The sequence below is a fragment of the Globicephala melas genome, chromosome 14, assembly GCF_963455315.2.
Source record: "Globicephala melas chromosome 14, mGloMel1.2, whole genome shotgun sequence".
NCBI classification, from domain to species: Eukaryota; Metazoa; Chordata; class Mammalia; order Artiodactyla; family Delphinidae; genus Globicephala; species Globicephala melas.
In genome coordinates this window covers 47,629,712-47,918,069 of record NC_083327.1, presented here as the reverse complement: position 1 = coordinate 47,918,069, position 288,358 = coordinate 47,629,712, and the positions used below count along the sequence as shown (strand labels likewise).

At 38.8% G+C, this 288,358-nt stretch overlaps 1 protein-coding gene across 2 annotated transcripts; it reads left to right on the top strand.

The window, feature by feature from the left end:
• The first annotated feature begins 55,544 nt into the window (after window positions 1-55,544).
• On the top strand, window positions 55,545-228,781 carry MAN1A1 (mannosidase alpha class 1A member 1). Of its 2 annotated transcripts, XM_030853578.3 has the most exons (13): window positions 55,545-55,823; window positions 56,026-56,874; window positions 103,173-103,269; window positions 105,813-105,928; window positions 116,835-116,915; window positions 149,814-149,908; window positions 191,249-191,372; window positions 193,571-193,664; window positions 202,267-202,382; window positions 212,227-212,446; window positions 213,210-213,382; window positions 225,625-225,740; window positions 226,142-228,352. In XM_030853578.3, exons 2-13 carry the CDS (start codon window positions 56,266-56,268, stop codon window positions 226,266-226,268), a joined length of 1,968 nt encoding a protein of 655 aa, XP_030709438.1. In that variant the 5' UTR covers window positions 55,545-55,823; window positions 56,026-56,265; the 3' UTR covers window positions 226,269-228,352. The 2 variants fall into 2 exon arrangements, with proteins under 2 accessions (XP_030709438.1, XP_069899582.1); XM_070043481.1 differs by having other exon boundaries at window positions 55,545-56,874; window positions 228,210-228,781.
• The last annotated feature ends 59,577 nt before the right edge of the window (window positions 228,782-288,358 follow it).

Genomic DNA, 288,358 nt, shown 5'->3' with positions numbered 1-288,358 from the left:
AGCTGCCTGATTTCTGGAAGCACAAAGAAGCTCAAATGAGCCCATCACCTGCCCCCACCATCAGAAACAAACAAACAAACAAAAGCCTGCCTTTTTCTATCCCTATTAAATGGAATCATAGCAGACAGTGTCCACCCACGTGGCTCAAGCCCTTTGATCCTATACACCAAACCATTTGCATCCTCTTCATACCATGAGTGCACCCACCAGCACAAACACACACAGACGCACATGCGTGTGCACAAACATGCAGTGACATCAGGGGTGGCCACCCTTCCCTCTGCGTGTCCACATACCATATGACAGAGACCGCAACGGGGAAAAAAACATTACTTCACCTCCCCAAACCAATTCCAAAGCCCTCTGTTCAATGGAAATGGCACAGATTTCTGTATGGGGGCTTCCATGTAGGAGCCAGAAACCCTGTTCTTCTGCAGATATATGCTCATCTAGAAATAATGTACAACTATACAGTGCAGAATACAGATAAACAATCACAGTACAGTTGAAAACTGCTTTGTACAGGCTGATTATCCACAAAGTACCATACTCTACCAGGGTCAGCATGGCAGAGGGGGGCTTTCTCCCCCATGCCATTCTTTTAGGGTCAGCTGTGTCAACTCATGTATAAAACTTCTCATTAAAAATAGTCAAAACCAAAAACTGATATCGCACATGAGAGAAAACAGAGGAAATGTTTGTTCATGTTCCCATCCTTGGTGGTCTACAGCACCGTCTGCCAATACCTGCTTACCATACTCCGTAGGATGCATTTTGAAACACGGTCAAAGGGTTTTGACCATTTCCTCTCATTTTAACTCTTCAAAATAAACAAATAAAAATCTTTCTGAATACTTCTCCGATATTTTTATAGGCATATATATGTGTTTTTTAAAATTAAGATTATAGGGGCTTCCCTGGTGGCTCAGTGGTTGAGAGTCCACCTGCTGATGCAGGGGACACGGGTTCGGGCCTGGTCCGGGAAGATCCCACATGCCGCGGAGTGGCTGGGCCCGTGAGCCATGGCCGCTGAGCCTGCACGTCCGGAGCCTGTGCTCCACAATGGGAGAGGCCACAACAGTGAGAGGCCCGTGTACTGCAAAAAAAAAAAAAATTAAGATTATACTACCTATGCTGCTCTTACATTTTTTCACTTAAATATTTTGTTGTGCCATTAAATATTCTTTGATAAGAGTTTTTGTAATTAAATATTCTTGACACAACTTTTTTTGACATTTATTAATTTAACTAAACATTAAACATTTAGGTGTAACTGGGGACTAATTCATCTTTGGTGTGGATCTGATAAAGCCTGCAGAAGTCCAGATCCCACCTAGCACCTGGAGACTTATTTTTTTCTGTTTTATAATCCATATTTAAGAAATGGATTAGTTTGTTCTCACTGATGGTTTCTAATTCTTGACAACATATGTATTTGTCTTTATTAAGTCTAGGCAAGATACTAGCTGGTTGGGTGTGAAATATTATTTACCTCATTTGTAAAAAATAAACAATGTTTTACAACACAGTCACATTTGTTGTCAGACACTCCATATAACCCTTATGACTATTTAATTCTAATTTTAGTCCAAAAGAACATGAGTAGAGCTGATGATCTTTAGCATCCCCTCTCTCACTGTAGAGCCTGTTAAACTCTAATCATCTTCTGAAGACATTTGTCAAGGCAAAAGTATAACATGGCATTGGTCGCACAAGCAGTCTTTTTGGTATGAATAAAATATTGTTGACCGTCCTGGGCCTTTAACTCTTAGACCAGGAACAATTATAGTTTAAGCTGTATGTTCCCAAGCTGATAATTCTTACACAAAACCTCCTCTTTAGCACCACCATGAGACTTGGGATCTGTAGAAAGCTTCCTAAAAGATCATATTATAATTTAAACTCCTCTTAAATTTATACTTTAATGAAATAAAATCTCTTTAGGATGATTTGGAAGCACATTCTCCAGGCAGAGAGAAAGAAAGAAAAAATCCCTCCCATAAACTATTGACACAATTTTATTGTCATGAACTAATAGCAGCGATAGACAGTTGATTCAGCTGTCTAATGATTATTAGAAAGAATAAGTTAAGACCAATCATTGTGAAGGTAAAAATCATTATTTTTGGCAGGTATTCTCTGGTTCAATTAGTTTATATTCAGTAATTCCATCTAATAAGTCATTCATGTGGTTACTTAGGACCTTGGCAGTTTCACTGGGAAGCTCTGTGGCTCAGTTTTGCCAAACCAGATGTTTCTTGAGCAAACTACTAGGAACCCTCTATGATTGTGACAGGCAATTGGCAAGTCCTCCTCTGAAAATATTCCAGGATATAATATACCCACTGTGTTTTATAGTATAGAGCTTTGGGACATGATAATTCATTTGTTTTTGTTAATGGTGCGATGTAGAGGGGCTTTCTACGGATAATTTTACTCTTCACCCAAAGATCTTCTTTTGAGTCATCTCAGTGGAGAATTGAAATGACTGTCCATTTAGGCATGAGTTTTTGTTAGATTCCAACAACAGCATCACATATGAGACTGGCTGATAATGGAAGAAGATGGGCTCAGGAGAGACCTCTAGAGAGTGTAACCCCTGATATGATCATGAGGGCATGTGGGCTGGAGTTTGGTAGGGCAAAGGGAGGAATGGTATTCCAGGTAGAAGGAGCAGTGTGTGGAAACAGCACTGCAGCGTAGAGCAGCACAATGTAGTGAGGAACTTGCATGTTGTTAAGCATGGTAGGAATGAGGATGCCAGAGGTCGGGAGGGTGGCGGGAAATGAGGCTAAAGCATGGTCAGGAGACAAGCCGTGAAGGGCAGTCTGTGTTAACCCCAAATGTCTGATCTTTATTCTGAAGCATACGAGAGCTCATTCAAGGATTTTAAAAGGGATGTGACGCGGTCTGATTTGTCTTTTAGAAATGTTACTCTGGCGACTGTGTGGAGAGTAGGAATGGGTAGGACTGGATGCGGAGAGGACAGCATTGAAGCAACACCAACAAGAAAGGGCAGTAAGGCAGTGACAATGCGACCCAAGAGCAAGAGAGGGATGTAAAAGATATTTACGAAGTAGGATTAACAGAACAAATTGGTGGCAGAGAAAGAAAAAGAGAATAGAATTAAGAATAGTACTCAGGTTTCTGGCTTGGGAAATTAAGTGGATAGCAGTGCCAGTCTCTAAAATAGTGCCTGCTGGAGTAAAATTAGCCTCTTACACCAAAATAATGAATTTGATTTGGGGTATGTTGAATTTGCAGGTAGGATATTCAGGTAGAGCCATCTTACAGGCAACTGGGTTACATGAGTATGGAGGTTGGGAGAGAGATCTGGGCTGTGGGTATAGATTTGAGAATCATCAATGCATAAGTGGTAGATAAGGGCCATTGGTTTGAAGGAGATTACCCAGTATAAGTGAATGGTGATAAAGCAGGGGGCCAGGGATGAAGATCATTGCCCAGTAGAAAATCATCAGTAACCTTAATGGCAGCGGTTACACCAGAGCACTGGGGGACAGGAGGCTTACAGCAGTGAGTTAAATGAATGGCAGGTACAGAGGTGGCCAAACCTTTGGACTTTGGTAGAAACAACCAGCACAGAAGCGTGGGGAGAAATGTGTTCTTTATCAGGGATTTTAGTCATCATTAAGAAAACTAGGAACCTAGAGTGAAGACAGTAAAATAACTGAGGTGATCATATACTGGATTAAAGAAGTGCTGAATCTGGAACAAAAATAAAAGTCATCACACATGAAGCATTGCACTCATTTGGGGCACTATACCTTAAATTCCAGCTTAATGTGCTTTCAGTTCAAAGAGTCACAACTTTCCATCACTATTGCAAAGGATAAAGAAAAGATCTGAAGTATTAAGTCAAAAGAGAGACCAAAGAATTACACTTATTAATTGTTAGGACAAGTGTTGGATTCCCTAGAAAAACGGGAGGAAGTGGTGGGTCCTCCTCCCTCTCACCCTCTCTAAATGACCTGACCTACTCACCCAGGAAGCAGAGAAATTGGAAATTAAAGCAAAATCATGGAACTTTCTGGCTGCCTCTAGAGGACAGGCTCCATCTTGCTGCCAGCGTGCTCACTGCCTAGAAGCAGGAAGGAGGAAGGAGTCAAGTGAAGTCTGTTGTGTGATCCCTGGGGCTGAGGCTGGCAGTGAAAGAGACAGGATAGAGCCTGTTCATCACCTTTTTTTTTCAGGCTAACTTTTTATTGCTCTTGATCACATTCTTTCTTGTCTATGCATAGTTATACGTAAATCTTAAAAATATTTCAAGCAAAATTGGAATTATACAGGTAATGCATAGTTTTGTATTCTGCATTTTTATTGGAGTATAGTTGATTTACAATGCTGTTAGCTTCAATTGCACAGCAGAGTGATTCAGTTATACATATACACTTATTCACTCTTTTTCAGATTCTTTACCCATATAGGTCATTACAGAACATTGAGTAGATTTCCCTGTGCTATACAATAGGTCCTTGTTGATTATCTGTTTTATATATAGTAGTGTGTGTATGTTATTCCCAAACTCCTAATTTATCCCTCCCCACCACATTTCCCTTTTGGTAACCATAAGTTTGTTTACGAAATCTGTGAGTCTGTTTCTGTTTTGTAAATAAGTTCATTTGTATCATTTTTTAAAATTAGATTTCACATATGAGTGATGTATGATATTTGTCTTTCAAAGTCTGATTTACTTCACTTAATGATAATCTCTAGGTCCATCCATGTTGCTGCAAATAGCATTATTTCATTCTTTTTTATGGCTGAGATTCCACTGTATATATGTACCACATCTTCTTTATCCATTCCTCTATCAATGGACCTTTAGGTTGCTTCCATGTCTTGCTTAGCTCAAGACATGTAAATAGTACTGCAGTGAACACTGGGGTGCGTGTATCTTTTCGAATTATGGTTTTCTCCAGACATATGCCCGGGAGTGGGATTGCTGGATCATATGGTAGTTCTATTTTTAGTTTTTTAAGGAACTTCCATACTGTTCTCCATAGTGGCTGTACCAATTTACGTTCCCACCAACAGTGTAGGAGGGTTCCCTTTTCTCCACACCCTCTCCAGCATTTACTGTTTGTAGACTTTTTGATGATGGCCATTCTGACCAGTGTGAGGTGATACTTCACTGTAGTTTTGATTTGCATTTCTCTGATAATTAGTGATGTTGAGCAACTGTTTTTACCTTTGAGCTAAAGTAATCCTGGCCATTGTGAGAACCTTGGCCCAAAGGATGTGTTTTCAGCAATAAGATTAGCTGCAGCTCTTCCTCTCAGTGGGATAAGAAAAAAAAGTGGGTAGTGTAAAGCGAAAGTGTCCACACCCACCCTCTCCCCAAAGAAGAGGGAAGTAAAATTCCCCTCCTCTGTGGAAACATGTGGAAAGGAAAGGAAAGCTTCTCCACCAACAAAGGACAGCACATTCCGAGCAGAGCAGATTGAGTGTGAAATAAAGAATCTAAAGCTATGTCAGCTGAGAATGTTTGGAACAAGAGAAATGTGCCTTAAATGTGTCAAAATGGATTTATTTAGAAGAAATAATAGCACTTCTTTGCATAGCCCAAGATGGACAATAGGGCCAACAGATGAGCATTAAAGACAGAGTGACCATCTATCCTTTTGTGCCCAGGACAGAGGGGTACCCCAGGATGCAGAACTTGCAGTTAAAACCAGAGCACTGCTAGGCAAACAAGAACGTTGCTCATCTGGGGTGACAGATTTCCGTTCAATTAAAGAAGGCACCTTTCAGCAGTCAGAACCTTCCAGTGGGAGGTAACAAGTTTGCTGTCTCTGGAGACACTCAGACTCAGCTCAGCGTGAAGTGGCCAATAAAGAGGGGGTAGGAGTCAAGGACTTTCAAAGGTGAGCCCACCTGTGGAATCAAAGACTTCATGCACATACAAGGTGGATGTGAAATGAGGAGGAACATTCCTTGAGCCACCAAGGAAAAGAGTTTCTTTACTTCCAGACATGCCTCATATTCTCAGTATTCATCGCTTTTTTTCTCACAGTTGACTGCTCACAGCTTAAAGTGAGTACAGAGAACAGTGCTGGTGGCCTCCCCCAGGGCCAGCCTTAGGGCCTCAATTAAAGGAGAATAACCAGTATCAGCTCACAGAAGCCACGCTGAAGGAGGAAGACCATTTTGGTGTCCTGGCATTTTAAAAATTTTACTGGAATATAAGCATTATCAAATTATGGGCTTGCTTTTGGCATGTGTAATAATAACCTTTCTCTAAGAAACTTTTTTGTTCATGTGCTTCACACACACATATACACACACACACATTCAGGGGAGAAAAGGCAAATTTAGCTCTAACAAACCTCAGTTCTTTTCCATTCTGTTTTGCCACCCACCCCACTATCCCTAACACACACACACACACACACACACACACACACATTTTTCTTCTGCTAGAAATGGCAGGTGCATTGCAAGTCAGATGCTCTCTAAAAATGATTTGATTTTACTTGCCATTGGAGACTCATGTCGAATTAAACGGTGGTTGGGCTGGGGGAAGGGAAGTTAGTTCACATAAGCCTCTCTCTCAAAGAGAGAAAAATTCTCTTTCTCTCTGCTTTTTCTCTCAAAGAGAGAAATTTCCTTCTTTCTCAAAGACATTTATTTTAAGACCTGCTTTATGTTGTGAGAGGTGGGCTGGAAAACACCAAAAAGGATGTGGTCTGTTATCACAAACTTGTGAGAATACAAAAACGCACTTGTAAACAATAAGTCCCTAGTTCACGATTAACAGTGGCTTCTGTACATCTTTAAGCCTGTGGACCAAGGGCAGCAATGCGTCACAGCTGCAGGGGCCAGAGCCTCTGTTCCACTTGCAGGAGATTGGACTGGTTCGTGTCATCATAGGAACTTATGGTTGGAATGACTATATGTTTCCATTTTCTTAAGACAGCCCTTGTATAATCATGTTTTTCCAGCCTAATTTTTAATAGTATCCCAGTTTAGATGGTAAATTAAACAATCCCCTGGTTATGGCACGTGTACTGGGTGTGGTCAGAATAGGAGCTGAAATTGAATAACCAGCGGCACTTGATTGTAAAGTGTTAGGTTTCTAGCATACACGCATGCTGAGTCCAGGTCTCAAGGAGATGTTTATGTCTATGTGTATATGACAATATTTTCATTATCAATAAATCATGAATTAAAGAGATTGAAGACCACTCAAAACGTAATAAACTAGAATCCAAAATATTTCTCAATACTAATGCCCTTGTGGGCTTTGTTTTGTTTTCATGTTTGTTTAACAACAGGAGAATGGAGAATAACATTGTCTGGCTAGCAGTTGATTTTTTTTTTTTAATTGAATATTCTTTTTGGCACTGTTGCTGCTTTGCCCTGTCGACTAGAAAAAGATGTAGATTGGACTCCTCATAGGGACACTCCTAGTTTTCACTATCAGGATGCTTCATTGGGTGACCACAATCTTTTAATGGCTAGCTGGCAAAAGTCAAGCCTGCAAATAACTTTGACCCAGGTAGTTAAGATTGCAGAACACCAGAGACAGGATCTAGAACGTAGCCAGCTGGCCCCAAACAGGGACGTTTTACAGATTTAAAGAGCAAGTGTAGGACTGTGACATTCGCAAACTGTCCCAGAGATGCCCACCAATCACCACCAACGCAGCAACCTGTAATTTAGGAAGAAGGAGGTTTTAAAACAAGGATCATATTGAAAAAAAGGAAAGACTAGAAATGTGTCTCCAGAATGGTATGGAGGGGTGGGGAGAAAAAGAGGAGGAGGGAGACGGGAAGCACAGCACTAAAATGAAGCCGGTCCTTTAGGGGACTCAGACCTGCACAAATGAGGGCGGCCCACCAGTAAGTCTCAGTGATAGAGGCGCTAGAAAGCTCTACTGATATTAGAGAGTCAGGCAGACAGACCTCATTGGGTTAACAAAAGCTTACTTATCGCAGGGGAGAGAAGATTCTAAACAAAGCATTGTGCTGTCACTCAACAAATCCTTATTGAGCATCTGTGATGTGCCAGGCACTGTTCTAGGCGGGGGCATGAGACACCCAGCCAGCAAATGAACAAATAAATTATCAAGATAAATTCAGATAATAAGTACCATGAAGAAAATAAAGCAGAGTGATGTAATGGTACCATTGTGGGGGAAGGGAGGCACTATTTCAGCTTGAGTTGTCAGAGAAAGTCTCACTAAGGAGATGTGACCTGAATGAAAAAAGGGAGCCATCCTGTGAGTGAAACAACTAAAGACAGGAGAGCAGCCATTGGGTTTGCCAGCGTGGAACTCATTGGTGACCTTGGAAAAAGCAGGTTCAGGGGAGAGGCGGCATCTGCCAAATGGGAGTGGGCTGATGAGGTGGGGGCACAATGAATGTGGATGAGGAAGCAGAGACAGAGGTCCAAGAAAGCGGCCCCCTTCAAATCTAAGCCTCCTAAACATTCAAAGGGTGTGTGCACCTGCAGGAGGATTTTTAGGACAAACCAACGTGGAACATCGCTGAGAGGGAGAGTTGGACATGCAGAAAAGAGAAGGAGGAAATCCTTGCAAAAACAGGAGAGAATCAGATCCAGAACAAATGCAGAGGCTGGTCTTTGACAAAAGAGAGTACTTCCTCTGTATTAAGAAAAAGAGAAGAAAAGAAGAGACTCATGCAGGAGCGGTTTTAAATGGGCCTGCAAATGGGAAGTTGAAGACGTTTCCATCTCATTACTTCTATTTTCTTAATGAAGTAAGAAATGAAATCATCAGTGAGAATGGGTGTAAAGAGAAGATGTGAGACGTGAAGTGAGAGGAGAAAATATAATTATCTTGAAAGTGGTTGAGTTTACTAGGGAAACACTATAATGTCACGCAGTGCCAAGTGCCTCTTTAAGGGACTTAAATAAAATGATGGATTTGTTTAATGTAAAACGCAGTCAGCCTGGTTACTGACTTTTTTCTCCAGCCATACACAATTGTTCAGATGTAGGTGCGAAGAAAGTAGATAGTTGGGCTCAACCACTGCTAAAGTCAGGTGAGTGTGAGAGGCAGAGGGATAGATAAGGGAGTTGAGAGTCTCTACAAGGACATGATTATGATTTGAACCATAAAAATCTAAGCTGGGCAAAAAGAAGTGAAGAATAGCTGATAATGAAATTGTGATGGAGCGGGCGTGTCAGTGAGGATGTACTAAAAGGCACGAGGTTGTGATGAGATAGTGAAATACGTGAGGTAGAGATTTCAGAGGTAGCGAAGGATGCAGGGTATGTTGTGGCAGTGAGGTGATGTGAAAAAGGTAGAAGGAGTTGCAGCAGAGGAGACAAAGGAAAAAGAGCAAGGGTTGGGAATGAACCACATCATGCACTATGAAAAAGCCTCGGAGAACTGAAGCAGAACTGGCTTCAAAGGCTGTGAGCCAAGGATCTCGTTACTGAATGAGGCGAGGTCAGTGGCATGTCACCTGGCCGCGCATAATGATTAAGGACACGTGTTCTAGAGTCAGACTGCCAGGGTTTGAATGCCAGCTCCCCCACTTTCTCAGCGTCTCCTTCAGCAACAAAATAGCAGCAAACACTTACATGGTATTTACTGAGCTCTTTACATACGTTATACCTCACAGTAAACCCAATGCATTAGGCACCCTTTATCCTTGGTATTCAGATGAGAACAAGTTTCTTGGCCTCTATAAACCTCACGATGATATGATAATGATAGTTTCTACCTTACGGAGTTATTGTGAGTTTTCAATGAAATACTGTCTGCAAAGTGATTAGCACACTGCCTGGCTCAATAGAAGTGTTCAATAAGTGTTAATGAATATCGTTAGATGAGAGGAAAAGGGTTAGCCTCAAAGAGCAGAGTTTAAATGAGAAAGAATAATGGTCTGGAAGCAACACTTGGAAGCAAGGAGGACAGTGACCCCACTTCTGGCCTTGAAGAAGATGGAGCATGAAGCAAACAAATAAAACACTACATCAAAATTTTTTTTAAAATCCTGGTTAAGAGTGTCCAACTGGGGACTTTCCTGGTGGCGCAGTGGTTAAGAATCCGCCTGCCAATGCAGGGGACACGAGTCAGAGCCCTGGTCCAGGAAAATCCCACATGCCGCAGAGCAGCTAAGCCCGTGCATCACAACTACTGAGCCTGCGCTCTAGAGCCCACGAGCCACAACTACTGAGCCCACTTGCCTAGAGCCCGTGCTCTGCAGCAAGAGAAGCCGCCACAATGAGAAGCCTGCACACCGCAACAAAGAGTAGCCCCCGCTCACCGCAACTAGAGAAAGCCCACGCGCAGCAACAAAGACCCAACACAGCCAAAAAAAAAAAGAGTGTCCAACTAGGTCTCAGGCAAGGAAAGGAACTGAAGAAAAGAAAGAAAAGCCTACAAATAATTGAAGAGTTTGTTACTCAAGAAAGGATTTTTAGAGCATGGAGAAAGTGAGGATAATGGAGAATGTTGAGTTGGAAAAGAATTGTACAGAGGAGTGTGGGTGAGGCTGTATGTCCAGTGGGGACGCATCAGACACACAGGCTGACATAGATCTTAACCCTTGATAAAGCTCTGACTCCACTTAGAGGTCATGAGACCAATGCCCATGAAATGACAGCTGTCCAGAAAGGAAAAGCAACTTGGAAAAACAGGAAACAGGTGGCTCATTTTCAAAGAACAGTGTATATGTTGATCTGACCAGGCAAGATTTATCCTCAAACCCAGCAAACAATTTTTTTTCTTTTTTTTGAGCATTAACTACATGCCAAAGCCTGAGCTAGGTACATTCACATATCTCATTTAATTCTCACCCAGTATGAATGCATACAACTGCAGCACCAAATAGTGTGTTTTTAGCCCCTAATAACTGCAAGATACCAAAATTACTGGCTGATTTATTCATGATTCCAGGTAATAGAGGAAAGCCAAACCCATTGTCTTAGGTTAAGTAAACAAAACATTTGGGTGACTAAATTGGTTTACTTTTCGACCATTACATTTGACAGGGTAGAGCCAACATTAAAATGGTAATGGAGGGCTTCCCTGGTGGCGCAGTGGTTGAGAGTCCACCTGCCGATGCAGGGGACACGGGTTCGTGCCCCGGTCCGGGAAGATCCCACATGCCGTGGAGCGGCTGGGCCCGTGAGCCACAGCCACTGAGCCTGCATGTCCGGAGCCTGTGCTCCATGGCGGGAGAGGCCACAACAGTGAGAGGCCCGCGTACCGCAAAAAAAAAAAAAAAAATGGTAATGGAAACTTGTTGTTTGTGGTTGATAAGCTTAGTAAAGTATTTCAGAAAACAGAAAATAAAATGAGAGTACTTTCTTCCATCAGATGTTGAAAATATATAGTTGCAAATATTTTTACTTTGCTCTTCGTTAATTGAGAATGTATGCAATAATAATATTTGAAAGACATTAAAGGTTACAGTTAAGCCAGGGAAATGCTAATTTCTCTAGAAGAATATCTTAGGAAGGGGTGCATTACAACGGATCAACTTTTATATACATTACACCACTGAAAATACTTTAATAAGCAAGACTGTTTTGAGTAGTTACCAGAGAATCTTACATCTTGTCTTTTAATAATATTTATATATTTACTTGACATTATAATATATAGAATATATTATGACTGTGTCTATGTGGCTAATAGACACAGCTTTAATTTCTGAAGTATATTCTAGTCCTAAAATTCTATACTTAGGAAATTCTACTGTCAAAAGCTTTCAGAAGAAAAACTAGAAATCATCATCACAATTGATTCTATCTTCTAGATAATGAAATTGAGTTGCTCTCTCAAATCTCAGTGTAACTAGAACAGGATCTCAGAGTTCTTTATTTGGCTCTAACAAAACACCTAATTTTCTTTCTACCTTCATTCATTCTTTTTCAATTTATTGAACACCAACTCTATCAGTTACTGTGTTTTCAGCCACGGAGAAATCAGAGATAAAGGTCCCTGACCAACAGGAGTTTGAAGAGGAAAATAATTTCAATATAAATGAAAAAGTGCTATGATGTAAGCACAGGATTAAAATGAGCTCACAAGACAGACAACGAAACCAGTGGGAAGTTTCTCAGAGGAGCTGATGTCCACCCTAAGTTTTGAAGGATACATGGTATGAAAAGGGACAGGAAAAATGTGCCGAACAACAATAATAGGATTTGCAAAGACACAGAGGCAGAACATTTGGCCTTTTTCACAATGTGAGAGAGGTTTAATATGATTTGAGTGAAGGCTACAAGAAAGAAATAGAAGTTGTGTTAGGAGATGAGTTTGGAGAGTCAGAGAGGGGCCAAATAAAGGATCTTCTTCTCTATGCTAATGAGTGGGATTTTTTTTCTAAAGGCATTAAAGAGCTATTAAAGATGTTAAATAGGACTATAACATAATATGATTTGAATGTTAGAAAATTTTCTGTTTTTTAAGATGAAGAATGGACTTTATGAGATTGGGCTGAATGTGGAAAGAGTAGTAAGGTGATTGTTTCTATCAGTAAATGATAATGCTCAAAATTCAGTGAGTGACATGAGAAGGAGATGAATTTGGAAGATATTACAGAGGTAAAATTGACAAGACTCTGACGCTAATTAGATATGGTGTGAAGGGAGAAGTTGAAAAATAGACTGTGTCCCAGTTTATCTTGGATGACTGGATATCTGTTGGTCCATTGAACAGGACACCACAGAGAAGAGAACCAGATTCAGTAGAGACTCCAATTTTCTGACCAAATTAGGTTTGAGGTGCTTGTGGCACAGTCAAGGGCAAAAGTCCAGGAGAGAAATCTGGGATTTAATATGGATCTGAGATTCACCATCATGCAGGTCATAGTTGAAGCCAGCAAAATAGAGAGGGTCTTTCATAGAAAGTGTGTAGATTAAGAAGAAAAGAGGTCTGAGCATGTAGGCTGCTAGTGAGTGCCAGTGTTTAAAGGAAATGTAAAGGAAGAAGGATGCCAAAAAGATATCCTGAAAACCATGAAAGATTAGTGTAAAGTGAAAACAAGATGAAAAGTTTTCATAGAATGAACAAGAATGCTGAACTTTGAGGGGAGAGATGTAGTAAGCAAAAGACTGAAAAGTGTCACATTTAGCAATGAGAACCCTGATGATTTGGACAGAGAAATTTTAGTTAATTGTTGGGTGTAGACTGCAGTGAAGTCAAGTGTAAAAAAAAAGAGATGAGAGATAAAGATACTGTTGGCTTCTTGGGAGAATTTCAGCTATAAATGAATTAGAAAAATAAGCTAGTAGGTAGAGGGTGCTGTAGGGTTGGTGGGGGTGTGGACTTGTGAATGCGTTTGTTTCCTTTGTTTGATATGGAGACTTCAGTGTGTTTGTATCCTAAGGAGGAGGAAATCCTAACAGGACAAAAATACAAGAAAGACCCTTGGTACAAGGAAGAATGCAAAAACTAGTGGAGTCACTGGAACAATGGAGATATAATTTCTGACAGTAGGAAAAATAATTCCTCTAAAATGGAGGGAGTAAGTTATGTCCTGGTTTAGACAGAGCTATCTTAGTAGTAGGGGGTGGAGAAAGAAATACGAAAATGAGGAGGCTGTCTCCTGATAGACTCTCTGTAATTAAGGAGATAAGAAAATCATCTGCTAAGAGAGATGGGAAAGTCAGGCCTAGGGAAGAATATTTAAGATCTGAAATAGCTTAATAAATTATGGATGTGCTTGTCTGCTTACTGGTAAATAGCTTATTGAGATAAGAATAATAATTTCACAAATAAAAGCATTTGTCAAAAGGAAAGAGTTAAAAACTATATTTGTGAATATTTTTACTCCCTGACTTTTGTTTCTTAATTTCATTTGTGTCCTTGTACCCTGCCAATAAGTGGCACCAGTTCTAGAAGGATATTCTACATGATCAGCAATATGCTTTCTATTAGGCGAATTGCAACACTACTGTAATAAACATAAAATATTATTTTCCCAGCATATTTACTTCATGGTTACATTTATCATAAATTCCATTATTTTCCAAGATGGTGGAATTCGTTTCTAATACTAGTGGTGGGAGATAGGCCTAAGACTATTTTAATAGGAAAACTGTATACATTTACTTTTACGTGAAGGGAATACAGTGTAACCACAGTGTATAAATCTTTAACAAAGAGCTATATTATAATATATTTTCACTTGTAATTTTTTTCTCTTATCCTGGCATTTTATTTTAATTCTACTTTAGTTGCACTTTGATTTTCTGAAAGGGAAGAGTAAAATTAAATAAATGATACAATGATTTAGACACAGCAGCAGTTTAGCTCAGATTACAGATTGATGATATATAACTACGTTAAATGAAATATGCTACATGAGTGAGATTTTAAGGAAAAAAATCCGTATTTCATATGTGGTTAATAGTTGAATTCCTATGGAGTCGCATTCCTAAGCCAAAAGTAATGAGCTAAATTCTTCCAGCAAAAACTTTCGGTGGAAGTCTCCCAATAATTCATTGAGAATGTAAATGCAGTGAACTGTAAATTAATATCTCCTACAAAGACTGAGCTGGATATTTCTCAAAGTAATAAATTTGCTCAATACATTTTTAAAAATTTGTTTCATTCCTAAAAAGGACACAGGGCTACTGAGAATCACAAAAGATCAGTCAATTATAGTAATACTGGTACAAAATAATACAAAGTTTGCCGTTAGATATATTATCTTGAATTTGGTACTATTCCTCCATAGGAGGAACGGTACTATGTCAAACTTGAGTTCAAACCACTTTCATTTACAAAGTCAACCATTAGTCATTGGCAAAAATTGTTAAACATTTAACCCAGTGTTTCCTTCTAGTGTTTACAAGAATTGTACTAGACTGGTGAACAGAAAGACTACACATATAATCTCTTTACTTATAGTGCAGTGCCTGATAATAGAAAATGAATTTGTAATTGTAAATTGGGCAGCCTGTTGATGAACTTTACCTATTAAATTTGAATGCACAGTCTAAGCAAAATTGTTAATTTCAACTAAAATTCCCTTTTAATTCCCCAGCTTTTAGTATCTATAAATGGAAGATTCTTTTTTAAATTTCAAAAAAGTAATTTTAAAAATTTAAAAGCACAGGGCTTCCCTGGCGGTGCAGTGGCTGAGAGCCCACTTGCCAATGCAGGGGACACGGGTTCGTGCCCCGGTCCGGGAAGATCCCACATGCCGCGGAGCGGCTGGACCCATGAGCCATGGCCGCTGAGGCCACAACAGTGAGAGGCCCGCATACCGCAAAAAAAAAAAAAATTTTAAAGCACAAATGAAAAGGGAGTGGGAATTTGTGTGTTTTCTGTTCTCCACCTTTAAACTTAGGAAGATTAAATAGCGTGCTTTTGGAAGGTTATATAACACTGATTGTGAGGTACTTAGCAAATGTGCTATCCTGTTTGTTTATAAAGCTGTCCTAAAGGCCTGCCATTTAAACTTGTAGTCCAGTAGCAATGCCATGAAACACTGGGCAAACATTCAGAAAATAGATGGCCAAAATAACTGATGTAGTATCAAAACATACAAAAGAGGGAAAGCTAACTGGCTCAGAAAGACAATTACTGTTAAATTTTGGATTAAAATTAATTTTAAGGTTAGGGTTAAAATTTATTGCCTGCTCTAACTAACTGAGCTCACTTGTCGTCATATAGTGTTTACCTTTCTTTTTAATTTTCATGTCTAATTGTAGTAAGAAAAAAATTTACCATTTTAACGAGTTTTAAGCATACAGTTCAGTAATGTTAAGTGTATTCACATTGCTGTGCAACAGATCTCTAGAACTTTTTCATCTTTCAAAACACAAACTGTACCCATTTAACAACAAGTCCCTATTCCCCCTAGCCCCCCCAACTCCTGGCAACCACCATTCTACTCTCTGTTTCTATGAATTTGACTAGATACCTCGTATAAGTGGAATCATACAGTATTTGTCTTTTTGTGACTGGTTTATTTCACTTAGCAAAATGTCCTTAAGTTTCATCCATGATGCAACATGTGACACAACTTGCTTCTTTTTAAGACTGAATAATATTCGATTGTGTGCATATACCATATTTTCTTTATCCATTTATCCCTTGATGAACATTTGGGTTGCATTCACCTCTTGGCTTATAAATAATACAGCAGTGAACCTGAGTATGCGAATCTTTATTTGAGATCCTTCTAGTGTTTATCTTTTTTTAACCAAATAATTATAAACCACATAAAACCTGTTTACACAGAACATTGTATTAATTCTTTAATAACCAGATCTTTTATAGAGAAAGAGCCCAATCAAAATTATGAATAACTGCACACACAAACCATTTTCACTATTTAATTGGGCGATAGCATCAAAAACAATAAATACATCTCAGTTATTTGTGAGGTTTTGTTTGTTTATACCTGTTAAGGCCCTTGCCCAGTTGTTTGACTGACTTTAGCAGTCAAGGCAATTAGTCCAGTTACTTTGTTTCTCTGGCCTTACATCCTGGCAGAGCAGATGGCTGAATGCCATTCTGGGAGAGGTTCAGATAAGGCTTGCATTAAGGACTGATTAGGAGCAGCAGGACTGACAGGCTCCCTGCCACCCCAAGCCTGGGGGCAGAGGAATCCGCAGGGAAACACAGAAAGATGAGAAGAGGCTCGCAGGAAATCATTTACACTGTTTGTCTTTGGGGTCTGACTTGGGGGATATGACTTATGTTCTCATTCCTCTCTAAAGAATTTCCTTATCAAAAGACAGTGGATTGGGATTGACATATATACACTAATATGTATAAAATGGATAACTAATAAGAACCTGCTGTATAAAAAAATAAATAAAATAAAATTTAAAAATTAAAAAAAAAAATACAGATAGCTAGTGGGAAGCAGTTGCATAGCACAGGGAGATCAGCTCGGTGCTTTGTGACCACCTAGAGGGGTGGGATAGGGAAGGTGGGAGGGAGATGCAAGAGGGAGGGGATATGGGGATATATGTATATATATGTATAGCTGATTCACTTTGTTATACAGCAGAAACTAACACACCATTGTAAAGCAATTATACTCCAATAAAGATGTTAAAAAAAAAAAAAGACAGTGGAAAGTCCAGGTTAAAAGAGTTTATTTAAAGAAAGAATGAACACCACTCCAAAAGATTTTAATTTTAAAACATACGAGATAAAATCAATAATGGTAAAAGTTCTAAATTAATAGTATTGCTAATTAACTTCCAAAAATTCTTATTCATATGTTTGAATCAAAAGATGACAACGATATATTATAAATAGATCTAACTATTAAGTAAAATGGATTCAGTAAAATGAAATATCAAAAGGCGTCAAAATATTTGTCCAACAATGTATAGATTTTCCCCCAAAATTTTCTGCTAAGAAATTCTCTCATTTTCATAAGGAAAAAACATAATAAACTATTATTTTTAAAATGCACAGAAAATCTGTCAAAACAGTGTATTGACCTAGCTTTTAAGAATATGGATTAGAAAAATACTTCATGTGTACAGACTGAGCTTGATGTGGTTAGAAACAATGAAATTTCAAGCCTAGACATCACACAGCACTGCAGTCAGATGAGTCAGGAGCTTTCTGGTGTCAGGTGGACCTTCCTATCACAGGCAGGTTGGTTAAAACTGTGTTCTGTACACTGTAATGAAAAGCTGTTTCCTTCTAATGACTCTATGGTGGTTTAGCCTAGATTAAATATTTAATGTTACAATCTTAGCACAGCTAATACTGATTAATTTCACGTTAACAGTCCCAAAAAAGATCCACAAAAAGACAGCCGTCCCCAGTCGTCCTATGTCCAGGGCCTTGCCCTTCCACAGCCAGGAAGTGAAGTCCTCTAGGAAGCTGATCTTGTTTCCTGTCTTGAAATTAGTTTGGAATGAAACTTAAATATATATGCCTGCAGGACTGTCAACTAGTCCTACTCAAAAACCTACAAGTCATGTATGAGGACTCCTTCTTTTCTGATTTGTGAGTTGTTTAGGGGATTGGGGGAGATTTTTTGAGACTGTTTTCAGGGCAATATTATTCCCTTTTAGCAGATCTAATTAGTTAACAAATGGGGGATTGCATTGTCCTGACTTAATGGGAAAGGGATAGAAATAAACATAAATAAATAAATAATGCTGCAATGAACAGAGAATGTGAGAATTTAGGCATATTTCCAAATATTTATCTTGACGGTAAGACAAAACCACCTAATATAATTTACATAAAACGTTTTTAATTATGGATGTGTCTTTCCCCCACGCCCACCTGAAATAAAAGCCAAGAATTCTGTTTTCATCTTTCAACAAGCAAAGCTGCCTGAGAATCTGATAGCTTGACTCTCTATCCCAGTCATTCTCTGGCTTAGCAAACTTTGTGAAAGAATTAATTGGATGTTTATTAAAATGCTGATTCAGGGGTTTTAGCCCTAGAGAGTCTGATACAATAGGAATCTGATTTATCTACATACACCAGGTGATTCTGAGGTGAACGGTCTGAGAAGCAGGACAAGCTACATAATTTGTGGAGCTCATTGAAAAATGAAAAAGTGGGCCCCTTGTGCAAAAACAATCAGGAATTTCAAGATGGCAACAGCAGAGTGTTACACCAAAAGTGAGGCCCTTCTAAGTGTGGGCCCCTGTGTGACTACGTAGGTCACATGCCCATAAAGCCGGCCCTGCTGGGGAGTTTAGAAATGCTGCTCCAGGTGGAGTTGAAGCCAGACAGCCCTACATGTCTCCAGAGACCATAGAGACGGAAATAGAACCAACCCCACTGCACCAAAAACCAGGCATTAGCCCAGAACGGACAGCCAAAAATGACTTCTCGTTCCCAGAAATTCTTGAGGAATGATGAGTTAGGACCTTCTTCTAGAATAGAATGATACCTTTTTAAATCCATTTTTTGGAAAATTCAAGAAAGAGCCAAATGTCAGTAGCCCAGTTGGGGGCCAAACCTGTTTATTTTCATTTTTCTCTCTGATAACTCTTCTATAGTTCTGTCTCATTGATGAGACCACTATGAAGTATAAAGAGAGGCAGAGAAGTTAAAGAACAGTATGGTAGGAGGTTTTTCTCCAGCTGTACACAGGCCTGGCCGTGAGCCCCAGCATGGTTGTAAACCCTCTCAGCCAGAAAATGACTGTGGACCAGGATGTCTATTGTCTTCAAGGACTGTCTGTCCAAGGGCTTTCTGCCTGGGGGCATTTCCTCCCCACCCAAAACCCAGGCACAGGATAATGGCTTCTCCCTTCATGGTAAGAGGAAAGTCTAGTGAATCACAGGACACAAAGGTCACAGTAGGGCTTCCCTGGTGGCGCAGTGGTTGAGAGTCCGCCTGCCAATGCAGGGGACGCGGGTTCGTGCCCCGGTCCGGGAAGATCCCACATGCTGCGGAGCGGCTGGGCCCGTGAGCCATGGCCGCTGAGGCCACAACAGTGAGAGGCCCGCGTACCGCAAAAAAAAAAAAAAAAAAAAAAGGTCACAGTAGAACATTCAGAAAACTCTGAGCAAAAATGGTAGTGCCACCTGGCAACTGAACCAAGGAAGCCTCAGATTTGCTTACAGAAGTCAGGAACCCACAGAGAGTGTGTGTACTTAGGTTACATAGCTCAGCAAAAACCAGCATGAGAGAAACCAAGCCCAGCACAGGGACTGCAGCACAGAGTCCAAGAGCTCTGAACGGAAAGTAGCAGCACTGGCAGCAGAGAATTTATTGAGGCAAGGTGGCAAGTCATCATACGAAACCAATCATGAAGAATAAACCCTTAAAAAAAATGAAATTCTATGTCAATGGTGAAGAGCAGATGAGGATCAGAGGAAAGGGCCCTGGCCAGGACTCAGAATTGTTCATCAGTCCTAGGTTGAGGAAGATAGATAAATATATAGACAGATAAAAATCTGCCTTATCTTGAGGAGGAAGCAGTAATTAAATAAGACCTTTTTAGTTATACATATTTCAATGAATTCTCAAATAATTTCTTTTATTTTCTAATACCCTGAGTTTAAAAGAAAGAAAACTTCAAGAATTATAAATAAACATATTAAACCAAAATGGACCCCACAGGCTATATATAACATGCATGCTCTTAGTTCCTCATTAGGGAATTATGTTTTCCAGGTCACAAACTACATATAATCCCTGCCACACTGTTAGTTAAATCAGGTTGGTCTCGATTGAGCATTTCCAGTTTATTTCATTTTATGAATTGTGTCAAAATAAAACATCCCAACTTGGGTTTATCAAGACAAGTCTTCAAAATACGGGTATCAAATAGTACATGGTTGAACTAGCCTGTATGTGATGCCAGTTAATGAGACAAAAAGAGAGGAAGTGGCAAATGGAAGGAAGTAGGGAATAAAGCATTAGAGTTACATTGGAATGTGAACAGAAAAGCGAATTACAATAGAAAAAAAGTCTCATGTTCTTCTACTTGAATATAGGCTTCAAAAACTCTACCTTACTACCATTCATTAGAAGAAAGTATTCCATTAGAAGCAAGTATCGGGGGTTTTCACAAAACCATGGTCAAGTCAAGTAATTTTTCTGAATATCTATCTCATCAATAAAATAGGAATCACCTTTTGGAATTGTTAACATTAAATTAAATAATATATGCATTCGATTCTTTCAGTTTGTAAGGGGAAATAATGCATATTCTGGTTGCTTCAGTCTCAACAACTATAGCTCCAGGCCTCCTGGATAGAGAAGCAGCCAACCCCCTCAAAAGTGAGCACCCCTGCTTCCTTTGCTTGCAATTGTAGTTACTCTTCCAGCTTCTCTCTGTTTCTGCCTCTATAGCTTTTTTTCTCTCTGATCTGCAACTTTGTCTCTTTTCCTATTAGCCTCCAGTGCCTCATGGCTTCTGCTTCCTCTTTTTTGGTGCACATGTGTTCCGAACACTTCTACCTACCCTGGCATCCTACATTCAAATTAGAGAGAGAGAGAGTGAGAAAGACTGAATGGATTAGCAGACACAATCCAGAAAGTGCATTCCTGCTGGACAGAGTTCTCTCACCAGGCCCACTCAAGGTCACTGACTTGCCCATGGATGGTGTCTTCAGATCAATCCTTTGTCCAACCAAGTGTTGGACCAGTCATGAGGAATCACCTGCAATAATGATCCTCAGAAGGAACAATAGCTGGACAGGCACTTGTCCAGCCCTGTCCCTTAGAACGGGTAAGCTCTTAGCTTAGTGAGAACGAGTGTGGGTCCTTAGCTGGGACTGCGGAGTGCTTGCTCTAATGTTGGTCTCTGACCCAGGCATGCTCTGGTTCAGCTCTGCCTGCTATGCTATGGGATTTGAAGGACGGTGTTGCTGTCATGCTTGTAACAAGAGAGAGTAATCTTTTTTGGCTTGTAATAATGTATCAGGACATCCTGAAAGCCTCTTCAATAGCTTGTTTCACCTTTGAAAAAGGAAAGGAAAATTATAGTTTATTTTTAAAGTTTATTTTATCATTATAAATATAACATGCCTCTGTTTTTTAAAAAGTTAGAATATACCCCCAAAAAAGTCAGAAAAAAAATTGTCTATATTGTTTACAAAAAATTGTAAAGCATTAGGAAATGTTTGTGATGAAATTTTGTTTAATTGACTAAAACAAAACATAAAGTGGCTGATTCTGTTCTTGTTTCCTTTACTTCACATTCAAATCATCAGGAAGGAAACCGAACTGAAAGCCACCCTCCAAATACAGCTGCTACGATTTTGGTGTAACTATTTCTAGTCTCCTCTGCATGTGTTTTTAAAATCAAAGTTGCAATACACCATGCTAGCCATCTTGTACTCTTATAATTTTTTAGAAGTCCCTAGATGACCCTCTCTAATAATCACACCCCCAATTTTGTGTTCATCATTCCTTGTTAGTCTTTATAATTTGTCCCTATGGTAATGTATCAATAAATAAAACACTTGTAAGCTACATATAATTGGGTCTTGCTTTTTTATCTGACCATCTGCCTTTAATTGGATATTTAGACCATTTACATTTAATGATTATTGATGTGGTTGGGTTTAAATCTACCATATTGCTATTTGTTTTCTATTTTTCACATCTGTTGTTTGTTCCTTTTTTTCTGTCATCTTTTGAATTAAGTATGTTTATAATTCCATTTTATCTCCTTTGTTGGCTTATTACCTATAATTTTTTGTTGTTATTTTAGTGGTTGTTTATGGTTTATACTGTACATCTTTAATTATCAATTTACCTTCAACTAATATTTTAGCACTTCACATGTAGTATAATAATTTTGTAACAGTATACTTTTATTTTTCCTCTCCCTATCTTTGTGCCATTGTTGACATACATTTTGCCTCTATATATGTTTAAAACTCCACAACATATTATTGTTGTTTTTTGTTTAAACAATTATCTTTTCAAGATATTTAAATATAAGGAAAATAAAATATTTTGTATGTAGCCACATAGTTACCATTTCCAGCGCTCTTCGTTTTTCTGTATAGATTCAAATTTCCATCTGCTGTAATTTTTCTTTTGCCAGAAGGTCTTCTTTTATAAATGTAAATCTGATAGTGTCACTCCTCCACAAAAACTCTCCAGTGGATTCCAATCACACTTAATATAAAATCCAAAATCCTAATCCATGATCTCTTACATTCTATATGATCTGGTCCTAGGCTACCTTTCTGATTTAATGTCTCCTCCCACTCATACTTTAATTCTTCCCCATCCACACTAGCCTCCTGCCAAGGACATGCTTCCCTCTAAGCTTTTGTACTTGCTCTACCTTTTACCTAGAGAGCTCTTAGCCCAACTTATCACTTGCCCTGCCCTCTCATTTTATGGAAATCTTTCTTCCAATATCACCTCATCGGAAAGGGGACACACACACACACACACACACACACACACACACTTCATTTCTTACGCTTTATCTTACTTTCTTTTCAGAGCTCTTAATGCTACTTGAAATCATATTACGTTTTTGTCGATTATCACTTGTCTCCATCATTAGAAGACAAGAACTTTGCTTTGTTCACCAGTATAACTCCAGTGCCTAGAACAGTGGCACCTGGCACATAGAACTGGCTTAGAAAGAAAATTGCTTTTCAATAACTACCTGAGTTAATTCTGATAACCATTATTATTCTGTATCAAACAAATTCTGAAAAACAGAAAGGCTGGACTCTGGAAAGAATTCAAAAATAATACACAAGTTTGGCAATCTTGAATTGGGAGTTTCTTTTCTATTAATCTAAATAAACTAGCTTTTAATTTCAAAACTGTAATTAGGATTCTGCCTCAGGGCAATAGAGAGTAAATAAAAGGACAAGAGAGGCTTTTTTCTTCTTAATTATCCTTCATCCTCCCCAAACCCCCACATTTACTGAGTACACAAAGGCACTAGGAAGGAGGGAAGGGAGAAGAGGATGAAGCGCTAAACTTCTTTGGGAGATGCAAGGAGCTGCCTCCACACCCTTCCTCCCACCATCATAACCCAACAGGTTCAAACAGATTTTAGAGTCCAAGACTTTGGAAGTGGCTAAAGTCCGTGAAACTGTTCCAGGGACCCAGCACCAAGGTCCTCTGTCTATGGCCTCTCCACTCATCTTTTCTGTATCCTGCTAGGACAAAAGGATATTCCTTGGAATTATATTATTAGTCCTTAATTTACACTTATTATTTTTGGCTTACACCATACTTAGTCATCATTTCCTGTGACTTACAGAGGTGAATTTATGCTATATAAATTTGGTCTAATGCAAATAACTGCATATTTTATGCTTTTTCCCCCACAAAAATATCCATACTTATAATCAGAGGAGAAACCATTATAAACTGTTATGGTAGTAAATTTGGGGTGGGTCTCCATAAGTAAGAATTATCTTCCAAATTCCTTTTTTTTTTTTTTTTTTTTTGCCGTACGCGGGCCTCTCACTGTTGTGGCCTCTCCCGTTGCGGAGCACAGGCTCCGGACGCGCAGGCTCATCGGCCATGGCTCATGGGCCCAGCCGCTCCGCGGCATGTGGGATCTTCCCGGACCGGGTCACGAACCCATGTCCCATGCATCGGCAGGCGGACTCTCAACCACTGCACCACCAGGGAAGCCCTCTCCCAAATTCCTTTTACCACACTTTGTTTTCATAATGTATATATTTTAGAGTTATTATGCAAAATAACTGCAGGAAATAAACATACCGCTTCACCTTGGATCCATTCTTTTCTATGCTCCAGGAATCCATGATTACAGTAAGAGTTAGATATTTTGACTATCCTGGTCTTTATTTACATATAAATTGTCTAAAACCATTTCTATATATATTCCACAGTTTGCTCATAAGATTATTTCAAAAAATTTTAAAAATTTATGTAAAGCATTTGACATATAATAAGCATTAATAAATATTAGTATTGATTAATAAGTGATGGTATTAAATTTACATAGACTTATCCAAAATATTGTAAAATGATTCTCAATACAGTCCTTCCAGTTTTCACAAACCTGAATTACAAGGAATCGCTAGTCAAAACTACATACACTGGAGAGCATAGGGTGAAGTAACTTTTTTAGAAACAACAATAATTTTATCATTTCCTCAGTCTATTCTACAGTGAGAGAATGATAGAAATAGCTTTTATTCATCCAACAAATATGATTTGAGCATCTATTATGGGCCAGATGCTGGAAGACAGCAGCAAACGACACAGGTAGGCTCCCTGCTCCCATTGAGCTTGCAAACTATCATGAAAGAGAGGTATTAAGTGCATGACTTACAAATGTGAAGAGTATTAAGAATGCAATCAGGTAACAGACCCCTAAACTAAAGTTGGTCTGGGTCAAGAAAGGCTTTTTGGAGGAAATGAAATGACTTTGCATTTTATCTAGATATATAGGATTTCATTCTTTAGAGATTCTGAAATACTGGGAACTGAAATTTCAAACTTACATATGTGGTTATAATAATTGTAGTAAAGTCGGGCTTCCCTGGTGGCACAGTGGTTAAGAATCCACCTGCCAATGCAGGGGACACAGGTTCGAGCCCTGGTCCGGGAAGATCCCACATGCCACAGAGCAACTAAGCCTGTGTGCCACAACTACTGAGCCTGCAGTCTAAAACCCACAAGCCACAACTACTGAGCCCACATGCCACAACTACTGAAGCCCGTGTGCCTAGAGCCCCTGGTCTGCAAAAAGAGAAGCCACCACAATGAGAAGCCTGCGCACCGCAACAAAGAGTAGCCCCCGCTCGCTGCAACTATAGAAAGCCCGCGCACAGCAACGAAGACCCAACACAGCCAAAAATAAATAAATTAATTAATTAATTAAAAAAAATAGTAATTGTAGTAAAGTCATCTTAAGCAGGTGTTAGATTCTGCAGTTGCCAGCTGATTATTGTGTATAGTTAAAATTACCTTTGGAAGTTCCTTAAATTAACCCCAAAATTCAGTATATGTAGTAATATTTATATACTATTGACAGTGTTGAATTTTAACTGCACCCTGTGCTCTTGGAAAATAGCGAAGGTTAAGAAATACCCCCCAACCACCACCTTTTTCTGTTCCAGGAAATGAATCATTGTAAAAAAATGACCCTTAGATAAGAATTATAGGTACCCCCTGTCAACCTAAATAAAGAAGTAATATGAGACAAGCTCAAATTACCAGAAATTGAGTTTATTCAGGAATAGCAGAGGAATTGCAATTCGGGAAACACATGCTGTAGCAAGTTATAGGCAAGTCTGTTGAAGGTTTGGGGTGTATTCATGAGCAAGGAGTACAAAGAGGGGGAAGTCCAGCTAGAGTCCAAGCAGTAAGTTCATTGGTTTGAGGATGGGGAGAGATTCCATGAGAACAGTCATTGGTCAGGAGATAAGTCTCCATCTTCTGTAAATCAGGCATTTAGGGAAAATCAGTCTCTCAGTTCTTAAGTTCCATTCTTCTGAGGACACATCCATGAGATTCTGTATTTCATATTCTCCAGCTCCATTTTATATTTATTTGTTTGTTTGTTTGTTCATTTATTTTTGGCCATGCTGTGCTGCTTGCAGGATCTTAGTTCCCCAACCAGGGGTTGAACCCGGGCCACAGCAGTGAAAGCACCAAGTCCTAACCACTGGACTGCCGTGGAATTCCCTCTCCAGTTCCTTTTCAGATTGAAATCCTTTCACACCCCCTAGTTACCTATGATGAGACCAAACACAGACCCTCCAAGTTCCCATTCTTTGCTTCATAAATGATTAGTTGAACTGCTCATCCCTACTTATCAATGTGAACAAAATGCTTCTTAACCAAACTTTGGTAACTTCTCTTCTTCCCCTCCTGAACTTTGGCTCACCCTCAGCCTGAATCAGCACAAAACCCACCTAAACAGGCTGGTCTCAGAGTAAACATCCTCTGAACTACTATCAGATCATGCTGCTGTCTCGTTTCACTTCTCCCCACCTGGTTCCTTCTAGTCTTGTTTACTCCTCTCCATAAAATAAAATCTACTTTTTTTCCCCTCACTCTTGAGATGCTTGCCCTTCCCCCATCTTGCAATAATCCTTTCAAATAAAGTCTCTCCTTACTAAGTCCGGATTTGTTTTTTATTTGACACTGAACGCTGGATACCAACTCAATATCCTCTCAATAAGTACGATACAATCTGGTTTTACTAGCATTTGAAGAGCTTAATATTTTCTCAGTTCAACAGATAAAACATTTATTTGATGATAGAGCACAAAAACTGTGTGCCTTCAAACACTACAATCACAGGATGCAGGCATCGTGAGAGCCCTAAGAGCAACCGAGATTGAAGTAACAGCAAAGACCTGTGTTCCACCCCAAGCTCAGGCCAAAATATATGCTCACTGATGGAATGGCTGGTGAAAACCCCACCATGATTTTTTCTTCCTTTTCTTTCCTGTTTTCCTTTTTTTGTTCTGGATATATACATCAGGTGTGAAATGCAAGTGTGATATGTCTTCTCCATACTATAAAGCACTACAAAGGAAATACAATATAATCTCATCCTTCAGAAATCCTTAGAGGATGTGTCACTCTGAAATGTTAGAGATTTGCTCACTTAAATCTCTTTATAGAAAGCTTTCTGAATTGCACTGCATATTTTACTGCTTTCTTCAAAAGGTACTCTAAATATAACTTAACCTTTTCTTGGATGATGTACAATCATTGTTATTTTAAAATAAAATTCCACTCTAGTGTAATGCAGTGATGACTGCATGACCTACTGTGGTGCATAAGACTGTGTATTGCTGAGCTTTCTGAGTTCTTTCCCTTCCTCTTCCTCATCTTCCTCCCCCTTCTCCTCCCCTCCTCCTCCTTCTTTTTCTCCTTCTCTTTCTCCTTCATTTTTCATGGTTACTGTCTCCTTTCTACCATAAAAGATCCAATATTTTTTCCCCTCTGTTATTGTATCTGCCTGTGTCAGGAACTCTTCTCCTTCCAAATGCTTCTTATTATATGCTTTAGCTTTGGGTGGGGGCGAGGAAGAAGAACGACAGAAATTTCCATACTTCTAGGACCTGTTCCAGAGTATTCCAACTCTGGGGGAGTGCTCCAGGGGCTTTTCTACATAAGAGACCACTCTTATGAGCAAATTGCATAAGCTTTAGCATTTTGATCTTCTTATTCCCACGTTGGCTGTTCAGAGCTCTCTTTATTTCCTGACTTCCAGCCATGTTCCACATGTTGTAAAAGTAAAATATACAGAAAAGAACATCTTAGAAGAGCATGATGATGATAGTTACGATAAAGTCTATTTTCTGGAGAATTTGAAGGGGCACACTGATAAATCATGGGAAATGATTTGATTGGAAAAACCAGTTCCGTCAAGTAATACAACTTCCAAATCAGTTTTTTAATAGATAGAAGGATCTGGAAGTGTGATTTAGCGAAAAAGAACACTAGACTTGGGGCAGAGTTCTTTGTTCAAACTAAAGACCTGCCATGCATTACTTGTGTGCCCTTAAATAAGTGATTTATCTACACTAATTTTTAGTTTCTCAAGTATAAATGGAAATAGAAATACTTGCTCTACCCATACAACAATATTGCTGTCAAGATAAAAAAAAAGTAATATATTTTCGAAGTGGCTTATAAACTGTAAAAGTATTAAAAGTGAGTGGACAGGGAATAAGGGAGAGGGAGCCTCAGGCTGCTACAGGAGGAAAGCTGAACAAGAACATGTGACATTTTCTCAATCAGCAGTTCCAGAAAGGGTCACCTGATCATGAGCTCCAGCAGACCATAAGGCATAACTTTTACCGCCATGCTGTGCCTTCTGTGTGGCTGACAGGGTCTTGGTGCTCGGCTGGGTGTCAGACCTGAGCCTCTTAGTTGGGAGAGCTGAGTTCAGGACATTGAACCACCAGAGACCTCCCGGCCCCTCATAATATCAATGGGCAAGGCATGTCCCAGAGATCTCCATCTCAACACTAAGACCCACCTCCACTCAACAACCAGCAAGCTACAGTGCTGGACACCCTAAGCCAACCAAGTAGCAAGACAGGAACACAGCCTCCCCACCCATTAGCAGAGAGGCAACCTAAAATCATAATAAGGTCACAGACACCCCAAAACACACCACTGGACACAGACTTACCCACCAGAAAGACAAGATCCAGCCTCATCCATCAGAACACAGGCAGCAGTCCCCTCCACTAGGAAGCCTACACAACCCACTGAACCAACCTTAGCCACTGGGGGCAGACATCAAAAACAACAGGAACTGTGAACCTGCAGCCTGCAAAAAGGAGACCCCAAATGCAGTAAGTTAAACTAAATGAGAAGACAGAGAAATACACAACAGATGAAGGAGAAAGGTAAAAACCTACCAGACCAAACAAATGAAGAGGAAATAGGCAGTAGACCTGAAAAAGAATTCAGACTAATGGTAGTAAAGATGATCCAAAATCTTGGAAATAGAATGTAAAAATACAAGAAATGTTTAACAAGGACCTAGAAGAACTAAAGAGCAAACAAACAATGATGAACAACACAATAAATGAAATTAAAAATTCTCTAGAAGGAATCAATAGCAGAATAACTGAGACAGAAGAACGGATAAGTGACCTAGAGATAAAATAGTGGAAATAACACAGAGCAGAATAAAGAAAAAAGAAGGAAAAGAATTGAGGACAGCCTAAGAGACATCTGGGACAACATTAAGTGCACCAACATTCGAATTATAGGGATCCCAAAGAAGAAGAGAAAAAGAAAGGGACGAAGAAAATATTTGAAGAGATTATAGTTGAAAACTTCCCTAATATAGGAAAGGAAATAGTCAAGTCCAGGAAGCACAGAGAGTCCCATAGAGGAAAAATCCAAGGAGAAACATGCCAAGACACATATTAATCAAACTATCAAAAATTAAATACAAAGAAAAAATATGAAAAGCAGCAAGAGAAAAGGAACAAAGAACATGCATACATAAGGGAATAACAAGGGAATCCCCATAAGGTTAACAGCTGATTTCTCAGCAGAAATTCTGCAAGCCAGAAGGAAGTGGCAGGACATATTTAAAGTGATGAAAGGGAAAAACCTATGACCAAGATTACCCAGCAAGAATCTCATTCAGATTTGACAGAGAAATTAAAATCTTTACTGATAAGGAAAAGCTAACAGAATTCAGCAACACCAAACCAGCATTACAACAAATGCTAAAGGAACTTCTCTAGGCAGGAAACACAAGAGAAGGAAAGGACCTACAATAACAAACCCGAAACAATTACAAAAATGGTAATAGGAACATACATATAGATTATTACCTTAAATGTAAATGGATTAAATGCTCCAACCACAAGACATAGACTGGCTGAATGGATACAAAAACAAGACCCATATATATGCTGTCTACAGGAGACCCACTTCAGACCTAGGGACACATACGGACTGAAAGGGAGGGGACGGAAAAAGATATTCCATGCAAATGGAAATCAAAAGAAAGCTGGAGTAGCAATTCTCATATCAGACAAAATAGACTTTAAAATAAAGACTATTAGAAGAGACAAAGAAGGACACTACATAATGATCAAGGTATCAATCCAAGAAGAAGATATTACAATTGTAAATGTTTATGAACCCAACATAGGAGCACCTCAATACATAAGGCAAATACTAACAGCCATAAAAGGGGAAATCAACAGTAACACAATCAGGTAGGGGACTTTAACACCCCACTTTCACCAATGGACAGATCATCCAAAATGAAAATAAATAAGGAAACACAAGCATTAAATGACACATTAAACAAGATGGACTTAATTGATATTTATAGGACATTCCATCCAAAAACAACAGAATACACATTTTTCTCAAGTGCTCATGGAACATTCTCCAGGATAGATCATATACTGGGTCACAAATCAAGCTTGGCAAATTTAAGAAAATTGAAATAGTATCAAGTACCTTTTCTGACCACAACGCTGTGAACTAGATATCAATTACAGGAAAAAATCTGTAAAAAATACAAACACATGGAGGCTAAACAATACACTACTTAGTAACCAAGAGATCACTGAAGAAATCAAAGAGGTAATCAAAAATACCTAGAAACAAATGACAATGAAAACATGATGACCCCAAACCTATGGAATGCAGCAAAAGCAGTTCTAATAGGGAAGTTTATGGCAATACAATCCTAGCTCAAGAAAGAAGAAACATCTCAAATAAACAATCTAACCTTACACCTAAAGCAATTAGAGAAAGAAGAACAAAAAAACCCCAAAGTTAGCAGAAGGAAAGAAATCATAAAGATCAGAGAAGAAATAAATGAAAAAGAAATGAAGGAAACGATAGCAAAGATCAATAAAACTAAAAGCTGGTTCTTTGAAAAGATAAACCACATTGATAAACCGTTAGCCAGATTCATCAAGAAAAAAAAGAGAGAAGACTCAAATCAATAGAATTAGAAATGAAAAAGGAGAAGTAACAACTGATACTGCAGAAATACAACAGATCATGAGAGATTACTAAAAGCAACTCTATGCCAATAAAATGGACAACCTGGAAGAAATGGACAAATTCTTAGAAAAGCACAACCTTCCAAGACTGAACCATGAAGAAATAGAAAATATGAACAGACCAATCACAAGCATTGAAATTGAGACTGTGATTAAAAAATCTTCCAACAGGGCTTCCCTGGTGGCGCAGTGGTTGGGAGTCCGCCTGCCGGTGCAGGGGACGCGGGTTCGTGCCCCAATCCGGGAAGATCCCATGTGCTGCGGAGCGGCTGGGCCCGTGAGCCATGGCCGCTGAGCCTGTGCGTCGTGAGCCTGTGCTCCACAACGGGAGAGGCCGCAGCAGTGAGAGGCCCGCATACCGCAAAAAACAAAAAAACAAAAAACAAAAACAACAACAACAACAAAAATCTTCCAACAGACAAAAGCCCAATACGAGATGGCTTCACAGGCGAATTCTATCAAACATTTAAAGAAGAGCTAACACCTATTCTTCTCAAACTCTTCCAAAGTATAGCAGAGGGAGGAACACTCCCAAACTCATTCTACGAGGCCACCATCACCCTGATACCAAAACCAGACAAATATGTCACAAAGAAAGAAAACTATAGGCCAATATTACCGATGACCATAGATACAAAAATCCTCAACAAAATACTAGCAGACAGAATCCAACTGCACATTAAAAGGATCATACACCACGATTCAGTGGTGTTTATCCCAGGAATGCAAGGATTCTTCAATATATGCAAATCAATCAATGTGATACACCATATTAACAAATTGAAGGAGAAAAACCATACAATCATCTCAATAGATGCAGAAAAAGCTTCGACAAAATTCAACACCCATTTATCATAAAAACCCTCCAGAAAGTATGCATAGAGGGAACTTACCTCAACATAATAAAGGGCATATTTGACAAACCCACAGCCAACATCGTTCTCAATGGTCAAAAACTGAAACCATTTCCTCTAAGATCAGGAACAAGAAAAGGTTGCCCACTCTCACCAGTATCATTCACCATAGGTTTTGAAGTTTTAGCCACGACAATCAGAGAAGAAAAAGAAATAAAAGGAATACAAATTGGAAAAGAAGAAATAAAACTGTCACTGTTAGCAGATGACATGATACTATACATAGAGAATCCTAAAGATGCCACCAGAAAAATACTAGAGCTAATCAATGAATTTGGTAAAGTAGCAGGATACAAAATTAATGCACAGAAATCTCTTGTCTTTCTGTGCACTAATGATGAAAAATCTGAAAGAGAAATTAAGGAAACACTCCCATTTACCATTGCGACAAAAAGAATAAAATACCTAGGAGTAAACCTACCTAAGGAGACAAAAGACCTCTATGCCGAAAACTATAAGACACTGATGAAAGAAATTAAAGATGATACACATAGATGGAGAGATATATCACATTCTTGGATTGGAAGAATCAACATTGTGAAAATGACTATTCTACCCAAAACAATCTACAGGTTCAATGCAATCCCTATCAAACTACCAATGGCATTTTTTATAGAACTAGAACAGAAAGTTTCACAATTTGTATGGAAACACAGAAGACCCCAAATTGCCAAAGCAATGTTGAGAAAGAAAAATGGAGCTGGAGGAATCAGGCTCCTTGACTTCAGACTATACCATAAAGCTACAGTAATCAAGACAGTATGGTACTGGCACAAAAACAGAAATATAGATCAATGGAACAGGCCAGAAAGCCCAGAGATAAATCCACGCACATATGGTCACCTTATCTTTGATAAAGGAGGCAAGAATATACAATGGAGAAAAGACAGCCTCTGCAATAAGTGGTGCTTGGAAAACTAGACAGCTACATTAAAAGAATGAAATTAGAACACTCCCTAACACCATACACAAAAATGAACTCAAAATGGATTAAAGACCTAAATGTAAGGCCAGACACTCTAAAGCTCTCAGAGGAAAACATAGGCAGAACAGTCTATGACATAAATCACAGCAAGATCCTTTTGGACCCACGTCCTAGGGAAATGGAAATAAAAACAAAAATAAACAAATGGGACCTAATGAAATTTAAAAGCTTTTGCACAGCTAGGGAAACCATAAATAATATGAAAAGCCAACCCTCAGAATGGGAGAAAATATTTGCAAAAGAAGTAACCAACAAAGGATTAATCTCCAAAATATACAAGCAGCTCGTGCAGCTCAATATCAAAAAACAAACAACCCAATTAAAAAATGGGTAGAAGACCTAAATAGACATTTCTCCAAAGAAGACATACAGATCGCCAATAAACACATGAAAGGATGCTCAACATCACTAATCATTAGAGAAATGCAAATCAAAACTACAACGAGGTATCACCTCACACTGGTCAGAATGACCATCATCAAAAAATCTACAAACAGTAAATGCTGGAGAGGGCGTGGAGAAAAGGGAATGTAAATTGATACATACAGCCACAGTGGAGAACAGTATGGAGGTTCCTTAAAAACTAAAAATATAACTACCATATAACCCAGCAATCCCACTACAGGGCATATACCCTGAGAAAACCATAATTCAAAAAGAGTCATGTACCACAATGTTCGTTACAGCTCTATTTACAATAGCCAGGACATGGAAGCAACCTAAGTGTTCATCGACAGATGAATGGATAAAGAAGGTGTGGCACATATATACAATGGAATATTACTCTGCCATAAAAAGAAACAAAATTGAGTTGTTTGTAGTGAGGTGGTTGGACCTAGAGACTCTCATACAGAGTAAAGTAAGTCAGAAAGAGAAAAACAAATACAATATGCTAACACATATATATGGAATCTAAAAAAAATGGTTCTGAAGAACCCAGGGGCAGGATAGGAATAAAGACGCAGACGTAGAGAATGGACTTGAGGACACGGGGAGGGGGAAGGGTAAGCTGGGACGAAGTGAGACAGTGGCACTGACATATATACATGACCAAATATACAATAGATAGCTAGTGGGAAGCAGCCGCATTGCACAGGGAGATCAGCCCAGTGCTTTTTGACCACCTAGAGGGATGGGCTAGGGAGGTTGGGAGGGAGAAGCTAGAGGGAGGGGATATGGGGATATATGTATACATACAGCTGGTTCACTTTATTATACAGCAGAAACTAACACACCATTGTAAAGCATTATACTCCAATAAAGATGTGAAAAAAATTAAAATATTAAATTTTTTTAAAAAGTGAGTGGACTGTCTAGCTAAACACCATCTGTCATGAACAAAGCATCTGTCCACAAGTTTTTTGTGACTCAAGCCTATCATAGCCTGCATGGCAGTTTCCCTAAATTTCCTGATGATACACAGCACCTAGAACAGTGCTTTTCAATTATTGATTGACATGAATCATGTTAAGATGCATTGTTAAATGCACAGTCAGATTCGGAAGGCTTTGGTTCAGATGGAGATTTTGCAGTTCTAACAAGCTTTCAGATGATGCAACTGACCTGGGGGCAGTTTGCTAATCTCCTATTTGTATGAACTGCAACATCCCCAGGTTCCCCAGACCCACAGAATCAGAACCCACATTTAACAAAATGACCAGAAATTAGAATGCATTTTAAAGTCAGAGGCACTTTTATAGCTTATAATGATCCTCAAAGTTAGAAATGCAAATTCTCAAACACTACTCCACCCAGACTGCTGAGGTCTCAGACAAAACTGAGGAAGAGGTTTTTGGAAAATGAAAGAAAGGTGGTCCTTTTTCTAAAGTGGCAGAGAACTTGGCTGAATTATGTTTTAGTGTTTTGTAGAAAGTTAGAGCTTTTGAGCGATGAATTTAAATATTAGCAGAGGAGATTTCGAAGCAAAGTATTAAAAAGGTGCAGCTTGGGTCCTCCTTACTGCTTAAGTAAAATGTGAGAGAAAGATGAATCAAATAAATAATTGGTAAGCATAAAGGAACCAGAACTTGAAGATTAGGAACATGCTAAGCCTATCCATATTGCTAAAAATTAAGGGGGAGGGGGGAGGCTTGTTCGAAAGACAGCATAGAGGTATGGCTGAACAACTTTTGGTAAAGAGACCATGGGTGTGACTCATGGATTATAATCAACCATCTCAGCAGAAGCTTGGAATAGAGATGCAATTATATCAGCAGTGATACTGCCAGTTTGGGCCAAAGGAGAAGGTGGAACAGAATGAAGGAAGGCTGTCAGACTTCTTGGATTCTACAGGATGGAACCATAGAGTTATTTAGCTGTGAACATGTTTACCCTTTAAAAAAAAGGGAAGAACGACCCCAAAGGTGATTCAGAGATCATAAGGGCCACCAACTCAGTTTTAACAGGCAGGATAGCCTCTGCCTGACATGAGGTTGTGACCCTTGCCTAGGGTCCACCTAGGCAGGGCCACCACCACAGTGGCTCCAGAAGGCAGGACATCAAACCAAAGAAGATTATTCTCAAGATTTAAGATCTAATGGAATTTGCCTTGTTAGGTTTTGGACTTGCTTGGGATCCATCATCCCTTCTTTCTTTCCTATTTCTCTCTTTTGGATGAAGAATGTCTATCTTATGCCTGTCCCATCATTGTATTTTGGAAACACATAACTTGTCTGGTTTCTTAGGTTCACAGCTGGAGAGGAAGTTTGCCTTAGGATGAATCATACCTCTAGTCTCACTCATATCTGATTTAAATGCTATTTCGATGACACTTCAGACTTTACAGTTGATGCTGGAATGAGTTAAGACTTTGGCGGCTGTTGGGATGGAATAAATGTGTGCTGCATGCAATAAGGATGTTAATTTGGGGATGCCAGGGGCAGGATGCCGTGGACTGAATTGTGTCGCCCCAAATTCGTCTGTGATGTCAGTGTGACTGTGTTTGAAGATAAGGTAAAGAGGTAATTAAGATTAAATGAGGTTGTAAGAGTGGAGCCCTAATCTGATAGGATTGATGGTTTTATAAGATAAGGAAGATATGCCCACACCTCGAGGCCTATGCACTCAGGAAAGGCCATGTAAGAACACAATGAAAAGTCAGCTGTCTAAAAGCCGGGAAGCAGGCCCTCACCAGAAATAGCGTGTAATATGACCACATTTTACATTTAGAAAATAATGGATTAGAGGAGGAAAAAAACATTCAAGTAGACCAAAGAGGTTGTTATAGCCTGGGTGAGATATGATGGTGGCTTAGACTAGGGTGTTGATATTGATGGTGGTAAAGCTGTAGAGAAGTGGATAGACTCAAGGGATATTTAGGAGGAAAAATCGATAAAATTTAGTGATGGATTAAATGTGGAGTTGGGAGACAGGGATTGCCAAGGATGTACCCCTGGCTATTGGCTTGTTCAACTGGATAAATGATGGTGCCACTCACTGAGATAAGGAAATATTAGAAGAGGACCAGGATTATGGAGGAAAGAAATTCCCATTTAAATTCTGTGCCTATTAGGATACATATAACATATGCAAGTAATACAAATGAACTCTGACTATTTAAGCGCAAGAAAATGGAGAAGAAATGTTATCAAGAGCTCACTAAACCAAAAAATGCTGGACCACAAGCCCTGGAAACCAGGCAGGAATCAAAGCAGTCCAGAAGTCCAAGAATCAGGGGCCATAACAAGTATCTTTTGACAAGAATCATCCGACCAGAACACCCTGACACTGCAAGAATTATGCCATTATACTACCAAAGATGAATCCTCATCCTATCTTTATTTATGTCCTCCATATTCAAGCTTACAATCCAAGGTATCAGTGTCTAATTGGCTAGGTCATATGCCCAAGCCTGTCTTCCAAGGGCAGACAAAGACAGGAGCTAGGATCTTCAGTATCAGTAGTGGGAGGTAAAGCACTTATCCTTTCCAAGACTATATTCACTGGGGAATGCCCCAAATAGAAATATGGTTAAATATGAGACAGAAATAAAATGAAAAATGTATGGTCCACACCTTTGGCAGACAAACATTTATTAATATCCTTCTTCCCAAAATTACACTTCCCCCACAATTGTTCTTCCTAATATAATGCATTACTTGTACCACAAAAACACACTCCTTTTCCAAATGAAGACAGTCCCAAATCTCATGAGTTACTCTATCCAGCCACAAGTCTACAAACTCTGGGTAATGTCCCTTCCTCCTCTAGTTTCATTGTGATATGTATTCTGTAGCCTAAAAGATAAATTTTAGAGTTAACCACCACTAATAAGCCATATGTATTATACCCTAGTGTAGAGTGTAGAGAAAATAACTCCACCAGACCTGCAGTTTGGGGCTAGAGAAATAAAAAGTGACCTTAACTGGTTATTCTTCTGTTTCAACCCCGAGGATTCCATGACCAATTAGTCACTGGCAAAGATCCCTACAGTCAGCCCATTTCATTCCCTGCTGCCATTACAGAAACCAGACCCACCATTCCTCCAGTGGTGACTACCTATCTGTTTTCTGCCACCTTAGGGACTCAATGTTCCTACTGAAATCAGGAAACCCATTTCTATTTCAGCTTCTGCCACAGCCTCCAGAGAACAACCACTATACCACTTTTGTAATATACCAGAGCTTCAATCACAATGGATGTCTCAAAATCCTAGTGAGTAGAATGTCTTCAGGGCCTGCTGAAGGAACATAGTTATTGGATGAGTGGACAAGACACCTATAATAAATCAAATCCAGTATTCCAAACTCCCAATTCTTTGTATTATTTTCTTTATATTATTCTAAGACATTTCTGACATCTCAGGTTCATTTGTAAGTCTAGGATAGTGTTAACCAGCCCAGCTTTTTACCCTCACATGCCATCAGGAATCTCTGGCAAGTGAACTCATATCAATAAATTCTGTTTAATCTAAAATGTATTTCTCCATCTTTGGTTATACACCTTAAATTTCTATCCTTATATATGTTTTCCAAATTACTGCTAATATAAATTGGTGAAGTCCCACAATCTTGTGTGTGGTGCTTCATACTGTTTGTTTGTTTGTTTGTTTTAAATTAATTTTTATTGGAGTATAGTTGATTTACAATGTTGTGTTAGTTTCTGCTGTACAGCAAAGTGAATCAGTTATACATATACATATATCCACTCTTTTTTAGGTTCTTTCCCCATAGAGGTCATTACAGAGTATTGAATAGAGTTCCCTGTGCTATACAGTAGGTCCTTATTAGTTATCTATTTTATATATAGTAGTGTGTATATGTCAGTACCAATCTCCCAATTTATCCCTCCCCCTACCTTCCCACTTGGTAACCGTAAGTTTGTGTTCTACAACTGTGACTCTATTTCTGTTTTGTAAATAAGCTCATTTGTACCATTTTTTTAGATTCCACATATAAACGATATCATATGACCCACAATCTTTTGATGTCTAAGCCTTCTCCTCCCAGATTTCACTTTTATAACTGGTTCCCTGGGGCTTTCTGGGTTTTAACTCTGGATGCAAGTCTGCAAATAATTCTAGTTCCCACTAGCAGTATAACCGCCTCATTCAAGGGACTAGTAGTCACACATTGATTCCATGAATCCTCTGTATCCTTCTAATAAGCCCCTCCACTCTCCTTTATTGTTGGCTGAAGGAAACCAGTATTGCTTTCTGTTATTTGCAATCAAAAGCATCTTAACTAATAAAAGAATTTTGAACCAGGAAGTAGGGCGTTACAGAAAACGATGAAAGCCTTTTTAATATTATAGGAAGATAATCCAGAAGTTCGTGGTATACAATGACCAAAAAGTAATAAATTATCATCTTTGGTCACCTGCAGGAAGTACCCAATAGGGGTAAAGATCTGGGGGACAATGTTGCCACCACCAGTGAAGGATTCAACAAATTCAGTGACCATGGGTGGAAGTTAGTGCTTTTGACAGCATTAGAAGTCTTGAAGAAAGAGATGACTAAATTCAAATACTTAAAGTTTTGGCTCACAGTATGAATTAAAACCTAGGAAATTCCAGTGACTATTCTGGAAGTGACTATTCTAGTTCTGACTAACAAAACCTCTCATCTCTGGCAAAACCTAAGCCAAAGTGAGACTTTCACCACTTCCAGCATGAATTCTTTTGGGGTTTGCTATATTTCAATGTCAATCTATCCCACTCCAGTGTCAATCTATCTAGGTTTCATATGAAAATAAGAGTTGATTGTTCACAAGTGGTACCAAAAGAATTTGGATTACAACATAGAAAAGAACCTCCCCCAAATGCACCTTTGTCCTCAGAAGCAATCCCCACTTTTCTGACTGATCAGGCTTAGAAAATAGATAAGAACTGAGGTCACTTCAGAGGTCCTAGAACCACAAAGGACTGTGAACAGGAGGAACTATCTGGCCAGAACATCAAAACCACTGCAGCAGAATACCATTATTGCCATCTAAGCTAGGGTCTAGAAGCCTATTGTTTGAGCAGGGCTCACAGATTTGTGAGTTCATGGTTCTCACCAAACTAGTGTTTGTTTATGTATTTATTTATTATTATTGTTATTATTATATATATATTTGCCATACCACACGGCATGCAGGATCCTAGTTCCCAGACCAGGGATCAAACCCGTGCCCCCTGCAGTGGAAGCACAGAGTCTTAACCACTGGACCTCCAGGGAAGTCCCCAAACCAGTGTCTATTTAGACAAATTTTGCTGTGGGTCCCCTATATAAAAACCAGACGAGGTTTTCCTTTCATCTTGTTCTAAGTGCTGAGAGTGTGGCTCTGTGACCAGTGAGAATATTCTCTCTGGGCTCCACCATTCGGAATGTCGTGTACCAGTGTGCATCTGGTGGCCGGTTGAATAGACTGGGATTCTGAGACACAAGGTCACAAGCAGCCTTCTCTTTGTCTGGTTATGCTGGCTCTCAGGGGAGTTTGTCATAAGGGGTCCCAGTCCATAGGGGCGTTTGCCATCTCAACGTTTGTTGCTTTGTTAGTACTGGAAAAGTCTCATCCCACTAGGACCTGCCTGGTATCAAAGATTAGCCGATGTGTAACTGGAGGTGTTTCCCATTCCCATGAGAGACTGGAGTCACCATTTTCACTACACAGTTCCTACTGCTCCTGACAACAAAGGTCTTTGCTTTCTTAGGCTAACTCTGAGAGTAAACTTTCTGGATGTTGTAAGGGCTGCATTTTTTGCACCCTCTTTGGGGGTACCTGGTACCTCTTGCATCCTTGGTTAAACTATAAAGAGGCTTATTAGTTTGAGTTGCTATTGAGATTAACATAAGATCCTATTGTCAACGGCTAAATGATGGATCCTTTGATTATATTTGAAAGAGAGAACAAATTTTTTTAGGGAGCTCTCATCCTAAACAATTGTCTTGATGATATCTGAAGAAAGACCAAGTTGAAAAATGAATACAAAGGAATATAACACTAGCCTGAGAGACTCCCTTAACAAGATGAAATAATAGAAATTAAAATTAAAACAAAAATTAGGGCTTCCCTGGTGGCGCAGTGGTTGAGAGTCCGCCTGCTGATGCAGGGGACACGGGTTCGTGCCCCGGTTTGGGAAGATCCCACATGCCGCGGAGAGGCTGGGCCTGTGAGCCATGGCCGCTGAGCCTGCATCTACGGAGCCTGTGCTCCGCAACGGGAGAGGCCACAGCAGTGAGAGGCCCGCGTACGACATACACACAAAAAAATTAAAACAAAAATTAAAGTCCACATCCAATGTAAATCCCCCATTTCCTCTACTAGTTCCCTTAACTCCCCAAATCCTCCACCTTCCTCAGAAAATTGCTTAAGCATCCAACTACTTATTTTAACTTTCCTTCTCCTACAAGATTTACAGAGAGCATTCTAGTCTCAAGGCCCAGTGTATATAAGTTACTCAGGTAAATGCTGGAAGCCAGTAGGTGAATTTAGCAGAAGCACCCAAGACAGACAATAAAACTTGCTTTGCTGTCTCTTAAAAACTCCTCCTACTTTCCAGGGCTCTATAATCAGGCTCTGCCAGCTTCAGGCCTTCCCAAGCAATGTCCTTCACAGATATGACTTAGGTGCCCCCCCCAACCCGCCCTCCGCAAAGAGTTCATGTTGCCTAGACAACAACAAGTCTTTTGAATTATAAAGCCCTTTTACCTCCACTTTCAGAAGATCCTACCAAATTTAAAGAGTAATTAAAAAGATTAATAGCCATTTACAACCCCACGCACAGGGACCTTGTTTGGCTACTAAGGGGTATTCTTCCCACCCATGATTATACTGTAGTTATCAGACAAGCCAGATGGCCCCCTGGAAAACACTCTCCTCACAGAGGAAACAGATGGCCCAAAATTCTCCCAGGCCCTCCTGCAAATGATCAGGAAATGGCTTAACTGAAAGCTGATATTCAAGGACAAATAGAAACATTGGCAGAGGTTTTCTGCTCTAAGGTGAATTAGTTTAAGGTTAAACTGTGCACTCAAAAAGAAGAGCGTCCAAACACCTTTGCTGAATGCTCTGTACAAACTTTTCAAAGGCATACTGCACTAAACCCTAAAGTTCCAGAACCTAGAAATCCTCTAATTTCCACCTTGGTAGGAAATTTTCTCCCTGATATAAGATGACAAATTCAAAATAGTGTGGCTAGGTGGGCTAATCAACCTCTAAGTATTATAATAAAAGCAGCTACCCAATTCTTTGAAGGTAGATTGCAAGAGTACAACAGAAAAAAAGGGAGTTAAAGTCAATAATTCTTGATTTGCCACTGGAATCTTTTGAGAAACAAAAGCATAACTCTGAGAGCAACTCCAACTCCACTCATACCTCTTCCTACTTGCCTTCAGACATTTGCAGATGTAAAAATTGGGACATTGAAAGTACAATTGTCCCGCACAGAAGAAAAAAAAAGAAAAAATGTAAATAGTAATTGCCCTAGACTTCTGATATAAACAGACTCCAAAACTCCTAGGAAAACACTTACATTCTTTCCCTATCCCATGAAGTTATAAATCTTACCAAGTCTTTGAAATAGTAACACCTCAGGAAATAAGTAAAACACAGGCCTCAGTCGCCAGAGAGGCCTTTGAAAATACAGACTGCTATAGAAGCTCCCTTGCCCAAAATTGAGTCCACAGCCTCCATAACATTACTTGTCAAGGGCAAATATAAATCTTAAAAGCCTTCTTCCATAAATGTTAATAAAAAGCTTTAGCCATAGCTGATTCACTTCATTGTACAGCAGAAACTAACACAAAATTGTAAAGCAATTTTACTCCAATAAAAAACAAAGAGGTATAATTTGAATTCAATGATTATTTATAAACTAGCGAGTTTTATATTGTTATACTTGATTCATACCTAAAATTTTAGAATAAAATTTTTAGATCTCTGTGTCTGTATGTTTATGCAGGTCTGTGTATGTACATTATAGGTATGGTGTTTTTCTACCTCCAGATGATATTGCCAATTAATTTGTAAAACAGCTGTATTTAACTGGCTTAAAATTAAGTGTTTATGAACAAAGTATTTCTAAAACTCAGAAATATAGAAACTAACGCAAATGTGTGTGTGTGTGCATGTTTTAAGTTTCTGTGATCTGGGACAACCTTTAGTAAATAGAAGCTAATTTAAGTTTGTTGGTTTAATTAAAATAGACATGTCTTCAGAGTTATCAACATTAAATACAATGCAGACATACAATTTTTATTCTACCCGAGTTTACTAGTCAAATAAGTTCATGTTATTTTTTACAAAATTTATCAGGAAGGAAAATAGCTTAGGGTGATGTCTGACTTTGTCCAATATCTCAAGAAGTTTTTAAATATAGTCTAAACATCATTGCTGGGAACAAATGATTTAGATAGATATAAGTGAGATAAAAGTTTATAGGTGAACTTTTCAGCAATAATTATGTTTCCTAAAATTTTTTGGTAACTTGAAGCTTTACTAAGTTAAATGATGGGTATTTATTAAATATCTAGATCATTTCCAGATAAAATAAAATACTGAAACATTCATTACTGAATGTTTAACCACTTTTGGCTTCTTATTAAAGAGAAACTAAGATATTTGGATTTGTCAGTAATCGTGTTTTGTGCCACATTTTAAAAATATGTACGTGAGAAAGTATATGCTTCTAGGAATTATGAAATGTATTCATAAATTTGCCAGTTTTAAGAATGCTGATATAACAGTTCGCAATTTCTTACTTCTTAATTTTCACTAGATATTAAGGGTTTTAAGGGTTAAGAATTCTAATGTAATTAAAGCTATTAAAAAATATTAAGAGAGGACTTCCCTGGTGGCGCAGTGGTTGAGAGTCCGCCTGCCGATGCAGGGGACACGGGTTCGTGCCCCGGTCCGGGAAGATCCCACATGCCACGGAGTGGCTGGGCCCGTGAGCCATGGCCGCTGAACCTGTGCGTCCGGAGCCTGTGGTCCGCAATGGGAGAGGCCACAACAGTGAGAGGCCCGCGTACCGCAAAAAAAAAAAAAAAATTAAGAGAAACAACTCTGTATGCAAAGCAAGTTAGTTGTGTGTTTTTGGTTAAGAACAGGTATGAGGTATGGAGATGCTTTTTTTTTTAATTTTTGCCTGCACCTGACGGCATGTGGGATCTTAGTTCCCTGACCAGAGATGGAACCCATGCCCCCTGCACTGGAAGGCACAGTCTTAACCACTGGACTGCCAGGGAGGTCCCTGGAGATGCATTTTTTTGTTAAGGGAAAAATAATTTTGTCCTAAAGTAAAGCTGGTTATTTCAGAATGGGAGAGAGGAGAATAAAGGACAAACTATGGACATAGAAAGTTAGGAAGAGAGAGAAAAAAAGAGACGGAAAAGAATCTTCTGTGGTCAAGTTGGCTAAAAATTAAATTGTTATTACAAGAGTTTTTAAAATAAGCTTTAATACCAGTAATGTACTTACGTAAAACTACAAGTTAATTTTTTATATGCTAAAAGGATGTAGTTTTATTGAACTATTGGCTTACTCTTGAAAAGATATTGGGAAAGGTTTTTTTAAACCTTTTTAAGTAGTCTTTCTAGAAAGCAAAGATTTCGCGTTTTATCAAAGTAATTCACTGTGCATCGTTATCTTTTATATCAAGTCTTTGATTACTTAGGTAAACCAAGTTTTCTTGATATTAAAAGACCTAAGTTTGCTCAGGACTATGTAACCTTCTGTATTTGACTTTGAAATCTTCTATTTTCATTTGGTTAAATGGATAATTATGTATAGTTTCATAGTGATTTGTCATCCTTTTTAGTCAAATGTCCAAAACTTTTGATATATTTTTTTAACATCTTTATTGGAGTATAATTGCTTTACAATGGGGTGTTAGTTTCTGTTTTATAACAAAGTGCATCAGCTATACATATACATATATCCCTATATCACCTCTCTTTTGGGTCTCCCTCTCACCCTCCCTATCCCACCCCTCTAGGTGGTCACAAAGCACTGAGCTGATCTCCCTGTGCAATGCGGCTGCTTCCCACTAGCTATCTATTTTACATTTGGTAGTATGTATAAGTCCATGTCACTCTCTCACTTCGTCCCAGCTTACCCTTCCCCCTCCCCGTGTCCTCAAGTCCATTCTCTACATCTGTGTCTTTATTCCTGTCCTGCCCCTAGGTTCTTCAGAACCATTTTTTTTTATATATATATTCCATATATATGTGTTAGCATATGGTATTTGTTTTTCTCTTTCTGACTTACTTCACTCCGTTTGACAGACTCTAGGTCCAACCACCTCACTACAAATAACTCAATTTTGTTTCTTTTTATGGCAGAGTAATATTCCATTGTATATATGGGCCACATCTTCTTTATCCATTCATCTGTCGATGGACACTTAGGTTGCTTCCATGTCCTGGCTATTGTAAATAGAGCTGCAATGAACATTGTGGTACATGACTCTTTTCGAATTATGGTTTTCTTAGGGTATATGCCCTGTAGTGGGATTGCTGGGTCATATGGTACAAAACTTTTGATATTTCTGACAAACTTTCCAAAATCAAATTCTAAGTGAAGTTTTGTGGGATTTTTGGTTTGTTTTTTTTTTAACCTGGAAGTACCTTGGGATTTTCCAGAGGGATACTGGAACATCTCAAAAGATTTGTTCTCTCTCCTTATGAAAGAGAAATTTAATTTGATTAGTCTTATTTGATATGTTAAATTACATGGGAAACATTGTCAAATAAGAAGATAATGCTAAGCCTTCTTTATGTTTTATTTGTATAGGTATGTCATAAGTGCTCCAGAAATTATACAAAATACTTCAAAATCCAATATGTCCCAGCATGATGTTATCACTTATAACTCTAATTACTATCTTAAAATATATGTCACAGAAATAACTAAAATTTCCTTGTCAAGAACCTTGTGATGAGCTCTCATCAGATCTTTAATCATGGGCATTTTAAAGTCTTCTGCATTTATTATTTTACTCTGATGCTTTTGCAAAAGTGTTTCATCTTCAGAGATATTCATGGAAAGGACTCTGACAAGTACTGATAACTTTCAGATCATACCACTGAATTGGGTAAGAATTTACAAAACTCTAATGGAGAAACTAACAGCTTCATAAAGCTGCTAACAAAAGATCAAGATCAACAAGAAATAATTACATGGGACTGAATGAACTGCTAAGGATGATAATAATTTTCATGACTTTTTTTTTTTTTTTTTTTGCGGTACACGGGCCTCTCACTGTTGTGGCCTCTCCCGTTGCGGAGCACAGGCTTCGGACGCGCAGGCTCAGCGGCCATGGCTCACGGGCCCAGCCGCTCCACGGCGTGTGGGTTCTTCCCGGACCGGGGCACAAACCCGTGTCCCCGGCATTGGCAGGCGGACTCTCAACCACTGCGCCACCAGGGAAGCCCCTTCATGATTTTTTTGTTTGAAAAGTTGTTGGTTCTTTTATGTTTTATTTTCTCAGATTTAAGAAAATATATATATATTTTTTCTCTCAAGCTACCCCTAACTTAAAGCAGTTTGGTAAAGTATACCCTGTGAACAAAGATAAAGCAATTACTTTTTCTCCCTATGTGATCCCTCTAGAATTTGAAAACTCTCAGTGAGCATTCTTATTTTCATGGCAATACAGTTATTTCCATAACTTCAATAAGAATCTGTTCTCCTTGTAACAGGACACAATTGAAAACATTAGTTATATTGCCGAGGCTTTGACCGGAATGTCATACTTAAGAGAGATGTGCATAGACTCGAATTTGACCAGACAGCTTTAAGAAACTAAGATTGAGTTTATGGAGTCAATAAACCCACTTGGGAAAACAACCTGGTATCTTGCCTACAGGGTTCCTAGCAGCCTTACCAGGTGGAGTAAGGAAGGTCACTTCCCAGCAATTGCAGGAACCTCAGGATTTGGGGTGACTCAAGAAGAGAGGAATGTACCCAAATCTATAGGTATTGCAGGCAAAGTCTAATGGCAAGTTCTTACCTTGCTTTCCTAACCTCAAGAGGTTTTTTAGAGTTCTGTCTGAGTACTTTTATGAAAAGTTTCAGCAAAGCAGATTTGAAAGAGCCTATATGATCATTCACCATTCTTGCTGCACGTATGTAAGCAAGCAGGTCAAGTTTATTAAACTAGACTTAATTTGCAAACAAATTAGTCTTATTGTGGTTATCTTTGATAGAAATGGGGGTGATTATAGGGAGAAAATATGTTTCAGTAATATATCTTTGTGGATATCAAATTTCAGTGCTATTAATTGTCATTGCGGTTTTGTTTCCTACTTGCAAACGGGACTGAATCCTGAATTCCAGTTTTCTCCAATATCTGGCTACAACTCTCCAAACTAATATTTCCAATTTTTCTCCCACCCTTCTGACTTGAAATCATTGAGAACTAAAACTGCATTTTTTTCCTGATGTCATGCAAGCTAAAATAGGACCACTTGATATAAACTTCAGAAACATCACCATAACAGCTCATATATGGACAATCTTTGCATCTGCTATTGTGTGGACCACTCAGATCATTAAATATATTCAATCCACAAACCAGGAAAATTTATCAAATTACCACTGCTTGCCCTCATCTATCTGAAGATGCTTCGAGCTTGATATCTAGAAATTCTTCCTTATTGGCTGTCTGCAGAACTTAGAAACTAGATGTATGGTCTACTCCAATCATTAATTATTGTTTTTCTTTTGTTTCCATAGAAATGTCTCTTATCAAATACCTGAGAGCTAGCATAATATAGGCCTAATTTTGGGATCCCATTTGCATCACCAGTTCCTGAAATGAGTTTATCTGAACCAACCTATTGTTAGGAATAGGAGACTGGTTCAATGAGATGGAACAATCTACCAACTCAACTTCTGGAGAGTGAAACTTCTCAGGAAAGTTTCAAAGGCAGGACTGAGGGTGAGCAAAATAGGCTACCTCAGAATATGCCACTTTGGCGTGTTGATTAGTTTTAAAGTTACTTAAGAAACAGCCAGTGCAAGAATAATACTGACCCTCTTTGTCCCCCTGAATGCAGAAAATAAGTCTCCCATATGAAGGTATCCTCCCTATACCAGCATGTAAAGGCATTCTTACCACCAGAGATAGGAAATTCAAGGCCGAGAAGGCTGTATAAACAAACTTTATTACTTCTTTATTAATTTGCAAACCCAAGCCCAAACCCCTTTGTTTTGTCAAATCTTCACAAATAATAGTTTCTTTATCTAGAAGGTATAAAAGCTGCCTGAATTGGTTACTTCTTTGAGTCTCATATTTTATGAACTCCCATAAATATGAAATTAAATTTGTTTTTCTCCTGTTAATCTTTCTCATGTCAATTTAGCTATTCAACCAGCCAAAGAACCTAGAAGGGAATAGTTTTCCTCTTCTACATAAGATATGTACAAAGGCATTATTGTGGTAAAAATTTTAAGTTTTTTTTCTTTTTGTTGCCCATACCTTCTAAATTTTCTATAATATATACGTATTATGTTTGTGATAAGCTTATAAAACTATAAAAATGCAAAAGGTAAAAAACAAGAGGAGAAAACATAAGGTTAATGGGTATATATGAATACTATATGAAAGCAGAAAAATATAAAATTTCTCAGGATGTCTGGTTTTTATTGTTTATTGAAGGCATGCAAAATATTATTTTCTATTTTGGTAGAATTAACTGAACATAGAAGAGTCAGATGTAGATTCTACTATAAATTTTATAATATAGTCTATTAAATACTTCTGATTTATTTAAAAAATAGAATAGTAGTCAATTGTTCAAAATATTTCAACTTTTTGAAATATTAAGTTAAATATCTTGGAGATAGAAGATAGAAAAAAGAAAGAAAAGATGAAAGAAAGAAAGAAATGATATAATAGATATAAAATATTATCCCTTTAGTCTTATCAAAGATCATTGTGTTGGAATTCTGATGCTAGATTCTCCAAGTGCTTAATAATTATTATTATTAATTAATATTAATATATAATGTTATTGTGTTAATAATTAATATTATTAATAGTTGTTATAATACCTTATAGTTGTAGAGCATCCTCTGATATATATATACGGTATCTAATTTGATCATCACAACAACCCTTTCAATTAGGAGTCCCCATTATTTTACAGGAAAAAAATGGAAGCTGAGTGTTTGAAAATCCACAGAAATCAGAGCTAGTTTTAAAAACAGGTCTTCTGATTCCTAATCCAACTCTCTTGCCCCTGCATCATTTTGCTTAGTATAAGGTGCTTACTCTAAGCAGTTAACTTCTCCTGGAAACATTTTGGTCACTACAGTTCTGTGAGGTACAGTTAATTTAATAGTAATTTTCCACACACACAAAAGTTATGAATGATATTACTTGTCCATGTTTTATTTAATAGGAAAGAGTGTAGAAGTGATACATAATTTTAAAACATTCCTTTGGTTTGACTACTCAATAAAAATATATATTTCTCAAGCTGAGAATTTGTAGCATTTTCCTCTGTGTTCTTAAAAATCTTTTTTGACTTTATACTCTCTACTTACTACTTTTCAGACTTAAATATTTAATAATACCATTTTGTATGATGTCAACTTCATCTTGTTATTTTTACCGTTTTTTGCTTAAGGTATTCCATTGTTCTTAAGAAAGATTCTTATAAATGAGTTCTGAAAGGAAAACATTCTTTTAGTAATAGCTTTACTCAAATATAGTTCACATACCATAAAAACCACCCATTTAGTGTGTACAGTTGTAGTATATTCACAGAGTCATGCAACTATCATCACAATCAATATCATCACATTTTTATTACACCCCCAAAAGAAACCTTGTACCCTTCAGCAGTGACCCTTCTTTCCCCTAGGACCCCAGACCAAGGCAATCACTAATATACTTTCTGTCCCTGTGTATTTACCCATTCTAGACATTTCTATATGTAGTCTTTTGTGACTGGCATCTTTAACTTAGCATAAAGTTTTTAAGGTTTATCCATGTCATAATACGTGTCAGCACTTCATTCCTTTTTATTGCTGAATCATATTCCATTGTATGGATATTCCACATTTTATCAGTTGATGGACATTTATGTTGTTTCCTCCTTTGGCTACTGTGAATAATGCTGCTATGTATTATGAATATTGCTATTATGAAAAGTCATATACAGATTTTTATGTACACAGATATTTTCATTTCTCTTGCGTATATACCTAGTACTGGAATTGCTGGGTTATATGGTAACTCTATATTTACCCTTTTAAAAAACTGCTGAAATGTATTCCAAAGCAGCTGCACTATTTTACATTCCCACCAGCAGTGTATGTGATTTAAAACTTTTTTTTTAAGGAGAGGGAAATAATGAAACTATACACACAATAAAATGTACTTAATGGCACAGTATGTATAGCTTATTAATTAATTGAAAAGTATCACAAATTTACATTTCCTAGCTTTCTTCTTATAGTAATTTATTCTATCCTATAAACAGCTGTGGAATAAAAGAAAATAGCTCTACAGTTACTTAAGTAAACTAAATTCTTACTTTTAGAAACACTGAAATTAATTTCTTGATAGAGATATATACGGACTTTAAGAATTTTTTTAATGAATGGCACTTTTAGGCACTTGATATTTTCATTTCTTGCTGGGTACTGTTCAAGATATGATATATCATAATAGTCAAATGCATTATACCCATTTAATATTTGGGAGAAACTGGAGAACCTAATGATCTCAGCAGATGCTCAAAAGCTGTTTATAATCTAAGAGCCAGAGTAAGTATCTCAAACTCAACACATTTTAAGCCTAGTAGTTTGGAGAAACCCTATATGAGACCCAGCTAGTTCCAGACCATTAAGTCTAACAGATATATGGGTCACTGGTTTGGAATTCTTCCCTTCTCTTTTCCTATGTTAATTTCAGTATGTCCCTCCCATTCCCACAGTCCAGACCGGTATTAATTATACCAAACAATTAGACTACCAAACATTCAGTAGATATAATTTGTTCAGGTACTATCTGCAACACAGATCTGCTTTTACCTTAGCCCCTAAATGAAACTGTATATTGCAGGGGAATGCTTCAAGTGAACTTGAAAATACGTTCTGTGGACGAAGAACCACAAGTGAATTCCTATTCATTTACAGAGACCCAGGGCTGAGAAAAAGTTGTGCCCTGGAGGACAGCATGAAGGACCAAACATGTAGTGCAAACAGCACATTTATTCTGCAATAAAATTGGGAAGCCAAGTGCTATCTTGTCATAGTTGTAGAGAGTTTCTCCAAAATAGGAACAAGCACATGTGCTTTCATTTCACTTTATTTCGTGAAAAAATTTTCAATTGGGCAGAATAATGTATCATAATTTTTCTCTTTTTCTGAATTCATTTGGTTTTTCTGGAAAAGCATGTGATCTTTATGGGACAGAGAATGGAGAGAAAAAATACTTTTTTTTTTAAAGAAAAGGCTATTTTTAAAAAATGAATCTAATGAATTTAAAATTAAGAAAAATTTTGTCTCTTTCTCTGGTCATAGGGAAAAAACTTTTTCCTTTAGTTTCACTCAGTTGAGATAGTATACTCTCTTCAAGTCATAAAATTCAAACATTTTATATACAAGGGCTCCGAAAGGTCATTGTTGGCATTCTCTGCCCAGCCTTTCTGCCCTGAATTCTTCTTTTCCTGATTCTTCAAGCACTGAGCAGTAGTATCATTCTCACATGGAGACTTTGCCATCACTCACATTTTCTCAAGGCTTTAGGAAATATAAAGTTGATTGTTTGGTAAACTTTTTGGTCCTATTTATATAAAGAGTGGGGAAACATTGTAGCACATTCTCCCTACCAAACCTGGGGCTCTTTCCCCCACTTTTTCTCTAGTGGATATTATTTAAATAGAAAGCAGAAGTTTAAAAGTGACAACCATGTGAGGAACCACATAATCCAAAATTTCTTTCCTGCCACCCTTTTCTGGTTCTTGCTTATAAGAATCCTATAGACTGTTCTTTCACCACTAGTGAAACTAGTGACATTAGTTCCCTTTTTAGGGGAGGAGAGAAATTGAATTTCTTGAATGCTGTTGTGCCAGACACATTAGTTATATCATTTAATCTAAGAGCTGCAGCAATGTTATAGATGAAGAATGAGAGATACAGAAGATGGGTGACATCACCCATGGTCACACAGCCAAGGACATGCATGTCCTCTATAATAAATTACTCTCTCATTCAAACCCTTGCCCAATTACCTCAGGAAAACCTCTCCAGGAACTTATTTACCTCTTTCAGTTCCTTTGTTAATCAAATCAAAACAAAACAGAAACAAAACACCCTAAGGGTAGCACTAGTGATAGACTTGAAACCAAAAGAAATGTATACAGGGTGAAGGAAAACTATACCTAAGAACTTCCATAAACCTTACTGACCTTGCAAGTTTGTTTAGAATCTTGCTGAAACAATCATTATATCTCTTCTTCTTCCAAATAAATCTGTTTGTCCTCAGGCTCCATCAGTCATGATAAATAAAACACCTACTAATTTAATGCTACTTTGATTACTAGCATTACAACACTATTTTTTCCAACGTTTTATTCTTCCCTAGGGTCTTATGTATCTTTGCAGAGCAGGCTAGCAACCAAAGCACCGTTTACAACTTTGTTTCTATGGAGAGAAATGCTCTAAAATTTCTAAAGAGCTAATGCACGAATACTTTGTGGATCACAATGATTTGGAGACTGCTAATATTTACGAAGTGAACGTTCAGAACAAAAACAGATCTTTCAACAGGCGCATGCAGGTACAGAGAGGGCTCCTTGATTCAGCCTCTTACTCCCTGCCCACTGCCCCCAAGCACACACAAAGGTGATTGGAATTCTATAAAAATTATCTGCTACTCAAGCTGTTCCAAAGTAAATTGAGGAGGGGAAAAGAAAGAAGCAGAGATATATAATTGTAACCCCTCAAATGACAAAGAATATTATTGATAGCTTATTTTACAACTTTGGTTAATTCTCATCTTAATACATTTCATGTAAAATTCAGCATTGCCCATTGAAGTATTGAAATTTCAAGATTAATGTTCACAATGAACAATTGTTTGCATATTATATTTTGGTTTTTTAAAAATAAAAGCAGAAACCTACTCTGATCTGGAATTTAAAGACAATTAGAAAATCAGCTATAGGAAGATTTTTATCAGAAATTTAACTTGTGGGAGCATTTCAGTATTAATTTTACATATATATGTTAATTCTTTCATTAGATTACTTTTTATTTTTAAAGAACAAAGATTATCAAAAGGATTCTTCCATAAACCTAGTACTTTCTAGAAACTTCCTACTAAGAAATGTTTTTGGCAATTTAATTTTTGAGAACTTATAACTTTATAAAAACATTTATTCACCAGTTTTCATAAAAATATTGTCACTTTTCCTTCTGTAATCCTGTTTATAATTATCATTATATTTAATTTTAGGCACATCTATGTAAAAGTTAAATCTACCGTTTGTTAAATGTTATTTTAAAAACAGAAATTCAAGCAGTCAAATAAATTGGGGACTTCCTTGTACTTTGGTGGAGGGTGGGGAGATATCTCCAACCAAAACCAGGTTTTAAAAAAATTACTTGATTCTAAAGATTGTATCTTGAAACAAAAAATTTACAAATTGTCAAAGAAAGATACAGAGATATAAGCTTTGAAAAAGGAAAAGGTAAGAATTAAGTTTGCAAGCAAACTTGCATGAAGTACAAGGGAGTCGCTTCAGGACTGGCTGGCCACAGAAGAAAACACAGCAAGTATTTAAACAGAAAAGCTGCACAGAATTACTAAGGTTGCTAAGTTTACATTAGACTGTTCATAATGAGAAAACAGCAACTTTATCACAATCACGGTAATCCCAAAGATCATGCTATGTCTTCAGGTAGGCAAGGTAGAGTCTAGATTTACAGGACATATTCAAGGTTTTATTATTTGGAGACCAGAACCAGTCCCCTTTATTTTTGCTTTATATGAGGATACAAAGCGTTGTGTTTCCAACTGTAGAATATGTGCTTATGGAAAGGAAATCAGGGCAAAGTCTCAGATTTTGCTTCTACAAAATGCACGTTTTTACTTATTGAACATTCTGTACTCCTTCCTTACCATGAATACACATGGTTAGTTTTAACGGTTTTACGTGGTTAAAACCGTTAGTTGGTTTAATTTAGTTGGTATGTCTCTTCAAATACCTTCTCTGTGAATTTTTTTTACTTGTTTTAGCCCAAATATGAGCATTCCCGCATGTTTTTCATCCTACCTAACACAGGCTGGCACCCTTTAATATGTATCGCATAATCAACCACCCATGCTAGCTTCTTGTTTAACAAGTCATTAAAGGCAGGCTTCACTCATAATAAATCTGTTTTATAAGAAAAATAGATAATAAGAAAGCAATCTTAAAATAAGCTACATAAAGGTAAACAAATAAACAGAACAGTCCCTTTAAAAGATTTAAACACAATATAGATGAGTCAAATTTGAAGGCTTTAGAAAAAAAATCATTTTTAAGTCCATATGCTAAATTTTGAATGTTTCCACTACAGGATATAGGTTAAATGCTCAAACTGGTTTGATATCAAAATTAAAGAGTGCCAGAATAGCATTAGGTTTATAACCTCCTTTCATCACCACTCTAACATGCATTTAGAAGCAGATTTTATTGCTTTTCTAGAATACTTTGTAATATTAATTTCAACATTTCTAAATATTTTGTGGTTACAAGAAATAATTCCATTCATAAAACACAGTAGTTGAAATAGTCATTCCAAAAGAGATGATCATAAAGCGACTGACCTTAATTCCCAGGGATTCAAACTCTTCAGCCTATCTACAAGTTGCAGTTTGAAACAAAAATTACCCTTCCATTATTAAAAACAAAAATCATTGTTTTCTTTTTCAGTCCTTCTAAACTTTGTTACCCTGCTTGCATATGATGCACTCTTCTGGGCGTAGAATTTCATAGCAGTTATTAAAAAAAAAAACAAGCCATACAGTTGGCTTTATCAAACAATAATTTCCCATTAACAGAAACTTTGGGTGTATGACTCATTTTACACAAAACAAATAATGATCGTTAAAATGAATACTTAAATGAAAACTGTAATAAGGATTTTTAATTTTATTTTTTATTTTCTCACACAGTCTAACACCTGAAAACAACTACATTATGGGCACCTTCCTGAAAGGTGTCAGCTGTTTCCTTTTTTTTAAAGACAACAAGCAGAAACAGAGCTCAAATCACGTTTCCAGAGAAAGGTGAGGGATATAGGATAAGGCTGCTACAAACTAGCTTTCACAAGTGGGAAATGGGAAGTCAGTCAACTCTTTCCTCTCTGATAACCCTTTATTTGAAGAGCGACAGGGGAATTACGAACACATTTTGTAAAATAATGCTGTCTTGAAGACAATCTCTGGTGGACCAAGTCCTTACTTCCCTCGAAGTGGTCAAATCCAAGACTTAATTTCAACAGTGTTGAAACTTATTACTTGAAGCTATGGCAGCACAAAACTGTCTTCTTTAAATGGAAAATATGACCAACTTGCATGAGATAAATTAATTTTGAAAGTGGGAGTGGGTGGGGGAGCTACACAACTTTTTTTTTTTTTTTTAAAGGGGGCTGAGGATGAACACGAAGACTCCCTAAGCAACCACAAAACCATTATAAAGTCTCCGGATGTAAAGGGATGTTCGACCGGACAGCCCAAAAGCTGAGCTCAAAAGCTCTCCAAATCACAGCTCCTCACCGAGGGACTTTTGGGTTAACGGCTACCGAGCACTGGGGGAATCCCTGCCTTGGGTTAAAGGAGGATAACTGGAGAAAAGACGCACGTCATAACAATCTGGCAATTCTCTGCAAGACCCTGTCCTTCTTGGCCCTCCTCCGGGCGGGCCCCGCACGGCCAGGCGCAGGTCCGAGGGGACGGCGGGGAGGTCCCGCATCAGCCCAGGCGCCTCCCCCAGCAATTCGAGACCAACCGCCCCTGGGACCCGGGCCCGAGGCCGGAGCGGGATAAGCTCCCCAACCCCGTGCCCCGCCCGCCGCCTCCCGCCCTTGGCCTCCGCAGCGGGTCTGGCCACCCTCCCCGCCGCCACCCACACCCGCCTCGCGCCTCCGGGCCCCGCTACCTCCCAGCCCCCGGCCGGGCCCCTGCGAGGCTGCGCTTCCCGTAAACTCCCCTCCCGGCGCTGCCCCCGCCCCGCCTCGGCCCCGCCCCCGCGGGACCCTGAGCCGCTCGTGATTGGCCCGGCCGCGCCATCACTCTCGGGCCGCGTCACCGCCCTCGTTTCCGACCGCCTCGAGACCGGCAGTGGTGTTAGTGCTTGAGGAGCCGCGGTGGAGGGCGTCTTGCTCCCCCGCTCGCTCCTGCTCGCCCGCAGGTCGGCGCGCTAGCCCAGCTGAGCGGCTACCAGCGCTGCGGGGCGGCCGGGCTGCACGCGCACCCGCCAACTGGGAAGCGGAGACACAGCTAGTTCGAGCTTCGGGATGAGGAGCGGGCGAAGTTGACTAGCCCCCCTCCACCCACGCTGCGCCTCTGCGGCGCAGAGGTGCGCTGCCCTCTCCAGGAGGTGCCCGCGCACGGCTCTGCTCCAGGTGTGCACGGGACAGCCCGCCCCCGAGACCTGCAAACTTCACCCGAAGTCCAAAGTGTGAGCTCCGAGGGCGGTGCCGGGAGCCGGACTCCGTGTAGGGAGAGCTGTCCTGGCGGCTCTCGCGGCCGTCGGAGGGCGGAGACCGGTGGAAACTTTATCACCATCATCGTAGTTACTACGGTTTACTGTTGTTCTCCCCGCAGGGGCTGCAGCGAGAGCTCTGTCGCGCCTGTTTATTTGCCAGAGGAGCCGCCCCGGGGAGAAGACTCGGAGGGGAGTTGTCTCCCCAAGGGATACCTGCAACTCAGGCGGGGGGTTTGGGCGGCCTGGATGCGCAGAACCCAGCCCCGCAGCCGCTGACGCCGGGCGGCGGCGAAGTTTGGCTGCTGAGCGGCGCGGCGCAAGGCCACTGGACAGCGGGCAGCCAGGCGGCAGCGGGAGCGATGCCGGTTGGGGGCCTGTTGCCGCTCTTCAGTAGTCCCGCGGGCAGCGGCCTGGGCGGCGGCCTGGGTGGGGGGCTCGGCGGTGGCAGGAAGGGGTCCGGCCCCGCCGCCTTCCGCCTGACGGAGAAGTTCGTGCTGCTGTTGGTGTTCAGCGCCTTCATCACGCTCTGCTTCGGGGCGATCTTCTTCCTGCCGGACTCTTCCAAGCTGCTCAGCGGGGTCCTGTTCCACTCCAGCCCCGCCCTGCAGCCGCCCGCCGACCGCAAGCCCGGGCCCGGGGCGCGCGCCGAGGACGCGGCAGATGGGCGAGCCCGGCGCGGCGAGGAGGGCGCGCCCGGGGACCCCGCGGCCGCCCTGGAGGACAACTTGGCCAGGATCCGTGAAAACCACGAGCGGGCTCTGAGGGAAGCCAAGGAGACCCTGCAGAAGCTGCCCGAGGAGATCCAAAGAGACATCCTGATGGAGAAGGAGAAGGTGGCCCAGGACCAGCTGAGTAACAGGGTGGGGTTCAAGATGCTGCCTCCAGTGGACTTAGCACCACTCGTTGGGGCGATTGACGGGGAGCCTGCCGACGCCGCCATCCGCGAGAAAAGGGAGAAGATCAAAGAGGTGAGTGCACCCGGCTAGAAATCCCTGCGGACTCGCAGTGTTTTTCTGGGAGAAACGACAAACCTTTGAAACTCTTTAAGACTGTAACATTACAGTGTGGGGAGACATGGTTTTCCACTTACACCAGGTGCAGTATCAAAGGCTCTTTCGTTTCCATTTCAGTGTCAGAGTAGATGGGGCCAATTATTATCTGAGGTTGAATCCCGTTGTTCTTAACTTGCATGCTCCGGTGAGCATAAGCCACACAAGGTAGGTATTAAATACATGGGCAGGTGCTGTGCAAACCTCCTCTTTCACTGCCTGATCCATGGTTAATCGTCCCTGAGAGCAGTGACAGTGAAGGTTCCAAACAGCCCTCTAATGAGGCTTGGACGTGGCTTTGAAATGAAGCTTGCATGTAAACGCAAAGTATCAATCACGCATGATAGAAATGTTCTAACAGCAAGCCAGCACACCCCGCGTTGGGTCAGGTGGCCCCATTCTGCCAGGTGGCATCCTGTGTGTACTTACAGCCTATAAAGGTGAAACTCGAGAACTTCCTATCATAGGGAGCACACTGTTGTTTACTTTTCAAAAAATGGAAAATGTAAAAGGCCAGCCTACCGCCTCTTGCATTTCGGGTGTAGTCAGAAAAACAGTACTCCATGTGATGCAACAGGTTTTCCTCCACAGCAGCACAATGATGACAAACTTAATCTAGGACAAACATGGACTTTGATAAGTCTTTCATAATTTCTTTCCTGTGTTTTTCAGTTAGAACTTGTAACATGTGGTTAGTTCATGCCTAGCTTAAAGCTGAAGAGGACCTTCCAAATCCTTTCGGACTGTCATTTTAAAGATGAAAGTTGAAGGGTCCAGAGCCCGAGAACCAGTTAGTGATTGAGTCAGGACTTGAAGCCCGGACTTCCTCTTGTCACCAGGCTCTCTGTGGACATGCCTCCTTTTACAGCTACTCTCCCCTGTGAAACTATGCCAGCCTGTTTTTTTTTACACAATCCAAGAGCTGCAGGAACCATTATTAAAAGCATTTCATCTCAAATCTTGATTCCAATTTCTAAAATACATTATGAATGGAAGTAATATATTTGTCATTTTTTAAGGTTCACAGAGTCTCTGTGAAAATAAATTTTGTGTTTTGACATTGGGCAGGTAATCAGGAAAGGAAGCTTCCTGATTCCCCCCCCAATTTTCAGAGACAATTTTGAGGTTGTGAAGAGGTACCTAGCTTAAGTGGCTCCAGAATGGAGGCAGCTTGATTGTTGTAGGATTTCTGATTTTAGTATAAAGACCAGATGAATTTGGTTAAGCTGTAATTGAGCAAGTTTAAGTGGCTTTGGGTGCCTTTCAGTTTACCCTAGGCAGAATGCCTTGATTCATCCCTCCTGTGCAAGTAGCTTCCTTCCACAGCCCATCAGCCTTTCTGCTTTGAGACCCTTCCTCAGGCATAGAACCCTCCTAGACTTGAGCGGGGGCGGGGGGGGGTTGGATTTTACTCCCTGTGACAACTTCTGTCTAGCAGTTTCCGTTCTCCAAGAAATCCTGTCAGTGCTGCAAAACCAGGAAGGTGGAAAAAAGTCTCTGCTTTCACCAACCATCTCCCTCTCCTCTTCATCTCTCAGCCTCCTTGAAAATAGCCAACCAAAACCCATAGATAATTTAGCCCCAAATTTGTATCTGCTTATGTTTCTCTTAAGTTTGAAGCAGTGTAATTCACACGTTTCATTCCTCTAAATTCCTATGCGCTGCCAGTTAGTGCAGATCACAGGAAATTGTCCCAGGAAATTATTTTAAATACTAAAGATGCATGGATGTGAAAAAGCTATCAGTGCTGACCAGTAGTGATTAAAAGTGCATCTAGAGCAGAAGCACTAAGACAGTAGCAGTCAATTCAGGACAGCATATTAACAGTTAGTGATTAGAAGCACTAAGACAGTAGCAGTCAATTCAGGACAGCATATTAACAGTTAGTGATGCATATCTGTCCTTATTAGATCCATGTTATCTATGTCTCTAGATCAGAAGGTCTTAATGAACCACATAAAGGAAATTTATGTAGTTTCCTATGTCCATGTGGTGCTAACATCTTCGCACCTAGATGTTTTGAAACTGCCCAGTCTTGGCATAAAGTGGTTGAACTAAATGGGTTCTTTAAAATTTCTTGTTGCGGTGAGAACCCAGGGGGCAGGGAAGCCAGCATGATTAGCTTCAGTATTTAGTCAAAAGCTAACGGGAAGGAATGGATTATGGATTTTCATCAGATTAGTTCAGGCAGATGTGTTCCTTTGTAAACCAAAAAAAAAAAAAAAAAGTTACTCATGTTATTCTAAAAGTACACTGTAAATGTTCAGTTTTAGAGAGGAAAGAGTGGTTGCCCGCTGTGAATAAGGCTCTGGACTTTACACATCTAGATTCAGTTCAGGTACCACCATGTATGCCCTGTCATGGACCAACGGATCTTTGCCTTGATCTTGATTTTTATCGTTCCTGTATTTTCTAGTTCTCTTCATATACTTGGGTTCTCTGTCACACCTGAAAGTACTAACAGTTTTATGGGTAGAATTTAGAAGGTATAAGCAAGTCTCACATGTTGGGAGCTTGGACTGTAATATCTGAGCCAAACTTTCACTTTGTAAATTTGGTTTAAAGACAGCCAGTGCTATTTTTATATTGCCAACACAGCTGTGTTACTGGTACCCTGGTAAATTTTTAACAAATTTGTGCTAAGGGGAAACACTTTCTCATTTCAAATAGGATATTTATTGCCTAGCACCCTTCACATAAAGGTGCTACGTGCTTCCCAGTTCTGATCGCTGATGGGTGGTAAACATTTGATGTAAAACTTAAAGCCGAAATGAAGACAGCCCCCCACCCCATGAAAACTTTGTAGATAAATTAACTCTGGGATTTCCCTGAAATTTACAGCACACACATAGTGCATATTCTCATGAGATTGATCTTTTAAAAATTGTGCTCAAGTGGTCCTTAACTTTAAAAAGCACTGGTAGACAAACGAAGTACAGAAGTTAAAGACCACCATGGAATTTTTAGAAAAGTAGTCCATTTTTCCTTCCACCCCAACTCTTTTTTAAAATCAGGAAGCTTTTGCGGGGAGTCACTACAAAGAGCCTGCACTGTCCTTTAGGATTAGAGCCCTAATTATCAAATTATCAGTGGGATTCCTCCCTTCTCAGACTGGAACTCCTACCAGTCTAAGTGGGGTGGGGGTGGGGAGGCTGACAGCCAGCTTTGGGCCTATCAGGTAAGGTTTTCGGACCAGTTAGCTGTAGGGTCACAGTTGTCTTCTCTAGGTTTCTCCAAACAGGCTTTAGTTTTTAATTCCAGAACTATTTATAATAAAAAGTTGAAAGAAAATTTTCATATTGATGGCTAATGGTGAATATATATTTTTATGCCTTACACTAGCCTTAGGTTGTTCTAGAGTCTATAATTTATGTTAACTATTGACAATTAACCCTTTTATTAAAGGTCAGACATAGGAATAATCTACCTTGACCTATTAAAACAAGACATTTTTTATTTGAAACTTAACTTATTTGTGTGGGTAGTAGTGTGGAAAATAATATTTGCAAAATAAGACCACAGTTTGAAGACCTGAGTCTGAAGGAGCTTAGATGTCCTTGGGTTACCTTGCCTGTTCTGCTCACCCTGTTCTGAAACACACTGGACATTGAACATGGGCAAATGCAAGATTTCCCCACTCTTTGGACCTTTCCCAGAGCAGGTAGGTCATGGAGTGTTTGTAAGAGGCTTCTCTCTTTAACAAGTAAATAAATAAATTAAGGTGTCAACAGTGTATGTATTAGAGTAGATGTTGACTGTTGAACATTAATATACAAAAGCAGGAGAAGATTGTTAATGGATAATCAGTTATGCTCAACTTAATTTTCTGTAAGCTATTGATAATTTGTCTGGGAGGAGTATTCTGTCTTCCTCATATTGGGTAACTTAACATTCTTAACATTCATATAAAGGAACTCTATATAGGACCTAAAACCTAGTTTAGGCTGTGGAAAAGAGGTTAAAAAAAATGCATTTTTGAGTAAATGCATCTGCATCTCTTAGGTGAGCTAATAATTAAACCACTTTGAGAAATTTTTGCTAATGTTTCACATGTGTGAAAAGTGTCTCTGGATGAGATCTGAATTTGTTGGGCTTCAGCAGCTTAGTTAACATATTTGTATTAAATTATTTAATAAGCTATGGTAATACAAATTCTTTATTAGAGAGCGTTTAAAGCATGTGTCTCAAGGTCAGAGGGGAGGAAACCCAACAGATCAGTGTGAGGGCTAAATATACATGGGTAGATCAGCACTGCACTGGACCCTGCTTATACCTCATAACCCAGTAGAGAACCTGTGGCCTTTTAAGTTCTTTATGACCTGCAAAACCACAAAAATGTATGTGTTTGTCAAAGGTAAGTTTTGGTTGGTCAAAATAGGAGCAGCCCCCCTGTGGGCTCCAGGGATACTGTGACATGCCTTTTCCCTAAGTAGGCAAAAATGATACAGGAGAAGCCAATGTTTGGTAGTTCAAGGAAGAGATTCTTTCTTTGGGGAAACTAAGTCTTGACTTTTCCCTCAGTGTTCTTTGTCTAGCACCTTGTTTAGTGTTAAATAATTGAACAACCTGTAGTCCCCCACCCTTTACTACTAAATATGTTTAAAGGTTCTTTACACAAAGTCTGCAAAATTTTTTTTCTGTTACCAAAAATATGCCTTAAAAATTATAACTCTCTGATTTTTAAAAGTAAACATATGCTCTAAGCCATAAAATATTGTATCTGAATGAGACTTTAGAGATAGCTACAATAGAGGCAACTGAGATGCAAAGATTGTTCTGGAAATCACTTTGCTAGTTAGTGGTAGAGTTGAGAATAGAAGCCCAATCCTGGATGGAATGTTGCTCATTATCCTGACATGGCTTGTCTCCTAAGTAAAATGCCAGAGAGGTGTATAAATTGACTGCCTATATTCATTATTTGCAGACACTAATGTCAAGTGAGTACAAAACATGTACAGTCCTGCAGTATTATAACTTTGACCTCGTATTAGTTAAGTTACATTAACTATAGTAATTAAAAAAAACAAAACTTACTAGGGGCATAATTCAGAAGGCCTCTTTTTAAAACCACCCAGGGAAAATTTGATGACATCTTTTTCTCCTTATGAAGATATCTGCAGGAAACAGAGGCATTAGTAATCGTTCAATTGGTCATTCTTTACAAAGAGAGATGGGGGAGAAATAGGGAGAAAAAAAGAGAAAAGGTGTGGGCCAACGTCGAGGAGCTCTTTTAAACTATAAATGTACATGCTCTTTGGACATTGTGCAATGCATAACAGAAGAATGGAAAGCTAATCTGAAGGAGTATGTGTTTTTAAAAGTAGACATACATTTAATGATATCACTTATCTGTGGAATCCATGATATATGACAAACTAACGAATATAACAAAAATGAAGCAGACTCACAGATATAGAGAGCAAACTGGTGGTTACCAGTGGGGAGAGGGAAAGCGGAGGGGGGCAATATAGGGATAGGGGAATAAGAGGTACAAACTATTAGGTGTAAAATAAGCTGCAAGGGGATGTTGTATAACATGGGAATATAGCCAGTATTTTATAATAACAATAAATGGAGTATAACCTTTAATCACTGTACTATACATCTATAACATATAATATTGTACAGCAACTACACTTACATTTAAAAAAAAAAGCAGACATACATTTAAAAATCACACCAATCTGTGGTCTCTTCATTATAGGAGCACATAGTTCTCTTCACCCAAGTAGGTCCTGGAGATTCTCTGGATGATTTTTACCTGCCCCTGCTCCATTCATTTGCAACAACATGGTGTTGTGAGAAGGGCTAGTTTTGGGAGTCAGTTGATTTGGGTCTGAATCTGGCCTCTTCCATTTACTAGCTTTGTGACCTTAAGCAAATTGCTTAATCTGTCAGAGCTTCAGTTTTGTCATTTGTAAAATGGAGGTAGTAAACGTACCCACTTTGTTGGATTGGAAAGTTTAAATGTGATCATCCGCACAGAGCACTTAGAATGGTATCAGGTATGCAGGGAGTGTATAATAAATGTTGCTTGCTGTTCTTACTGTTCTTAATCACTACCTAAAGCCATTAAGCGGAGACGACATTGTTTCAGCTACTGTTTAATACATGAGGGAAGTGAGTAAGCATGTTTCAAAAAGTTATCAAAAACAGTTTAAATTAGGTTTGCTTAAAGGGATACATTTCCAGTTCAGGATGATCATTCCAGACAGCTATGATTTTACTGTGCTACTGTCAACTCTGATTTTCTCACATTCCTGCCAAATTCCAAAAAACTTTTGCTATCCTTAAAATTACATACTTTTCCAGCTTCTGTAGTTCAAAATATGTGTTAAAGAACTAGTCTCTTTCTCACAGTCAGATGTGCTTGTTCCTGAAGTACCATCTTCTCAGAATGATCACAGTTCTTGAGTTACTTCCTTAAGTATTGAAATTGTTCCCCGAAATAGAGAAAAAGAGGGATTAAGTAAAATGCATTTTAACCTGTTTTGTCTTTGGAGGAATGTTTTTAAGAAGTGAGAAGAAAATTATTTTAGATTTGGCAAAAATTTATGTAATTGTGGTCAATTCTATAATCAGAGCTCAGTCTGTCACCTGGTAGTCAAAATTCACATAAATCAGCTGTACTTCGTAACTCACAGATTTTGGCCTTTTTTGAGAGCTTTGAAATTAGATTTACTAAGGTATCAGGCCCAGAAGGACCTCAGAGATGCTTAACCCCGGTACTCATTTTACATATGCCTGTGAGCTGTGACTTCCTGAGATTCCCCCAGTGCACTAACTACAGAGCTGGAAACTGCCTCTTAGCTCTCAGGCCCCTGTGAGATGCCTGTGACATCTTGTCTCTAATGAGAACATACGCTTTGGAGGCTGGCTGGCCTGGCCCTCCCTCCTTCTCAGCCCTGTAGCAGGCCAGCAGCAAGAAGCCCACTGAGACCGTCCTAGAAGGAAAGCAACCCTGGTTAGTTCCTTTGCTCTGCAGAATGCAGCAGCACTGCACCCCCCCCCCCCCCACACACACACTGAGTCCTGATAAAGACTTCTGTGATCATTAGGTGCTTGAAAGAAAACCAAATGAGATTAAGGCTTAAGAGCATTGCAGCCCTCATTCCTGTCATGAATACTCTGGCAGTTGCTTTAGGTACATTAGAGCCCAGCAGAGCTGCAGATAATCCAGAACAGAGATAATGAAATTAAAAAGCCCATGTAGCCTTTGTTACTTAGTTGACTTTCGTAACTAAAACGCTGCCTCACTTCCTTTTTACTGCCAGTCCATTTGTCTCCCTCGCTCTTAAGCTTATCAAAGGCCCAGTCCCTCATTTGCTCCTGTACTTTCTGGTCACTGTTGTTCTACATCCTTTCATACAGTGACACGCAGGTCATATTATATTAACTTTGATTTGTTAATATTATTAACATTTATATTAACTTTTTATTTTTATATTAAGTATTATATAAATACTTTTTTATGTATTTATATATGTGGGTCTCCCATTAGATTGTCCTGTCTCCAGTGCCTAGTGTGAAGGTGCTTAGTATGAGAGAAGGACTGGAAGTGAGGGGATAAAAACCTGGTGAAGGGTGCCGAGCTCTGCAGGGGTGGCTTAATAATACAGCGCACTATGCACTAAGACAATCTTTGTTGCAACACTTGCCTAGGCCAGGAGTTTATGAGAAAAGGTGCAGTAATAATGATGTACATGGGCCTGTGAATGATTGTGGTTGAGACATGAACTTGGGCCATCCAAAGACCATGAGCTATTGCTGGAATCTTCATATCTGCCAATGGAAAGATCTTTTTTGGGGGCCCAGCTGTGTGGCTTGAGGGATCTTAGTTCCCCGACCAGGGATCGAACCCGCCCCCCCCCTGCAGTGGAAGCTTGGAGTCCTAACCACCGGACCGCCAGGGAGGTCCTGGAAAGGTCTTTTCAAAGTCCCATGAAGAGCACTTGATTCTCCTAAGGGACAAGAGGGTCCAGAGATAGGAGTCCAGGGCTCATGGTCTACACTGGGGGTGGCCACGTCCAGCTTCCCTGAGCTGATGTTTGAGCCATGATTGACTCTAGTTCCTCTTTCACAAGAATACGTGCTGCAACTACTAATAGTGTTTAGTAGTTGTGTTTCCTCACTGTATGTCTGTCTGTTTGGGCGCAAAGCAAAAGGACAGACCTGTGGAATGATGAAGGTAGCACGGGGTGTATACCTAGTCTCAAAGTCTCATTCCCAGCTGCCTGAAATTTCACCATCAGTGCCTCCCTTTTGTTGATGTATTGCTTCTTAAAGGCTGCTATTAAAACAATATCACTAAACTTGCCCAGCAGGAATTATTATACTTTGAGATTTATCTTAACGAGGGTGAGAATGGGTTTGTAAAAGAAGCAAGTATCTTTCACTGTGTTATTTCATTATAAAGTAACACTTGCTTAGGAAAGAACATTTTGAAAGTACACAAGAGTAGAAAAAAGAAAAAAAAAATCCTTCACAGTTCAATCACTGTCACAAGCAGTGTCAACACTTCCTGCCCCAACATATAGGTTATTTTTCCCCCAGTTATAACCACACTATGTATACATGTTTTTTTTTCATTTTCTTTTAGTATAATTTTATAATGGCATAGTATATGAAATAGAAGCATCATAGTTTATTTAACCATGCCCTTGGACCTGAACATTTAGATTTTTTCCAGTTTTTTTATTTTAAAATGCTGAAATAAACACCTTTGTCCATTAAGATTCCAGCTCATTTTTCATTGCTGCCCCCAACCCCATGAGTAGGATTTCCCCTTAAATTCCTAGTAGAGGAAATGAATAAGTCAAAGGATCGTAGTACATTTTGAGGGATGACTTTCCAAAAACAATGTATACTTCCACCTGTAATGTAGTGAACCTAGTCTTGACTCTATATATTTCATGGGTGATGAAACAGTATCTTATATATTTAATTTTCCTTTCTTTAAGCAGCATTTCCTCCTGGGTTGGGTGACTAGTTGGATTTCCTCACTGTGAGTTGTATAGGACAAGGAGGCTTTTAAAGAAGCAGGATTGGGACGAAGGCAGAGCTTGGAGACTAAGAAGTGGGTGTCAGAGAAGATGGATCTGTCAGGCACATGGCTCCTGAAGGGGGCAAAGTCCTGAAAGGCAGTGGACAGCGTTGTCTACTAAACACAGCAGCAAAATTTGCCTCTTCCCTGGGCTGGACCCCTAGGATTATAAGTGCCCTTTATTGATAGGAGTACCTACCAAGCATGTTGGAACAGCCTGCCTTCCCTCAGCCAAGATGCAGCCCACCAGCTTCCAGCAGCTCATCTTCATTGTTATCGTTGGGTTTTTGCATCACATATTTGAGGAAGATGTTGGCCTCTCTGAAGATCTGGGAAAGGAGGGATGGAATCTTCTTTTTTAGAATTCATCAGGATGGCTTCCTAATATTTTAAGATCATAGTTGAAGCTCAGAAATGGTCCAAATAGAATTTCAGAAGTGGTTTGTTGTTTTTTTTTTTTCCGTGGTGCCAGAAAATGGCAAGTCTGACAAAGCTGAATTCTTAAAGAAGAAAAATTAACCAAAAGGAAATTGTCAATAAGATTTCAAAGCAATATACATGTTGACGTTTGAAGGGGCAGGCTGGTCTTATATATTAGAGGCCTTTGGTGTCTTAAATAGGATAAATGTGCATTTTGTCTAAGGTATTTTATTTTAGAATAAAAGAAAAGCATGCTTTATTTATGAAGTTTAGGCTTTTTTTTTTTTTGGCTAACTCCAAATAAACGTGTTTTTAGTCATGCTTTTTTGAGGTAGTGAGGAGCTGCACATTTCAAAATGTATTTATATTCTGACCTTGGTTAGTTCATAAAAGTCTGCCAAATGCCAGAACTGTTTAAATTTGGCTTTGAGACTGTGTTAACATGGTGAATAATGGTTGACATAAATGTACTATATTATTTTTATAAATTGTGGTTTAAGATGATAGTCATTTTAGAATATTTAGGATGCTGTTCTCTGAGACATGTTATTTTTGTAGTCAACTAGCAGTGTTGATTGTCAAAATGTATCTAGTCAACTACAAGTTTTCATCTCATGATTAGAAATGCGTCAACGAGGTCCATGTTGTGATTTCAGGAGTTAGCCTGAGTCAGGTTTATAAGGCATTCTTGGTAAGTGTAAAAGGAAGTTTATGTAGTAAAAAACGTGTTTTATGATTGGCATGTGTTTAATACATTGTATACGTTCACTCATATTAAGCATTTTGGTTAGTCTTCATTATTTAATCCTCCTAGGGCTTGCTTAACTTAGAATGTGTGATGAAGAGCTTAGCTTAAAAAAGAAAAAAAAGCAGGTGGGGTGAGCAGCTAATTGGAGGAGCATAAAAATGAAGATGATTTATTAACTACTGTTGAAAGCAGCTTTAGCAGTTACGGTGAATAAAAATTATGATTTATTAAGTGTTCTATCAGTAATAAGATAAAGCCACAGCAGAGGTTAGAAGTACTTCTGTTTTCACTTACTCTGAGAGTACAGAATCTCTGTGATGTTGGTTCTTCACAGTCATGAATCTGTTACAGGACTGTCATGTTAAGAGCAGGAGAAAGAGCTTCCCCTGTATTCGTCCACTGGAGCCGTAGCCCTGGGCCTCACCCATAACAGCACCTAGTAAATATTAGTTGAATAAATACACCTTTTTAATACCAGGAGGAATTACTTAGGTTAAGTGTGACACCCTCCCCCCTTTAAATAATCACATATTCCCAAAGTGGTGTCCACTCATCTTTGGAACCCCTGCTACCTGTCCTCATGGGCTACAGGCCATTGTCTTGGAGGGGAGACCTGATTTTTTTTTATAACAGTCAAAAGTCATTCAGAACCAGATCTAGTGAATAAAGAGATTCATCAATGTAGGAATCATCTTTTCTAGTTTTAAAGTTGTTTTTAGAATGATTTATAAAGTGAAAAGCTGTATTCATTTTCTTACATGACTTGTAAACTGGCTGTGAAGGTGGTTCATAAAAAAAAGTCTTTTGAGCAGATGTAACATCACTGAAATAAATGTGGGTACTTGTGAGATTCTTTTGAAGGTCGACACTTACTTGAATATAAAAAGTCCTGTTTTGCTTAAAAGTTAGTCTGCTTTATATTTACACTCAGCATTTTTTCATTTTTAAATTAGGTAGAGTCCTCATTCATTTCTGTTCATTATTATCTAGAGCTGTGGACTACATTTAATAAGAGTTGTCATTTTTCTTACATTTCAGTTTTGTACATGGTACACTGTAATTAAAGTTAGTGTGGGTTTTTTTTTTTTTCCCCCTATCCCAGCAAACATTTTTGGGAGACCATGGTGTTTTTATAAACAGTGCCTACAATACCACATTGAAATGAAAAGTCATAGGTTAGGTGTTATTTCCACGAAATTAGAATTTAATAAAAATTTTCTCTGTAAGAAGGTGTAATATTTTGAGAAAGAACCTTAGTCTTCTGTTTCCCAGTTTAATATTATCTCTCCTGAAAAGTGTTGTCTCATAGAAATAATTGCATGGTAGAGGCTCTGTAAATTTCATGAATTTGCACATGGTCCCTTTTCCAGTTCATTCTGCAGATCACTATTAGATTAATCTTCCCAAAATATCACTTCTCTCATGTTGCCCAGCTCAGGTTTTAGTGGGCCTCGTTTCCTATGGAGCACTGATTCAAACTTTAGCCAGCTTGAGAGTCACCTGGAGAGCACGTTAGCACTCAGATTGCAAGTTGCTGCTTCCAGAGTTTCTAATTCAGTAGGTCTGGGTGGGCCCCAGAATTTGCATTTTTAACATATTCCTGTAGGTGATGCTGATACCACTGGTCCAGTGACTGAAGTTTAAGAAACATTGTTCTATAATGAAGTCCCAACTCCTTAGGCTGGCATTCATTGTCTTCTACAAATCTGCCTCAGTTTGCTGGAGTCACATCCCTTAAATTAGGAAGGACTCTGTGCTTCAGCTAAACTTGCATAGGTACTGTCTCCAAAACACACCTTGTTTTATTCTTCACAAATGGAGTGTCTTCTCATTTGCGCAAAAATCTGTGCCTCCTTGAAGCCCTCTCTCACATTCCCAACCTTTACTGATCTCTCCCTTCTCCGAAGTCATGTGGTATTGATTGTTTCTGTCTTTGGCCTGTTTGTTGCTAAGTTCATGGGCATGGTTATCTTCCATCTGGAGTTTAGACCTCCTCAGTGTGGAGACGCCTTTTTCTACTCCATAGATTCATGGTCCAGAAATTAACAGTGGAGGGCAGTTTGTCTTAAATACAACCAAAATGAGAAACAATTTAAGTATGTCACCAAAATTCTTTACAACCTACTCAGACGGTGAGACAAGATGGCAGAGTAGAAACCCTTCTGAGCCTCCCCTTCCATCTGTGAAATGGGGCTAATAATTCCCTTTTGCAGAGTTCTTCTAAGAATTACAGTAGAAAATGTATGTGAATCTCTCTGCACGATTCCTGGTACATAGCATTATTCAATAAATAGTATTTATTAGCAACTAGGGATTGATTGGAGTAATAGGTTAAGAAAAGGGATTGTTGGTAAGAACTGGTTTTGAGAAGTCACTTCCAGGAAAGAAAAGGAAGTTTGGGCTGCAGTATTGCTGTGTTAACCAATAGTTTTATTTTCTGCTGTTACCTCCCTGCTTAGTTGTTGTTGCCAAAATTACTGCTTCCCGTGGCAGGAAAGAAAACATTCTTTTGCCTCTTCAGTTGTCATCTCACAGAAGTGATGGTCGTCCTTAGAAAAACGAGGGAGAGGGTGTCCATTCATCAGTGGCCAGTTACCTCTGGCTTCCCAGCCTGGTGTCACACAAACACTTAGATATGGGAAGAGGAAAAAAGTCAAAGGAGAAGAATGAAATCTAAAATACCTTAAGGGCATGGAAAGAAATGTTTTGTGAGCTGAAAAAGCTGAATATGTTTCATTCAGAGATAGCTACAGGTATAAATTTAGCTCAATAATTAGGCATATGGTGCTTTCATTTAGGAAGTATCTATACCCTTTGTGATAAGATCCGTTGATTATTAGAGCTGCTGCAGCTTTAACTACATTGGCAGCAGAGATTCCTAGTGCATTTAAAACAAGAATTGAAGAGTGAAATGGAAAACGGAATGAATAATTTGTTCTTGGTTGGTTTTAATCTGTTCTTTATTAACTTTGTAGTTTATGCCTGGAGGATTAGATTTGGAAACAGAACACCAACTAATGTTCTTAAAGTTTACTTTCTTTTATTGGAACATTATATTAAAAACTTTCTGAAGACTATTTTGGCTGAATTTAGTCTTAACATAAGAGGTGATATGTAAGTTCTTATGATTCAACCTAAAACAATAGAAAACTTGAGCTATGATATTTTTAAGTTTTTTCATCTTAGGTTTCAAAGTAGAATTTGTTTAATAAAAACCAATTAAGAAGTAAAGGTATTCTTGTTGGCCATGAGTATGTTTCATTTAGTCTCCTTTTTTTCTAGCTTTTTTTTTTTCAATGCCACAGCCCCCCAGCCCCATCTACTTTTTCCAATCTTAGAATTTAAATCTGTTTGCCATTGGTGGAAAGGAAAATAGGAAAAGTTAAAATCAAAGGGTATTTGTATTGCCATGCCTTGCCAAATGCTTCTAAAATTGAAAACAGACAGACAGTTGTAATTATATAAATAGGAAAGAGTCCTATTCCAAGATGCAGCATGATGTGACAAGCTGAAATACAGAGGTTAAAAAACAGTTGCCCTTAGTGGAGTGGGGAAGAGAGACTCTGTTCATCTATTTCTTTCTTAATGCTTCGTTAATATAGTTTCATTAGAATATGCCTGTAAATCTGGGTTTCAGTGTATGTGTTCCTGTGCTTGCAGTCCTCCATCCACCTGTGATCTGGAGAATTACACTCTAGGTTTTCGTAAGGTAGAGGCACTAGAATTTGGTCATTTAGAAGGGACTTCTTTGGGGACTAGGAAAAAGTTTGATAGACTGTAATACCAGGACTGAGTTAACCAGCTGCAGATACCTCATCAGGAAAACTACTCTCTGCATGTATGTGTTCTTGATAAGTGAAAGTTTTGACCTAAATACTCTACTTTGACTTTGATGTGGTAATAGAGGTTTAGGATTCTATGGCCAAATACACCACATGTAATCAGGTATTAGTTTTAGCTGTCTTAATTTAGCTTAATGTAGCTGTATTTTTCTGTCATGCTTTTTACCCATGCTGTTAATCATCTTCCATCCTTTTCTGTTTTCTCTCAGAGAGAGGTGGTGCTGATGACACAAAAGTAGATAGCAGAGGGTAGCACAAGTGGAATTACGTATATTACATGTCAGATTACTAGTCTCCTTAATAATCCAGAAGTGACTATGCTTATCAGCAGGGACTGAGCAGCACTCTGGCTTCCTGCAACCTTAAGAGGTGGAGTCCAGACATTAGCACTGGCACACAGACAGACCACCTTTTCCCTGACTTGCAGGCACTCACTGCTAGGGTTTAGAATTCCTGAGGGAGAAAGCTGTCCAGTTACATGATTGGTTAGCATATTTGTGGGCCTTTGGCTCTCAATGGAATTGCTTGAAAGCTATCAGGAAGGAATGCCTTTGATTGATTTGAAGTCTCAGGCATCACCATAGTGTTGCTAGGATTTTCCAAAACAGTGGAGGATTTTTGAAGACAGCACTTTCAAGAGCTGATCTGAAGGTGTTAAACTAACCTGGCAGGGAGGGAAGCTTCTTTGTCTACTTCTAGGTGAGATTACTGCACCTGTACTTCACTCTGGAGTATCCTGTCTTCACAAACCCCAGGGGTACAGAACACATTAGTGATCATATAAGTGAGTGTCTGTATATAATGCACCCTAGTTTTCTGTCCTTATATAACAAGACCCCAAGTTAGCTATTTCTTTTATGAAACTGAATTTTGCCTTAATATTTAAAATAAGATTTTTAGGGCTTCCCTGGTGGCGCAGTGGTTGGGGGTCCGCCTGCCAATGCAGAGGACACATGTTCGAGCCCTGGTCTGGGAGGATCCCGCGTGCCGTGGGGCAACTGAGCCCGTGAACCACAACTACTGAGCCTGTGCTCTAACAAAAAATAAATAAATAAATAAGATTTTTATTCCTTAATTGACACAAACCTTGGCTATTAGTTTCCAGGTATGTTTCATTTATGAATAACAACAACAATAATAATGCCTGATAATTTCCACTTTTTCTCTAGATTTAAAATTGCGGTACCAGTCAAGACTAAATATTTAATTAAAAATACCCCTTCTCGGTTATAGTCTAAAATATGCTCCCTTCTTTCTCCCAATAGAATGCATGTGTTATTTTTCTTTTTCTGAGAATAGTCTCCTTAAGTGATTTTCTGTGTAGCTTGATCTATATATAATTAAAACAAACAATAACTAGATTTTTACAATCTCATCTTTGTATAGATTGTGTCCCCTTTATCTGCAGTTTTAATTCTAGAGTGGTGAAAAGTATGAAAGTAATTACACCATACCATTTGTGGAGTATTTACTTCTAGTTAGGCACCATGCTTACCACTCTTCATACTTAAACTCATTTAATTCTCAGAACAACCCTGTGATTTGTATTATTTTCCCAGTTTTACACACAGGAAATTGAGGCCGACAGGGTTCAAGCAAGTTGCCCAAGGTTACAGAGCTCCTGGGTCCTCACCTGGGATTTGACATGGGGTCATCTGGCCCTGGCACACATCCTACTCTCACTACGCTCACACAGGTGAATGCCCCTCAGCCTCCCCACCGCACCCACCATGCCTTGGGACCCTTGAGGATCTTACCCACCTTGACTAAAGCACTGGGACACCTGTCACAGAGTCACTCCTTTGCCTGAGAAGTATAGGGGGGAAGCAGGAACACAAAGCTTGACACTACTTTCATCTCAGCTTGTGGCAAACAACATGCTGAGGGTTTCTTTTTTTTTTTTTGGTTCTGTTTTTTTACACTTAATTCTGAAAGTAAAACCCATGATCACTTTGTTTGGAAAAGCTGCTCTTAAGAGTAATATTGAGAGAAGCAAGAAGAACTACAATCCTGCAGCCTGTGGAACAAAAACCACATTCATAGAAAGACAGACAACATGAAAGGCAGAGGGCTATGTACCAGATGAAGGAACAAGATAAAACCCCAGAAAAACAATTAAATGAAGTGGAGATAGGCAACCTTCCAGAAAAAGAATTCAGAATAATGATAGTGAAGATGATCCAGAACCTCGGAAAAAGAATGGAGGCAAAGATCAAGAAGATGCAAGAAATGTTTAACAAAGACCTAGAAGAATTAAAGAACAAACAAACAGAGATGAACAATACAATAACTGAAATGAAAACTACACTAGAAGGAATCAATAGAATAACTGAGGCAGAAGAACGGATAAGTGACCTGGAAGACAGAATGGTGGAATTCACTGCTGGGGAACAGAATAAAGAAAAAAAGGATGAAAAGAAATGAAGACAGCCTAAGAGACCTCTGGGACAACATTAAACACAGCAACATTTGCATTATAGGGGTCCCAGAAGGAGAAGAGAGAGAGAAAGCACCCGAGAAAATATTTGAAGAGATTATAGTTGAAAGCTTCCCTAACAAGGGAAAGGAAATAGCCATCCAAGTCCAGGAAGCGCAGCGAGTCCCATACAGGATAAACCCAAGGAGAAACATGCGAGACACATAGTAATCAAATTGGCAAAAATTAAAGACACAGAAAAATTATTGAAAGCAGCAAGGGAAAAACGACAAATAACATACAAGGGAACTCCCATAAGGTTAACAGCTGATTTCTCAGCAGAAACTCTACAAGCCAGAAGGGAGTGGCATGATATACTTAAAGTGATGAAAGGGAAAAACCTACAGCCAAGATTACTCTCCCTGGCAAGGATCTCATTCAGATTCGATGGAGAAATCAAAAGCTTTACAGACACGCAAAAGCTAAGAAAATTCAGCACCACCAAACCAGCTCTACAACAAATGCTAAAGGAACTTTTCTCTAAGTGGGAAACAAAAGAGAAGAAAAGGACCTACAAAAACAAACCCGAAACAATTAAGAAAATGGTTATAGGAACATACATATCAATAATTACCTTAAATGTGAATGGATTAAATGCTCCAACCAAAAGACACAGGCTTGATGAATGGATACAAAAACAAGACCCATCTATATGCTGTCTACAAGAGACCCACTTCAGATCTAGGGACACATACAGACTGAAAATGAGGGGATGGAAAAAGATATTCCATGCAGATGGAAATCAAAAGAAAGCTGGAGTAGCAATAATATTCATATCAGTTAAAATAGACTTTAAAATAAAGAATGTTACAAGAGACAAGGAAGAACAGTACATAATGATGAAGGGATCAATCCAAGAACATATAACAATTATAAATACATATGCACCTAGCATAGGAGCACCTCAATACATAAGGCAACTGCTAACAGCTATAAAACAGGAAATCGACAGTAACACAATAAAGTGGGGGACTTTAACACCTCACTTAGACCAATGGACAGATCATCCAAATTGAAAATAAATAAGGAAAGAGAAGCTTTAAATGACACAATAGACCAGATAGATTTAATTGATATTTATATGACATTCCATCCCCAAACAGCAGATTACACTTTCTTCTCAAGTGTGCACAGAACATTCTCCAGGATAGATCACATCTTGGGTCACAAATCAAGCCTCAGTAAATTTAAGAAAATTGAAATCATATCAAGCATCTTTTCTGACCACAACGCTCTGAGATTAGGAATGAATTACAGGGGAAAAAAAAAAAGGAAAAAACACAAACACATGGAGGCTAAACAATATGTTACTAAATAACCAAGAGATCACTGAAGAAATCAAAGAAGAAATCAAAAAATACCTACAGACAAATGACAATGAAAACACAACAATCCAAAACCTATGGGATGCAGCAAAAGCAGTTCTAAGAGGGAAGTTTATAGCTATACAAGCCTACCTCGAGAAACAAGAAAAATCTCTAACAATCTAACCTTACACCTAAAGGAACTAGAGAAAGAAGAACAAACAAAACCCAAAGTTAGCAGAAGGAAAGAAATCATAAAGATCAGAGCAGAAATAAATGAAATAGAAACAAAGAAAACAATAGCAAAGATCAATAAAACTAAAACCTGATTCTTTGAGAAGATAAACAAAATTGATAAACCATTAGCCAGACTCATCAAGAAAAAGAGGGAGAGAGGACTCAAATCAATAAAATTAGAAATGAAACAGGAGAAGTTACAACAGACACTGCAGAAATACAAAGCATCCTAAGAGACTACTGCAAGCAATTCTATGCCAATAAAATGGACAACCTGGAAGAAATGGACAAATTCTTAGAAAGATATAACCTTCCAAGACTGAACCAGGAAGAAATAGAAAATATGAACAGACCAATCAAGTAATGAAATTGAAACAGTGATTAAAAATCTTCCAACAAACAAAAGGTCAGGACCAGATGGCTTCACAGGTGAATTATATCAAACATTTAGAGAAGAGCTAACACCCATCCTTCTCAAACTCTTCCAAAAAACTGCAGAGGAAGGAACACTCCCAAACTCATTCTATGAGGCCACCATCACCCTGATACCAAAACCAGGCAAAGATACTACAAAAAAAGAAAATTACAGACCAGTATCACTGATGAATATAGATGCAAAAATCCTCAACAAAATACTAGCAAACAGAATCCAACAACACATTAAAAGGATCATACATCATGATCAAGTGGAATTTATCCCAGGAATGGAAGGATTCTTCAATATACGCAAATCAATCAATTTGATACACCATGTTAACAAGTTGAATAATTAAAAGCCATATGATCATCTCAATCAATGCAGAAAAAGCTTTTGACAAAATTCTACACCCATTTATGATAAAAAATCTCCGAAGGTGGGCATAGAGGGAAGAATAATGGAAAAATATCTATTTTTTTCTGTGCAGTAAGTCTCTGATCCCATTAAGTTCCTAAATAATATCTTCCTGACATCATGACTATTGAAATAACATGTTACTTTCATATTTATGACATTAAGAGATTATATTACTAGTTTATGAAAAATGTTTAATTTGCCATTTTTAAATGACACTGATATAGATTAGTATATATTATAGAATTTTTTATAGAATTAGATACATATGCTATACCAGTTAGTTAGATACATATGCTATACCAGATACATAGAATTAGATACATACGCTATATCAGTTAGTTAGATACATATGCTATACCAGATACATATGCTATACCAGTTAGTTTTATATTTTATTATAAACATCCCCAACAGGTGCAAAAACATGCCCAACAGGTGCAAAAAACCATGTAAAATAAAACATAATGAAGGCCATATACGACAAACCCACAGGAAACATCATTCTCAGTGGTGAAAACGTGAAAGCATTTCCTTTAAGATCAGGAACAAGACAAGGATGTCCACTCTCGCCACTATTATTCAACATAGTTTTGGAAGTCCTAGCCACAGCAATCAGAGAAGAAAAAGAAATAAAAGGATTACAAATTGGAAAAGAAGTAAAACTGTCACTGTTTGCAGATGACATGATACTATACATAGAGAATCCTAAAGATGCCACCAGAAAAGTATGAGAGCTAATCAATGAATTTGGTAAAGTTGCAGGATACAAAATTAATGCACAGAAATCTCTTGCATTCCTATACACTAATGATGAAAAATCTGAAAGAGAAATTAAGGAAACACTCCCATTTACCATTGCGACAAAAAGAATAAAAAACCTAGGAATAAACCTACCTAGGGAGACAAAAGACCTGTATGCAGAAAACTATAAGACACTGATGAAAGCAATTAAAGATGATACCAACAGATGGAGAGATATGCCACATTCTTGGATTGAAAGAATCAATATTGTGAAAATGACTCTACTACCCAAAGCAATCTACAGATTCAATGCAATCCCTATCAAATTACCAATGGCATTTTTTATGGAACTAGAACAAAAAATCTTATTTGTATGGAGACACAAAAGACCCCGAATACCCAAAGCTGTCTTCAGGGGAAGAAAACGGAGCTGGAGGAATCAGACTCCCTGACTTCAGCCTATACTACAAAGCTACAGTCATCAAGACAATATGGTACTGGCACAAAAACAGAAACATAGATCAATGGAACAAGATAGAAAGCCCAGAGATAAACCCACGCACCTATGGTCAACTAATCTGTGACAAAGGAGGCAAGGATATACAATGCAGAAAAGACAGTCTCTTCACTAAGTGGTGCTGGGAAAACTGGACAGCTACATGGAAAAGAATGAAATTAGAACACTCCCAAACACTATACACAAAAATAAACTCAAAATGGATTAGAGACCTAAATGTAAGACAAGACAGTATAAAATTCTTAGAGGAAAACATAGGCAGAACACTGTTGGACATAAATCACAGCAAGATCTTTTTTGACCCACCTCCTAGAGTAATGGAAATAAAAATAAACAAATGGGACCTAATGAAACTTCACAGCTTTTGCACAGCAAAAGAAACCATAAACAAGACGAAAAGACAACCCTCATAATGGGGGAAAATATTTGCAAACGAATCAATGGACAAAGGATTATTCTCCAAAATATATAAACAGTTCATGCAGCTCAATATTAAAAAAACAAACAACCCAATCCAAAAATGGGCAGAAGACCTAAATAGACATTTCTCCAAAGAAGACATACAGATGGCCAAGAGGCACATGCAAAGCTGCTCAACATCACTAATTATTAGAGAAATGCAAATCAAAACTACAATGAGTTATCCCCTCACTCTAGTTAGAATGGGCATCATCAGAAAATCTACAAACAACAAATGCTGGAGAGGGTGTGGAGAAAAGGGACCCCTCTTGCACTGTTGGTGGGAATGTAAATTGATACAGCCACTCTTGAGAACAGTATGGAGGTTCTTTAAAAAACTAAAAATAGAATTACCATATGACCCAGCAGTCCCACTTCTGGATTTATACCCAGAGCAAACCATAATTCAAAAAGGCGCATGTACCCCAATGTTCTTTGCAGAAGTATTTACAATAGCCAGGTCATGGAAGCAACCTAAATGCCCATCGACAGATGAATGGATAAAGAAGATGTGGTACATATATACAATGGAATATTACTCAGCCATAAAAAGGAACAAAATTGGGTCATTTGTAGAGACATGGATGGTCCTAGAGACTGTCATACAGAGTGAAGTAAATCAGAAAGAGAAAAACAAATATCGTGTATTAAGGCATCTATGTGGCATCTAGAAAAATGGTGGTACAGATCAAGTGGTTTGCAAGGCAGAAGTAGAGACACAGACGTAGAGAACAAATGTATGGACACCAAGGAGGGAAAGTAGAGTGGGGGGGTGGATGGGATGAATTGGGAGATTGGGATTGACATATATACACTAATATGTATAAAATAGATAACTAATAAGAACCTGCTGTATAAAAACAAAATTAAAAAACAAAAAGATGTACAAAGAACTAGAGTGTGCTAGAGTGTGGCACCCTGGAGCATTTTTGGATATTTTCTGGTGAGTCTCAGCACTGTCAAATGTCGCTGACAGGCAAGAGAAGGACTAAGAATTGGCCTTTGGGTTTGGTAGTAAGCAGGTAGAAGGCGACCCCTACTGGAGCATCTTCAGTGGCGTATTTGCAGTGAGCTCCATGTTATAGTGGAGGTAAGGAAGAACTGAGAGAAGTCTTTCAAGAAGGCTGCCGTGAATGGGACTAGAGAGATGGGGTAGTAGCTGCAAGATGACAAGGGACAATGGGAAGATTGAACAGAGAAATAAGTAGCCTGCTGGGCCCTCCTGAGCACACATTTGGGGCTGGCGGCCATGGATTTGTGATGGTCCCATCTGCTCACTTGTTTGATTTTTCTCTGTAGCAGCATTCAGCAACTCTGCCATATTTGGAGAATGCAAAGACTCAACTCCAAATTCCCAGAACAGGGAATCTGACCCAGCAGTAGTTAGGCATCTAATCAGCTCTGGCCAAGGGGTGGAGAATTGGTTGTTAGCACTGGTGCAGCCATGGCACAGAGCCTCCTGACTATCAGGGAGGAGAGGGTTTCCTGGCTACACAGAGGTCTCCCACCATCTCTGCTGCACCCAGCTGCATTTTGCTTATTGGAAGTTTCTCTGTTGTAGGACTACTTGTTAGAGGCAGATTTTTTGTGGTTCTGCTATATGTTAAGTAGAGAAAGTTCTCCTGTCATGAAATTGCAGTTCACCAGCATCAGCATTTTCATATTGTTCCAGTAACTATGATGCAGGTTTGCCTGAAAAATACCAGTTCATGAACCAAACCTGCCCTGAGATGTTCACTCTTTAATACCTATCATATTGCTGCTTTGATTCCAAGTTTACGATAACAGCAGAAAGTCCCAGCAATCATCATCTTTTGAAATCCTACCTGTACATCAAAATACAACTTAAATGTTACCAGTTCCACAAATTCTTACCTCTTCCTATCCTCCTTCAGCAGAAAATCATTTGTCTTTCTGTGCTCTTATGGCTTGCTTTGTTTAATCCTCTATAATATATTTATTACAGTTTTACTGTTAAAGGCAGCACATGCAAAGGCAGTGAGATGAAAGAACTCATGGCTTTGTCACTTATGAACAGCCTTACCCTGTGTAAGTACACAATTCTTTGAACCTTTCTCTTTTGTAAAAAGGACGATAATGCCTACCTTTCACGGATGTTGTTAGGAGCCAGTGAATGAGTGGACGCAAAACTATTTGCTTCCGCTATGATGTAGATATCGATTATTTAAGGAAATAGTTTGGAGGTTGAAAGTCCAGGTTTCTAAACCCCTGTCTACCACTTGGTAATTTATGCCGTGGCAGTGGGTGAATTACTGTTCTTTCTTGTCTCAGGCTGTTAGTTTTTATAGCTGCTGCAACAAATTATCACAAACATAGCAGCTTAAAACAATACAAATTAATGTCTCACAGTTCTGTAGGTCAGAGTCTGAGTGGGCTTGTTTTTTGGTTTCTCTGCACTGGGTCTCATAAGGCCAAAATCAAGGTGCCAGGCTCTTACCTTCAGGCTCTGGAGGAGGATCCACTTAGAGTTTCTTTCAAATTGTTGCAAAATTCAGTTCCTTGTAACTGTAGGGCTGACATCCCCACCTCCTTGCTGGCTGTCAGCCAGGGGGCCTCTCACCTCCTAGAGGCTTCTGCATTCGCGTTAACATAGCCCCTCCATCTTCAAATTGGCAACATAACCTTGAGTGTGATGAATCTCTGACTTTCCCCACTGCTGTATCCCTTCTGCCTCCAACTAAAGAGTGTTCTCTGCTTCTAAGGGCTCAGCTGAGTGACTAGATTAGGTGTGCCTGAATAATATGGGCTTATCTCTGTATTTTAAGGTTGTCTTAATTATCCTCAAGTAACTTTCATTACATCTGCAAACTTTCTTTTTGCCATGTAAAATAACATATTCACAAGTCCAGGGAGTGGGCCTCTTTGGGGGGATTTCTCCTTACCACTTGTGGGTACTTTGTGTGATCCAGAATGTGGCACTAAGTGCAGTACAGTCCCTTACATACAAGAGTTACTCAACAGCTATTGGTGAATTGTGTGGCCTGTTGCTGTGGTTTGTCATCAATCAAGCTGTTACCCAGGAGATATTTTGTGCTTCAGATTACAAGTAGGGGAAACCACACCAAAAGAAGCCAGGTTTTATAGTAGTTCCTTAGTGTATAACTGACTCTAGTTGCTGTATGCAGGTAAACAGGAAAAGGAAACCAGAGATATATCCAGATGTAAAGAGTATTGCTAAATAAGAAAAATATTCTACTCTTTATTCTTAGAGATTTTCTTGAGGCCTTTGATAAAGTATCTAATTTCATTATCATTTTAATTTTACAAATGAGTATCCCGAACTCAGGGGTATGTAAGGCCCCCGATGTTATAGACTATTAAAAACCTTGAATGAAAAATAATTCGATTTGTGTCTTTTCTCCATATATCATAGCAAGTGTAGTATAGAAGTTAGGAGCACAAACTCTGGAACCAGACTCCTTGGGTTTGACTTCCCTGTTTGCCACTTATGTGTCCAGTGACCTTGGGCAACTAACTTAACCTCTCTGTACCTCAGTTTCCTCATCTGTAAAATGGAGGTTAAAATAAGCCCTACTTCATAAAGTTGTCATTGAGCATCAAATTGAATCGTGCCTAGTACATGTGCTGTATAAGTATTAGGATTATTATTCTAATCAAACAGTTTGTTTTAACCATGGCTTCTCAACCAGGGCTATTTTGCACCACCCCCCCCCCCAAGGACATTGGGAAATGTCTGGAGACATTGGCTGTCACATCTGGGGTTATATGCTATAAGCATCTAGTGTATAGAAGCCAGGGATCCTGTTAAACATGCTGCAATGCAGAGAAAATCCCCCTACAGCAAAGAATTATCCACCCAAAATGTCAGTAGTACAGAGGTTGAGAAACCCTGTTTTAAACCAGTGGTTTATGGTTTTAGTAACAACTTCATTTGCAAATAAGATATTCATGTTTCATTAATGACTTTTAAACACTGAGGATGTTCATGCTTGACAGCCATGGGGCTCTGAGTTCTACAGTAAAATAATAATAATAATAGTAATAATAATAATTGTTTTCCAGTGTTTAAAAAAAATCCTTGTCTATCTACTTATCTATTTTTATATGTAACACAGATTTCACAAGAATGTGCTTAACCTCTAGAATACGCAATTAGGTGTTAGAAATACTCTGTTCTTGTGAAGAAATGAGCAGAATTTCTAATTTTCCTAAAAAATTTTCCAGTGAGCTTTCTTCGGGAGATCATAGGAAAGAAATTACTTGAATTTGGGAATTTGGTGTTACTATGTATGTTGAAACAGAGTAACAGTCAAGATAACTACCCACTCTAGTTACCAATTTAGAATTTACCTACATTGTAGTATATGGTCTAGAAAGGCCTGAAACATTTGTGCCAGTGTCATTTTTATTTCTGAATATTATGTAAGGCTTGTGTGTTTACTGTCTTCACTCCCTCCCCTCTCTCTTACATGTATCAAATGATTTAGAATATTCTTCAACCAGTCCTTCCTCTCCATTACCCCTCACCCCTGTTACCTCCACCTCAAGTTTAGCTACTTAAGTTGTCTTTCTCACTATCCAGGACTATATTTATCCCTTCTCCCTTTTCACAGAATTTGTCCTTTTGATGATTGGGTCAGTTAGTCATCAATACCTGCACTACCACTAGGGTGCAGAGAACTGGTTAGACTGTCATCCAGGAGGGAAAGCAAAGAATCTGGGTGCATTCCCTTACCTTCCTCTCTGTCATCTCCCTGAAGGAACTGAGAACCACAAGACACAAACACAACAACCTGTAGCTGTAAATTATTATGGATTAAGCAGAACCCGGATATGCTGGGCACCAGGTAGGTGCTGAGAAATACTTGATAATTGATTACATGATTACATTGTACAGTTACTAAGTATTGGTAAAATATGTGATTGTATAAAATAGAAATAGATTTTTCTTATTGTATTTAACAAATTCTTGGCTCATACAAATATCAGCAAAAGGAGAGTGTTCATTGCACTGAGGATGACATCCACTCTGTCCTTTTCAGGTCGTTATGTACCTAAAGAGGTTCAAAGAGAACCCCCCAGGCACTTCATTTAAAAGGAACAAGCAAAATGTTTTTGATAACGCACCATATCTGCCTTACTTTGTCTTCAGGGCCAGAAACTGGGAAAAGCAGTTTACAGCAGAATTACATTTTTTAGTGTGGTCTTTTGTTGAGCTTCAAAACTGTTTTTGTGACACTCTTTAGAAGTGGTAGAACAGTGATAACTACTTCTTCACAGACTTCGTGATTAAGAGGGATTAGTTTTAAGAGTAATTGGCTAGAAATGCACAACCTGCCAAGACTGAATCAGGAAGAAATAGAAAATATGAACAGACCAATCACAAGCACTGAAATTGAAACTGTGATTAAAAGTCTTCCAACAAACAAAAGCCCAGGACCAGATGGCTTCACAGGCGAATTCTATCAAACATTTAGAGAAGAGCTAACACCTATCCTTCTCAAACTCTTCCAAAATATAGCAGAGGGAGGAACACTCCCAAATTCATTCTACGAGGCCACCATCACCTTGATACCAAAACCAGACAAGGATGTCACAAAGAAAGAAAACTATAGGCCAATATCACTGATGAACATAAATGCAAAAATCCTCAACAAAGTACTAGCAAACAGAATCCAACAGCACATTAAAAAGATCATACACCATGATCAAGTGGGGTTTATTCCAGGAATGCAAGGGTTCTTCAATATACGCAAATCAATCAAGGTGATACACCATATTAACAAATTGAAGGAGAAAAATCATATGATCATCTCAATAGATGCAGAGAAAGCTTTTGACAAAATTCAACACCCATTTATGATAAAAACCCTGCAGAAAGTAGGCATAGAGGGAACTTTCCTCAACATAATAAAGGCCATATATGACAAACCCACAGCCAGCATCATCCTCAATGGTAAAAAACTGAAAGCATTTCCACTAAGATCAGGAACAAGACAAGGTTGCCCGCTCTCACCACTGTTATTCAACATAGTTTTGGAAGTTTTAGCCACAGCAATCGGAGAAGAAAAGGAATCCAAATTGGAAAAGAAGAAGTAAAGCTGTCACTGTTTGCATATTACATGATACTATACATAGAGAATCCTAAAGATGCTACCAGAAAACTACTAGAGCTAATCAATGAATTTGGTAAAGTTGCAGGATACAAAATTAATGCACAGAAATCTCTGGCATTCCTATACACTAATGATGAAAAATCTGAAAGTGAAATCAAGAAAACACTCTCATTTACCATTGCAACAAAAATATCTAGGAATAAACCTACCTAAGGAGACAAAAGACCTGTATGCAGAAAATTATAAGACACTGATGAAAGAAACTAAAGATGATACAAATAGATGGAGAGATATACCATGTTCTTGGATTGGAAGAATCAACATTGTGAAAATGACTCTACTACCCAAAGCAATCTACAGATTCAATGCAATCCCTATCAAATTACCAATGGCATTTTTCACAGAACTAGAACAAAAACTTTCACAATTTGTATGGAAACACAAAAGACCCCGAATAGCCAAAGCAATCTTGAGAACGAAAAACGGAGCTGGAGGAATCAGGCTCCCTGACTTCAGACTATACTACAGAGCTACAGTAATCAAGACAGTATGGTACTGGCATAAAAACAGAAAGATAGATCAATGGAACAGGACAGAAAGCCCAGAGATAAACCCACGCACATATGGTCACCTTATCTTTGATAAAGGAGGCAGGAATGTACAGTGGAGAAAGGTCAGCCTCTTCAATAAATGGTGCTGGGAAAACTGGACAGGTACATGTAAAAGTATGAGATTAGATCACTCCCTAACAGCATACACAAAAATAAGCTCAAAATGGATTAAAAACCTGAATGTAAGGCCAGAAACTATAAAACTCTTAGAGGAAAACATAGGCAGAACACTCTATGACATAAATCACAGCAAGATCCTTTTTGACCCACCTCCTAGAGAAATGGAAATAAAAACAAAAATAAACAAATGGGACCTAATGAAACTTCAAAGCTTTTGCACAGCAAAGGAAACCATAAACAAGACCAAAAGACAACTCTCAGAATGGGAGAAAATATTTGCAAATGAAGCAACTGACAAAGGATTAATTTCCAAAACTTACATGCAGGTGAATAATAAAAAAACAAACAACCCAATCCAAAAATGGTCAGAAGACCTAAATAGACATTTCTCCAAAGAAGATATACAGACTGCCAACAAACACATGAAAGAATGCTCAACATCATTAACCGTTAGAGAAATGCAAATCAAAACTACAATGAGATATCATCTCACACCAGTCAGAATGGCCATCATCAAAATATCTAGAAACAATAAATGCTGGAGAGGGTGTGGAGAAAAGGGAACCCTCTTGCACTGCTGGTGGGAATGTGAATTGGTACAGCCACTATGGAGAACAGTATGGAGGTTCCTTAAAAAATTACAAATAGAACTACCATATGACCCAGCGATCCCACTACTGGGCATATACCCTGAGAAAACCATAATTCAAAAAGAGTCATGTACCAAAATGTTCATTGCAGCTCTATTTACAGTAGCCCGGAGATGGAAACAACCTAAGTGTCCATCATCGGATGAATGGATAAAGAAGATGTGGCACATATATACGATGGAATATTACTCAGCCATAAAAGGAAACGAAATTGAGCTATTTGTAATGAGGTAGATAGACCTAGAGTCTGTCATACAGAGTGAAGTAAGTCAGAAAGAGAAAGACAAATACCGTATGCTAACACATATATACGGAATTTAAGAAAAAAAAAATGTCATGAAGAACCTAGAGGCAAGACAGGAATAAAGACACAGACCTACTAGAGGACGGACTTGAGGATATGGGGAGGGGGAAGGGTGAGCTGTGACAAAGCGAGAGAGAGGCATGGACATATATACACTACCAAACGTAAGGTAGATAGCTAGTGGGAAGCAGCCGCATAGCCCAGGGAGATCATCTTGGTGCTTTGTGACCGCCTGGAGTGGTGGGATAGGGAGGGTGGGAGGGAGGGAGACGCAAGAGGGAAGAGATATGGGAACATATGTATATGTATAACTGATTCACTTTGTTATAAAGCAGAAACTAACATACCATTGTAAAGCAATTATACCCCAATAAAGATGTTAAAAAAAAAAAGAGTAATTGGCATCTTTCAAGGGTTTGGACAAAGTCCAACTCATGTCCTGTGATCTCAGGCTGTTACAATGGAGAGTCGTGTCCATCAGTGACCACCTCAGTATGGCTTGGTGGCATCTTTGAGCATTAAAAGGTCAAGCTACATAGCAGTTGAAAACAAGTTAAGGCCTTCCTTCAATTTTGAAATGACTGTTACCCAAATTTTATTTTGCCGCTTCATAATTCAGAGCCTTGTGATGAAGACTCAGGAAAACTCTTTAACAGCTTGACCAGTGAAACATAGGGAAATGCTTAAGTTTCTCCATCGAGAATTAGTTGATCTGGGAGAGAGGGACCTTGGATTACAATGAATCGGCAGTTACACGTTCTGCTATGGAAAGAACTTTGGTAAACAGGCTTAGCTCAGCAGCAGTCACAGGACCATGGCTCTTGCCCGTGTAAACATGTAGAATGGCATTTTTTTGTGATGGACTGGGGCAGTGACTTGAGGGGACTGGGCTGAAGGTAGAAGCCATGCTAGGAAGACAGTTCCTGTACAAGAGCTGGTTACCAGTAGTCCTGAGAATAGAGCTGAGGTGTGAGTCTGGGTTCCAAAGAATATCACCAGCAAGGCATATCACAGTAGTCCTGGGTCTAAGCTGAGCAGAGCCCAGGACCCAGAGGTCCAAGTCAGAGAGAGGAGAAAACAGTGGAACCAGAATTACAGCACTTAGTAACACTGGTAAGACTTATCACACAGACATACAGCCGTGCACAGGTTAGCCCCTTGTGGACAGAAAGTGAATGTAGCACAGGCCTTGTAGCTATAGGCACGCACATGTTCATGGAAGGAATGAACAGTTCAGTCTGGCACAAAGGAACAGGTGGGAATGAAGTTGGGAGTTGGAGTCCAGAGAGTCCAGTATGAGGAGAGCCGAGCAGTTGCACCCCACTGCCCCACTGAATCTATTCTGGAATTTGCTCTCTGCCTGGCTGACAGGTTTCATCTGCTTCCTTCTGTGAGAGCACATTCTCCAGGAGCTGGCCAGTGTGTCGGAGGCTGAGCCTACTGCATCACCCTCATTATTGCCCAGGGTACACATTTGCAGGTTGCGTGTTTGGTCTATTATTACATTTCAGGACCATTTGCCAGTAAAATTTTTAAATGAGTAGTTAGTTCCTGAGAGGGTGTCCTTCTGAGACAGGGCTAAGGAAGCAGGCAGGGCTTCCCTGGTGGCGCGCGGTGGTTGGGAGTCCGCCTGCCGATGCAGGGGACACGGGTTCGTGCCCCGGTCCGGGAAGATCCCACATGCCGCGGAGCGGCTGGGCCCGTGAGCCATGGCCGCTGAGCCTGCGCGTCCGGAGCCTGTGCTCCGCAACGGGAGAGACCACAGCAGTGAGAGGCCCATGTACCACAAAAAAAAAAAAAAAAAAAAAAAAAGGAAGCAGGCAGGAGGGACAGATCCCTCACAAATCCTGACAGACCATCCTGGGAGAAGGCAGAATATTCTCCTCCTTCTGAGAAGCATTTTAGACAAGGATATTGTAAACCAAGTTAGAGAGTCTTAAGCCAAGGACAGTATTTTATATTCAGGGCTAGGAAGGTATTTTCTGTTGATGGTAGAAGGTCATACTATTTGGAACAACAGTCTTGTGTTCAGAAATGAAGGATGTGGAATTCCAACATTGTTCAAACAATGAGAAGAAAATATGTAGTACAAAACAGTCAGTCTATATGGAAATCAGTAGTTGAAGATCACAAATATACTGACCTATTTTAAACAAGATTTGGTGTAGTTATAATAAAACAGCAAAAAGTTGTGTTCTTTCATACATACCCACACATTTTTTTTAACATCTTTATTGGAGCATAATTGCTTTACAATGTTGTGTTAGTATCTGCTGTATAACAAACTGAATCAACTATATGTATACATATATCCCCATATCCCCTCCCTCTTGTGTCTCCCTCCCACCCTCCCTATCCCACCCCTCCAGGCGGTCACAAAGCACCGAGCTGATCTCCCTGTGCTATGCGGCTGCTTCCCACTAGCTGTTTTACATTTGGTAGTGTATATGTGTCCATGCCACTCTCTCACTTCATCCCAGCTTACCCTTCCCCCTCCCCGTGTCCTCAAGTCCATTCTTTAGGTCTGCGTCTTTATTCTTTATTCCTGTCCTGCCTCTAGGTTCTTCAGAACCATTGTTGTTTTTTTTTTTTTTTTAGATTCCATATATATGTGTTAGCATACGGTATTTGGTTTTCTCTTTCTGACTTACTTCACTCTGTATGACAGACTCTAGGTCCATCCACCTCATTACAAATAACTCAATTTCATTTCCATTTATGGCTGAGTAATATTCCATCGTATATATGTGCTGCATCTTCTTTATCCATTCATCTGTCGATGGACACTTAGGTTGCTTCCATATCCTGGCTATTGTAAATAGAGCTGCAATGAACATTGTGGCACATGACTCTTTTCGAATTATGGTTTTCTCAGGGTATATGCCCAGTAATGGGATTGCTGAGTCATACGGTTGTTCTATGTTTAGTTTTTTAAGAAACCTCCATACTGTTCTCCATAGTGGCTGTATCAGTTTACATTCCCACTGACAGTGCAAGAGGGTTCCCTTTTCTGCGCACCCTCTCCAGCATTTACTGTTTGTAGATTTTTTGTAGTTTTGATTTGCATTTCTCTAATGATTAGTGATGCTGAGCATCCTTTCATGTGTTTGTTGGCAATCTGTATATCTTCTTTGGAGAAATGTCTGTTTAGGTCTCTTGCCCATTTTTTAATTGGGTTTCTTGTTTTTTCGTATTGAGCTGCATGAGTTGCTTGTATATTTTGGAGATTAATCCGTTGTCAGTTGCTTCATTTGCAAATATTTTCTCCCATTCGGAGGGTTGTCTTTTGGTCTTGTTTATGGTTCCCTTTGCTGTGCAAAAGCTTTTAAGTTTCGTTAGGTCCCATTTGTTTATTTTTATTTCCATTTCTCTAGGAGGTGGCTCAAAAAGGATCTTGCTGTGACTTAAGTCATAGAGTTTTCTGCCTATGTTTTCCTCTAAAAGTTTTATCGTGTCTGGCCTTACATTTAGGTCCTTAATCCATTTTGAGTTTATTTTTGTGTATGGTGTTAGGGAAGTGTTCTAATTTCATTCTTTTCCATGTAGCTGTCCAGTTTTCCCAGTACCACTTATTGAAGAGGCTGTCTTTTCTCCATTGTATATTCTTGCCTCCTTTATCAAAGATAAGGTGACCATATGTGCATGGGTTTATCTCTGGGCTTTCTATCCTGTTCCATTGATCTGTATTTCTGTTTTTGTGCCAGTACCTTTACTGTCTTGATTACTGTAGCTTTGTAGTATAGTCTGAAGTCAGGGAGCCTGATTCCTCCAGCTCTGTTTTTCTTTCTCAAGATTGCTTTGGCTATTCGGGGTCTTTTGTGTTTCCATACAAATTGTGAATTTTTTTGTTCTAGTTCTGTGAAAAATGCCATTGGTAGTTTGATAGGGATTGCATTGAATCTGTAGATTGCTTTGGGTAGTATAGTCATTTTCACAATGTTGATTCTTCCAATCCAAGAACATGGTATATCTCTCCATCTGTTTGTATTGTCTTTAATTTCTTTCATCAGTGTCTTATAGTTTTCTGCATACAGGTCTTTTGTCTCCTTAGGTAGGTTTATTCCTAGGTATTTTATTCATTTTGTTGCAGTGGTAAGTGGGACACACACATATTTAAGGGAGATAAATATTACACTTGAGTGAAAGAAATTATAACTCAGCTATGATGCTCCATAAAAGTACATAAAAATTAAACATTTCAACTCATATTGTTAGTTTTACTCACCAGAAGCACAATATTTAGTATGTACTATTTTATATATTTTTTAACCAGAGCCTTTTTCAGATAGCTTAACAAGAATGGGATGCAACTCTTAGGGTAATTCAGTTTTTACCAACACTGTGGATAAGTTCTATTATAGAAGATGCCTGAACTAATATTTGAGATTTTCATTCAAAAATATAACATAATCTTCTTCTTTGATAACAATATTTACTTGAATATTTTATTCCATTTTGAACAAATATTTTACTTTTTTCAAGTAACGTGGAGGAAAACAACTCAAATTGTCCCATGAAGTTACTGTTTTCTGGGTGAATCCAGGAATCCTGACTACATACTTTTTCTTTTTTTAATCATTGACGCCCGTCCCCTTCACCCATACCGGTCTTTTAAAGCTTGAACAGAGGACTCAACTACCATAATTTCTTTGATAAATCATACTATTTATTATTATACAACTGTTCTGATCAAACCTTTAGAGTAGTTTCAGCTACCAAACAGTATTATGAAAAGAAATAATCCAGAGAAAAACTTCCTCTTTCTCCAGGGTGGAGTATGGTGTAAGTCCAATTTTGATCTCGTCACTCAGGTTTTTAAAAGACAACCAAAGGATAGCTACTCAAATGTTAAATTCATTAGTGATTGGTAATCAATGAGTTAAGTAATAAAATAACTGTAGTTTGAACTTAAAACATAACAGGGCGGGCTGTCACGGTCTCCTCCATCAGGGTGATGTCTCTGTAGTTCTGGGTTTTCACTCATTTATGGTTGCAGAACTGCCACTGTGACAGCACATCTCCCTGCATCACACCTCCATTCAAGGAAGAAAGAAGAGGGACAACAGGGCTGTTGACAGACCTTGACAAACATCTCATTGATGTGAGCTTTGTCACATAGCTACCTCTAGCTGTAGAGAGATTAGGGAAGCACACATTCGGCTTTTACAGCTTCTCTTCCAAGGACAGGCAAGGCAGAAGGAGATTTAGGTGTGGAGTGAATCAGTCTGCGACAGGTAGAATGTATATTCATAATTTTCCCATTTTTATTATTGTTTTGTACTTTATGTAGTCTTTCTGAATAGTGAAATAATTTGACCTCTGCTGATACACTTGGCACTTTTTTTTTTCCTTCTTAAATCTATGAAGGTCTTTGCCCAATTTTTAAGCCATGAAATAGCTGAACAAAATTGGAAGTCATTCCAAAGCTAATACTAAGTAATACCGTCTACTTTTACCAGGTCACTGAACCTGGCATATATTTAATTCTGTGCACTTGCCATCCAGCAACTGTAGAATGAATGATGATTATCTCTTTCTACCAAAAAAAATCTAGCCTTATCAGAATTTAAAGTTCTAACAGAATGGTTAGAGTAATACATTTTCAGATCCAGGAAATACTTGCCGCCACTTACAGAACATCTCAGATTATCTTCAACCCATAGAAAATATGGCTTATAGGATGGCAGTGATATAACCATACTAGGTATGATTGCTTGCCTTAACAGTGTTACCACATATACTCCCAAATAATTGTTTGTCGTCTTCATTAATAGCATTAGTAACATAGTAGAAGTTTAAATAAAACTATAGTAGAAAGAGCATTGAAAAATAATCAGTATTGCTATAATTTTTTGGTAGGTATTTAGAAAGAAATCTGATATTATTGCCAATGTAGGGGCAATTTATAGAATGCTGTTGACATTTAAACTAAAATGTCTTTTTTCAATTGCCAAAAAACAAAATTATTGGTGTGTTTTCTTGGTGAAGAAGTGTCAGATACTATGAAACCAAGAATAAAGATTATGATCTAACACTGTAGGATGCTCAAATGGAGATGAACTTCACTGGAAGGAAATTTTAGATGTTACAATGTATGTAAAGCAAAATTCTTTTTCAATGTATGTAAGATATGCCTTTCCACAGGGCATCAGAAGCAAGAGATACTCTCATTTTCATTTTAATTCCTTAATCTACCAATATATTTAATGTTTCTCTCCTGTGTCAGCAAAGTTTTCAAAAAGGGAAAGATGGGAAGGTGGTTTTGCATGGCATGTTTCTGAAGTCTCACTACTGAAAGTTGAGTTTATCCAAAATAATTAAATAGGTAATAGAAAGCATGCAAATATGTGTATCAATAACATGAGTTAACAGTTTGTTTAGAAGCTTGTTTGGAAGGCACGTTCCCCCGATTGCATGGGTCACATCTTTAGCTCAGTACAGTGTACAGGCTTCAGGGTCAGCCTAAATTCAGAGACAACCTCCACCCCTGCTAAAGGGCTGACCTTGGGAAAATTATTTAACCTCTTGATTTCTTCATCTGTGCAATGGGACTCTCAGTGAGGAGACTACTTTCCTTGTAAGATTGTTGTGAGGGACTGAGAGAATATGTAAATGCTTTACATATTTCCTGACATGTGAGTGTTCAATAAACGCTGGCCCTTTCTATTAAGGATAAGTACCTTTTTGTGACACACTAATTATGGATTTTAAGTCTTATAGAAGCAGTAGTTGCTACTCCAAGTTTATACTTAGGAACTAGCATTTTTGATGTTTAGTATACATAAATATTACATTTCATAAGTAAGTTTCAGAATAGTACCTTTTATAAAACATTTTCATTATTGATATGCTCTGATAATAATGTTTAAAACTGTGATCTGCAGTATACAAAAGGATTACTTTCATAATATAAAATTATGGAATCTTGAATGACAAGGAGTGCCCCAACTATTTACTAATAGTGGACAATTTTATGGGTAATCATTTCAGAAGTTTAAGAAAAATTTCCCTGTAATATGTGACATTTTATAACCAATATATATGTACAAATTTTACCTTCAAGAAGTAATAACTTACAAAATTATAATTTGTAATCCTTTAGTTAAGAAAATAGTGATTTCTGGTTTTAATTTGAAAAGGGAACACTCGTCCCTGCAACTCTCCTATTGATATCAGCTTTATTCATAATTGCCAAAACTTGGAAGCAACCAAGATGTCCTTCAGAAGGTAAATGGATAAATAAAATGTGAGACATGCAGACAATGGAATATTATTCAGTGCTAAAAAGAAATGAGCTACTAAGCCATGAAAATTCAGACATAGAGGAACCTTAAGTACATATTTACTAAGTGAAAGAAGCCAGTCTGAAAAGGCTACATACTATATGATTTCAACTATATGACATTCTGGACAAGGCAAAACTATGGAGGCAGTAAAAAGATCAGTGGTTGTAGGGTAGGGTAGGGTAGGGAAGAGGGAAGAAAAGGGGGAGCACAGAGGATTTTTAGGGCAGTGAAACTATTCTGTATGATAATATAATGATGGATACAAGTCATTATACATTCGCCAAAACCCATAGAATGTACAATAACAATCTTAGTGTAAACTGTGGACTTCTGGTGATGGTGATGTGTCAGTGTAGGCTCACCAGTGTAACAAGTGTATCATTCTGGAACATGATAGTAGTAGTAGGGGAGGTGGTACGGTGTGTGGGTAGGGGGTATATGGAAAATCTCTGTACTTTCTGCTCAATTTTGCCGTGAACCTAAAACTGCTATAAACAAAAATAAAGTCTAATAAAAGAACATACACACAAAAGAAAAAAAGGCGAAGAAATGCTGTATCCTGCAGCTCTCCTCTTGATAACTGAAGGAGAACAGGTCATGACTCTCTAGGGCTACTTTGCTTGCTTAAAAAAATAAGAAGAAAAGAACATAATTTTAAAAGGCAAATATCTCTAACTTTTGCTCATTAAGCAATTTTTTTAGAGAATTTTTGCTAATTTTTTCATTTCTCATTAATTATGTTCTAACTTCATAGTATTTGTAATGTTTAAAAAAGGAATATTAGAAGAAAAAATTTAAGTTTATTAGTCTTCGTGAACTTGACAAATCTTATGAACAAATCCCTTAAAGGAGAGCATACTTGTTCTAAAACATTATTGTGTCCCTACTGCAAAAAAGATAAATGTAGTGAAAATCTGAAGCTGTAGAAATGACATGCATGAGTTAAAAGAATGTTTGGACTTGCTTTATTATTACAAATATTAAAACCAAAAAAAAAATCTTTTGAGATAAGATACTCACTGATGAGGATAGTATTTGTTTCCTATGTGGATACGTTTTTTAGACTTCCTTCTTAGAATAAACGGAGTTTCATGATATCACAGCAGGGGATATCATTTTTTCTTAACTGCCAGGAAAGATCTGTAGTTGCTGCTGTTTCCCAGGTTTGGGAAAGCTCTGCTAGGTCTTTGCCTGGGGACCAGGCAGGGAAGATCAGCTGGCATCTGACCTGCAAAGGCCCACTTGCTAGCCTGCTAGTTCTTACTTAGCAGGGGTAACCTAACAAAGGCAGTTTTAGATCAATTAAAAATCAGCCAAACAAACAACAAAAACCCTGACGTTGAGTGTTTAAACTCGAGTGACAACTTCTGTGGAAAGAGACTACAGTCATTAACTACGAGACAGATATTTTTGAGAAGTAAATAACAGCAAGTCATAGATCCTTGGCTGATCGAGAGCTTTTCTCTATGTACAGAAAACATTCTCACCAACAGTACTGCTTTCCAAAAAAGAAATATACTAGATAGTCACATATGAACAAGTGTTTTTCTAATGGCCAACTTTTGAGATGTGAAATGACTACCTCTTCGAATATTTTAGAGTTATATACTTACATTTTAGTCAAGTTTTGGGGTTTTGAGGGGTGTCCTCTACCCTCTTCCATTTGGTAATAGCACAGAGTTTTATAAAATAATGTCAGAATTTGGTCACAAAGAAAGAGAACCATTAAATAGCATATAACCCAATTCTCTGAGCTAGACCTAGAAAAACTGGCTTTTTCTTAGGAGTGTGAGATTCTTCTTAGAAACAGGACAATCTGTCCTCTACAAGTGGCAATTAACTGGAATTCTCATTTTTTAAAACTGGCTTTATCAGGCATTCTGCGTCTTTTTCAAAAGAGATTACTGCTCTAACTGCTCTTTCAGTTCATTGGGAATTAATGTTTATTAGCCCATTAGGGTTCATACAATGTTAGCATTAAATAATTACTCCTTTATATATCTCCTGCTATCTTTAAAAAGAAAGTATACTAAATTGGCTGTGGGAGAATTCAGGACATCTGAATCTGAAGAAAATATGAACGTGTATCCCCTCCTTGGTTATGAGGCAGCCTGGGATGCGTGGTAACAAATTGCACACAGAGACAAGAAATAAGCAGTAGAGTAGTGGAGAAGAGGAAAGAAAAACTGGCCACCCTTAGCTCTGGTGGTGGTGATAAAGCTCAGGAAATACCGCAGCTGAAGAGAGCAGCTGTCAGCACAGTCAGCAGCTTGGTGTGAAGGAGAGGGATTCACAGTTCTCCATAAATCCAGGGACGGGCAGGGTCGGAGCAGGGCAGAGCCATCTTGTCTGCCCAAGTAGCCTGCACAGCCAGAGGAGAAGAGTTGGGAGACAGAGCTGGAGAGAGAGCTGAATTGGAGGGAAGGAGGGTCCTGAGGGTTAAAGGACACAATGCAGGCAAGAAAAGCTGGTGCTGCCAGGTCCTGTCCTGGAGCCAGTTTACAAGCCCAACTTGGTGTGTGCCGTTTTGCTGCCAGGCCCAGCCGCGTCTCTTTGTACCCCAGGTAGGGCTGGCCCTGCGCATGGAGCAGCAGAAGAGCTCGGAGGCTGTGGCTGACCGTCTTAAGGTTTGCAAGCAGCAAAAAAAGGTCAAGGCATCCTAAGTGATGCAGGGAAAAGAATCAGAATGAGAGAGTTTGACGCCTCGCTCTTCCTTTGTGCTATGCTAGGCCTCTGCTTCCTCATCTGTAAAATGGGGTAGTAATACCCCAGAGGTATTAAGGAGGATTAAGTGTGTGGTAAATTGTTATCAGGTTCGCCTCCCAGTGCCTTACAGGTGTTGGACAAATTTAAGGCACTTTCTCCTTTACAGCTTCTTCAGTTTCACTTGTAGAACAGTGTAGGATTTAGAATTATAAATGCTTTCTGAAGTGTGAACCTACCACTCATCCAGCAGGAAGAGGATTGCTGAGGGGTGTGTGCATAAGGCTTTGTACATCTCAGGTCTCGAGGACCTCACTAATTCTTGGTAGAGTCAGCACTGATGTCCTGGCAGGCCCTGGACAGTCGAGAGCACGCACAAAAGGCAGCCTGGCTCAGAAGTGGGCTGGGCACTGCTCCCTGAGCTAGGGGAGAGGGCCAGAGGGAAGCGACATGCCCACAGGCCTACTAAGCACAGAGCAGTCAGGTCTAGACATGTGCCCAGAAACCAGGGCTTGCAGTGCAGACGGCTGGTCTGTGGGCCATCTGTGGCTCACGGATGCTTTTTCCCCTTAGCTAGCATACTGTTTTTTTTCTAGACCCCTGGAAAACCTGGCTCAAACCTTGAAAGCAAGCTTAGTATTTTTTTTTAAGAATATTTTTTTAAATGGCTTTAGCCAGGGCCTTCACTCTTGTTTGGCCTCATTCCCTGTCATTTCCAGTTGCCCTAAACCTGACCATTCTATTTCTGTCTGGCCCTTGAATTTTCAGTCCCTCTTTTGAGCCCAAGGCAGAGCAGGGCACAATCCAGGGAGCTGGCCCTGGACACAGAACCAAGGATTCAGTGTGTCCTATCTCTCTCTACTAGGGCTGCTGGATGAAATACAGGACTCTGTTAAATTTGCATGTCAGATAGACATAAATGCTTTTTTAGTATGTGTGTGTCCCATGCAAGGTTTTTATTTCCTAAATCTGGCACCCTTACTCTATCATCTTTGTAATTCACGCCCTGCCACCAATAAGTACTCAATAAGTAGTAACTGTCATTGTGACTTTGGGAAAAAGAACCTTGGAAATAGAATACCTTAACAGCCTTGGGGAAGGGGAGAGAGAACTAATATATTTCAGCTTTCGAAAGAGATAAATTGAGCAAGGTGCTGAATGAGTGTTTTAATTTGATACGGGGTAAAATTGGAAACTATCACGGCTGGGAGGGTTTTTCTCCATTCTGGGTGAGGACAGATAGAAGGTGGCTGGACTCTGGGCTTTCCCAGGACACTGTGTTAAGGGGAGGATCTTCCCAGTACTGTCTTAGGTGGCATCCTAATACCGTTTAGGGTAAGAGGATGCTAAACGCCTGTAACTGTGGTAGACTCCAGGCTTGCAGTGTCTGGGAGTGCAGAGTTATACCATGCTCTACGTTCTGTCACCTCTCAGTGACATTGACCTCTTTCCTACCCTGTTAATTTTTCTCTCCCTGAATTGCCCTGTCTGCTGTGAGTGTAGCACAGTGTCTGCTTTCCTTTGCACTGCTCTCCCTTATCTCTGTTTAACTCCTGCACCTGGTGGGGCGGTGAGGCGGAGATGTGCATGAAGGCCAGGAACACTCTTTGGATGTCTCCCTCCAGCCAGACATTATCAGATTTGATCTCCAGACCATGATGTGAGGAAGACAATGCTATTCTCTCTCTCTCTCTCTTTTTTTTTTTTGGATACAGACTTTCATTTTTAGAGCAGTTTTAGGTTCACAGCACCTCCTCCACTGTTAACATCCTGCACCTCAGTGGGACGTTGGTTTCCTTCAGTTATTGTTTTTAAAGATGAGAAACTGAGAGTCTGAGAGATCAGGCCCTTAGGCAGCAGGGCTCCGGCTCCCCCAGCTGAAGCGCACCTGCCTTGCCTTGCTCCCTGGGATGGCATCCTCAGCCCAGGGTCTCCTGCTGGCTCACTCTCAGTCTTCATTCCCACAGGGAACTGTAGGGAGCAGGACCACACCAGATAAGAGGAAGGGGCGGCAAGATTGTTGTCGCGTGTTCACATATCTAGAAATTTTTTTTTCCAGTGGATAAGCAAGGGTTTGGTGAAGCTGTGACTTGATTCCCTGAAAATACTTTTTAATCTTGTTTCCTTTCTTCCATTTCCCTGTTCCACCAAAGATGAAAGGAAAGATTGATACAGTGATCCTGAAAATGTGTTGTGTTGAGATTTTTATCTGGAAGTTTCAGACGTTACTTTCTTTCATGGGATAATCAAGTAATGTCAGACAAAGTTTGGTGGAAACTACTGACAGGCATTTAAAATCAGCGTCGTTCCAAGCATCCATTGTAAGTGTAATTTTAAGAGTGAAGGCCACCAATTTCCACTTCAGCAATCAGGGAGGTAGACTGGCCCCTGCCCTAGTCCTCAGCTGAACCAGATACAGCTCCTTCATGTCCTCTAGGACAGCGGGAATGTGAGTGCCACTGGACTGGTAGTTTTATTTATGTACCTTTAATGGGTGTGGAAAGTGGGCTCAGAGAGATTAATTGTCTCACTTAGAGTCACACCGATGATGGCAGAGCTCAGATATGAGCCCAGTTTGTTAGATGCCTGCTCCTGTGACCGCTCTTATACATTCCTCCTCAGTAAACAAGAGGATTTTCTATAAGGACACACGGGGAAGTAAGTAAACAGTCTCAGCAGGCAAAGAGCCATGCCTCATGGAGGAGAGGAAGGTAATTCATCAACAGTCAGCATTCAGCAGCATAGTTTGCTGTTTTACAGAGGCTCTACAAACCTAACATAACTCCCCTGGGGCACCATGTAACTAACCAAGCACCCCATACCTGCTTCCCAGTTTCTTATTTTTCTCTCCTTGCCTTCCGTCTCCCTCATGGTTTCAACTGCTTCGTGACTCTTTCTTGTGGGTTTTTTTCTTTATGTATTTGTACTTCTCTGCTCCTACATCACTCTCTGGCCTCCGGATTCTCTGTGACTATCTCCCAGTTATACTCCCCTAGGTAGAGTAGATGATTGGGTTGGTCCATCCGTTGGAGAGAGCGTCACACTGTGGGTGCCTCACCTCGAAGGCTCATGGCCAGCCCTCAGTTGTCTCCCTGTGGGTCAGGCACCAGGCCCTGGTGGGGCCAGGGACCCAGATCACACTGTCAGACTATAGAGATTTTGTATAAGACCTCACAGGATGGCCCTGTAAGTGGGACTTGAACTTGTATGCTTTTTAAAAGAGGCAGTGAAAGCCCCAAATCCTCATCAAACCTGTCTGGAAAAAAAAGGAGTGAGATTTTCAAAAAGATTTTTAATGTGCCTTATGAGTAACTTAAAATCATGTGATTAAAGAATCAGTAAATAAAAACATTTGCTAAGGGTAGTTCTTAGCAACAAAAACGTAGGTTATGAAATCTACACATACCTGGGGAAATTCAAGCACAGTTTTCTTTATTCATTGCTTCCCATGCCCTTGATTAGGACATAAAATTGAAACAAACTGTTAGTTACAAAATTTTTTTAAAATTGAAGTATATTTGATTTACAGTGTTGTGTTTCAGATGTACAGCAAAGTGATTCAGTTATATCACTTTAACTGAATCTTTTCAGATTCTTTTCCATTATACTTTATTACAACATACTGAATATCGTTCCCTGTGCTGTCTAGTAGGTCCTTGTTATCTGTTTTATATATGGTAGTGTGTATCTGTTAAGCCCAAACTCCTAATTTGTCCCTGCCCGACCCTTCCCCTTTGGGAACCATAGGTTTGTTCTCAATGTCCATGACTCTGTTTCTGTTTTGTAAATAAGTTCATTTGTATCATTTCTTTAGATTCCACATATAATTGATATCACATGATACTTGTTTTTCTCTGACTTCACTTAGTAGGATAATTTCTGGGTCCATCCATGGTGCTGCAAATGGAGTTACTTCTTTCTAATGACTGAGTAATATTCCATTGTATATATATATATATAAAACACATCTTCTTTATCTGTTCTTCTGTTGATAGACGTTTTTCCATGTCTTGGCTATTGTGAACAGTGCCACTGTAAACATTGGGGTTCATATATCTTTTCAAATTAAGAGTTTTCATCTTCCAGATATATGCCCAGGAGTGGGATTGCTAGATCATATGGTAGCTCTATTTTTAGTTTTTTAAGGAACCTCCATACTGTTCTCCATAGTGGCTGTATCAATTTACATTCCTACCAACAGTGCAAGAGGGTTCCCTTTTCTCCACACCCTCTCCAGCGTTTATTGTTTGTAGACTTTTTGATGATGGCCATTCTGACCAGTGTGAGGTGATACCTCATTGTAGTTTTGATTTGCATTTCTCTAATGATTAGTGTTGTTGAGCATCCTTTCATGGAGTTATGCACAACATTTAATTGCTTTTCTTATTGTTCTCATATTTATAAACATTTGTGAGTGTGTAAGAAGGGAAAACGTTAAGCTTCCATCTTATCTATTAGATTATAAGCATGATAGACTCATGTACATTTCCCTGCTAGTCCTTTAGCATCTTATCACGCATAGTGTAGCGGACACTCAATAAGTGGCACTAATTATGCAGCCCTGATGCCAATTGATAACAAAGTGCTAATCAAAGAATCTTCAATAAGCATAGAGTCAAGGAGAAGTCATGCTATTTTTTGGATATTTCATGCCTAATTCCAGCTTCTCTGGGTCAAAACAAAGGATTACTATTACAAAATCGCATTTATTTCCCTTCACACTGTATGTTAGCTGTATGACCAATGCAAATATGAATATTCAGGAAAAAATAAAATTCAAACAAAAATCTTTGGTTTGTTTTCAGTTTATCTTTTTTTTATTAGGGTTTCAGTATGGAGTTTGAAATCCTAATCAACATGGAATTAGGCCTGTTTTAATCTTTCTACCTCAGATGTCAGGCTGCCTAACCCTGATTAAAGTGATGAAAGACTACGAAACAAAATGAAGGAGCCTATGAAGATGAAGGATTAATCCTATCTATGGACATCTTTGTGGTTGAATTTTAAAAGTGACCTTCTTGTCCTGTCAGCTCCTGAGCATACTGAGTCTGGAAAGAGTAAATGCTTTCATTCTCATGGTCCCTTAGCTGGCTAGTGGCTTAATACTGTAAAATTAGAGGCTAGTAGCATTTTGATGCTTTCAAATATTTGTATGTCATAAATCTGAGTTACAAAGTTGATTGTATATATGACCTGTGAATTTAATCTCATTGTTGTTCTACACACACACAGACACAAACACACACATGAAGTCTTATTTGGCTTTAAAGTGGTAAATCATTTCCAGAGGTGACCAACCACTGGAATCCATGACCAATATGGCTGTTCCTCATTTCACAGATTCTTGGAGAAACCACTCTTAGAGCTCCATACAGGGCACTTTGACCACATTGTTTTCTTTTTCTTTTCTAACTTTGCACATAGAAATCCCATGGGATGAGGAGCCCATTTTGAGAAATGGGTCACAGCAACTTTTGAAATGTAGGCAGATAAGCAGTTGGTGTCAGATTTTCTCTTTGGGGGAAAACGAGATAAGGAAAGTTAATATATACTACAGTGGTAACTCAGTGAGGTTCTGTTCTAGTGGTACATTGTATAAATGATAATTTTGGACAACAGTCTTCTATAGGAAAGTTTTCTGCTGTCTTTGAGTTATTAATAGTACATGGCACTGGTTTCGATTCAGACTTGGAGCTGAAACAAATCATCATAACATTTTTTTTTTCTGTTCTTGCATCAGGTGTATTCCAAAAGCTTCTGAATTTATCCTTGGAATAGGAATGAAGAGTTTACCAAATACAGTACATTTAATGGGAAAACCAAGTCAAATTGAGATGTAATCTCAAGGTGTTTTTATACCTAGTGTTCATGTACCTAGTCTTTTCAGAGGCTCATTGGTTTCTGTTTCTGTGATGTGAATTTAATTGATCTCAATATAGGCTTAAAATTCAATAAGCGTGTGATTATTCGCCATGTGTGCCGGGAGCCATCACACAGGCCACATTACATGCTCATGTAATCCTTACATGCACCCTGTGAGGAATTATGATCCCAAGTTTTCAGATAAAGAAAGTCTCGCAAAACTGTGACTCATCCATGATTATGAGACTAATTGGTGATACGATAGGGATTATAAATCAGGTTATTTTACCTTCAAACCTTTTATACTGTCCAACAAAATTAATTTATAAGAGAAAATCTCAAAAACACTACGAGATCCACATTCTATTGATTGTTAGAAGATCAGCAATCTGATTCATCAAAGGAAGATTCTGTTGCCGACTCATTAAAGGAAGTTGATGCAGTGTATGGTTAATGCCATTGGCTTTGGAGTCAGGCCAACACAGGGATGAACCCTGGCTCCACAGCTGTGCAGAAATGTCATGACTTTGAGTAAAGTTGTTTGTGTTTTCACTTCTAAAAGTCTCAGTTTCTTCATCTACCAAACAATGATAATACAACGCATTTCATAACGTTGTAACAAGAATTGAATACTATACTGAATTTAAAGCATTTAGCAGAGTACCCAGCAGATAGTACAGATTTTTTGGTAGCTATTATTAGTAGCAGTACTGGTGAGATAGGAAGAAAATATACAAATTGATTAAAGAAAGATGTGCATTATTGTTTTCAGGGACATATGAAGACTTTCTTATTAATAAAATTGTATTGATCTCACTGCAGATTTTTAGTGATAAACAGCCTTTACATAGTATTTATAACTTTCTGTGATGCTTTTTAAGATATTTTAAAATATGGAGCCAGATTAGAATATTTCCAGATTATGTCCATATTTTAATTACTGTTGCTAATGGATTGGGAATAGTGGCATGAATAAATTCTAGACAGGTGAGGAGTCCTCAACGCTTTTAATAAAAAGTATGCAAAAATAATTATCTACAGTATATTCTTGGAGTCATTGAAAAAAATTTGTACAACTATTACACAATAGGTATACAAATTTTTGTATAACTTTGATAGGTTCTTAGAGAACAATTTCTCCCCTTGAAAATTATTCACTTTCTGCTAGAGTTAATATCTAGCACAATAGGTCAGAAATTGGTCTATAAGTCAGGAGAAATTGATTGGTTTTCATTATATGTAGATAAATTAATTTTGTTAAAATTAAAAAAGGTATACAACTGATTTATGGCAGAGAGTTTGGGGCTTTAAAAACATTCCTGGTACAAGAAGTCTAGGTTGGGAATATGTAGAATTAGTCTTCAGTTACATATGTGCACACAGATATGTATGCAATTAAAGATTAATTATACTAAGCTGAAGTTTTCCAAAATCTATGTATACCCGTAGAGTTTCTTTTTTTCATTTCCTATAGATATTTAAAAATATTTCTCCATATAGACTTGGTCAAGATACATCAAAGTGTTTAAAGTCATAACTTTTGGATATTTGTCTATATACTAAGTACAGAGAACCTTATGCAAAAATGTGAATTTTAAGTATGCAGTCTCTGCAGATTTAATGCATCATGAGGATGAAATAGATAAATGTAAGAATGGTTCATCCTTTTATGATAAGCTAAGTTTCTGTTGCTGAGAACTGACTTTTGAAAATATGTATATGAAATAGGATTAAATGGATTAAAAAAATCTCCACTTGTAAACATAAAGGGATGATGTGTATTTGTGTGTTATGTGTGTGTTCCAGCTTATTCATACCCTTTGTCACCCTTTTAATTATCATCCTTTTAACAAAGCAGTGAGTTTTAATGTTTTAACCTTTAGGTCTTCAATGTATGATCTATTTTGAAACAAAAACATCTCAAATTCAAAATATAATCCCGTTTTCATTTCTTTTCTCAGATGATGAAACATGCTTGGAATAATTATAAACGTTATGCCTGGGGAAAAAATGAACTGAAGCCTGTATCAAAAGGAGGCCATTCAAGCAGTTTGTTTGGTGAGTAGAGTGTGCTTTGGCTCCTTACTGACAGTAACTTCTCTCCAATCGACTGAACTTGTGGGTGATGGAAAAAGTTTGTGTGATCCTCCAGACTGTGTTGCTAGGAAACTTGCATACCTGATGGAGTTGTCTGCAGGGAATGTGCATAGTGTGTCCTTCAGACAGAGCACTGGCTGCACTTTAGAACCACCTGCATCCCTTGAAAAAATACTGATGCCTGGGGCACACTTCCAGAGATCCTTATTTAATGGATATGGGCACAGTATCATGATTTTCAGCTCCCATGTGGTACCAAGCAGAGGAGCATTTGTTGTTGGCTGCATTAACTGCTTCCTGTCAGGTAAAAGCTGTGTCTTTATCAATAAGCTGGCCAAGGCAGCCAGCCGTGGTGACCTTCACTGTATCTCAGTGACTCTCAACATTGGCTCTAAATTTCTCCTGTTTTGTGCAGTGGAAGAGAAAGTGAGGATGGAGCCGTCAGTTATTTAAACTTCCATTTATTCACTTTGGCATCATTTTATTGCTTTTGGTCCTCACAGCATCCCTCTGTGATGAGTACTCTAGGTATTAAAAACATTCCCATCGTGGAGGTGCAGAAGCTAGGTAACAGAAGTGTTAGGTAGATTCCTTGGGTCACAGAGCTACCCAGTGCCCTTCTCACTGAACTCAATTCCTCTTCAGTTCCCACAATTTTGTCTATAAGTAACAGGATGAAGAGGAGGGAACCTTGGTCTGATGCTTCTGAATTCACCATAGAAAAGGTGACTTTCTATACTTTAACTAAAGGTGTTAAATAGTATCAAATCATATAACAACAGTATCAGCTGACACTATGTGCCACGTGCCATTTGTGCATCTTCTCATTTAACCTCATTATTATATGTATTTTATAGATGAGAAATACGAAGCTGAGAGAACAGCTTGCCCAGTGTTAGCCACCTACTAACTGGCTGAGCTGGGACTTGAACCCACATGTGGCTAAGGTCAGAGTCTGCTCCTAATCACCCCATTATGCTTTTCCATTTATTTAGGACCTTCCATGTGTTTGGCTCTCTTTCCAGCACTGGTGTTAAGAAACACAATACAAGTCTCTGCAAAGTTCATGACCTAGTGCAGAAGATGTATGTGTAGATAGTGAATTATCAAAGCACCAGGTGGTTCAATAGATATTCATAGGAAGTTCTGAAGAACCATAGGCTCTCTGGTAGGGAGAAAGGCATTGCAGGAATGGTTAGGGAGAGCTGGAAGAGTGGGGAAAAGGCTGGCTGGTCGATCACAGTGACACACTTTAGAGATGAAAAGAGCCACACCTGGAGTCATGGCAGTACAAGTGATTTCAGATGTTACTAGAGTAGTGTTTTTGAGGACACGGTGACTAGTTAACATGGGTGATGGGAGGTAGGAATTGAAGAGAGAAACTCAGAAACTTCATGCAGACTCAAAGGTCCTAATTTTTTATTGTTTACTATAACTTTTAAAAAATTTTAATTCTATTTTTGCTTTTATCTCTATAAGTTGTTCACGGTATTAAGAAGTCAGTTTTGTGTAAATTTGCCATAGTCTTTTTTTTTTTTTTTTTTTTGCGGTACGCGGGCCTCTCACCGCTGTGGCCTCTCCCGTTGCGGAGCACAGGCTCCGGACGCGCAGGCTCAGCGGCCATGGCTCACGGACCCAGCTGCTCCGCGGCACACGGGATCCTCCCGGACCGGGGCACGAACCCGTGTCCCCTGCATCGGCAGGCGGACTCTCAACCACTGCGCCACCAGGGAAGCCCGCCATAGTCTTTATCGAAGAGATTACTTGGCTCTCTGTTAATACAGTGATAGTTTTTTAATTTATTATTAAGCCTTAAAAACATACTGAGTCTCTTAGTATGGAATGTGGAGGTGAATAAGACATGACTTCTCTATTCTAAGGAAGTTTACAGACTAAAAGGAGATGCATAAAAGTAGTTATAATGGAAAACAGAAAGTGGTGAGTGCAAGAGCAATGTAAAGTCTTCCTGCCGAGGGAGTTCAGAGGAAATACATGAGAGTCACGACTGGCTAGGAGGATGGGAGGAGAGGTTAGGATCAGTCAGGGCTGCAAAAAGAGGGGGTAGAATTCCATTTTTGAGTAATGGTTTCTTAGAGCTATCACTAAACAATTTTAGATCTATTTATAGTTTAAGAGTTTTGCACAGGTGCACTTTGATGTAATTACATTAAAATTAATAAGTGTGTTGCTCCTTGGTTTCAGGTCTTTTTTTTTTTCTTGCTAGAGAATGCAATCCCAAATGAAATTTCTAAGAGATTCATTTTCTGCAACTCAGAAGAGACTTTAAAGATTAGTGTACCAATCTATAGCCTGTGATAGTTTTTAGTTTGGTTTTGATGCAACTTTTCAATTTTCTTTCACTGAAAGATGTTTAGACTGTGTTCAGTATTCTGGTTTACCAGTAAATTCAGTATTATCCACTTCCTTTCCAAGGTGTGGTCAATGTGCATGTATGGATCTGTCAAAGGTGTTTTACTGAGTAAATATTTTTCTGATATTTTCAGGTAATATCCAAGGAGCAACAATCGTAGATGCCCTAGATACACTTTTTATTATGAAAATGAAAGACGAATTTGAAGAGGCAAAAGCATGGGTTGACGAAAATCTAAATTTTAATATGGTAAGTTAAAAAAAGCTGCCAATTCAGTTCTTAAATCTCAGTTAACATAAATAAATTCTCTTGGGGGGCAGATTATTGTACTGTACCCTAGCAGAAACGAATAATGCAGTTTTAAGTAGTATCATACTATATTCTTAACTTGCCCTCCCTTACTACACAAATCCATGCCTTTGTTTTTTTGGCAAACTAAGAGTAAGGAAAAAGAAATTAATATTTATTAAGACCTACATGTGCCAAGTATTCTTGTTCAAGTCTCACAACAACCCTGTGAGATGGGTATTATTTTCACACCTTTACAGATTAGAAATCGGAGCCTCAGAGGCTTATCTAGACCACACAGCTAGTTGTGTGTCGGGGCTGTGAGCCTAACACAGGTCTGTGTGACTCCAGCGCTCATGCTTTTGCACTGCACCATGGCGCATTATTGTGACTTTGTTAGATGAACGTTTGTTAAGTGGAGCCCAGGGTGTCCATGGTGAGCTGCAGTTCAATGAAAGACCACAAAAGAAATTGAAATAGAGAAGTTTATTACTTAACAGGTCCTGAGAAGGTACATGACTCACCCGCAGGGGCCACACAGGGAGATCAAGGCAGACTACAGACAGACAGAAAGACAGGACCTGGGGCACATGCCGTTATTAGGGTGGGCGAAGTGCTTTGGGGTTCCAAAGCTAAGGCCAGATTGGTCAATTCAAACCAATTGGTAAGCTCCACAGTGGTCTTTTCTAAGGGGTGAACAAGGAGAAGGCCCTGGGAGGTGGGGGAGACATGATCACAGAGGGAGTCATATCAGGAACTGACATTTGCTTGGGACTCTGGGGCTGTTAATCGAGGGCACACTCTTGCATGAGGGGCTAGTGTCCGTTTAAAGCCCCTGCAAGACACTTGGCAAAACAAAATGGCTGCCGAGTCAGGAATACCATGAAGTAGCTCATCTCAACACTCCACGTGCACCCAGGAGCAGCTGCATCCACTTTCCCATAAATAAGCCTTTAACCTTTGTTGACTGTAGACCCTTATCAGTTTAAACTTTTTTTTTTCTTTTGGCCACATCATGTGCATGAGAGATCTTAGTTCCCTGACCAGGGATTGAACCCATGCCCCCTGCAGTGGAAGCTCAGAGTCCTAACCACTGGATTGCCAGGGAATTCCCAGTATAACCTTTTGTCAATTTATATATGAAATATTTTTTTTAAATTTCATATATGTACTTTCATTTTTAACAAACCTCAATACCCACTGTACACCAAGGAAAAGATTCATAATTAAGGACAGTGGACTCTTCTAATACTACTTCTTGATAATTAAGGAGGGCTACATCTTGTTAGAGCTAATCTAATTCCACAGTCATTGCTTTACCTTGTAATGAGGTTGACAGAGAGCTTGTTTTAAGAACAGGAAAAGTTGACCCTGGTGTTTTTGAGTCATTCACTTATGTTTGCATTATTGGTGTTTTTTTAAGTTCAGTTATACATACACGCACATATACACGTGTGTGTGTGTGTATTCTTTTTCAGATTCTTTTCCATTATAGGTTATTACAAAATACTAAATATAGTTCCCTGTGCTATGCAGTAGGTCCTTGTTGTTTATCTATTTTATATATAGTAGTATGTATCTGTTAATCCCAAATTCCCAGTTTATCCCTCCCCCTTTCCCCTTTGGTAACCATAAGTTCGTTTTCTATGTCTGTGAGTCTATTTCTGTTTCATAAATAAGTTCATTTGTGTCATTTTTTTAGATTCCACATATAAATGGTATTGTGATATTTGTCTTTCTCTGCCTCACTTATTTCACTATTGGTATTATTTTTAATCTGAGATTACTTTGCAAAAATTCTTGTAAGCCTCTTGTCTATCTGGTAAGCATTTGATAATATCTGTAAATCTCCGTAACCAATCACAAGTAACATGCTGTATGTTGAGAATGGACAAAGAAAGGGTGTTTCCCTGCTGACCCCTCTGCTTTGTGGAGCTCCTGTCCTCCCACAGACCAAGTGAGAATACCAGCATGGTTCAGAGTGTAAAGGTAGCATAAAGCTGAGTCTTCTTCCTACCTCTTTGGATTAAAAATGTATATAAATTAAAAGTTTTAATATTTTGTTCCTACTCCTCTAATTAATTGCCATATGTACCCCATTTTGGAGATCACTGACTTAAAGTACAAGCAGATGAGTCTATGTTTAATCTGCCTTATAATTGAATTTAGAATATAAAGGAGACAGTATTCCAATACAAAGGGACCTTGGAGATTGATGTGTTCAGTCTTTTTATTTTAAATATGAGAAAACAGGCCCAAGGAGTGAGGGATTTTGTAAGGTTCTACAGCTCTTTGGTTGAATATGACGTCTGGTAGCTCGGATATTACCAATAGAACTGAGTGTGAAAAATTAAGGCAATGAACAAAAGATTAGATTTCCTTCTGAGGGTTTATTTCTTAATAATACTTTTTTCCTGCCTTGTTATTTTTGAGTAAATTCAGCTACCTACCAGTAAATAATAATGAGCTTGTCTTCAGCTTATATGTGGAGGAGAGAATGGAAAATGTGTTTCCTCCGCCGTCCCTCACCTCCAGAAAGGTAGGGGAATGAGAACTAGATTCTTCCAGAGTCTAATGATGGAAGACGGGAAAGTAGACTTTAGTGACATGAGACCCGAATAGTGTCCAGGTCCCTTGTCTGGCATATATAGCATTACTGCCCCAAACCTCCCCCAAATACTGCAGCAGTTCTTTGCTTTCATGCCCAGTGGTAGCCTGAGAAACTCTGGAATCATTTATTTAAAAGGACTAAGCAAAAAGGCCTCTCAAGGTAATAGACAAGGTAGCAGAAGGCAGTTGGCTGGCCTCAGACCATGAGCAGGTGACATGAATGTATTCCATGGACCGTGGGGACCTATTAGGAAGCAGAGGGAAACTAATAGAGGATATCAGAGTATTTATTTATTTATTTTTATAAATTTATTTTTTTATTTTTGGCTGCATTGGGTCTTTGTTGCTGCACGCGGGCTTTCTCTAGTTGGGGCGAGCGGGGCTACTCTTCGTTGCGGTGCGCGGGCTTCTCATTGCGGTGGCTTCTCTTGTTGCAGAGCACGGGCTCTAGGCGCACGGGCTTCAGTAGTTGTGGCACTTGGGCTCAGTAGTGGTGGCTCACGGGCTCTAGAGCACAGGCTCAGTAGTTGTGGCTCATGGGCTTAGTTGCTCTGCGGCATGTGGGATCTTCCCGGACCAGGGCTCAAACCTGTGTCCCCTGCATTGGCAGATGGATTCTTAACCACTGCACCATCAGAGAAGCCCAGAGTATTTAGAAGAGAAGAAGAGCAAATTCTTTGGCTTCCTTACTTGTAAGATAAAGGGATTAGGCTATAGGTTGAGTGATGGCTAAGATACTAAGCTTTGTTTCTTTAAAATTGTATTTTTGTATTTTTATAAGATTTTATTCAGTGAGTTAAAAGATTTTTATGTAAAAATATCGTTTAGAGACTGTTATTGATAGTCTTGGGTTATACCCTTCAAAATATACTTTAAAAATATACTTTTAAAAGCCATAGTCACAGGTCTCGAATTTCTGTTTATTTTACTATTCCTAATTTGAAAGGTCTTGAAACATATTTGTTGCAGTTCTTTCTTTGGGTATTGCCGTATTTTCCTTTGAAAATATAAAAGTTTATCAATAATATCTAAATGATAATACTTCCCATATCAAAATTAATAACAAACATAAATTCAAGACAGCTATCTTGATTTACTCTCCTAATCATTTTTTTTTTTTTTTTTAACGTGTTGGGTCTTCGTTGCTGCTCGCGGGCTTTCTCTAGTTGCGGCAAGCGGGCTTAGTAGTTGTGGCTCTTAGTTGCAGTGCGCATGCTTCTCATTGCAGTGGCTTCTCTTGTTTTGGAGCACAGGCTCTAGGTGCGTGGGCTTCAGCAGTTGTGGCACACGGGCTCAGTAGTTGTAACTCTCAGGCTCTAGAGCACAGGCTCAGTAGCTGTGGCACATGGGCTTAGTTGCTCCATGGCATGTGGGATCTTCCTGGACCAGGGATCGAACCCGTGTCCCCTTGACAGGCAGGCAGATTCTTAACCACTGTGCAACCGGGAAAGTCCCATCTCCTAATCATCTTAAAGTGCTTCAACTTACAATTTTCTAGTTGGTTTTATTGTGTCCCATTAGAGAATTTGTCTTATATTCACTCGTTCTACCCACAGATTCAAGGGATTATGTCAACAATTACACCGTTTTTTTTCCTGAAAAATAACAGAGGTATTGGCGGCAACAGTGACTTTATTTTTTACTTTAAAGGTCCAGATTGGTCTCTTATCCAACCGGAATGCCATCCTATTCTTCAGGAAAATAAGCTGTAGGGTTCTCTATCTGAAGGTTGTAAATGGACCTCCAAAAGCAACTTTGGATCTTCTTGAATGCCTGAATGAGTTCTTGACTTAGGTCCAGAGCTCCATGCCATGGAGCATGAAAGAAGTGACATTTGCCTTAGTATTGCTCTTGTAAAAGCTCTGTTTTAGAGCAGCATTACATCCTAATGGTGCAGATAACTGAGTTAATTATCCTGTCGGATGGAGTTATTTAATATTTTCTATCCGAATGCTAATCAGTGTCTGCCAAGGGTGATGATTTGGGTTTTGGCTATAAGGATACTGATCTGTTCCCTCTGACCATAATTAGTGATATATAGATTGCACTGCTACTTGAGGGTGCTTCTGGACCTTCGTGGTAAAACCAATCTACTGACAGAGAGAAGATGTTGATCTTGCCTATCTTTGTGGCCCAAAGAATTTGCACTTTGTTCATCTAAAGAGATTTATCATGTTACTTAAATATGAAGTTAAAAGCTGCTCAGACATATGTTATACTAAGCTATAAAGTTTAATGTTGCTATTTAATCTGTTAAAAGGAGTTGTAATCCTCAGAATGTTAATACAACACATACTTTAAAGTACCATTTATAAATGAATGTGTATGCTAAGCCTAAACATAGGCAAGGCTTATAGGCAATAACCTCTCTTTAAGCAATGGGTTTGTAAAATCTCATGTTTCCACTGGTTCTCAGTAAGGTAAAGGATAGTTACCATATGTTAGTAGCGGAGCAATTGTTACTAAACTGTTATTGCATTGGTTTGTAGTGGGACAGTTGTTATTAATGCTTGCTTGTTCCTCGCTTATAGTTCATTGAGTAGAAAGCTGACAGGATATTTGGAGGAATAGCTAGCAAAGAAGTATTCTCTGATCTTAGGGCTCAGAGAAATACTCTTTAAAAAAACCAACTCTAATAATTGGGGCCAAACACTGAGAAGAGGATTAAGATATTTCTGAAAATGAAAGTTCTTTTCCAAGAAGTCTTTTTCAATTTAATGCAATCAATCAGACCTGCCCTGCTGTATGGAATCATAAGTTAAGAATTAAGGAGAGGGCTTCCCTGGTGGCGCAGTGGTTGAGAGTCTGCCTGCCAATGCAGGGGACGCGGGTTCGTGCCCCGGTCCGGGATGACCCCACATGCCGCCGAGCGGCTGGGCCCCTAAGCCATGGCCGCTGGGCCTGTGCGTCCGGAGCCTATGCTCCGCAACGGGAGAAGCCACAACAGTGAGAGGCCCGCGTACAGCAAAAAAAAAAAAAAAAAAAAAAGAATTAAGGAGAATTCCTTAAACTTGATGCAGGTTTGATTCTGAATAATTATCATAAGGCCTGAAGGAGCAAAGAAACAATATATCTATTCTTCAAGGAAAGTCTGCGCCTCTGTAGTTCTGCAGTCAAAAACTGTGGCTGAATCTGTTCTCCAACCTAAATTTGTTATTAAAATGGTCAAGCCCATTATTTCACTTACTAAAATCTACTAAAATCTATCATTTTATAGATAATTTTGGTAAATAAGTTGCTTAAAAAAAATACAACCTAATTTCTCTGAGTTATTTAAAATACTATCTTGTAAGAGGTTGATCTTTTAGGCACTCAGGTTGAAACAGGGATTTTGAAGTGTTCACTTTCCCTCTTGTCTGGATATGGTTAGATTCTTCATGCCTGTGAGCTCCTGATCTGTTTATTTGAAGGACACCTTTCCCAGTAGAGAGATGGAGGATAATGTGAAGGGTGGGGGGAGGGAGCCATTCAAAATGGTTTATTGAATTAAACTTTTTTCCATTTTAGCGAGTTTTATCACTTTATCTCATAATTTTACATATACGTATAGTAAGCCAGAGGACAGCAATACTAAAGAAAGGGATAAACTTAAGGTGGAAATTATCAGTCTAAGACACCTAAAGCAATATGAGAGATAAGTAGTGAAGCCTAGTTTTTCCATGATTTCACCTCTTGATTTTAGATGTAAACTTAATTATACCATATATTTTATTAAATTTATGTATGATTCTGGTTAAGTGTGTTCTTTGATTCAAAGGCTGTTGGTAGAGGAAACTCAAAGTGAAAGAGCAGTTTCTCCAGTCCACATGGTTTTGTGGGTAGGCCTTAAGCCAAAAATATTCACCTTCCACTTGCTCATCAATTGTGAAATTAACTAGCAGGTGCGTGCAGTTTAAACAAAGACTGGATCTGCTTCTCAAACTGGTGCTCACATACAGCTATGTACTAGAAGCCATGAACTACGTGGGGCATATTCCTGGCATGTGACCTTACTTAAAGATTTAAGGGATTTAATCTCATTTAAAACAAACACAGATTGAAGGAGACTACAAAATCTACATTGTTAAGATAAATCCAAAAGATTTTAGTGTTGCAGGCTGTTTGGGGCTTCCCTCCTTTACATACTGTTCTCTGCCTGCCCTAACCCCTCTCCTGTCATTAGGGTAAGTCACTGGAAAAGTTTTAGAACATCTTAAAAAATGCTGCATGAATATTAATAGGATGCATGTCTTCATTTAGATTTAATAAGTTTATTTTAATAGAAATCAGAGTCAGAAGTTTATAAAATTGGCCTCAAACCCTCAGATTGTAGAAGTTCACTTTTGAAAACCCAGATATCGTATAAATTGTATCAAGCCCAAAAGGAAGCTTGGTCAGGATACTGTATTTCAAAAGACGATTTGAAACATGACTCCCATGAGAGTCAGAGAAGGTATATCAGTTTGCATTCTAGTATTTAGAAGATTATGATTCTGGAGTTTCTGATTTTCCAAGAACCCCTGAGGAAGCTAGGCCTTATTGGTTTACTTAAGCTGAGCTTTTGTGCAGCGGTAATGGCACTTATTTCATTGAGTACTTTACCTGTGGCAGGCATTGTGCATGGTGCTTTACATTCATGGACTTGTAGCGCCTTGTACGAAATGCACTGTCCCTTTTTACAAATGAGAAAACCAAGGCTCAGAGAGAATATGTGACTTGCCTGGGATCTTGCACTCAGTGGGCTTCTGAACCAACCTTCAGTCCCAGGTCTTTCTGACTCTAAGGTAGTGTTTTGATAGTCTGCTGCCCGCAGTCGAGCCAGCCAATTTATGTTTTTATCTTCTTAGTGTTTCTCATCAAAGGATCTGTAAAGAGTGACCTGAAGTGTATAAATTTCAGTCTGCTGACCTAAAACATAATATAACCCAAAATGTTAAGAGCTCTCAAATTAAGGTTTCTAAATAATTTAGATTTAACTTTGGGGAAAAAAAAGTAGAAAATATTATATGCTGGGAATTCAAATGTAATTTTGGTTTTCAAAAGAAGGTAGATATGATGACTGTTGAATACAACTAATGGTGATGTGACTTCCTGAGCGAGATCTTGAAAGACAAGAACACAAGTAACTGGGAACCGGTATGGATTCACTAACAAGCCAGATTTGCTTCTTGGATAGGCTCACCAAACCGTTAGATCCGAGAAATTCAAAAGACAGAGCACTGACCTTGAGCGTGGCACTTTGCAAAACCGTCTCTCAGTATCTTACAGACAGTGGAAGATAGATAGAATTTAGGTTCTAGAATACATTGCTGGATCAATAACTGGTTGTACCCAGTAGGTGACTGATGTCTTGCTGAAGATGTATTTATGATGGTGTTTGACATGGCTCAGTCTTCTACCATGCAGTAATTTTCATCAGATGTTTATATAAAAGTCCTGATTATCCAAAATTTTCATAGGAGGAAAAGAGAATGAATGTGTATCAAATGAAGCCAAAGCTAGTATAAGAATATAAAATCATCTTAACAGACTTAGTAGGCAGAAACGTGGAGGACTATTCTTAGGTTTAAAAACTGAAAAACACAAGTACAAATTGAGAATGATGGGATTTGAGGGGTTTATTTATTAGATTTTATTATTAGACATTGTTACCTTTAGACATAAGAAGTATAGCTGTGTGAGCCAAAACAAATTAACGATTCGCTTTCTCTTTCCTTATCAGTAATTTTGTGGAATATTAAAGCTTTTACCAATATTTATGTAATACTCATTCAGAGTAATACACATCACAGATAAATTTTTCCCATGTAAAGTACTTTAATCAAATTGTATTAGATGCATATTACAAATTATGAAATACAATTGAACAAACTCACCAGAGTCTTATATTATGATGCTTTTGCCTAAGTCTGGCCTAGTATGTGTCTCTCCCAAGTAATATTCATGACTTCCTTTTGCAAGAAATTTTTTGAAAAATTTTTTTAACTTAAGCAATTACTTAGCTTTAATTTGTTAGATCCTTATACCTTTTTAGAGAAAGCATGTGGAAATTAAAGAAAATATACCTCTTTTTTTTCTTCTGGAATTGTTTTCGCCCACTAAAATGTAGACTCCATGAATTTGAGGACCTTATGAGTCTTCATTGCCATGTCCCTAGAACCTAGGACAGTGCCTGACACATAGTAGTTGCTTAATAACTGTTAGTTAAAGGAAATAATATCTCAGATGATTGTGACTAAGCTGATCTGCTGGATATGTGACTCCATATATTAGTTTGCTGTTAGCCCCTGTGATTTCAGCGAATTGTTTGACACCAGGCAAAAGTGAACAGTTACTGGGTAGGCCTAACAAACATGAAAAGAAGCTAACAAAAGCTTGAAGCTAAAACCATACACAAGCCCCTTTGTCCCTATCCTCTGAAGCAAAAGCCTTTTTCTTTAGTCTTCTAGGCCTCCCCTGAGTCTCAAAAGGCTGGCTGAAGAGTTAATGATCAGGAAATATGAAGATGTAGAAACAAAGAATAGCTGTTGGGCCAGGAAACTGGTAGCAAGTTAGACTATAAATCCGCCACATCGCAGAATCACCGAGTTCCCAGTCCCCTGAAAGATATACATAAAGGCCTGGCACACATTCCTATGTTCTTTTTACAGGAAGCAGGCCCACACCAGATGAAAACTGCTGACCACAAGCACATAGACCCTAGACCATTTGAAACCAGAAGGTTGATGACGCTTGAAATTTCACCTTGATGCCAACCAGTCCGAGAGTGGTGCACGAGCTGATCACACACCCTGCACCCCTCCCTCACACTGCCTTTAAAACCCCTCCCCTGAAAGCCATCGAGAGTTCCGGTCTTTTGAGCACGTGCTGCTCATTCTTGTTGCTTAGTGCCCCACAGTAAACGTTGTACTCTCCTTTACCACACACAACATGGTGTCAGTAGATTGGCTTTAGTGTGTGTGGGCAAGTGGACCCGAGTTTGGTTCGGTAACAAAGTGTACCTACCATCTATTGTAGGTTAGCTGTGCTAAATTATCTAGTAATAGAATGTAGGACAGATCCATGTAGTAGTCAAATATTGTAAAATAATAAAAGTATTGGCAATAATTACTAACTATATGCCACAATTATATGACCATTAATAAAGATACTTGATGCGTTATCATGTGAGGTGATATAGGAGTCAGGATAACAGCTCTAAACCAGGAATCAGAGTAGTCAAGTTTAAATCCTGATTCAACCACTTATTTATTTATTTATTGTTTTTGCCATACGCGGGCCTCTCACTGCTGCAGCCTCTCCCGTTGCGGAGCACAGGCTCCGGACGCGCAGGCTCAGCGGCCATGGCTCACGGGCCCAGCCGCTCCGCGGCATGTGGGATCTTCCCGGACAGGGGCACGAACCCGTGTCCCCTGCATTGGCAGGTGGACTCTCAACCACTGCGCCACCAGGGAAGCCCTCAACGACTTATTAGTTGTCTGACCTTAAGAAAGTCATAGTAACCACTATAAATCTCAGTTTCTCCATTTGTAAAATGGATATAAGAATAGTAATTATTTCACACGGTTGATATAGGACTAAATGACATAGTCCATGTAGAGATTAGCACAGAATATAGAGCTTTGTAAATAATAATAAAAGCAAGCTATTATTGATGTATATAAGAGCTGTTTTAACAAGGCACAACATATATTATTATAATCTCCTTTATGCAAAGATAAAATTTCTTCTCAGAGAAATGTGATCATCCCAGACCACAGACAGAACATTTGGGAACCAGCACTAGAACCCAAGTCACTCCAGCTTCAAATCCTATTTACATTCTAGCTGTGCTACTTTAAAATGGTGTGGGAAGAATTCTAGAATAATGTTGAACTACCAGCAAAAGTATGAAGAGTCTGAATGGTCTTTCGGGAAGAAAAACAGGCAAATGAATGAAATAAAAGAACACAGAATAGAAAAATAGAATGTCCTGGGCCTGTCGCATCTGCACAAAGAATATTGAGTATTGTATCTAGTGTTGAATAGAGGGAGGAAATAACTTCATTTTATAAATATTTTTATAATTGTTATTTTAAGAGTCAAAATTTTTTGATCTATTTACATGTGTTTTGACACTGTTAGAAGGGAGGGCTTTTCCCTCTTGTGTATAAATTTCTCTGGGCAAGCATATAGGATTGAACAAAATTTAAATATTTCGTGCACTTTATCACGGTGATATTTTTCTCAATTGTGTACTACCATTTATATATGAACCTCCTTTATTTTGTTTCCACAGAATGCTGAAGTTTCTGTTTTTGAAGTAAATATACGCTTTGTCGGTGGACTAATCTCAGCTTACTACCTGTCTGGAGAAGAGGTAAGATGAAAAGTGGCATATAAATGGGAATTATGAAGTGTCTTAAAATGATATTCTCCAAGTAAAGTATGCTTTTTATGGTATCCATTAAATTTTCACGTTTTGATGGGCCTCTAGCATATACTGAATTTCTTATAATAAGTACTAATTAAATGAGCACACTGGGAAAGTCTGACAGAGCATGTTGTCAGGAAATGTTAGGCAGTGCCTTTAAAAAAGCCTGGCTCCATTATGTTATGTATGGTGTGATTAAAACTACAAATTATATATGCCTATGGACAAAGTAAAGAGTTTAGTATAATGGCAGGTTTGTGGATTTCTTTCTTTAAAAAATATTTTAATGTTAGTATAATATTAACTTAATAAAAACTTTTTTGAAATAAAGCTTGGCAAGTGAGATATAAAAATTAGAGTATTTAAGAAATTGAGGGGGTGAGTGAGATACTCAGCTTCCCAGTTAGAAGTCCTGTAGGCCAGTAACCCCACATAAAGTGCTTTGTAGCTCCTCCTAGGTTGGAGCTTAATTATCGCTGCTCAGAACAAAGAAGGAATTTTTAATTTAGCTGCCTTTTATCAATAGATTAAGAAAGGATTTTTGTATCATGCTCATGAAGAGCACAGGTGCTATTATCCTGAAAGGTTTTGGACAGCTTTATGAATAACAACCTAAGAGTCATTAGAATGGACCTCACCTTTAATTTCAACAGTGTTAAAAGCTGACATCAGGAAAAACAGTCACATATTTCAATTGCATATCAATCAGATTTGTGTTAGCCTGAGCAACCTGGCTGGGGGGAAGAGGGGATCTTACCTAGTGTACTAGTTCGTGTATTTCTATGCTCCTTCAAACAAATTTAAGCACAGCAGTATATGCTTAATGAGAAAGACTACTTTACTTTGTTTCTCGTCTCTCAGATGCTTTCCTAGTCATAACAAAACAGCCAGTACAATCTTAACATTCTCCTTCTTTTTAGATTTTATTCTACCATAGAGATTTTCAAAGTGTATAGATGGCTTCTATATTCCCCTGTATCTGTCCTGTTTGTGATAAACCCTGTTCTTCATTATCCCTCTTCTTCCCTTTTTCCAGTTGCACATAACTTCATTTGTTCATTTTGGTGTAGGATGTTCTAAACGCTAAGCCTGGGAATCCATATTTTTAAAAACTCATAATTAAAATTAATTACTGTTTTTTTACTAAAGAAGTTTCTGCTTTTAGAATATATGTCTTTGAGTATCCAGTGCCTGTGTATTCTCATTGTTTTTGGCGTGACATACTTAGGATGACCTTGGTTTTAACTTCCTTCATCATTTCTGTGGTGTGAGACAATTTGGAGGAAAAAGGACTTCATTGTATCTGGGCTCAGATAGGGTAATGGAGCATGCAAAGAGAAACAATTATGTATTTCTTCTAAATATGCATCATGTAGATTAGGATACTTTTTTACTCATAACAGTATCTTAAGTTTATATACCTGTGTTTGTTTCTATATGTGTGTATGCTTACTGGAGACATATATGTTTATATACTGATATAAATATTATACAGATACAGCTTGCCTACAGATGAAATCACCTGCCTAAGACATTGTAAGGATTTTTTTTTTTTTTTTTTTTTGCGGTACGCGGGCCTCTCACTGTTGTGGTCTCTCCCATTGCGGAGCTCAGGCTCCAGACGCACAGGCCCAGTGGCCATGGCTCACGGGCCCAGCCGCTCCGCGGCATGTGGGATCCTCCTGGACCAGGACACAAACCCACGTCCCCTGCATCAGCAGGCGGACTCTCAACCGCTGCGCCACCAGGAAAGCCCTGTAAGGATATTTTTAAATTCTCTACTTAGCTAACTTTAGTAAGAAAAGGACCACAAAAAACACCTCCATTGAAAATAATTATTCTTTTAGTATATATGCTTTGTCCTTATCCCTGTGCAAAACATTCATTGTGTTAATTATATCTATATTTTCTGTATTTTAATTTTATGATAAAAGTTACCTTAGGTATTTCCTTTCTTATATATCAATACTTTTCTTTGTTTCTATAGAATACATTTTTAATTTTAGTTCTTAAAGATTCAGCATAGTTTTTGCTAACTATTCCCTAAACGTTAGACAGTTGGGTTGCTTCCAGTATTCCTATAGTTTGAATAATGTAGCTATAATCAGCCAATAAATATATTTATCCTCTAAAGTGGGATTGCCAAGTGAGAAGCGATTAGTATAAGACTGTTTTGCCATCATCTCCTGTTTCTTCCCCCCAATTATTACCTCATCACTGATGGTTGCCTTTCATTTGACCAATGCATTCAAGAGAATTAGCTGTCAGGAATGTGATCAAGGAAAATTATTTTACCCTAAGTCTGAGCTTGATCTATTTGTCTCCATATCAAAATGAAAAATTGGGCATTCGTTTAATAGAAAGAACATCAACATGGCCACATTATGGATTAGTTGGTTTTAGATTGTTGATAAAGTTCTATGCTACACACTCTTTTATAGATCAAGGTATTATTAAGATAGTCTAGGAAGATTCATCTTCTTAAATTATCTCATAGAGGGACTACTAAATCACCATAATTTAACATTCTCATTTCATCGCTGAGGCCAGGAGTATTCTGAGAACATCTTATAAATCACCATCAGAAGTATATAGGCCCACACTGATGTAAGTTCAAGATTCTTACGTTTATGTTACAAAAACAGAAGAGGAAATACCACTGACTTGCATTACCTGCTTCAGGAAAATTACAATTAGAAACACTGAACAATAATCAAGAATGTCAGTGGACCTCTAAACCTACGAAAAGAACAATAGGAACATGAAATACCTGTTGACATATACTTTGATTACAGGGACATATTCAAAAACTTGAAATGCCCTAGCTCAGTTAAAATATTTTGTAGTATTATTTTTTTTAAAAAAGCCGAGCCACAAGATTTCCAGAGTCTATATAAGAAAGTGCAGATAACCACGAGAATTACAAACGGATGGGATAAAAATAAGATGAATACCAAATACTAAATGATCAGTAATAAAAATAAATAAAAGAGATAGCATTGCTCTATTATAAGCTCAACGGAAACTAAAGTCCTCATTGGAGATAGTAAATAGCATCTAGAATATCATTACCCAAATTATGTTCTACAGACCACTAGTTTCTTTAGATATGGCAGGATAAATCTGTATCTGTATATATACTAAAAATAAATTTGGAAAAAGTTACATCCTATATTCTTTCTTAGAAATTCACAATTTACAGAAAAAGAAACTAATTTTTTTTTATCTCTGTATTTCCATACTTACTTAACTATAACCTCCCTCTTTTTTTTTAATGTAACATCTGCTAACACTGAGTTACAAACATTGTTTCCCAGAACAAATTTTGGGAAATATTACTGTAGAATAAGAGTAACCAAAGCAAAAGTGATATTGAAAATTGGCAAATGCAAAACAAGACATTTCAAGAGAAGATGATACATGTAGAAAATAGCATGTATGACTATACCGCATATTATTATTTGCTTTACAACAGAAATCAGTGGCTGTATTGAGCAGAAAGTAAACTTAATGGGATATAGTAATGCCACAGACTCATAGAGAAGGCTGAAGAAGAAATTGGAACTAGCACTCTCAAGTTGCCACAGAGGATCTCTATGACTCAGCAATCTCTCTGGGTCACCCTAGAATTAATAAACATGCACTAATTTTTTCCTACCCTTGTCAAGACACAAAGTTCCAGAAGAAAGAGGTCAATTGGCAGTTTTATTTAATGTGGTCCCTTAAGGATCTTAGGAAATGAAAGAGAGGATATGATAAAAAGTGTTCCACAGGGTTTGAATTCAGTATCCCATGAGGACCAAGTATAGATAATTCCTGAATAGTAAATTGAAGGCCCTATTGGAAGGGTAGGAATAAAAGATGTTTGGGAGTCAAAAAAAAGACATAATTCCACTATGATGAATAAGGGTGTCAGAGGAAATAGACAAGCTGTATGGAAACTGATAATTTAATAAAATACTGCTTAGGAAAGCGTTTCCTGATTTGAAAAACTACTTTATTCTGTAAATTGAGAGAGAACATTTAGAACTGACAAGGTATTTAATCCTCAAAGGAAACATTCAAGTAATATGTTTTAAGTATGTGAACTAGAAAAAGTCAACTCATCAAAGCTAAAAAGATTGAAGAATGAGCTTTCATTGAATAAAGGCAACAAGGGCATCTGACCCAAGACCCAAGGGCATCTGACCCAAGGGAAACACATATAATAGATTTTTACATTAGATCAGTTTACTCTGCCAAGGTAGCCTTCATTCCGAAGGCAGCAAAAGAACGTTTTCCCAAATTAACCAAAAGAAATCCACTGCTCCAGACACACCACTACAAAAGATTGCTGAAGCACTTACTGAAAAAGAGAAGTAGCTAATACCTCTAATTTTTAAAATATCAAGGAGGAAAACATGAAGTGGGTAGGATTGTGGAGTAGGGAGGAGAGAAATAAGATTGAGAATGTGAGTGTAGTGGTAGAAAGATCTATTTTTTTCTCATAATAGGATTCAGACGTTTGGGGTGCAGGACATCAATTTTGTAGAGTTTGTTTAGTGATGATCCTTATATATACTTTAGATATTAATTTACTGTTTAGCATTCATTATTGAAACTTTATAAAATAAAGGAATATGATAAACTGAATAGGTAATATTTTCATTTTAAAAGGTTTAACTTAGCAAAATGATATTAGATTACAGTAATTTTGCTTAAATTTGTAATTGTTTCCGTGGATAATGAGCTAAATTGTCTCATGTTGAATATTTTATTAAGATTGGAAGTTTATTTTGTACTTTAAAAGGGATCTAGGAGTACATGGAATCGATTCTAAAATAATGTACACTTTCGTCAAATGAAAATGCTACCTTTTTTTGGCCTACATTGTATTACAGAAATCATACCTACTCCGTAACTCAGGTTTTCTATGTGTCTTACTCTGTACAAAGCTCTATCCTGTATTTATAATTGTTTTTGGAAGCACAGAAGTTTTATTAGCCATAAGAACTTTATCTCAGTAATACATGAAAGCAGTTCTACAGTTTGCCAAGAATTTCAGCTCCAAAACCTATTCATGGCTAAGGTATGAGTGGCAGAAGCTGGTATAGATTTGCATCTGATAAATGTGGTAGACCAAATGAGAGGGCTTGGCACCTAAAGGAGAGGGAAACTCAGAAAATTAACTTGTTTATTAATGAAATATGTGTATCCCTTTTAGTTTAGCACAGTACTTTGCACATAGTAAGTGGACTACAAATTCGTATCAGTGAGAATAGACCTATTATGATGCAGTAACAACCTCAAAATCTCAATGGTTTAAGACAATACGCTCTACACACTCTTTATGCTTTGCCCATGCTGCATGCTCTGCCCACAACTCTGCTTCTCATCATCCTCCCTCCAGAGCCCAGACTGGTGCAGCAGCTGCCATCTGAGTCATTTCCATTTGCCAAGGCAGGAGGCAGAGTGTTGAGGTGACAAAAGAAAACCTGGAAAATCACACACTGGCTTTTAACATGTCTATTGAAAAGACACTTGTTACTTCAGCTCTCATCTTATTGGCGAAAGCAAGTCACATGGCCACTGTAATTTAAAGGGTTGGGGGACAGGATGCAGTGTTACCACCACACGCCTGGGAGTAAATAGTGCTAATGACGGCCACAGTAGCCACTGACTTGGGTTAAACTGTATAGGCTTCCCAGCTGCTAGCAGAAGCAGAAGATAGGAATTTGTGAAAAGAGGGGAATTTTTTCAAGGGTCCCCAAACTGGAATTAGTCTGCACCACAAGGAAAAGACTTCCATACTATGGCCCTAGGGTAGTAATTAGAGAGTCATGCCTTGGGTTAGGAAACATATTCACTGACTTGTCAAGTAAAAGGCTACTCTTCTAGCACTTGTCTACAAAATTCTGTTTCTGTGAGAAACATCTCCTATTCTAGACTTCTCCTGTAACCCTCCAAATTTCAAACAGTATAGTTGAGAAACCCAGGTAAACTATGCTATAGAAAAGGAATGCCTGTCATCAGTACTGCAGTTGTCTAGTGGGGGAGCTAATCACTGCTCTTCAGCAGCACCCTGCTGTGTTGAGCAGACGTTGTGGACCTGGTGCCTTTCCTCCAACCACTTCCTCTTTAAGTGTTTGCTCAGACCAGGAACTTGTTGTTTTGCAAAACCTAATGTAAAAGATGAGGTAATATGTTTATATTTAGATTTCTAGTGAATCATTTCATAATTTACAATGTCTGTTAAAACCAATACTTAAATCATTTTTATTGTCTGAATCATATTGACATAGATTTCTAATACTAAATTTGTGTGTGTATGTATGTGTGTGACTTAAACAAAAGCTGTACTTTTCTAGTAATATTTCTGTATATTTTTTTTCTTTGAAATTATTGCAGTGTCCTTTAGGAAGGTATCATGAGGTACCTATAGCAAGGAACTTAAAATTTAATGGGACTAGTAGAAAATTCCTGAGAATTGTGATAATTTACCATCTGGTAAGTGCATTTATTTAGTGGATCAGCATATGCTTATTGAATACCTGCACTGAAGCACTGACTGCACTTGGTGCTGCAGAAACAGTGAACAAGAGAAACAGTCTCCACTGACAAATATTGATTCATTTAGATGTTATAACAACCCTGTAAAGTAGGAGTAGATATTGTTTTTATCCTCATTTTACATAGGGAAAGACAGAGCACTGAGTGTTAAGTAACTTACCCAACGGCATACAAAGCAGCAGAGCTGGCCTTCAAAGTTGGACAGTCTAGCTACAAGACAGCAAGTAGCAACCAGACATTAGGGATCTCAAACATAGAAGACAGAAGTAGGCTATAGGCTTGAACTTATGAGTCATCAACAGCTAAATGTTAATAGAAGGGATAGAAGGGAATGGGGCTGCTGAGAATGCATATAGATTGCAAAAAGGGAGCCTTAACATTTCGGCATTGGTGAGAGGAAGGAGCTAGAAAAGGAGACTAAGAAGTGGTAATCCCAGAAGTAGGAGGAAAACTAATAAATGTGATTATCACAGAAGCAAAGGGAAAATAGTATTTTGAAAAATGATGAAGTATTCAGCTGTGTCAGAGGTTGCTGCTAGGGCAAGATGTTTAAGGACTGAAAATATCTTTGGACGTAGCAATATGGAGGTCACGGATGACTTTACTGAAAGTACTTTTAGTAGAATAATAGCATATAATCCAAATTGATTTTGATTGAAGAGGAGAAGGTCTTTTAGAAGGTAAGGGAGGGTAGGATTCAGAGGACAGATAGCCTTAGGGAGTGGTCCCTCCTCCACTGCAGTATGAGAGGGTAGAGGAGAAAATGGGCACACATGTCAGTGACTTGGTAGATTTGGTGGCAAAGATATGAGATGTTTACTATGCGATGGCCCCTGTTAACTGTATGAAGAAGCATCAGACAAGGACATCTGCTGAGGTTCACAGGGAGAGAATAGACATTTCAGATGAGTGTGTATAATTTGAAATTGTCATTCTAGAGAGGGTTGTGACTAGAGATACATGGTAGAATTTCTGGACAGTATCTACGTGGGTGACCATGAATTCATGGTGGCATCAATCCTCAGGTGTATGATATTTCTTTCTCCAGTAGTGCTCAGCAGTTCAGATACAAGCATGGAGAAGGTAGTTGGTGTGTTTTCACTGAGTTTTGCTAGACAGATGAGACAGAGACACCAAAAAAGGTATGGATTTTATGGTATTGGCAAAAAGTTTCATTAAAATTATAGACCATAAAGTCCAAGAATGAGTATAAGACAGTATGAAAAAAAACCGGTGAGTGATGGTGAGAGAGAAAATGGACTGGTTAAATTGCCTGATGTTTAGTTGAAGTAGGATAGTAGAAGTAGCAGTAATTTAGCAGATGACTAGAAGCTCTGGAAGTTAAGGCTATATAGTGGAATATATGAATAAGATATTTAAAAAGTAGGGAAGCCTTGAGTGATGTCATAATCCAGGATAACATCACAAGACTGAGTGATTAAGGAGGGATTTTGCCAGAAGCTATCTGCATAGCTTACTGTGCAATATATTTTAATTGAAAAAAAAATAGGTCTTAAAAAAAAAACAACTTTCAAGCCTCAGTGAATTATTTTAAAATTTTCTAAGATATAAACACTACATAATATTCATAAATCCATATGAAAATATGTACTGAACAAAGGTTACTGTTTAAACAAAAAAGAGAAAAATATTCATGCAGTATGAAATTTAAATATATGATTGTTGGACAAACATTCATGACTCTAGAGCCTTAAGAAGTCAGTACAGATTAGAGTTGGCAGTAGAAATGTAAACAAAATGCATGTTAACTAATTAGATTACATGCAACTATGTACCTATGCAGAGCTGTTTCTTTTAAGCTATAACTAGATGAAATTGTATCTACAGTAAATTTAGTAAATGTGATTGTAGTGATGTGAATTTGGTTTGAATTTCCTTTAGTCCGTTCAAGCTGCTGTATGCTATAGTAGAATACCATAGACTGGGTGGTTTATAAACAATGAACATTTATTTCTCATAGCTGTGGAGGCTGGGAAATCCAAGATTAAGGTGCCAGAAGATTTGGTGTCTCGTGAGGGCCAGCTTCTTGTTGCATAGATGTCCATCTTCTCTAAATGTCCTCACATGGCAGAAGGGGTGAAAGAGCTCTCTAGGATATCTTTTATAAAGGCACTAATTTCATTCATGGGGGCTCCACCCTCATGACCTAAACACCTCAGAAAGCCTCCACCTCCAAATTATCATCACATTGGGGATTAGCATTTCACATATAAATTTTGGGAGGACAGAAACATTCAGTCTATAGTAGGTGCCTTCTAAAGTATGTCTTCTAAAGATTTCATTTACAAAGCTTTCCTGTGTTACCATTTTATGATGTAGATTTATAGTTTTTGTATTTAAAGTTTTTTTCTTTAAAATGTTTTAGAAGATAGTTCATTGACAAATCTTAGGGTTAACTATTCTAGTAACTTAAGCCATTTCTGATACATTATGAAGTGTTTCTCCAAGAGAGATCTGTTGATATATCTGGATATACAACCATTAATTTTGCATTTGGAAGTTCATCTTATAATTTAGCTGGAAGTTCTTTTACATTGATCATAAAGTAGACCTAAGCCTTGAGGGTAATGTTTGTTTTTAACTTAATAATTGATCTTTATTTTAATCTGAGGTATCCCATTCCTCTGAAGCAGTACAAATAGTGACTAATTCCAGGGTCCTGCAAAATGAGGAAATCCAAGAGGTTTAATGATATGGGCATAGAACACAAGAATTTTTTCACAGCTCTTTATTATAAACACTTTTGTTTTTCATTTGTGCCATTAGATAGAAGGTTAGGGTTAGACCAGATAAGCAAAAGAGATTGTCACGTTTGTCTTATAAGTCCCATTTGGTTGATGCATTTATTTGTTTAATCTTATTTTAACAGATATTTTTAAGTTCTTCATATAATAATCGTGATAGTTGCTCTAATTTATAAATTGCTGCTAACTTCTGTGTTTCAATTCTTATAGCTAACTTGGTATTAAAATTATTAAATAGTGGCTTCTTACTTTAGTCTTGTGTCATGCACTTCCTCTAGTCAGGTAGAAAGTAGACTTATTATTCAATTTAGATTTAACTGTTAATTCAAATAACAACTGTAGCATGTGTGTTGAGTGTTTTTTTTTAATATCTTTATTGGAGTATAACTGCTTCACAATGTTGTGTTAGTTTCTGCTGTACAACAAAGTAAATCAGCTATATGTATACATATATCCCCATATCCCCTCCTTCTTAAGCCTCCCTCCCACCCTCCCTATCCCACCCTTCTAGGTCATCACAAAGCATCGAGCTGATCTCCCTGTGCTATGCAACAGCTTCCCACTAGCCATCCATTTTACATTTTGTACTGCATATATGTCAATGCTACTCTTTCATTCGTCCCAGCTTCCCCTTCCCCCACTGTGTCCTCAAGTCCGTTCTCTACGTCTGCATCTTTATTCCTCCCCTGCCACTAGGTTCATCAGTACCATTCTTTTAGATTCCATATATGTGCGTTAGCATACGGTATTTGTTTTCCTCTTTCTGACTTCACTCTGTATGACAGTGTGTTGAGTTTCTGCTATCTAATCTTTATGACTGTATAATGCATTACGACTAGACTTAGAATAATATTAACCCAGAGTTTAACTCTGAAGAATTAGGTATAGTGGACCTTAAAGCTCTATCATCTTGTCAGGCTTGCAGTTATTAACCTGTTTAGTTGCTTATGATTCACATCTTTATTCAGCAAATATTATGTGCCACCTATGGTAATTTTGAGCATCTGTTATGTGCCAGGCTGTGTTCTTGTCTCTAGAGGATTCAGTGATGAACAAACTAGACAAAGTCTCTGTTCTCATGAAATGTACATGCTAGTGAGATAAAATATTAAAGAAGTCCACAGTGTAATTTCAGATAGCAGTAAGTGCTGTAAAGAAAATACAATACAATCATGTGATAAAGAGTGACAGAGAGAGGGATAGGAAGAGGAGGACTACTTTAGGGTGAATTTAGGGCGCTCAAATTGGACTAACACCATTGAAGATTTGGAGAAAATAACATTCTAAGCAGAGGAACCCAAGAGTTCTGAGTTTATGGTAGATTTCTTTCTTTTCTTTGGGACAAAGAAGAGGAGGAGGAATGTGATGGTGATGATATTGGTGATAATAAGACCATTTTTTGAGGGTTTATTGTGTGCCAGGTGTACAGTATTAATACTGGAGAGATTTCATAATCTCCATGTTGTAGTTACACTGAAGCTCGGACCGGCTGATTCCTGAGTCATGTAGGAATTGGTAGAACTGGAATTAGACCCTGCTCTGTCTGTGCCATAACCCTGTCCACGTATTATTCCCAAAGCCAACAGGGTTAGTACCACAGTCTTTCTTTCTTATGTACTTGCTCATCAGTTCAACATCTAACCCTTATGTAATGAACTAGCTGCAATCTTCTATAACCCATGAAATCTTCCACTTCCTAAGCAACAAAGAATAACTGATATTTGAAAACTAAACTATGATATGTTAACACTTACGAGTTTATAACAGATTTTTGAAATTATTTGAAATTATTTATTCATCACATTCATGTGTTTTTCCAAAACAAAATTTTCCTTGAATTTTTCCAAATTCTTTGAGTTGCAAGCATTCTCATTTTCCTTCTCTGTGTTTTTATTCTTCATTCCCTCACCCTCTTCATCAGAATAAAATGCATATTGAGGACAGTAGTAATTGATAGCACTGAATGATGTAGATGTATGCAATTTAGAAAAAAGAATAGTATTTTCAAGTTTTGAATCATATTTTCTGATACAGAAATATGAAGGAAAAAGGTAGTACATTGTCATTTCAAATTAAATTAAAATAGTTTGGTTTTATTAATAGACATAAATTATGAAGGTTTACCAATACAATTGGAATGCTTTTATGTAATTAGAAAATTCCAAAAAGAACTTGAAAAAGCTCATAAATCTACCATATGACAAAAGCACTTTAATAAATTTCTCCTGACTGTGAATAAAAATTTGGAATCCAGTTGCCTACTTGCTTTTTATATTTTACTCACTTAGACAAAGAGAAGGAAAGCTCATATTTATTGTCATATATCATAATAGTAACTGCAAAAAAATGATTAATATATCTACTTCTCATAGTCATTAAGGATTTGCAGTCAACCATTTTCTAGTATGTTTTCCTTCCATTATGTTAACTGTTGTCAAAAGACAAGAGTCAAAACCAGGGCCTTGGGTTAAACTAAGATTAGATCCAGTGACCTGGCATTCCTCCAGAAGTTTTTCCATTGTGGAATTTCAAGATGCTACCTAAATAATGGGGTTTAATTAGTACTCAGATAAATGGGTAGTTGCCACACTTTCAAGGATTACCAGTCTCATGTCACCACTGCCTGGCGTGCACTTCCCACTAGTTTTACTTATCCATTCAATGTATTCCCCCCCATCCCCGTGTCCAGACAGATGCAGAATAATCACTGACTCTCCTTATAAATACTCAAAGTAAAATACCAACACTTTGACTTCTTTCTCTCCCTCTTCCCTATCAAATTAGCAAAGACTAAAAACCACGTTAATACCCAGTTTGGTGAGAGTAGGGCAAAAATTTGCGCAGACATTGCTGAAGGGAATGTAATTCAATACAGTTGCTTTGAAAAGCTATTAAGTACTATATATATAAGAAGATCCTTAATAAAGGTATTCATTTAGTTCTAGTTATTCAGCATTGGGGAATCTAGCCAAAGGAAATAATCCAAAATGTAATCAAATTATGCCTAAAGCAATTAATGAATATATTTTATATACTCAGTAAATAGGAAGAAACATCTCAAATATCCAATAGTAAAAGAATAGTGGAGCAGATTATGGAATGCCCACATAATGGCATGTTGTACAACCATTAAATTTGTTTGTTTGTTTGTTTTGCCGTACATGGGCCTCTCACTGTTGTGGCCTCTCCCGTTGCGGGCACAGGCTCCAGACGCGCAGGCTCAGCAGCCATGGCTCACGGGCCCAGCCGCTCCGCGGCATGTGGGATCTTCCCGGACCGGGGAACGAACCTGTGTGCCCTGCATCGGCGGGCGGACTCTCAACTACTGCGCCACCAGGGAAGCCCCAACCATTAAAATTTATGCTTGTTTATTTACTGACATGGGCAAATATTGATAAGTAAAGCAAGATATAAAATTTAATATGTATATGATTATTTGTGACCTCCTTCACCCATTTCTCCCACCCTTCACCCCTCCCATTTCTGACAACTACCATTCTGTTCTCTGTATTTATGAACTTAGTATTTTTGTTTGTTTCTTTGTTTTCAGCTACAGAAAACAGAATAATGACATAGGAAATTATTCTTAAATGTAAACAACATTTGCTTATAATTGGTATATGATCTTTCCCCTGTCTTTTTGTTTCTCTATACTTAGGTTTTTCACAGTGAACTAGTGCTAATCTTATGATCAGAAAAAATTAAAGGAAAAATTGTAATAAACTTGAAAAAAATCCTTACCAAACTTTTGCCCCTAGGCTTCCTCAGGATTTAGTTGTTCTAGCCTTTTTTAAGGTTTGAATTTTTTTAACTTTTCTTACAAGAATCCAGCTTGTGAAGTCTTGAAAGTCAACTTTCTCTCTTTCTCTCCTTTATCTGTTTCATAAAGAAAACGGCTTTACTCAGTGATAATTGAATTTCCTTCTTTATAGTCTATTTATAGATTTCCATTTCAGATGGTGGGTTTGTTTACAGCAACATCCATTAGATGTTAATATCATCCTCAGTTCACATGGAAATGGAGGTGACACAAAGCTTAAGTAAACAGATTGCTCATAAATCCTTGCACAGTCTCAGATCTAACTACTTAGTCTTTGTATTTTCAAGAGCAGTTTAAAAAGACAAAAGCTAATTATAGTAACAAGATTTTTTTGTTACACACACACACACCTATCTAAAGTGTGATACAAAACAGTATGTAGAGTATTTCATACCCTTAAAAAAATATGTTCATTGGAAATCTCTTTGCATTTTCCATCCTCAACCATTTAAAAGCCGAAAGAGTGGAATTATTTGTGATTATTATTATAGAGTCAATAATAAAGTTTATGTCCATTACTAACATAGAAGGAAATCTGGGACTACTGAGGCATTTGGCACAATCCGTGACTTTGTCTTTCTGTACAGGATCTAATTGAAAGAAGGTACTAGGGAAGACATAGCAGAGAGCCTTTTTCCTGTTGTTACAGCAGTAAATATCCCTTAAGAAACTTCAAAAGCAGGCATGCTCGTTTGAAGAAGAAGAGAGTAAGAGAAAAGCTGTTCAGTAATGAGTCAGGGAAAAAAGAAAACCTTGTCTGAAATATAAAGGAGGTAACTATAAAGAGGGGAACGTATAGTCTACCAGACACTCATGAGAGTTCTCAAAGTCTAGATTCGCTTTATGAAGGAAACCCAAGGTAATTAGAAACTGTATTTTTTTAATTTGTAATATTTTCCTTTATATTTTAAAATCTAAAGCAAATATGGCTATATGGCTACATGATATGAATTGCTAGAGCTTGCTTATGGGTACACAGATATTGGAAATTTCTATATTTTGAAATACTTTATTTTTAAAAACTGTTTGGGGGAATCCATAGATGTGATGAATAGCCAAGTGTCTTCTTTCACTGCACTCTGTTCTCACCCTAAAACTCTGCCTCTCCTTCCATTTATGAGGATTAGCTACTTACCTGTGATCCTGTAATTGGAGTAGACGTCTGTGTAATGATCTGAGGCTCTCACTACTTAAAATTGTATTTCTAAGGAAAGTTGCCATATTTTGGACCTATAGGTAAACCATCTGCAAACAGATGTCTACTTGAAATATTCATCATATTGGAGACATCTACCTAGTGAACTTAAGTAGCTCTTATGGAGTAGAAGGAACATTGCTCTTAGAATCTAGAATCCTGGCTTCTCAGACCCTGTTTAGTGGTTGACTCACTGCATTACCTTGAGCGAGCCATTTTATCACTTTGCAGATTTTTTTCATTAAAGTAATGGAATATGAAATAAATGTCTTTTAAGCATCTGCTAAATTCAGTGTTCTGGAGCTATGATACACTGATTTTCAAGTTCACAGAATGTTATACATTGGAAGAACAGTGTGTGGGAGAAGTTTCCTCCTCATAACTCAAAACTTCTTAACTTACTTTTGGGTGTAAGCACAGTGATTCCTTCTGATGAAATGTAGATTGGTGCTTCTTGATATATGATGTTTAGGTAGTCCAGATACGTAAATACCTGGAGTGAAAAAGAAGTAAGAAATTTGGGCATCTTTATGCTCTGGAAAAACCTTGTGTCCTATGGAAGAGAAATTGGCTGGTTGATAGTGGAAGGGAGATGCTAAAAATTAGAGAAGCACTGCAAAGAGAACAATAAACTGCTATAGAGACAAACAGTTAGGAACATGCACTGATTCTTTACTTATGAATACCTACAGTCTTAACTCCTTCCTTACCCAAAATGTGAACGCAGATTGCTTTCCATTATAATCAGATCTCCCATTTTTAATGACAAACTCAACAAGAATTTTGGCAGCGGTAGCAAGAAAGAAAAGGATTTATATACAGCAAAGCTGGCTTTCAGGTGTAAAGGACACAGACAAACAATTATCTGCATGCAAGAACTTGGGGAATATTGTTTCCAAGAGCTCTTCCTGATGAATATACCAAGCAACAAGCTTCAGACAACCAGAAGGCCCCATATCGTGTGACTCCATTTTTATGAAATGTCCAAAATAGGCAAATCTGCAGAGACAGAAAGTAGATTAGAGGTTGCCTAGGGCTGAAGTGGTTGGAGGAAACGAGGAGTGACTGCTAATGAACATGGTGTTTCTTTTGGAGGGATGATAAAAATGTTCTAAATATTGTGAGAGTCAATTTAGTATGACTATACTAAAACCAGCGAAATGTATACTTATGGGTAAATTGTATGATGAAAGTGTTAAAAAGAAAAACATTGTAGCTCTGAATTTTAATTGAAAATATTAGTAAAAACTTATGAGATATTTTATCTTAAAATATATAAATATGCATGTGTATCTGTGTGTGTGTGTGTGTGTGTGTGTGTGTGTCTCCCCTGAAAAGGCCTAGGAACAATGAATCATCCCTAGCACCCAGATTGGGTCTTGAATTCCTATTTCTTACTAACCACGGTTTCCTGGAGAAATGGCTGAAATAGAAAATTTACAAGATTATTCTGAAACATCTTATCAAACCAGGTAACAAAGATGCTGGCAGAGACTGCTAGAGTAATATAAAAAGGACACAAGGGCCAACTTAAAAGAGGCTTCCTCCAGCAGAAGATGAGCATTTTGAGTTTCAGTAAAAATAAGAAGTGTAACAGATTAACACCCATTAAGTATGTTTAAGTTGGTAACTTCTTAATGATACTAAAAAGCAAAAACAATTGGTCACTTTCAAAGAATGACAGGGAAGCAATTTATTACCTTGAAAATTGAATCAAGCCTTTGACTGTGTGAACTGTATCACTGGAAACCAAGTAATAGATAAGCCAAGTATATGTTAATAAAATTATTTCTGTTAATAAACGAAAGTGAAATGATAAAAGTAGAAGCTCACCCATTTTTACAACCCCTGATGAGGTAATGGATCCAGGCCATGATTATCAAAGCTGCTGACTTCTCAAAAGGAAGGCAAACCACATGTGTGCCTCCTGATAAAAGAACATATCACCCAGAGTCTTGTCAAAGGGATCAAGTCTCTGGATCCAGCTTCCAATTTGTCAAAAATACGGTGAGAAGAATGTGTTGAACTGCACTACGCATGTGCAGAATGAGGCTCCTAAGGTTCAAATGACTTAAATTTGTCCAGATAAATTATAAAGAAATGAAAGGGGAAAAGGGGGGGGCCTGTGGTTTAAAAAAGGCTTAGAAGTAGTTTTTGTTGTTGTTATTTTTTAAAGTGGGCAAGACTATCTGTCGTGTCGAAGGATGTGCTGTTGGTTGATAAAGAAATATAAGAGAATAAATGCCAGAATGTGGTTACTTTTGGAGAGAGGGAAAGAGTAACGACTGGGACAAGGCACACAGAGGGCTTCTAGTGGGGCTGACGAAGTCCTGTTTTTTGACCTGGATGGTAATTACTAGGATGTGTGTCTTGACACTAGGCTATGCATTCTGTAGGCATGTGTGTCGTGGGTGAGAGGATCTATATCTCTGTGTGTCTTTAGAATTTAAATATGTTTTTAAATAAATCAGTAATAAAAGAGATTACCCAGAACAACAGTCAAGCTTGGTGAAATGAATTTTGGATCTTGGGATGTATTTTGGATCTCTTTCTCTCTCTAAAAGAATATTTAATGCATTTGCATTAGCGTGATGTGTATAAATTAGAGATCATATTTCGCATGTAGAACAAGCATAATTCAAATGTACATGTAAATATTCTACATGCCTTAAAGTTCTGGTTGAACAGGTATTTTAACTTACAGCATTCATCTTTTTACTTTATGAAACAGATTACCCAAATAACTTGAAACAATTTTTCATTTACCACTTTTAGTAAATTTTCAAGTCATAAACATACTATATACTTAATAGGATGCACTATGATATGACATATATTGTATAGAGAACACTAAACAATTTTTTCATTAATTCATTCTCATTTTACAGCAAATGTTACTTTTGTTCAGAGTTGTTCCAAAACTTGGTTTCAGCAGTGTGGAGTAGTGGTCAATTGACGACCACGGACTCTGGCACCAGCCTGTAGCATTCAAATCCTAGCTCTGCTTCTTGCTGGCGTTGTGTGGACATAATTAGGGGTGATAACCTTTCCAACCTCAGAAGCTTGTTAGAAGGATTATGTGACTTAGTAAATGAAGACAGAAGAGTCGCTGGAATATATTGAGTGCTATATAAGCATCAGCTATTTATTACTTGGCCAAAGTCATTTATGCATTTCAGTCTTTGGGAAATTATATGGCTGAAAGCCTACTTAAACATTCTCATTCCTATCATCCCTGAACTTGGGCGTTCTTACTAAATGATTGTGTTTTCTCAGAGGTTCTCATCCTGTTTAAGCAGCTTAGTATGGGGCAGTAGTATAAACAAAGCACGTTGTTCACATTTTATAGTTTATGTCTGAATATTCGCTTTCAAATACAGTTAGCATGTTACAGGTAACTTGGAGTGAAATCTCTTTTATGTTCTTTTTATCTTGAAATGTTATCAGTTCACAGTATAAGTGTATATTATTGCAAGAGCTATAAAAGACGAAGATGTTTAGGAAAGGAGGAAGGGAGGCAAGAAAGAAAAGAAAGAAGGAAGGGGGGGAAGAAAGAAAGAAAAAAACTCATGGGGAAAAGGAGTGACCTTGAAATATTTGATTTGCAATCCAGTTTAACGAGATGCGTGTGGTCTGTGATTATAATTAGCTGTGTGATTATTTTATTCACCTATATTTGTATTTCTTAGTGAAAAATCTTTATCATGACATTTCAAATGTAAAAAGTTATTCAACCAGCACAAAACCAGTATGTTGATCCCCTCCACCCCAATTCTAGATTCTAACCAATCATTGACAAACAAAGCTTAGCCTGTGTGGAAAGAGTTTGGAAAGGCCTTAGGAAACTTAAAAATGTTTATGTATTTAATTTTTCCAAGTTTTCTGAGGAATCTAGACATCAAGAAATATTTACATATATCCACTAGTTTCCATTTCTTTCCTGTTGATTTCCTTATTAAGAACTTTAATGAAAAAAAGCCCAAAATATAGCCTAAGAAAATTGTACATAAATCTTCTTCACAGTATTAATACGAACCATGCCTCATTTTACAGATATTTCTCTATTACATTATTTCAAATCTACAGTATTGGCCTAACTCTCACAGTTGAAAAATAATTGTTTTGTTGTTTTTAAATGTGTTTAACCTTGTATGACCAGTCTTACGCTAAAACAGGATAATTTTACCTGTGAACTACCAAAAATAGATACAAGAACTACTTTACATATAAATGGCCCTTTAAAACAATACTATTGTGTGCTGATTTGCCACAGGGTCCGTATGAAGAGAGAAAAAACTAATAAATGCCGTGTTGTGAACCAATAATTAGATTCTCAATGTGGTGTAAAGTACTCACAGGAGGTTCGTTCTTGGCCTCATAAATCTGACCGTATCTTTCCATTCTAATGCTATTAAGTGACTTAGAGACGTGACTTAACAGCAAAATAAGCTCCTGAACCACAGTGGCAAGCACATAAGACTGAAATTATGCAGTGATGACTGCTACTCATTTAGGAATTGGCTGTCCCGCTTGCTCTTAAATACCAGGCGAGCAGCAAATGGAGAGTTGGCGGTTAAACTGCAAATTCAGCATCACATGGCTTAATACTTCTTGTGCTATTTGTGAAACTTGAAGATTATTAAAGATTTTTTGCTTAGTTCACTACAGAAACAGTATACATTATACCTGTGGCAATAAATATTTTTATTATTCTTTCCAATCAATTTATTTCCCATTCGTATTGAATTACCTGAGTTCACCTAGTTCAATGCTTCTCAAACTGATGTGTATCATATTTCCCAGGAAGGCTTATTAAAACGCAGATTTATGGGCCCCACTATCAGAGTTTCTGATTCTGTAGATCTCAGTTGGGGCCTGATAATTTGTATTTCTTATTTCTTACAAGTTCCCAGGTGATCCTGATGCTGCTGGTTTGAGAACCACTGACCTCATACCATGAGTCCCTCCTCTTGCAATTAACAGGATTCCTTTTTTTAAAAAAATGAACTCAGAAAATAGACATCCAGATTTGGCTTTCACCATTGTTTGCCAAACCATGTCATAATTTGCTGGATCAAAAATTGAGGGCTTCCCTGGTGGTGCAGTTGTTGAGAGTCTGCCTGCTGATGCAGGGGATGCGGGTTCGTGCCCCGGTCCGGGAGGATCCCACATGCCGCGGAGTGGCTGGGCCCGTGAGCCATGGCCACTGAGCCTGCGCGTCCGGAGCCTGTGCTCCGCAACAGGAGAGGCCACAGCAGTGAGAGGCCCGCGTACCGCAAAAAAAAAAAAAAAGAGGGAAACATTTTCTCTATTGGGAATTATAATAAAGCTCTTTAACTAAAATCTGACAAATGTATCAAATTGAGCATAAGCTATTTGGGGTTTCATTTATATTAAGGACAACTCCAGTTAAATAGAGTTGCCCTGCAGATAGAAGAGTCCTGTCATAATCCCTGAGGAATGTGTGACACAAACTTCTATCATTACTCTCATATATAATGAAGATTTTTTTAAGAGCCTTTTGAAATCTTATTTTCCCAAAGTCCAAGATCCATGTTGGACTTGGCCAGAATTTTTGTTTGTTTTTCTTTTTTATCCCTAAAAAAAAAAAAGAGATAGTTTCCCTTTTCTAACCCTTATAAAGAGATAGTTGCTTTTTCCCAGGGTCTTCAGTCGTTGTCTTCAACGGTACTGTCTGTAGTGATAAAATTAGGGCCAAAGTAAGAATACCCCACTCTTATTCTATTTTGTTAACAGATGAAATTTTCAGTGTTCATGTCAAGTTTTAATCCAGTGCATTGCTGTTTGTTTATTGTTAAAAGAACTTGACTCCATTTCCTTTGCATCTTGACTCTGTGGGTCTGCTGCCTGGCCCTTCAGCTGGATTGTGGGCTGCAGCGCACCCTCCATTACTTCTGATTACTCCCCTTTTATCCGTGATTGCCATGTCTTCTACTTATTTTCCAGTTTCTTTGAGATATAACTGACATATAACATTGTGTAAGTTTAAGATGTGCAAAGTGTTGATTTGATCACTTATGTATTGCAAAATGATTACCACAGTAGGGTTAGCTAACACCTCCATCACCTCACATAATTATCATTTGTTTTTTGTGGTAAGAATATTTAAGATCTACTCTCTTAGCAACTTTCAAGTATATAATATATTATTGTTAACTATAATCACCGTGCCATGCGTTAGATCTCTAGAACTTACTCATCTTCTATACCCTTTGATCAACATCTTCCCACTTTCCCCATTGTTTGCACCTGCCCTCCTCCTCTAGCAAGCATAATTCTACTCTACTTCTATGAGTTCAGCTTTGTAAAATTCCACATATAAGTGATATCATACAGTATTTGTCTTTCTCTGTCCATGAGTCTTTTTAAAAGACTATTCCAGTGCTTTCTGTTGGAGCTGGTTCTTTTTACAGATCTAATTGGTCAGTTCTTAACTACTGTAGGAGATTCCCATCTGAATGATAACCTTCAAGATGTTGACTAGTCACACACACACAAATGTACATTTTATTTACATAGATCATATTGGGGTAAGCCTGCTTGGTCTAAAGCTGAATTTGAGATCTTCAAAAACACCTAAATGATAACTTTCTCTACAGTTTTGTACAATTGTTTTTCCATATATCTGATACCTTTGCCAATTTTACATGGTCAGACTAATGGCAAGGATTTGTCTGATTACCTTGTGAAGTACTACAACATTATTGTATTTGTCTTCATTTTCTTTTTGGAGAAGAAATGGAAGTTATTACCTGGGCCTTCCCTGTATATCATAAAATACTACTCTGTGAATGTTTTTGTCACATGAATGAATGAATGTTATCACACTTCAAAAATACGTGTTATTAGGAATCATTGACCACAACTCTCTCGTTTACTTATGTATTCCAGGTACCTTGTGCAATTTAGCATGCAGTTCATAAGCACTCAATGAATATCTGTTGAATAAATGAGTTGACATCTTTAAAAGGTCAAAATTACAGAGCAGGTTCCTTTTTGGAAGCTTATAATTTAGAAAGTTTAAACTATGTTAAGGTGTGTGTGTGTGTGTAATTGCTTTAAAATGCATTCAGATAGTACAAGAGTGGCCACAACTGACAAGATAAATTATGTTTCATATTAGTTATTAATTATGCTCATATTTTAAAGAGGAAGTGTCTCCCAAATTATTTCAATTGATATATTCAAAACTCTTCTAATATGAAAAGTATTGAGTTATGTGACATTTTATATTCTGATGATGATCATTTTTAATAAAAGGCATTGTTTCATTGAATTACTTATGGTACTGTAAGAATATAACACTTATCTATTAAAAACATAGTAGTGCTATCGTGAAATAGGGTATGTGAATATATTTTAAAACCTCTTCATTTAAATGAAAAATATTTAATATGCTTTCAGTCAAATTAGTGTAATCCAGGGGTTCGCAAACTACAGATGTGCTCATTCATTTCCATTTTGTCTGTGGCTGCTTTGACCCTACAACTAAGTGAGTGAGTGAATGAGCGAATGCCCTCTGACCAGAAATTCCACTTTCAAACATTCAAACTGAGGAAATAGTCATGAATACAGATAAGTATGTACAGAGATATTTATTCACTGCTGTTTGCAACATCAACACAGTGGAAACCTAAGTGTCAAATAATAGGGGACTAGTATCTAAGTTCTGACATATCCATACACTAGTATACTATATAGCTGTTTTAAAAAAGATGTTGCAGATATCTATGCATTGATGTAAAACAGGAGGCAACAACCGATAGCACAGATTCAGTCTGAGACCTGTTTTTGTACTACCAGAGTTAAGAATGGTTTTACATTTTAAAAGATTATAAAAGAAAAAATTTAAAAAACATGAAATATAGAGAATGTGCCTGGCAAAGCCTGAGATAATTACTATCTGACCCTCTACAGAAAATGTTTGCTGACCTCTGATGTAGAATGATGTATTTAATGTAGATTAACTGGGGATGAATTTAAAACATTACAAAATAGTATATGTGGGAAGATGCCATTTTTCAAAAGAAATGCAATCAATACCATTTAGAAGATAGATAATTAAGATGTTAACAATAATTGTATTTGGGTGGATAGGATTGATGGGGCTCTATATTTTTTGTCTATTTGTCTAATTTTACGATTTTTCGATAATGAGAATATATTCATAGTAGAATAAGAAAATTAAAATTTTTAATTTTGGCATGGGAAAAAGAATAGGGAAAAGAGAAATTCTCTGAGTTATAGAATGCAAAGGTATGTTTCTCTATTCTGTAGATGAGGAAGCTGAGGCTAAGAGAGATTAATCAACTTGCTTTGGGGCACACAAACATAAGACAGAAATAGCCCTGCTTCCAAATTTTATGTCCAGCAGCATCACCCTTTGATAACTTGAAATGTTCATCCATCAACTGACATATGAAATTATGAACTCTGTGCCCAGAGGCACTTTGGAGGTATCCATGTATAATAAATAAATAAAGGAGGGTGATGCAGAAATCAAAAAACACCAGTTAAATGGGAATAGATGCACAACCAGATAAGTTTACATTTGCTTAGATAGAATGAAAAAAGAGTGGCTAACATGTTACATTTTTTTTTAAAAAAGCAAGCAAAACCTATGTAGACATAGGTATTTAGTTTACTTTGTAAACTTACAAACTATTACTCCTAAATAACATACTAATTAGTTGCTTTTTCATACCTATAGAGTTAGTAGTTCAAATGTAGTCATCTGACAGAAAAGAGGGCACATTTCCTGATGCTCACACCCTGCACTGTAAAATAGACACAGAAGAGACGTTTGACTTATCCTCAGGCCCTGGTACAGACAACTGTTTACAAAATTAGGCCGCAACTTGGAAGGAGAGCAAATACACTACAACAGTGAGAAGTCTTCATTGTAATTAACGGTTAGCTAATAACAGAAGGCAACAGTAGGATTATAGAAAGCAGACGTAAAAGCTCAGCTGTTTTTGGACCATTTAGCGTGTGGACAAAAAGCCTAATATGCTTAAATTATTCCTGAGGGAACCAGTATCTTACAGCAAAGAACAATGATGATGATAACTATTATGCTCTTTCAAAAGCACGTGTGCATTTAATCACAATCATCTTGTGATTTGGAAGAATGATCCCTATTCACATATTTAGAAACTGAGGCAAAGAGGGTGTTAAGTGAGTTCTCAAGATTGTACAGCTCCGTCATCTGATGACCAGGAACTAGATCTTCTAGTCTCAACTCAGTGTTGGCATGTGATGCTGATGCTGAGTCATCAAGACACAGGATTCATGTAATTGCACTAAATCAAAAGAACAGATAAACGTGTTTATAAAACCTATACAAATACAAAGGTTAAACTATAAACATTTTGATGCTCTTTAGAAGTGAGATTCAGTATCTGGAAAAATTCACTAGCAGAGAATGCCTCATAACTCAAAAATGCCAGACAATCACAATATATTTGCATAAATGAGGCTGTTTTCTTTCATTTTCTTCTTCTTATCTTTCTTTTGAACAAAGGTTTCTAAGCCTGGATTTTGTATATATCAAATGATTTGTGATGTTTACCTACAAATGTAATAATAAACAAAGCAGTCCCCATTTTAACATATGATATCACATATTAACAACCTTTGTGTGGTAGTTTCCACAAATTCTATTAGAAATAATAGCCAGATAGGGTACGTGTTTTCATAATTCTCTGTCTCTTTAGCAGGCATTATGTTTTCTTAAAAAAAAAAAAAGAAGAAGAAGAAAGAAAGATGTTTTCTTTTTGGTGTAAGATGTATGTTCAGGAACTATGTGGCATACTTACCTAATATTAAATATTATTAACAATAGACTGCATATTTTCAAAACATTATGTTGGCAACTTGCCCATTTTTTAAACTTAAATTGAGGTGGAAAGATCAGCTCAAAAATCCATCTTTAAGCCCTGTGTGATGACTTGAACTAGTATGCTGTTATTTACTGTTCTTGGGCCAATGCTTTAGGAGTTAGAACATCTAAGATAACACAGTGTGCAGTACACCTAACGATAATTCTAAGAATGAGAGCTATCTAGCCATTGGTTTTCCTCTCCTTTTCTGTGCATTTTTAACTTCCATATCGAATGTGTGTTAGAAGAAGGACATACAACTTTCTATTACCATACTATTTCCTTTTCCCCAGCCCCACCTCTGCCCCATTTATCTCTAGAGCACATGTAGAGAAATTTTCTTCTTGAGGAAACATTATTTTAAAGGACCCTAATTATTTCTCAAGGTCTTTCCTTCAGACAGCCATTGTAATGTTTCTTGGTGTTGTCATTTATGTATCTTTGCCCTTACAACTCAGAAAATTTCCATAACCAATGAGAACCACAGCCTTTCTCCCTGTCCCATCTCTCAGAATCCTGATGATTGAGAAATCCTTCCACTTGTAAATGGGAGGCACCAAGATGGTAAGTGTTGGGACTTTCTTAACCCAACTAATGTGCTTTTTTTTTTTTTTTTGCGGTACGCGGGCCTCCCAATGTTGTGGCCTCTCCCGTTGCAGAGCACAGGCTCCGGACGCGCAGGCCCAGCGGCCATGGCTCATGGGCCCAGCCACTCCACGGCATGTGGGATCTTCCCAGAACCCGTGTCCCCTGCATCGGCAGGCGGACTCTCAACCACTGCGCCACCAGGGAAGCCCACTGATGTGCTCTTTTAACCAACCCTTTAACTTGATAGTTAAGGTCATTAGCTTGCCTTCTTTCCTCTGTTTCTTATCATTTTCTGGAACCTATTAATCTACGTCTCTCCCCTGCTCTCAGTCAGGCTCCTTCTTCTCCCCTTCTTCTTTATCTTTTATCCTCCACCCCATTAACCCAGAGTGTGCACAAACATGTATATACTCACCCCCAAATAAACACACATCTGTACCCACAGAAGTTTTGCTCTCCCCTATCACCTAACTCAATCTCTTTTTGTTTTATTTCCCTAGTCATAGCCTATATCACTCTGTTTATTCTCTACTTACATGTTGCTTCATATTGTTTTTTCTGGTGTATGTTTTATGTTTATGTAGTTTTATATGGCTGATTTGCCTTCCTGGTTGTAAGCTCCTTGAGATCAGGGATCTTATTTTTCCTGGTGTATCTCCCTTACTACACTGGGAAACATGTAGTTAAGTGCTTCTTAAGTCTGAAAACTACTTCCTATGGAGCAGGAAAGTACCTTAGAAAGCGTCTTATCTAGTGCCCTCATTTTACAAGCGAGAAAATGAGAGAAGTGAAATGACTCATCTTTATTGTGGCAGAACAGGTGAGTAGTAGACCCTGAACTAGAACTCGGGCCCTGTTCTCTGTGTGTGTGTGTGTGTTACCAAGCCACCTTGACTCTGGCTTACGCTCAGGGAAAGCACTGGACCACTTCCAGGAGTAGGTGGCGTTGGTTTCTGCCCACATGGATGCTAGTGATGTCGAACTTGAACAATAGCCTGAAATTCTTCCCAGTGTTTCTCCCCATTTTTCATCTTGCCCTCTTAACTTTATGAAAACTTCCCCACTTGAGAGCTAGGGAATGAAATTGAACCCTCAGGAAAAAAATAGTATCAGGATATAATTTTATTAATTCATTTATCAACATTTATTCATTTTGACTAGGGGATAGTATAAAAGCAAACTTTAAAAAAGTTTCACTAGCTGTTAATTTTTTCATGAGAATAAATATCTTTAAAAAGCTAGCTAAGTCTAAAACGCCTGTTCACTAAGAGCATCCTACATCTAGATTTTTTGAGTTATATTTATCAGAAGTTTTTTCTTTCACTTACACTTTGTGCTTTCATACATTAGAAAGTCTAAGGTACAGTTGTATTGCTTCTTCTTGGTTATAACCTATGATTACTGGCAGGTTAGCATGCATATATCCTTGTTATTTTGAATAAACAAGTTGGGGAGATTTTAATGCTTTAATTTTTCAGAGAAGTGAAGAATACTCTCTTCATCTAATGGCCTTGAGGCTAAAAATTGAATTGTACTGAATCACAGGGAAGAAAAACAAAACAGTTGACAAAAGTTCTCATCTAATTAAATTTATAAATTTAAAAAATGAAGTTCATAATGCAGTTTGACAAATACAACCAATCATTTAATTTAGAAAGACTTCAGTTTAGGGTTTTGATTAATTAAAGAGAGAATGCACAAGTTAGAAAGAGGCAGTGAAAGATGTGTACACACTTACATATAAGGGACTCACAGGGGATATCCCTCCAGATCAAAAGAATTACGTGTATCTGAGATGGTATGAATCTGGCATTCACTTGGCTATAGCTGTCATCAAACCATCCCACATCAGAGCGTTTAATGAGGGGAATAGGGCCTCTCTGAACCTCAGTTTCCTTATCTGTAAACCAAGATTATTTAGATGACCTTTGATGTCCCTTCCAGCTCTAAATTTCTCCTGGATTAACTATTTTTATATCTTTATTCAAATATTTAGAACTTTTAAGGTTCCACTCTAAATTGAAAAGCCAGAGTAGCTCAATAAGTACTTATTGGTTGGCCCATATTATGTGCGTTAATCAACTCAGCTAATGATATGTGGGTTATTTCAGTTATTTTCAGCCAAAGATATTTATCAGATCTACGGTAAAAAGCTGAAAGCTTTTTTTGTGCTGAAAGCTTTATGTAGCAAAAATGAGTAATAGGTAAATTCTGCTTGTACTAATGGGGAATTAGTGTTTGATCTTTTAACAGTGAAGTTTTCAGCATGAGCATTTGAAGAAAGGCTTTGATATTGTACGTTTCAAACCGAACCATGTCTGAACTGAAACTAGTTCTTTCCAGAACCATCTGTTCTTATTCATTTCTTCTTTCCTTACTCTTTGCTTTGGTGTGTAAATATTCTTGTATAGTTCTTCAGGGATCTGCAAACTAGAAAGGCAAAGAAAGCCATACATCTTGTTTACAGCCTTGTCTAATCCTATCTGTAAGGGTAAAGTAAAAAGATAAAAGATTTATTTGGTAGGTTCTAAAATCTGAAGTTTTTTTAAACTTTTGATCAAAAACAGCAGTAAGACTGTGATGATGTTATTTAAGTATAATGAAAAGATAGAGTTTAGGTATAGTCATTTTGAAACTCTTAACTTTAGACCGTAAAAGTTTTTATTTACACCTATTTATTCATTACATGCTTGAAAGATTATTTTAGAAGCTATTTCATAACATTTTACCACCCTTCTTTAAGCAAATTTTATTAGTTTTGATTTTTTCTGTGAATGTAATCAGAATCTCCATAATGCAGAATCTTTTTGAAGATTCCTTTTGGGTCATTAGATATCTGCCCATTTCAAACTGATTGGTGCAAGTTGCCCAAAAACCCTATTCAGTTTTAATGGTCATTTTTTAAAAAATGAGTATGTCTTCTATTATCAGCACAGATTACATTTTATTACCTGTCATTTTTCATCTTGCCCTCTTAACTTTACAAAACCCACCTGCCAAACATAGGTACCAACAAACCCTGAAAACCAAGATTGACTAAGAATTGGGTGGCAAATTAGCACTTTCTATCTAAAAAATTATGATAGTTTTGTTTTTTTGCCAGTCTCATTTTAGTTCTAGCTTTGTGACTCCTGATACTAGTTTTTTCAGGAATAAATCAAAACTAGAAATTGTCAGCCCTGCTCTCCCATTTCACTGGGGAAGCTGAGAACCAGAAAAGTTAAGTGATGGGTCCAGGCCTCCCACTGAACCGTAGTAGAGCCAATCCTAGGATCCAAGTGCTGACCTGGGTCCAATGCTCCCTCCAGCATGCCTGCCTCATTTGCAGGGGCAGTGAAGTACCATTTAGTGTGCTTTTTGTGGTCATTTACTTTTGAGCACGTTATCTAAGATGTGCTAGTTAAAACTTAACTGCTCTTTAGAATGATTTGTGACATTTCTCCTTTATTCTTTTAACAATATTAACTTTGTTAGCTAGTTTGGAATTTTATTACTCACTATTTTGGGTAGAAAGATGCTCTCTTTGAGAATCTGGATTCCTCCTCCAAGTAACTAACCTCTTCGTGTCTCAAGAGGAGGTAACAAATCAAATATTAAGAATTGAAATTGATTTAGGCCAACGTATGATTTCATTTAAAGCATCAATAGGTTAGTTCATGTTTTCATCCAAAAACTATTTTGTAATTGTGCCCAAGGTTGAGACTGCAGAATACTTGATATATTTATTTGCAGACAATAGAAACTCGTGGAATAGAATAGAACACTTTGCAAATACTAGAATATTAGTGGTTTCTCATTACAGTGCTCCAGATATATTTATTAATATTTGATTGATTCATTCATTTATTAAATGAACATTTATTGAGTACCAGCTACTTTGCTGGATGCTAGAACAAGACAGAGTCCTGCCCTCATGAAGCTTACATCTAGTGGGGTTGTCAAACAATCAACAAGCAAGCAAATAAGATAATTAGGATGTGATAAATAGTGGGATGGAAATAAGCAAGGTGATATATGATAAACAATACATGAGAATGGCCAACTTTATGTGGGGTTGTTAAGAAAGACCTCTCCTAAAAGGGGACTTTTAAGTGGATTCTTAAAGTTAAGAATGAACCAGGCATGCAAAGAGCTAGGGAAAGGCCATTGCAGCCAGAGGAAAGAGCAAAGGCAAAAACCTCAAGATGGAAAGGGTCGCTGTTTCCTTCCTGTCTGTTAACTGAGATTATAAAAACTTCCCACCTACCACTCATAGGAATAATGTGGAGATATCAATAAATTTAATACAAAATGACCAAATTTGGGTTGGATATGTATAATAGACAATGAAGGAGAAATGGAGATTTTTTTCTCTACTTTTAAAGAAAAGAAAATTATTTGAGGATACAAGAGAATAACAGGAGAAAACATTGAGAGATCTGGATCTTGCCCTCTGTAATCAAATGCTGCATTTTGTGATGCCAGTTGTCAGTGTAGAAGTTCACAGAAGATAAAGATCTTGGCCTGGGGTTGGGACTTGATCTGGACCTTGGAGAATGAGTGAATTTGGATTGGCCAACAGGAGGCAGAACAGCGTGTTTCAGGATGAGAGAACTATGTAAATAAGTATACTAAGATGGCATGATACATGCACACAAAAGATAATTATGCAAGAAGATGGAAGTGTTAACTGACCTTGTTGTGGTAATCATTTCACAATATCTGCATGTATCAAATCATCATGTGTTACACCTTAAACTTTCACAATGTTGTATGTCAATTATATCTCAATAGATCTGAGAGGAAAAACATTTTTTAACAAAGATACTACGGTAGACTGAACTTGAATGAGTACTTGAAACCCTGAAGACTCAAGCTTCAACCAGGATGGTCTTTGAAAAAATAGAAGATAATAGATGGTCTGATTCATAGAGGTCACTGAAAAGTCAGTAGATCATTTCTGACATGACATTTCATACAACAGAGGGAATTATTATGGTTTCTTGAATAAGAAAGTTGTATGGTAAAAAGAGAAATCAGATAACATAGATACAGATTAATGGAGACAGGAGGGGAAATCCTGGAGAATGGGAAACCAGGTAAGAGGACCTTCTTTGCTCTCATGCCCTTCATAGTACCTGGTGATGAAAATATGAATGGACTGTGCTTGTATCACAGAAAGGGAATGGGCTGTATATGTGATGTTGCCAAGAACTTTAATGTTGATGCTTAATAACTGAAGAGAGAAATCAGAAGTCAAAATGCGTGCTCTCTTGAGCCCCAGGGACTGGCTGACCAGTAGTGTCAGTGATGGAACTAGGGACATTTGCCTTGGACATTAAATGATTGATTTCACCTTGGATATCTTAAGTTCCAAAAGACAACAGGGTGCCCAGATTGTGATGTGAGCACAGAAGTAGAAGTGCAGAGCTAGAGTCAAGATGGAAAGTTGAATTTGGGAATGCAATGATGCGAACTAAAGGCTTAGCTCTTGAGAATGAATGCTTTTGATGAAGAGTGTGTGTTTGAGGGTGGGGGAGGCATACATGTGCGTGCACATGCACACGCGAACACACACACGCGCGCACACACACACACACACACACACACACACGTATTGGGTTGGCCAAAAAGGTCATTCGGATTTTTCCATAACATCTTATGGAAAAATCCGAATGATCTTTTTGGCCAACCTATATTTGTCTATAAAAATACATATTCACGCACACAGAGAACCCAAGTAGAACGTACCAAAACAGCAGCTGGATTAAAGAAAAGAAAGAATTTCAGGCAGTAAATAGGGAAAGTTCTTGGGGAAATACCCTTATCATTTTACCATAAAAACTACCACTAACCTTTTAGAGTGATGACTTTGTGTCCTAAGGTCTTTAAATATAATAGTTCATTCAGTTTCTTTCCACAACCTTTAAAATAGCAAATGCTATTGTTATCCCCAATTTATAGTTGAGGAAGTTTAGGCACAGGTAGATTAAGCAGTTTGCCCAAGATTATACCCAATTTGAAGAAGTAGAGCTGAGATTCCAATATAGGCATTGTGTTTTCAAAGCCTGAGCCCTTAACTCCCATGCCATATGGCTGTAATATTCATGATGGTGTTTTAATTACAAGTCTGACTTCTGTCCTATGTAAGTTTCTTGAAAAGGAGTTAATTAATTAACAGTTTTAAAAGTTGGGTGGAAACTAGAAAGTCAGCAGATGGCTGGGCAGTGATTGGATAATCCCTTACGGCAGAAGAGACCTTGGAATTCTCTAGGGCATGACAGAGACAGGAAAGGAAGAATATACCTTTTGGCTTATTTTCTTTCTCCTCTTCTTCCATTCACCGTTTGCTGTTGAAACAGGAAATTGTCCACTTCAGAAAGAGTTATAATAATAACTTGTGGGGAAAAAATGGTATCTTTATTTTTTAGTTCCTTATATACTACAAATGTCTGTGTCCTCATTTGTATTCCAGGAATGCTAGTTTATCTAAATTGACTGCCAGCCAAATTCTTACATTAAAACTGATTATTTCCTCAACTTTCATTACAAAGTAAGAGTTAGATTCCAAAAGAGTAGGGTTTCAGAAACAGTGTCAATATCGGTATTACTGAATTCTCCTCAGCCCCGAAGCCCAGTGCCTGAATTTCTCTGTGGGGAGGCTTGGGTCTTAAAGAAGGAGTTAAGGACTGAAACCCCTTCCTCTGGACACACAAGGCTTCTTTGACAGTGGCTTTAATGAATGCTTTCCCTTGCTGGGAGAGGACTTTGCTTTCATTCTCCATGCTTTTCAGGGTTTCCCCAACCTTTCTCACATCTCCCTTGTTTGAGGAAGAGGCAGAAGCAATAGTAAGCTCCCAGCCCACCATGCTCAGTCATACAGTATGGCAAGGAGAAGGGACAAGGCTCCTGCTTGCTGCCACAGCTATAATGGGGAAAGCTGTAGCAGTCCTTCCTTCAATGAGTAAATTAACTTAGTGCTTTTCTTTGGACCTAAAACTGTGAAGGGATGTCATCTAATGAATCTTCCTAAAGCACAGTTCTGCTCAAGTGAACTGGCTGCTCAGAAACTTTCAATATTTTTCCATTTTAACAGGATAAAATTCTTAGCCTTACATTTATGAGCCTTCATGATTTGGGCCTATGCTATGTACACCTGACCTTATTTTCCAGTATTCCCCCTTTTTGTGGACAGGGAAGCTGACTTATTCCATTTTCTTCTGCAGGCCCCCGCTTGCCTGTGTCTGTGCTTACCTTCAGGGATGCCCCTCCACTCCCCCCGCCTCAGCCTGTCTCTAGCATTATTAAACCCCATTACACACTGCATACAATCCTCATCTAAATGCCGTCTCCACCATACAGACTTACTGAACTCACCTGAACTCCTAGGTGATTTTAAGTTATGCAGTCATTTTATCTGTGTTCCAGATACATATATGCATATATTGCCTTCTTTACTAAATTATTGGCAGGAATTTGTATCAAATTTAACTTTGTATCTTCCATATCACCTACACTTAACGTAAGAGGAAGTTAAAACCGCACAGGGCTGAGAGGATGTATAGATTACTTGTAATAATATGTCTTTTTACAACTTATGCTTTCTCTGTGCCCTAGTAAATAAGTGAAGGCAGAACAGGACCAGAGCTCCTGATTTTCAATCCAAGACTTACTCACCAGCAACAGTGGTTCTCCCCTCTGGCTTGCACGTTGGAATCACTTGACACCACCTGTGGTGCTTTAAAAAATTCTCACCTGGGAGCCCCAAACCATAGAAATTAGAATCGTAGGAGTGCTACCCAGACATCAGTATTATTCAAACCTCCCTACATGATTCTTTGTGCAACCAAGATTGGTAATAAATACTGCACAGCACAATGGCCCCTGGACCATTCTTACATTCCTAGGTAATTCTATTAATTTGAGAAACTTTTATTTTTTCATATCAAAAAAATTTTAAGTAGAAGCATGCTCAATGTGAGATAGTAGAATAGCATATTTTGTTTTTCTTTCAACAGTAGCTCACTTAATTGTTTAACGTTTCAGATATTTCGAAAGAAAGCAGTGGAACTTGGGGTAAAATTGCTACCTGCATTTCATACTCCCTCTGGAATACCTTGGGCATTGCTGAATATAAAAAGGTAAAACTCTTCATTTTCGACAACATGTTTTAAGTTGACATATTCAAGATTGTGGTCTAACAAATAGACACCGGATGGATAATTGCTTGAATGATGTTGGTGACTAACACCATTGGGAGTCTTGGTGTCTGTCTTTGTGTTGGAAGTTATTAGTGTTTTTCATTGTTCCGTGGCTTTAGATGGGTTCCCGTCGTGGGATCGAATGACCCCAAGAGAGGCATGCACACAAGACATGATTCAAGGTTTTCACTGTTTCATGGGGATGTTGCATACTGTCTCCATAAATTCCGAGAGCATCCCATTATCTTTAAAATTGTCATCAAAACATTTCACTTTCAAAGAAGTCAATTCCTAAGATCACTTCCCTTCAGTTAAGCTGCTGGTCAGAGATATTGCAGAGATACAACATTTAGACTAATCAGGTCTCCCACACAACAAGTTGGTGTAACTGAGACTGGAGCACCTGACGCTGCTCACCCACAGTTGTAAGGAGGGAAGGGACTGCTCCATTGGCCCAGATCAACCCATCCTTCTCATCCCATTTGGGTGGAGAACCCTGGCATGCCAAGTCCATGGCAATGTGGCCCCAAGAAACGCCTGGGCCGAATAGACTTTCTGGTATTCTCCCAGGAAGCAGTTTGAATTTTCATGATAGCTTGAGCATTTTGTTAATAAACAATTTTATCTTAAGCTTCCTTCTTAACTCCTTCTTCTCCATAACTAATTAATTGCCTATATGTCTCTTTGTGATGATGGTGAGGATGACAATGATGACAGTTCTTTTGTCATCATAAAATATGAAAGTTTATTCTAGGTACTTTACCCATATTACCACATTTAATCCTCACAACAACTCAGTAAGGTCAGTACTGCTGTTATCTCTGTTTTACTAATCAGGAACTTGAGTCACAGAGAGACTAAGTCATTTGCCCAAAATCATACCATATGTAAACGGAGGAGCTAGAATATGTGCTTAGATGTTTATACACATATTGATTCATAGGCACAAGTTAAATGGCTTTCTTGTTTTAGAAATGGCAAGAGGATACACAGGGTGACTTGGCAAGATTAGTGCACATTTCTTCCTAATTATTTATTTTAGTGACATTCCTTCCTAAAATTAATCATGAAAAATCATGAAATTAATTGGCTAATAAATCAGTTAAATTCATGCTTTGTTTTCATTTGTATGTTATATATCTATACTTGAAATCACGCTGTACCTGTCTATAATTTTATATATGTATGTGTGTCTCTGTGTGTGTGCGTGCGTGCGTGCGTGCGTGTGTGTGTGTGTGTGTGTGTGTGTGTGTGTGTGTGTTTGGGGCAGAGGCGTGGGTGTTGAGGCAGTGAGCCAGGGAAAGTTCAAACCCCTGGGCCGTGTTAAACTGAGGTAGTTCTCTATTGCACATTGTGATATCTCAGGATCCATCCATTCTTCCCTTTGGACTCCTGCGGCTTTCTCTGTCAGCTTGGAGATCAGTGGCATGTGCTATGCTGTCTTAGGGTGAAAGTGGGCGTATATGCTTGGCTTGGAGGCAGTATGGTGTTGGGAGATCCGTGAGGGTTTTTTTTTGGCTTACGTAGATCACCTGTATTGCCTTCCATATCTTCATACTTTGTATTTATAGATAGTATTCTGACCTAGAAACTTCTCTGTTACTTGAGATAAGATCCAGTTATGAAAACACTGTGCACATTTAACACATTTTTCCTACTTACCCTCTGAGAAGAATGATATGGGCATAATAGTACACTGCGTTAATTGGTTATCAAGAGACCTGGTTCTAGGTATTTTATAGCTATTCTAGGTTTGTCTTTAGAGCAATCATTTTAACTCTCCAGGCTTATTTGTAAACTGGAAGTTAGGCTACTTAACTAGTTTTTTCTGTACCTTTTCATGTTTATTTCACTTTGAAATTCTGATGAAACACGGCCCTCTCCTCATAAAAGGCATATTCCTGAGTACACGTACTTTTACTCAGTTTCCAAAAGCTAACAGTACCATTGGAGTCCACCTAGGACCTAAGGGCCCCCCAGGTTTAAAATACTGGAGTGAATGATCACTCCAGCCTTCTACTCTAAGATGCTGTGGAGATAGTTCTTATTGCTTCCTGGAAGGTAATGGAATTAGATAAAGGCCTCCGAAAACTAATAGAGGTGCGGGCCTACATCTTTGCAAAAGTTCAGTTAGTTATTGTAAGGTGCTGATATCATTTAATTAATTCTAGCCTCTCTTGAAATCATCATAAGAAATTAGATGGTTTTAAAGCATATTTAACATAGTGTTTATTTTTTTACAGCCAAGAGGATTTTTTCCTTAGTTATACCTATCTTTGTGTACAGTGGAGATATTTTTCAGTACATAAAGGAGTAGTTCTAAAAACTATTCAGTATTGAATCTGCTGTTATCTTTTTTATCTGTATCTCCTGAAAGTTCATTAACTAGGGCTTTAACTTTTTCTTAAGACCTTATTTTAGGTTTACAGTATTTTACAGTATTTTACATTAGAACTTTTAATTTCACATATTACAGGAAAATTATTTTGGATCAAAAATAATGTGCCATTTCATTTATGTATTCTCTGATGTTTTCATGTTAAACTAGAGGAAATTAGGTGACCATTTTACAACTGACAGGAACACTTTTAACTTCTTCCTGGCAACCTGTATGAATTTTTTATTATATATTTTATCCACTCTCAATTCCATTTACTAAATGGCAGTGGCTTACCCAAATTTATGCAATAAACCTTGGCAAAATTAATAGTCATATCAACCCACTAAAATTCATCCTATCCCTTTGCCCAATCAAGTACTCTCATGGAATCCTTTCTTCTTCTAGCTGTGAAACTGATTTATCATCTTGAAGAATTTTCTCTAGGGGACAAAAGCAGTGTTTCATATTTAACTGCAATAATTAGATTTCAGGATGTGCTGTTGATGTCAACCTGTACATATATGCTGTTTTCTCTGAATCTCTGTATTTTCACAGTATGGGCCAGGGGACAAGGGACAGCTGGCATGGAGCTTATTTTCTAGTTTTCTGAAGCCTGTCACCAGTAGAAGTTTCAAAGGAGATGGGGAAAAATATGTCTGGCAAAATTATATTTTAATTAACTTCTCAGAATAAGGGAGTATCTATAGATAGGAAGGATGCCCAAGAGAAAAAGGAAGGATGCCCAAGAGAAAAAAGTGCTCAAGGATGCTTTTTAGAATAGCTCTGTATTCACCATTGACTGGCTTTGAAACTCTTGGCAATAATTATGATGGGGGAGGCAAATATGCTGTCTGTAATATAATTCTGCTCTTGTGCCTCAATTTTGAACATAGTTATGGAGGCTACTCTTCGCCAACACCTATATGTTAACAGAAATGTGAACTTACTGGTATTATCGGTTCACATTCCTCTAGTGTTCAGGTTTTTGCCTAAAGATAATTGGTTTCTTTACCTTTTCTTTGTTAAAAAAAAAAAAAAAAAAAAAAAAAGCATTTATTTTAGTCCCTGCTGTGATGAAGTTTCTATGCTAGGTCCAGGTAAGATTTTCTGCTTCTTTTCACTTTATTTAAAAAGATAACAGACATGGTGTTTCTCTCAGGGTATTCATATTTACAGCCTGGTTAGTAAAGCAGAATATATATTTTGTATGTTATACACTCACTCATGTAATTGACAAATGTAAGGTAGTCTGTGCCAAGGAGAGATAATGAGTACTCACCAGGTTGATTTAAAGCAAGCAGTATTTTGAATTGGGGAGGTTTATGTATTTGGCTTCCAAAACACCAATAAGCCAAATTAGATTTCAGTATTTGTGCAAACTGAGAATAGCAGAGAACCTAAATAATTTACTCATATCCTGCATTAGAAAGTCTGTCCCAAATCTGTTCAGAAAAAAATGTTATAACTATCTCTTCTGCTCCATCTATAATACATTCTCAATTCAAGAGATGCTATATTAAGCTGTAAGTTAATTGAAATTATGAGTTGATAACAAGTGGTAATTTGACTGAACAAACACCTGGATGTTATACACAGTACCTGATTAGAGCAACATGCTTGCTTCACCAATATGACAGTAAAATGAAGATGCGTAAGTTACGTAATACCTCTGCTAAAAGGAAAACATTGCCTAGATTTAACAGATTAGATTTTGGTAGAACTCAGTTTCTCTAATGTGAAAATGTTAAAATTTGATGTCTGATCTTGTTACTACTATTAGCAAGAGACCCTATGCATTTTTTTTCTCCAACCTAAAGAAGAAAAATCACTTTTGTGGTTTGTAAAATCAAACATTTCACCACTTCCATAATTCTAGGTATAATTTAAGCCTAAGTAGAATATATATACTAATTTGGGGTTTTCTAAAGTGTGTTCTTAATTTAAAATAATGCGGTTAATATTCCCATTATTCATTTACATCACAGGGCATATAGTCTGGGCATTCCTAGTAATTACTCTGTCTTTACTATGAGTTAGTTTTAGCTTATACTGCTTTATCACTTGTTTCTCTTCGTGTATTTCTCTGAACTGACACCTACCTGGTGGTTATATTAGGTTAGTGGATCTGTCTACAGCACGTGATTTTATTGCACACATCAAGGAACGTGCTGGGAAGTGACTGATCTCTATTCTAGCTCTCATTAGTAAGCAAGGAGATGAACGAACCACAACTCCCTTACCTGTTTTTATTTCCTGCTTTGTAAAGCTTTATTTACCGACTACTCTAATTATCCAATGCAAATGCATACTATGTCATTAGTTACATTGCAGTGTGTATTATTATAATTAAATTGCAAATTGCTTTACTTTATCTGAAATGGGGTCTTAATTAAGAATAGTACGCAGCTTAATGTTTTCTAATAGTGAGAGATTATCCTGTATGAAGCATGTAGTATGTATATTGTAACAAACCCCCTTTTTGTGTTTTGTAATACTTTGGTGGTGTAAAATGCTTGAATATTAAATTATAGTTGATGAGTTTTAATAGACACAAAGTATGAAAGACAGTCTAATTAGGTTAAAATTTTTTAAAGTATTTTCCATATATCTCCCTGCATATTTACTTGACAGTTGAAATATAAACTTCTACATTTTTAAATTTGCTAACCATCTTTTAAAGTACCTGGTTTCAGATTTGAAAGAGGTGTATTATGTTTTAAAATGAAGCAGAATACAGTTCTATACTTTAACATCATAAGAATAATATAAAATTTATCAAGAAACAAATCTTCTGATATGAGAAGATCAAAGTTATTTAATGATTTGCTAATATTCTAAGAAGTAAAATAGTACTTAGTTATCCTAAAAATGTTCTGTAGCAGTTATATAGCCCAAATATAAAATCAGAGCTGCATCTTACAATTTATCTTTTATTTATATGTTTTATGGATCTGTTAAGAATTCAAAGATAAGTTCTACCAACTCTAGGGCTTCCCTGGTGGCGCAGTGGTGGAGAGTCCGCCTGCCGATGCAGGGGACACGGGTTCGTGGCCCGGTCCGGGAAGATCCCACATGCCGCGGAGCGGCTGGGCCCGTGAGCCATGGCCGCTGAGCCTACGCGTCCGGAGCCTGTGCTCCGCAATGGGAGAGGCCACAACAGTGAGAGGCCCGCGTACCACAAAAAAAAAGTTCTACCAACTCTAGAAAAGTAAAAAAGAAGTTACAGTCTTTCCAAGTATTTTAAGCGAAACTGCTTTATGTGTTTATTTTTTCTGATTGGATACTTTATTATATTGGGTTTCCCTCTTTTATCTATTTTAATTCATTTGTCTATTTATACTCTTCTGGAAATAAAAATAACCATACTTTGAGGTTTTAAAACTGACATGCACAAAATTACTAGTATCAGACATCAAAATATTACCACAGCTAAAGCTGCTACTTATTAACATTGTCAATATAACTCTTGGCCTTGGATAATTCACTCAATTAAGTTTGTCTTCTCATAAGCAAAACTAAAATAACAATGATTGTATCTATCCTGATGACCTCATGAGGCATTTTTGTGGAAATCTAATGAATTAATGTGTAAAAGAAGATTAATCATTGCAAAGTGCTATGAAATAAATGTAAATTGGAATTATTATTAATTTATGGTTTTGTGCTCAATATTAATTATGAAATTGTGTGTGTGTGTATAAAACAGTAAAATAGGACATAGCTAAAACTGACTTGGTTTTGATGCCTTTTTATGGTAATCTTCTGTTTTTAAGCCACTCAGTGCTTCTAATCCATTCTCAAACTCGAGTCCCATTTTCCTCTGTCAGGAAGGAAGATGGTATTAGTAGAACCAGCTAGAAGTGTAGAGAGAAGGTATCCCCATAGTCCATATAGGATCGTGGTGGCTTCATGCTCCAACATATATTATTTTTAAAATTATTTTGAAATAAGCCTATAAGATCAAAACTCAGATTCCTCTCTCAAATTATATTTATTGGTGACTTATCTCTTCTAGAAATAAGAACTGTTCAACCCAGGAGGTTTAAGGAGACTATGAGGCAATAAAATGTAATGTTATCTTCCCAAGTCCCGCATGCCAGCTAGTGCTTAATTAATATGACACAAACCTAGTCTGTGAAAACGTATATATATATTCTTGCTAGAAACATCCACGTAGCCCTGTTTTCTAGTTCTTAGGCTGTCCTACTTCTATTAAGAGTCTGACTGCTGTGGTTATTTTCTATCAGTGATTCTTAGCCTTCCCGGTGCTTTAGAATAACTGGTGCATTTTTAAAATATCATTGCTGCCTCTCTACCCTACACTCAGTTTCATCTGGCTTGGAGTAAGGTCCTGGTATTTTTTTAAGCCTGTTCAACCATTCCAGTATTCATTCTAGGGTTGAGAATCACTGCTATGAATCTAGTATTTTTATCCTAAGGATAGCTGCATTTCTCTTCTCAGTTACCTTTGAAAACTTTTCCCTCCCCATTAATTGTCAGTTTAATTCTTGAAATATAGAAATATATTAGGCAATTGGTTTGAAAATACCCAGCTTTAATAGAACAGTGGTTCCCAACCTTTTAGAGTATGTATGTAAGAATTGCCTAGAGGGCTTGTTAAAACACTTATTGCTGAGCCCCTCCCGCAGAGTTCCGGATTGAGCAGATTTTTGGTCAGCCTTGATAATTTGCATTTCTTACCAGATCCCAGGTGATGCAGAGGCTGATTGATGCTTCTGTTCAGTGATCACACTTTGAGAACCATTGTAATAGAAGAAATGACTGAGCCATCTAAGCTGTTTAGATTCTTAAATCTCAGAGCTGCTCAACTCCAAACATCCATGGGGTGGAGGTGAGGGGGTTAGGGGGTCTGTTTCTGTGATTAATTTATTTTTGTTAATAATTACCCAACATTTTCACTTATCCCTAAGCAGTTTGTTTCTTCTAGAAAACAGCTAATTCCAGACCTTAATTACCCAAAAAGAGTTTACATCTCCTTTTTTCCCTTGCAATATATAGTTTTTAATCCAGTAAGACTAGAAAGCAAAGTTTGGGTCATTTTAGCATAGAAGGAGAAAAAAGGCATTTTTAATTAAGGACTTCGGGGTGACTGTTAAGAAGAAGAGCTATTTCCATAAAGCCATTCTTGTTGCTTCAAGCAAAGCGACTTTATTAACAGCAGCTGGTGACCTGTTTTGTATCTGAAGACATTCCACAGCCCATGAAAAGAGGCTAAGGTTATCCTTCCACCAGAGGAAGAGAGAACCTAAGCTTCTTCCAAATCATTTAATCCTCTCACCAAGCTACCGATCACCGCGTCCATGCCAGGCACTTAGTAGCTTGACCAAACTAAAGGCATTTATTTATTGCAAGTGGACAATAAGGATGGCAACAGTTAATTTAAATGTACTTTGTGTATAGCCTCCTTTATTAAGACTTAAGGGACAAGTAATTCTGAACAAAGGATGCTTTGCTGTTTCTTAGTCATGCGTTGTGAGGCAGAAGGAATTTGAAGAGCCTAAGGGCAGATGAACTGTTCCCTTTCTTCCCACTCCTCTGGTCATAATTGAACTTAATACCCAGGTAAATGGGGTTTTCAGTGTCCTTTGTTCTCTGGAGGAAGAAGCAGATCTAATCTGTTTCTGAACACAGACTCTAAGAGTCCTCATAACTTCTCCACACCACCCACTCTCTTTCTCCAAGAATCTCCATCTGCCACAGACCTCTTCTGCTGTACTTCTGGTAGGGGAGTGGCAGAAAAGTGATGTGTGAATAAACTGGTTATTTTACTCAACCATGGATTAGATATTGAAAAATTTTTTTTGTATATTTTCGTAAGGTCCTGCCTTTATGGCTCAATTACAGCAAATGAGTCATTAAAGTGCAGTAACGTATCAAAGGTGGTGTGTAGGCAATTGAGAGACAAACTATCCCAAGAGGATTGCTTAAAGCCGTTAAAAAACGACTTGTGGTGTGTGGGAAGTCTCTTAAGAGGCCTTCCTCACTCTTCAACTTTTGGCAGATAGACTCTTGGTACAAAATCCATGGGATTGGATTGTTGAATATGACCATGACTTTCCCCATAGCATCCCCACTGTTTAAGTGGTTAACTCACCAGGAAAATTTTGTTTAAGGACGCATAGTTATTTGAATGCAACAAACTCAAAGTGCCTTTCATCCCAAGATTTTCAAATGCACAGAACTAATGTTTTACAGATTCAGCTTTGTTCACTGTGTTCACACAGTTGGGGGCAAATCAGCCTTGGCAATTTGAAATGTATTCTGTGTGAAGAACTTAGATTAGGAACAAGTCAAAACACATAATTCATACAGTGCCTTTACAGGTCAGCAGTGGAATAATCTTTTCAAGGAGTTACAATCCCAGGTTTTTAATGAAGCAGCAATCAGTTTTCCTGTGATGAATCTCAAGACCAGGCTCACGTTGTTAGTGTAGGGCAGACCTTTCAAATATCTAATAAAGTTTAATCTAAAAGTTATGAAATTGTTTGAATAGGTGTTTGAAAATCAGCCTAGGTCTCAAGACACTTTCTCAGCCTTTATAATTGTTAATCATTGTAAATATTCAACTAACTACTTTGAATCTTTGAGTTGGAATTGGAAGGTCAATATAAAATATTTATGCTGCAGCCAATAATTTTTAAAGACCTCACAGTCTCCTTGGGTACGCGAACCACTCATGTTTCCTGCTTATGTAGTAATAGCTGTAGTTGAACTGTTCTGAAAACTGGGATAAACAATTATTGATTGCAGTCTCTTTTATTAACTGGAAAAAGAAAAGTGATGGAGCAGTAGTAAGAATTAATTGTAATTTACTAATCTGGAAATTAATGTGCAGCTGGGCATGAGTAGAGGCAGTGCAATCTGGTGATTTAGCAATCATGACAAATTGTCTTCATCTGTAAGGTGTAGAGTTGCTAGCTTTCCATTATTTGATTTTTAGTAACAGACCCAGTTTTAGGAAGACTTTATATGAATGCCCATGTTGCCGTTTTATCCTGGAAATGTCACTTGGAGTCTGGCATTATTAATTAACTCTCATTCTCCCTCTTTGGCATGTCATGCTATAGTTTCTATGGAACATTTGTACAAAACAGTGATTACTGGTAATGACCTGCATATGTTGAATAATCTTAAGATGCTACTGAGAGTTTAATGTACCTTGTAAATTGAGAGGCTTCCAATTAAGTCGAGTTCTTAAGATAATCACTTTCAAAACTAATCAAGTAATAGGACATTAGTAAAGCTGTTATTGACTTAATTGTGACAAATTAATAAACAGACCCAGTGCAATTACTATAATGGCTTTAGCAGTGAGCAGTTTTCCAAAATTTAAGCATAAGTCTGTTCTACTCCCTGGAAGTACAATAAAAGTTGCATACGCTGTTTTAAGGTGCGTATCATTCCTAATGGCTATGTGTGTGTACATTATACAAAGAGCTTGGATTTTTTGTGTTTCTTTCTTCTAAAATATGATTACATTTATTTCAAAGGCCAGTAAATCTACCTGCCAAACCCTCTTAAAGCATATGATTTTCTAAATGATCGTCTGTATGGGCTGGACAAAACTATTACACATTCTTGTGTTCTCTTATCTCTGCTTTTCTATGCCTTGTGCCCTTGGGTTGGTGCCCTCTCTCCTCAGGGAGCTACGGAATGTCCTGTCCCACTCTCTCTGTTCCAAACTGCTGTCAGCATAGTGATTTTTTATACCTGGTTGGCATTCTGCAAATGGACTTTGGAAAATAAATGAGTTCTGAATTACAGATTTGCCATAAGTTTTTAAGTATCTGACAGTGCCAATTCCTATAACTTTGCTGATTGTAAGTATGTAAGAAAATGGCAGCAGAAAGAACAGGAATATAAGTCCTGCTTCCACTACCTTAAGAATAGTGTGACAAATACATATTTATTTCTCAAAATACATCAAACCATGTGTTTAAGATGCTGCGTTTTATTGAATATAACAATATTAAAAAATAATGTGATCACATCTCTTCTTTCTCTCAGCCTTGGTTTCCTCATTTGTTAAAGTGAGATTAATAAATAGTATCAATTTTACAAGGATAAAGTTTATGACAGGTCTTTAGAAATTCAAGAAGTTGGGGGTCTTTTAGATGCAAAAGAGCAGATCACTATGGAATTTCAGGAACCCTACATCATTGTGGTAGCCATCCATATCACCTCTGTTTAAGTTAGGAGGGAAGAATGGCTTTTCAAGTAAAGAATTGTGTTTGTGTTTATGTGTGTGTGTGTGTATAATATGTATACACACATCTGTAATTCTAACAAGCCTCCTATGTGTTCAGTTTATAACTCATAGTCTTCCTCAAACAAAGGAAACATTATAGAGGCCTCATAGTAATTGTCATCATCTGGAACAACAAAGGGAAGTACACAGTGGAACTGCCCAGCTGAAGAAGGGTTATTTTTAAATTATTGGGATACCATAAAATAAGGACTAAAGTTGTGGCAATTTCATTCACTATGAGGTATAAAAATTATGGTTCCTGAACTTAACAGGAAGAATTAATGTTAACACTGTATAAATGCATCACTTTTAGCCATTTATTTACATGCAATTACCATAGCTAGTTGCATGATAGAATTTGTACTGCACAATTATATCAGGACAAGTCCATGGTTTTTAAGCGTTTTTGCTGTCTTATCAGTAAATTATTTTTGAGCACTTACCCCAGAACATGTATTTTTATTTATAAATTATATATATATGTACCACTGTATTAATATGTCATGATCATTTTAAAACACTCAAAAAATTGTAAAAGGATAAGATATAGATGAGGAAATAAAATTTCATTAAGAGTAAATGAATGATATTTTTAGAGTGAGCTGTATTTTTTTTAAATTTCATTTTAATGCTTGTGATACAGTAAGTGATTCCAAGGTCTTGTTCTGTGTTTATTTCAAAACTTGGTTTGAATTTTGTCCAGGTGGAAAAGATAAAAAGTTGTGTTGATGAGAGAAGTGTGGTATTAGCTGATCTTCTTAAAACATGATGCTTGCTTTAAATCCTGTTCTTTAATTATGCAAAGAATATTCTTGTAACTCTGCTAGAAAATTTCAGTCTTCCCTGATATCATCATTTCTTCTTACAAACTAATAGAAAATAAGAAAAGCCTCTGGAACTCTTCCTTTGGAAGATTTTAAAACAGGATAGGAAATTCCATTCTCAAGTTTGATACAAATATGAATTTTAAAGGTGAACCACATTCATGCATATTTTCATAAACATCCAATTTCAAAATGATCTTTTCTTAGAGTTTCTTTCGAACTCAGATTTCTTTTTTAAATTCTTCTTAAATTGTTACCTTTATCTTCAAATGATGGGTTAAGCATGCTTTCTTTCTATTTCTTCTGTTTTTCTTTCTTTCTTTTTTTTAATTATCTGGTAGGTAGCATCCTACCCACTTGTACCAGAATACATCAGCAAATAGGGACACATTTCTTTTGTGAAATGTCAACTCTTAATTAAATACTTTGCCTCAGGACAATCAGAAAAATCTCTGTTCAGTGCAGAATATTTGTGTAGTCACTCTCCATCCCTTTACAAAGTGTTATAATATTGTAATTTTTCTACTGTGTAGAGGTCTTGGATTTTTAAGTTAACTACATCAATGACATTCTGTGCTCATAAACCCCAATACATCCGAAGTCGCTGAAAGCTGTAGAACCAGTGAGGGTTCCACTGCCGACCTCTCCTCACTGTGTAGTCTCTACAGGAACCTCTGGGTGTCTTATATGAAACCTTTTACATAAGCACCAAGGGAGGGGAACAGTGTATATCTGAATATTTAATTTAATAAAGCTTTTTTCTTTTAGATAAAAAAGTTTAGAAATAGCAGCTCTGATAGTTTCTTCCTGCACTCTAATTAAGAGTCTTGCATTCTGTCTCAAAGGCTACTGCCATAAACAATAAGTATCTAAATGTCATTTGCCTTTATCAAGCCTGTACCAATGTCTTATCATTTGGCCGTTTATAATGGGCATATTGTCTTATTATATTTAGTGGACTTTGATCCTGTTTAGATTACTCTTGAGAATATTTTTTAAATTGGTTTCGAGGGAAGTTCTAAATTACTTTTAACTAGATATAAATATTATAAGGCTACATAATCTTGTGGTATTAATTTTCTCCACTTTAAAGTGGGCCAACCATGGAAGTTTGCCTTAAAAAGTTGTTAATTAGATCAAGAGCTTTTCTTAGGTGAGTTATTGGTTTTAAGATGAAATAGGTCAGAAAGTGCTTAAAGGCATTAATCTTTAATACTGATTGGGTATGCAGTAAAGTGGCTGAGGGTGTTAGTCTGTACTGGAAGAGTGGTATTTTAAAATGAACACCATATTTAGTGCTAGTATCCTAAATTTTTGCTAGATTCAGAGGACTTCAAATTACAGAATTCGCTAATTTATGTTTCTGAGGCTTATGACCAAGAGATGGTGATTTCATACTTATATTTTAAAAAGAAGTTTCAAAAACCGGAATTTATGGATTTATAAGAATAATAAACTTGCTTTTCCAGTTTTTCGAAAGACAGTAAAGCCTAGGGTCTCTTTTCCAACTAAAGATGCTACAAAATACATTTATTATTTTGTTGATCCTAAAGGGAAAGATATAAAGGGGACGAGATGGGAAGCAAGAGGAAGTATGAGTGCACAAGCTACAAGCAGCCAGACAAGCTAATATTAATGCCTCATGCTTCTGCAATTCTCTGTAGTCCACAGAGGAGTTCCAAATATATGTATATTTCACATTTTTCATTAATTTGATTTAATCTAGTCTGGCACAGACATAAATATCCAATTCTGTAATTCAGATTTCCTTTTGGAATAGTTTGGAACAGTTGCAATGAAAAGAAATAATTTTATGCTTTAAAATTTTTCTGATCCCTGGCAGAAAAACAGGGAAGAGAAAACTGTCCTAATATTTTATTGCCATTATAGGCTATCACCATGTTCGTCTCTTTGTACTATATCGATCATTCAGCACTTCCAGGTTATTAAAAGTGTTTTAAATGAGTATGGTTGAATTCCACATGCCTCCCAGAATGAAATTTCACCAGTACCCTTCGGTTAGAACTATACCTTTTGTTAAACCCACTTTCACTATTTAAAGATAAAAATAGATGTAAACAAATAGACTCTCCTTTCTAAAGAGTTAAAAATGGAAAATTATGTGCCTAGCATCTTTCTTATCTGGGTGAAAGAGCTAGGATTATGTAAATCTTCCCTCTATTCTCTCTTTTAGAATAAAGAACCTGAATTCCTTTTTCTTCTTTTTTGGGGAAGAAGAAAAAAGATTTATTTTGCAAGTAGGATCAAATGAAAAACAGATACAAATTTTTTGATAAAAATTACAGATTATATTTTAAGCCTTTCATGTAGAACCTGAATTCTTTTAAACCTTTTTTGTTAGAAACAATTTTTCTTCTTTCCTACCATCTTAGTTACTCTTCTACTTCTGTATTTTCTCCTTATCTTTGTGATAATGTCAAAGTGATCAAAATTTGAAACTGTATTCATTAAGAGTCTTAGTGGTATAGGAAAGAGTGAAAGTGTTTTTCTGTGGTTCACTCTCCCCCTGCTTCCTTTAGTACTGTGGCCAGGCCCTCAGTGCAGTGAGAGAGGCCTTTGTATCCTCTCTTGTCTTGTCTTGACTCTTCAAGGCATCAATCCTTCTCTCTTCATCTTTCACACAACCTACTTATCCACACCTCATCCTCCCCACTCTGCAGAGATGTTAAGATATTCTCCTATGAGCCTTCTCTAGATAGAAACATCTGGGTATTCTACTGTTAAGTCCTACGTTTGTGGCGGTAACCACCCTTTAATCCAAATCTCTAACCCAGTCCTCACTACGGAATGTACTCCCTATATCCTGCTGAGTGCCAGATAGCTCCTAAACTGAACCTGTCAAAAGTCATCTGTATGATTTTAATCCCCAAACGAGTGTCCCTTTCAGACTGACCTTTTGTTACACCAGTAACCTCAGTTCATCCCGAGGACATTTTGAAATACTTTTCCTGATACCTAGTCTGTCATCAGATCCTATGTACTTCATTCCCATAATATTTCTGACTCCTCTCACAGCCAGGCTTCTTTGCCATTCTCATTTCATCCCCGGGTTCTAGCCCCTGTCAGTTCAGTTCTTGTCTGGAGCAGTAGCTTTGGAAATAGTCTCCCGGCCGCCAATTTCTCTACCCTCCAATTTGACTACATGCATGTATCTATTATAGCTAGAGTAATGTTCTCAAAACATTATCCTTCTGCTCTCCACACTTTCTCCCCTTAGTCAAGAATCTTTAACAGCTTCCCAAGAGCTATAGGGCTTTTCTTCAAATAGGCATTGTGCTCTCAAACCCCCATGTTCATGCATATTCATTCAGCCCCTTTGCTGGAAGGGCCCTCTTACCCCCAACAAAACTCTGCCATTTAAAAAAAAACTTTATTGAAGTATAGTTGATTAACAACGTTGTGTTAATTTCTGCTGTACAGTGAAGTGAATCATTTATACACACACATATATATATTCTTTTTCATATTCTTTTCCATTATGGTTTATCGGAGGATACTGAATATATTTCCCTGTGCTATATGGTAGGACCTTGTTGTTTATCCATTCTATATATACTAGTTTGCATCTGCTAATCCCAAACTCCCAATTCATCCCTCCCCCACCTCCCCTCCCCCTTGGCAGCAACACATCTGTTCTCTATGTCTGTGAGTCTGTTTCTATTTCATAGATGTGTTCATTTGTGTCATCTTTTAGATTCCACATATAAGTGCTATCATATGGTATTTGTCTTTCTCTTTCTGACTTACTTCACTTAGTATGATAATCTCTAGGTGCATCCACATTGCTGCAAATGGCATTATTTCATTCTTTTTTATGGCTGAGTAATATTCCATTGTATATATGTACTGCATCTTCTTTATCCATTCATCTGTTGATGGACATTTAGGTTGTTTCCAAGTCTTGACTATTGTAAATAGTGCTGCTATGAACATAGGGGTGCATGTATCTTTTTGAATTATAGTTTTGTCTAGGTATATGCCCAGGAGTGGGATTGCTGGATCATATGTCTGCAGTTTTTAAAGGTCCAGTTATGTCACCTATTCTGTGAAAGATTTTCTACAATTCCTTTCTCTCTACCTTGTCCCTTCCCCACCCTAGACAAGTTTAATCACCTTCCTTTCTTTGTTCTCCTAACATTTTGTTTCCTTCTACAAATATAAGCTATACCACTGAGTTGTGGGATTTCTAAAAGTTCTGCGTAACTGTGTGCTGAATTCATGGAGGTGAAAGCTCCTGAATGAATTAAGAAGTAATGTGATCATTTATTTTTCTCCTCTAAAACAAAAAACAATGCATAGAGGTATAATTAGCAAAACTGTCTTTCTAGTCAATCTCTGTTGTGTAAATATGGCATTAATTTGCAGTGAAAAATAATGTAGGCAGCTTTTTACAAAGTGGTGTTTCTTTTTTTTTAATTTTTATTGGAATATAGTTGATTTACAATGTGTTAGTTTCAGGTGTACAGCAAAGTAAATCAGTTATACATGTACATATATCCACTCTTTTTTAGATTGTTTTCCCATATAGGTCATTACAGAGTATTGAATAGTGTTCCCTGTGCTATACAGTAGGTCCTTATCAGTTATCTATTTTATATATATTAGAGTGTATATGTCAGTCTCCCAATTTATCCCTCCCTCCCCTTCCCCCCAGTAACCATAAATTTGTTTTCTACATCTGTGACTCTATTTCTGTTTTTGTTTTCTTTTTCTGTTTTCTTGTTTTCTTTTTCTGTTTCTACATCTGTGACTCTATTTCTGTTTTGTAAATAAGCTCATTTGTATCATTTTTTTAGATTCCACATAAAAGCAATATCATATGGTATTTGTCTTCGACTTACTTCACTCAGTATGACAGTGTCTAGGTCCATCCATGTCACTGCAAATGGCAATATTTCATTCTTTTTTATGGCTGAGTCATATTCCATTGTATATATGTAACAAAGTGGTGTTCCATCTTTTGCTCTTTTTCCTGTTTTACACAGCTAGAGAAGAGATTGAGGCTCCCCCATCATCTAAACCTTAAAAACTGGTATACCAAGTCCAGTGATTTATCTCAACAACGTTTAGATTCTCTTATTCTGGCATGATAAGAAAACAAGATTTCCAAACGTGTGAATCATAGGAAGGATTTAAATTATATCTGGATACTTTAAGAAGGATATAAGAAGAATGAGATGGAAGATGTTTGGTTCAGGTAGGCTGATTTTAAAGGTAGAGAGACCACTTTGGGAAAACATCTTCATAATTTTCTAGTATGAAAGCATTTTAATTAGAAGATGAGGTAGAAAGTAATTTCAATTAAGAATATGTAAATGCATGAATCTTTGGTCCATTGTATCTGGAATGATAAAAGTAGAATATCAGAGTGCAGTGTGGCAGATACTCCCCATTAATCACTGACCTACTGCCCAGACCGTGGCCCAACAGTACATTTCTCTTGCCTTTGCCTTTTTTTTTTAATATTTATTTATTTATTTGGCTGCATCGGGTCTTAGTTGCGGCACACGGGATCTTTCCTTGCAGCACGCAGGCTTTTCTAGTTGTGGCGCACTGGCTCTAGAGTGTGCAGGCTCAGTAGTTGCAGCACTTGGGCTTAGTTGCCCCACAGCATGTGGGATCTTAGTTCCCCAACCTAGGATTGAACCCGCGTCCCCTGCATTTGAAGGTAGATTCTTAACCGCTGGACCACCAGGCAAGTCCCAGCCTTTGCCTTTTAAACTCTGGGTAGATTCCTTTTGTGTGAAAAATTGTTCAAGACTCAAAAATACAGCTTTATTTCTTTACCCAATAAGAGTCTACTTTTCATGAGCATTTTGATAAGCTGTTTCAAGGGTTAATGATCGGGTAAAACAAGTTTCAGTATTGCTTTGGCAAGACAAGAAAGCAAGTAGGCTGGTGTAGAGCAAGCATAGAATTGTAGAATCAGCAGAAGGAACATGTGGTCCAAGACATATTCTGTGCTTGTTATCTGAGGTCCAGTTATATATTTGTTGTAGTCGCTGCAGTTATATTAAATAGGGCAAGTGCTGGCACAGAGAAGCTTCTCTGGGAAAGTGGTCTGGGAACTAGACCTGTGCTTCCATTGCAGTGAGTTAAAGGAACCTGCTCACTTATTCAGCAGTCATCAGGTGACCACCCTCCTCATTCTAGATCCTGGGCTAGGTGCCGGGGATAAACTGGTAAACACAAACACTTTCTTGGTGACTCTTACGGAATTTACAGTCTATGGGAGAGACACACATTAATTAATCACAAAAACATATCAGGGCTTCCCTGGTGGCTCAGTGGTTGAGAATCTGCCTGCCAATGCAGGGGATGTGGGTTCGAGCCCTGGTCTGGGAAGATCCCACATGCCACGGAGCAACTAGGCCTGTGAGCCACAACTGCTGAGCCTGCGCGTCTGGAGCCTGTGCTCCGCAACAAGAGAGGCCGCGATAGTGAGAGGCCCTCGTACCGCGATGAAGAGTGGCCCCCGCTTGCCACAACTAGAGAAAGCCCTCGCACAGAAACGAAGACCCAACACAGCAAAAATAAATTAATTAATTAATAAAAACTCCTACCCCCAACATCTTCTTCAAAAAAAAAAAAAAAAACATATCAAATCTCAGGGAGGTCAGAGACAGCTCTCCTGAAGAAGTGATTTTCAAGGTGAGATCAAGGGGATGTGTAGATGAGATCTAGGTGAAGAGGAAAGAGTGGACTATCCGGGCAGTGGGGCCCATGAAGGAGAATTTCTGTGTCAGAAAGGAGCAGGGTAAGGCTGAGACGCAGAACAAAGGCAAGGCTGCCGGGGGCCCGGAGCAGCATCTGGAGAGGAGCGAGAACAGACTCCTGTTAGGAGTTCCATAGCTCTCTTGATGTCTGTGGGAAGTCATTGAAGATTTTAAGCAGCGTGAGCAACATGATCGGGCTTCAGTTTAGCTGAGTTAGGTTTACTGCTCATCCCTGTCTCGAAAGCCAAAAAGCATACAACCAAATCATGCCCACTCTCAGGAGTTGATGATTTTAGATCTCTGTATTTTACTTCTTTCATATTTAACTTTTCCCCAGAACACAAGCCTATGAAGTCCTGCATGTGGAAGTTCACAGTCAATTAGGTCCTCAAAATGCTGGGTCCAGTTTTAAATGTGGTCTTCTGTCACTGGTTTAGCCATCAAGCAGCAACCTCTAAGATTTCCATTCAGTTGAAATGATCTCTGAAATCAGATTGTTTGACAAGGGACTGCTACCAAAAAATGACCTAACTTTAGAGAAAAAGCCTGTGATTTATACCAGTAGTAAGTTTGTATTTTTCAGTTCTGTTTACTTGTTTTAGTTAGTCAAAAAGGAAGACTGAAAAAAGGAACCTGATCCTTTAATTTGGAGAAGAGAACACCATCTAAAATGGATTCAGGTTCAAAATTGCTACAGCTTGCGATGAGTCCCACCACGAAAATCCTGAACTCAGAAAGTACAGGTATACAGCATATCTTTATCAGTTTATTTTATATATGTTTAAAATAGATAGAGAAGAGAGCATTACATTAGTTGAGAATGTGACAGAGGAAGTAGCACTGCAGAAAAACAAGAGAAAGGTTCATGAAAGAAGTAGCATTCTACTCTTGTATTGGTAAAGCACTTATCCTCATAGGACTAAGTGTGTGCTGTTGATTGTCAGTCAAAAATGCTTGCAGGGCTTCCCTGGTGGCGCAGTGGTTGGGGGTCTGCCTGCCAATGTGGGGGGCGCGGGTTCGTGCCCCGGTCCGGGAGGATCCCGCGTGCCGCGGAGCTGGGCCTGTGGGCCATGGCCGCTGGGCCTGCGCGTCCGGAGCCTGTGCTCCGCGGCGGGAGGGGCCGCAGCGGTGAAAGGCCCGCGTATCGCAAAAAAAAAAAAAAAAAAAAATGCCTGCAACTCAGCTGCATTTGTGAAATATATATTTTTTAAACCAGCATAGCAGAATTTATAGATAAGTTATATTTCCCAAGTGGTATTTCATAGAATATTATGTGCGTGAGATATTAGTAGGTGATCTATGGAAAGAAAATAGCCCTGTAGGTAAATGTGAACACTGGGTTACAAAGGTTTCCTCGCTGTAGGCTTCTCAGAACAATTAACTGGCCAATGTCGAAGTGCAGAGTGCATTGCTAATCTCTGGAATAGAACTTTTTCACAACATTGTTTTCCAGACTTCTTTCACGTGGAACCTCTTTTAGCCAGAACAACTATTGCCATTTCTGATCTACATTTCTTGTCTCCAGAATACACTTTCATAACTTACTGGTTCAGATGAATGTTGTTACATGTCCTCCAAAGAAGTCATCTTAGTAAATGTATCATTATTCTAGTAATAAACTTATTGCGAGGAATATATCTGAAAATGAATTGAGATGTCATGTATTATTCATTTATGTTAGTTGCTAATGAGAATACCATGTGTTTAGAAATATGAAATCTTAATCTCAAAAAGTACCCACTGTAGAAAATTAGCATTATTGCTTATTTTTGTGATTCTTTTTAATTGCAAAAGAGCAGACTTACATGTTTTCCCTCAGTGAGAGGTTTGAAATCTGAAGGTTAAGTAGCAGGAGTAGTGGTAGAGTTATACATAGTTACTATGTGATGGTTTGTTGTGGGCCAGTATGAGGGCCCACACTTTTTATTTCTATATTTTGTAATTTTTAAAAGGTATAAGATTGACACAAACTTTAACTATTCATTTTCATCTATGGACAAGCAAAGCATCTGTATTTCTATCTAGAAAAAATTTAGTATTGCCTCCATGTTTGTTTTTTAAAGTTTTTTAGATTCATTCTCAATTTCCAATAATCCTGTTACTAAGACATTAGTTTAGCAATTAGTTTCCTAAGAGTCTGAGCTTCCCAAAAAAGTCTGACTTATTTTATTTTGTAAGACAAAGTTAAGGTGTACAGTTACAGAACTCTTATTTTTCTGAATTACAGGTACCTTTTGTGTGCTAACAATTTATTCCATGATGCATTTTTGAATAGCCAGTCAAGATGGTTGAGTTTCTCAGCAAAAAAAAAAAAAAAATTGTTAAAAGAATCATTAAAAAATGTTTGGGAATTATCAATATATATTAAAGAAAATCCTAAGTCAATATGATAATATCATGATATTTGCAAAGTGTGATCATTTTTATTGACCAAAGCTTTGGATTCATCATAAACACATTAAATACCAGTAGGGTTAGAATGAAGTTAATCAGATTCTTTGCTTCTGGACTAACGGTAAAACTTTCTTCAATTAAGTTATCAAGGAATAAATGTGCTGGTGAACAATCAATAAGTAATTACACAAAGCTATATTACAAGGGTCTCTCTGAACCACATCACTTACGCAAGTCTAGTAAGTTTAGTATTCCAACATTGTTTAGCATTCAGTTGAATATGTTAACGTAAGAGCTAGAAACTCAAGCAGTTTTTTCTTGTCTCCTTTTTCACTCCAGTAGGTATTTTGCATATTTAGAGAATGTTTGGTTTTCTAAGCATCAGTGTAGAGCAGTGAAATACTATGGGTGTATTTCTCTCTAGATATCGAATTTTTTAATAATTTTAATGAGTAAAATAGTCTTTGGTAAGCTATTGTTTTTAATAAAATTTATAGTTTCTTTTTCTCTTATTATAAAAGAAACTACATTAATTGGAGAAAATATGAAAATGTAGAAAACAAAAAGAAGAAAATAATCACTCACAATTTCAATCCCGTGTAAACACTTTATATATCATTCAGTGCTCATTTTCAAGGAGTCAACAATGAAATCATACTTTTTACCCATGCTTTTTTTTCCTTTTCGTCTACTTTATTGAGATATAATTTACAGGCAAAAATGCACCCATTTTAAATGTAAATTTCAATGAATTTTGACAAATATATTAATATATACTTTGTAACCACCACAATCAGATATACAGCATTTCATCACTCACCAAACTTTGCCTGTGACCTTTGCAATCATCACTCCCCTTCAGCTGACTCCCAGCAACCACTGATATGCTGCTGTCACCATAGATAACTTTTGCCCTTTCTAGAATTTTATACAAAGGGAATCGTACAGTAAATGCTCTTTTCTGTCTCGTTTCTTTCATACAGCATAGTGTTTGAGGTTCATTAATATTTTTCTATGTATAATAGTTAATTCCTTCTGATTGCTGAGTAATACTTTATTTTACGGGTATACCATGGTTTATCCATTCTTTCGTTTATGGACATTTGTGTTATTTCCAAAATTTGGTCATCATGGATAAAGCTGTTTATGAAAAGTTCAAGTTTTTATGTGGACATGTTATGTATTCGGTTCTCTTAGGGTAAATACCTAGGAGTGAAATTGTTGAATCATACAGTTTTTGTTCCTGACTCTCTTTTCAAAGATGTTTTAAACAGCCTCCGAAGATAAAATATCTAACATGGCTTCTAGGGCAGTGGGCAGTTCTGTTTTGTATTGTTTTGTTGTGGTTTTTTGCTGTCCAAGATAATAAAGATAATGTCTCGTCCTGGAGCAAAAGTTGGGCAAGCTTGTTAGCAGCTCCTTTAAAAGATTAAGGTTCCTCAACTGTAATACAAAGCAACCACATGTGTAGCGTCCACCCAGGTCGCTGTGCCTCACCCCTGTGTGATGTGAAGGCAGAGGAACTGATGTACCTATGAAGCTCATGCTGCCTGCTGTCCCTCTTTTTCTCCTTTCCTGTATTATTAAATAAGAACATATATTTTTACATATTGGTATATAATCTATATATCTAGATATAACGTATAGTTGTCCTAAGGATTACAATCTACTTTGAGTTAATATTCTATTTCAGGTAAAATACAGGAACTTTACAACTGTAAACAGTCAGCCCTTGGTATCTGAGAGGGATATGTTTCAGGACCCCCTCAGATACCAAAATCCAAGGATGCTCAGGTCCCCTATATAAGATAAAATGGCATCGTATAGTTGGCCCTTTGTATTTACTGAGCATTAGTATTAGTTTTTTTGTTTGTTTGTTTGCTACTGGTAACAAATCATCTCAGTTTCTTGCTTATCTGAAAATACCTATTTCCCTTTTACCTTTGGAGGACGGTTTCATCAGATACAGAATTTTTAGTTTTCAGATCTTTTATCAACATTCTGAATATGTCATTCCTTCAGCTTGTAGCCTCCATTGATTCTGGTAAGTCAGCCGTTACCTTGTCATTAATTCCCTGTATGTGATTTGCTCTTTATTTTCTGGCTGTTTTCAATTTTTTCTCCTTATCTTTGGCTATCAGAAATTTGACTCTAATCTACCTAGCTAGGTGTGGGTGTCTTTGTATTTATCCTGCTTGTGTTTACTGCATTTTTTAGATTAGCAAATTCATGCTTTTCAGAACAGTTGGGAAGTTTTCAACCATTATCTCTTCAGATATTTTTTCCACCTCTTTCTCCTTCTCTCCTGGAATTTCAGTTACACTTCTGTTGTGAAAGGTTCTAAATGTTCTCCTCGGGACTCTGAAGCTCTATTCATTATGTTTAAACTGTCTTCTTTCTGTTCTTCAGATGTGATCATTTTTATTAATAGCTTCAAGTTTACTGTTTATTCTGCCCACTTCTTTGGCAAGTTCCACTTTAATTCTTTGAATGTATTTAAGTAGTTGCTTTGGAGTCATTGCTAAATCCAGCCTCTAGATCCATTCAGAGTCAGTTTCTGTTTAACTGTCCTTCTTCCTAAGTATGAGTCACATTTTCCTGTTTCTTTGCATATCTAGTCATTTTTGGTTAAAAACTAGATAGTGTGGATATGTTTGGCAACCTTTGATGTTCTGTGTTCTTCTGAGGATGATTTTGTTGTTTAGTAAGCAATTTGCTCCTTTGGATTCAAACCATAAGCTCTGCCTCCCCTGCAGTGTGCAAAAGCTCGGTTCTTTTAGCTTCCGGCTATTGTTTTTAATCTGGCCTCCTGGGGAACTTTCTTAGACCTGTGCAGTTTAGCATTCTGTCAAGGTTTGGGGCAAAGTTTGTGGTAGCATTAGCAAGCTCTGTCGTCTTACACTTGAAATCAGTAAGGCTTTAGCTTTCTGCCTTCTGAGTTAGGCCTGGATTCAGGAGTAACCTGAGCCGGACAAAGCCGCAAACTCACAAATCTCATAAGGTGCAGTTCTGCCTTTCAGAGGTAAGTGTTCCTCTGGTTTCTGTCAGCTGTTTTCCTGGTGACCCAATGGTATCTTATTTAGTGGTCCTCCAGGGATTTGGGCAGAGAGTATACTCAGATTTTTAGTCCCACTCCTTCTGTGGCTTCTGTGGACTACCCCTCCCCCCCACCCCCACCCCCCACACACATATACATTTTCAGCTACCCTGCCAACCTTTAACTCTGTCTAAAGTAAGATTAAAATTTTGTGAGATCAGGGGAAAAGTCACTAACTCGAACTCTAACTCATTGCAGTGGCTGTCTTTCAGTGGTCTGTGCTTTTTATCTTTTTTTAGATTAAGCCTGATTTTGGTCACTTTCTAGTGCTTTTAAAATATAGATAGATAGGCCTTCCCTGGTCGCAGTGGTTGAGAGTCCGCCTGCCGAGGCAGGGGACATGGGTTCGTGCCCTGGTCCGGGAAGATCCCACATGCCACAGAGTGGCTGGGCCCATGAGCCATGGCCGCTGAGCCTGCGCGTCCGGAGCCTGTGCTCCGCAACGCAACGGGAGAGGTCACAACAGTGAGAGGCCCGTGTACTGCAAAAAAAAAAAAAAAAAAAAAAAAAGATAGATACCTGATTTTATAATTCTTACTTACTGGAGGATTTGCCAACCAATTCCCTTCACCATTACTGGAAGCCAGAAGTCCCTTCATTTTTTAAAAAATATTAGAAAGAATCCTTCATGTTGTTAAACATTTTCTTACAACATGGCTGCATACTATAAGATCTTCTAAATGGGCCAGAATTTTTAAACTTTCTCTTATTGTTAGATAGCCAAGCTCTTTTCACTCTTACATTATAATACCCTAATGTACAAGTCATTTATTTATACTTGGAAATATAAGTATTTATACTTGATAATAGAATTAAATTATTTCTTCAGGATAAATTTCTGGAAAATGGAATTATTAAATTAGTGAGTCTGAATATTATTAATATTTTTGATATATTTTGGCAAACACCCCTGCAGAATGGTTGTACTAGTTGTCAGTGTTACCTGTGAAAATGAGGTTGCTTATTTTCCTTCAAGTCACATAACTTTAAATTTATTATGAGTTTTTTTTTTACTTAAAGGATTATTTGGTTTTTATAAAGCAAAAAATTATTCCTGACTATACTTTTTAATAAACTGTCTCCACATACTATACTTACATTTGCAAGAGTCACAGTTGTAATATGGTTACATAATCAAAATAGTAGAATAAATAGGAACTTTAGTTCATTTAGTTTAATTATTAAGCTTTTTTTTTTTCAGTGCTAAGAATACATAGAAAATTTTTAAATTTCACTTTAGGGAACTAATTCTAAGATATTTTAGAATAAATTTTATATGTATTCCCTCTCTTCTCTTTTTAAAATTGCATTATTGAGATATAATTCACATACCATACAATTCACCCATTTAAAGTGTACAGTTCAAAGGTTTTTAGTATATTCACAGAGCTATTCAGCCATCACCACCACTGATATCCCTTCGTTTTAAATAAATTGAGAATACTAGATAGAGTCCTGGCAAGGTCAGTGAGTAGAGAGTTTGTGGAACAGAGAGAAGAAAGATTCTGCCACAAGGGGAGCTGGACTTTCTCCTCTCCATTTCCTAACTCTGCTCAGGATGTTAGCTATAATTATATAAATAACACTTTTTGGGCAATTTTGTGCGTGTCAAACTGTGGAAAGCTAAACATAGTGAGGAAAGTTTCCTATGCCAATGTCAAAGTAAAGTTTAGACAGTATTTTTTTGATAGAGATGAAAGGTGCTAATAAAAATAATATGACAACAACCAAAATGAAAAATAAACACTGTAAACTTCTGGTATTAGATGAAGCCTGTACTATTTCTCTTATGCCAGCAGTACTACAGCCAAAAAGAGCTCTGTAAAAAATAATGGTTCTTTACGTTTTGAGGTCAGTTGGTTGATGAGATTGGATAATGACTAGGTATTACATGATTTGAAGAAATTATTAATGTTCTTTGGTGCCATATGACATTGTGGTTATATAGGAAAACGTCCTTGGAGATGAATACTGAAATATTTCATGACTAGATATCTATAATTTCATTAAAATAATTCCTCAGTGGATAAAGAAGATGTGGCACATATATACAATGGAATATTACTCAGCCATAAAAAGAAATGAAATTGAGTTATTTGTAGTGAGGTGGATGGACCTAGAGACTGTCAAACATAGTGAAGTAACTCAGAAAGAGAAAAACAAATACCATATGCTAACACATATATATGCAATCTAAAAAAAAAATGGTTCTGAAGAACCTAGGGGCAGGACAGGAATAAAGATGCAGAGTTAGAGAATGGACTTGAGGACATGGGGAGGGGGAAGGGTAAGCTGGGACGAAGTGAGAGAGTGGCATTGACTAATATACACTACCAAATGTAAAATAGATAGCTAGTGGGAAGCAGCCGCATAGCACAGGGAGATCAGCTCGGTGCTTTGTGACCACCTAGAGGGGTGGGATAGGGAGGGTGGAAGGGAGACGTAAGAGGGAGGAGATATGGGGATATATGTATATGTATAGCTGATTCACTTTGTTATACAGCAGAAACTAACACAGCGTTGTTAAAGCAATTATATTCCAATAAAGATGTTAAAAAAATAATAATGATAATTCCTCAAAAGAATACTAATATGCTTACATATAGGTATGTAGATAAAGCAAATATGGCAATATAAATATTACTAGTTATTAAATCTAAGTGGTGGGTATATGGGTAAATCTAGGTGTTTACTGAACTTCTGCTTTACTTTGTCTATGTATTTGAAATTTTTTATTAAAAATAAAGTTTATAAAAGTGGATTTGTGAATATTCTAAATATGAAACAAGAATATGGTCTTAACAGTGTTTAGTCTGCTATTTATGTAAAAAGGGATGGATATTTATTCATATTTGTTAGCATAGGCAAAAAAATTTATCTTTGAAAAGTGATTCAAGAGACAATAATGATTCTCTGTGGGAAGAGGGAACAGGAAAAGAGAAGATGAGGTAGAAATTGGAAGTAAAACTTTACTTCTTTAATGCTTTTTAATATTTTGAAACATATCTAATGAAAACATACATTATAGGAGAATATGGCCCTAAATTACCATTAAGGACTGGATCCTAAAATAAAATAGAAAAATAATATTTCATGCCCAAAAGACTTTTCAGATTTTGGTAAAGCATTAGGCTTGTGTGCATCTTAGTAACTATTGTTGACCTGGACATTTAAAGTTCATTTTGGGAACATTAAAAAACTGAACTTGCTTTATTTTGTTGCAAGATTTCAGCATCATTTTTCTTGTTATCTCTATAACAAGAGATATTTGCACTGGGGAGCTTTTTTTTTTTTTAAAGTATATTATGAGTCAGTCATATATATATTATTTTCTTCTTTTTTAAAACACCATCTTGTTTCAAATAATGAATACTAATTGGTCGTATCTCAGTTTTCATTGCTAATAAATTCCTTTTGCTCTCCTAGACTCAGGTAGTTGGCTTATTTTCATGGCCCTACCATATTTAGGAGCATAAAAAGTGGCATGATGTAGTACGTGAAAAGAGTTAGAGCTCACATTCTAGAAATAGACCTAGCATGGAACCCCACCCCATTCCTGCCATTTAACTGAAGAGCTTAGGGAAGTCACCTAACCTTGCTAATCCCAGTTTCCTTTCTTAAATAGTAAGGTAATATTACCTATGCAGTTGTTGAGAAGATTAATTGAATTATATAAACAACCTCCTACCTGTCATGTTCTCATTTAAAAGAGGCACCCATTGCCTATTTTTAAAGTGTGAATTACCAATAAGTCTGTGAAGGACTATTATTTTTGACATTGGTTATTACATTGCTTCATTATTTATAGGTAATTCTAACAAGAATGAAATTTAAACTGTTTCCCTTGCAAACAAGACCTTATATGAAAGTAAGTTTAGGACTTCCCTGGTGGTCCAGTGGTTAAGAATCTACCTGCCAACGCAGGGGACAGGGGTTCGAGCCCTGGTCTGGGAGGATCCCACATGCCGGGGGCAACTAAGCCCATGTACCACAACTACTGAAGCCCACGCACTCTGGGGCCTGCATGCCGCAACTGCTGAGCCCATGCTCCACAACAAGAGAAACCACCACAATGAGAAGCCCGCGCACCCCTATGAAGAGTAGCCCCCGCTTGCAGCAACCAGAGAAAGCCCACGCGCAGCAACGAAGACACAGCAAAGCCAAAAAAAAAAAGCTTAATTAAATTTAAAATTTAGGTTAATTTCAAGAAATTATTTACAACGGTGTCTACTCAAACTTGCCAAGTAAAATACATTTTTGAGTTACCAACTCCTTACCCTTTAGAATTAAGCTTTAAACTTCCTATTGGGTTTAACCCATTGGTTCACAGTTGATTGGATCAGCAGCTCTGGAAATCATAATGTCCTTTACAAACATTACATATTTACTATAGTAAAGTAGTTGGCATAATGATCAAGTTGGAGCCTAAGAAAGATTTCTGTGATAGTCTTTTGGAAATCATTCTAAAATGGATGTTGTTGTGTAAGTCCTCTTTCAGCAGGGGATAATTTACGAGAATAATCTTTAATAATTTGCTATGTATATGGATATTTATAAGTATGTGAATTTTTTAAATGATGATTCATTAAAGACTCATAGTTGATTATTTAGCCACCTTGAAGAAAGGATATACTGTACCTGTCCAGAACAAATTAAGATTTCTTACCTTTGGCTAGGATGGGGAGAGGGGGAGGGACATCCCTCCCTGGGCAGGATTTTCATACTCTTCCTGATTAATATGTCATCAGTCTGTGCAGCTGTCTCTTACTACTAGGATTTTCTTAAATTAATTAATTTATTTTTGGCTGCCTTGGGTCTTCGTTGCTGCACACGGGCTTTCTCTGGTTGCGTTGAGCATGGGCTACTCTTCATTGAGGTGTGCAGGCCTCCCATGGTGGTGGCTTCTCTTGTTGCGGAGCACGGGCTCTAGGAGTGTGGGCTTCAGTAGTTGTGGCATGCGGGCTCAATAGTTGTGGCACACGGGCTTAGTCGCTCCGCGGCATGTGGGATCTTCCCAGACTGGGGATTGAACCAAGTCCGTGTGCCCTGTGTTGGCAGGCAGATTCTTAACCACTGCGCCACTATGGAAGTCCCTAGGAATATTTTTTGAATTACCTTTTTCTAGAGGACTTGCAAGACATATAAGAGCTTTCTTAAAGTGCTGCATATTTGGTAGCTTTACAGCAATTAAATTGCTTTAAGGAAGTTGGCTGTTAATGGTAGCAATTTGTTACACTTTTAAAACGTGGGAATGCCTCACTTTGTTTCCTTATTACTTGAGTTATAATTTCTACCTCCAAGTGAACATTTGGTTAATTTATTTTTATTGAGCAGATATCTCTAAAATTGAAGAGAAAAAAAGCAAAACCGGATTTCTTTTGGTTAGCCAAATGTCAGTTGCTTAATGCAAAAGATAAAAATACTTTTCTGGACTAAACTCTTTATATTTTCAAAGCACTTTCATGTGTATTATCCCATTTGATCCGGCTAAAATAGTAGGAGGTGGGTGGCATAGGTGTTACTTTGTTTTAAAGATCAGGAGATGGATGCCTTAGAGAGTTTAAAGGACTTGCCCAAGGTCACACCTAAAAATTCTCTAAATGCATAAATAATCTTTAAAGTTTATGCAGCCTGTTCTCTGATTTACCTGTAGCCTCTCTGTTGTCTTTTTGGATAAAATATTCTCCATTATTGCTTAAATGCAACTTTTTTTCTCCTCCATTAATGGGGAAATATTGATGAAACTATTAAATCTCTACAGGGAAGAAATAAATCAGTAAATTTGCAGTAGGATCAAAAATAAATACTGAGAGAAATTAACTTTAGAATACTTAAATATTCAACAGCTATACTTAGCTAAGCTATTGAACAGGTGCGCCTAATACAGTTTTTTAAAAAGTGTTACATGACTTGAGAAACAAAATACTTATAGTTAAAAATGTAAATTTTATGCTTACTTACATATAATAATACTTTCATTTTCACTGTTGAGTCTAACTTTTAAAAGAAGAAGTTATTGCCCAGATTTTCAGGATTTTTAAAGCATAATCTTGGGTGAGGGGAGAAGAGTTTGTAAATAGGACACAGAACCCCGAACATATATAGGGAAAAAATTGGAAATTTTTACCAAATAAAAATTAATATAGCCACAAATAATGGCTAAAATCAAATGACAAACAGCAACTTGGGAAAAAATTGGCAAAACACATGATGGATAAAAGGCAAGTTTTCTTAATGTATAAAAAGCTCTTTCTAAAAGCATTAGTATGAATATGGATGGTTAATATGGCATAACAATAGTATTTAAAAATTAGAAGAGATCTACCTGTTTATCAGTAGAGGATTGGCTTAATGACATGTGATTATCCATTTTATGGAATATTATTATGCAGCTGTTAAAAATGATTATCCTAGAAAGTGTCTGTGATGAGCTGCTAATTGAGACAGGTACCTTACAAAAGTAATATATATAATGTAATATCTTTTCTTGGAAAGAACAAATCCTTGAGATATATATCTATATAGATATATATCTGTATGTTTGTATGCATATGGGTGGAAAACATTGGTTAACTGGGATTTACAGGTGAGAGACATTACAAGGGGGTAGGGATTCAATATTTAGCTGTTTCTCAGTTCATCTTTACATTGTTTCATTTATAACAATGTGTATACATTACTTATATAATTTTTTTAATTTATAAAAAGTAATAGAAGTGGGAGAGACAGTAACACCAATACATAAATGAGACAGTTTCATAAACATGTACTTCTCAGAAAAAGATGCACATTGGCCATTGAACATCAGAAGCTCATAAATAAATACAAATTAAAATAGTGTTAGCATGTTATTTTTCACCTAGCAAACTCACCAAGTTTTAAAAATTTGATAAATACCCAGAGTTAGTAGCTAGAATGTTCTCATGCACACTCAGTTTGTGTTTGCACACAAACTCGTTAGAAGGTAACTGGGTGGCGTTTATTAAATTTTAAATACATACTTTATGACCTGGAAATTCAACATGTAGGATTTTTTCCTAGAGACCTACTCATGAATGTGCCACAATTTTTTTAATAGCAAAACTTGAGAACAGAGACAAATGATTGAATAAGTCACGGTACACCCACACACTGAAATACTATGCAGCTATAATGCAGTAGAGCACCAAGGTACTTAACTCTTTCATGAAACACAGTATATGGTAATATGTATAGCATACTTCCATTTGTATTTTTAAAAGTTCTGTCTAGTGACCATGTACTAGGAAATTTCAGAAGAGATTTCAGTAAATTATTGATGGTGTTTACTCTGAAAAATATTAGGATCTAGAGTATGAGAAGAAAAAGACTTCTTCAAACTGAAAGTTGCCTCAAGTTGAATAAATTGATGTTTATAAAAAAACTAAAAAAGGAAAATTAAGATGATCAAATTTGACTTTGTCCTTGTAATTATAAATGATGGTTATTATAGCAAAATCTGAAAGAGAGAACTCATGCTTTTCTTTATCATGCCTGTTCCTGCGTCAGTCTTTTGCATCTTCTTAAGTAGCATCAATACCTACCCAGCTGCTAAAGCCAAAAAAACTAGAAATCATCCTTGGTTCAGTTCTTCCCTTATCCCCAAATCCGGTTCTTCCTCCAGACATAGCCTGAATCCCTCCATGTCTGTCCATCTCCACAATTAGCACCTAGTCCAGGCCACCATCTGCCTCTTGCCTAGATACTTGCCTGCTTGCTTCCTTCCAGGTCTTGCTCTCACATAGTGCAGTCTTACCACAGTGTCCAGAGTGAGCTTTAATAAAGCAAATCAGATTTATCACCTCCTATTTAAAACCCTAGAGTGAGTTCCCATTGCACTTAGAATAAATCAAATGCTTGCTCTGGCCTACCAGTCCTGGGTGATCTGCCCCTTTATCAGCTCTCCAGTGTCCCTGTCACTACAGCCACACAGCCAGCCTCTGTTTTCACACTTTTCAGAGTCATGACCCCTTAGGGCACTTGCAGGAACCATTCCCAGGTCTTCACTGACAGTTTCATTTTTATCTTGCTTGTCTCAGCTTGAAACTCTCCTCTTTAACATGATCTTCCCAACAAACCCATCTAAAGAAGCTCCCTGTCAGACTCTGTCACATCAGCCTGTTTTATTCTCTTCTTAGTGCTTAACATTACATGATAATTGTGCCATTTTTCACATTGACATCCTACTATTAACTGAAGTAGGTTATCTTAAATTCCAAGAAAGTACATTTTCCTCAAGGACCCAAGAGAGCATTTTCATTTTGAATGGGGGAGGGGGGGAATAGCCCATAAACATTGTTACTGTTCTTAAATTGGCATTCATGGAACAAGAAGACACTCATCAGAGCTGTAAGATTTATTTTGCACCAAGACTAGCCCCAATCCATAAAACCCTGGAATCCTCCTACTAGTTCATTGCTTTATTTCACAACAGCTCATTTCAGACCAGATCTTTCTGGAAAGTCTGGTCTTACCTTAGTCTAGTATAGTTTGTCCTAAGCCTAGCCTCTCCCCTTTCATTCCAGATTCCTCTGGAGATTCTTCTCATAATACCACCAAACTCTATCCTAAGTGGGTTAAGAACAGCAGTGTTCGGGGCCTAATAATTACATAAAATTCTCTGAGCCAGCAAGTTTGTACTGAACCTTAAATGAAATATAAAGCCCAGCCTCCATGAGCAGAGGGTAAAGAAGGAAGGGTTTTATTCTCTCTTCCTTTTCCTTACAGGTAAAATTAGAGTGGTTATTACTTTCTAATTTCAAAATACTATTTTGATGTTTTCATTTTAGCATTTTATAATGTTTTCTAACAAAGTTACCAAAAGGTACATTTTTATGTCAGCACTCATTTATCTGATTATTTCCTTAAAGGTAAAATAAGTATGATTGTATGGTCTCAAGGTACTATACTCATGTATTCACTTTGACATTTTACAGAGCTAACACACATTAAATAAAGATTTTTAAAAGTTAGTTATGTTGTCAGTGCTCATATTTTGAATATTCTACTAGGAAATAGGTAGTTTTACTATCAAAGTTCCACCAACCATTTTGCTTAGTATTTTGAAACATTTTTCAAATGTTCATATCAGTAATAGGAGGCTACCAAAAGTTCAGACCATGTAAACTACCCATTTTGATTATTCTCACTTTGTGAAAGTTGTTAGGGAGTTAGTTACATTTTTTTTTAGTATTTTTTCCTATAGTATAAAGAATCTTAATTACTGAAAATATATAAACGTGTAAGTTAAAAGTAAACAATTGAAAGTGTCTATACATGTAAAATATTTTAACTGTAAGTAGTAAACCTTAGACTACTTTCTGAATTTTATAGGAAAAAAATATGAGTTACAGTAATATTAGAAATGGATTGGTTGCTGAAATATATAAGTGCATCAGTCATCAACTTATGGCATTTACTATGTGAATATCTATTTTAAGGGGCGGTGGTCGTAAAAGAAACAATTGTATCTCCACCTTTAGGTCTTATTCGCAGGTTAGAGAGATGAATTTCAGCATGTGGAAAGATAAATAACAGAGAAGACATCACAAGGCAGCACATAGCTAATTATACACAGATGATCCTTTAGCACTTACTATATTTTATATAAGGATGTCAGTGAGAGCCAAAACAGGACAGTCATTGATTTCATCATAATAGCTCAATGTTCTGTTGAGGACACCTGTCTTTTTTTTTTTTTTTTAACATCTTTATTGGAGTATAATTGCTTTACAACGGTATGTTAGTTTCTGCTTTATAACAAAGTGAATCAGTTATACATATACATATGTTCCCATATCTCTTCCCTCTTGCGTCTCCCTCCCTCCCACCCTCCCTATCCCACCCCTCTAGGCGGTCACAAACCACCTAGCTGATCTCCCTGTGTTACGCGGCTGCTTCCCACTAGCTATCTATTTTACGTTTGGTAGAGGACACCTGTCTTTATTGTTGAGTTTTCCTCAACAATTTATTCTTCCTCTTTATTCTTTATTCACGATTGTCCTCTTTATTTTTGTGTCATGATTTTTCCTAATCTTTATGTTTTAAAAACTTTAGTTGCCACACTGTTTCATAACACAGTTTTCCACAGTCTCGGAACCATACATTGTAGGTAGCAGGCAGAAAAATGAGAATGCAATAGCTTGATAGCTTTATTCTCCAGCATCTGTTCAGAGTAATCCCTGAATCTGTTTGTTCTTCCCACAAGCTGTGCACACATTTTTGTTTGCATGATCCTTATGTAAAAGTTCAAAACTAATGCTACCATTTCAAATGATAAGGCCGCTTAACTAACCATCTAGTTTCTTTTGGCTGATTAGATTTCCATTAGATGATAAGAGAAATATCTAAATTTACGTAACGCAGCCTTAAAGAATGCCCTAGTTATTAGCCCTGATTACCTATATATCATCTGTTTTCTTGAACTTTCTTGCTGATTCATCATTGGGGATTTGAATAGCATTTAGCTACATTTTCCCACTACAGGTTCCTTAATTTAGCATTTATTTTACTGATCTTGCCTTAAAAACACCCACCCTGAAGTATAATGATAACTAATCTATTAATCATTAGGGAATGTCTAATGCCCTAGACTTTGGGGTTACACAGGTGCATAAAGCAGCATCTGGGTCCCTGAGGATCTTAGAATCTAGTAGAAAGGAGAAATCCTGGCCATTCTGGTTGTGGAAAGAGACGATTGTATACCATTTGAAAAATTAAAAGTCTGGGATCTGTACTGATTTCATTTATCTTGATCTGTAGATGAGCCGTAGACCCATAGAATGAAAGGCAGAAAAAGAGATGAATAAACATAGCCAAATCTGACTGTACTCTTGGATCTTAAGTAATGTTGTGGAATGATGTTATGTGTTATACTCTTACGATAGTGGAATAATTGTATCTAAAAGGAAGGGAAGTTCTGGCAAAGTATTATTAGTGAATTACCATTTGGAAGATGGACTATACTATGCTTCTGTTCCCTCCTGAGGTTTATTCGAAAAGTGGATATAGATCCTTGTCTGTAACTTCCACCTCTCCAGTTTTAAAGGACTTAATGTGATTTCAACAAATGGATTTGAGCTATCCCAGGAGTTCTAGAGGCTACCAAATATGGTGGGATACAATAGGCCCACTTTGTAAAGAGAAATAACTATAAATAGTGGGCATTTATGCCTCCAATACACATTCCGAAATCCATCCTCATTATCAGTTTAGACAATTCAACTAACATCTTCCAGCTGGAATCAATGTAGGCATTTTTATTAAGAAATAAGTTAGCTTTATAAAAGGTCCAGACATACCACTAAATTGTTTACAGTGGAAAAAAAAAACTTAAAAATAAAAAATAAATTAGCTTCAGTGTCCATCAGTAGGGGTGTGTTTAAGTAAATTAGAATATATCCATTCAGTCAGATACTATGCACTCAACACTCAACAACAACGGTGATGTACATTGATTGACATGGGAAATGTCCGTGAAAATGTAATGTATATTTAAAACAACAGGTAGAATACGATTTTTTTTAAGTGCGGTAAAGTAAATGTATGTGCATGCCCACACATCCTAAGGGCACTGAAATGCTTTCTCATCAGTACTGCCTTTTGGTGGTGTCCTCTGACCTAATGATAGGATATCCCAGTTTGCCCAATAACTGGGCAGAAGCTACATTCAACTTATTTTCAGTCTGTTGAAAGTGGTTTGGTTAGCAAGGAGGTCTTACCCAAAGGGCAGCTGGAAAACAGAATTTTAGCATCTTTGAACCTTAGGAGCAGGTTAGTTATGGAATTAGAGAGGACATATCATCTCCATCTTTGTAGCCCCCAGCCTATCCTCCAATCCAAGGTAGTCAAATACAAGGACAGCAGTATTGACTGTGAGAATAAACTAAAATAATAAATATTCAGTTTCGATTCTATCTAAAATAAATACCTACAAAGTGGGACAAGATATGGATAATTTTAAAAAATTATTTGGGCCCTTGCTTAAAAAACGTTAAGTATGAACATTCTCTGGAGATATAAACCACATGCTGCTGTTCAGAAGTAGTAAGTATTGGATCATGAATGAATTCAGTCAAATGGCTACCCTTTATTAGCCAGCTTTCCCTGATAGGATAGCCCTCAGCAGACTAGTGCTCCCCAGTCAAAATTTCTGTGCATGAGCTACAGTAGAATCTTGACTAGTCTTAGAATGCCAGTCCCCGGAATTGTTAGTCCAAGTCTTTTTTTTTTTTTTTTTTTTTTTGCGGTACGCGGGCCTCTCACTGTTGTGGCCTCTCCCATTGCGTTGCGGAGCACAGGCTCCGGACGCGCAGGCTCAGCGGCCATGGCTCACGGGCCCAGCCGCTCCGCGGCATGTGGGATCTTCCCGGACCGGGGCACGAACCCGTGTTCCCTGCATCGGCAGGCAGACTCTCAACCACTGCGCCACCAGGGAAGCCCAGTCCAAGTCTTAATGAGGTCTTAGACTACAAACTTGAAAGATTGGCACCGTGCAAGCCTTTGCAGGAAGGAAGCATTTGTAATAAGTGAAGCTGAAATTGCTTAATCTCAAAATCAATTAGCTTTGGGAATACATTTAAATGAAACAATCATCATGAACTTTCCAGTTATTTTTTTCCTAATCTATGCTAAAATCCAAAAGGAATATTATTGGATTATCTGCTCTTTTGAAGTAAATATCCCTGTGTGCCCCGTCATTTGCAAACATAAGTAAAGCTTTACCATGCTATATAGAATATGGGAAATTTTTTTCTTCCAAAACTTGTTAACTCCATAGCCACAAGGAATGAGCTGTATTTTGGACTATGAACTTGAAAGGAGTTTGTTTACTGATCAGCTAATCAGAGATTATTCAGACAAGAATCCTCAAGAAATTTCTTTATTGGTCCATTTCCCATTTTGCAGAGAAGAGCAAGCAGCAAGGAAGAGTAAATTGATAGTCTATAGCTAATCAAGACTTTAGAACTATTTAATGTTTTGCTTACATATTCATCTGGCAATTTTTAGAATTGTTTCAGTTCTGTAAATTCTTTATTTGTTGCATTTGATTATATTAAGTAAATAAATGAATTTGTTAATATTCCAAGTTGTATCTGGGGAGTAACGATAGCATATAACTTCAGGTACCTAGATTTAAGATTATTTTGAAGGCGTATACCATCAATCCAGAGCAATCCTCCAGCTACTTGATTCATTACAAGCTCTGGCGAAAGAGCAGCTCTCCCACAGGATTCAAACGTGTGTAGAATAACATCATTAGTACTGTACTTCCTTCCTCTGGAGCTATTAACCATTCCCAGGAGAGAGAAGAGAAATCACATAACACCCATTGCTTATATCAGAGTTATGAGTTCGGTAAATAATTATACCTTCTTGTTTTTGAGTGCAGTAGAATGAGGAAGTATATTACGGCTGCTACTAAACCACATTCAAATTACAGTCTCTAGAGCAACAACACAGTAATCCATATTTTCAAAAGAATCATAGCAACTCAATTTTTTTTTTTTTTTTTCTCGGTACGCGGGCCTCTCCCGTTGCGGAGCACAGGCTCCGGACGCGCAGGCTCAGTGGCCATGGCTCACGGGCCCAGCCGCTCCGCTGCATGTGGGATCCTCCCGGACCGGGCACGAACCTGCGTCCCCTACATCGGCAGGTGGACTCTCAACCACTGAGCCACCAGGGAAGCCCACAACTCAATATTTTAAAAGACATGTTTCTAATTGCAATTGCCATAATCAGTTATTTTCTGATGTGATGTTTTACTTTCAAAGAATTATTACCTTTGTAGAATAGTGAAATTTTAAATTAAATTAAAAGTTGAGACACATGTTTTAAATAATACTCCAATTTAAAATGGAAGAACTGGAGATTGGAGGAAACAGAAATAAATGAAATTAGAATGATAGCAAAGTTTGAAGTTCTATTCCAGGATTCTTTGAACCAAACACTTGACAGCTCCCCAGTCATGTTAATTGCCTTTTTGTATCTGTATATATTTCCATATGCTGAGTCATCATGTTGGCTTAAAATGCAGTCATTATAACAATATTGGCAATATTTGGCTTAAAATGCAGTCATTATAACAATATTGGCAATATTTAAATGTTCTTCCCTTTCATGCCTGCCTTATGGAATATACAGTTTCTGAACACAAACTGTTATTTTATCTTTAAAATATTTTTCTAAAATATTATTAGTGCTTGTAAAATATAGATAGGAGAACATGATTGCTTTAAAGTACTATGATAGCAGAACTAAAGTTAAAGACGTTTAAAATCCCTTATTCTCTCAAATTAAATTCATTTTGAGCCAGAGGTCTAGAAAGCTTAGCCTTTGGTATCATGGGATGCCCAGGGCACCCTGACTCCCAGACCAAGGGAGCAGAATCTTTCTTGACTCATTTCCCTTTATCACAGACTCACCATATTCATGTCAAATGCCCACTGTCCATATATATTATTTTATATATGCTGTATTTAAAATGGATACACTGCTGTATTTAAAATGGATAACCAACAAGAACCTACTGTATAGCACAGGGAACTCTGCTCAATTTTATGTAACAATCTAAATGGGAAAAGAATTTGAAAAACAATAGATGCATGTATATGTATAACTGAATCACTTTGCTGTACACCTGAAACTAATACAACATTGTTAATCAACTATACTGCAGTAGAAAATAGAAAGTTTTAAAAAAATAAAAATACCGAAAAAAAGAAATTAGAGCCATATAAATATATAGATTTTTCAATAGACTCATAGAATTTAGACACAAAAAAGATCTTAGAAATTGTTCTGTGAGTGACCAAAACTTGGTTCTGACTCACTACACATTTGCTGTGCAAGTAGGCAGCCCTTCCCCGACACACAGGTATTTCAGCTGTGATGGCCCATGGCATGTGCCTCATGCTTTCCAGGCCAATCTCCATGTCTTTGCAGCTTTGCCTAAGAAAAGGCAAATGACCTTATTTAATATCTAGATATAATGATGCCCTATCTGATTTCTTGAAGCCCTTCCCTGATTTACATTTAAGAGCCAGTGTAACCATTGATCTTATAATTTTACTGAAGCACAGTAATTTTGTAGATTGAAAGAATGGCAACCAAAGCTATACTTTCATATAAATATATATGTATTGGAAACCCAGCTTCCTTTCTGTTCACATGATATATCCTTTGCTAGTGCTTTTAATATTTTGCTCCCTGTATAATTAGTGATACAGTGCTGTTTTCCTTCTGATATGAATGTGTGCAAAGACAAAGACATTATATATATATATATATATATATAAACCTTTAAATCTTTTTTTAACATATTGAAATTTTTTCAGTATATCTCTGATTTTTTTCTTGATTAACCACATTAATAGCAGAGAACAAATGCCTGCATACAAAAGTAATTTGAATTTTATTTCGTACATATACAGCTTAAGTTTCACATCTGAGTGTGCTGCCATGGCCTCTAACACCCTGAACTTGAAAAGAACCAGTCCCTGAAGCGCTGGAAACTGGGCTGGGCTCCTTGGCATGCCGTCCTCTTCCTTCTCCAGGGTGAAGTCATCACTCCCTCTTGCCCTGATATCGTGGCTTTTATAGTTTCTCTGGAACATAGAAATTTGGAGTTTTGCTAAATAGGTTTATTGACTTTGGTCAGTGATAGAACGGTTGGAATAAAAACATAACATGTCATGATGGCAAATTAGTGACCAATTACTGTATGCATTTGCCATATGTTAATAAAATTTGAAAGTAGCTGTTCATCCTGTTTGGATGATTGGATATTCCTTTGATCTAAGCCAACGATGAAAATAAAAACTGACTCTCAGTCCCAGAAGTTAATAAATGTAAGGCATTTTCTAAAATAAATGAATATGTGGTTTTCAGATCTCTGTCTTTTATTTCTGTTTATTTTTTATTAGGTTTACTATAAATCTGTGTTTGGGAGCAAAATCTAGATTTTACTCCAAAAAGAAACAGGGAATAAGAGGGTGGCAGCCTACAGTGTCAGATACCAGATTGTCACCATTGTTTTCCTTTTCATCAGCATCCTCAGCATGCCTGTGGCAGAAGCAGTGACAGAACTGGAAGGGTTTACCCAGGGTTGTGAATGCGTAAAATGAAAAACAAAGGGGATAGGAAACCTAGGGGACACCAAGAGCAGTATGTCAATGGGGCCAACTTAGAAAGAGAGGAAAGTGAGAAATCCACAAGCCTGCAAGGTTTGGCTTCAGCTTAACCTTGCAGCCTTCTCTCCTGCCACCTTCCCTTCCCTCCACTCACCAGTCTCAGGAGCTACCTCAGGTTCCTGGCTAGCCCTTCTGCTGTGTGTCTCTCTGTGTCCAGATTCTCCTTCTCTCCATTCTTCCCTCACTACTTGTTATTTACCCTTCAAGAATCTACTCAGGACTCGCCTCGAAGAAGCCTTCTGTGATCCCTTCCATGTTGGATTGCATGTCCTGGCCCTAGGTGCTCAGAACATTTCACACATTTAACTTGGCACTTACTGTATGTGACTGGAATTATTTACGCTTAGGTCTTTCTTTCCCATTACGCTATAAGGTCCTTAGGAGTGATTTATCCATTATAAGGATCCTTGTAACCCAGTGCCCTGCATAGTCCCTGGCAAAGTGTAGGCATGCAGTAAATGTAAGTCTGAATGAAAACTAAAATGTGGGTTTTCAGCTTTCTGGAAGAGAATTTATTGGTCAGGAGAATCACTGACTTTATTTGAATTATCACCTGTGTTTGACATTTTAAGTAGCTCTCCAGACATAAACTGTACCCAAGGGTATGACCATGTCTCAAGAGCCACTTTATGTGTATTTGTGTCAGTGTATGTTTAGGACTAACTCTTTTTAAAAAGCATTTCACTAAGATGAGCCGCAAGGCAATAATTTTTTAAGCTTATTCCTTTGACCTCTTTCAGATTTGAATTACATAATTTTGTTGAAGTTCTTGAGCATAGATTAAATAGGTCATGGAATACATGAGTGCCTTGGAAAATAGGTAAAATTGTGTGAAGGGAAACATAAGAAAGGAAGTCTGGTAAACGGGGAGGAAGTTTAAAGCAGGGTGGAATGAGTATATAACTAACGAATCTTTGAATATATCTTATATCCAAGAAAAATGTTGTATATAATGTGAATGTCTATAAAAGTCCCTGGACTCTCAGACCGAAATTAATTAAAATGTTGAAAAGCTTAATATGGGGTATGGAGCACGATAGGGGTGTTTTGGTCTGATTTTGTTTTATATTCTACTTGAAATGGGTGTATATCTCTTTACGGCACCTGTACCTTCTAAAATATTTGTTCATCAACAGCAAGCACATAACAACTTCTTTCTGACTTAAGTCAAAAGTAATTTTCAATTTGAAGATAGGAGTCAAAGCCTGAAACCAGTAGCCAAAGAAAGCAACACTGGATATTTTAAAATATACAGAGCAAACTATTAACTGAGATGTCATTATTCAAAAACTGTCTCTTTCACTTCTACTTAGAGCTGCAAAAAATGGAATCATTCTGACCCATAACTCTTCACTTTCTTCTCTTCTTTAGTGGGATTGGAAGGAATTGGCCCTGGGCCTCAGGAGGCAGCAGTATTTTGGCAGAATTTGGAACTCTGCATTTGGAGTTTATACACTTGAGCTACTTATCAGGAAACCCCATCTTTGCTGATAAGGTGAGATTCTCCAATATACCCTGCACTGCAAAAAAGTACTTGTTGGAAACAATATCCCTCTGTGGGGAGATTTAGTAATACGGAACGTGGAAAAGAACCACCAATTTTAATGTAGCCCTTTATGAAGTTTTGTTACGTGCAGCATTTCATTTAACCAAACTGTAAACCATTCTTTTCACGGCACCATTCTAACTCAGTGCAAGAGGGCCTCGCTTACATGTCTGATTCTCTACACCTCAAGCAAGTAACTTTACATCTCTGAAGTTTTTCCCTTATCTAAAACTATAGTGTTTTGTGGACTCTGTATACATGAAAGACTTTTTAAACTCAAAGTGTTTTACAAATGCAAAGTAGCAATTGAATAAGTTTCTAATTTTCAAGAAACACACCCATTACCCCACCACTCCGCCCTTAGCTTTCACCCCATTTGTCAGCTGTACAGCAGAATTCTTTGGAAGAGTTGTCTGTGTTTGTTTCCTTCTCTTCTTGACTCCCACTCCCTTGAATGCTCTCCCGCTGGGCTTTTCTCCCAGCCACACCAGTGAGGGCTGTGTTGCCAGATCCAGTAGTCATTCTCACCTCTCCCTCTCCCTCCCTTTTCCTCCCCATCTTCCTCTCCCTCTCCCTCTTCCTCCCTCTTCCTCCCCATCTTCCTCTCCCTCCCCCTCCCCCCTCCCTCCCCATCTCCCTCCCCTCCCCCTCTCCCTCTCCCTCCCCCTCCCCTTCCCCTCTCCCTCTCCCTCTCCCTCCCCATCTTCCTTTCCGTCTCCCTCCCCTTCCCTCCCTCTCCTTTTCCCTCTCCTCCTCCCTCCCCCCTCTCCCCCTCTCCCCCTCCCTCCCCCTCTCCCCCTCCCTCCCCCTCCCCCCTCTCCCCCTCCCTCCCCCTCCCCTTCCCCCTCTCCCCCTCAGCATCGGCACACTTGATCACTTCCTTCTCCACGGGCATTCTCTGCCCCTGGCTTGCCTCTGTCTTTGCCAGGTGCTCCTTCTCAGTCTCCTATATTGGAACTTCTTTATCACCCCAACCTCTAAACATTGGAAAACCCCAGGACTCAAACCGGGGCCTCTTCTTTTTACATTCACTCTCTCCATTATTTCATCCAACCTCATGACTTTACATACTGTCTGTAGGCTGTTAACTCCACATTTGTAATTCCAATTCCAACCTGTCCCCTGAACTCCAGGCTCTATAGCTAAGTACCTATTCAACATTTCCACTGAAAGGTCTATCAGACAACTCCCACTTAAAATGTCTCAGACTCAGCCCCTACACTGGCTTTTACTCTAGTCTTCATTATCTGGGTAAAGACGCCTCAGTTTACCCAGTGTCTCAGACCAGAAATCTTGAGGTCATCCTGGTTCCTCTCTTTTTGGTAAACCTCAGATCCAATCCATGAAGAAATCCTTTGTATCCCGTTACCTGTGCTGCTACCCTAGTCCAGGGATCCATCATCTCTTACCTGGACTGTGCAGTAGCCATCTGACTACCACTTCCTCCCTTGCCCCCTCAGTCACACCGATCCTGTAAAAACACAAGTTTTCAATGGCTTTGCGTCACACTCAGAATAAGATAAGCCCACATTATGGTCTGTGAGGCCTGCAAGATGTGGGGCCTGGCCACCTCTAGGCTCTCCGACATTCTCCCCTTCTCTTCCTCACCTCCACCCTTTTCTCCACTCTTTTCTCAGGACTTTTTTGTACTTGCTCTTCCTTCTGCCCACGTGCTCTTCCTCCATTGCTCTGCGTGACTTACTCCTTCATTCCTTTAAATTTCTGCTGAAACCCTCTCCCAGTAGCCTCCCCAGACCACCATGACTAACAGAGTACAGCCTCACCACCTCACATCACTCTGTCCCATTACTCTTTTGTATTTTTTTCATAGCATTTATTACCACCTGATATATTTATTTGTTTGTTAGCTGTCTCACTCCACTGGATGCAAATTCCAAAATGGTAATGACTTTGTTTATCCACTGATACATCCTAGTTTCTTCTATGGTGTCTGGCATATGGTAGACTGTATTCACTTACAGTTATTATTTTTGTAAGCTGGTGGCAACTCTCTTTGCTCTAATTCTGCATCATTTAAATCAATGGGTTTTTTTTCTAACATGGAAAAATGTAATCAAGAAAGAGAGAAGAATGGCACCAAACTTGTTTTTCATATTTTCATAGTAACATTCCATTTTCTATTGTAGGTAATGAATATTCGAACAGTACTGAACAACCTGGAAAAACCACAAGGCCTTTATCCTAACTATCTGAATCCCAATAGTGGACAATGGGCTCAATGTAAGTCAAAAGTTAAGCATTGTTGATACAGATGAACTTTTTGCAAAGCAGAAGTAGAGACACAGGTGTAGAGGATGGAAGTATGGATACCAGGGGTGGAGGGTGGATGGTGGTGTGATGAACTGGGAGATTGGGATTGACAGATATACACTACTATGTATAAAATAGATAACTAACGAGAACCTACTGTATAGCACAGGGAACTCTACTCAGTGCTCTGTGATGACCTAAATGAGAAGCAAATCCAAAAGAGAGGGGATATAGGGACTTCCCTGGTAGTTCAGTGGTAAAGAATCCGCCTTCCAGTGCAGGGGACCCAGCTTTGATCTCTGGTAGGGGAACTAAGATCTCGCATGGCGCGGGGCAACTAAGCCCATGCGCCGCAACTACTGAGCTTGTGCGCCTCAACTAGAGAGCCCAAGTGCTGCAAACTACAGAGCCCACGCACTCTGGAGCCCCTGTGCCACAACTAGAGAGAGAAAACCTGCATGCCACAACTAGAGAGAAGCCTGCACACCACAACTGGAGAGAAGCCCGCGTGCCGCAAGGAAAAATCCTGATGCCTCAACAAAGATCCCATGTGCCGCAACTAAGATGCGACTCGGCCAAAAAAATATAAATAATTAATTAAATTTAATTAAATTAAAATTAAATGAAAAAGAGAGGGGATACATATATATGTATAGCTGATTCACTTTGCTGTACAACAGAAACTAACAACATTGTAAAGCAACTATACTTCAGTAATTAATAATAAAAAAAAGTTAAGCATTGTTTTAGCTCTTTATGATACCCAGCACTGTTCTAGTAACAGAGAGAAGGAACACCAAGAAAAGCACAAATCTTGTTGGAGAATCTTTAGAAAAGGGGAAAGGGAGCATGGTTCCTTTAATAAATAGGCTTCTGTCATAAGACAGACTGTAAATGTTACCAGGGGAACTAGATTGTTCATTTTTCATGCATAACTGTGAGCATGATGATCTGTAAGCACATTTAAAGCTGTTAATCAGAAAGGGAATATCTGGTCAGGGTACTGTGGGGATGCTAGCCTATAATAAACTGGTTATATAGATAAGAAAATTGTTCCTTTGTGCTAATGACTAGCAGGGTTTACCCAGATTAGCTAGAGTATTCTATTTCATAACATTTTCTCTTTCTGTTTGGCTACAGGATGGGAGAGGAGACTGAGTCTTTAAGGGTTGAGAAATTGTAAGAGCAAACAGGGTGCTTTAGTCAATTTTAAGCCAGCAGATAAAGGCTTCCTGCCAGGAGAGCCAACTTCACCATAGAAGAAAGTATTGTGCTAGAAGCCCTCACTTCAGATCCTTAGGGACTTTAACCAGGCATATAAAGATGCAGAGTAGCTGAAAGAAATGTTCTCAAGCTGATTTGGAAAAACAGTGGTAGATTAAGCAGCACCTGAGAGCAAATGAAAAATCCTAAGTGAGATGTCTAGCTGTGCCGCAGATGTTAGCGATGCCTTGAAATTTTACTCTAATTTGAGTCTTTTTCTTTATATTTAAATATGATATTCCTAGATGATTATGCCTCACTGCTACTTTAGAAGTATTTTTCTTAAAGAATAATGTAGTAGAAAAAATGTGCTAAAATCTATGTCTGTGTTAATAATGTCTATGGAAGGCCCTAGCATTGAGACCACAACACCATAGTCAAGGTTGCCACTTAACCTAAGTGTGATCTGCAGATCACTAGATATCCCTAAAATCTCTCAGGGGATCTACACAATCAAAGCTTATTATATTTTTATAATAACACTAAGACTTTCTGCCTTTTTTACTGTGCTGACAGTTGCAGTTACATTGCAAAATCAATGGTGGGCAAAACTGCTGAAGCCATAGTGATAGCCATGGCAGAGACACCAGATAGTACTAACACCAGGCATACCTCAGAAACATTGTGGGTTCAGTTCCAGGCCACTGCAATAAATCAAATATCACAATAAAGCTAGTCACACATTCTTTGTTATTTCCCAGTGCATATAAAAGTTATGTTTAGGGGTCTTCCCCAGTGGCGCAGTGGTTGAGAGTCTGTCTACCGATGCAGGGGACACGGGTTCGTGCCCCGGTCTGGGAAGATCCCACATGCCGCAGAGCGGCTGGGCCTGTGAGCCATGGCCGCTGAGCCTGCGCGTCCGGAGCCTGTGCTCCACAATGGGAGAGGCCACAACAGTGAGAGGCCCGCGTACCGCAAAAAAAAAAAAAAAAAAAAAGTTATGTTTACACTATACTGTAGTCCATTAAGTATGCAGTAGTATTATGTCTAAAAACACTGTATATACTTTAATGTAAAAATACTTTATTGCTAAAAAATGCTATCCATCTTCTGAGCCTTCAGTAAGTCATAGTAATGTCAAAGATCACTGATCACATAGACCATAAAAATATAATAGTAATGAAAAAGAAATATTGTGAAAATTTTCAAATAGAGACACAAAGTGAGCAAATGGTGTTGGGAAAATGATGCTGATAGACTTGCTCAATGCAGGGTTGTCACAAACTTCAATTTTTATAAAACAAAGTGTCTGCTCTGCAAAGGGCAATAAAATGAGATATACCTGTGATCATATCCTTCACTGCAGATAACAAATAAAAAGATGCCAGTTTCACTCATGAACGCTCTTAATGAAGCAAAAAATTTACTGATTCTAGTAAATCTCAATCATTGAGTACACATCATTGTAATATTCTGTATGATTAAATGGAAAGGACGCTTAAGGTGTTTCTGCTGCATGATGAAAAATAGTGGTTGCCTCATAGAAAAGCACTCGTGTGATTGAGTAGCAAGCTGAACTAGCCACATGTTGTTTCACAAGTCACCATTTTTACTAGAAAGAACTACTGAAGACAAACTGGTTATTCAGACTTGGGTAATTGATAGACGTGGTCGCAAAAGTGAGCACGTTGCTTCAGGCAAAACTAACAGTATCTGTGCCAAAGGTAAAACTTGAGCTTCTAAATGAAAATTAGAATTCTGGAAAGCTTGCACATTGCCACCATAGCCTTAATGTCTTTCACCAACACTAAAAGACTCTTCTGAGATTGGTGTTGATATTAACAAATACGGTTTTTCAATGTTGTATAATCAAATGTATCAACGTCTGGAAGATGTGCATAATTCAGTGAACCAGTATTTTCCAAATGACCAGTGCATGCTGCTATAAAATCATGTGTGAGAAAAAGTGCATTCAAAGTGCAAGATGGCCCAATGGATTTTAATGTAATAGTACAAAAATTAATTGATGTGGTTTCTAACTCCACATTGCAACTGTTAAAAAACCTTGACCACCTGTCAAGTTTTGTTGTAGTACCAAAGAAAAATTACCCACAATTATCTGAAAAGACTATCAAAATACTCTTTGCTTTCCAACTGTACAAATGTGTGAGGCTGAATTTTCTTCATATATTTCAGCCAGAACAACATACAGCAGCAGATTGAATGTAGAGCAGATATGAAAGTCCAGTTGTCTTCTAGTACAGCAGACATTGAAGAGATTTGCAGAAATGTAAAGTGGTATCAGTCTTCCCACTAATTATTTTTGTTTTGTAAAATGTAACATATTCTTATGAAAAATCTATATATTAATATAATGGGTATATTATTACTTTAAATAAACTAATAAAATATTTTAAATTCTGTTTTCATTTCCAATATGGTAAATATTGATAGATATTACATAAACAAGTTCTTTAGGGTGCTTATTCGTTTTTGAGAGTGTTAAAGGGTGCTGAGGCTAAAAAGTGTGAGGGCCACTCTAGTATTTGGGATAAAAGAGAACCTGAGTAGCTTTCTGAGTTCAAGATAACTAGATACGATTCTCTGAAAGGACAAGCGTTTTTAAAGTTCTCCTTCTCACGAAAGATTTCAAAAGTTGAAGAAAAGTCTCTATGATTTACTTTTCTCTTCCTGTGATATAGGATTTAGAGGTCACTATGAAGAGGGACAAAAAGTCAGTTGTTTTAGAACATCCCAGCTTCACCTTCTGGGTCACTGATACACTACGTATTTGGCCATGCTTCGTGGTACAAAGGGCCCTTTGTAATTGGATTGTTTATGGGCCAATTCCTGATGGAAAAACAAATAGGGTTCATGAGTCCCCTGTCTCTCTTCCCACACCCCCATCCTGTGTTCCAGCCACAAGGAAGACACACTTTTTTTTATTCTTTAATCAAGGTCTGCTTGGCCACATCCAGGTCTTGGCTTGTGCTGTTTCCTCAGCCCTTTTACTGCACTTCTGGCTCTACCAAGAACCAGCCCAATCTCCATTTCCTCTAGGTGGCTTTCTTCAAGACACTGCTTGGAAATTGTTAGCACCCGCTTCTCCTCTGCCCGCCCCCTTCTTCCTCCTCTGTCCCAACCCTTTGGGTACTTTCCTATCACAGTCTTTTCCTAATGATTCATATACATACCCATCTTCCTATGGATCCAAAACTTTTGAGGACAGTGACTTCATCATATTTGTTAACTCAGCACATAGTGTCTTACAGCTAGTAGGAGCTTACTTGAGTTTTGTGAATACTCATGCAGTCCGTATCCAATCTGCCTCTGCTTTTTTTTTTTTTTTTGCGGTACACGGGCCTCTCACTGTTGTGGCCTCTCCCGTTGCGGAGCACAGGCTCCGGACGCGCAGGCTCAGCGGCCATGGCTCACGGGCCCAGCCGCTCCGCGGCATGTGGGATCTTCCCGGACCGGGGCACGAACCTGCGTCCCCTGCATCGGCAGGTGGACTCTCAAGCACTGCGCCACCAGGGAAGCCCTCTGCCTCTGCTTTTAACAATGGTTCTGTTTTTCCTCTCTGAACAATTTGTCTCCTGCTCCTCAGTTGTGGCTGAGAGGCAGCATCTGGTCCTGGTCAATGATAATCTCTCTTGACTGTTGAGGCCAAATATGGGGCTCCGTGTCTTATAAACAGAAAAATTATCACCCTTCTTCAGTTAAAATAACAACATTATATGTATGTGTGTGTGTGTGTGTGTGTGTGTGTGTGTATCTATAAAATATGGTGTTACTAGTATCATTGGGGGATTGCTTTGAGAGAAGTTCAGATTCAGATGAAGTCTATAAAATTAAGAAGTGAAGATACTGAGTATTTCATCCTTTTTGTCTTGATTCTTTTGATTTTTTTTCCTCTTTCTAAGTATTAGGAATCCGTTTATGTGACCTAATCCTATTGAAAAGAATACATTACCCCTTTTATAGAAAAGAATACATTACCTCTTTTATAAAAGAACATAATATTTGAGTAGCTATTATACACATTATGTTTAGAACATTTGGGAATAAGAATACCATATATGTTCTTTCTAGAAGTAGACAGTCCTTTCCTGCTGATAAAATCAGGCATGTTCTCTCTTACAGCCACTAAGATATTTACACAGATAACACAAATAGTCATCCAGACTTGGGGGAAGCTTAGTGAGTGATATGCTAAATTATCAAAAAGACCTTTTCTTGTTTCTCCTCTATGTTCCTTTATGTTCCTTTATTTTGATTCTTTCCAAATATAAAAATTTTATAGGTAGGAAAATAGAAAATCAACTAGCACTTAGCAACATTAATTAAAACAAATATGTAAACCCTTTTCCTTTTTTAAAAAATCACCAAATGCCCAAGCTTGCTTCTTCCTTCCTTATAGAATCATAACCCAAGGAAGAAGAAAATGAAGCTGCTTCTGGCTGTTAGTTTTCAGCTCTCATTGCTTTAACTCTAAAGGACATGTCTGGATCATGGCCATCATTTCCTATTACTTCATTTAGTCCCGTTATTTTGACAGTAACTGGACAGTGATTTGCTTTACCACACATCACTTGCATTTGTCTCCTGCAATCATGTTTATAACAACAGGGCTTATTATCGATGAGATAGTACTTAGTCTATTTAATTTGTAAATGTCAGAGGTTTCTGTGGCGATTTATTTAGGAAATTGTAAAGGTCACTTCAAACTGCTATTTTAAGGATCAGTCTTACAATTATAAAAAGACTAACTTTACATTAAAATTAAAACTGTAATTCTGGACTTTCTGCAAAAGAAAATCCATATTTACTTAAACATATAGCCCTTCTGGGCTTAATAGGTGTAGTCCTTAATAAGACTGACTTAAAAGAATTTTGCTTTGTTCATCAATTTTTTACTGAGTACCTACTACCTACTATGTGCAAGATGCTTTTTAGAAGCTGATGTGGACTGGGAAACATAATAGGTCTGGTCCCTGCTCTCCTGGATCATATAATCTTATGAAGGAGACAAAAAAAATTTCACCATCTTATGAAAGTGCAGGTGTGGTACATGTGTGCTATCAGAAAGTGTACAATGAGAGAACTTAGTGGGCATCAGATATGAAATATGAATAAGGATTACTAAATGAAGGGAAAAGGAATCAGGGAGCTCACTTCAGACAGAGAGAACAATGCCTTTAGAATCCCTGAGGTGGGAAGCAGCCTGATGGTTTTGAGAAACCAAAAGAGGGACCATATAGCAAGAGGGCAGAGAGCAGATAGAGCAGGACTGATAATATAGAGAAGATTGAGGTCATACAGGGCCTCCCAGGTCTCCAGAGACCCAGGATTTGAGTCTTCATCATTGAAGGCTTCAAGTAAGGGCTGATCTGATTCACACGTTAAAAGGGTTGCTCTGGCATTCATTAATGTGGGAAATAGATTGGAGTGGCACTGCCATCAGAACTTTGTGTGATGATGGAAATGTTCTGTATCTTCCCTCTTCGGTGCAGTAGCCACAGGCCACATGTATGAGCACTAGCATGGCTGAGGAACTGATTTTTTTTTTTTTTTAATTTTAATAAGTTTAAATAGCAAGATGCTGTCACAGTGCAGGAGACCAGATAATTTGCCATTGCAGACTCAGGCAGGGCATAGTGGTAGCTTGGGCCAGAATCATATTAGTGAGGACAGGAAGGAGTAGATGGACTTAAGAGATACATTGGAGGTAAAATTAGTAGAGTTCGGTAACTCACTGAATGTGGGCGCGAAGGAGAGAAGAGGTAAAGAATGACTGTTTGATGTCTGACTTGTGCAGACTTGGCAGGGTGATGGCACCACTTAGTGAGATAGGGACCAAGGCTAAGATAAGGTTGAGGAGGAAAAGATAATACATTCACTTTTAACCTGTGTTCAATTGTTCAAGTTTAGGTCCCCATGTCCAAGTGGAGTTGTTGGGTGGGACTCAGGAGAAAATTGTCTTGATAGTAGTATAAAAACCAATTTACTTTTGTGTAACTAAATCAACTAATAAAGGTTTTATTTTTTTAATAGATACATAAAGTTAGTTTCGAGTTATGAAACTTCAAATGCAAATTTCCCAAATAAGACTATCTTATTAATGCGCAAATTCTCTATGAATTCTAGGAATGATATTTCAAAGAGAGTATGTCTTTGTTTTTGTAGGTAAATATGCTTGAAAAGTAACAGTATTAATTCAAACAGTAGGCAAAAGAATATGTACATTTAGTGTTATATGTTAGAGAGCAAGTGATTCCAAGTTTGAGACCCTGTGTGGGCTGAAGAGTTAGCTGGCACCTACCAATGTTATCTCATTTAGCCCCTCTAAGCCTCAGTTTTCTCACTTTTAATGAGGATTACCTACCTATAAGTCAAAGACTGTTTGTATAGCAATAATATAAATATGTAGTGGATCTGGCATAATAAATGACAGTGGAGGGGGGCTGTAGGAATGGAGTACATTGATTCTTCCCTATCTGCAGGGGATTGGTTTCAGGACCCCAGGGATACCAAAATTCACGGATGCTCAAGTCCCTTATGTAAAATGGCACAGTATTTGCATATAACCTATGCATATCCTCCAGATACTTTAAATCATCTCTAGATTATTTATAATACCTAATACAATGTAAATGCTATGTAAATACAATGTAAATGCCATGTAAATAGTATTTGGCTGTGCATGGCAAGTTGAACTTTTGCTTTTTGGAACTTCCTAGAATTTTTTTATCATATTTTCAATCCACAGTTGATTGAACCTACTGACGGGGAACCTACAGATATGGAGGGCTGACTGTATTAAAAAGAAACACTTCTCCTGCCCTGTCTTCTTTCTTACCTCTCTCAAAGGATTTTGACCCTTCAGATTAATAACACTACAAAACCTATCAAATAATAAAAATTATAATACAAGAAGCTGAGGAGCTTCTGGTTATATTGCAAGCCAGTTTTTTTTGTTGTTGTTTTTTTTAAGATTTGATGATACTCACAGCTTTGACATAGTTTATTATTGAGAGATAAAGCAATTAAAAATATATTTGAATATGGTGAAACATTTTAATTTGGTATTTTTACTAAAGAAACAGTTTTAGAATTAGGGTTGATTATATATTTTTTATCTGCATGTTTACAAAACTGTATTGGTAATTATTTAAAGTATATCACATTAGTTAACAGCACATCAGCTCATTTCAGAATATCTTTCGAAAACGAGATTTGTTGGAATTTAAATGTTACATTGAGTTGCAGTTGACTTAACGGTTTTGCATCCTAGTTACTAATATGATTTTACTGCATTATCTGAATTAAAGTCTGAATCAGTCTAAAATTCATTTCCCTCTCTTTGCAGATCACGTATCAGTTGGAGGACTTGGAGACAGCTTTTATGAATATTTGCTAAAGGCATGGTTAATGTCTGACAAGACAGATCTACAAGCTAAGAAGATGTATTTCGATGCTGTTAAGGTAAACCCAAATTTAAATCATCGTTGCCACTCAACTAACTTATAACTTACATATTAATCAAGCTTTAATGAAAAAATGGAATACTACCTGAGTGGGTTAAAAAATGTTTCCAGTTAGATAGAGTTCAATATGTGCTAATATAATTATAACAATAATAATCATACTTGATAATGTTTAGTTCTAATAGGGTAGTTAAAAGTTTTTTCCATGGTTCAAACCTCAGTTAAGATTCACACATCTTAAAAAGGGTATTTTTCTTCAACAAGTATGAGTTCCTATTAGAGTCACAGTTAAAATTATGGAGAGGAAAAAATCCTGAATTTATTATATATTCTAAAAATTGAGGAAGTTAAAATTGCCCGAGATTACAGACAATGCTAATGGTTACCTCCCTTTGAAGTAAACTTACCTCCAGAGATAAATAGTACTTTCAAACAAAAATCTGCGAGCTTCCCTGGTGGCGCAGTGGTTGAGAGTCCGCCTGCCGATGCAGGGGACACGGGTTTGTGCCCCGGTCCGGGAAGATCCCATATGCCGCGGAGCAGCTGGGCCCATGAGTCATGGCCGCTGAGCCTGCGTATCCGGAGCCTGTGCTCCGCAATGGGGAGAGGCCACAACAGTGAGAGTCCCGCGTACTGCAAAAAAAAAAAATCTGAACTAACCAAACTAATATTTAATTGAAGATTATTAGTAGTTTTCAAAGGTCCTTTGTGATGGAGGAGGAATGAGAGTGAATAAATATTTGAATTACCTTCTGTGTACTAAGTAGTGTGTTAGGTAGATACTTTATGTAATGTTTGTTTCCTTAAATAGTTTTTTAAAATTTTTATTTTATATTAACAATGTTGTGTTAGTTTAAATAGTTCTTTTTTAAGTGAAGTGTAGTTGATGTATGATATTATGTTAGTTTCAGGTGTACTATATAGTGATTTGACATTTGAATATGTTATGAAATTATCACCACAATGAGTCTAGTAACCGTCTGTCCCCATACAAAGTTATTACAATATTATTGACCATATTCCTTATGCTGTATATTGCATCCCTGTGGCTTATTTTATAATTGGAGGTTTGTACCTCTTAATCCTCTTCACTTATTTCTCCTGCTCCCTCATCCCCCTCCCCTCTGGCAACCACCCATTTGAACACTTAGGTTGCTTCCATTTCTTGGCTATGGGAAAAAATGCAGCAGTGAACATGCAGGTGCATATATCTTTCCATATTCGTGTTTTTGTTTTCTTCAGATAAATACCCTAAAGTGAAATCGCTGGATCGTATGGCAGTTTTATAGTGGCTGCACCAATTTACAATCCCAAAATAGTGCACAAGGATTCCCTTTTCTTCATATCCTCACCAACACATGTTATTTGTTGTCTGTGATGATAGCCATTCTGACAGGTGTGAGATGTTATCTCATTGTGATTTTCATTTGCATTTCCCTGATGATTAGTGATCTTGAGCATCTTTTCATGTGTCTGTTGGCCGTCTCTCTGCCTTCCATCTTCTTTGGAAAAATGTCTATTCAGGTCTTTTGTCCATTTTAATCTGGTTATTTGTTGAGTTGTATGAGTTCTTTGTGTATTTTGGATATTAATCTCTTATCAGATATATTTTCAAATATCTTCTTCCATTTAGTAGGTGGCCTTTTCACTTTTTTTTTTGTTGTTAGTTTCCTTCACTGTGCAAAAGCTTTTTAGTTTGTTGTAGTCTCACTTGTTTATTTTTTATTTTATTTTCCGCCCCTGAGGAGACAGATCAAAAAAAATATATATATACACACACACACACACACACATATCTATATGTGTATATAGATATATATATATATTGCTAAGACCAATGTCAAGAGTGCACTGCCAGTGTTTTCTTCTAGGAGTTTTAAAGTTTCAGGTCTACACTTAAATCTTTAATCAATTTTGAATTTATTTTTATATATGGTGTGAAAAAGTAGTCCAGTTTGATTCTCTTGCATGTAGCTGTCCAGTTTTCCCATCACCATTTATTGAAGAGGCTATCTTTTTCTCACTGTATATTCTTTCATCCTTTATCATAGATTAATTGACCATATAAGCATGGGTTTATTTCTAGGCTCTCTATTCTGTTCCATTGATCTATGTGTCTGTTTTTGTGACTGTACCGTACTGTTTTTATTACTGTAGCTTTGTAGTATAGTTTGAAAGGAGAGCGTCTAATACCTCCAGCTTTGTTCTTCTTTCTCAAGATTGGTTTGATTATTTGGGATCTTTTGTGGTTCCATACAAATTTTAGAATTATTTGTTCTGGTTCTATAAAAAATGTCTTTGGTATTTTGATAGGGATTGCATTGAATCTGTTGATTGCCTCGGGTAGTATGGTCATTTTAACAATATTTATTCTTCCAATCCATGACCATGGTATATCTTCTCATTTGCTTGTGTTGTCTTCAGTTTCTTTCATTGATGTCTTATACTTTTCAGAGTACAAGTCTTTTACCTCTTTGATTAGATATATTCCTAGGTATTTTACACTTTTTATGCAGTCATAAATGGGATTGTTTTATTAATTTATCTTTCTTATAGTCTGTTATTAGTGTATAGAAATGCAACAGATACCTGTATATTAATTTTGTATCCTGCAATTTTACTGAATTTATTTATTAGTCCTTTTTTTTTTTTTTTTTTTGTGGTACGCGGCCTCTGTTGCGGCCTCACTGTTGCGGCCTCTCCCGTTGCGGGCCACAGGCTCCGGACTTGCAGGCTCAGCGGCCGTGGCTCACAGGCCCAGCCCCTCCGCGGCATGTGGGATCCTCCCGGACTGGGGCACAAACCCGTGTCCCCTGCATCGGCAGATGGACTCTCAACCACTGCGCCACCAGGGAAGCCCAGTCCTGCTTCTTTGGTAGTGTCTTTAGGATTTTTCTATATATAGTATGTCATCTGCAAAAAGTGACAGTTTTACTTTTTCCTTTCCAATTTGGACTTCTTTTATTCTTTTTCTTGTCTATTTGCTGTGGCTAGGCCTTCCAAAACTATGTTGAATAAAAGTGACAAGAATGGGCATCCTTGCCTTGTTCCTGATCTTCTTGCTTTCAGCTTTTTATCATTTATTATGCTGTTGGCTATAGATTTGTCATATATGGGCTTAATTATCTTGAGGTATATCCCCTCTGTATCTACTTTGTTGAGAGTTTTTATCATAAATGGATGTTGAATTTTGTCAAAAGCTTTTTCTACATCTATTGAGATGATCATATGAGTTTTATTCTCCAATTTGTTAATGTAGTATAGCACATTGATTGATTTGCAGATATTACACCATCCTCACATCCCTGGGATAAATCCCACTTGATCATGGTGTATGATCCATTTCATTTATTGTTGAATTTGGTTTGCTAATATTTTGTTGAGGATTTTATCATCTATGTTGATCACTCATATTGGCCTGTATTTTTTTTGTTTGTTTTGTTTTGGTATCAGGGTAAAACTGGCCGTATAGAATTTCAGAAGCGTTCCTTCTTCTTCAGTTTTTGGAATAGTTTGAGAAGAATAGGTGTTAACTCTTCTCTAAATGTTTGGTAGAATTCACCCATGAAGCCAACTGATTCCAAACTTTTGTTTGTTGGAACTTTTTTTTATATTACTGATTCAGTTTTTTTACTGGTAATTGGTCTATTAATATTTTCTATTTATATTTCCAATTCCATCTTAGGAGATTATATATTTCTAGGAGTTTTTTCATTTCTTCTAGGTTGTCCATTTTATTGGCATATAAATGTTCATAGTAATCTCTTATGATCCTTTTTATTTCCATGGTATCATTTTAACTGCTCCTCTTTCATTTCTGATTCATTTATTTGGGCCCTCTCTTTTTTTCTTGATGAGTCTGGCTAAAGGTTTATCAATTTTGTTTATCTTTTCAAAGAACCAGATCTTAGTTTCTTTGATCTTTTCTATTATTGTGGTTTTTTGGTCTCTATTTTATTTATTTCTGCTCTACTAACTTTGGGTTTTTGTTCTTTTTCTGTTTCCTTTGGGTGTAAGTTTAGGTTGTTTATTTGAGATTTTTCTTGTCTCCTGATGTAGGCTTGTATTGCTATAAAATTCCCTCTTAGAACTGCTTTTTCTGTGTCCCATAGATTTTAGATCAGTGTGATTACATTTTCACTTGTCTCCAGGTATTTTTTTATTTCTTCTTTGATTTCTTCAGTGATCCACTGGTTGTTGCTAGTGTACTGTTTAGCCTCCACATGTTTATGTTTTTTTGCATTTTTTCTTGTAGTTTATTTATAGTCTCATAGCGTTGTGGTGAGAAAAGTTGCTTGATATAATCTCAGTTTTCTTAAATTATCTATTTATTAAGTCTCTTTGGTCTAATGTGTCACTTAAGGTCAGTGTTTCCTTATTTTCTTTCTGGATGACCTGCCTATTGATGTGAGTGGGATGTTTAAGTCTCTTACTATTATTGTGTTACTGTCAATTTCTCCCTTTATGTCTGTTAATATTTGCTTATGTATTTAAGTGGTCTTATGTTGGGAGCATATATATTTACAATTATTATATCTTCATCTTGGATTGATCCCTTGATCATGTAATGTCCTTTTTTGTTTCTTTTTACAGTCTTTGTTTCAATTCTGTTTTGTCTGATATGGTATTGCTTCCAGATTTCTTTCCATTTCCATTTGCATGGAATAACCTTTTTTATCTATCAGTCTGTGTGCCTTTAGATCTGAAATGAGTCTCTTGTAGGCAGCATATATATGGGTCTTGATTTTTCATCCATTCAGCCACTCTATGTCTTTTGATAAGAGCATTTAGTCCATTTACACTTGAAATAATTATTATACGTATGTACTTTTTGCCATTTTGTTCATTGTTTTCGTAGTTCTTTTTTGTTTCTTTCTTATTCTTTTGCTCTCTTCCCTTGTGATTTGATTACAGTCTTTAGCTTTATGTTGTGTTCCTTCCTCTTTTTTTAGTGTGTGTATCTATTATACGTTTTTGGTTTGTAATTACCAAGAGGTTCATATTGAACATCATTTATATGTATATATGATTATTTTAAGTTGATGATCTCTTAAGCTTGAATACGTTCTAACCACTCTACATTTTTATTTCCCCCACCACATGTAATGTTTTTGATGTCATATTTTACATCTTTTTGTTTTGTGTATCCATACTACTTATTATGGATATATAAGATTTTACTACTTTTGTTTTTTAACCTTCTTACTAGCTTTATGTGGTTGATCGACTACCTTTACTATCTGCTTGTCTTTACCAGTGATGTTTTTCCTCTCATAATTTTTATATTTCTAGTTGTGGCCTTTTCTTTTCTGCTTAGAGGAGTCCCTTTAACATTTCTTATAAAGCCAGTTTAGTGGTGCTAAATTCTTTGAACTTTTGCTTGTTTGTAACTCTTTATCTCTCTTTCAAATCTGAATGATAACTTTGCTAAGAAGAGTATTCCTTGTTATAGGCTTTTCCCTTTCATCACTTTTGATATATTGTGCCACTCCTTTCTGGCCTGCAGTGTTTCTGCTGAGGAGACATCTGATAGTTTCATAAGAGTTTTCTTGTAGGTAACTAGTTGCCCTTCTCTTGCTGCTTTTAAGAGTCTTTATCTTTAATTTTTACCATTTTAATTATGATGTGCCTTGGTGTGTCTTGTTTGGGACTTTCTGTGCTTCCTGGGCCTGGATCTTTGTTTCCTTTCCCAGGTTAGGTAAGTTTTTAGCCATTGTTTCTTCAGATAAGTTCCCTGTCCCTTCCTGTCCCTCTTCTCTTCCTTGGACCCTGTAATGCAAATGTTAGTATGCTTGATGTTGTGCCAGAGATCTCTTAGATTAACCTCACGTTTTAATTTCTTTTTTTAATCTCCTTTCTGTTCAACTTTGTGTGATTTCTACTACTCTGTCTTCCAGATCACTAATTCATTCCTCTGTATCATCTAACGTACTGTTTATTCCTTCTAGTATATTTTTTTATTTCCGTTATTGTGTTCTTCAGCTCTGTTTCTTCCTAATATTTTCTAACTCTTTGTTGTTGAAATTCTCACTGTATTTATCCATTCTTCTCTTGAGTTCAGTGAGCATCTTTATGATCATTACTTTGAACTCTTTATCAGGTATATTGCTTATCTCTACTTTGGTTCTTTTTCTGAAGCTATGTCTTGTTCCTTCATTTGGATCATATTTCTCTGTCTCCCCCTTTTCCCAATTCTCTATGTTTATTTCTATGTGTTAGGTAGGTAACTTACATATCCTAATCTTAGAGAAGTGGCCTTATGTGGGAGATGTCCTGTTGGGCTCAGCCTCTTACATAGTTTAGATATGAAATTAGAATTTTTTAAAAATAATAATAATAGGGCTTCCCTGGTGGCGCAGTGGTTGAGAGTCCGCCTGCCGATGCAGGGACATGGGATCGTGCCCCGGTCCGGGAAGATCCCACGTGCCACAGAGCGGCTAGGCCTGTGAGCCATGGCCGCTGAGTCTGTGCGTCCAGAGCCTGTGCTCCGCAATGGGAGAGGCCCCAACAGTGAGAGGCCCGCATACCGCAAAATAATAATAATAATAATAATAATTCTTAGGGGAAAAAAATGGATATTTGTAATTCCAGTGATGTTGCCATTGTTCTAAAGTAAGTGTCCCTAAAGGGAATTCTGGGTGATTTTACAATAGACCAACTTAATTGTTTAAATATAAATACAACTTGCACTGCTCTAGTTGACTGGATTTAATATTACGTTGGTTCCCTCCAAGGTCAGTAATGAACTTGACTAAGTAGAGCAGACACAACTCTTTACTATTTCACATATAGGAACCAGACACCTTAGTTAGAACATTGGCCTTCATTTCACACAGCCCTTAAAGGACATGATAAACATTAAAACCAAACTAGGATATGGTCCATATGGCCTCTCAGGTTTATTTTTCTTCATTCCTATGAGGTTTCAGGTTTTAAACCAGGGAGTTCTCCATACAGTATGGTTTCCATTATGTCATTTTTAATTACAGTCCTGGCAGACATTTTAATTATTCTAATTTTAAAGTGGCCCCCTAGGATCTTGATGTTCCAGGAAAGACAACTTTAAAATACTCTTTGAAATACTTTTCCTCCCATTTTGAGAACTATACCCACACAGCTTTTAGCACATTGTATTTAGACAAACCATTGACAGGAAAATCCATTAAAAGCAAATGAAGTCAAAGTGTTTCCTCTTTCTCTTAATAGTAAAAACACTTTCAATCCATTGTGTGTTTTCAACATAGAAAGCAAAGCTAGAACAGTTACGCTTCTGATTTTAAGAAGTAGTCGTGTCTTACATAGTAAAGTTTCTTTGTATTGCTTGTACTTTAAAATATCATTATTATGAAAGAGAGGATGCCTTACAATATTGTTCTGGACAGTTGAGTTACTGGAGATGTAGTCCATCAGTTTTAGCTTCCAGTGCATTTTGGAAATCATTTAATCCCAGAGTGGCATGTTTTCTTTCGTTGTGTTAATAACGAAATACTTTGAGTTTTCAACTGGCTGTTATGGCCTCATCTGGAGGCCATACTAAGAATCCATAGTGGTGGTTGCTCATGCTGCAAGAAAGTCCATTGGAGTGAATGATACCTGGGCAGGTGATGTATTAGGCATTTAGGATTCTATAGGCACAGCCAACTAATTTTTTTCAAATATAGAAGGATGAAATCACAAAATATACAATACTCTTTTTTCCTAATCAATTCTCTGTAGGCTTGACACAAAATTTTTTAGAGCCACTAAAGACTGTTTTTTCCTCCTGTATATTTATTTACATTTCCCATTGCCACACAAACATTGTTTTAAAAGTCTTGGAACGTCGTTGTAATTTATTTTGAGAGATAGCAACTTGGTCAGAATCATGCCAAAAATAATATAGTACTTTATTCAGGATCTGTAACAGGGTAATAATATTTCCCTAATGCATGCTCAAAAGCTATTACTCTTGCCATGTAGAAAGAATAATTTCTTGGGTGATGAACAAGTATCTGCTTGAAGGACTTTACTGCAATTTGTGCTATGAGAAGTATAAATAGCTAAGATGTTCAGTTGCATTAAATAAGAGTGAAATATTAATGTAATAACTAGACCATCAATAAAATTAGCTTAACCACAGTTAATGTGCACAGTAGTGCATTCATTTATTTCTTACCATCTTGGTTTCATTTGTTTATTTCCAATAAAGGAAGGAGAGGTTTTATCTACCTATGCATTCATTTTCATTCATTCTTCTGTATCACAAGTTTTGTCTCTATCTACCACAGGCATGCCTTGGAGATATTGTGGGTTCAGTTCCAGACCACTGCAATAAAGTGAATAACACAGTAGAGCAAGTCACATGAAATTTTTGGTTGCCCCGTGCATGTAAACTTAATATTTACACTATACTCTAGGCTGTTTAATGTACAATAGCAATATGTCTAAAAAAACAATGTACTTACCTTAGTTAAAAAATGCTAACCGTCATCTGAGTCTTCAGTGAGTTGTAATAGTAACGTTAAAGATCACTGATACAGATCACCCTAACGAATATAATAATGAAAAAGTTTGAAGTATTGCAGATTATCAAAATGTGACATCGAGACATGAAAAGAGCAAATGCTGTTGGAAAAACAGCGCTGATAGACTTGCTTGACACAGGGTCACTGCAAAACTTCCATTTGTGAAAAATGCAGTATCTGCAAAGCACAATAAAGCAAGACTCAATAAAATGAGCTATGCCTGTATTCCCAAATGTGATTCCTAAAATCCTCTCTTTTTTTATAATACTATAACAGTTATAGACACAATCATAGCCCTTCTCCTTCCAAGAAGTAATTGGGGCTGTAGGGGAGCATTTCCTGTTAAAGTAATTAAAAATAGTAATGCCAAGCACTTACACTACAATTTTGGGTTTTTTTTTTTTAAAAAAGGGCTTATTTTATTTTGTTTGTTCAAAAGAATATCAACAGTCCTGGGGCAGAAATAAAAGGTGTTTAACAAGCCACTTTTGTAAACATCATTTCTCCCAAATTTACAGACCTTTATTCTTTTTTAAAAAAAATACTTATTCATTGTATATTAATGTTTTTTAAAAGAATTATTAAGGAGGAATTTAATTCATGTGTTACCACAGTGGAGATGTAACGATTATAAATGACCTTTATCAAGTGCTAATCACAGTACTGACTGCTTTATAAACAAAATATTGCAGTTTTCACAGTGGATACTACTATTCCCATTTTATGCATAAAGACACTGAGATTTAAGGATACAGTAAGCAAATTACCCACAAAGTTTACAGATAGTAAGTGTCAGAGCTGGAATTTGAAGCCAAGCAATCTGATTGACTCAAGAACAGCTCCTTTTTCCCACTCTGTTTTGCTACCCCTCCAAGCCTAAGAGAGAGAAAGGAGGGGTAATACCACCAGCCTGGATTTTATACACAAATATGGTCTGTTCACCATTCATGGTAGAGCCTGTGCTTTGTGTTGTTTCTCCATTTGTGAAAATGGAAATGCAGTAAAGCAGCTCCTACCACTATACCAGTGGCCTGTCTTTGAAAAGGAAACAGCTTTTTCAGCATGAGGACTACAGGTGTTTGGGCATGCAACTGAGAAAAGCCTACTGGGCTGGCCCAACAGTGTTCATTATAACTAACCAAACTAATAAGGCATAGACTAGAGGACATATACAGAGAGCAATAACATGAAATTTCAGGTCGAATTGGATTTGTAGTAACAAACTCAAATCAATCGTGAGTGATGTTTTATATTTTTTTATTTTTTTTAATGTTATGGTGTTTTTGGTATAAATCTGAGAAGAGATTACAAAACGTTGAAAATAAGTATTATTTTCAGGCAATTGAGACTCACTTGATCCGGAAGTCACGTAACGGACTGACTTACATCGCAGAATGGAAAGGGGGCCTCCTGGAACACAAGATGGGCCACCTGACCTGCTTTGCGGGAGGCATGTTTGCCCTCGGGGCAGATGACGCTCCTGAAGGCCTGACCCAACACTACCTTCAACTCGGGGCTGAAATTGCCCGTACCTGTCATGAATCTTACAATCGCACATGTGAGTACCTGTTACTCTTCATACACAGTCTATGTGCTTTTTATTTCATTCAGTAAGGAACTTTGTCCATTTTGTCCATTTGTTGCCATCAAAAGAACATCCACCATGCCTGATGAAACTTGATGATCATGATTAATATCTTAAAGGAATTTCTGTTTTTACTTTAAGAGGCATTACTCTTCTATATAAAAATATTTACCTTTAGTTTACCAAGAAACAAAAATCCAGGCCATAAAGGGTTAAGTCTGTCTAACTTATTGGCCCTGCTTTAGGTAAATAACATTGGGTGAGAGTCTCTGTCCCGGTACAAAAGAAACTTGGTATGCTATAAACCATTATTAATCTTCCCAGAATCTCCATGAAATATATGATGAGTCTGGAGGCCTTCTTATAAAAATAGGAGTTTGATGTACAAATACTAAATAACCTTTATGACATAATGACTTAGAATTCTCAACCACTGATTTTCTAGCTCACTAATAAGGTGGTGCTTTGCACCTACCCAGTGGGTGCTCAGTAAATGGTGGTTAAATGAAAGAAAATAAGGGATCATTAGCATTTTCTAAAATGGACTCTTTTCAATGAATAAATTATAAAGGTATATTGAATATTGCTTATTATACAGTGTTTATAATTATTCCTTAAAATGATTGTTTTGACACCTCTCTTGAATGTTGTAAGGTACTTTCTAGTTTCATTTAAGTTATAGACACTAAACATTGTCTAGGACAATAACCTTTGTCCTCCATTGCATCTCCTTTAGTTGTGAAACTGGGACCAGAAGCTTTCAGATTCGATGGCGGTGTTGAAGCCATTGCTACGAGGCAAAATGAAAAATACTACATCCTACGGCCAGAAGTTGTTGAGACTTACATGTACATGTGGCGACTGACTCATGATCCAAAATACAGGAAATGGGCCTGGGAAGCTGTAGAGGTGACGTTTTAGTTTGCTTATGTTTCTTATAGAAAAATGTCTGTGGGGGGCTTCCCTGGTGGCGCAGTGGTTGAGAGTCCGCCTGCCAATGCAGGGGACACAGGTTCATGCCCCAGTCCGGGAAGATCCCACATGCCGCGGAGCGGCTGGGCCCATGAGCCATGGCCGCTGAGCCTGTGCGTCCGGAGCCTGTGCTCCGCAACGGGAGAGGCCACAACAGTGAGCAGCCTGCGTACCGCAAAAAAAAAAAAAAAAAAAAGAAAGAAAAATGTCTGTGGAAAAAATGTTCAGTCATACCTATAAATCTAGCATATCAACTTTTCTATGATTTTTAAAGTTTTGACCAGCCATTTTTCCATTCAAGACTGAGTGTTTTCAGTTAAGTCATCCTATATCCCTGACTTCAGCTTTGCTTTATGTAACAGTGATATAAATATACCTACTCTGGTGTTGAAGGAGAAATCTAGAAAGGCGTATTATAAAATTAAGTTCTCATGACTATAAAAAAGGTGATCGGTTAATTCCACAAAGGATTACGGGCAACTTGGGAATAGTTACCCCAACCTGCTCTCTGTTTCAAGAAACCACTATGTGATTGCTTCTTTTAGTCTTTGGGCATGAAAATGATAAAATATGCTTTTAGTTAGAGTAACTTAGCTACTTAGAGCTAAATTTTCGAAAGTACCTGTAGAAGAGCTACTTTGTACAAGAATATTCCGACGCTAGTCTCAGGGTTCTCTGAATATCCATAAGCTTCATATCTGTCCAGTGTGTTATTTGAATTGTCTTTGTCACTTCTTGAGTCTCTTCCTGCTGAATATGGTGTATCATCTTCCTAAACTAATCTGTTGAACACTTTGTGTGCTGAATGCCAGCAGAGGCGCCCTTCAGGATATACATCAAGCAACGTCTAATTTTTTTTTTTCTTTTTTGCGGTACGCGGGTTCACGGGCCCAGCTGCTCCGCGGCACGTGGGATCCTCCCGGACTGGGGCACAAACCCGCATCCCCTGCATCAGCAGGCGGACTCCCAACCACTGCGCCACCAGGGAAGTCCACAACGTCTAATTTTAAGAGCTATTATTCCAAAAGGAGTGAGAGGGAATTCAGGGGATAAGAACAAGCAAATGCTTTAATTACATTCTCTTATTGTCTAGCGCTCTTTGTTAGAAAGTTATCTGTCTTTTAAAACCATTAGGAATAACTTCTCTCGGGAAATCTAAAATGAATATTGCCTTTATGTAAAATTTATCTGATATCTCAGGAAGCCATTGATGAATCTTGCTTATTAACCCTCTTCAATTAATGTGTGTCTTATAACCAGTTGTCAACCATTTTAAGTAATAGCAATTTTTTAGGCCTCTTTTTTTTGGCATAATTTTCTAATTATGGTTAGTCAGTTGTAATTTCAGTTTCTTTAAGTTTATGTTTTTTCCTCTGAAAAAAGTATATTAAAATTGAGGTTCATCTAAGCCTTGGTGATTGGGAATTATTTTGGTCTTCAATAGGCCAGCAAAGAAATTAAGGTTAATACTCACCTTGCAAATCAGTTTAAATTGAAAATATCAGTAATAACATATTTCATCAAATATAAAACACCATAACTGATAAGAAACACCATTTTATATGCCATTAAGAAAGCACAACACTACCAATTAAATTATGACATTGCCAATTTTAGAGACGTTAAAGTGTGAAAAGTATATAACAGAATTGATCAAAAGTGGAAGAAGTAAGTAAATACTGTCATGTGGGCAGGAAGATTCCATTTGCTTGGTTCTTTGAGGGGGGAGTACATTGTTTTTTTGTAGGGTAATAAGGTTGATTTGATGTGTTAGGATTTTTATCTGTTAACCCCTTTTAGTGTAGCATATGATGTCAAATTGTTAACTTGTCACAACACAGGAATTCCCCTTGTTTTTGCCAGTAGTATCAATAACTTCTGTTAGAACTTGAGGTGTAGTGGGGAGGGAGGAGTGCTAGGGGCTCTTGGCCTTTTGTAAAGCACGGAGATCATAGACTTAGAACGTATGGCAGCCCTTTTTTTCCTGTGTCCCATCTCCGCAGCCCACCCTATGTCTCAGCTACGGCTGCAGTGAGCGGCACCCTGGTCTGTGGGCAGCATGACTTCCAGCACCCAGTCTTGTCAACTGTGCTGACTCAGAGCCCCTTCACAGGCAGCTGGCTGTGGTCTGGGAAGCCTGGGAGAGTCTGCAGCCCCAGGGGCAGCCCTCAGCCAAGTGAGGTTTTAGAGTTGATGGATAACTATCCAGTATTGCTCCTCTGAAGAATAATTCTGAGATGCATTCTAGATAGTTCCTTAGAGGGTTTCCAGCGGGAGCAAGCCCCCCCATGCACACAGCAGTGACCTGCTCAACGTGTATTTCACTGGCCCTTCTCCCTTCCTTGTTTCACTCTCCCCACTCACTCGCTCACTTCCTGATATCACCTCCCCCAAAATCTCCCTGCATCCAATCCTTGTCTCATGCTCTGTTTTTAGAGGAACTCTTGCCCAGAGGCTGAGAGCCCCAGAACAGATTGTGGTGAAATGATGTTCTGATCAGACTAACCAGCCTGGTTACATAGCCACTTCCACTGTGGAAAAACTGTAAAACCAGGGCCTATTACGGGGGGCCCAGGAGAGCTGCTTGTCCCCAGCTTCACATCCCTAAAGTCTTAAAATTTAGACTTGACATGAAGGTTTTTCATTTTTTGAAAGTTAAAAATGCCTCTTCAGCATCCCCCGGCCTTTTTTCATTTTAACTTACCAAAAGCCTCAAAGAATAAAAATACCTAGGCCTCTCTAAACATCTGAAAGGCCCCTGTCACTGTGCTAAGTGTGTCTTCATCTTGAGTTTTATTCGTTTTTTTTAAAACATTTTTATTGGAGTATAATTACTTTACAATGTTGTGTTAGTTTCTTCTGTATAGCAAAGTGAATCAGCTATATGTATACATATATTCCCATATCTCTTCCCTCTCGCATCTCCTTTCCATCCTCCTTATCCCACCCCTCTAGGTGGTCACAAAGCACCAAGCTGATTGCCCCGTGCCATGGAGCTGCTTCCCAGTAGCTATCTATTTTACATTTGGTAGTGTATATATGTCAATGCTACTCTCTCACTTCGTCCCAGCTTATCCTTCCCCCTCCCCGTGTCCTCAAGTCCATTCTCTACGTCTGTATCTTTATTCCTGTCCTGCCCCTAGGTTCTTCAGAACCATTTTTTTTTTTTAGATTCCATACATGTGTAGTAGCATACAGTATTTGTTTTTCTCTTTCTGACTTACTTCACTCTGCATGACAGACTCTAGGTCCATCCATCCACCTCACTGCAAATAACTCATTTCATTTCTTTTTATGGCTGAGTAATATTCCATTGTATGTATGTGCCACATCTTCTTTATCCATTCATCTGTCGATGGACACTTAGGTTACTTCCATGTACTGGCTATTGTAAATAGTGCTGCAGTGAACATTGTGGTACATAACTCTTTTTGAATTATGGTTTTCTCAGGGTATATGCCCAGTAGTGGGATTGCTGGGTCATATGGTAATTCTATTTTTAGTTTTTTAAGGAACCTCCATACTGTTCTCCATAGTGGCTGTATCAATTTACATTCCCACCAACAGTGAGAGAGAGTTCCCTTTTCTCACACCCCCTCCAGCATTTATTGTTTGTAGATTTTTTGATGATGGCCATTCTGACTGGGGTGAGGTGACACCTCATTGTAGTTTTGATTTACATTTCTCTAATGATAAGTGATGTTGAGCATCCTTTCATGTGTTAGTTGGCAATCTGTATATCTTCTTTGGAGAAATGTCTATTTAGGTCTTCTGCCCATTTTTGGATTGGGTTGTTTGTGTTTTTGATATTGAGCTGCATGAGCTGCTTGTATATTTTGGAGATTAATCCTTTGTCAGTTGCTTCGTTTGCAAATATTTTCTCTCATTCTAAGGGTTGTCTTCTCGTCTTGCTTATGGTTTCCTTTGCTGTGCAAAAGCTTTTAAGTTTCATTAGGTCCCATTTGTTTATTTTTGGGTTTTTTTTCCACTTCTCTAGGAGGTGGGTCAAAAAGAATCTTACTGTGATTTATGTCAGAGAGTGTTATATGTTTTCCTCTAAGAGTTTTATACTGTCTGGACTTACATTTAGGTCTTTAATCCATTTTGATTTTATTTTTGTGTTTGGTGTTAGGGAGTGTTCTAATTTCATTCTTTTACATGTAGCTGTCCAGTTTTCCCAGCACCACTTATAGAAGAGGCTGTCTTTTCTCCATTGTATAGTCTTGCCTTATTTATCAAAAATAAGGTGACCATATGTGCATGGGTTTATCTCTGGGCTTTCTATCCTGTTCCATTGATCTATATTTCTGTTTTTGTGCCAGTACCATACTGTCTTGATTACTGTAGCTTTGTAGTATAGTCTGAAGTCAGGGAGCCTGATTCCTCCAGCTCCGTTTTTCTTCCCCAAGATTGCTTTGGCTATTTAGGGTCTTTTGTGTTTCCATAGAAATTTTGCAATTTTTTGTTCTAGTTCTGTGAAAAATGCCATTGGTAGTCTGATAGGGATTGCCTTGAATCTGTAGATTGCTTTGGGTAGTATAGTCTTTTTCACAGTATTGATTCTTCCAGTCTGAGAACATGGTATATACATGTCTCCATCCCTTTGTATCATCTTTAATCTCTTTCATCTGTGTCTTATTGTTTTCTGCATACAGGTCTTTTGTCTCCTTAGGTAGGTTTATTCCTAGGTATTTTGTTCTTTTTGTTGCAGTGGTAAATGGGAGTATTTCCTTAATTTCCCTTTCAGATTTTTCATCATTAGTGTATAGGAAGGCAAGAGATTTCCATGCATTAATTTTGTATCCTGCTACTTTACCAAATTCGTTGATTAGCTCTAGTAGTTTTCTAGTAGCATCTTTAGGATTCTCTATGTATAGTATCATGTCATCTGCAAACAGTGACAGTTTTACTTCTTCTTTTCCGATTTGGATTCCTTTTACTTCTCTGATTGCTGTGGCTAAAACTTTCACCACTATGTTGAATAACAGCAGTGAGAGTGGAAAACCTTGTCTTGTTCCTGATCTTAGTGGAAATTGTTTCAGTTTTTCACCATTGAGAATGTTGTTTGCTGTGGGTTTGTCATAAAAGGCCTTCATTATGTTGAGGTAAGTTCCCTCTATGCCTACTTTCTGCAGGGTTTTTATCATAAATGGGTGCTGAATTTTGTTGAAAGCTTTTTCTGCATCTCTTGAGGTGATCATATGGTTTTTCTCCTTCAGTTTGTTAATATGGTATATCACATTGATTGATTTGTGTTTATTGAAGAATCCTTGCATTCCTGGGTTAAAACCCAATTGAGCATGGTGTATAATCCTTTTAATGTGCTGTTGGATTCTGTTTGCTAGTATTCTGTTGAGGATTTTTGCATCTATGTTCATCAGTGATATTGGCCTATAGTTTTCTTTTTTTGTGACATATTTGTCTGGTTTTGGTATCAGGGTGATGGTGGCCTCATAGAATGAGTTTGGGGTGTTCCTCCCACTGCTGTATTTTGGAAGAGTTTGAGAAGGATAGGTGTTAGCTCTTCTCTAAATGTTTGATAGAATTCACCTGTGAAGCCATCTAATCCTGGGCTTTTATTTGTTGGAAGATTTTTAATCACAGTTTCAATTTCATTACTTGTGATTGGTCTGTTTATATTTTCTATTTCTTCCTGGTTCAGTCTCAGAAGGTTGTGCTTTTCTAAGAATTTGTCCATTTCCTCCAGGATGTCCATTTTATTGGCATAGAGTTGCTTGTAGTAATCTCTCATGATCCTTTATATTTCTGCAGTGTCAGTTGTTACTTCTCCTTTTTCATTTCTAATTCTATTGAATTTAGTCTTCTCCCTTTTTCTCTTGATGAGTCTGTCAATTGTGTTTATCTTCTCAAAGAACCAGCTTTTAGTTTTATTGATCTTTGCTATTGTTTCCTTCATTTCTTTTTCATTTATTTCTGATCTGATTTTTATGATTTCTTTCATTCTGCTAACGGGTTTTTTTGTTCTTCTTTCTCTAATTTCTTCAGGTATAAATTTAGATTGTTTATTTTAGACTTTTCTTGTTTCTTGAGGTAGGATTGTATTGCTATAAACTTCCCTCTTAGAACTGCTTTTGCTGCATCCCATAGGTTTTGGGTCATTGTGTTTTCGTTGTCATTTGTTTCTGAGTATTTTTTGATTTCCTCTTCGATTTCTTCAGTGATCTTTTGGTTATTTAGTATCATATTGTTTAGCCTCCATGTGTTTGTATTTTTTACAGTTTTTTTCTTGTAATTGACATCTAGTCTCATAGCATTGTGGTCATAAAAGATACTTGATATGATTTCAATTTTCTTAAATTTACCAAGGCTTGATTTGTGACCCAAGATATGATCTGTCCTGGAGAATGTTCCATGAGCACTTGAGAAGAAAGTGTATTCTGTTGTTTTTGGATGGAATGTCCTATAAATATCAATTAAGTCCATCTTGTTTAATGTGTCATTTAATGCTTGTGTTTCCTTATTTATTTTCATTTTGGATGATCTGTGCATTGGTGAAAGTGGGGTGTCAAAGTCCCCCACTATGATTGTGTTACTATTGATTTCCCCTTTTATGGCTGTTATTATTTGCCTCATGTATTGAGGTGCTCCTATGTTCTGTGCATAAATATTTACAACTGTTATATCTTCTTCTTGGATTGATCCCTTCATCATTATGTAGGGTCCTTCTTTGTCTCTTGTAATAGTCTTTAATTTAAAGTCGATTTTGTCTGATATGAGAATTGCTTCTCCAGCTGTCTTTTGATTTCCATTTGCATGGAATATCTTTTTCCATCCCCTCACTTTCAGTCTGTATGTGTCCCTAGGTCTGAAGTGGGTCTTTTGTAGACAGCATATATACAGGTCTTGTTTTTGTATCCATTCAGCCAGTCTGTGTCTTTTGGTTGGAGCATTTAGTCCATTTACATGTAAGGTAATTATCGATATGTATGTTCCTAGTATCATTTTCTTAATTGTTTGGGGTTTGTTTTTGTAGGTCTTTTCCTTCTCTTGTGTTTCCTGCCTAGAAAAGTTCCTTTAGCATTTCTTGTAAAGCTGGTTTGGTGCTGCTGAATTCTCTTATCTTTTGCTTGTCTGTAAAGGTTTTAATTTCTCCGTGGAATCTGAATGAGATCCTTGTGGGGTAGAGTACTCTTGGTTGTAGGTTTTTCCCTTTCATCATTTTAAATATGTCCTGCCACACCCTTCCTGCTTGCAGAGTTTCTGCTTAAAGATCAGCTGTTAACATTATGGAGATTCCCTTGTATGTTATTTGTTGCTTTTCCCTTGCTGCTTTTAATATTTTTTCTTTGTATTTAATTTTTGATAGTTTGATTAATATGTGTCTTGGCGTGTTTCTCCTTGGATTTATCCTGTATGGGACTCTCTGTGATTCCTAGACTTAATTGACTATTTCCTTTCCCATATTAGGGAAGTTTTCAACTGTAATCTCTTCAAATATTTTCTCACTCCCTTTCTTTTTCTCTTCTTCTTCTGGGACCCCTATAATTCGAATGTTGGTGTGTTTAATGTTGTCCCAGAGATCTCTGAGACTGTCCTCAATTCTTTTGTCTTTATTCTGCTCTGAAATAGTTAGTTCCACAATTTTATCTTCCAGGTCACTTATCCGTTCTTCTGCCTCAGTTATTGTGCTATTAATTCATTCTAGAGAATTTTTAATTTCATTTATTGTGTTGTTCATCATTGTTTGTTTGCTCTTTATTTCTTCTAGGTCCTTGTTAAACGTTTCTTGTATTTTCTCCATTCTGTTTCCAAGATTTTGAATCATCTTTACTATCATTTCTCAGAATTCTTTTTCAGGTAGACTGCCTATTTCCTCTTCATTTGTTTGGTGTGATGGGTTTTTACCTTGCTCCTTCATCTGCTGCATATTTCCCTTACTCCCTGTTTTGCTTAACTTGCTGTGTTTGGGGTCTCCTTTTCACAGACTGAATTTTTGTAGTTCCTGGTGTTTTTGGTGTCTGCCCCCAGTGGGTAAGGTTGCTTCAGTGGGTTGTGTAGGCTTCCTGGTAGAAGGACTGGCACCTGTGTTCTGGTGGGTGGGGCTGGATATTGTCTTTCTGGTAGCAGGGCTGCATCCAGTGGTGTGTTTTGGGGTGTCTGTGACCTTATTATGATTTTAGGCAGCCTCTCTGCTAATGGGTGGGTTTGTGTTCCTCTCTTGCTAGTTGTTTGGCATGGGGCGTCCAGCACTGGAGCTTGCTGGCCGTTGGGTAGAACTGGGTCTTAACATTGAGACGGAGATCCCTGGGAGAGCTCTCGCTGATTGATATTATGTGGGGCCTGGAGATCTCTGGTGGTCCAGTGTCCTGAACTTGTCTCTCCCACCTCAGAGGCGCAGGCCTGATCCCCAGCCAGAGCACCAAGACCCTGTTAGCCATATGGCTCAGAAGAAAAGGGAGGGAAAAAAAGAAAGAAAATAATAATAATAAATTAAATTAAATTAAATAATTAAAATATTTTTTAATTATTAAAATAAAAAATTAAGTAAAAAAAAAAAAAAGAGCAACCAAACCAATAAATCCACCAACGATAAGAAGCACTAAAAACTATACTAAGATAAACATAAAAATCAGAAACAAGTCAGTCGCACACAGCAAACCCCAAGTCTACAGTTGCTCCCAAAGTCCACCACCTCAATTTTGGGTTCATTCGTTGTCTATTCATGTATTCCACAGATGCAGGGTACATCAAGTTGATTGTGGAGCTTTAATCCACTGCTCCTGAGGCTGCTAGAGAGATTTCCCTTTCTCTTCTTTGTTCGCACAGCTCTCTGGGGCTCAGCTTTGGATTTGGCCCCGCCTCTGCCTGTAGGTCGCCGGAGGGCGTCTGTTCTTCGCTCAGACAGGACGGGGTTAAAGCAGCAGCTGATTCGGGGCTCTGGCTCACTCAGACCCGGGGGAAGAAGGAGTATGGAATGCGGGGCGAGGCTGCAGTGTCAGAGGCCGACATGACGTTGCAACAGCCTGAGGCGCACAGTGTGTTCTCCCGGGGAAGTTGTCCCTGGATCACAGGACCCTGTCAGGGGCGGGCTGCACAGGCTCCTGGGAAGGGGGGTGTGGATAGTGACCCGTGCTCGCACACAGGCTTCTTGGTGGCTTCAGCAGCCGCATTAGCGTTTAAGCCCATCTCTGGTGTCCGAGTTGATAGCTGCGGCTCGTGCCCATCTCTGGAGCTTGTTTAGGCAGTGCTCTGCTGCCTTCTGTGGACAGACAGGGAAGGAATCCCCTCTCGTCACGCACCCCAAAACAATGGTCTCTTGCCTCTTAGGCAGATCCAGACTTTTTCCCAGACCCCCTCCTGGCTAGCTGTGGCGCACTAGCCTCCTTCAGGCTGCGTTCACGCCGCCAACCCCAGTCCTCTCCCTGGGATCTGACCTCCGAAGTTTGAGCCTCAGCTCCCAGCCCCTGCCACCCTGGCAGGTGAGCAGACAAGCCTCTCGGGCTGGTGAGTGCTGGTCAGCACTGATCCTCTGTGCAGGAATCTCTCCGCTTTGCCCTCTGCACCCCTGTTGCTGTGCTCTCCTCCGTGGGTCCAAAGCTTCCACCCAGCCAACCCCTGTCTCCGCCTGCGAAGGGGCTTCCTAGTGTGTGGAAACCTTTCCTCCTTCACAGCTCCCTCCCACTGGTGCCGGCCTGTCCCTATCCTTTTGTCTCTGTTTATTCTTTTTTCTTTTGCCCTACCCAGGTACGTGGGGAGTTTCTTGACTTTTGGGAGGTCTGAGGTCTTCTGCCAGCGTTCAGTATGTGTTCTGTAGGAGTTGTTCCACGTGTAGATGTATTTCTGATGTATCTGTGGGGAGGAAGGTGATCTCCACATCTTACTCCTCTGCCATCTTCTGGATTAGTCTTGAGTTTTTTTCTCAGGACAACCTCATGTTGAGAAAAGGCATGCTGCCTGGGTCCAGGAAACTGAGGCCGCAGCTAGGGAGTCTGGAGCTGGGATTCGGCCCCCACCTCTAAAACGTTAGATTGTCTTCTTGACTACTCTGGTTCACCACATCAGGATTGGGGGAGAAAAAGAATGAGTGGAGGTGATCTGAAAAGATGAAAAACGTTTGGGCAGTGCCTACCCCCCAAAAAACTCTTTTTTCTATAATAAAAGAAGGAGTTTATAGAAATTTCTACAGGAGGGAGGGTTAGCTGTTATCATGCCTGGCCCTCTCTTTAGCTTATTTCTTTATTACCAAAAAACTTCAAGTAGCAAACCAAGAAAAACATCTGTGGATAAAATCTTTTTTTTAAGGAGATGTCTAGAAATAGGATTTCATTATGTTCAGTAATAACAAATTTACCCATTTCTTCTAAATCTTGGGGTTTTTTTCCTTTTTTATAAATAAGTTTTGGCCTACTCCATGTATCTGGTATATGACTTTTTATCAAAAAGAACTGTTATCAAAAAAGAAGGAAGGAAAAATATAATAGGACCTGAAAGTTCCTTTCTTCGGGCTTTTCCCCCACTTAGCTCTTTGTCTGAAACCAAGAATATAATCGAAGATTGTTTTTAAGTTAATTGTTCTTATATTCCCCGGGGCTTTTAAACAGTACCAAACCAGGAGATGAGTGTTTTTTATTCACATAGCCTGCCAGTTAGATTTTCTTTTGCCTGGTAATTAAATGCTTCTCCTCTGGGCCCCATGCTCTCTCCCTTCTGCCCTCCAGCCCCAGGGTGCAGAATCAATATCCTCATTATCAGTGTCTGCAGATGGAAGCTGAGCTGTCAGCACCACATTCCTGCTTCCTGCCTTTGCCTCATCCGTCCCACGTTTTCTGGGCTCCACATGCTTAGAGCCGTGCTTTCCTCCAAAACCCTTTTCTAGCCAATGAAGATTTTTCTCAACTAACATGGCAGGACCTATGCCATATCTTGGTAGTTGAGCTAAATGGGAGGAAAATATGATGTAATTATGCACATAAAAAAAGAGGAACAGGGTTGTGATCTGTAAAAGAAAACTGAAAAATAAATGAATAATGACGTGAGAACCTAAGAGTAACATTTTTTTCATGTTTGCTATGTTTTATCTCATTAAAAATTTTAAGGGGCTTAGGCTTACACGTACTTTATTATTTTTGTCCACATTCTATGAATTAGAACCAGATTTCCAGTGACAGTTTGTATACAGTGGAAATCTTTATTTGACCTTTTAGTTATTAGAATTAATAGGATGTGGTGAATAGAAAATAACTTTCCTGGAGATGACTATGCCTGGTAACCAGCAAAGCAAACCAATGTAATTTCCAAATACAAAGAGCAGTCAGGTTAGCAGCAGCTGACAGAATGGAAGGCAAGTTATTTTAGGTGTTACCTAAGTTTTCGTTCCCACACTGCCCAACCCATGTCTCTTCCCATCTCTGACTGTAGTACTCATTGTAGTCAGGCAGCTGTAGAAGTGTAGGCTCATTTCTCTCCTCGTAGTTACCAGTGGTTTCATCCCATCTTTCTTCCATCTCAGACTAAAGAAAAGAAAGATGTATTTCAGAAATGGATACCAGCCATGTTTTTTTCACTGCTTTCCATTTTCTCTTTTATATCTGTCAGTCACCAATATCACTCAGTACTCCAGTCAATTTTTTAAAAATAAGATATTCTGATGATAGTAGCAGCTGTTTTGGTTCCAGTGCACTTTCAACCAGCGGTTTAGAATCCCAGTTGACATGAACAATCTCTCTAGACCAGGGGTCAGCAAACTTTTTCTGAAAGGGCCAGAGAGAATTGGGCTTGGGGGCCCTATGCATTTACTCAACTCTGCCATTGTAGTGAAAAAACAGCCACACACAATATGTAAACAAGTGAGTGTGGCTGTGGTTCAATAATACCTTACTTACAAAAACAAAAAGCAGGCTGGATATAGCTTGTGGTCTGTAGTTGATGCATCCTGCTCTAGACCATAAAAAGAAATGGTAAAAATCACTGAAATTCCAGAACTAAATGTAGAAGTGTTTCCAGTTAGATGAGATATACCGTCCATATGTCCTTTAACTTTTCATACTTTATTTGCATTTACATGTTATGGTTTTTTAAATTTTCACCTGAAACTATTGCAATCTATCATTCCATTTGAATCCTTATTTTAGTTAAATGTGACAATCTAATGGTAAAAATTTGTGACAGTCAGTTTACTGGAATGTGACCATTTTTTTTCCCTCCTCATTGTGATTTAGGCCTTGGAGAAACACTGCAGAGTGAAAGGAGGCTATTCAGGCCTCAGGGATGTTTACTTCCACAAGGAGAGCTATGATGATGTGCAGCAGAGTTTTTTCCTGGCAGAAACACTAAAGTAAGTAAAAATTATTCTGGTTGTATGTGACTAAGATACCTGAAGAGATCTTCTTTCTAGTTGTGTTTATCATGAACACATTCAAATAACATCAAGCATGACTGCTTCCGAATGCCATTCTACGTGCACGGCAGTAATTGCAGGTGTGTTTTCATCATCATGTAAGTTCGACAACTTGGGACTGCTTTGTATGGTTCTCGTACACGGGGACCAAAGCACAGAGCAGCTTCTTTCTTCGGCATTAATGAGTATACCCCTTAAGGTTTTGCTCTACTTGACGGTTGTCCATGATTCTCCCATAAGATGAATGGAGACATTGATGTGTTTTTTTTCTGTCTCTTTGTGGTTTCACTGGCTGACAGGGTCTCTCAGGCCTCACATACCCATGTTTCTCTCTCCAGATATTTGTACTTAATATTTTCTGATGACGATCTACTTCCACTGGAACACTGGATCTTCAATACCGAGGCACATCTTCTCCCTGTACTCTCTAGGAATATAAAGAAAGTTGAAGTCAATGAGAAATAAAAAGACATTTTATATTTTACTCTCCTCCATTCCCTTCACTGCATACCTTAATAATTCCTTTTCTGGTGATCAGGCATATGATGAATTTTTATTAATAGGTCTGTGATTATTCTAAGTTTTAAAATTGTTTTGCAGTCTTTTATGTTTATTATCATAGGCATAGATGGACCTAAATTCCTTATTGTAGCCTTTATTATTCATTCAGTGAATCACATGGTTTTTTGTTTGTTTAAGTAATCTTTTATCTCTGGAGTTCAGGAAGGTGTAGTATCATTTTTATTAAACTAAATAGAATGGTATACCAATGACCTCTTAATTACAATTTTGATTTGACTGCAAAACTTTTTCCTCCTCTATGAGGAGATGGTGTCTGCTTTAAGCTGTAATGTTTTGCCATGTTGCAAAAAGCCATAATAATAAATTAAATAATAAAAAAGCTTTTTCCTTTTCAATTTCGTGTTAATCTGGTTTGTCTATCCACCAGAGACAGATCTTATAACTGTGACAAGCCTCCTTATGCAGGTCTATCATTATTTGATAGAGTGTCTTCTAAAATACTTTACTCACATTTTAATTCAAATTAGAATGTCATCCCAGAAGGATCATCTCCTCTTGACCTCATTTCATTGGATCCATGGTATATTTTTGTTGGTCACTTATATTAGTGTTTCCTAATTTGGGAATTAGTTCTCAAGGTTTACTTTAAATGCCCTGTGTCATCTCTGGATCATGTACTGGTTAATTTCTTCCATTCTCTACCACACAGAGAAGTGAGCTTTCCAGTTTTTCAGAGCTCTGCTGTTAACCGAATTATATTTTTTAAAGGGAAATTGTATAACTTTTAGTGTGTTAGCTTTTGCTTTTATCTGAATATATGAAGAAATTGGGGCTCTCTCTGAAGAGAGGGTGAGTATTTCATATGGTTTTTTGTTTGCATTTCATCTTTAATTCTTTTTTCTCAAAAAAAAGAAACCATTACATTTCGTTCAGGTTTTTCAGATTTGAAAAGAGCCCTTTCTCAAATGTAGTAAATTATTTCATTTCAGTTTATGAAAGCAGGATTTAACTCTGAAAGAATTTTTGCCAGTGTATCTATTCATGGTCAATTGAGAAAAATCTAATAAACTTTTAGGTCAAATTAGGATGTAGTGTATTTTGTCTGGTTAAATTCAACATAGCGATTTCCACTTAGAAGTAATATATAGGAATGGACACTCCCAATCCCCTACAATCCTATAGCAGCTCAAAATAATTATGATTACATGACTCTTCAAAGCCTTTTTTGAGATATGAATGGTTTTCCCAAAAATAGATCTGGTGACACCTTGTGTTTTCTTACCATATTTGTTCATATTTTATATATATTCCCATGAAAGGGCTAATATGATGATGCATATACTGAGGTACAAAGATTTTGACCACCTGCATTTTCAACTACAGTGGTCAAATAGATGAGTGCAACCCCATGGATTAGGCTGAAGCACGTGAAATTGAGGCATTTCTAGTTTAAAGATTGTTCAGTATCAGCAATTTCATGTGATTCAACCTAATATTTTTTAAGACAGTTATTTTCTTAGATCTCAATAGACTTAGTCCACCTTGTGTGACCTGCCCTTTTTTTCAATATTATTCATTCAAACAATAAATCAATAAAATTAGTAAGTGAAAAAAAGATCCCTTAGTACGTCATGATTGCTATTCCCAGGACTTAAAGGCAAAATATAGAAGATTCTTGTTAAAATTGGGCCCTATGTATTTAGATTATAATTTTCACATGAATGTCCTTGGACTAGCAATTTAAATTAATTTATTTTCTTTGCTTTTCAATCTGATTTGAAGGAGCACAAGCTGATAGGTATTTCTGCAGCAGATAGGATATTAAAATCAAGTTGTATGTACGCACTGCACTATGACGTACCTTTTGTATTCTGGAATAAATAGGCAAGAAGATTGTACTGCGTGTTGCTCGGCCGGTGGCAAGAACAAAGGTATTTCAATTCTAGAACTCGGATATTTTAACAAAACCCAGAACACCAAAAATGTAAACAAGATAAGAGATTAATATTATGGTGATGTAATTTAATTAAAGTTATATTTTGCACTAATTATTTTAAACAACTGAAGTCCTTAGGTAAATGCTGTCTTTCATTCATTTTCAGCAAAAACTGTGCAATTAAGTTTACATATGTTTTCACATCCCAAAAGGTGAATAATTAAAACAGCACTTAATTTTGTGTTTCTGCATTTGTTTGGGATACGTCGTGCAATTAATATTACACATATAAGTTGTGTGGCAGTTTACAGAACTCAGTGATGTTTGTCATGATGCCTTCATATGTACTACCAGTTCTTTCCATTGATTGTTTTTGATTTGTACTTAAATCCATTCTGTCATTTCCAACTTTATATAAATCTCTAATGTTATGGGAAATGATAGATCGACACATAATTTTTAAAAACTATATTTGTAAAATTTCTCTATTGTAAATAAAGCCTTTTAATATATCTCGTCATTTGTGTTTTGGGTTTTCTCTCCTTTTAAGGAAGCTTCTGAATATGTTGGGATGACTGTGTACAGTTGCAAATGGAAATATTAGATCCTAACAGTGATTCCGTACCACACAGAGAATTGTGATGAGGAAATAATTTCCCATTAAAAACTTTAAATTGACAATAATGTTGCGTAACCATCTTATTTAATCAAACAGTTTTATTAAGAATCTAACATATGGTGAACACCAGGGCAGGTAGGGTAGAGGCAAGGAGTTGGCGTTAGAAATAACATAAAGAGTATGGTCCTTGCTCTTAAGTTTACAGTCCAATTGAGGAGATCAAACTCCCCCACCACCACCACTGCTGAAAGAAAATAAAACAAAACAGATTCTACCTTATATTCACAGGCTTTGCTACAGCTATTTGCAAATGTCTTAAAAGCAGTACATTTTTTAAAAATATTAAGTACCAGTATTACATAACATGCTGTTGTTTTAAATAAATAATCATAAGAATGGGTAATTTTTTTATTGCTACCTATAGTAGTTTTAGGGAAATATAGAGTAAATTAGTATTTATGACTGGAATCAACCCTCAACCAACAAATTTTTTTTTACTCCATTTATATCATTAAGGTACCATGTATGGCCTTGTGTAAAATGCACACCAAAAAAATTAAGTCGTGATTTCTTTAATACTGAGTTTTTTCCAGTGTTTCTGTTTGAATAGCCTACTATTGTTTTCTGTAACTTAATCTCACAGTCCCTATATCATATAAAAAAAACTATTTCAATAGCATGAAGCAAAGAAATTGGTTTTTCACTTAACGTAGAGTTAGTCAAATGGGAACCTTCTGAATTCAATTATTTGTAACACAAATGACGTGGGTTGTGTTTACTCTGTTGGTGACAGAATTATTTAAAAAGATTCTAAGCATGATTTTTATTCATACTAATTGTCAACCATCCACACCGTGATGGCAACTTGACAATCAATACATCTAATTTCTGATAATTATATGTAGACAGTTGTATAAAGTTTTAGGAAAACAACATAGATCTTTTTTAATTTAAGCACAGAGTTCATTATCTAATTGACCTTCTAGCTCCTTAGGTTGGGGCTGAGGGGAAATCTTATTTCATCTTTTTAACTGATTTAATGACCCAAAGACTGATCTCTGTTTTTTCCTGGCTCATTCCGTCTATATTGGCCAACACGTGAGTCATAATCTTTACAAAATATTTGCCAGGCATCAGATATGCATATAAACTATTAGAACTACATAGGAGTCTAGACAGCATTTAGTCCAACTCTCTTATTTTAAATATGAGGAAACTGGGAAATTTTCCCAAGGTCAGGAACTCTTTTCTGTCCTGGCTCTGTGCTACCAGACACAGGGATTTGGTAAGATTTATGCTCATAAGAAGGAACAATATATGAGAGCATATGTTATATCCAACCAGCCACTCCAACATAAAGGTGTCAACTCAGAGTTCACCCTTGGAAATTGCTCTAAGGCTGTATTTCTCAAGGTGTGGGCTACAGTTCACCTGTATCAGAACCTCTTGTAGGTCTTGTTAAAATGCAGATTCCAGAGCATTACCCTAAATTGAGCAAATCAAAATTGGGGGGTGGCCTGGAATATCCATGTTTAATGAGCTCTTTCTGTTATTCCTAAGCATACTAAAGTCGAGAGCCACAGTTTTAAGTTATAGGTAGGTGGAAGTCCTGAGATAGCAGAAGAAATCGTGAATTAATTAGCAAGTCATGACAAGCATATGTACCTTTTTCTGAATTTTTATTTCTACTTCAAGGTTTAAGCACAACAACAACTTGAAACATAATTTGGATCATTTTGGAAAACGTAGATTCATCCTTTCACAAAAGCATTTCTGAACGCTAAGCCGTACACTTAAATCTTTAAGAAACAGATTTACATTGGATTTTTAAACAACTCTTTTCTTATTGAGGTAATCTTAAAAGTATTAACTTCAATCACTCCTTTGTTTCATTTGCTTTCTTCTCCCAAAAGCTGCTTTTAAAGTCGGTTCTTAAATTGTTTCTTCTTGTTGAATTTTAACATGACTGTCACTTGCACAGACTACACAGAATTCCTAGTTTGGCCACGTGCCATGTAAATATATAAGATGTTCTTGCAAATGACCTCTGAAAAGGACCTTCATTTCTACCCACACCCACCTACGCCCCCCCACCCTTGCCGCGTTTTTACATTCATTGCGATGCTAATCGCCAAAGATTTTTTGACTTATGATCACTTTGAATCTCCTTAAGACATGCCGTTACTTACTAATAAATTAATGTAATTTTTGTGTTACAGATCCATTTGATTCCCCAGCGAATGCAAATTACCATGAAAGCTTAGAGAACAGTCATAGATGCATAGCAACTTTTCCGCATCCTGGGATATTTTGGCCTTAGGCTATGAACACATATTAATTCATAATTCTGCAAAAAGGGCCATAAAATGTACTGATTTTCAAATAGCATTTTCCAGAAAATGACTAACACCTGAGAGCTCTTTGTTTTGTTTGTCTTATTTTGTTCTGTTTTTTAACTCTTTCAGGAGAAATAAGTGATGATTCTCATTCACAGAATCTTTAAGAACTTTGTTCCTGACTTTCAATTTTTATAGTTGTTGGTGGAAAGTAGAAACACATAGCTTTGAATCACTGCTTAGCACCAGGACGGGAGGTCACCACAGCAACTTCTTAAGGCAAGCACAGTGCTATTGGTCCCATTTCATGGACATGGCAGCTTTGGCTTCTTGGGACCCAAGGCCTCTATTTTGGTAAGTGACAGAAGGAGAAGCAGACTAAGTCTCTTCCTTCTTTGTGCAAAACCTCATCACCACCCTGCTAGTCAATACAATACTTTAACCTCACTAGTTAAATAAATCCTAAGTAAATTTCACTGCTATTCACACTGCTATCTGCTATTTCCAGATTTATAGCTTTGTGACTTAATGTAGTCTTAGCGAGGAGCTGCAAAATTTTATATGTTTTAAATGCCACCATTAAAATAAAATCCCTCTAGTCTTTTTTCTCTATATGATGCAGTAGAGAAGGGGTAGAAAGTAGGTACAGTTGGGCCAATGGGAAGCAGACTTCACTGAGAAGACAACTGAGTTCCAAACGTGGCTCTATTATTAACTTCCTGTGTGATTTGGAACAAGCCCTTGAAGTCTTTACGTCTCAGTTTCCTCGTCTGTAAAATGAGAGGAGTGGTCAGCCCAGGTGGAGCAGCTAGGCTATCCCTTCAGTGTTGTCTGTTGTGGATGCTGGAGCAGGAAACAGCAGTACACCAAAGCCAGCAATGTTCCATCCATGGACTAGAGGCCACCACGCCCAGATTACAAGACATCAAAACCTTCATTTTCTCATCTGTAAAATGGGAATAATAACACCTACATCGTGAGGACTAAAATAGCTAATATATGTACATGTTCTTAGCTCTGTACCTGGCAGGATTATGCCTTCAATCCCTGAATCCCAGCTCCTATTTCTAGCTCTGTAAGAAAGAGCTAGAAAGAATCATCTCTCTACCTTGGGAAGCCTCCAGCTTGTTTTGTTATGAGAACACATTTGCTGTTATCTTGCTTGCCATTTCCAAATACCCTAGGCTTTTTTGGATACTGTCCTTCAATCAGACTGCTTCAAACACATATTATTGCTCATCTTCCAAGGTCAGAGTTTAGCTCTTATTTTCTAACATGAGAACAGAAATATCCAGTTCTTTCTTCACACTAGTATGGTGCAGTAATTGAAGACTTTTCCACATATTTTTTTATTGAAGAACAAGAGGTTTTCTTTTAACATTTGTAGAAGAAAAGAAATAGAGTTCAACCCACCTGATTGCTGCTCTGGTAAGAGCATTATTATCAGTTGTGTCACTGGTATATTCAAATAATCCCATGAAAATAAAACCATGACTGCAAGTTAAGAACTGCTTTTAAAATTGAAGTATAGTTTTGTTTTCATCCCAGAGTAGCTTTGGAAACCAACAAATTCAATGTTATGAACTAGGAAAGATTGATGAAATAACTTCTGAGGGAGCCAGTATTGCTTCCAAAATCAGCTTACATGTTTGAAAAGCACTTACAGTGACTTAAAATAATCATATCCAAAGAAGAATGCATAAAGTGGTTTTGATTGAGAGTCCCCTCACTTGTCCCCATCCTCCAAAACAAACAAACAAACCCTTTGTTTCCACAGCAGTGGAGAGACACGCATTAGGTGAGAGTGACACTTGCCTTTTCTTCTGGTACTTCCCACCCCCTACCCCACCCCCGGTCCCGCCCCCAGTGACAGAAGACTGTTCACTCCTGAAGAGGGGCTTGCAGTTCTGCCCCAGATTCTGCCTGACAAAGTCACACAGTTCCCCTCCCTCCCGCAGCCACACCCTTGCTGACTTTCACTTTTCTGGACTCTACCTGAAATAGCCCTCCCTGTCTGTCTACTACTCTTCTTGAAAAATGTCCACTCTTCCTTCAAGTCTCAGTTTACATGTTTGTGACCTGTCTGCCTCTCTCTTCCCCCAATTTGTTCTTGCTTCTTCTGACTCTCCAAAGGACTTTATGCAAACTCCTATTCATATGCATCACACTCCAGTGTCATTATTTGTTTACTCATTCATTCATTCCACAAATGTTTATTAAGCACCCAGAGTATATCAGACACTGTCCTAGGTCCTAGGGATTGAGCAGAGAGCAAGTTACACTTGCTTCTTATCTGCACAGAGCTAAAGACTAGAAAAAGGGCAAATATGCAAAAATACATAAAATTTTAAAAGGAAGGTGCCATGGCTTATTAATTAATATAAATATAAGACAATATGGCATCTGGCATATATTTGTTTTCAGTCTGGTTGCACCCATCCTGCACTGGGAGGCACTCAGAGAGCATTTGGTAAAGAGTGAACAAGGTGTTAAGAGTGAAGAAAAAGTCTCAAACTTTTCTTCAAAAAAATATAAACAGAATTTTCATCTTAAGTTTGACTGCAACAGAATACAGCCTCTGCTAGGCCCTACTAACTCAAAGTGGTACTTCTATCTGCAAAACTGAATGCAGATTCTATCTTTAGTGGGTAATCTAGTGTTTACCTTAACTGTGAGATACCTAATTATAAGCTGTCATTAGAAAATTTTATTCACTGTACTTGCAAAAGCAAACTCACCAAAAATAGGACAACTTTCTTATCTTTTAGTATATTCAAAATATATCAGTTGTCTCAGGGAAAACCCACAGGAGTCCAAGCTGTATTCCTGTATTTTAACTGCTTCTGGACTACACACCGCTGGTAAGGTCAACAGACACACCAGAGACTCTCTTGCCATTAGGGTTAGGCTTGTTTTTTTATTTTGTTTTGGGGGGATGAGGGGTTCTTTGTTCATTTGAGCCATCATAGATAAAGGCTGCTCACACATCTGAGACTGGCTTCTTCTGGTCTATGAAACACACGAGGGGCACTGTCAGTGATGTAAAGGAGAAAGGACTCCTCTGTAGTTACTGCAGCCTTTTTGTAATCCTCTCTAGTAACAGGACCAAGGATTTTAGGACTCAAGCAAATCCATTAATAATTACCTTGTAATTTTCTACCTAATAAGTTCAGCTTCCTTTTCCCAAGCTGCCCTTTCTTCAACCATTCTAGTGGTGACAAAAATGACTGATTAGAATTTTCACTCTCATCCACCTTATCTTCTTGTCTCTAACTTCTAGTGGAAGTGCTAATATAAATGAGCAAATAACAGAGAGGGAGAAAAACAAGGGCTCTCAGAGAGATTGATCGGTCCCTGAAAATCTGAAAGTGACTTCTGTCATTATTACAAATCGATATACAGGATTTCTTTAAACACTAGATAAAAACCATATAATGTCAAAACCATGATTAAAAGGTAAATAAAAATATGAATTTTCACAAGATCTTGGATTTATTTTTCTGTTTAAAAAAAGGTATACAATAGATGGTTTTCTTCTTTCCCTCTCCTCATATAATGATGATTGCATTAGGGAGAAGTTTCAATATTTCCACATTGTGTATCTGGGCTTTTAACCTCTCCCAAAGATCAGATAAAGGCTGCCAAACCAAAAAGCATTCTTGGCCCATGTGCGCAGCTCATTCTTTAAATAGGAGATTCAGCATGTCCGAGCAAGAGCAAAGGCTTCTCCAGGGTCTTTATCTATTGATTAAAACTGTACAGGCTATTCTGCTTAAAATGAGTCTTGAATACTCTCTAAAATAAATGTTTTATTCTATTTTGGAGTAAAAGGTGTAAAGGGAAAAATGAGACATACATATACCCCCCGACCCTGCAAAATTATGCTATATTACATTTTTTTTGCCCATGATATTTCTATAAAAGCTAGAAGCAAGAAAAAAAAATCTATTTGGAAACGAGATTGTAGTTTATCTCCTGAGAGGAAAATTCAAGACCAAGTGCCAATTACTACTCCACTGGGCAGAGGTTACTTGGCAGCTCCCCAATACATATTAGGAACTGCCCTGAGACCTTTATTTAAACTATCGATATGCCCCACGTCTCAAAGGAAGTAGGAGAAACCTTTTTTCTGTGATTCTAATGGTTATGATACCAAGATTCCTAGATTCTCAGGAGGAGGCATCACACTGTGAACAGATTTGTCTAAATTGAGAATTCCTCCAGTTTCTTTTTTGGTCATTAGCTTTGTAATTATTACAAGTGGTATATCAGCCAGGGAAACAGAAACCACTCCGTCTCAGAAAGAAGAAATTTAACACAAAGAATTAGTTACATCGGTGATAGAAGAGCTGAGACGCCAAACAGTGGATGGTGAATTCTGATGGAAATTCAGCAATTAGCAACTGCAGTATGCCACTCTCTGGGGCAGAAGCGGGAGAGACACAAGGTGGAGGTGATGTTACCAGAGAGCAGAAGTGATCAGAGCATGAGCTAGATCAGCAGTGGAGGACTCACGGCAGAAACTGAGACCACAGAGGGAAGGAATAGTCCAAGAGGAGCTAGAATCATGAAGGTGATACAGCAACTGCTAGAGACACCACTAGAAACACAATGAATATGAGAAATACACTGGCTTCTTCCTTTCCCCTACCTTACAGTCTTTTACCAATGCTTCCATTGGTCAAGACTACCAGGAAAACAGAGCAAAGAAGTCTGGGAAATGTAGTTCCCTGAGATGCAGAGCCAAGCTGAGGAAGTTCAGGGAATAGATATGAGAGCAAATAGGTAAATGTCACAAAAGTAGCTATAGCTAGACTCACCATTTGGAACCTCTGCTTAGCTTGAGAGGTCTTCATTGAAAAAACAAGCCTCAAGGCTACCAGCTGCTAGAAACTAGCAGACTGAGAACCTTGATTGCAAGGATCCATGAGTCCTCCCTGAGCTGCAGAGCAAAAATGTTGAACATATTTTTGAGTCTTCATATCTCCGTGATGAACCTGCTGGTGAGAAGCCACATGTGCCCATCCGTGAAAGATCCAAAAAGTTTAACAAATGCTTTCAGTCAAAGAATAGACTTCAGAGAAGGAAATCAATGAGTCCATAAAGCATTTGTTCTCAGAGAATAGGACAGACAAGCCTAAAATAAAACCTAAAGAAGGTATGGCCATCAAAATGATCGTTTTAGATGTCAGTGATTAACCTTTGGTTACCCTGCTTTGGATCACAATTGATCTTAACTCCAAATTTTCACGTGACTGGTAGTAGCACTTTTCTAAGTCTGTATCTGCCAACCCAAATACATCAGCCTAGTTTTATACCCCACTTAGTGGAACATAAAAATGATGAAAGCTAAATGATCTTCCGAGAGAGAGCTTAGATTTAAAAAAAAAAAAAAACACTAACTCTATTAGTTAAATAATACTCATCAGCATAGAATCCTGATTTTTTTTAAAAAATTACTTAAAGACATTTTGGAGTAGTTTTCTCTGCATTGTTCACTGGGTTTAGATAGAAATGCCTACCCTAGAGCCCAGTTCAAATGTCACCCATGAACCTCTCCCGGTCTTCCTCCTTTTTGCTGTGTTAGCATCTTGGATAAGCCTAAATGGGTGTACTTATTACATTATATTGCAATTATTTGTTGCCAGTCTCTCTCTCTCTGCTAGTGATTTAGACCAAGACCACCTATCAAAAGCAATTTAACTTCATAAATTGGACAAATATAAGGCCGGTCTGCACTATAGTTTGGTCCAAAATTAATATCCTCAGTCACTGTTGCCAAGTTTGATCACTTTGTTATAGAATAGTGTTGTTCTACAACAATTTGTGGGTCCAGAATTTAAGCATTTTTGTCAATTATTTCAAAATTGGGAGCAGAGATTTTCTCATTTTGCTAAATTATTTTTTTCAACTAGTTTTTGCTACTCTATGTTATTTGTAAAAGTTGAAACAACCAAAATATCTAATTTGGGAGGTTGGTTGAAACAAATGTCTAGTACTAGGTGACAAATTGGAACAACTTTGAAGTCCAAAATTGATTGCTAGAAAACAATATTTAAGATATATTTTCCTTTTTATAGAAAATATTATAATGATGCCTATTCATCTTTGACCCTAGCTCATAGTATATAATAAGCATCTAGTAAATGAGTATGTGCTATAGACTGAATGTTTGTGTCCTCCAAATTCATATGTTGAAACCTAATTCCCAATGTGATGGTATTTGGAGGTAGAGCTTTGGGAGGTGATTAGGTCATAAGGGTGGAGCCCTCATGAATAGGATCAGTGTCCTTATAAGAAGAGATCCCAGACCCCAGAGATCTTCCTCATCCCTTCCACCAAGGGAGGACACAGCAATAAGACAGTCATCTGTGAACCAGGAAGAGGGCCTTCATAAGACATCAAATCTGCAGCATCTTGATCTTGGACTTTCCAGCCTCCAGAACTCTCAGAAACAAATGTTTGTTGTTTATAAGCCACTCAGTCTATGGTATTCTGTTATAGCAGCCCAAAGGGACTAACAGTGTAAATGTAATTTTGTTTTTTCTCCTTCTGAGTTCAATCCATATCGATAGGTGGCACCCACTCTTTCAGGCATTCAACAAATGTATATATTGAGAGATCTTTCTTTGTCAAAGATTTTGCATGAGTCCATTAGTTCATATTTGATTCTACTGATCTGAGATGCTATTTTTCAAAATGGGAAATAAACATTGTTTCTCTCAGTGTATTTCTCCAATTCCCAGCTCCCCCCATTCCCTACTCCTTCTCCCCAAATGTTAAGCAGAAGTCCATAAACCATATGCTGGAACAAAGTTATCCCTCTCATAAGTTATCTTCGCCCCACTGTAAGAATTTCATTTAGACAGCACTCCTGAGGGCTCTCCATGTCAGAGCTGTATATTAACCACTACAGGCAAGGAGAGAAAAAAAAGAATTAGCAAGCTCATAAATTGTTCTTGAGTGGTTATCTGCTTCCACAGTTACACAGGACAGTGTGATTGCAACAGGCATTCTTTTTAACTGATCCTGTCAACGTGTGGACTGGTGTCATTTCCAGTGTATAATGCAGAAGATGTGAAATCTAATTTGGTATATTAATGAACATTAGTGGTCTATAATCAGTTTATAACAAGAAATCAGTTTAAAAAACAAGCAATTGACTTGCTTAAAATGTAATTAATAAAATCACTAATTCAGGTCAGAATCAAATTGTTTTCGGCAGGACCTTTTCGGAGTTACAGTAAGGTGCAAGCCCGTCAGAGTACTACGGAGAAGTGGTTTTCTCACACAATGAAAAGGACTCCACGTACAGTAGACTCCGCAGAGTACATGTCCCACAAAGATTGGTGAGTGGGTGTGCTGTGATTTTTTAAAAAGATTTATTAGAATGAAATAAGAATAAAGAGGCAGTTTGGATTATAAAAATGTAAAGGTCATATTTTAAAGCAATTTCCATAAAAGAAAGTATTTGCTGCAACATCAACCAAAAGTTTTAGTGCTGAATTTTTAAATGGCCAATGCAAATAATAATAATAGCAACAATAATATCAACATTCTCATATTTGGCTTTTTATGACATATCTTTTCATACATTATTTCATTTATTCATTCTAATAGAGAAAATGTCACAGACATATGTGTATGTGTGTAGTGTGTGTACCTGCTTCAATATAAACAGCAAATTTGGGCACATTTCTAGAGCGCACACCAAAGAACATAAACACAAGAAGCTTCTGGCATGGTGTCAGATGAGGGATTGTTGACCTAGAAGTCTATGAATGGGGCCTGTGAGTGTACAGGGTTCCTCACTGTCCGAAAAGCCTTCCGTAAGCCGAAATGGAAGAAGCAGTTACCTTAGGACACATCTTGCTAACGGATGCACAAAATAAATTGAGAGAGAGCCCAGATGCTCACAGACACAGTTCAAAGCTATGGTGCCTGGATGCTGAGATGCTGAGCGTAGTTCCTGGGGAAGGAGCTTGGTGGTGACATCGTCGCTGCTCAAGGTGTGAGCTGCCTCTATGACGGCTCACTGCAAGACACATGCTGAACACTATTTTCACTTTTTGCCTTTTTTGTAAAATCGAAAATCCTCCTTGGATTTCTTTTGGTTAGCGAAAACAAGTACTAATGTCGGTCTTTGGTAAGGTGGCATAAAGTGAACTTTCGAAAAGTGAACTTTCAAAAATCAGGGTATACCTCTATGTGCATTTTTCAGGAAGGAGGATCTAAAACTTTAACCAGACTCCCAAAGTGGGAGGAAGAGAGTCTGTAACCTGAGAAAGATTGGAAACCACTGTTGTAGCTAGATGCTACAGTTAGCAAGTTAAAAACTGTAGCTCAGTTAACCTAGGAGTTCTCCAAATGTAGGTTCATTGCACCATTTAGATCTAGAGAATTCTGCTAAAATTGCTCATTTTTCTCCTGTGATCCCAGTTAACATGGTGAAGAAGTTGAGCCTCTTTTTTATTCATTTGGCAGATTTTATTAGAATACAAAGGAAGAGATGCACATGTGAAAAAGATGTTGCTACTGTGTGTGGCACCCTGTGTATTTTCTGCTAGGCCAGGCAATCTGGGGCGGGAGGCAGACTGCGTCCTGGTGAGCTATACACTTTGGGAAGCCAAGCAGATTCTCTCAAGTCGCCAGGATGCTGGTTTTAAAAACTGTTTTATTTATTTGTTAGGTCATCAAAAAGTGACAGTCTCAATCCTGAGACACACTTCTGTTACAAAGCAACTCATGAACAGAAAATGTATATCCATTGGGAGCAAAACTAAATCACCCAGAATCACCCAGAATTAACTGAAACATTGCCACTCTCGTTCCAACTACTGAGGTTAGCCGCAGATATCAGCTTCTCGCAATGGGAAATCATACAGAGGTGATTTATTTTCATTAAGTCTATTTTCTAAATGCTGTTCCTGAGAACATGTATCGGTTGCCTGTATGTCATCAGCCAGGACCTGATTTGTGCTTGTGTTCTGATTTTCCTCATCATAATATTTCCCCCAATACTCTGTTTTACAGTTATATGTGCAATCGATCCCTATATAGGAATTTATGTTGAAATAGATACCACAAGCTAGGAAATGCTAAATTAATTCCATTACTCTCTTTTGTGGGGAAGAAAATGCTTGTTGTTGACCAAATACCAGCCTAACTGGCAGCTCTCTGACTGGGTTAATATGTTCCAGAATGGTGTTCCTAGTAGTTGGAGTGTTCATTAAAACATTAATTCTGAGTCTATCCTAGAAACACTAACACAGTGAGCCAGTAAGTATGAGAATAAATACGCATGCTCCCTTTCACCAAGAATCCAAACCACGTGTAACTTTCTATTACCAAGCCATTGAGATTAGGAAGAAAATTGTCCTTAATGCCAACATAAACAAGGTCAGCTAGTAACAGGAATTAAAACAAGAAAAACAAAACAGAAACCAGAACCACAAGCATAACAAGTAAAAGGACGGGGTAAATGGAGTTCAGGGGAGAATCTGTTCTGAGGAAACAGATTATGAAATGAGCAGTGAAATGTCTGCATCCTTCAAGCCAGTGGACCCCAATTGACCAAATTCTGCCCTCACATTATAGAGTTCTTCACAGTGTCTCCATCCCCAGACCCTAATTAAAAACAAAAATGACAAAACCACTGCAGCAACATAACCCTCTGGGGCTCAGCTGCCTTTCTGCCCGGAGAGCAGCCACGCAGGTAATAACCTGGTGCCACTGCTCCACTGGCTTCTCCTCGCATCCTCTCAGGCTCTGTGCTGCCCTGGTACCTCCAGCTCATGCCTTACAAGCCCCAGCTCTTTCTATCCATCATTTCCTAGAGAGCAAATCCTTCTAGCAAGGCTGGGAGCCAATTCTGGATTTGACAGGTGTCTGACTTGGAGAGATCTCAAGCTTGTGTCTCGAGCGCTCAGCATGGGCCCAACAGCTTGTGTTGCTTTCAAGGAGGGCTCATTCAGGACCTTCCTGAGTACCACAGAGCTTGGTGCCCTGTGACCTGGCGCGTGCCACCTCATCCGAATGCCAGCACACCTGTCAACCAGGAAAAACAAGGCAAGGCCCTGCGTTCACGGACGTTAACTCTGGTATCCCTGCTGTGAGGGAGCAGCCGTCTGATGGGGAAATCTAATTAACAGGCATCTCTTGAGCAGCCGCTGATGTGCTCTCCACCTGGACAGGCCGTGGGTTCTGAGACGGCAGAGCAAGACGACCAGCTTTAGAGTCTGAATCCAGCTCTGTCTCTTGCTAGAGCCAGGCTAGGGTGACCTTTCATTAAATTGATTCCTCAGCTATTGATTCAGTGCCTGCCACCTGCCAGTCATGATTCCAGGTGCTTCAGAGACAGCAGTGGACAAACAGGCCACTTATATTCTAGCAGAAGACAATAAATGTCATAAATAAGGAAACTATATCAATGTTAGAAGATGAGAAGTACAGGAAAATATAGAAGTGGGACAAGGTGAGACAATCACAAGAGCCGGGGATGGTACCTGCTGTACACGTTGCAGTAGGAAGATCAGGTGGTCAGGGTGGACCACCGTGGAGAATGGGAGATTGGCAGAAAGGCATGAAGGATAGGAAGAATTAGGCAGGGAGTTATTTGGGTCATCCAGGGGAAGAGTGTGCCGGGCAGAGAGACTGGCTAGAGCAAAGGATTTAAGACACGATGGGACATGGAGGTCAAGGAACAGCGAGGAGACGGCAGGAGTGGAGTGGGTGAGGGCATGAGTGAGAGGAGAGGATGCAGGGGCGGGGAGAGGGGGGCGTGGGGACCACTGTCAGGAACAAGCCCCCGTCTCGGCTCTCAGCTCCCCCTGGGTACCATGGATATAAGATGCCTTCTGCGAGGGGCTGTGAGAACATGATAATAGGCGTGAAAGGATCTGCGGAGCACAAAGTAGAGCCTCCGTAAAGATCAGAAAAATTGGGCTTCCCTGGTGGCGCAGTGGTTGAGAGTCCGCCTGCCGATGCAGGGGACGCGGGTTCGTGCCCCGGTCCGGGAAGATCCCACATGCCGCGGAGCGGCTGGGCCCGTGAGCCATGGCCGCTGAGCCTGCGCGTCCGGAGCCTGTGCTCCGCAACGGGAGAAACCACAACAGTGAGAGGCCCGCGTACCGCAAAAAAAAAAAAAAAGAGATCAGAAAAATTTCCCTCCACCTCTTTAACCTCAGATGGCATAACTAGTGCAAATGAGCCCAAAATCAGGGCTGGGAAATGGAAGCTGTGTCCCACGACAGAGTAGCAGAGGGCAAACATTTTAAAGCAAGGTGTCTTTTTTACAACAAATTTGAGCCTTTTCACCCCCCTCCATACCCACTCCCCAGCCAGCAGTCCAAGCTCTTGGCCACCAAAGCCCCCGCTGGAGACCCAGGGTCGAGGGAGAGAGTCAGAGATGCAGGAACGTTTTTGTTTTACATCTTTATTGGAGTATAATTGCTTTACAATGGTGTGTTAGTTTCTGCTGTACAGCAAAGTGAATTAGCTATAGGTATACATATATCCTCATATCCCCTCCCTCTTGCGTCTCCCTCCCTCCCACCCTCCCTGTCCCACCCCTCTAGGTGGTCACAAAGCACTGAGCTGATCTCCCTGTGCTATGTGGCTGCTTCCCACTAGCTATCTATTTTACATTTGGTACTGTATATATGTCCATGCCACTCTCTCACTTCATCCCAACTTCCCCTTCTCCCCGCTGTGTCCTCAAGTCTGTTCTCTAGGTCAGATGCAGGAACTTTTGTTCACAAGGGGGTCCCCTTCCCCAGCCTGATCTCCCGTCCTCCATCCCACTTCCATGCCTTTGGGGTCCTATCCTGCAGTACAGTGTCATGTGGACCTCCTTGCGGTGTGCCACTGGGTGCAACTAAGAGTCCCCCATTTCACTGAAGAGCAAAACATGTGTGGACCAGCAGGTTCTTGGGAAGGAGGGGGGCTGAAGAAGGGACAGCAAACAACTGGGGGGGGCCTTTCCAGAAGAGAAATGCTTGGTGCCAGGGGGTCTGGAGGGCTGCTCCTCTCTGGTGCCTCCTGGGGGTGGGAGAAGCTAGTTGCCACTTCTCTGGCTGGGGTTTCACCTCCCTCTCTCATTGCCAGTAAGAGGTAGTAAAATGCTGACATGAAAAGAGAGCAATCCCCCCATTCCTACCTTGGAGGTGCAGGTGCTTGGATGGATGTCCACTACAGCCAGACTTCCCAAAACCAGACCATTTCTTGCAGCAAATACCTCTTTCCTTCACGCAGACCTCCCTTCCCAGGGACGAGGCCAACACAGTGAAGTGCTGTGGGTTCCTTGCCAGCAGGACCATAGGCTGTGGTTTCCTTTCTAGCCCTGACCTGACAGCCTGGAAGGAGGAGAGAAAATGACAAGTGACAAGAAGGGGCAGGAGCCCTCGTGGCCGCCCTAGGATCTGTCCCACTGGTGTGTGATTGAGTTCCAGGAATTGTTCACCCTAGTTGTCTGCCAGCAGCTATCTCATTCCTCTTCCTCTACCAAGAACGAGCTCTCCCTCCCTGTTCCACACGGGTCACAGCTAAAAGAGTTGGGTCTCAGGTCAGAGACACAATACCTGAATCCCAGCAAAAGCTCGCCCTTGTCTATGTTTACTAAGATGGGGCTTCAAAAAGAAAAATTAGGCAGGGACTCTGGCCTCAATGCTTTCTTAAATGAGCTGGGGAGAACAAAACTGGCACAAGAGACCAGGGTGAGCTTTGGAAGAAAGCATACAATTAATGTGTGATAAGCAATGATCAAAAAGGAGGAGAGCCAGGAGACCTGGAAGATTCTATGGAAGACGAAGAATCTAAGAATAAGGCCAACAGGGCAACCAGACTGAGGATGGGATGTGAAGGACGAGTACAAAACAAATTGCATAAGCGGGGTGAGGCCAGGCTAAGTAGGATGTTGAAAGCAGGGGGAAAAGTTTAAAATTCTCCATTGAGAAATTCTCCATTAAGAAATGCGGGGTCACTGCAGGTTTCATGCATGAGGCTTATGCTGCTGAGGAAAGGGCAGCTGCACATCCCACGTGAAGCCCCCTCCAGACAGCACATCACACGCTCAGTTCATCACCAGGAACAAATGCTGCCCTTGTGCCGGTGAGTGGGCAGCCGCAGACAACGTTCTTCTTGAGTGGATCAGATCTCTGGGGAAGCTCCTCGACCCCGAGACTCTATTTCTGGCAGCCAAAGAAGGCTGCCAGGACATGGGAAGTTCTGCATATGAAAATAATGTCAGCTGCCTCTGGAGGGGAGGCTGGAAGCAAAATCGCTCTGAAAACTTACAGATGGCAAGCACAGACTGCACTGCTTTGGCATCCTCCATTTTTGTGCTTTTATTCTGCATTTCCAGGTTCCGACCACAGTGGCCCGGGAAATATTTCATCACAGACAGAGCGCCGGGTTGGGTAGAGGGAGGGGGGCAGTGAGGAGGGGCTCCGGGGTCCCTTACTCCTTGAAAGAATCCTCTCCTTAGGCTGTTGCCAAAGCCTCACCTACCAGCAACAGATGGTGGCCAGGACTCTCACAGCTGACCCCTCGCCCTCCGTGTCGTGTCCTCTGTCACTTCTAAATCCACCCACGAAGGAAGGAGCTCTCTCTTCCTCCTTTTCCATCTGGCAAGGACTTCCCTCGGGTCAGGGCTTCTTCGTTCCCTACTCGGTCATCACAGCTTAGCTGGAGGCTGGGTTGTGGGGAGGATGGTTGCTGCCGTGAATAGAACCACTGCTTGTATGAAAAATACATCCTCTTTCTCTCTCTCTCAATGTTATCCATGGTTGAGAGCGTTGACATCTTCTTCCAGAGAATAGTTGGGGCACACGTACTCTGCGCTCCACAGCAAGTGCTATATGCTTATGTGGTTAGTCTGTGTGGTTGCTGAACCCCAATAACTCTCGGTGCCTTCACCCAGCTCCGGTCCGCCCATCTTCACCAGCGCTCTGGGAGACCACGTGCTACACAACAAGGCAAGAGCCAACTCTGCAGAGAACCTCTGAAAAAAGTCAGATGTAAAGAACCCATCTGCCCACTTAGCAGCCTCTCAGCTCTAAGCTGGTTTTGTTGCCAGTCAAATCGTTGCCAAACCACAGGCCTCTGTGTCTCCTGGTACTAAAGTACAGACTGAACCATGGCTTCCTCATTATGCAACTTGGCTAAATGTCAGAGAATTAGAAGAGCTCCGGTCAGGCAGGTCAGCCCCGCTGGGAGTGTGTTGGCAAGGGGGGCATCTATGAAGGCAGCAGCTGGCCTGGCCTGGTCACGGATGTGGTGAACATTTGGAGGATGCCGGGCCTGTTTGGAGGTCAATGATCTCAAGGAGACCTGCTCCAGGCTCCTACAAGTGGAGTTCCAGCCAGTGCTGAGATTGGCTCTTGGAAAAGATTGCTGGCGCTCGACAGAGCAACACACGCTGAGGCAAAGGTTAGGCTGGGAGAAGTTCCCAGCTCTGGTTATGAGATACATTCTCGGGCTTCTAAAAGACAAACCCCAGGTCTTGGCTTCCCTGCCTCTGAATAAGATGTCTCACTCAGCCTAACTCTACGCCCACCTACCATTAAAGGTAGGGAGGTGAGATGCTCAGCCCGAGGGGCTGGATCCCACCAATACATTCCGGCTCCCACTGCATTCCTGAGTTATAGGGATTGTTCCCCTGGTATCTAGTCTCTCACAGATACGTGGTGTTGTGCTCTGTACCACGATATTCCAGAGTAGTTTCGCTCAACATCACAGAGTGTTGGCCGTATTAACCGCCTTGTAAAAATATATTGGCGAGGGCTGCTGGCCACGTGATATTTTTTCTTAAACCACAGTGTTTTGGCTACAGTGAAGTGTATATCACTTGTTTAAAATTCATGCCATTAATTAATAAACGTCAGCTTTAATCCTGCCTGTCATCTATTTCGAGACCAAGTGTTCCTTTTGTTCTAAAACCAGAAATCCCAAGAATGAAGTATATGGCTATGGACTTGGGCAGGTTGACAGTTACCGCAGCCTCCCTCTACCACCTTTCCTACCCTGTCCTTGCCTCTGTGCTCACCTCATACCTGGGATATGCAGCTTTCCAACACATGACTCCAGTTCCCCTGACGTTCTAAGGATTTCCTTTCTTCTGGAACAGCCAATCTCTCAGGGAACCATCACCCATACAATGTCTAAAGGCAGAGGTGGGCACTTGGCATCCTAACCCCCTTGACCCTCTTCTGAGCCACATGACCATCTTGAGGGCCATCCTGTGCCATTAGCTGTGGCTTATTATGGCGTCCACTAAGCCTCTATCCCCATGGATAGAGGAGATCACAGCTGGAGATCACAGGCCAGCAGCTGTAGGGATCTACACAGGAACCTCCCCAGTGCAGAGCTGAGGACCAGAACCAGCTCTGTGTCTTTAGCCTCATGGCAATTTCTATTCAGCCCAGTTTAAAATCTACTGTATCCACTTAGGTCTTAGCCACGAAAAGGCTACCTCTGGACAGTCAAGGCAAGCTGTCTCTCCTGCTCTGGAGACTGGCATTCTTTATGTAATGTGTTGGGCTAAAGTACACCCATCTCCTCTTCTAATGAGACCTGCTGCCACACACTGTGTGTATAGAATCAGCATGTCCTTGAGTCTGTATTAGAGTCCAGAGCAGTCTTCAGAGGGTTACCAGGGGCATAAACTCAGGAAGCTGGTTAGGTCAGTAGGTTTTCAGGGTGACTGAAGGCTACCATAAAAATGCACTTACCTTTATCCTTTCCACCTAAAGAGTACACTCCGGAGTGGACTCCATCAATCTCAGCTTTTTCAAAACCCTTCTTTGGGTGTCAGGGAAATGTCCGGGGCATTCAGACAGCCCAGGTGGGGTGGGGAAGGGGCGGGGGGCATTGTAAACCTGCCTGAGGTAATGATGTAATTCAGTAGGTAGTCACAAGGCTAGAGGAGAAGGAATTATTGGGTCTCTATCTTTAATAAAGAACCGTCAGCAAACTAATAGCTGGTAACAATGTTTTCCTTTACCCAAAGTCACTAATGAAAGGCAAAAAGTACCAGTGTTCACTCAAATATACTGCCCTAAACAACTTGTGAGAAAAAAGATTTTTAGAAATTGATTCTAAGCACACAATCAGAAATGCGAACAGAAATTTATTTTCGATTTTCACTGCACTGTTATTTATAATAGTGAAAAATCAAAACTGACCTACATTAGGATAAGAGAAATAGCTAAATAAAATGAAGGCACATCGGGCTTCCCTGGTGGCGCAGTGGTTGAGAGTCCGCCTGCCGATGCAGGGGACACGGGTTCGTGCCCTGGTCCGGGAGGATCCCACATGCCGCGGAGTGGCTGGGCCCGTGAGCCATGGCCACTGAGCCTGCGCGTCTGGAGCCTGTGCTCCGCAACGGGAGAGGCCACAACAGTAAGAGGCCCACGTACCGCCAAAAAAAAAAAAAAGAAAGCACATCAAGAAGTCAGAATATTGTATCGCCATTAAAAAGGATGCTAACCAAAAAGATTTAACACTGTAGGAAAATATTTATGATTAAAAAAAGCAGAATAAAAAATTATGTGTGTGTATAGGCTACCAAATGTAAAATAGATAGCTAGTGGGAAGCAGCCACATAGCACAGGGAGATCAGCTCGGTGCTTTGTAACCACCTAGAGTGGTGGGATAGGGAGGGTGGGAGGGAGACACAAGAGGGAGGGGATATGGGGGTATATGTATATGTATAGCTGAGTCACTTTGTTATACAGCAGAAACCAACACACCATTGTAAAGCAATTATACCCCAATAAGGATGTTAACAAAAATTTATGTGTGCAGTATGAGTAAGGCTATATTAACTGTTCTTAATTTTATGTGGGAAGGTTCTGTGTCATTTTTATTGTCTGTGTTTTCTAGATTTTCGGTCAGGGACATGTATTACTTGTATAATCAGAAAAACCCAAAGACAGGACTAGAGATTTTAAACGGATAAGAGAGTCATTTTACATAGGATCTATTAAATGTGTCTCAAAATAGTTAACTCCCTTACTGCATGAAAATACGATTTAATTTCCACATACAATTCATTAATGGAATCAATATTTATTAATACCTACAATTTGCTGAATAATTTATTTATTCATGCAACAAATATTTATTGGAGACTGAGCAGGGGATACAGAAAATAGCAAAATGTATTCCCTGCCCTCTTGGAGCTAAGAATCTGCTTGGAATTACTGATACTGAGATACAAGACAAAACAAAAACAAAAACCTCCCCTCAGGCAACTCCAGAATTCAGAGAGAGAGACAGACAAGTTCATAGAAGATGATGATACCTAGCATAGGATTAATACTCTCCTGAGGGTACATGTGGTGCAGTGTAAGCAGATGTCCCAAGAAAGGAGGAAAGAAAGCATAATCGGCCACTGGTCAGGAGCCCAGTCCTCAGCCCAGATGCAGGTAAACTCCTCATGGTTTCTTTTCCTCTTTGGGCTTATATTAGCTCCCTAACTGTTTTGTTATCCCTCCGACTAAAGGGGTTTCAACTGTGTCCAAAAAGACAACTTTAAAAAGAGTCCATTTTCGGGCTTCCCTGGTGGTGCAGTGGTTGAGAGTCCGCCTGCCGATGCAGGGGACACAGGTTCGTGCCCCGGTCCGGGAAGATCCCACATGCCGCGGAGTGGCTGGGCCCGTGAGCCATGGCCGCTGAGCCTGTGCGTCCGGAGCCTGTGCTCCGCAACGGGAGAGGCCACAACAGTGAGAGGCCCGCGTACCGCAAAAAAAGAAAAAAAGAGTCCATTTTCAATTGAAAGCAATCAAAAAAAAGATCCGAGTTCTCCATGTCCATACCCAACCCACTGCCATGCAGAAGGGTCTGCCACTGCCACAGATTGAATGTTTTTGTCCCCCTCAAAATACATGTGTTGAAATCCTGTGGTGGTAAAAGGAGGTGGGGGCCTTTGAGAGGTGCTTAAGTCATGAGGGTGGAGCATTCATGAATGGGATTAGTGCCCTTTATAAAAGAGACCCCAGAGAGCTCCCTCCTCCTTTCAACCATGTGAAGACTCAGCAAAACAGCCGTCTGTGAACCAGGAAGCAGGCCCTCACCGGACACCAGATCTGCTGGCACCTAGATCTTGGACTTCACAGCCTCCAGAACTGTGAGAAGTAAATTCTGTTGTTTACAAGTCACCCAGTCTATGGTACTCTGTTACAGGGGCCCAAGTAAAAAAAGGCAGTACTCAGTAGACAGACACCTACGTTTGTTAGGAACACTGAGGAAACCTTGGCTTGACAACAATGCCAGAAAGCCTAGAGCCAAGGCAAAGCTGGAGAAGGGGCCACTTTGGTCTTCAGCCTCCCTCTTTACCATTATTAAACAGCTTCTAAGTGTCTCAGTGACCCATGGATGCAATCCTACATTTACATAGCACTTTACATAGGAGAGCCTCCTAGGGGTAAGAATCCCAGAGAGCCTAAATGGGACACTAGTTGCGTATAATTAGCAGCAGGGGACCATTGCCCCTGCCCAGGTCTGTTTGCGCAAAAGGATGTCTACAAGCAGTTGTTCTTGTTTTGTGGTCCTTGTTTTGTGTGCTGTTCCTGTTACTGTTACTGGGAGGGTGACTGGAGGAAACATGGAGATGCAGGGAAGCAGAGGAGAGCAGTAAGTGAAAGATAAGGGGTTAAGATCGACAGGGGTGGGGCAGAAGTTATGGGAAAGTGAGATACTAATGAGATACTAATGAAAATGCGACCTCAGTGTGCCACATGCTGATGGGGCTAAGGACATTCAAGTTCCACACGTCATCTCTTAAAAGACCTACTCTTCTCTCTGATCATAAAAGTCGTATAACTGATTCTTAACCCTTGAACTTTCAAGAATCTCAGTCATATTTAAAGCTGAATTACAGGGACTTCCCTGGTGGTCCAGTGGTTAGGACTCTGAGCTTCCACTGCAGGGGGCATGGGTTTGAACCTGGTTAGGGAACTAAGGTCCCACATGCCATGCAGCCAAAAAAAATAAAATATATAATAAAATAAATAACTAAAGCTTCATTACGGAAACTGGGTAGCCCAGCCCAGCCCACCCCCCAAGATGTTTTTCCTAACTTAGTCTTGACTTTCTGCTATTGTATGTAATATCCTTGTTCCTGGTTCCTTGATTTTATTTTACCAATATTTTCTCGTATCATACCTGTGGTCAGCAGATAAAAATCTTGCTTGGTGGAAAGCTGAGTATTTATCAACAAATACATGAAAATGTGATCTTCAGCAATAGTCCTGGGAAATAGTTATCCCCATGCCGGGTCTTGGTTTTCCAAATGCGGAAACTAAGGTGAAGATGTGTCAAGTTGTGTACTGTTGTGTTACCTCGAGTATTTGCATGTTGAAAGAGGGTGGTGCTTTAAGAAAGACGTGAATTACGGAGTGGAATTTCTAACATGAGTAGGGGAGAGCTTTGCCTTTTTCTTATACCAATAAGCATAGTTCTGTCAAGTGATGTCATGCTCTTCTTACGTAAATATAGCTCAATGATTAAAAAAAAGATGGGAAAAGAATTATCAGGTGATGTTGAAAGTAGTGTTTGGCCTCCAAGGGGACACAGACAGGAGGACCAGGTACAGAATGAAAAGAGAAAGGGGTGAGGGAAAGCTGAGCAGCTTCAAATGAAAAATTAAATTAATTTTAAAACCTAATTGAAAGCAAAATAGAGCAGCAGATGTGCAGGGAGTTAAAACTCCTCCTTGGATTGTATATTCCCTAAACTTTCCTGTTCTTTCATTCAGCTTGAACATCATCCTACTTATACCAAATAGCAAAACTGGATTAATTAAGAAATAAAATACTCCAGACAGTTCATTTCTAGGGATTGTTTGTACACTGCATGTATGAGAGGACGAGAATGCTTGCAATTTTAATTTCTCCAGAAAGAAAGTCCACCAACACTTTCTACCTGAAACTTTTAAAGCATGTTTCCTGTGAGAACATCCTAATGATCTTTAAGGTCAAGAATCGAGTATTAGTAAAATACATATTTATTTTTGCAGTCCATTTCTTCTTTCAACACATACGTATTGTTGAATAGCTTCTGTGAGTCAGAAGCTGTGTGAGCTTCTGTGCTGTGTTTTAGAGACAATTCGAATGCCAAGATACAAAATCAAGTCACAGGTCAGATCGGTCAAGACTTCTGAGTAGTTGTCATCAGCAAGACAGGTCATACCAAGAAATGAGAGAATAAAACTGCTTCTATGGTGCTGTTACAGGACAAGTGTAAAATAAGGCAGCCACTGAGGAGCCCCGCTAGGAATCTTGTGCTTTTCATGAGGTGAACTTCCACTCCCTAGAGATGTGTGACTAGCAAGTCAGGATGCCCCATCCTCCCCCTCAGTGCTGCTGATTTGTCTCCTGCAGGCCAGGGGCCTGACACCTGCCAGAATACCTCACAATTTAATCAGGGATGTTTTCTGGTTCCACCCTCACCTTGTGTAAAGTCATTCTTTATACACTGGGCTTTCTAATTAGCGAAAGCTCTGTTGCAGGTGTTTAAATGTTTTAAAAATCCGAACAACAGCTTTTGTATATTCCTTTCTGTACGTGTTTAAGCATCACAATAAAATGCATATTCTAGTAACCAAGCAGGAGAGACCAGCTGGGAATATTTGTGTGCAAAGGAACTAGTGTTAGAAAAGGTGAGAAATCTCACTAGCCGACAGCAACAGCAATAAAACTAACATTGATTGAATGCTTACTAGGTGCCAACCACTGGGTTAGTGCATCCACGCTGTGTTAGTTTTGGGGGGCTGCCATAACAAAGTACCACAAACTGGGTGACTTAACAGAAATGTATCATCTCACAGCTCTGGAGGCTAGAAGTTTGAGATCACGGTCTCAGCAGGGTTGGTTCCTGCCCTGGGCTGTGAGGAAGAATATTTTCATGCCTCTCTCCTAGCTCCTGGGGGTTTGTTGGCGATCTTTGGCATTCCTTGACTTGTAGGTGCATCACCACCATCTCTTCCTTCATCTTCACATGCTGTTCTCCCATTGTGAGTGTCTTTCTGGGTCCAAATTTCCTCTTTTTGTAAGAATACCAGTTGTTTTGGATTCAGGCCCACCCTAATGACCTCATCTTATTTTGACCATCTGCAAAGTCCCTATTACTAAATAAGGTCACCTTTGCAGGTACTGGGGATTAGACCTTCAGCATCTTTGGGGGGAACACAATTCAACCCACAATATGTGTATTGTCTCATTCAACGTTGTAACGGCTATGATTGTCACCATTATTACACACTGGGACTCTGAGGCTTGGAAACGGAAGAACCAAGGTTTGAATCCAGACTATTTGACTCAAAAGATCGTGCTCTTCATCACCACACGGGGTCTGCAGAGGAGGTGAGGCACTCTCCTGACCTTTCAGCCACTTTACTGTAGGTTACGCTCTGTGATCATCCAGTCTAGTCACAGGAATGCTAGCTAGGAATGGTTGAGCACCTTCTATGCACATTTGCCTTCTCATTTAATCCCGCCAAACAACTCTGGAAGTCAAATACTCTTTACCCCAGTTCACAGAGAAGCAAATTAAAGGTCAAAGAAGGGCTTCCCTGGTGGCGCAGTGGTTGAGAGTCTGCCTGCCAATGCAGGGGACACGGGTTCGAGCCCTGGTCTGGGGAGATCCCACATGCCGTGGAGCAACTGGGCCCGTGGGCCACAGCTACGGAGCCTGCGCGTCTGGAGCCTGTGCTCCGCAACAAGAGAGGCCGCGATAGTGAGAGGCCCGCGCACCGCCATGAAGAGTGGCCCTCGCTTGCCGCAACTAGAGAAAGCCCTCGCACAGAAACGAAGACCCAACACAGCCAAAAATAAATGGATGAATAAATAACTTTATTAAAAAAAAAAAAGGTCAAAGAAGCTGAGAATATTTGGCAAAGGTCGCAAAGTAAAGGTTGAGCCAGGATTCAGCCCGTTCTCCTCCCCACCTAGATCCTGAAGATGTATCTCTCCCCAGTTTTTTGCTGTCTTTGACAGAGAGCTCAGAGAACGTTAGGCTCTCATTCAGTCACATTAAAAAATAAGAAGTCCAAGTAAATCTCACCAGTGCTGTTTTTAAAAGCGTGCACAAAACAGATCTCAATTCCTAAGAGTTTGAATCAGCAGAGAAGATACAGGAAAATGGCCAATGTTTGTATGATTACTTGGGCAACCTTGCCTGTGTTTTATGAATATGTAATGACTAATCAGCCAGGGCGGCCGAGGGAGTTTTCTAGATGTGGGCAGTTTTCATTTGTGCATGTTTGCCCAGCTATGTGTGTAGACTTTCTCACTAGTTAGCATAACCATGAAACAAAACAAAAGGAGAAAGCATTTCACTCACGCTTAGGTAAGGAATTTTAATCTTTCTTATATCTCTGTGTGTGTATTTCTGGGTTCATAGCAACTGCCAGACTATTTAGAAGAGAAATGTATTGAGTGCAAAGAGAAGAGAGCCTTGGGCAGTGGGGATGTGTGCTGAAGAAGGACAGTTGATGTTTGGCAAGTGTCAAACACCAATAGCCATTGATTAGGAGGAGTCCTTGGCAAAACAATATTAAGATTTTCCGGAGGTTGTTGACCATCCACCTGTTTTCAGTTTTCTGACATTCACAGAAACAGAGAAGCACAGATCCTGACTCCCTGGAGCTTTGCAGTTTGCCAGCTCTGTGAGAGCATTGCCAGCTTTACAGCGCCATCGTGTGGCCACTTCTCAGTCCTTTCCAAAATTCAGCTAGAGCCAAGCCTGGCAGGGAGACTGACTGATAGACAACCATGCTGGGCTTGTGAGAATAGGGCTGGCTAGTCCTCTATCTGATACAGGCAGCAATAGTGTGTGTGCTGGGGGAGGGGAAAGTCAGGGCTGAGAAGATCCCTGGAGACAGAGCAGGAGTGGGACAAGAGACTCCAAGCAGCTGGACTTGGCCATGTAGACAGCCAGCAGAGGAGAGGAAATCTACCCACTGGGATTGAAACCTGGAAGAAACTTAAGCTTCAAGAGAAGGAGGGGGAAGTAGCAGTGGTGATGGTAATGGTGGTGGTGGTTATAATGGTGGTGGTGGTAGTGGTGGTGGTGGTGGTAATAGTAGTGGTGGTGGTAATGGTGGTGATGGTGGTAGTGGTGGTGGTGGTAATGGTGGTGGTGGTGGTGATAATGGTGGCGGTTATGGTGGTGGTAATGTTGGTGGTGGTGGTGGTGGTAGTGGTGGTGATGGTGGTAGTGGTGGTGGTGGTAATGGTGATGGTGGTGGTAGTGGTGGTGGTGATAATGGTGGTGGTAATGTTGGTGGTGGTGGTGGTGGTAAGGTGGCCCATTTTGTGGGCATCTGGGGGAAGCAAGAGACATGAAACAGAGCCTGCCACTGTTCCACAGGGTGTCTTAGTTCCTCTAATTAGAGTTTGGGGACCTTTCCCTATCCTGGTGAAAAACTATATTTGATTTCCTAGAAATGCAATGGCCGTGATTTGGAAAGGGCAGGGCTGCTGCAAATGCAGGGCTGGGGTGTCAGATACCTGGGCTTGAAGTCTAACTGTAAAACCCCAAGCACATTTTTAGCCTCTCTAAGTTCAGTTTCTTCATTGTACATTAGGGTGTTTGCTTCATGGAGCCGTTGTGGGGATTCAAGGAGACGATACAGAAAAGATTTAGCATAATGCCCAGCATATTATATGTCACTCTTGCTGTTACTATTACTGTTATTAATATTATCCTTTTGGACTAGGGCACCAGTGTGTAGCTCCTCCTCATAGCTGGTCCTCGAAACATCCACACTTATCTGTGGACAGGAATCATGGCCATAATATACAGAAGGTGGATGTCTTTTTTTTTTTTTTTTTTGCGGTACGCAGGCCTCTCACTGTTGTGGCCTCTCCTGTTGTGGAGCACAGGCTCCGGACGTGCAGGCTCAGCGGCCATGGTTCACGGGCCCAGCCACTCCACGGCATGTGGGATCCTCCTGGACCGGGGCACGAACCCACGTCCCCTGCATCAGCAGGCGGACTCTCGACCCCTGTGCCACCAGGGAAGCCCTGGACGTCTTTTTGATAAGACTTGCAGACTACTAAAAATAAAAAGCCACAGGATCTAGTCAATGCAGCTGTTGGGCCTTTCATGTTAAAAATTCCAGTCAGTAAGTCAGAGAACCTAAGTATATCCATCAACTTTTGATTTGCATTTTTTATATTACCTGTCCTTTCCCAACCCCTTGGTTCTCTGTGATAATATTTTTTCTCCTGACACTCACTGTATCAGTCAGAGTCCCAGCAGGAATCAGATGGTACCCAGAGGAGGAATGGAAGAGGCTCTTCCGTAGAGCTCTTTACGGAGGTGTACCTGTACTTTCATGTACCTGTAACACAGTATATCTGGTCATCCAATCCCCAAGTGCCAAGCCAACTCTGGGCTCTATACTTACTTCCTTACCCCTTGACCTTTCTACATAAGGTCAGATGCGCAACCCCAGTCAATCATGCCCTGTTTCCGAGTTGCCATTTCTAACGCTCTATAAAGAGGGCTGTTTCTTAAATTCCCTAGGGAAGAATGCGCCACTGTCTTTGAGGCACTGTCCTCCCCTCCCAGTCCATGGACTGCTTCCCCTTGAATATAGGACATCAAACTCGTGACTAAAATGTTTTAGCTTTGTCATTAGGAGGAAGCTGTGGCTGCAACTCTGGGAGCTCCAAAGCCAGCAGGGGCCACCCCACTCTGCCCCAACAGGAGCTGCAGGCTTAGTGGAGGAATTCAGCCATGAGCCAGCAGCGAGGGAGCAGAGAGCAGACCTACCATGAATAGACTCTCCACCTGCCTGTCATCCCCTGCCAGTGCCTCCCAGGGGCTGAGCCCAGTTGGAAGCCAGAGGGCAAGGGGAGCACTGGACATGTCATCCTTAGAGGTCAGCAGAAGAGTGTGGGGAATGGATGGAGAAGGCCAGATGCAGAGGGACCAACACTTTCCCATAACATTATGATGCTTATCCATCCATGCTGTCCTTTTGCGCCCTTTAAACTCTCGAAAGAAGGGGTTGTAAATCTCAAATGAATCAGACCATAAATGTGTATATCAATGACACAAGCACAAGTGAAGGCACAGACAAAATAGAGGCATGTACCACCCATCTAGAGCGCCCACCGAGACAGCGCCCCCTGCAGGCCAGGGGCCACCGCACTGGAGCTTCCAGCAGCTCAGCCCTCAGCTCCCAACCAGGAAACAGCAGTGAGGCCATCTCTTAGCTGGTGGGCCACAGCTCTGCTATCAGGGAGCGTGACTTTGGAGGTGAAGGGAATAGTCCGTGGAACGGACCCCCACGCCTCCCTTCTTCACCACAAGCCAGCAAGATCAGGAAGCAGAGCAATGAAAATCGCTCTCCTGCTAACAAATGGAGGATGCGTTCCCCGAGTCTTCCGAGAGAAGAACGCAGCAAGGTGAGTCTCAGGGGCGGATGCCCAGCACCTGAGCCAGGCTGCCTGAAGCAGCAGTTTGGGGTAAGAGTGTGTGCTGGCCTGCAAGGCGAGGCCAGCACTGTCAGAGGGTGGGCTCCCTCCCCCTGGAGGAAGGCAGGTGACCCTCCTTCTTTGAAGGCTTCCATAGGGTACAAGCCCCAGGCAGGTGGAAGCAATATCTTCTGGAGTGAGGAAACCAGCCCTTCCAATCTGGCTGTGCCTTCTCAGAGCAAAGCCAACCTAACAATCGTGTTAGCAGAACAAGCTCCCTCCATGCCTCCCTACCCCTAACCCTGACCCTCCATATCTCTCCCTCCTTTTTAAATTGTGGCAAAATACACGTAAAATGTATCATATAATCGTTGTTACGTGTCTAGTTCAGCAGTGTTGAGTGCATTTACGTTGTTGTAAACCAGTCTCCAGAACTCTATCCATCTTGCAAAACTGAACTCTATACCCATTAAACAATTCCCTACTGCTTCCTCTCCTCAGCCGCTCTACTTTCTGTCTCTAGGGATCCGACTACTCTAGATCCCCTCATATAAGTGGGATCAGACAGTATTTGTCTTTCTCTGACTGGCTTATTTCTGTTAGCAAAATGTCCCCCAGGTTCATCCATGTCGTAGCATGAGTCAGAATTCCCTTCCATTCTAAGGCTGAATAATATTCCACTGTATATATATTCCACATTTTGTTTATCCATTCATCCATCGATGGACATTACGGTTGCTTTCACCTTTTAGCCATTGTGAATAACGCTGCTATAAATACGGGTGTACAAATATCTCTTCGAGACCCTGCTTTCAATAATTTTTAAGTGTATACTCAGAAATGAAATTTCTACACATCTCTTCTTTAGTCACCTCCATGTCAACTGTTTTCAGAGGTCATGGTGGGGGAAGAGCCTAGGATTTGAAGTCACAGCTCTGGGTTTTAAGTCTCCATACTGATCTCCTACCAGCTATAGAATGTTGGGTAAGTTTCTTACCATATCTGAAACCTGGGTTTTTCTTTCATACAGTTGGAAATAGATCACCCACAGTATTGGTTTTTTAGGGATGGCATAACAAAGTACTGCAAACTAGATGCCTTAAAACCGCAGAAATGTATCCTTTCACAATTTTGGAGGCTAAAAGTCCAAAATCAAGGTATCAGCAAGTTTGGTTCCTTCTTGGCAGCTCAGAGGGAGAATCTGTTCCATGCCCGTCCTCTAGCTTCTGGTGGTTGCTGGCAATACTGGCATCCTTGGCTTTCAGCTGCAACCATTGTCACATGGCTCCATCGTCACATGGCTGTCTTGCCTTGTGTATCTGTCTTCACATGGCATTCTTTCCTCTATGTGTGTCTAAATTTCCCCCATTTTACAAGGACACCAGGCACTGGAATAGGGCCCATTCTAATCCAGTATGACTTCATCTTAAGTTGATTACATCTGCAAAGACCCTATTTCTAAATAAGGTCCCATTCACGGGTACTGGGGTTAGGACTTCAACATTACTTTCAGGAAGACATAATTCAACCCACAGTAGCTGCCCTCCAGGATCTCTGTGAGCATTAAATGCATTTTGTAAATGCTGGAGCGTCACACTGGATGGGAGTAAAGATCACGTCTAAGCTGACATTTAGCTTGTGTGCCTTCTGACTGCAAGGACTTCCTTCTCCCTTTGCTGCTGGCTCTGGAGTGTTAAGTCCATTCTTGCTTATTGAGCGCCCCTGTGGTTCTAACTGGGACTGCATTTGCTGTGTGTTGTTAAATGTTCAATGCCATTTTCATCCCCGGGAGAAGGGAGAACATTAAGCATGCACTTCAATAGATCAAGTCAGCTCCTTACACTTTCTATCTTTTGTTGCTTTTGGTGTCTGAAGAATGCCCCCTCTGCTGCTCTGCATTACCCACCTTGTCCCAGAGGACAGGCAGAAATGTTGTGCCTGGACGCTGTTGGGAAGTGAAACCATCAGGGCTGCAAGGTCATTGCATCCTTCCCTGACTTATTCAATTGTCACCACCTCCTTAAATACCCCACCCCAGAGAGGCCTGGGCTGCCTAGCTGATGTATTGTCTTCAGCTGTTTGTCCACGTCCTCCATAATGTTCTTCAAGCTGGGACACACAAAACAGATTTACTGAGAGTGGGAACAGAAATGATTCACTCTCAGTACTTTAACTATATTACTGCTAAATGGCTTACTTACCCCTGAACGCTGTTCTCTAGAGGAATAACCATTTTCCAACATATGAAAATCAGCACGTCTAGAAGAAGTAAAATTAAGGGATGATTATTTGTGTTTAAAAAGGATTTGTTATGTGATTCCTTGAATGAGACTATAATAACCATAATAATAATATAAGGTTTCACTTAAAATTTTTCTGAGCTCATCTACTGAAAAACAAACAAACAAAAAAGGTGTTACTGATTATCACATTGACTCCTCCAGACATACAACTCTGGGGCCCTGAGATGGGCTTTTAAAGGAGTTCAGCTGATCTCCCCCATTCAACAGCTCAGCAGCCCTACAACCAGGACGCTAGCTGGGACTGGTGCCTACCCGGCACCTGACTGTCGAAACTGCAGGCAGCCAGCAGAAGTGACAGACATGTTGACACAAATTTCTCAGATGCCTGGACAGAGCCACCTGGTGATTTATTTACAGAGGCAGCTTTGCTTTAATAGCAACACTAGGGCAATTTGACTAGGCAGGTTGCTAAACCCTAAGGCAAAGTCAGAGTTTAAACGTGTGGTTTCTTTATGCTCTCTGTTTGTAGTTTTAATGAGCTATGGCTTTCTAGTGAAAGAATAAAAAAGAGCAATTCCTCATAGGAACAAATCCAAGCAGGAGATCAGAGACACAAACAGCCACATTCTCCTCTGGCCCTGACACCTATTCGAGGCCATGTGAAATAGCCCTGGATTGCACACCTCTAGACAGACGGAACATCAGGGTAGCTTATCTCCAGTTGTAAAAGCCTGCTTAATGCTACTAATAGTGTAAGTAATTTTGCTGGGAAGCCTGGGGAGGAGTCTTCCATTTCTTACCTAGTGAATCAATTCTAGCTTTCATAGAAAACACCTGGGCTGTAGCCCACAATGCACAATGAAGTACTACATGGAAATCCTAGCAGGGTTTTGATGCCAGGGTTTTGAAAGGGAAAGAGAGGCCCTTCCTCGCCTCCCTTTCACCCATTTTCCTGCTTGGAGTGTGGGAAAGGGGACACAGAGGCAGCGTCTGTTCTTCAGCCGGTGCCCTTGAGAGCCGAGACTGCCTTGCGGGGAACTGAGACCAGCGAGCCAGGGTGCAGGCATTGTGTCGCCAGCCACTGAAAGGTGTGGATGAGATGATGCTGATTACAAGGACTGAAGGAAAGCGGAGAGCAGGTTTGGAAAATGGCTGAGAAAGGAAGAAAGAAGTGCACTGTGACTCTAGGAAAGTGGATAGTGCAGATTGGGTGCCTCTGTGCATTTGTCCTTCAAAGATGAGGCCCGTCCCGCCTGAAGTTCATCTGGCCGCTTCTTCCAGTGGCTTCTCAGAGGCCGAGGAAAATGGAGAATCGTTTTCGCCGAAGAAGCAAATCTGACCTGAGGACCCATGAGCGTGGTGTATGGCAGGCAATAAAGACATGGGGCCAGAAAGTTTATTGTCCTGTCCCCTTTCTCAGCACAGCTTTCCACTGTCATCTCCTGTCCCTGTCACACCAGGGGCAACTCACAGGGGCAGAGTGCGCTCTTTTCCTCCCGGATAACAGCCTTGACTTCTGCCACGCTCTAGTATCCATCCTCCCTCTCAAGCCCGTTTTCATCCACGTATTTGAAGCCACACTCCACGGCCTGGCCCTCTCACTCACAGGGGCTGGAGGTCCAAACCAAACGTGCCCGTCCCTGCAAAGTGCAGCCAAGGACCCGCCAGGCGCTGCGGCAGCCCCAGGCCTCACTCCCACCTCACACTATGTGTGCATCTGAAGGGGGTGGGTTTTCACTTGCTGTTACTGAGTTGGCAGTTTCTAACCTAGAATCAGAAAACCCTAGTCATTTTCTTGAAGGAAAAAAGAGGACTTGAACTTAACCTTTATTAACTTAACCCTTTATTTCCTTTTCAGAGCTGCTCCTCTAGAGCAGCCATGGGAAAGATGTACAAAACTGAAGCCTGGTCCCTGACGATAAAATGCCAATAAATTTAGTTTTAAAGGGGTCACTAAAAATCCCCAGTGGTGTTTTTCTTATCCCTTAATAACAGCATTGGACTTCCCTGGTGGCACGGTGGTTAAGAATCCGCCTGCCAATGCAGGGGTCACGGGTTCGAGCCCTGGTCCGGGAAGATCCCACATGCCGTGGAGCAACTAAGCCCATGTGCCACAACTACTGAGCCCGTGTGCCACAACTACTGAAGCCTGTGTGCCTAGAGCCTGTGCTCCACAACAAGAGAAGCCACCGCAATGAAAAGCCCACACACCACAATGAAGAGTAGACCCCACTCGCCACAACTAGAGAAAGCCCGTGCACAGCAATGAAGACCCAATGCAGCCAAAATAAATAAATAATAAAAATTAAAAGAAAAATAACAGCATTATGCGAAAGTGTAATTCTTTAAGGAATTGCTTAGAATCGTTTCCCCCATAAGGAAACAAGTTCCAGATCTTCTCTTATTCACCTGAATCTTTTCCTACCCCTGTGCTATAAAGTGTGTCAGGGGATATTCTTTAAAGTGTCATTTTTTTCCCCACTAGTAACCCTGTAGGTAGGACATCGTGCTCGACAGAGCACTCATGGTTAAAGATTTCCAGATACTGGCTGGAATATTCTGAGAACATCAAGGCGGCCCTCATAGCTAGGAACCACCTGCCCAGCTCTCTTCCCCAGCAGCACCAGGCCAGACCTGTGGTTTTGACACTAGACCCTCTTATAAAGAGGGAGTTCCTCTAGGATTCTCTTAAAACCTCTCAGACACAGGAAAAAGAGACTGAACCAACTTGGTTGTCTCTGTGATTCACGTTACTGCTCTGTGACACCCTGGGGAGGTCACCAAAAAGAGAAAATTTGATTCAGTGTCATGATTTGGACAGACTGAACCTGCACCGGAGAATGGGGTCAGCAGAATAATACCCACCCCTGAAAGGGTCCATGTCCTGGCCCCCAGAACCTGTAGATGCCTTACCTTACATGGTAAAAGGGACTTTGCATATGTGATTAAGTGAAGGATCTTCAGATGGAGCGAGTTTCCTGGATTTATCCAGGTGGGCCCAATGCAATCACAAGAATCCTTATAAGTCAAAGAGAGAGGAAGGAGGGTGAGTGCCAGAGGGATGGGGTGTGAGGAAGACGTGTCTGGCTGTTGCTGGCTCTGAAGATGGACGGGCCTGAGCCAAGAATGCAGGCAGCTTCTAGAAGCGAGAAAAGCCAAGGAAACAGATTCTCTCCAAGAGCCTCCAGAAGGAATGCAGCCCTGCCTCGATTTTAGCCCACTGAGACCCACCTCAGATCTCCAACCTCCAGAACTGAAGGTAACATGTCTGTGGTGTTTTAAGCCATTAAGTTTGTGGTAATTTGTTACAGCTGCCACAGGAAACTAATACAGGGAGGAAGCTGAAAACCAGTATTCTCTAGAAATCAGTGAACTAGAGATCCCAAGGTAACCATTCACATTTGGGTAATTTACATATCTCATTTGACCCTTCAACTACCCCACTAGAATGTAAGCCATTTCACTAGCAACTAAGCTGTGTGAGGGAAAAGTCTGTGTTCTGTTTCCTGCTATATCCTCAGCACTTAGAGAAGTGTCTGGTTCGATAAATGTTGAATGTGTTCATCACTCAGTAAACATCACTCTGGGCCAGTCAGGTAGGTTTAATATAATCCTCAGGCATAGTAATCTTGGTTAGAAATGACTGATATGGGGGCTTCCCTGGTGGCGCAGTGGTTGAGAGTCTGCCTGCCGATGCAGGGGACGCAGGTTCATGCCCCGGTCCGGGAGGATCCCACGTGCCGCGGAGCGGCTGGGCCCGTGAGCCATGGCTGCTGAGCCTGCGTGTCCAGAGCCTGTGCTCCGCAACAGGAGAGGCCACAACAGCGAGAGGCCCGAGTACCGCAAAAAAAAAAAAAAAAAAGAGAAATGACTAATGCGTTTATCTCAACTCTCCCCATTCTATTCCAAGCCACCATCCCCCCAGCTGCTTCACTGATCTAGCCTCAGCCATCCCTCTTCAGCCTCTCAGTAATCCTCCATATTCTAGCCTGAGTGATCTTTTGAAAACACACACTGGAGCAAGTCTCCTTTACTCCTACCCCAGGTCCTGGGACAGAGAACAAAATCGACGACAGGTCTGACAATGGTCTGCTCTTACCCCTGCCTTCCTGCCCAGCCTCACCTTACATCACTCTTCCTGTGCATCTTTGATCTAGCCAGAAGATCCGTGTGCCAAGTCACTCCTACCTCAGGGCCTGTACACATGCTGGGCCATCTGTCTTGAAGGTGTGTCCTCCCCCAGTCTGCCCCCACTCTACTCCTAGGTAACTCCTTCCTGCTCATCCTTCATTTTCCTTATCAAAGGTCATTTCCTCCAGAAAGCCTTCCGCAACCTACACTGCTAGATTCATTGCTAGGCCCTCACCCTCCTCACGTGCTCTCACAGCATCCTACATTTTCTTTCGTAGCAGGTATCACTGACTTCTCAGCACCTAGCCCCAAATTTGCAAGTAAGAAAGCAATGCACATTTGTGGCATAGATGAATTTACTGAAGTTAAATGATTTCCCTAAAGTCACACAGCTTGAGATGCTGGAGCTAGGGATAGAACATAGGCGTTCTGACACCTTTCCACAGTTCCACATGGCCTCGCTAAGCAGTTCCTGTTGGGGTGTCTGAAAAACAGAAGAGGAAACGCTACCAAGGCTGGAGCAGAGAGTGCTCCAGAGCTGAAATGCAGAAAAGTAATGGACTTGGACAAGCCAGCCTGGCACATGGACATCAGACATGAGCCTCTGGCTTTGAGCACAGTATTTCATGGTCCAGGAGGCAGAGAGGTAGGGCTCCCCACAGAGCGTGACACACCCCGGACAGATTACTTAGAAAACAGCACACATTCTCCAGAATTTGCAATCAAATTTGTGCATGAGTACAAGAAGACTGTCAAAAGTAAGTTAGCAGGGCTTCCCTGGTGGCTCATTGGTTAAGAGTCTGCCTGCCGATGCAGGGGACACAGGTTCGTGCCCCGATCTGGGAAGATCCCACATGCCGCGGAGCGGCTGGGCCCGTGAGCCATGGCCGTTGAGCCTGCGCTCCACAACGGGAGAGGCCACAACAGTGAGAGGCCCACGTACCGAAAAAAAAAAGAAAAAAGAAAAAAAGTTAGCAAATTGTGAATCCCATAGTGGTATCTGCCATGAACTGAACTGTGTCTCCACAAAATTTATATGTTGAAGCCCCAAACCCTCAGTATGACTCTATTTGGAGATAGGACTTTTAAGATATAATTATGGTTAAATGAAGTAATAAGGGTGGGGTCCTAATCTGATAGGACTGGTGGCACTAAGAAAAAGAGACAGGAAAGATCATGTGAGGACACAGGGAGAAGATGACCATCTACAAACAGGAAGAGGGGTCTCACCAGAACCCACCCATGCTGGCACCCTGATCTCAGACTTCCAACCTCCCAAACTGTGAGAAAATAAATTTCTGTTGCGTAAGCCTCCCAATCTATTGGATTTTGTTATGGCAGTCCTAGCCGACTAAGACAATGCCCAAATGTTTGTAGCATTAATTTAAATTGTGCAATGGTTCTGGATAAGAAGATTACAGCAAAATTAATTTCTGCTAAGAGGGTTATAGTGGATATCTGCTGTTTTGCCAACCCAATGTCAATACCCCCTATTCTTTTAGTAACAGCACCTGATTCTACTTTGGAGAATACTGGATCTTTTCCCATTACCACCCCAAACCTATCACTGCAGCAGTCTGGGTAGAATTGTCAATTATGCCATACCCTTCCTCTTGCCAAGAGGTGGCCCAGGCCAGACTGTCGCAGGAATTTGAAAACTGAGCACAGTGACACAAGAACTGAAAGATACTGGAGCTAATTTATTTTGATGATAGTACCTAGGAAAAAAATACTGCCTAATGAGTTCTACCATCTAGATTCCTGAAGCTACCCTAATTCCTGCCCTTTCCAAAGTCTGCTTGGTCAGTTGTTTTTTCGCTTTGGTGAGACACCCCATATTCTCAAAATAAATTACTTTCTAGTTTTAATCAGATTTGGTGTTTGTTACTTGCAACCAAAGAACGCTGACTGATCCGTGGGTCTGTCACATCTGTGCTATTGATCTTTTCTTAATGCCAATGAATTATTTTTATATGATCATGCAACTAAAATGCATACACACTATTGAAAGCTATTTATGATTTGGAAACTCTTAAAAAGTTTAGTGATTAACGTACTGTAGAAAAATGTACTATATTTCTGGAAATATTCTTCTGATTATTTTATCAGTAAGAGAACCCTAATATTTAGGACCATCTTGGTAACTCATCTGGACTTGATGACATTTCTCTTCTGAACCATTTACAGAACAATGAGGAAAATAAAGAGAAGAATATATGTTTTAACATTAACATGGCATGATGTCACAGACCTGAGGAAGAATAGAATTCACCTAGCAAATCAATTTCAGTCCAATTCTAATTTTTCTTTTGCATGAAGTTGGATTTGGTTTTATTATTCTCAGCCTATTTTAGCTGTTCTGAAAATCCACATCAAAGATGTGGAGCCAGACAATGAATCAGAAGGAGCTCTGAGGGCAAATTACCATGACTTTTGTGGTAGCATTTGTGAATTGAAGAAACTCAACTCGCTTTTCTAGGCTTGGTACATTTATACTTTTCTCTTTTGATGAAGAGGAATGGAGGATGGGAGATGCTTGATGTGTAACGATGAATATTTAAGAAAAATCCGTTTGCTCACTGAAATAGACCTGACATTTAAAATTACTTTTTAAGAACATTTTATTTGCATTTTTTTATTGTGAAGCATATTCTTTTCACAAAAAGACTCTATAAAATATATCAGTAGTATTTAAAGAACCATGGCATTTGAAAAATAGAACATTACCAGTGCTCCTTTCCAATTACTTCCTGATCCCTCTCCCACAGAAGTAGTTACCAGCCTACATTTTGTATTGATCATTTATTCTCTTACTTTTCTTTACAGTTTTATCTCATATGTATGTCTCTGAAGAATACATTGTGCATATTCCTTTGTGATTTGCATCTTTTGTTCAACATTGTTTTTCAGATTACTTAAGATTGAAGCATGTACCTTAGTTCATTCATTTTGCATTACTATATAGTTTTCTACTTGATAAGTATACCATAATTAGTTTATCCATTAATGGATTATTTATAAATATTTGCTCTTAAAAGTAAGACTTCTGTAAACATGTTTTTCTATCGCACATGTGCAAAACTGTCTTTAAAATATATACTGCGAGTGGAATTGCTAGATCATGGGTTGTGCAAAAAGTTCAACTCTCCTAGGAAATGCAAATATTTTTGACGTGTCTGTACCAGTTTATCTTCCCACGTGCAGGCAGGTGACAGTCTTTATTGCTCTATACTCTTGGATTGAGAGAGACAGTATGGCTCAATGGCCCTAGCACCTCTCTCTCACCAGAAGGATGACAAGAGCATAGGGGACCCACACAACATAGTTAACTCTTCTGTCTTGATTTTTCCCCATGTGGTCCTAGTGAGTGTCATTGTGTCTTTTCATGACAGGGAGTGGTAGACTTTTAAAATGTTGTCAGTCTATTACATGTGGAATGGTAGCTATGGTAGCTTGTATCCAAGATGATTCTTAGTGAATCTTGCTTCTTAACATTCACCTCCTGATACACTGCACTCCCACAATAAATACAGCTGATCTGCATAAACAATAAGATATTGCAGAAATGATGGACTATGATTTCTGAGGCAAGATTACAAAGGACAGCACAGCTTTGCCTGACTTTCTTCTAGATCACTTGCTCTGAGAGAGGCCAGCTGCCATATTGTAAGGATATTCAAGCAGTTTCTCCATGTGGCAACAGCCAACAGCCAATATCCACTTGCTAGCCGTGTGAGTGAGCCATCTTGGAAGCAGATCTTCCAGTGCTAGTGAAGCCTTTAGAAGACTACAGCTCATCTACCTTCTTTTTTCCTTCTTTTTTTTAATTGAAGTATGGTTGATTTACAAAGTTTTGTAAGTTTTGGGTGTACAACATAGTGATTCACAATTTTTAAAGATTATAATCCATTTATAGTTATTATAAAATACAGGCTATATTCCCTGTGCTGTACAGTATATCCTTGTCTCCACTAACTTCTTGAGTGCAACCTCATGAGACATCCTGGATAACAATCACCCAGCTAAGCCACCCTCAAATTCCTGACACACAGGAACTGTTAGATAATAAATGTTTGCTGTTAAGTTTGGGGGCAAAGGAAAACATAACTTACAAGGCTTATCTTGGTTTTGGTTTGCATTTCCCTGATTGCTAATGAGGTTAACACCTTTTCCTATGGTTATGGACTTTTTGTGTTCCTCTTTTGTAAGTATCTGGCTCCTGTGTGTTTTCTCCATTTTTGTGTTGGTTTGTCTTTCCCTATTGATTTTTTCAAAGTTTTTATATATTCCAGGTACTAATCTTTGTTGATAATAAGGGTTGCAAACATCATCTCTCAGTTTTCGTGTTGTTTCTGTATTCTTGTTACTGTGTCTTTTGACAATCTGAATTCTCAGTTTTAATGTACTTGAGTGTATTCATCTTTCCCTGCATAATTTGCACTTCTGTGTCTTCTTTAAGAAACTCTCCCTTACTCAAGATTTTGAAGCTATTCCCTATATGCTATTTCTAAAACTGTATGGTTGTGCCTTTCACGTTAAGTCTTTAACACCTAGATTGACTTTTGTTTATGATATAAGGTTAGGATCTATTTTCAGATTTTTAAAAATATATGGGAACCAAATTGTCCTTAAACCATTTACAAAATAGTCTCCTTTTTCCAATGATCTGTGAAAATCCAGCTTCCATATATGCATATATGGGGATTTCTTTCTAGGCTCTAGTCTGTTCTATTCACTTGTCAATTTGTCTCATCCTGTATCAGCATCATGTTCTTAATAATATAATCTGATAATAAGTCATCTTATCCAGTATTGCAAGTTTTTTCACTTTTCTTCTTCCTTGGTCTTTTATTCTTCCATATAAATTTTCAAATCAGCTTGTCAAATTCCAAAACAACGGGCTTCCCTGGTGGCACAGTGGTTAAGAATCCGCCTGCCAATGCAGGGGACCTGGGTTCCAGCCCTGGACTGGGAAGGTCCCACATGCCACGGAGCAATGAAGTCTGTGTGCCACAACTACTGAGCCTGCACTCTAGAGCCCGCTGTGCCACAACTACTGAAGCCCGCGCACCTACAGCCTGTGCTCCACAACAAAAGAAGCCACCACAATGAGAAGCCCGTGCACCGCAGCAAAGAGTAGCCCCCATTCTCCACAAGTAGAGAAACCCCGTGTGCAGCAATGAAGACCAGACACAGCCAAAAATAAATAAATGAAATTCCACGAAAACCACAGTGGTACTTTTTTTTATTGGAGTTTCATCATATCTATAGATCAATTTGGGAAGAATTGAAATCTTTATAGAACAGAGTTCTGTCCATAAACATCATATATTTCCCATTTATTTAACATATTCTTTAATATTTTTCAATACAATTTTATCATTTTCTCCATAAAGGGATTACACGTTTTTGTTAGATTTATTTCAAGTTATATTTCTATGCCGTTGTAAATAGTATTTTAAAATAAGGTTTTCTAAATAACTATTTATAAAAATACAATTGACAGACATATGTATACACGTATCTATATACATTTACCTTGCATATAGCAACTCTGACAAATTTGTTTATTGTAATAATTTATTTGTAAATTATCTTCTTCATTGACAATCATTGTACCTGCAAATCATATTCATTTTCTTGCCATTTTAATCCTTAAACCTTTTGTTTTTCCAGTCTCAGCACACAGTGCTAAATAGAAGTGGTGATAATGGGCTTCCTTGTCTTGATTCTAATCTTGAAGGGAACGGTTTCCACACTCTAACATTAACTGTGACATCTGCTGTAGGATTTTTGTACAGACTTGTAACAGACACTCTGATGTGCCTCTGAGCTCCCAATTACTTGGGAGCTGAAGTAATTCTTCCAGCAGCTGGGAGTGCTGCTGCGACAGCCCTTGACTGTCAGCCTTCTTTAGCTAAAGAGAGTCAACCTGCCCACCTCACATCCTCTTCCTGGGGCAGCTCCACCTCGGGTTGACATGAGATATAAAGGCCCAATCTACTCACCCCAAGTCAAGCCAACTGCAAAAGGCCACCCTCATTTCAGAGCTCTCTTTAGGGTTGGCTGAGGCTTTCCCTGAGTCTACAGTGCAGCCCAACTTCTCCCCCCTCTGCCCAGTCCTACTTCCTTTCTCTTCCATAGATGCTAACACCAGGAACACCCACTAGTCAGCTTCTTGCATGTTAACCCCCACCTCAGGTTCTTCTTCCTGAGGGGCTCAAGCTACGACAATGACTATTCTCACTTTACCAAGAATTTTTCTAATCTAAGTGAATGTCGAGTTTTTCTAATTTTTTTTTCTGAATCTGTTGGAATAATCACCTGATTTTTCTCTATTTATTTATGAGGCAGTAGACAATTTAAAAGTAAACCAATATTACATTTGTGGGATGAAGGCAATTTGATCATAATGTACTGTCTTTTTATGCATTTTCAATTTGCTAATATAAATTTTGTTCAGAATTTGTATCTGTGGTCATGATTGAGATTGGCCTATTTCAGGGTGTTCTGGGTTTTGGATTTGCTTGTAATGTCTTTGTCTAGACTTGACATCAAGGTAATGTTGACTTCATAAAATAAGTTGGGGAGTATTTCCCTCCATTTCTACTCTCTGAAAGGGTTTGTGTAAGACTGGAATTATCTGAAGATCAAAATTTCTTTGTGCAAAAATTTTTAACTATTTCATTTCTTTAATGGTTATAAGACTATTCAGGTTCTCTATTTCTTCTTGTGATTTAACAAGTTGTATTTTCATAAGAATGTATTCATCTAGATTGTAAAATATTTGACTTTTGTTTTTTGTGGGTTTTTTTGCGGTACGCGGGCCTCTCACTGTTGTGGCGTCTCCCGTTGCGGGGCGCAGGCTCCGGACGCGCAGGCTCAGCGGCCACGGCTCACGGGCCCAGCCGCTCCGTGGCATGTGGGATCTTCCCGGACCGGGGCACGAACCGTGTCCCCTGCATCGGCAAGCGGACTCTCAACCACTGTGCCACCAGGGAAGCCCACAATTGACTTTATTTGTGTGTGTGACTTTGACATCTTTAGTCATATCACTCTTTTTTTTCATGACGTTTATTTGAGAATACTCTCCCTGTTTTCCTTAATTTTCCCAGAGGTTTGCTCTTTTTTTAGTTTTTTCTGAAATATCAGTTTGGGACTATGTTGCTCTATTGTATTTTTGTTTTCTGTTTCATTATTTTCTGATCAAATTGCATTACGTCTTTTCTTTTACTTTCTTTGTGTTAATTCTCCTCTCTCTAACTTCTTAAGTTAGATATTTTGCTTATTAATTTTGAGCCTTTATTCTTTCTAATATAAATTTTCCCTAAGTACCACTTTATCTGAATCCCCAAAAATTGGATGGGGAGTATGTTTATTGTTCAGATTAAGATTTTCTAATTTTCTCTGACTCGTTTCTTTGACCCTTAGACATGTGTGGTTTTTTGAATAGCTAAATGTATAGGATTTTCTTAGTTATGTTTGTTTAATGATCTCTAATTTAGTTGCATTGTGTTAGAGGAGCGATCTGTATGATACCAGTCCTTTGACTTGAGGCTTTATACAAAGTGCCTGTGGAAGCTTAATGTCAAGTTTCACAGTGTCAGTTTTCATAATGTTTCATCTGTGTTTCAAAAAAATGTGCATACTCCAACTTGGGAGATTAAGTTTGTTGATTTTGCTCTTTAAATCGTCTTTATCCTTACAGATATTTTGTCTGCCTTATCTATAATTTACTGTGAGAGATATTTCTTTACTATGAGGGATATTTAATATTTCCCCCATGCTTGCAGATTTATCAATTTATGTTTGCAGTTCTGTATTTGGTTTATATATTTTCAGACTTCATTAAGTGCATACAAGTTTTGACTTGTTATATCATCCTGATGAATTTAACTTTTTCCATCATAAAGTAACTTCATATTTAACCTTTAATTATATTTTGTCCAGTAGCAATTCCACTATACCAGTTTTCATTTAGGTGTTGCCTGAATATCTTTTCCGTCATTTGACTTTCAATCTTTCTGTGTTTTTATGTTTATGTATATCTGTTATAGAGAACATACAGAGGATTTTATTTATTTTGACGAAACTTGTCTTTAACTAGAGAGTTGTGATTATTTATATATTTGGATTTATTTATAGCACTGTATCATGTACTTTCTCTTTGTCTTAACTTTGTTTTTTTTTTTTCCTAACTTTCTTGCCTTCTTTTAGACTGATTAAAATTATGCTTTTCCCATCTCATTCTTTCTTCTCTATGTCTTTGAGAGTTATACTATTCCTAGCCTTTTAATGGCAGTCCAAGCTATTTTAATATACACACCTAAAAAACTATAGTTAATATCTTTATTCCCCTCCTTAAACATATGAACCTTAAAAACATATGAACCTTAAAAAACTTGTGAACCTTAAACATATGAACCTTAAAAACATATGAACCTTAAAAAACTTAACTCCTTTCCTCTCTACACCTTACAAGCTTATTGCTATCTAGTCTTTTGGTTTACCTTATTTTTTCCCCACAAATAAAACATTATTATTGTTTTAGACAGTATGTGTTTATATCTATCCGCATATTTAGCAATATTTTTGCTCCCCATTCTTTCTTGCATCTCAGACCTTCCTTCTCCTCAAAGTACATGGCAACTTCAGAGTTTCCTCTAATGAGGATCATTTCATGGCAACTTTCCATTTTTCTTTGTAGCCTGAGTCTCTCCAGAGGGGATTTGTGTTTGCTTCTGCCAGTCATCCAGGGGCACCACAAACCTGAAACCACTTCAAATTACATTCTACACATAAGGCTTTTTGTGGCCACATGGGTAGGATGAATTCAGAACGCACAGCCACTTGAGATCAGCATAGAGTTACGAATTCTCTACAGAGTTGTTCCTTGCCCTTCCCTTGGTGCCAAGGTCAAGACAGACAGGTTTTCTCACTTTCACTTCTTATTCACCCTGAGACTGAGGGTGTAGCTCTTTGGGGTCTCAGCTGTATGTGAATGTCTAGCATCAGTTTTTTCACTTGGAGGAGGCCCTAGGTTTCACCTCCTGCCCCGCTACTCCCTGCATGGATCAAACAGATCTCAAAGTCTCCAAGGTTTGTCAGAAACCTCAGAGTGATGGTTGGTTTGAACTTGCTTACCTTCCAGAATTCTTTTCTCTTCTGTTTGGGAGGTTTTTGGTTTTCTTACTTTCAATGTCAGTTTACCAATGCAGGTGGGAAGGAAAGGAGACTTTAAAAAACTATCTAAGATTTGACTGTTTCAAATAGGAAAGTTATGCTGGATAGCTAATCTACCACATTATCTTTCTGACATTTTTTAATCAATTAAGATAATTCAGAATAAATTAGTAAAACAATCAGAATAAATTAAAACTCATGCGAAAAAGCCTGTAGAGGAACTGAGCTGTAGAATGCAGTTGGCAGCAACCAATTAGAGTTTACTTATGTGCCAAATACTTGCCGAGATTTCTTCTCTGAACACAGGTTCCCTCCTGAGAATTTACCAATTCTCAAACCTCTGATGAGATTATCACTCATTGGTCACACAAAAATATCCACAACTGAGCATAAACAAACACAATCAAACAAGATTTATGTCACCCAGTTTCTCAACTCAGAAGTCTCAGGCCAGTAATATTTATGAACAAAGTCTGTCTTTACTGCCCGGTTTGGCTTTTTGTCCCCTGATATTTTCAGTACTAAGTGTTGATTAAAATGAAGGGAGCGTTATGTGAGCATCTGGGTCCCAGTTCAACCCATCCTCTAAGCTCCTTACTACCAAGGGAAAAGCTAATTGGAACCTAATGTTTCCCAAAGGTATAACTTAAAGCCAAGGTAGTAAATAGATTTCACCTCAAGTGCCAACTTCCAATAATTGTAGGAACTAGGGATCACTGTGCTGGATTACAGGACTATATCCCCATTCCGAGGAAGAAAGAGCTGTAATCCATTAAATGTGTCTCTCAGGGGTGGGATAGGTAGGGCAGGAACAGAAAGTGGTTAACATGTTTAAAAAAAAATCAGAGATTGAGTAAATAAGAAATTTGCAAATGAATGAAAAGTGGCATTTACAATTAGAATTACCTTTCTCTTCAAAAATGTAGGTTTGGTATGTGCAAGTTGTTGAACCTGGGACGTAGGCAGCTGCTGCAGACCAGCTGACAATTTTAATGATCTCGTGACGTTGAAGCTGTATCAGAACCTCAAACAAGAGTTCTTGTCCTCTAGCCAAGCCAGCCTAGTAGGAATTACCAGGGTTTGCAGCCAACTAACTTACTATAAATTGTATTGCATTTGCAACCAAAGGCTGATAAGGGAAAAATATTTAGCAGGTAGGGGCAGACAGGGGACTGATATTCATTCTGCAGTCATTAGGGACTGAATAACATTGTAAATGTATGCTTTATTATGAGAAAAATGACAGTCTGATGTTCAATGTCATTAAAATCCATAGGGAACTTGGCATTTGTTATTTTAAAACAGAAAAAAAAGAATATTCTTATGGGGAAAAAACTTTAAAATTTTATTCTCAAAATAGGACATGATTATGTAGGGAAGGATATATAATCAAGTTAGCTAGAAATGGAATTTTATTCATTTGCATGATTTACTCAGAAGAGTAAAGTGTAAATTACTGAATTGTTCTCCATCTCATAACCTCCTTTCCAAATACTAGTCTGAGAATAAATTATAGGAGTAAATTTATTCCTCTTTAACTCCCCCACCTCATCTCCCACTCCTCTACTGTCTTTCTGTTTTGAAATACATCTACAGCATAAAACATAATACAGGGTTATATTTTATGATTGAGTAGATTAGGTTATAAAAGTATATGAGGGCCCTCCTTACAGAGGAAACAAACCTTTGAAGAAAGAATAATGAAGAACTCTGAGATTGCAGCCAACCTGTCCAGATTTCTCAGGCAGAAGTGTAAAGGGAAGAATCTTGTTTCCACACTTATCAGGGTCCATTGGGCTATTTGGGCCTTGCAACTCTTTAAAATTATTGTTTTATTTAATTCATCCAGAACAATCTTTGAGGAAAAATATTTCAAATTTGACTGTGCTTAGAATCTTTGTTTTTAGATTGAGCCAAAAGGAGGCATGCCCTTTCACCTTTGGTTTAGGAAATACATCAGCATCAGGAAATACAATTCTGACCCTGAGATTATGGCAAATACCCAGTTAGGGTGGACCTTGGTGGGGTGGGATAGAGCATTGTTCTGAGTTTTTATCTGATATTCAAATTAGGTTTCAGAGACCTGTTATAACGACCGGCTCTTATCACAAAGATTCTGGCTATATGATGTTGATTTAAACAAATAAATTTGTAAATTTCCACAGGGCCAGCAGCATCTAAAGGGGCTAGATTGCTAATTTTCTTCATACCATTTGGGTTTTCTAACACACTTTCCTATAAATCAATCCAAGCACTTTCATTTTATTTTAAACTGCTGTTTATGGGGACAGTTTATTAAATTCTCTCCATGAGGATCCACGTGCGCTCTTTTCTTTCTTCAATTTTTGAAGCTGCTTGTGTCTTTGGGCCAGTGTGCCAGGTTGTATTGGATACTGTGGAGACATCTGGGTCTGATGGCCATCGAATCTAAGGCGTTTATTTCTATTCCCTGTGTAAGATGCGCAGGAATCTGGCAGTATTTCATGAAATGCTTATTTCAGAAACAACATACTCTTCCCTGAGTTGGGGGTTCCCTAAAATCTCATTTCTGGAGCTTGGAAGTCTCACTCTAATGGTAGTTCTCAGATCGTCCTCTGACTCTATGTAAGTCACATAGATTTATTTAACAGTTGAAATTATTTAACTGGAAAAATATATGACCCGTATTCTAAATATTGACAATCTCTAAGTGTTTAATTTCTATATAGTTTTTTAATATTTAAATCCTTGTGAGCCTTTGTTCCTACACCCTGCTGTGTATGCTACATAAAGTTCAGTGTGTTCCTGCCCCATGAAGTTCAGTGTGTTCAGGAAATTTCTGTAATAAGTATACTAAGAACCTTAGGTAAATCTCGTTTGCGCCAATGTCTAAATGCCTCTGGCGCCCTCTAGTGGATTAAAATAAAATGCATTTTCTACAATTCATCTAAGCAATTGTACGAGTGAAATTAGATTAAAATGCACATAAAGACAAATTATGAGATGCATTTACAAAAAGGCGATATATATCCAGTGACATGAGTCTGGGTCCTAAAAGCGTGGAAAATCTCCATCATATCTGCTTCATGGCTGGTTTTGCTGGGGGGATCCTGGGGGTAGGCAAGCCACAGACATAACTTTCCCATTGCCATCCCCAGCAGATTGCATTCAGGCATCTCCGCCCAGGCACAGAGCTCCACTGCTGATTGGAATCTCTGAGGACAGAGCAAAATGAAGTTTATAAAATGCAGTACACTTTATGTTGAATTCATGTCATTCACTGTACTCAATGCATATTCTTCCACTGAGAAACGAGAAATTAAAAGGAAATTGACTGTGATTAAATACCCGCATGTGCTCAAGGTACATAACCTGCCATGTGACATGTTGGGCAACTTTCAGAGGCATCAGGCTATGAAGCCAAATTTACAGACATGACTCTCTCTGGCTACTACCTTTGCATTACTCCTGGAACTGGAGGAGTACAAAAGTTCTTCCTTTGGGGTGGCCCTTGATCCATATGTGCACTTTGCTCAGGGTACTGCCAATTCCGCTATTACTGCAGCCAGCAGCTCGGGCCAGCCTGGGGGGAAACCAGAGTGAGCCCAGTGCCTCTGATTAGCTCACCTGGGGTCAGGAGGGTCAGCCCTAGAATCAGTCTCTGAGGTTTGCAATTCAACCCCCTCGTTGAGCAGATAAGGAAATAAGGCATTGGAATCCAGATCTTCTATATCTCGCTTAAAAACTTATTCCCAGTGGAATATTCCAAACCAATGGAATAAGTATCCCGAAAGGATATAGAAGATCTGCTGTCTTGTTGCAACCTAAAGATCTTGTGAATGGAGAAGACACATCTTGAGTAGTATAAAGGGGCAACTGTGAGTTAAAATACATGCAGTCACATTTAATCCTATAACTCCTGTAAGTGGTGTTATATACAAATCATCCCTCAAATCCAACCAACCGCTCTGCATCTCTTTCAAATCTGCCTTCTTCTCTCCGTGCCCATGGACACCATCCTGGCCCTAGCCAACTGCAGTCACCTCCCTGACTCTGCTACAGCCACCCTCTTCACTATATTTTTCAAACTATAGCCCAGTTGCTACTTTTTAAATGCCAATCTCTTCAAGTCACTCTTGCCTAAAACCTTTCAATGTCTTCCCGTTGCGCTTAGCAAAAAAATTCAAACTCATTAGCGTGATTTGTACAGCTGGCTATGTACCAGCTGGACATGTACCAACTCAGGTCATAGTGGTCTAATTATAGGTCCTGAAATGTACCTTAGTCATTTAAGCTTCCATCCTTCATAAGTGCTCTTTCCTTGCCTGAAACAGTCCCCACCTTCCCCGCTTTGTTGTTTTTCCACCCTCTTCTCTTAGCTAATGCCTACTCCTTAAGCATCAGTTCCTCAAAAAGGATCCCTGCTCTCAAACCCTTAGCACCCTGTGGTTCCCCTCTCAGTAACATTCACCATCTTGCACTCACTTGCCTCTGTGTCCCTGACTGGAGAGTAAGCAGAGAGCCTGTCTGCTTTATTCTCTCTCACTTCCTCCCTTTGTGTTTGGCACAAAGTAGGTGGTCTTAAATGAATATTTGTGGAATGAATGGATGGATGAGGGAATGACTTAAGGAACAATTCCACACTGCACATGCTCATCACCCTTCCTTGTCAACCTTTCCCTTCCACCTCTCAGAACTGTGACAACATCTTGGGAAAGAAGGGGACATACTTGGTTTGAAAGAGCCCCCCCCCCCCAGGTGACTTCAGGGCAGCTGCCTCACTCTTGCTTTCCTGCCTGCTTGGAACTTCCTGATCTGTTCAACCCCCTAAGTTCTAGACCTGCAGAAGTTAAATGATCTGGCCAAGATCACATGGCTACTTAGTGGCAGGATCAGGTTTCCTAATTCCTGGGCTAAGTCCTCTTCTGTGAAGTTCAATGGCATTGCTAGATACCCAGAACATGCCCTCTCATAGCCTGCATGAGCTTAGATATTTTTCTAAAGAGCAGAGAACAGTCTGAGCTACCAGTTTCCCTTGTCAGTTCCTAGATTCTGTCCTCCCACTGTTACCCCCACCCAACCCCGTCCCTAACCGTGGTAGGCAGAATTCCATAGTACTCCACTATCACCAGTGTGCACATACCTTTTCCCAATTATTCAGTGAAACCCTAGCCTAGGTGCTACTGTGAATGGATTTTGCATGTGTGACTTAGGTCCCAAATAAGTGACTTTCAGATAGGGAGATTATCCTTAGTGAGCTTGACCTAATCAGCTAAATCATTAAAGAGATTGGACTCTTCCTGGAAAGAGAGTCAAACATGAGGGAGATGTGATACAAAGGAGAGTCTCCAATGCTGACTTTGACAATGGAGGAACCATGTGGCAGGGAACAGTAGGTAGCCCCTGGGAGCTAAGAGCAATGCCACCAGCAGAAGTTGGAACCTCAGACCTGCAACCACAAGGAACTATATTCTGCCAACAACCTGAATAAGTTTGGAAGATGACTGCAAGCCTCACATGAGAATCACAGCCCTGGCCGACACTTAATTTCAGTATTGGGAGGTGCTGAGCAGAGAACCTAGCCATGGCATGCCCAGACTTCTGATCTATAGAACTGTGAGCTAATAAGTGATTGTTCTTTTAAGGCTTTAAGTTAATGGCAACTTGTTATGCAGCAAAAGAAAACTAGTATCCTCTCTACACTGAAACAGCAAAAGATCACACTGAGGAAAATTCTGTGAGGCAGTATGTTGTGGCACTTAAGTGCACAGGCTCTGATACAAGACACCTAGATTCAGATACGGGCTACTTTCCTTACTAGCCGTGTGAATCTGAACAAGTCACATGGCTTATCTGCACCTCAGTTTCTTAAACCATAAAATGGAAGTAGTACTTATCTCATAGAATTGTTATAAAGATTAAATGAGATTTACGTTATGTTAGGTGCTTAGAACCGGGATTGGTATGGAACCAGCAGTCAAATACTAGCTGCTATTACCTGGTCCACCTCACCAATGGTGTAGGGAGACAAAATACCTCTACCTGACTTCGGTTTTCAGCTGGGACTCTTTAACAGTAAGATAGATTAACAAGACAAAAACACTTTATTAACACATGCAGCACATATCACACAGGAGAAACCTAAATCAAAAGCAGCTCAAAGCGGTGGCTTAGAATTTTGGCTTCCATAGCATATTCAACAAAGAACAATACATTTGTAGAGAAATAACAGGAAAAAGTTAAGCAGTTTTAGGCTTCCAAGGATAGCAAACTGTAGGAAGGTAAATACATGGGAGAGAGATATAATGGAGTAAGTTTTGTTTACAGATTCCTCTGGTGCCTTCTCTGGGCTGATAAGGTTCTGTCTCCAGTAGAAGGAGAATTTATATCCTGTTTTTAGGAAAAAGAGGAAACTTCTTCTGCATTTGCTGCATCTTAATTGCCTTCAGCTCAAAATAATTTTTATGTCAAAGAGGCATATTTGGTGGTGACCTATTCTGGTTTCCTTCCATGACTACCTTAAAATTAATTTATATCACGTTTTTCTTTTCTTCAACAACAACAAAAATGTTACTTATCATTTACTATATTCCATGCATTGTGCTAAGTGTTAGAGGTATAGAAAAGGTAGAGATGGAAAAACAGAGTCCTTGCCCTGGTCTGGTAGGGGAAGCAATCAGACGTAATGTCAACATTTAAAATAAAAAGGTAAGCAGTTTAGCCAGCAAAATCAAGTTTATTTGGGAATAGCAGAACTGCAATTCAGGACATGCAAACTACTGTGAGCTATAAGTAAGTCCATAGAAAAAAGGGGAGGAGCATTCTTTTATAGAGGAAAGGAGGAACTGGGAGAGGTTGTTTCGAATGAAAGTATATTGGAGGAGAGTGAGAGTTCAGGCAGTCTCATTGGTTGAGTTACAGCAGTTTCTCATTGGCTGGGCCGTTGCTGGGCAAGGAGAAAATCATCCTTCTTCCTGCTGGGGTATGTAAAGTAAGTGGTATGAGTGTTATGTGTGTGAGAGCTCCACCTTCAGGGCTTCTCTACTCCATTTTGAGTAAGGTTTTCCTTTATTCATTTTCACATTTTCCCCTTACGATCAAGCTCTTTCCTCAAAAACATCACTTATCAAAAATCAGGTTTTCTGTATTTAGTAGTTTTATCCCTAGATGCCAGGAAGGACCTTTCCTGGCTGTCATGTCCCACATCGGAGGGAAAGTGTACAGACTGGAAACCATTGAGGCCACACTTGAGTAACAAGGAAGGGTAGGAAGGAGAACTCTCAGGAATTTCCCATCTAAACTCTGTCTTATTAAGGTCATAAGCATTGGAGATCATCTCAAAGTGTTGAGCTAGCATTATCTTATTGGGTATGTCATTTCTACAAGGGTTTGACATGCAATAGGTACAAAGTTTAAAAATAATTATGCAAAGCAAAATTTTTTGAATGTAATGTGACATATCCAATTTGTATGATGTTCCTAAATCAGGACCCTAGACTTGAAGGTGGCCAACTGAACAAGTGAGAGGACCATGGAGAGTCAAGTGAAATTTGTTGTAACCAATATGCTTGTCCCTTGATCTTGTGTAATTGAGTTTCTACCTCTACAGAGGCATTTATCCTTGTTCAGCAAGTATGTAATCAAGCGCTATGTAATTGTCCAAACCCCTTTAGCCAATGAATCAAATGATCATTGTTGTGCTGCTAATGCTTTGGCTGTAGAATTGGCTAGCTCTTCTAATGTTAGGGAGAGACTTTTGATCATGCATTTACTTCTGATCTCTTGCATTTACTCTGACACAAGGGAGACAGACTCACTCTACAGAGGCAAACCCAGAGTCATATATGACTCCTGGAAGTTCTCATTTAAGGCAGCCATAGAGGCTTAATGGGGTGGACCAATGGGAAGCTTCTGTTTGTTATGGATGTTAACAGGGACAGTTAAATGTCCCAATAAGCTTTGACCTCCAATTCACCAGTTGTCTAAATGGCCATGTAAATGCCATCCACCACAGACAAAAATGAAACCAGGTGGAGTGCAGAGAACTCCATCTAAGGTCTAGTTATTGACAGATCCATCAGCTGGAATTTCTTGATTGACCTTTTCAAGCCAGTGATCAGAGGAATTGGGATGACATTCTGGGAGGTACTGTCTCATCCTTTAAAAAATCTTTCCAGAAAGCCTGGCAGAGAGGAGTTAGCCTATTTGTATTTCCCTTGGGTGCAGGGAGACAAATCATATTTAGATAAGGAAAAGAATGTTAGGAGCAAAGGTCATACAATTGGCAAAGATGGAGGTGTTAGTTGAGCAAGTACAGTTATGACTGGGGAAATGTTGAAACAAGGTATGGGAAAACACCTGGTTGTAACAGCCTAACCCAATAGGTAACATACATAGGTTTGTGTGTATAATCAGTTGTGACGTTTGGGATTAAAGAGAAATTGGTTACAGGTGAGAACAAGGGGTCTCCAACATCATGAACAGATTGGAGTTTCCTGTGACAGGTCCAGTGGTCAGAAAGGTTTTCTACTTTTGCAATAGATTGGAAAATATGGATAAGAGCATTGTCTTTCCAAGAAAGAGAGGGAGAAAATAAGGTAAGAAGCAACAGCAAAAAAAAGTATACAGGCCTGGTCTAGTCATCTTGGGAAAGCTATCTCCTTCAGCTATCATCTGCTTCAATTCCTGGAAATCTTTATTTCCAGGTCACCACCTGGTATACAGGTGCAGTCAGGACTTGATGCTTTCTTTAGATATGACACAAGAATCCAAGAGTTTACTCCTTGGAGTTTGGTGGCACAAGGATTTGTTAATAGTACCTGATAGGGGCCTTTCCAATGGGGTTGAAGAGAGTCTTTCTGGAGATGTCTTTTCTAAGAGACAGCATCTTCAGGCTGCAAAGTGTGGTGTTTGAGGTCTTCATCTCCTGGGAGTGCTCTGTGAAAAGACTGCTCTACTAGAGCATGGTTATTTTCAATGGATGTAATTAGACCTTTTCAACACTGAAGTATATCTCCTTTTATTGGTTGACGATCAAAAGAGGTGAAAGATAGATGCATGGGGGCAGCCAGCAATTATTTGAAAGGGTGAGAGTTCATGAATTTCAAAGGAGTAGATCTGAGACTTAAAAGCAATGCTTTTGACCAAGGTATTTGAAGGGTTTCCACAAATTTTGCCAGTTGGGTTTTGATGATGCTGTTAGTTTGTTCAACTAGTCCTGAAGACTGAGGGTGATAAGCACAGTGAAAATGCTATAGGACTGTCCAAACAGCACAGACTTGCTGTAGTACTTGACCAGTAAAATGAATTCCCCAGTTGCTATGGAGCTCAAGAGGGGTTCCCCAGGTAGGGATAATTTTTTCCAATAGTATTTTCGCCACTGAAGAGGCAGTAGCTTGTCCATATGCAAAGGCCTCAAACCAGTGGGAAAACATACAAACCATGACTAAAACATATTTATATCCATGAGACAAGGGAGGCTGAATAAATTCCACTTGCCAAACCTTGAACAGTTCACTGAGTGAGTTATAGAGTCTGGAAGCAGTGCAGACTGGTTTCCCTGGATTATACTTTGAACAGGTAAGGCAAACAAATTTGGCACTCCTTTCAGTCTTATTAATATTTCCCTACCAGTATTGATTCATAGACTTTATTATTTTGTCTGCAGACCAATGGTTTAATGCACGTGCAGTAGTCAGTAATGGGAATTTTAGAGTCTATGGCAGGACTGGATCGATATTTGGCCTATACCAAAGTTCTCTCTTCTGAAACAACAGTTATTAGATTTCCAATATTGTTTTTCCTTTTCTGGGGTCAAGTTTTGGGCACCTGTAATCAATTTTTCTAGATCATCATTTGGGGGAGCATCCCTCCAGACCATGACAAAGGTTGGTTGTTGACTCCTTTGAGAGCAGTGTTCTTGGTGGAAATACCAGTGAGGTAGTTTCCTTTAGTCTCCAGGGAGCTAAGTTTGGAATGCCCAGGGACCTTAGTAATAGCCAAAGTGGCTGGTAGGAGTAAGGCATCTAATAAATTTTGTACATAAGAGCCATTTTTAATTTTATCCCCATTAGAGGTAAAGAAACCTCACTGTTTCCACAGCATTCCAAAGTCATGGGCTACCCCTAAGGCATGCTGACTATCAGTATAAATGTTTGTAGTTTTGCCCGTGGCTAGAGTACCAGTCCGAGTGAGAGAGTATAATTCAGTTCATTGGGCTGAGGTAGCCAAAGGCAAAGGTGCCACCTCGATGGCTTCAAATGGAGTTGCAACTGCATATCCAGTACAATATTTACCATTTTAATCCTTTAAATAAAAAACATGGATAAACCATGAAAACTCAAGAATGGTTAGGGAAGTTTCCTGTAAATCATTGCAAGGGGTCAAAAGGTGGTTGAGTTGAACAATCATGAGGAATATCAGTAGAGAAGGCAAGAATTGTGACAGGGTCAAAGTTATTACAGAGTGAAAGAATTATAAGAGAGGAGCAGTTAGCAAGAAGACTTCATAGGAGGTGAGACAACTGGCCGAAAGTTGTTGAGTGTGATGAGAATTTGGAAGAACGTCTACAGCATGGGGTACAAAAATGGTTAGAGAGGAGCCAGTGACTATTTCTTCATTGGCCTTAACTAAAGGGACAGAGTGGCAGGAATAGCTTTGAGGCAAGTGGGGGATCCTTGTGCCACACAAGGATCCTTTGGGGCAATCGTCATCTCCACGTTTTGGGGTAAGTACTCCAAGAGCACTTCCCTCCCTCTCATATATGAAGAGGAAAAAGGGAAGTTGATAATTGGGGTATCCAAGGGCAGGGAGCATTTATCAAACTTTCCTTTCAGGTATTAAAATTAGGTCATTCTGATCCTTCCAAGTAATAGGGTCAGGTCTGGTGTTCTTTATAGTAAGGCATATAACAGCAAGGCCATGAGATAAAATTCAGAATCCAGGTCTGACAATAGCCAGCCAACCCAAGAAAACCTCATAGTAGGTGTGAGGTTTTGAGTTTTGGGAAGTTCAGGATGCCACAGAGCCTATCCGGATCTAGGTGCAGGCCTTGTTCTGAGATCAGGTGCCCCAAGCAACAGACTTGGGTTTGAACAAACTGCAATTTCTCCTTGGAAACTTCATGTCCCTTAGCAGCTAAAAGCTTTAACAGGTGGATGCTGTTTTCCTGTAAGGAGACCTGGGAAGGGGAGCAGAGAAGCAAGTTAACTGCATATTGTAATAAACTAGAGGCTGCAGGAAATTTTATATTATCTTTTATATTCTCTTAAATAAGCTTTTAAGGTGAGGAGTAAGAAGGGCTTTTGGTAAAACCCCGGGACATCACTTCCAGGTGTCCTGTTTTCCTTCCCAAATAAAGGCAAAGAAATATTGACTAGCTTTATGCACAGGGATGCTGAAGAAGGAGCTACGTAAATCAATCAGATGTGCTTCCAGTGGGGATGAAGGCTTATAAAGTAAGGGGACTGAGAACAAAATGTTGATGAGGGATAACAATACTGCTTACGGTTCAGAGGTCTTGGACAAATCTCCAGCCTTAGCCACCAGGTTTCTTTACAGGTAAAATAGGGGTGTGGCAGGGACTAGTGAAGGGAATAAGGAAGCCCTGGGCCTTACAGTCTTCCACTATCAGCCTAATGCCCTGCAGGGCCTCTTTATTTATAAGGTATTGTTTAATTCTGGGGAGAAGCTTTGAGGGATCTATTTGGACCTCAATAGAAGGTGCACTCTACCAATATCAGTTAAGGATTTTGCCAATAAGGAAGGTGGTAACTGGTCCAACAGGGACAAATTATTAGTGTCCCTAAAATTAGCTCTAGTGTCATCAGAGGCGGAGGAAATAGAGGATGTTGGAGGGTCATTTGCTTTGCCTAGTTGGCTATTTTTCTTGCTGCTATCAAGTTCTAGGATTATTTCCCCATTTCGGGAGAAAGATATTCCAGCATGATATACTTCTAAGAAATCCCTCCCCAATAAATAAATAGAGGTGGAGGAACTAAGGAGAAAAGGGTAAGTATCTCTTAGAGGGTCTAAACCAAAGGGGATGGGCTTAGAAACAGGAACTTGTTGAAGTTTATGTAATACCCCTACTATTTGAACCATTTTAGTACTCTGAGGCAGAGGCTTTAATAACAGTGGGGTTGAGCACCAAGAGTATAGCTCCAGTGTCAGTAAAGACAGAGAAAGATTCATTCCCAATTTCTCCAAGTTGACTAAGAAGGACTGGGAAAGGATTGGGGAAAACCCCTACAGTTCCTCAGAGTCCCATCATTGGGGGTCAGGAGGGCATTGAAAAGTCTGAAGGTACCTGGAGCACTTGAGCTTCTAACAGTCCTTCTTCCAGTGTCCTGGATCTTTGCAATAATGGCGGAGACCTAAGAGGGTTTTGTTTTTGTTTAGGGGCCTCCATTTTTTGGAGTTGAAACTTAAGGACTTTAGTGGTCTTCCTTTTGGTCCGATCACCTAGGGTGCAGGTGAGCTCATTTACTAAATTAATTAAATCTGGACTAGACATAGTTTCCCATTCCATCCTGGTCCTTTTAACTAGAAGAAAAAGATCTCCATTCAGCCTGTCAATGAACATAAAGTCATCCCAAGCAGATTCAACATTCACAAACAGACCAGAGTTTTCAGTTTGGAGCTGGCTATAATAATCATGCATGGGCCCACTGGGGTTCTCAGTAAAAGACTGAATTTTATTCCAATCAACTGGTTTTGGGACAGCCCTAGGAATTGCCAGATGGAGTCACCTAGCAATTCCCCATGCCTGATCATATAATAAAGCAGCAGGAATTTCTTTGTCTCCAGGATGTAATTCTAAAGACTTCTCAGGATCACCCCAGTTAGCAGTTCTCATTCACGGTTGGGCCTGGCCTTCACGTACAAGCATATGAACTAGCTGATGTAAATCAGAAAAACCAGGTGGATAAGCTTAAATGACTATATTAAATTCCTCTGCAAATCCATGGGGATCCTCAGTTACTTTGGGAAAATCTTTGAACATGGCTTCATAGTTCAGGTTTAGTCCAGGGAACATAAGAAATTAGGGGTTTAGCCTTTATATCCTCAGAGGGTCTGATTTTTAAAGGGGCCGGTTTTAATAGCTTCATGGGAGGAAGAAGCAGGGAGAGGCTCAGAGAAAAAGGAAACAACGGAAAAATTTTCTGCCCCTGTGGTATTTTGCCATAATTTTTTAAATGCCATCCATGATTGAAAAAGGTGGGATTTCAAACGTCTAGCTTCCAGGTTGAGGACTGTCTGGAAGAACATTCCCTTTGCCCTAAGAGCCACTCTCCCCCATTATCTGTTATCACTCTCTGCCCCAGGGGGCTGACCAGAGGGGTTTTTATTGGTTCTTGCTAAAAGAGGTCAGAGGTGGGAAGAGAGTGACACAGAGATACTTATATCCTTGGCTCCCTCCCAGGGAGGCCACCCTGGGCTGGTGTGTCCCTGGACAGAGGTGACCTGCTTTCCATCACTCTTTCCCTTCCAGCTTCTAGTAACCTCTTCCTTGTCACGGCCCCTCAGACCTAGGGGTGATGACAGTCCCAGTTAGTGGCCCCAGGTTCCTGCACTATTGTAATAATTTCCCTACCTCACCCGCATTTTTGTAATTATCTCTCTGTAAATGGACCCTTCTCAAATTATCCTAATTTGAGTGTGCCGTCCATTTCTTCTTGGGACCCTGAATGATACACTAACTACTCAGAAACTCTTTCTTCAAGGTAGCATCCTAACGTCCACTGTGAAACTTCCCCCTGGCTGGCATGCTACTGGGAAAAATCTCCTACTTGCTGGCTTGCTTTTGCTACTTCCCTGAGGTGCATGCTATGAGCAAGGCTCTGAAAATCTCCTCCTCACAGAATATTAACCTATGGACACCCTGTGGAATTAGACCCAACTCCTTGGGAATTCGAAAGTAGTTTGCCAGTTGTGGGTGCAAAGTTGTAGACATGTAATTTATATGCCAGAAAATGCAAAATCTCCAACAGTGATGAGCAAATCAGTGTGTCCATCTAGGTTTATAACTAGAATGTAAGGGAATAAACTTGAAGAAAAAGGCAATCATATTCCATGTTATTCTACTTCTTAAAGATGGCCACACAGTAATTGTTAACCATACATTTGCTGGTTGATTGATTGATTAATAAAGCTGGCTCAAGTCTGAGAGCAGACTTATATGCAAATTTTCTGAAAGCTTATCTAAGAAAATATTAATAAATGTTATCTCCTGGATATGAATTAAAATTTCTGAATATCAAGCCACAACAATGTTTATAAAGAGTAATTTATAAATAATACCTTTCAAAGCATTAGTAAGATTAACTTAATTACAATTAATGTTTTCTCTGAGACTAACAGAACAGGATTTCTAGAGATCTATGGATCCCAGGAATTTTTATGTAAAATTAGGTGTGAACATATGCATTCTCCTGGGCCAAAGGGTTCATCACTTTCCTCAGATACATAACCCTCAAAAAGCTAAAAAAACTACAGTGCTCTAGAGGTTCTGAGGTTGTATCTGTTTGGAATATACAGATTAGTAATTGTTACCAAAAGTACTTTAAAGGCGCAAAATAAAATAAGCCATTAGGGTCACGGTTTATTTGATGTTCTAATTAGGCTATTAGTTTGTTCATGACTTAACATCTTTTCAAGTATCATTAGATTTGCCAGATGGAAAAAAGACCTCTACTACCAGAGCGTAACCTACTTTTCGTACCCATTATCACTTAGATGGACCCTTTGTAAGCAATGATTTCAGCATGACTCATTTTAATAGCGTGTAAAACTATCTTCTATTTAATAGAGTATGAGAAGCTTTTTTCACAACCCCAGGTAAAGCTTCATAAATAAATGTAGATTTTTTTTATTATGGTTACAATTACTGACATAAAGTTAAAGCCAATGAACTAGTTATAATCACTTTTGCCTTGATTTAAGAATTCAAGAGATGCTATCATAAGTTTCAACATAACTTAATTCTAAAAATTACATAAAATGTTGCCAATTAATAAAAGATGTTGAACTTATAAGATGAACCTTGATACTGTAAAGCTCTTGCATCATTAATATACATGTATAAAAAGTCTTTAAGGCAGTGGCTAAGAACTGGAGTTACAGAAACCCTGCCAGAATTTCAGTTGTTTATGGACCAGGTAATTAAACCAACTGAAAAAGAAAAGAATCTTTTGAATTAAAAAATTTCTTTGACTGTCATCTTTAACTCCATAAACACTGATTAGCTAAGGCTATGAATAGCCAATAACATCTTTTTTTTTGGAGTATAATTTCTTTACAATGTTGTGTTAGTTTCCGCTGTACAATGAAGTGAAACAGCTATATGTATACACATATCCCCTCCCTCTTGGACCTCCCTCCCCCCCACCCCACATCCCACCCATCTAGGTCATCACAGAGCACCAAGCTGAGCTCCCTGTGCTGTACAGCAGGTTCCCACTAGCTATCTATTTTACTCACGGTAGTGTATATATGTCAATCCTAATCTCCCAATTCATCCCATCCTCCCCTTCCCGCCTTGTGTCCACATGTCCGTTCTCTACGTGTGCATCTCTATTCCTGCCCTGGAAATAAGTTCATCTGTACCATGTTTCTAGATTCCACATATATGTGTTAGCAGACGGTATTTGTTTTTCTCTTTCTGACTTACACTCTGTATGACAGACTCTAGGTCCATCCACATCTCCACAAATGACCCAATGTCGTTCCTTTTTATGGCTGAGTAATATTCCATTGTATATATGTACCACATCTTCTTTATTCGTTCATCTGTTTTTGGACATTTAGGTTGTTTCCATGTTCTGGCTATTGTACATAGTGCTGCAGTGAACATTGGGGTACATGTGTCATTTTGAATTATGGTTTTCTCAGGGTATATGCCCAGTAGTGGGATTGCTGGGTCGTATGGTAGTTCTATTTTTAGCTTTTTAAGGACCCTCCATACTATTCTCCATAGTGGCTGTATCAATTTACATTCCCACCAACAATGCAAGAGGGTTCCCTTTTCTCCACACCCTCTTCAGCATTTATTGTTTGTAGATTTTTTGATGGTGGCCATTCTGACCAGTGTGAGGTGCTACCTCATAATAAAATGAAAATTTTAAAGGCCAGTTTTACTTATCAGTAACATGGGGTTCCATAAATAGTAATTGATAGTGA

Bases quoted from the DNA above. Each gene is read 5' to 3' on its own strand.
- MAN1A1 (XM_030853578.3), top strand. From the start codon at position 56,266: ATGCCGGTTGGGGGCCTGTTGCCGCTCTTCAGTAGTCCCGCGGGCAGC. The intron at 202,383-212,226 runs GTAAACCCAAAT...TATTATTTTCAG, and splicing joins TGTATTTCGATGCTGTTAAG to GCAATTGAGACTCACTTGAT. The intron at 213,383-225,624 runs GTGACGTTTTAG...ATTGTGATTTAG, and splicing joins GGGCCTGGGAAGCTGTAGAG to GCCTTGGAGAAACACTGCAG.